Below are 288358 nucleotides of genomic sequence, written 5' to 3'. Positions count from 1 at the left end.
TACCTGAAAATATTTTTGTAAGAGAAATGTGTAGGTTATGCTTTTTCTAGGCGTGGGAGAAAGTGCTACAGTGAGAGGTTATAAACAACCCAACCTCGTTAAGGTGATTCTCTGTGCTGGAACCTGGGTCAGCGTTGACTTGGCCATGCTGTAAAAAAAGTAATGGTGCCACAGCTAACAGCAGCTGCTAGGGCTTTCTGGGCTGTGCTCTTTGAGAATAAAAGAGAAAATATTACCTTCCTTCAGGGAAGAAAAGCAGAGCTTCTAAGCAGGGAATTTGCCTCTCAGCATTGCTGGGCACAGTATGCTTTAGAAAAGAGCTGGTTAATTAAACTTATTTAATAAGGTGTTTGTGTGGTTTCCTTGTGAGGCCTTAACAAGCATTTCATTTGCACTCCCCTTGTGTATTTGCACTCTTTTTGTTGGTGTGTTAGGATAGTGATTGTTCTTGAGAGCTAAAGTCCAACTAAATGAAAGTCACTTTATAGCTCGCAAGAGAAAGCGTTTGTAAATGTGCTGAAAAACTTACTGTTATAGACAAGTTGTCATTTGCTATTTAAAAAGCTATATTTACTTCTCTGAACTCATTAGCATCTCCTATCAGGCCTGAATTTCTAAGAAAATTCTCCTGAAATGTTGCCTTAGGCTTCAGCGTGCCTTTATGCTGTGGTTATTATCTGGCTAATAATGTTAATTCATTCAATCTCAAGAAAGAAACTTGGCATTTAATGTAAGCCATGCCTCTAGTCAGACCAGGATGTGTAAAAAGTCAGTGTGTAATAGTGCTCTTGCATTTAGGTACAAACACGTGTTTTACATACCAATTACTGGTTGCCTGTTCCCTAGGTGGAGAGCGTGTGTGTGAAATCATATTTACATAAGCAAATCCCGAGTGTATATATATTCCTTTCAGGAAATGACCTCTTTTCAGCAAAGTGCTAATGCATGTGCTTAAGCCTCTTTATAGCCAATAGAAGGTATTCATGAGCTTGAAGTACAATTTTTATTTTAACTGTTTTCTTGAATCAGAGCATAAATGCAAACACAAGTTTACAGATTTACTTTATTGTATAATGCATAGATAATTAGGAATCCTCAGTTTCATATTAGCTGTAAACTAAAACAAGAATCATAGAAACTGGAAATACAGAATCTGGCAAGTCCTAAAAGAGAGTTTAAGGATGCACAGCTAGAGGGTTGATTTGTTTGCAGGAGAAGCACGTATGTGCAAGAGAGTATTGAACACGAGCAGATGTTAAAGGTGAGTTACCAGAATTTTAGGTACCTAAGAAGCGTTTGAACACAAATGCAAACACAGTTGTGCATCCATAGGTTGATAGAGCACCTGCTTTGGTTCTGCTGTTGTTTATACCACAGTTGTGGGATACATCCTTGTTTCAGTTACAGTGATGTGGAAACTGATCGAGGCTCTTCATTTTGAATGTTGTTTCATTCTGATTTTAAATTGTTCAAGCAGTGAGGTTTTTAATATCTTATTTTGAAAGTTCAATAGCGTGGCATACCCTAGTATTACGGAAAACTTCCTAAATTTTCTTTTTCTTAATTTCATCGTGTTAGTGCTAGCTAAGGACACAGCAGGGACTTGCTTTATGTTAAATTGTAACTCCATGAAGTTTTGTAAGTGGCTAATCTTTCTTTTGGATATAACACTTTCGAAATGGAGATAGTGCTATTAACATTCTAATTTACTTTGGTTTTATATTTGGTAGTAGATCTTAAACTTTATTAGACACTGCACTTACCTGGTAAAATACCCAGCAGTTGTATTGTAAGTGTCTGTTCAAGCATGCTTCTAAACGCATGACTGTGTGATATAGAATGTCATACCTATAATTGCTTTTCTAATGCATAAATGCATGTCTGGCTCTTGAATTGGGGAACTAAGTATTTGTGTGAAATGAAGTAATAAACAGCACACCATCATGTTTTCTTAAATGGCTGAATATTAGTAAGTGTTGCCCAAACTATGTTCACTGAGATGAGAAGATAGGGATTTTATTGAGAATTGTGATTTAGCTCTGCGTTTTTCTTTTTAAACTCTACTGACAAAGCAGTATTTCAGCACCACTGGAAAGATGACTTGTAAGGAATAGCTAGAAACTCTATGTATAATGGCAAATTTACTAGAAGTGTTGGTATACAAACTTTCCTGGGTAGAGTTTTCAAGGTAATGCCTCTGTAGTAAAACTCTCTGAGCTGTTCTTTGTGTGTGGTTAGCTCACGCCTATTTAAGAGCGTCAAGAGACAAGTAAGTAAATGAACGTTTGAAATTGTCAGAGTATGATCATGCCATTGAAGAGGTGTCAGAGATTTGTTGTGCTGAATCCCAGTTTTCTTCAAGGCTTTTGGTAAACCCTTTGATTTACTCCGATGCTGCATGCCAGTTTGCGCTGCCACACTGAGATTTTGGCAGTAGTTCACATCTGGCAGGCTCCACTAGATGTGTCCCAGCTATTTTGAGCGAGACAAAAAGCATATTATGATAAAAGATGTAAAAGTAAAACGGCAACAAGTTGGGAGAACTTTAGTGTGTAAAGATGGTAATTGAAAATCATCTAATATGGATCAGCTAAACTGATGATGTAAGAGAAAGCAAGCACGTATTGTGAGTGACTTAAAATAATACTTGTCCATCAGTTTGAAGGAGACACTTACTGTATACCAGGTAGATTTGATACCAAAGAGGAAGGAGGATGTAGTGAAAGGAAAGCCGTGTAGCAGGAATCACACCTTCCCTCTACTGTTAGAAATACCACCACCTTGCTGTTTTCATCAGCCATTTCCTTCTTTCTCTCCCTGTCTCTCATCCACTGTGATTGTCGTTTTCTTGGTGAAAGACTCGATCCTGGCTTGGCTACTTTGTCCAGTGAGACCTTTTTATTTGCTTAGTACCTAGACACCACAATGATACAAATACAGGTAATGGTTTGTGATGCTATAAGGTGTTAACTTAAGGTGTTTGGCTGAAATTTGAGTGCTCTGTACTTCATAGTGATATGCAATAACGGCCAGAAAACTTGCTTTTGTCTAGTTCAAACTCTGGTCCTGACTTGCTCTTACAGGCCTGAGTCCTTTTTATTTTATTCAGTCTTCCTTACAGCCTCAGTACCCTAGCAAAACAGTTTCACAGTGTTCAGCTCTTCAAGCAGTTGTACTGTTTTGTGTTCTGTGGACTGGCTCAGGCTCTAGTGACAGATGTGACCCCTTTGAAACAGGGACGGACAAATGGTGCATTGAAAGTTCATAGCTTCTGCAGTCTCCTCACTTAGAGGTATCTGGTAAACGCCTGCGGATGCATCTAGCTTTGGAAATAATTTCAGGCCAGTAGTGCCTGTGTCTGTTTTAGTTAGCAAATGGAAATACTATCTCTTTATCTGTTTGTTCATATTTTTTGGGTCAATACACAGCCTCAGGTCACCATTTTTCTTTTCAACTGTATCTAGTGAAATGACCCAGTGAGTCTACTCTTCTATTTTCTTTGCTATTCTAAAGCATATTAATCTGTTGAGCTTGAATTCCATAAACAAAGTGTCATACCCATCACTAAAATTACAGGCATCTTTGCAGCGCTGGTCAATTAGGCGAACTTTTCTTCAGGGAATTACATTTTGACTAAGCTGTTCTTAGCCACTACACTTAAGAAATGTGCTAATGTCTTACTATTGCATCACTGACATCTTGGGTCAGTAACTTTGTGCTTGGAGACAACCTTTCCTGGCACTTCTTTTGCTTGAATAACACGGATCATACTAATCGTAGTTCCACTGTCATTATCAAAAGCGTTCCCTTACAACTGTGCAGTTTTAACAGCTTGACAGATGGAAACAGCTCGACAAGTCTCCTTAAGTGGACACTTCTTTTATTATATACTGCAGTAAGAATTTAATCTGATTTTGCCATCCGCTAGTGTTAAGTGTAAGGTCAAACACCTTTTTTGTTAATTGTTTCTTCTCGCACGGTATCTTCCATTTTCCTCTACAATTGTTGTAAAGTTTCTATAATTTTGTAGAAGAACAGTTGGAAATTTTAAATGTTTTTATCACAAATACATTAATGTCTGTTGCTACCAGAATTTCTGGATTTGGTGCTTTTAGTTGTATGTTCCTCTTTACAATCAGGAAACACAAACCTGCTGCAAGGGGAGACTTGTGAGTAAATTGCCCTTTTCAATACTACGAAGCAAACACTAAGCCCCAAAACAGTGCTTAGGAATTTGACATTTATATGAAAACTTTGAAGTTAAAGAGAATGTAAAGGGGGGAAAGCTTGCTAAATTATCAAAAAAAGACTTTGAAAAAAGTTCATGCTTTTGAATGGAAAAAAAGACTTAATGGTCTCCTGAGCACATCTGAAAGTCAGTTTCTCTGTGCATGAAGAGGAAATCCGAAGTAAATAAAAGGTAAGCTGCTCTCCCTTGATACTGGTGCAACAGGGAGATTGGTCTACTGGATTCTGCTCATTAACTGCAACATGCAATCACAGGATGTAGACATAGAAATATCTCCACCAATACCTCTAATGTATTACTTAGGTACCTAATTGCTGTATTTTGCCATTGATAACTTTTCTTAGCTGAGCAGTTCTTTATTTGAAAATATTGTTGAAACTGATAGAATTCACAAACCGATTTACTTTTAAAATTATACTTGCATCTAAGATTTACTTTGATAATTTAGTATTTTTTGTGAAGTTAACTATTTCACATATAAGCCAAAATTATAATTTTAATAAATGTATCTAAATACAAGCTGACAATAGCATAGATACTACATAGAGCGCATCATTAGTTTTTTCTGTAATATTGTTTTGATATTACAAAAATGAACCAGCTCTTTGTAGCTGCTACGAAAAGATTTGTCATTCCAAATGACTTTTGAAAAGCATTTTAACTTGACATAACAATTTAATTTTTTTACTTCTGACTGAGAATGAAAGTAAAATTCAAAATGTTATTTTCTGTCCTTGTGAAATTCCATTTTCCAACCAGTTGTATTGCCTGAGGGTGCAGTTCCTTACCAGTTTGAGCCAATGTAAATTGATGCTGCCAGGTTTCTGCCCTCTCCCTAACTGAGCAACCCTCTTTTTGTGCCAACGCTGGCATGCCTCTAATTCCTCTGTAAGCTGCTTCAGGGAGATAAAGCACATAAAATACCTCTTTTTTTTTTTTTTCTTTCTTTTCTTAATAAAGGGTAAGTTTGTATCACCTTGGGATCAATTTACTGCTTGTGTAAGCAAAAAAGAGGATGGGCCCAAGCAGGGGAGGGAGAGCTTAAACAAGTACAGTAATGCAGCCCAGCACATGCAGTGGTATGGCTTTAATTTGTTTGTGGGACACTATAGTAAAAAAAGAGATTGTTATGGGAGTTGCTTACATTATGTATCCAATGCAGGATATTAAACACTGAGAGGTTAGAGAACATGAGAGGCACTTGGTAAACTACACAGCTTTGATTTCTATATTGGGTGTTTTTTTCTCATTTTGCTGATTCTGTGTCATTTTGAACAAATAAAAGTGAGGCTTACCTTAATGCATCACCATTTCCTCATGCAGGTAGAATGCTCTTTTTGATGCTTAAGGTAAAACTATTTTCCTGAACTCAAACCAAACGCATTCCACCCACCCAACAAAAAAAAGCCTCAAACTCCAACTTTCTTGCACTGTTATTACAAAAAGGACTGGTAGCACTGCTTCTTATTAGAATTTCCATTAAGAGAGTTTGATTTATTTCCTTTAAATTCCCCAGCTATTAACTGTTTCAGCTAAAATATTCCATGCCAAGCGTCTGCCTCAGATTGAATATTTATTTTTTTTTTTATTTTCCAAAACATCAGCCAAGAGCTCAGTGGTTTATAAGAACAGAGCTAGTGTGGGGTGGGGGAAACTGTGGATTTTTCTTTGTTTAAAAATAATTGCTGACCTCCTCTTTGAGAATCACTGATATCCCACTGAAACTTGCCAGGAGGAGACTTGTGAGACTGCTGAGAAAGAGTCCATGGTTGATTTGATGGCATGTCAAGTCAGCAACATTTGAAAGAATGAATTTGCTTATGACATATCAAGTCTTTCCTTGTAATTTCTGCTAAATTGTGTCAAAATTGCTTTGCACTGGGCATATGCCATGTCAGGGTGAGCTGTACTTTCCTTGTGATTACAGATGTTCACTGCAGAAGTCTGACCTGGTCAAAGAGCTGTGGGTAGGGACGGTGTCCCTCCTTGTCCTCTCTGTGCTCCGTCCCCTTCCCTAGCTGCAGAGGAGATTTCTGGAAGAAAGAGAGGACAAAGCTGGAGCTTAAGGTGGGGAGTGAAACAGGCAAAAGCAGAATGGGGCAGGAAGGTACGGTCTAAAGACTCGCAAGGACAGGAATCGGTTTGAGGACAGATGAGAGGAAGAGTCAGGCTTTCTGGGTAAGGAGGAAGAAGACTAATTGGGGGAAGAGTGACTGTGGAAGGTGGTGTGAAGGAAAAAGTAAGGATGAGGGTTTGCAGAAAGACAAGAATCTTGGAAGAGAAACACTGAGGAAAGATCAAGGTTGTGTAAGGGAACGTCTCAGGAAGCTGAGGTTATAACTGGAGTGACAAAATGAGCAGAAATGTATTGGGGAGCATATATGGATTTGGGTCATGAGCAGATGGAAAAAAGGACTCAGGCTTGAACCAAATGGGCATGGAAGTACACAGCTGCTAGAGTATGTCTGTTGTCAGAGCCTGGGATGCAGACGCGTTCCTGTTGTAGTGATGAAGTGTCCATGGAGGAGAAATAGTTGGACAGATGGGGGGTGCAGGTCTACTGTAATGTCTCCTGCTCCAGTGCCTCTTGTAATCAGGTAGAACCTTCCTTTTGCCATCAATGGTATGGAGTCAGGCCTAACTGTTTTCTAGTTTGATTGATTAATTTAATTTCTGTTGTCTGCCGCTGAATTACTCTGTCAATCATAGTACAATGCCATTAGAATTGTGTTGAGACAGTGAAACCAGACTAACCAGTGGCCTGTATTTACTGGGCTGTTACAGTATGTTTGCTTCCTACACTCATCTCCAGTTTTTACTCGGTTGGTGGTGTGTATGTGCTGGTGGGGAAAGTAAGTACACCATATCTATCTTTATTGTTTTAACCCTGATTCATTTTTACATGACTTGATGTGGTGTCTTTTTAAGAGCCAGAATGTTTTTGTGCTCTGAGGAATCAAATGACTTATCACTCTGCTGGCATGAAATGAAGAGTAGCAAATACAATAAATAACTACTGTGGAGAAGGTAATACAGTATTGACTTCTCAGTACCTGTTAATTTTCGCTGATCAGAACATCAGGGAAGAGGGAGATTGAATTTGACTGTGCCTTATTGAAGGTGGATACCTGCTTGTGAATATTATTAGCCTGAAAATTCATGAGGCTTTCAGTTTTGCAACAGATTTGTGTAGAGGAGCAATTTGTATTACGCTTTTGTCATATTTCGTAGTAACTTCAGGTTCTCATTCTTCACATTTCTGCATTTTAAATGGTGAGTTTGATTTAGAATTTCTTTCTTACCTGCTTTGCTCTGCAGGTGGGTGCTCTGAAACTCGATGATGTGTTTCACAGCTCCAGGTGTGCAGTATCGAACTATTTCGATGGAAAAGATGCTTCTCTCTGTGTGTAGCTGTAACTTGGGATTTGGATTTGAGTCATCCAGAGTATGGGTAGCACAACTAGAAGGTACTCTATGTTTTCTGGAGACAGCATCTGTGCTATAAAATGCTTGGTCAGTGAATTTCTACGTGACACGCTTTGGCACTGATAGCCAAAGGGAGCTGCACATGCCGAAGGTAAGTGTAAAGCCTGTGCCTCTTGGGAAAGCTGATGTGACATTGTGTGAGCTTGAGATTATTCTTAACTGAGTCTCTTTTGTCTATCCTGGTATGTCTTTATTGTATATCTTCAAATCTTAGTCTTTTAGATGACAAATCTTACTATTAAAAAAATATGTTTTATTTGGCAGAGCAACTAATGGTTATATTTTCCATCTTTCACAGGTGTTCAAAAAGACAGTCTCTTATGAGAGATGCTATTGAGGTCATACTGTTTTAAATGCCTTTGTGCTTCTCTTCATAATCATCCCATTGACAATTTCGGAAGGAAATCTATTAAAGAATTTAGAAACAGGGAACTCTATTCCCATATATTTGTTTAGCATGCCCTTTTGTCATTCCCTCTCAGTGAGAAAAGGGATTTTTTTAATGGGAAGAGCAAGAAATCTTAAGTAGCATTCCCTGTTTTCTTTAATACTGTCTCCAGCTGTATGTACTAATGTGAATGCTTAGGTAACCTCTCAGATTTGATTTGTTCGTCTATAAAGTGAGATTGACTATAGCACTTGATTACTTTTTTTGTTATTGTAATGTGGGTAGAAAAATATTTTCTTTTTTGGCATAAAATTGCAAGTTCTTTTTACGTTAATATCTGCAACTGATTAGATAGTAATGTGAATTAGTTATTACTGTTTCATTTTTACCCAGGGAAAAAACCACTCTGATACAAGATCAGTGTCACATGATAGTACTCAGCAATTCACTGGAGGTGCTCATTAGCTTGTGGAATCAATATGAAAATATGACTAATGTGTTGTGCTTTAGAGTGTCAGCAAACTAGTAGAAGGAATTTTTCCAGTTGTGTGTGACACAGTGGAATTAGTACATTCTCTTTTTTCCTTTGGGGTGCCACAAGCAGTCTGGAGATGAAAGGAGGGTGCTGACTGATCTCGCAAGACAAATGCTGGTCTGGAGACACCTATAGTGCAGTGTCCATCTGGAAGGTCTCACTTTATTACATTATAAAGTTATTCAAAGAGCCGTAGACTCATGGGGTTGCCTTGGCTATTTCACGGATTAAGGTTGGATATCACTATATTTCAGGCTCAAAGCTTCACAAGTCCTCAAAGCTTCAGGCTTCCATTGAACTTTAGTCTTGGTTTTGAAAATTCATTTAGAATTAAATTAGCTGTAGTGACGAAAACTGTGGTGCTTTAATAGAAATCATCAGATGACATTTAAACACGTTCGTGTAGTGTAGTAATGTCAAAACTGCTTTGAGGTAAAAATCATGCCTTTAGGCAATATCGTTCAGGGAAGTCACAAAATGCAAATAGTTTATTTAGAGAGTACTTATATTGATTTGTTCTTGTTTTATTTGGGGAGAGGAAAAGGATCCGCTTTTGTCTGTAGCACAGATGTTTAAAGTTGGAGTGGAATCTACTGTTCTGAGTGCCTATAAAATTTTGGATCCTGACCTAAACCCTGAAACGGATCTCTCAACTTTGTATGTTGAATCAAATATACAATTGTCCAAACCCATTTAAACTTTAGGAATGTTCTGACCTTTTTTGTGCTTTGTGGCTTTGCACCTACTCTCTTCATTTATCATTTAATAAGAGCATGTCAAATTGAAGCCTTGGATCGCCAGTGCATATTTGTTTCTCTTGACTTTTTGTAGTTCATTATTTTATGACTGTGGACTTTTCTGAAATTAAAAATTGGATTTTAGTGTTAGAACCTGTACATGAATAACTGCCAAGACACTGGCATAAGCTGTTTGCTGATCAAGTTCTAGCTCTTTTGTAATGAGGCAAATTCTGCTCCATGGACACTCTGTCATGCCCTACATATTGCAAGTGAAATCCTGGTTCTGCGTATTTCAGTAGGAGTCTTGCCGTTCATTAAGATATCAACCTACATATATATTGTTCTGTATAGATCTGACAATTAATGGCTGCTTGGTGAAGTGTCTTCAGTCTATCTTATTTTACTGTGTAATTTCCCTTCCTATGAAGGGAAACAGAGTTGATGAAGGGGACATTTGTAGTGCTGTTCTCAAGCAAAGAGTAGTTTAGTGTGAATTCTTCTTTTACAGCATTCACATATTCCTTTCTGGAATAAGGGGAGCTACTTCAGGATGCCGGATATGATTTGGCACTGCTAGACTGTCAGAGTTGAAGTGATTTTGGAAATCTTTCTCTGCTAATTAGTCTATGTTTATAAGTGATAGGTGCAGTTCAAGTAATTCTATTTCAGCATCTTTCATGGGAGGACGTTTAAAACAATTCATCTGAGTCCATGTGTTCAAATAATGTAAAATACATTTAATCCAGATTATTAGGCTCTTACAAGTAGAGGCATTTTAAATATATTTATTCTTGGTTACTTACTTACTTCTTTGGGAGTGAAAAGTAATATAATAATATGTAACCAGAATTTTTGGTTATTCTGCCCTGTGTCTTGCAGTAGCCCTGCACAGAGTTTCTGGAGGCAGAGGGGGAAGCTCATTTGTTTTGCTGGAACTTTTTTCCAAAGTTTTGTCAGCATAGCAGTTGTTCATTTCATCTATGGCTTTATCAAATAATAGTTCATGTAGTGCTTTCTGTCCTCATCTAATGCTGAGTAGTTCTGAATGTTGGTATTCTTTCCACCTGATATAGCTGAGTGATATGAAAGGTGGTTGGTGGAAAGAAAAGACAATATTTTTCTTAGTAGACTATGGAGTTTAGATGTTTTTGTTCTTGCTGGTGATTGGGGCTTAAAACTCACTTGATTTTTGGAGTGTGAGTATCATTGCTCCAGTTATTGTTATTGGTGATCTGGTTAAGGGTCTTTGGTGTTCAGGAGGGTGATTCATCTGACCAAATGTAGATGTCTGCTTTAGAGTGAGGTGATTTGCTCTCTGGATTTCAGCTGAAAGTGTCTGTATCTTTGACCATGATGGGAACAACTTATCTATGCATACATGTTAATGTTAGAGGATTGTAAGTATAGGTGAGATTAATTCAACCTGCATAGACTTATTTTTCAGAGTAGAGGGGCCTGTAGCTGCTGTTAATTGGTCAGCACTTCTTGGAAATCCATCCCGTTTGCACAGATTCAAACTCTAACTTAAGTGTGTAAGTTAAGATCCTAAATTACTCTGTTCCTATGATCACAGAAAAGTAAGAAATGCTTCCAGAGGATGATTCAGATTGAGGTGACTCCAAAAGGGTCTTTATTCTTCCATCATCAGTCTTGGACAAGTAAGGTCTGTGTTTAGGTGCTTCAGTTATGTAGGATGAATCTGGGCGTATGTGACTGGAGTTGGACACACACACACTAGAAAATCCCCCAAACTTGAAAAACAATGAAACACACTAGTATTTCTGTGCATTAAATGTTAAAGGGCATAGCTGGAAAGCTCCCTTTTCTGTTACCTGTGCTCCATTTTGTGGATTTGACTATCCAAAGCTGTTACTCTAATATATGTCATCCAAACTTCCACCCCTTAGAAAGCGAGTTGTGGATTGCAGCCTGTGATTTTGTTAATTCCTAATTATCTTGAAGAAATATACTGGGGTTTATATTGATGTTTCAATTCTATACTAACATGGCACAAAAGTAAACAGCACTCTACCTAAGTACTGGGTGAACATGACCCCTCCCCTAACTTGTAATTTTGAATTTGCCTCACCACATTTCAAATTTTTGCTCCTCTTAACTGAAAATGAAATCACACAGTGTGAACTTTTGGGAAGCAGTTTTGAAGAAATGGAAAATGCGAACCATGTGGTATCCTCAGTGTGAAGACTTAGTGAAGAAATCTTTCTTCATTGGAAAAATGAACTCTAGTGGGTTTACTAAGCAACATTTCAAAGCAGTTTGAGATGAAAGGTCTGTGGCTAATTCATTGCATATGTGATATTTCCTAATGGATTAGTGTTATATTGAAAAGAAGTCAGGGAAGTGCAGTTAAATTGAGAATTATTTTTTTTTGTCTGAATTGGTAGTTTGAAAAATGAGTTTAACAACTTTCTATCTAAAAAGCGACAGATATCTGTATATCAGAAAATCACATCTAGATTGTGTTCAACACTTTTCACTGTAATACCCTTTTAAAATGGGACTTTCTAAAGCTGTAAGAGTTTTAGCTGAATTTTTCCGTGCTGCATATTTTCTCACTGATTGGGAAAGTTTCAGTGAAGTGGTTCAGTTGTTTCTGAGAACAAAGCCAGCCAGAAATCCTGACTTCTAGCCAGCTAGAATGATTTTTATGAGCAGCACTAGTTGGGTTAAATCCTGCGATTTTCACTTAGAGGCAAAGATAGATGATGTTTTCCTTAATCTCTCTTTCTGAAGTGATGATGACGTATGAATGCTAGCATTCATTTTTACTAAGTAAGATTCATGACTGCAGATAACTCCTGCAAACATGTCCTTGCATTAAAAAAAGGCTCCTAAAAAAAAGGAGATAAAAATGTTTTTGAAGCCATGTAGCTTTTAGTTGTAATTCCATGAAAAATCTATTCAAAGTGGCTGGACTTCTAAGTCTGAAAATTTGGTTTAGTCTATTCTTAATGCAGAATTGAGAGGGTGGCAGTAGCATTATTCTGAGAATCTTGTCTCTGTGGAGCATGTTGCATCTCAGATACCAGAGCTGCATATGGATTTTCTTGAGTATGTTCCTCTTTAACTGTCATAAGCCATCATGGGCCCAGTTTCCAGGGCAAAAGCTGCGGAGCCTCAGAGGCTCTTGCACACTCTCGGAATGCCTCCTTCCTCTCTTCTGTTTCATGCAGAAAAGGAGGAGGAAGCAATCTCAGGGCATGGCAAGGGTTAAGGAACAGGTGGTTATCTACGGGACTGCTGTCTCATTTCGTACACAGGATGGATAGCTTCCTGGGAAAAAATCCCAGTTTTTACACTGAAGGAGGCTATTGTCTGTGGACTTGTGCTTGGTTTGTTGCAGAAGCTGGAAGGTGTGTAGATATAACAGGCTCTGCATGGGTTTAACTTCTGAATCTATACAGAGAGGAACTTTGGCGTTTTTGAGTATAAACAGCCTCTATGGCTGTCACGGTTTTTCATACTCAATGTTGGTGACAGCATCCTAGAAGATATTTTTAACAGCCCTTCTTAGGCCACGAGATTGTCCTCATGGACCAAATATGAACTACAGAAGAAAGATAAGCAGAGGATATCTGGTTCTAAGCATCTTATGCTACCTCTCAGAAACTTTCCTTGGCGTTCAGGACTCCATTTTCTGAATCCTTCCTTTATTTCTACTTGCTGTAGCCACGCATGCTGGATAAGTTTGCAGGTTAACTTGTATCTCATGGAAGAAGAAAAGATTGTAGAAAGATAAAAAGGAATCTCTGGGGAATGGTATTCTCTTCTTGTTCCTACCTGTCGTGGTTTTAGGCTGATCCAGCAACTAAAGCTCACACAGTCTCTCCTTCTCCAGTAAAGTAGAGAGGAGAGGAAAAAAAAACAAAGGGACTGAGGGTTGAGACAAGAACAGAGGGAGCACCCACCAACCATGGTCCTGGGCAAAACAGACAGGGCTTTCTCAAAGCAAAACAGTTTATTAATGATTACTTGGAAGGACAAAGGGAAACAAAACCGATTACTCGAGAGGACAGAAAGAAACAAAACCAGATCTTAAAACCGACACCTTCCCCCCCCTTCCTTTTCCTCCCAGCTCTACCTCCTCCCCCCAGCAGCACAGGGGACGGGGACTGGGGGAGTGCAGGTCAGTTCATTCCGTGCTGTTACTGCTGCTTCTTTCTTAAAGGAGGAGGAGTCCTTACACCCTTTTCCCCTGCTCCAATGGATCCCCTACCCACGAGGAAAAATCCACAAACTTCTCCAGCGTGAGTCCAGCCCACTGGAAACAATCCTCCCCACAGATTGCTCCGGTGTGGGCTTTACCACAGTCTCGGGTACTTAGGGAGCTGTAGCCACTCGCTCTGGCGTGGGTCGTCACGAAGACTCCAGATGCCTCTCTGCCTTGCCGTGCACCCCAACACGACCATCCTCAGGCTCAGGCATCTTCTCCCCATGGGCTGCGAGTGGGTCTCTGCTCCACCGAGGCCGTCCTGGTTGCAGGGGGGCCGCCTGCTATCTCACCATCAGCCGCAGGGGAACCTCGGCTCCGGCACACCTCCTCCCGCTCCATCCTCACTGACCTGCTGTCGATGCGGCTGTTTCTCTCAGATCTCAGTCCTCTCCAGGTGAACTCAGCCCAGTGGGCACCCTGGGAGTGGGGTGCCCCCGAGTTCCCCAGCTGGCTCCGCCGCCCCCATTCTCCGTGGGCGGCGCTGGCCCGACACAGGCAGCTGCCCGGCCGGGAGCCAGGGAGCGGGGGCAGTGCCCTCCTCCCTTCTCTGGTCGATCCTGGGCGAAGCACCTTTTCCTGTTCCTTTGTCCTGACTTAAATAGGGCAATTCGCAGAGGCGCCCTATTGGCTCAACCCCGAGGGGGATGGCAGTCTGATCTGCTGGCCAGAACTAAGCCTAACCCGGTTCCAAAACCGGGGAGGTCGCAGGGAGCAAAACCCCTCTCCTGCCACCAGAACCACCCCCCCCTCCACATCAAACCATGACACTACCACAGAGTGGCAGAGGAAAAAAAAGCAGATTTTTGTTATGCTTTCATATTTTTTTATAGCTGTCCCTAACATAAGCAAGATATTTGCTCGGAACTTACACTAAGACTGTGTTCTTCAGAAAATCAGGCCACAGGTTTTCTAAATTAGGCATCTGTATTAGCAGATGCTTCTGAGAGTGTAGTTACTAATTTTGCTGTGCTGCAGTTCACCCTTTTAAGATTATAGAAAATTATGTTCCAGGAAAGTGTTGTGTAAGTAAATGTATTAATATTTTTGAAATGTTCTGTATAGTGCTATGATAAGCTGCGTAAAAAGTGTATCAGAATTTAAGTAATTCAGTACAACACTTAGATATTGTGTCTTGAATTAACGCAGAGGATTATACATAATGATAAAGAAATAGTAAGCAGCTGTCCATTCTGTCAGCCTTAGGTAGAAGTTCTCTGGAAGAAATAATATATCACTAAAGACTATATCTTAATGCAAATGTATGTGGCATGAATTAAGTTTAAGTCTGGATTTCCTTATTACTTTTTTTTTTAGTGCTTTCCTTGGCAAACTTAACATTCTTTTTTGTGAAGGAACCTTCTGGCTCATTGTAGGCTATTCCTGCTGCTTTTAATATCCTTTGAGATTGATTCATGAAGTGCCAACATCTTGAGCTGTGGAAAAAGAGTAAGAATCCTAAAGAAAGACCCTGGATACATGGGAATGTATTTGAATGCGAACTCTTTCTGTGCCACTTTGATCTGAAAGAGACGTCTTGTGATTCAAAGAACCTTCACTGTTAATTAAGGCCATTAATTCAATCGGTTCCATTTTGATTAAAAACTGATAATATTAGCAAAGTGTATAAAGATGGCACCTAGATCAGGTTTATTGGAATGATGTTTTAGGAAAGAAAAGACATTTCTCAGGTAACTTGTGAACATGTCTGTATGTGATAACTACTTAGGGGAAAAAGTTCTCCGTGGGCAGACAAACTCAAGAACATTTTTGTATTAGTGACATTCAAGTGATTAATGTCCTGGTGTAGGGTAGGTCGATGTGTGTTTCCGTTTCACTAGCTGACAGTTCATTGCAGAAGAATGATGCTGTGAGGAAACAAAAGCAAATGGAAGTGAAGAGTTGAGTGGAAGGATGTTAGAACACCTGCCACATCGGTAGGGGATGATGGTGAACCCACAATGCAACCAGCTTGGAGCAGTGTGTGTTTTGAAAATTTACCAACCATAGAGGTCAGGGGAAGAAGAACCTGTGACTTTTTGGCTTCTTTTCATTAGGTCTTTGAACAGAGTGAAGGAAAAAAAGAAAATCAAAGCAATGTTTCCCTATAAACTAGTCAAGTGGCCACATTTATGACTTGCTGTTTGTGCTCTGGGTTGTTTCAGAAGTGTCTCTGATTTAGGAACACTTTAATAAGATGGCTTTCAGGTGAGATAGAACTGCAGAAACTGTACACAAATAAATGATAAAACTTTGTCTCTTGCCTGTGTGACTTCACTGACTTGCAAGAAATATGATAATGGCTTTTCATGGGCGTATCCTGGGAAGCTGGGATTGAAAGGAATTGGACCCTGTGGCAACACAGATGTCAAAGCTGCAGCTCAAGGCTTGATCTTGCCAAGGTCAGTGATCTTCGTATTGGATTTGAAGCTAATACAGTGCAGTGGCTAGGACATGCTAACTTAATTAATGCTGCTGTTCTGTAATAATTCTTGGTTATCTTTGAGCAGGTCAGTTAGTGGATTCTTTTCTGCTGATTGTAGTTACTGATTGAGATATGTTATTTAGGAGTTACCTTATTTTAGAAGACCACAATGTTCTATGCCTGAAAGACAACACTGGATAGTGATTGAGGCCACCTGAGATCTTACTCCTGGCTTTTTCTGGAAGCATACTTGTTTCGCTGTTGATTATAGGAAGTGCTGAAGGAGAAGCTAAGTTAAATGCATAGACTTGATTGAATTAATCTGTGAAGGTGTTTATTATTTCCCCTTTTATTGCATTCCATTGTGTCACATACATGCGGAAGAAATATTTATTTTTTTTTCCCCTCCAACAGATTTCAGATGCTATAGAATCCCTAAAAGTTCTTTGCAGCTGTCAGGGAATGAGAATTCAACACATTGCAGAAAAGACTGAGCATATTCAAGGTCAAGAATGGTACTGACCTGTGTGATTGATAAGAATATGACAAGAACCACCTCTCCCAGTTCTTAATCTGATGCTTTTTTTTGTCTACATTTAAACTTTTTTCTAAGCTCCTACGAAGAAAGCAGTCAGACTTTCTTTTAAGATTTTTGTAAATATTCCTGCTAATTAAGCTGTTAAGAGTGGAGTGGGGATAATTTATTTACGGATATTTTTGAATGTAGTGCTTAATGTTTTGAGAATGGCTTTGTCTTGTTGCATGAAGAAATTCCTTACAATCAGCTTCCTTCTTTGAATGTCAAAGTGGTAATTTCCTTCAGCAGTTAGCAGAAATAGAGTAATAAGACAATCCATTAATTACTTCAGTTTTTTCCAAAGGAGAGGGAAATATTAAGTGTTTAGAGAGAAAGAGAAAAACAGATGCGTGTTTGTTTTTTTAAGACTCAGAGAAGACTACTCAGTGTCTACTCAATATTCCTAGATATTCCTAGAGTGCCTATCAGTGCCTTACATGATTATATTTTCATTTGTTTACTTATACATCATCAACAAATTACAGCGCAGGAGATTCCTTAGCTGATAAATCAAGTGTTTATCCCCATATCCTTCTTGCAAGAGAGCTTACTTGAAAGTAAAATAAATATTTTGTAGGTTCTTTTGTTTTCACTGTGTGAACATAGACCAGTTATTTGTAGTTCTGATGGCTTGCTTCTGGAGCTTGTTTTAGTTTCCTCAAGAAACTTATCTTATTCTCTCACTCCCTCCCCCTCATGTCATCTATTAAAAAAGAAAATCTAAGGAAATGGTGGTGTTCAAATAACTGTAACTGAGAACAGAAACGTTTGATTTATACGGCACAGCCGTACAGCCTGTGTTTCAGAAGCACAAGCTTTCCCTTAATAAGCAAGAGTGACCTGGAGGATTACTGTTAAGTTTAGTGAGTGGTGTGATAGCACAGATATTGGATGCATCATGGTCTGTTATAAAATCCAGACTGAAATCCAGAATTTTAACGCAGACAGTGAACCCAGAAGCTCTGCTTCATTCAAGTCTGGAAAATGATCTACAAAGCCCGTGGGACTCTGCTGTGTACATAGAACAGTTCGGTATATCGTCAAAACAACATCAGGCAGCTTAATTTGCTGCTATTGCTATTCAGAGAGGCTGCCCACATCAGATGATAAGTGGATATCTCTGCGAACATGCTGTGCGTCCTGCCAGTGCCTAGATCTGCTCTCGAGAGCTGCGTGGATACCACCAGTGAGCTCTCTGTTAGGTATGAAGGTAAGTCCGCCAATTCCATGCCACAGGTACCAGTTGCAGATTTGGGTTCTGGCCAGATTGTCTTTGACAGGACAAAGTTTACTTGCTCTTGCTTCATACTTTGCTTGTTTTTTAAATATGGCCATTATGTTGGCCAAGTTCCCATAGTAAATTATTTTTATGTACCTAATTCATTCTCAATGAAACAGACCAATCCATTAAGGATTCTGCACTAAAAACTGTAGCTCATTGTGTGTTCTTGTGGTGTATGACATCAGTAGAATGCCACAAGTTAATTACATTCTTAATTACAGCTTTGTATTGAATTAGGGACCTATTATACATAGAATAATTGAAAACCTGCTGAGATCACGTCTGGTAACATCTAATTGTATCCCATAATTTTTTTTTTCCCCCTCTAAATTTTAAATAAAAACTGGTATTTCATTTAGCATGATTTTAATTAATTGACATGAGAAATGTAATTAGAGCTGAGGCAATGGACCAACTATCTTAAAGCAATCACTCAGAAAATAATCGTATTTTGGGGAACAATTATCAGTTTCCAGAGCAGGAGATATTCTGCCACATTTCTGGAAAAACCTAGAGCAGACACAACTGAAGAAAGGACTTGCTGCTCTTAGAAGAGAAGAAAGATTTGAATGTTCAGAGACATTCACAGTGCTCTTTCAGCCTAAGGAAACTTGATATCCTTGCAGCTTCAGGCATCAGAAATCTAAGAACAGCACAGGAAGAGACCTGAGATCCAATGATTTTCCTGAGTATTGAGAAGGACAGGGCATGACTGTATGTACCAGGAGTAGAAGAGGTTACTGGTGAACTGAAGGGCTCAGCTCTTTCCCAGCTTTTCTTGACTCCAGTGGAATCATCTGCTACCTTCCAGGAGCAGCAGAGTTTCACCTCAGCGTCAGTAAGAGCAGGTTGCTAGTTGGATATTTTGAACTTTCCGCCCTTGCTTTCCAATTTCCACCTGTCTATATGGATGTGGCAGAAGTTTTTTGGAAGCTGCTTTGCCATCACCATCCAAAGAGCACTATTGCAGGTAACAGGAAAAAATATTTCCTCTTTTCTTTCTGAACATCAGCCCACTCTTGCCGTTAACATCAAGACTGAATAGTTAGCTAAATTAGGCAGGACCTGGCAGTGAGAACGGTGATCAGTTGGTGGGCCAACACATTGGGTGTCTTTTCTCCTTTTGTTTGACAAAAATCTTGTCTGTGCTCTTAGGCGCAGAGCTCACTGGATTTTAAAGAAGTTATCTGAGGAAGAAATGCTACTGATTAGTGTTTTTAGTGACAGAATTTCTGAGGCTGATGTCTAATCAGAAGATTTGGGTCAGTCCATCTCTTTCACTTTCCTTTTGTAGAAGTCTTGAAAGTTGTTTCGTTTTGTGTTTGGGTTTTTTTGGTTGTTTTTTTTTTAAGTGGAAATGATTATTATGTTTTTCTATTGATGTTTTTTCATAGAGACAAAGCCTTTCATTTTGGTCCACCTGCAACAAAGCTTTAATTCCAGGGTGAAGAATAATGTCCGTTTACTGTTTGCAGAAAGATTTTTGTTTCAGGACATAGAGTTGTTGTATTTCCTGTGCATAGCCTGAGTTAGATCTCTTTTCTGTTTGATATCTCTAAAATTAATTATGTGTGCATATTTAGACCTGCCTATACATAAATGTGCATATGCTTCATTTATAGAAGGAGAGCATATGCAAGGATAAGACTGGTGTGTGAGAGCAGGTTTAAGAGATCTCGCTGTCCTTGGGCACAAGCAGAAAAACACTGGGTACATCAACTGAAAACTGGCTGGCAGCCGTAGCGCACAGAATGGAGGGAATGTTTGCCTAAAAGACTAGATTGTGTCAGGCGTGACTAAGCAGGAATTTTAGCTAAAATGCGTTAGCAAATTGAATGCTTAGAGGAAAATGGGAACGTTCATGGTTTATCTTTGTTCACTTGAGACTGGATTTGATTTTTAATATAAAAATCAATGGAGAGAGGAAAGGAAGTTCTACAGAGTGTTTCCTGATTTTTAGGAATGCTGTTATAGGTGGCTGTTGAATATTTTGTTATGGCTGTTTGCATTCTTTCTGGAATGTGCATGCCTTTTAACAGCCTTGTAGCTTGTGGAGCACTGGGCTGTCAGTCAGGTAGTAAAATACTTTAATTGCCCTCATGCACTAGACAGACTCAGTGAGAGAAAGGATGAGACTGGATAAAGGGAGTGCATTTCAAGCTTACTTTCTGACTGTCAAAAGAACGATGAAGGATAATAATAGCCAGGACTTACACTTTCTTTCTCCATGAATGGTGTTCTTGATGGAAAGAGGTGTTGAGGTGTTGTGTACTTTGCAGGTCCTGCTCTCTTTTGAATCTCTAGGGGTATGGGAATGATTACTGCAAAGCGATAGCTTCATGGAATAAGTTATCTAGAAGGTCATCGTAGAGCTGAGAGTGGAAGAGATTTCCTGCCCTTGATGTAGGACCTTTATGTGTTTGCGACAGACTAAGATGGCATTTTTCGTAACCTCTTCCTCCCTTCAAACTCTTTTATTGGGAATTGTGTGATTTTTACTTTTTTGTGTGTGTATCTTGACATCAAAAGTATTTTCTCCAGGTAGAGGTCTTTAGCAGTTAAATTGCACTCATTTTGAATAAATGAGAACCCCTGTTGCTGTAAGGTTTCTGAAAAGCTGTCTCTTCTAATTAATAAACAGGTAGGAAACTTTGCTGATATATGTGACCCTGCCTGCTTCATCTTTTATTCACTTTTATGGACTACTATGTTCTTTGTTTTTTACTTTTCTCATATTATCCTTATTGGATATGTGTTCAAATTGATGAACAAATCATCGTATTCACGTTTCTGTCATCTGGCTAGGCTTAGTATGTAAAACACTGCTGCTCTGGCAAGGTTCTGGGAACTTCTGGAATATGGAAAACGGGGCTGCTGCAGGCTCACACACTAGTTAAACGGTAATTCTTCTACCACCTTATTTCTCATGTTTCTGGAAATATAGGAAAAAGAGGATGAATGAAGCAGATATGCTGTGGTTAAGGAAAAAAAAAAGCTATTGGAACTAGAAACCATTACCTGTCACTGAGCCAGTGCACCCAGCCTAGCCTAGAGTGAACCATTTCCATTGCATTGCTGGATGGAGCTGGGATGGAGCTGAGCAACCTATTTCTGAGTTAGGAATAGCATTGGAGTAGTATTGCAAGAGTCAGTTGGTGGGAAACAATGTTAGAAACCTTATGCAAAGCCTATGTGTGAGACACACATTTCCAGAAAATGCTCATCTTGTTTTCTGAAGTCAAGAAATACATTGTAGGGGTGTTGGTTATGCACAAAGCATATATTGCATACCCAGAAAATTCAGCATTGAGACTAAATTTATATTCAGGCTGCTTGCACAGAATTGATGTAATAAGCTTTTGGGGACAAAAAACGGGTAACAGTAGCCTAAATTGGTGAATATAGTAAACTTAATTTTGCCTTGACATATGATTTCTGGAGGATTCCTGTCTCCTGAAGGCTGTAGGAGCGGGCACACGGAATGAACTGACAGTAACGGGCAACTGTCTTTCATCTCATCTCCCTCCAGTCTTCCTTAAGCCGTCCATTTTTCAGTGATAATACTAAATGATGTACGAGTTTGGACAGCAGCCAGGTGTCAGCACATGGCAGAAGGTTTTAATTCTGCTTTTAGAAACTAGATAAGTGGTGTGCTAATATAAGCTAATATACGCACAACCTCCCTTCTCAGTTGGACAGCTTGAGAGTGAAGATGATCATGACACTGCCACGTCGTAGCATTTTGTGTTAGAGCTTGTTAAAGCTCTAATTATTACAGCTGTCTCCATAACATCCTGTCTCAGTGTTATTACATCTATTTGATTATATGCAATGACAGAGCAACTAGATAGCATTAATTCCCTGCAAAGCTTTTTGTCTCTCTATTATGTATGTGTTTTTCCCTGTTGTGGTCATACTCTGACACTGCTCAGGATTCGTAACTGTTGTTGTCCTTCATCCCCCCTCCCAATTTCAACATAGAAAGCTGTATTTCTGAGTAATCAACAGGTTATGCATTTAGCTGCTTCCTCTCTGTGATGCCCTAATTTCTTCAGATGTGTTGTAGCCACAAAGTGGGCTGTGGCTTGTGCCCAGGGCAAGCTGATTATGCTGCAGTATCTGCGTTCCAATGGGAAGATGTTTCCTGGTTTCAGTGAAGAAATTCAAACCAGAATGCCTCTGAATGCACAAATGGACTGAAATTGGTGTTTTTAACATAACTGCAGTAGTTCTTTTTAGCCCTCTTTCTCATTCTCTACAGATTTTAACCCCTTCCACTCTTCAAGAAATCTGTGCTTGAATTTATATATAATCCTCTAGTATAGGGGAAAAGCTGCTTTGTTTTATTGCTTCTATTTTTTTTTTTTTCAGATGTAGGATTACTGTAAGTTGTTTTGGAGAGATCGGTGAAAAGAAAGTGACCATCTTTCCCTTTGTGAGACTCCTGTTATGGACCATGGGGATTTCTCCACTATGATATGCCAATTACAGATGAGCAATTTGACACACTTTTTTGGCTTGAGAAATTTTAGAGTCTGAGTCTGAATTTGCACAGGATAGTGCTGTTTTGAATTGATAAAAAAAATTGGATCTCGAGTCTGACTGTTGCAGTGCTGAATGGGTGCATATAAAAACATTCTGTCCTCCTCACTGAGTTAGTTGATATAATACAGGACAAAGCTGTGACAGTACACTCGGAAGTGGTCTTGATGAGTCCTTTGCCAGGCTGCTGTTTGCCAGCTGAATTTAGTACTCTCATTCCTCTGATCAATGAATAGATTTTCCTCAGATCCTCTCTTATTTTTCAGTTTCCTCTTCAGCTTTTTTTTTTTTTTCTGTGAAAGATGAAATCTATCAGAGGGGCTTAGATTTATTAACTGCTGCCTGAGTTGCTTTGCGTGATGTCAGGGCAGGAAAGGAACTGATTGTATCCTTAGAACTAGCTTAACAGAAAGGTTTTGGATAATTATTTGGATTTTTAAGATGTTGGGTTGGCTTAAATGATTAGCCTGGAAGCTTCAAAGACTAAATATTTAAGGCTCTATTCTGCCCTTACTTGTTACCCATGCATATCTCTGGATTTTCACATTTGAATGAAGAAGTAATTCTACATCTTTCACTCCCTTCATTTTTCTCTTCTCCCTCATTCAGATTGCACGGAGTTGCTTTTCTCTCTTCCTGCAGTTGGTGAGCATCTAGGGAATACTGGCAGGTACATGGGGGATGGGGGAAGGCAGTGTGCAAGGAGGAGGAGTCGATCCAAGCAATGTGCAGCACATCTGTCCCTGTTCATCACTGACGTTCTTATGGATACCGCCGAAGTAACAGATCCCATCACCTCTAACAGCTCAGAATTGGAGCTTCACTACTCCATCTTGCTGCCCCCCTCTACTGGAAATCATCTCCCCTCCTCCAGCTCCATCCCTCTCCTGGCAGAATCTGTCTTCTCTTCCATCTGTCTGTATGTGCTGCCATTTAAAACTGTTTATTTTTTCCTGGATATACCTGCAGTAATGGTGGTAACCTTACATGATGAGAGAGTAATTTGTCATGGGCAGTGATCCTTCCTGTAGTTGCGTGTGAGGCATCTTTGCCTGGGGCTAGGAGATGAAGACCAGAGTAAAAAACAGGGGAGTCTGATCCCATGTTGGTGAGATATTTACCACCAGTTGAAGATCAAAATCTACATGATGGTTAAAATAATTTGGTAACTGCTTATGCAACTTATGTGTAGATGAGTTTGTGTACAGATGAGTTTTTAAAATGGAAATTTTATCTTTATGTCTACCTACTGCTGATTCTCAAACCAGGCTTCTACTCAATTGTGTCCAAATACTTGCTCATCTGCTAGTTCCTCCTAATTCTTTACTAGGTGCATGGCTTATGGAACGAACTGAGAAAGAGGGTTGGTGTGTTGCTTGTAAAGCCTCTGAAAATGCAGCATTGATACTTACTGGCAATCATTTCCATTTGATTGGGATAGCTTGCAATACCAGTGTACCTGATGCAAAGATACCGCAGTTCTTGGTAAAGGACTGTTTCAGTGCTGCGTCTTTGAAAATGCTGAATGCTATTCTTATCATGATCCTATTTGCCATCTGTGATGGTGATGTGACTAGGAACTATTCAGTCAAGGTGAGAAGCTCACTCCGCCTGGGATTTACTTTTGACAGTCCCAGGTGTAATGCACTCGTTAGTGAAGTCTGAATTCAGTGTGGAAGGACGGACTTGATCTACTCCGTTCGCTTGGAGTATTTCATTAGTGAGTGCTTTTCACAGTTACATATGTAGGTAAGCTGTGGGTTTCGTCTATGCTAAGTGGATTCTACTTATTCCCCTCACCTTCAACTCCTCTTTCAGAAGTTTATGCAAGGAATGTGCTTTGATGCAGTTCTAAGGAAAGTCTGTATCTCTTGGTTTTCAATACCTTTACTGTATGAAAGTATTAGGCAGGGTATCTAGGCAGCCTGCCAGCATGACTGGACTGGATAACAGGTTGGCAAATCCTGTACGCCCAGACAAGGTACCAGTCATTGTCAGAGACGATTGTTTAGTTGATCAACAGATGTATTTTTCTTCCACGTGGTGATTCAGGAGAGTGAGGAGGTTGGGTCAATTGCCTCAGGCTAATGGTGTTAGTGGTAGCCAAACAGTGCAGCTATTTGCCTTTTGCCTCTCAGCCAGCCCTTCCTGACAGGTGTTTGCATGCCATGTGAGCTGGGGTTTGTATCCTGCTGAGTTTGAAAGTGTGATCTAGAGAGGTGGTAAGTATCCACCTCACCAAATTGCCAAGTACAGAAAGACCTTATGCTTCTGGAATTGTTCTGAAGGGCTCTTTGGACGTAGTTACTTAGTGTAGAGATGCTTTCATTGCTGGTCAACTGTTCAAATACATTCAACTGTGGAACCGATGTGAGGTGTGATGTGGTCACATACATGATGCAGGATGTTGCCTAAAAGGATTCTCTCAAATGTCGCTTGCAAGAAAATTTATCTAATAACTATAGTTTTGAGACAGGATATAAGCTGAGTGTCTAGTTTGCAGTGTGTTTTGTTATGACCTCTGTCCAGCCACAGCAGGTAAAGAAGGACATTAGTGTGCAGTGGACAAAAGAATATGTTGATTGTTAAAGATGTGGAGGGAGTTCTACCTCTGAAAAGCCTAGAGGACTTTTTATAGTAGCTTTGAAGGGCACAGCGTTTGCTGTGATGATTCACTACTTCTGCCAATTTATAGTTGAAATGTGGGCTCTCTTCATTCAAATGGATTTAAGCTTTTTTAATCCTTTTTTTCTTAAGTAAGAGCATTGCGTTTCTCCCAACTGTGCAGAAAGTGAATCTGATTGCTTTCAGTTGTTCCTTTGTGCAATTCACTTATGTTCCTCACAGTAACTGAGGAAATGGCTGACTTTTTCATTATGCTTTTGTTCGTACAGATTGACATATAAGATCCCTCTTGAACTTTTATGAAATGGAATAATGTTATTCAGGAGAAGGAGGGAAGAGGGAAAATCTTTTAAGACTTCTCCCTCCCCTTGCCTGAGTTAATTTTTGTTATCATCCTCATGCAATCAAATATTTGCTACTGTTTAATAAAATACCTTGGAATGTATCACCAAGCTGACAAATGATAGAGCTTGTGAAGCTGATAATGAGTCTGTAGAGCTTTGGAGTTGGTACTGAAAGGTAGTGAGCTCTAAGGGGAGTCTGGCCTCAAGAATCCTGGATCCAGAGAGGGTCAGAATGGCACTTGGGCCTATAGGTGAGAGGCTACATCCAAGTGATGCTTTGGAGTAAGATTTACAAAAATCTGGCTGTTCCCCACCTGGTACTTGAAAATAAAGTAAAACCTAAACTGAAAATTGAGTGAGCATGCTTTAAGTGTTGCATTGGAGTGGGTGAATCGGCTATAGAAGTCATTATTCTCTTCCATTAGTGAGAGGATGAGGTTTCATTTTCCTTTACTGTTATCAAGATACACTATATCAGAGAAACCAATAAATGAATTTAGCTGGTTGTTTGGATTTTTTTTGTGCTAAAAATACATACTCAAACTGTGTTCCTGACTTTTCCCTTTGCTCCTTCCCTTTCTGCAAAAAATTCTTTGTGTGTATATATATAGTGTGTGTTCAGAAATATGTATGTGTGTAAATATACACATAAAAATATTTTGGTGAACTGCTTCTTCTATATCTGACTGATGTTTGGCATGCATAAGTTTGTATGTTGAAAGGTGGCAAGGATGTTAGTTCAGATTCGTTTTCTTAGTGATGCACTGGTTTATAACGAGTTGGAATGAGGAAGGTGGCTTTTAAACTCCCTGACAGATTGCCAGGGGAACGAGGGCCATAAAGCCATTCATTTGGCTATCCTCTGGGGAGAGTCAGCCGTCCGTCCAGCTGAGTCAGCTATAGCAGTGAGGCAGGAGGAACCTTCCAGCTAGCCAGCCAGTTAGAAAATGTGCTAGCTGCTTCTGGGGATTAATTTCGTTAATCAGATTAGTTTAGCAGGTGTCAAGAAGAAAACTGACCAAGTGACTGCTAGATAAAGCAGCCCGTGTAAAAGAGAAGCAATCAGTGACAACAAGTATAATAACTAGTATTTTTCATGAATATGTCATTTCAAATTATAAACAGCAGTATAGTTCTTTATTCCAGTGTGGTTACGCCTTCATCGTAATACCTGTATGTGGATCAATGTGGAAGGGTTAAGACTTTGGCAAGCTCAGGAAAAGGCCACCAAAGCTTCCAAAGTTTGTGAGCTTAAGCACATAAGCACCTATCTGAAGCAAACTTTAGGCCCTGCCATGCTGAATCCCAAAAGGCAACCGAATGCAGTCAACCCTCTGCCTTTCCTCCAAGGATCTCAAAGCATCCTACAGAGGAAGGTAGTATTATGATCTTATTTTTACAGATACGAATGCTGTGGCATAAAGGAGTCAAGTGCCTGACCTAAGGTTATATAGCAAGGCAGTGGTAGTGTCATAAAGCAAAGTGGGTTCCTTCACTCTGGTGCCATTAGTCACTGAACTTGCCTGTCTAATGCTCTGCCTCCTTACTTCTCCTCTCCTTCTTTTAATTATTCCATGAGAAAGGGAAATGAGGAGGTATGGATTAGTACAGCAACTGCAGACGATGATAAAATGAAAGTGCAAACTCAGCAGAGAATGTATTCTCCATCTCCAGTGAGGCAATAGGAGGCAGTGGCATACAGGCTACTTCAGAGGCTACTTCAGACATCTCCTGCCTGGTGAGGTCCAGTCTCTGCCTGCAAACCTGCAAGCCTTCGACGGTGCTGGGCAGAGAGGCTGTGTTGTTAAAATATCAAATTGGAGGGAAGGACAGCTGTGCCTCCATTCACTCCCTTCCCCATAGAGCAGTGATATATGAGATCTTCTGTAACTTCTGAAACAAGCATATTGCACAATTTAAAGCTTAAAATGTAGTAAACATGATCTTCTGTAATCCAGAGGCTGTTTCTATACTGCTATATCAATGCACAGCTGTCAGCAGGCTCTGCTTCTGAAGCACAAACTTCCTTGGCAGAATGCTATCCACAACATCGCTGTGTGGCGTGTATTTTTTTGATTCGTTGTATTCATTGTGAAAATTCAAAGTTGATGATAACAACCACCTAACCTCCAAAAGGAGATTTATGAGCTTAACATTTTAGGCTATCTTGAAAAGTCCAATACAAGACTGAGTGATGGGAAATCATCTGCATTCTGGCATTTCACATGAAGTTCTTTCTCTTCCTTCCTTTTTGTTGAGGTGTACAAGTAAATTAACAAGTCTTTTGTGATTAGAAAGGCATTTCTCCTTATAGGGTTGCATAGTGAGGTGTCTCTTTCTTTTCTTATTCTTTCTTTTTCTGGTAGCTCAGCTCAAAAAAAAAAAAGAAATTGCAGCTCTGGTATTTTTAGTAAATCAAATGATGCAACACTTTATCTTGAATACTTTGAATCTAAAACAAGTACGTAAAAATTGATTTCCTGCTTCCGTATCACTGGTGTGATAACCAGCTTGCAGTTTAGTCTCCAGAGAAAAGAATGGCCACAAACTTAGGAGAGTTATGGGAGGATGACAGCCTTCCTCTCAAAAGACAAAAAAAAAAAAAGAAAAGAAAAACCCACCCTCTCCTCTGGAACAAACTGCTGTCCTAGAACCTGATCTAGAACCAATAAGTGAGCTAGAACCTGGCCAGAACATGATCTAGAACCATAGACCATCTAGATCGTGATCTAGAACCGATTTGTAAGCTAGGCCACAATCCAAAACAAAACAACTGGTTTGACTCAACAAGTGAGCTAGAAGTTCAAGACCATCTTCCTGAACATGAAATTGAGTACATAGCAATCAGGAACCAGTAAGCAAATTGAATCCCAAACTAGTTATATAAAAATCAGGAACTAGATTGAACCCCGATCTAGAACCAATGGGTGATCTAGAACTTGAGCTAGAGCCCTCTGACTACTGAGCCATCAACTCCATAATTTATCCCTGATCTTGGGAACTGCACCAACGCCACTCGAGATGAAAACCAGACTCAAACACATCTGGACCCAGACTCTAGGGCCCCAGCTCAACAGCAAGCACATTCTTTCTCCTTTGCAAGCAAAGGGATTGGGAAATAGGCAGATGAATGCTGAGATTGTCTGCCACAAAAGTAAGAAGCGACACCCCGACATCGATGGGAACTATTTCAACAGGAAATATCTGCAGGCTATAGAAAACTGGATAAAGCCACTTTGGAGGTTTTTTCATATTTTAGAGCAAGTTTTTCATTTTATCCTCAAGACAAGGACTGGTAACTCTGGAGTCTCTACTTTCCCAGAGTAGTTAGGAAAACATTGTTTTCATTAGGCATTCTGCAATACTATCAGCCAGATCACCAGGCCCACTTACAAGATGATTCTTCATTTTCCTTGGGAAGTTCAATGTTTGTATAAAACTTTCCTTTCGTCATAAGATAGTGTTTATCCAGTTGCACTCTTGGGGCATTTCATAAGCATTACAAATTTGACACTATACTGAGAAAAAAGTAACAGTATCAAAAATTCTGACAGCATGAACAACGTATTCTTCATATTCAAACACCAGCAGATGATTTCACATAATTAATTAGGGGGGATTGCCAGGAAAGGTAAAAAACGTCTTTTGAAACCAAATCAATGGTTTTACCAAATAATGTTTTGTTAAATAGAAACGTACTAATGTCTCGTACAGCTAAACACATGCAGAATTTTTCACTTTCTACCAAGTACACAGGTACAGTTGTGAAATAACATCCTCAACAGTGTGCTCAGTTTCAAGTACGTTACAGACCACATGACGACAAAGCTTTTGTTTTGAAATTAATTCATGTTTTTACCAATGTTAGGCTTTTCAACCAAATTAAGGAAATGGAATATTTTCTGTTAGCTCTCTAAACATTTCTGTAATGTTTCTTTCTCTCTTCTCAGTCACTTAATCCCATGCTTACATGGGGATGGATAACTTTCCTCATGGTATGTACTGCCAGATGTCCAAATTCACAGCAGCCACCACAGAGTAATCGACACAGCAGCATGCACGAGAATGCAAAAATGCCAGGTACATTCCAAAGAATCTGTGCTTCCACTGAATGATAGTTCTTTTTGTTTCTTCCAGGGTGCATGCCAAGAATTAGAAAGACTCAACTTCTGCAAAATATTAATGATGCATTGGTATGAAAATGCAACAAACTGAAGAAGCTTCTGGAACAGAAATCAAATCTTAGTGGCGTTAAACCACAGTTGTTGTCTTAAAAAAAAAAACCAAAAAACAACCCACCTTGTGCCATATATACATAAAATCAGTATCCAAATCCAGCTCCTTTTTTCTTTCATAAGAGAATCAATAGGCACAAAATGGCCTTTCCAGTTAGGACAGAGTGCCGAATCCTTGAGGATTGCCTTCTGAGGATTCCTTTGTAAGCCTCGACATGAGAGAAGTGGTGCTGCTACAGGCAAACCAGGAGCTACACTGAGAGTTTAACAGATGCTAAAAGACCACAAAAAGCTTTCCTAATCTGATCCCAGTTTAAAACTGGGAGGATGAAAAAAAAAGTGAGTTTAAGCACATTATGGTCTCTTCCATTTATCTTAATTCTTTCTCCGGGACTTTGCCTCTTTTAGATTTTGGAGCCTGTGAATATTTGCAGGGAATGCTTTTGGTGAGGCAATTAAAGTTTTTCAGATTAAAAAGTAGAGAAGTATCAGCCATTTTGGGTGACTCAGTTTGGCAGATTTTAGACTAGAGCATTCATTTCTTTCAAACAAAATTAAGCTCTGGAGTCCCAACACAAGAAGGACGTGGAGCTGCTGGAGGGGGTCCAAAGGAGGGCCACGAAGATGATCCGAGGGCTGGAGCACCTCTGCTGTGGAGACAGGCTGAGAGAGCTGGGGCTGTTCAGCCCAGAGAAGAGAACGTTTCCAGGCAATCTTATAGCCTGATCTTCCGGTACCTAAAGGAGCCTACAAGAAAGCTGGAGAGGGACTTTTTACAAGGGTGTGTAGTGATAGGACAAGGGGCAATGGATTTAAACTGAAAGAGAGGAGATTTTGATTAGATCTATCTATAAGAAATTTTTTACACTGAGGGTGGTGAGGCACTGGATCAGGTTGCCCAGAGAAGTTGTGACTGCCCCATCCCTGGAAGCGTTCAAGGCCAGGTTGGATGGGGCTTTGAGCAACCTGGTGTAGTGGAGGGTGTCCCTGCCCATGGCAGGGGGGTTGGAACTAGATGATCTTTGAGGTCCCTTCCAACCCAAACCATTCTGTGGTTCTATGATTCTGTATTTGTTTTGAGTCCACTTTTTTCCAGCTCCTCCCATATTGCTTTCTTCGTGTTGTTTTCTATGCTGGTAACCATCCCTCATCAATTACCTCCTTCTCACCTTCTTTAAAGGCTCATGAGCTCAAAGAACTCTTGATACTTTTACAGGTGAATCATGACAACACCTGTATTTGTATGTCTTATAACTTCTTTTAATCCTGCTTTTGTCAGTGGGGACCCAGGCCAGCCAATACAGTCAATGGGGAGCAGGAGGTGGGTGAGAATTTGCGAGCCAAGGAGAGTGGTGCTCAGAAACGGGCTTATGAGCTCACTGGAAACTGAACTGCAAAAACTGGGTTCCTAGCAGCATCAAAACATGATTTCTTTTCAGAAGGAAATGGGAAACAAGAGATGTAAACTATTGAGACACTGCCTCATTTATCCGTATCTTTTGTAAAACCTTGTGTATAATTAAAATGCCATGAAAGTTTAGCTGGAGGAAAAAATATGATCTCTGTTAATATTGAAGGAGCCCTTTGACTTATATAACATCAGATTCTCAATTGGTATAAAAGACTGTTAATAAGGAAGATGCTAAAAAGCTGGGTATTTTTAATGCGTTTTTTTAGAGGATGAAGCCTTTTCTCATTGCTGGTAGCTAAATATGGTAATCAGCTATAAATAGTGTTTAAGGAAACGGAGTCGTTCATAAAGTTATATTTTCTACTCTTGGTGACTTGAACCTATTTTCAGTAAACTCTTCAAATGCATCCTAACTTGCTAAATGAGATTGCAGTGTTCTTCATTATACTGAACAGCATATTTTACCATGAGAGTGTCAGTAGAAATCAATATAGAATGCTGTACTCATTAGATGTATTTTGAAAGTGTTTTATTAACACTAAGGAAGCTCCCCTTTTCCCCCAAGATCTTTGGGTTGCTTTACTTTCAAACATTTACTTATTTTGTGACATCTTCATTACTTTCATACTTTAGGAGACTTAATTGCATGAGCTCACATACTCTGTGTTTTGAGGAATTAGCCATTAAATAGCAACGACTTAAAATCTTCTATGATTGATTACATGTACCTGTCTGAATTGCAACAGTAATTCAATGTAACAGTCATTGCTTATGAGGTGCAAAGTTATTTATCCTGCTAATAAAACATCAGTGTACACTTGCTAAGAGAAAATGTTACATTCATTCTTGTTACTGTGTATTTTTATATCTTAATTCTGGTCAAAATTCTGCTGTAATATAAAAAAAAAATCCAATCACATCTTTTCATGAAGATGACTTTGAAATCCTTTGCAGTGGAAAAAATCAAGGCAAAAAACTGTCGAACAGAAGTTGTATTCTGCGGATGTAAATAGGTTCTGCACCATAATTAGTGATTTTCTGGGGCTGGACTGGAGGCCCTGTATTTTCATGGGAAAATCCGTTTGATGTGTACCATCCCTAATTTCTGCAGTACTGAATAACCAGGCTCTAATTCTGTTGTAATGAACCATGTGTTAATGCTACAGCCTTCTGTCCAGCCAGAAGCCAAAACACCATGTCTGACTTTGTAATGAATCTTGCAGTCGTCTTGTTGACTCCATGGGTAGGCTTTTGTTCCAAATCTGTCCTCAAATATTGCTAGTTTTCATTGAAACATACAAAGCATCCTACGTTTATGCTTGAGTTTACTCAATTTGCCAACTTTCCTAGAAAGCGTGAATACTTCATACCCTTTAGGGAAACTTTTTTGTTCGTTTCCTTGTTAGTTTGGAACAGTGGGATTTAAACCAGTGGAATTAAAGCTGTTTATATTTTACAGTTTTATTTTTGATTTTTTTTTTTTCAAGCTATGAGTCACACAGAACTAGCACAGAGCTGAGGGTTTGCTATGTATCTTTAGGTGGAAAGGTTTGTTCTTGCAGCTACCAGTTTCTTGGTAGGTCATTTAATAACAAACACATGAACCCTTTTTTCTGTGTTCTGATCAGTAATGTTTGCCTGTGTGCTTTTTTTTTCCTTCAAATTAGATTTCTTTTCTGTTGCTTGATTTTTCTTTTTATTTTAGCTTTAGTTTAAAACTTGCAAACAGAACACACAGTTTTGCATGGTTACAGTTAGACGCAGGAAGATATTGACTGAGTTCATAGACTGTTATTGAGAAGAGAATGACTTACTCAAATCCCAATCAAATGCAGAGCCTATGTAGATGGAATCCCTTCTCACCTGCATGAAGAGCACATGTGAGAGCAATTCCGTTGTGCCTGTATCCTGCAGTGAGTCCCACAGTAGCCAGAGCAATGTTCTTCAAGCACATTGCTTCAATCAGCGGGTCTGCGCACTGTATTTTGATGGAGTGGTGACTCTGTTGTAGTCCCACTGAGATGACCATCCTTGGGGCTGGGAGAGACCTTGCATGTCCCTACATCCAAAGCTTTGGGAATGTACTTTATGTGTTACAAACTGATGGAAAGATTGTTACCAGTCGTGTTGAAGGATTATTAGTGGCTCCCACAGGGTGTAGATAAAGAACATGCGAATGCAAACTAATGTCCATTGTAAATATTGGTCTATGAGGTGGCTTTCTTCCGAGTTTTGTTATTTTCAGACATGTGTATAGCACCGTTGGTTTACATATAGAGTCTAACCCAATTCAAGTGAGCACTTGTATTTTTTTGTCTGCACAGCTTCTCCCCATTAGCATAGTTGTTACTCCTCAGAGTATGTGTTCATTCATTGCATCTCAGCGTGGCAGTCAAAGAATTAATTACTCTGAGAAGGGACAGGCCTCTTCTAAAGAGTTTCACAACTTCAGCTTTTAATGGATCTCTCTCCCCTGCTGAGGCTGCACCGCAGCTTGTCAAAGCATTCGCGGCGGCTCCACGGGTCAGTGGTTCCCAATGGAGAGACAGTGTTAGAGGAACCGTGACACTGGTTCCTAAGGCTGATTTACTTGGAGTTGGGGGGGAGTGAGGGAACAGAGAGAAGGGAAATTGTAAGCCCTTGAGTCATTGTTCACAGGAAACAGATTTTTGAAATTCTCATTAAAAAAAAAAAAAAAGAAAAAAAGTAGTATTTTATTTAAGCAGGTTACTTACGCGCTCAAGCGCTCACCTCACTGGTTGCTTCTGAAACTGATTGCCTAAATGGGCTGCCTGCAATGCCGCTGGATGTTTGTTTCATTAGATAATGTCACTTATTGATTTTCATTAAAAACATGTCAGCATTGATTTTTCTAAAGCACCCTCGGAAATGCATTCTGACCCTTTTTTATGTTGAATCCACTGCAGAGTCTCCCACTGAATCAGTCTAAAGCAGGATTATTTTCTGACTAAGAAATGTTGATTAAATATTTTGATGTATGAGTGGTTAAGACTGCTTTAAGAACAAAGCATGCCACGGGGAAATGAACTGAGACAAGGGAAAAGCTGAAAGGGAGGATGCAATAAAACAGGCACTTTGTCCATTCATGCATTGTTATTTAAAGTTAGTAATGTAAATCGGCTGAGGATCTGGTCCTGCGCGTTAGCGTCAGTTCACACACCAGATTGTATTGACGTGATGCTGATAAGAGAAAGGAAATGTTATTTTTAAACATAGTTAAATCTGAGTACAGACAAGGATTGTTTCTTCTCTTACCTCATTACCATGAGTTTTCAGGGAGCCTGGCATATTTGTTCCTTCAGTTTGAAAATGCTAACAATCACAGAACTTAAATTGATCAGCTGTTTTTGTTATGTACCTGTGCTCTCTTCCTGTGGCTTATTATGCTTATTTTTTGTATATGAAAATCAGTTATTAGGTGTGTAAGGTGATGTGCAATGACATGTGAATGGTATTCTGTGGACCTTTAGAGTAACTCTAACACAGCTGCCTGTGATTGCCGGACGCTGAGTGCTCTGCTTCCAGACTTGTGCTTGTATTCCTGCATTGGTTAACACTGGGACTTCACAGAATTGACACACAGCTGACTGTAAAGTTCTGGTACTAGTGAATTGGCTATTGAATTTGAAGCTGTGGCCTGGTTTGGGTAGCAGTGGGCTGCTGAAAACCAAATTCATGACTAAAAAGAGAAAAAGGCTTTTAAAGCCACCTTTATATGCATGTCTTTCTAAAGATGGACAAGCTGGTTTCCCTATAATTTTGAATTGCCCCCCCTGCCATGGATTTTGAGTAAATCATCTCTTGGTTTTCCTCTAGATTCCTTTATTTTGTGGCAGAAAACCTGGTTGTAGTCTTCTGTACAGCACATTGTAGTCTCTCAGAGAAATGACACACTGTGTTTGTTAAGTAATTATTAGCCTTGTTTGCTGGGCTTGGGTCCCAAGATTTATAAAGTGAAATTTAGCATTGTTTGTTATGGAGAAAAATAAATTTGAGGTGTGTGTCTACTATTACATCTCTTACGTTTTCCACTGCAAATGATTTGCATGAGAATGTGTTAATTAAATACTAGTAATGTGGGCAAACCTGGTAAGGTAGATAGAGTAGAGCAGAGTGTGTTCCCAGCTGATGGAAACAAGTCTTGTGTTTCTGGAATAGAATCCTGGCCTCTGCTTAGTCAGCAAAGTGCTTGAAATTTACTGATACACTCGCGGGAAGAAAAAGTATCATTGATATAAAGAAACATTCAGAAACTGGGTGTGAATGAACAACTCAGTGCATGGAAGTCTCCAACTTCATGAAGTTCTTGCATTGGCCTATTGTTCCTTCTTTTTAAGAAGAGAGCTTGGAGCAAAAGTACAATTAGAGACTCTTGGTAGAAGGTATTTGTGTGCTTTTTTAAAGCGTAACACTGACCAGGTGTAGCTTATGTCATCTGCATTACAAAGCTGTAGAGTATAGAGCTCGTTACTCTCTTTCTGGGGGTGAGTGTGACAGACAGTTGTTCCATAGTGTCTCTTGCAGGAGTTCTTGACCTTTTGATCACAGATACATATACCCCAAGGGGAAATCTTTGAGTGCCTCTCCATGTGCACCTCAGTGGACAGCTCTGAAACCTCTCCACTCTCTAATCACATGTGCCTCATCTTTTCTCCCTATTCTCTGTGTGCACTGTAATTTATTTTTTTTTGTTCTCCTATTGCCTCCTCTTTCCTCAGTGCATGTTCTTAAGCTGTCTGCCTTTTCTTCATTTGTCTTTTAATCTGCATTCGTTATATTCATTGTACTCTTGCTGCTATTAATGCTTACTGTTCTGCAGCACAGCAGATTTTTTAGATAGATATCCTTTCCAAATGCTTGCTGGATTCCCCAAGGGTTTGAGAACATCTGTTTAAGTGGGACCAGCTGATACATACAGTGCTGCTTAAATCCTGCTTACATCCTCCACCTCTAGCAGGTATGTAGGTCTCTAAAGACAGCTAGACTGCTGCAGCCCCTTGCATAATACAATAGCTAGCTTCTACAACAGCACCAACTTCTTGCCTCTTCATGGTACAGCCTTCCTGTAGACTTAGCTATTGTTACACAAAGCTGGGATAGAGGAACAGATGAGTGGTCCATCAAATACAGTGTCCGAGCTCTGGAGGTGGCCTTTTTCAAATGCCTCGGAGGAATGCAGAAGAAACCCCCTAATGTGCCTAGCCAATTGTGCAACTCTGTGCGATCGGGCTGGAGGGAGGGGGCTGGATTTCTTCCTGACCCCCACCTGTCAGTCAGCTTAGCCCTGAAGGATAAGCTGATCTTTTGAAGTCAAGGCTTAAAATTGTTGAGACTGGAGGGCATTTCTAATAGGTTACTGGGTTAGCGAGGAAAAGCAATGGTGCTATGTATGGTATCAGCTCTGCTTTGATCAGATACTGTGGTGTTGTGCACATACACACATGAATTTAATAGCTTCTACTTAGCACTTACCTGCACCATTTGTATCACTAAATCAGAAACAGAGTGTCTGCGATGTGGTCCTCTCCTTGAGCGGAACGATCCGAGAGCTTTTTCCGGAGGTGGTGGCTAATGAAGCAGTTCTTTTTACTGATAAAACAATGAAGAAGCAATGCACGAACTCTGACTTTCCCTGTAAGCGTCTGGATGTGTGCATGTATGTGTGTGTAAAATGCTGTGGGGCTGCCCTGATTTGGAGATTTTAGTGCTGTTGAAATACAAATAATAAAAGCAGAAACTGGCACAAACCTCCCCAGAGCAATGCTCTGAAAATACAACTTCTGAAGGGGAAACACCACCTTCTTCACCCCTCAAACAACCATACCATAAATTTTCTCCCTCTTTTGGTTTTAGTGCTGTTGTAAAAAGCCCGGTCCTGCTTTAAAAACCTGAAACTTTCTCTTACAATGGCCAGGGCTGAGCTTTGAGACACTGCCACAACGCATTGTCTGTGGAAGAACCCTTGCTGGGAAGGCTGTGATTTATATCAGCCTGCCTGTCATAGGGTGAAAGGAATGCCCAGTTTTTCATTTTGATCAAATGTTAGGTTTGAAAACCACCCACTGCTGTAAACTCAGTTGGAGTGGAGAGATGAGATGGAGCACATTGCATGCTTTGTTGCTGAGATAGTGTTTTAAGGCTGTCTGAGTCTGTTTCCCATTGCTGAGTGCAGGGAGGAAAGATGTGGATTTAAAAAAGGGAAAACTAAACAGAGTAGTCTCCTCCTGCTCCCCTCCCCTACTTTCAGTGAAATAGAAATGGGGTGAGGGCAGTTCAAGAATACATACTCTCTTCAGTAAAGACACTAAAGGCAAAAATCTTTGATATAATTCAATTGGAGCCTGAGTGGATGAACCTGTAGAGAAGGTGGGGGTTGAATTTTCCAAGGGGACTAGCAGAGGTAATCACTTAGCTCTTACTGAAAGCTGATGGACCTGCCTTTATGTCTAAAACTGGGGGAGATGACACCAAAACTATTTTGTTCTGTAATTTGATTTATTTTCTTTCATCATATTTCTTCAGTTCTCCCCATCCCCTCATTTTTTTGCCTTCTGTTTAGCAGCTTTCACATGGAGTTTCCTTTCTGAAAGGATGGATGCTGCTACAGTTCTAGAACCATGATATTCTTTCTATTTAAAATGCACAATAGTTTCTGTGGCTTTTTCTTTTGACTGTGTTGGCAACAGCACATAGGACTTTCCCTGGTTTCGAGTTTCATCATGAATTTCCAACTTGGACTACCCTTACGGTATAAAAGCATCTGATCTGAGTTTGTGGCTTTGAATGTAAATGACATTCAATTTCTGATCTTTCTCAGGTTAGTTCTCATTTTGGCCGAGTTTCATGATGTAGAATAACACTTTTTACCTCACTGAGATTTCTTGTGTTTACTTTGTACTAAAATGAGTAATTAAAAATCAGAATCTGAGATTTTAATTACAGAGTTTGGAGCAGTCTTTCCTAAGATTATATTAAATAAAAACTGTAATAAGTACCTGTACACTCATGTGTTAAGAAGTTCTATGCTCTTGAGCCTGGCTATAGACTCATGGTCGCGATCTTTGGATAGTCTGTACGATGCTAGTGAGCCATTTTTATGAGTAAGGGTTCACTGCTATGAGTAAGAAAAACTGTATCTTCTCTACCTCTGCTGGTATTGTATTTGCAAGTGTAAAATTAAAAGATGTGGATAATTTCCCTGCTCTGTCACCACAAGCTGTGTAACCGTGGGCAAATCATGTCTGTGTTCACCCGATACACGAAGGGATAATACAGTCTCATAGAGGTGCTTTGAAACTAAGCATGTTCAAGATTAAAATATTATGGTGACAGTGGCAAAAAAATATCCAGTGTACTTTAACCAGTACATTTGATCAATCCTTCAGGTCAGAGCAGATTTAAAGGCCATCTGTGGTATGACTCCATTGACTTATATAAACCAGGATCAAATGTGATTCATGTATTTGTGTGGTCTGACCCCTTGAATTCGCTGGTCAAGTTATGTTAGGAAAGGAGAGAAGCACAGAGGTTGCTATGATTTTTATGTGTCTGTCTTTTAAAACAGAACCCTATCAACAGCTGGCCAGAAGACTTTTGTTTTGCAGTTCATCACAGTTTCGGGGATGTGAGTAGGAAGCTGAAATGTGCCTTTCAAATTACAATATACAACACCTCTGAATATTTTAAGGCACTTAATATGGGTGTTACAAAGTAAATGATTCCCCTCACCATGAAATAATGTGCTCTCTTTCTAATGACAAAGCTGCTGAATTAGAACTCTAGTGAATATTTTCTGAATACGTTTTAAAAACCTTGTTTTTCCATCTTTTTCTTTTTATACCTCTATTGCTTTTATATTTCCAGGCATAAGGGGGACTTATCCTGTGGCCGCATAATTCTGATCTCAGCTAGGAATGACCAAAAAGGCTGACTGATTACAGTACCTAACAGTGCCCTGTAAAGGGGATTTGCAAATGTTGGAAAAAAAAAAAAAATAAAAAAAAATTCCAAGGTCTGTTTCACCAGGGCATCAAAGGCTGAGTTTTTGAATATCGTGCTACTAATAATTCCCAGCTGGAACGTGTTAACTGTAGCCATTATTGTTAGAAATGGCAAACATCAGGTAATGTTGCACTGTGGAGCTGGAAATGATTCTTGGACTTCTCTTACAGCTCTCATTCCTGAAATCTACATCCTGTGTTTTTCCTCATAAAGTTCAGGTCAGGATTTCTTGCTCTTTGTATTAACTTTGTGCTTGTTATGGTTAACATATAACTTACTAGTGGGCAGAGTATTAAATGAGAATGTTTTGAAGGTTTTATTGAATGTTTTTGTCAGATATGTGGTTTTAGGATAACTTTTGGTTCTTCTCTTATTATTTCCATGCTGTGCCTGTACCTCTGGTATCAAAGCAGGGTTGAGCTCTGACAGGTATGCACATTATCTATCTGAAACTGTATTGCAGATAAGGATTTTAGAGCTTAAATTTATAGCCTCTTAATTTTAAAAGCTGCTCAGAAAACACTACAAGGCTTCTGTCAGTGAGAATTCTCTTGCTAGTAAGAGCAAAGGCCCCGCCTAAGTACGGGCAGAAGTGTGTATCTGAGTAGGAATGCTTTTAGAACTAGCTGCTCAGCTTCTGTGATAAAAGTTTGTACAACGCATCTTGTTTACCATCAGTAAGATCTTTCCTATTGATAAAAGGAGATTATCAAATGAAAAACAATGTAAGTTCATTGACAATAATCTGTATTAAGTAAAATGAATTGGAAACTTAGCATTCATGTATTTTATTATATATTCATCTTTAATTGCTGCACTTAATCACTGAGCTCAACCATCTTTATGCGTAATCTTATTTATTTTATTTGTGGGCTTTCTAAAAGAGATGTGAAACTTTATTCACAGAAAAACCTGACATGAAAAGAAAAACCTGTGAATTTATGTGATACTAGAACATTTATTACAAGCTTAAAACTGGATTATTGCTCACTATTAATATACCTACACTCAAACATATACATCTAATTCCTTGATACTATAGGTTAAAATGCTAATGACAACTAGAGCAGAATAAGTGGGTAGTTATGAGTCATAGAAAAGGAAGCACATCTGAACTTATTACTGTTATCTTTGACTAAATAGCTGGTTTAAATTAGGGTGTCCTTTTGAACCAGTCCAGTTGGGCACTGGAAATTTGGAGACCTCGATATTTCATAGAAATGCTGATGTCAGAGTTCTCTGATGGTGAGAGATTTGAAAATAGCTGGAGGGGTCAGCTCTGATCTCTTGTGAGACTGGAATTTGTTTCGGAGAGTTCTTGTCTATGATGTTCCCTCCCACACCTAAGTTTTGTTGCATACGTTTTACAGAGCAGAAAAGGAGTGCTTCTGAAAGCTGTCTTAAAAATGCAGATTTTGAAGAGATTGGGGGAAAGAGATAAATTCTTTTTAATCCCCATTTGTACAAATAATTTGCAGATTAAGGATTTCAGACCAGAAAGAAGGGCTGAAGACGGCAATGTATGGAGACAGCCCGCATGTGGGACTGAGAGCAGCTGAACAAAACGCTTCATTTCAAAAAGCCACTGCATGGCTTCTTTCTCTGTTCTCGGGGCGATGATGGTGAAGGAAAGAGATGATGACTTTGCAGCTGATTAATCACTGGGAAACAGTAATCACTAGTGGTGTGTTTTGGACTTTCAGACAGAAGTAAACTGGAGAACTACAACAGCATCTTTCTCTAATTATTTTTCTGGGCTCAGCCCTACTTTATGTATTGAGTAAACCATTTCTCTTCTTCCAGTTTATAGTCAATGATCTCTGGGGTGCAGATTCAAAACATCCTGTGGAGTTTATTCTAGAAGCTGACTTGATGAGAGCATATTTACGTCTTTAAAAGAGGCAATTTATTATGGAATTAATTCAGAGTCTAAAATCATAGCTAAGGTTTTATAGCACACTTAAACACATATATCTGCTTGAAAAATATTTTGAGATGGATCTTTACCATGTGTAAATTGGCACAGCTTCTCCAGAGCTGAAAGAAACCGAGCTGATTTACACCCGCTGAAGTTTGGACCCCTTTGATTTTTCTTTTCTCTTCCATGAGTATAATGCACTGAGAAAGAAGACAACCCTCTTTAATCTGTGGAGAATTTAGACACTAATCAAGCGCTAAAGAGGCACCATGCCGAGGCTGAGAGCTAAAATCCTAAGGATGAAATCAAGTAATTGCTTTATCTCTTGCTTTTCAGACATCTAGAGAGATGCTTAAAGGGAAAACTAAAAGTAAATGAATGAATCTAGGCAAGTGGATTTAGCAGTGGATGGATGGATTAAACTTCCACTGAAAGTAGCAGCAAATAGGTGACGTTCAATACAGTTTACAAAGGCTAACGCTAGGCAACACCAACATTCAGGCATCAGTGTGGTTCTCTCTGACTTGGTATATCCTGTAAGCACCCAAATCAGGGAAAATGTGCTTAATTTAGGAAAAAAAAGTTTGCTTTTTTTTGTTAGAAGTAGCTCGTAATAGAGAAACTACCATAAATATTGTTTGTTCAGCAGTTAACTATCTTCATGTTTATAATTTCTCTGAAATCCTATCTGATTTTCTGAATCAGATATCTGATTTTGCCCAGACCCTGAACAATTGAAGTTGAGTTAGTGATTTTTCTCGTGGATATAGTTTGTGAGACTCATACTCTCAGAAAGAAGCAAGCCAAAAAATCTAGGAGAGGGAAAGCAGGGAAGAGATGGGCACTTTTTTAAACTGAGCTATTGAATCTGCATAACAACCTAATCGTTTTGCAGTTCTGTTGCAGACAGTTCTTCCTACTTTGCTACTGATTGCGATCTGCTTATTGGTACTGGAGGGATTATTTTTTCCTTAGCTTTTTCTCATGTAGATAGTTTTATGTTTGTCATCTAGATTAGGAACAAAAAGTGGAAATTTTTTACCAGACTTGAGTAACCAAGCTGTTTCCAAGAAAAAAGTTTCAGATTTGGATTTTAGGTCTGAGCAAAGAATTTATAGTATTTTTGAGCTTACTTTATCTAAACTGGTAAATTAAGAGTGATACTGCAAAATCAAGTTAGAAAGGTTAAAAAAAAAGTAAAATGTTGTCTGTACTTCACATTCTTTATAGTGAGGAGACTCCTTGCATGTCAGTTGCTGATTCAGTACGTGGAAAAATCATTGACATCAACTTCCAACTGCAAAATAGGGAGTTTACACTACAGATTGAATTCTGCTTAAAGCCCAGAGCCCGTATTTTCGAAAGAGCTTAGTCCTCAAGCAAATATGGAAAGAAATGACCAGATTCCTAGAGCCCTATAGTTTCAGAATTACTGCCTCTGGGTGCTGGCTGCTACTAAACTCTTAAGTGTAGTAATGCAAGTTAATGCCTGCAAGATTGCACCCTAGATGTGTTGTAACTTTAGTTTTGGTCTCTGAGAAGGGCAATTAGCTCATGCAGACCTAATGACAGCTCATCTGCACTTTAATTAGCCAGAGATACTATCATATTTAGTACAGGAGCAATACTAAAATGCCACTCACATTTCACTTTAAGTGTTCTGTGTCAAAGATGCCATCACCCAGGAATGAACTGCTGCTATTAAGTTTCATAAACAATCATTGGAAATAAAGAGTTGTCACAGAAGTAGACTCAGGCAGCATTTTAATGTAGTATCAAAGGCATCATTGTGCAGTGGACAGAATTACAAAACTTCCCTCCAGACAGAAAGAAAGGTCATCAGATCTTGGTCATAGTCACCTGAGTGGCCAGGTATTACTTGTGCATGATTTGTCTCTTTCTTCTAGAAGTTAGAGAGATGTCATTTTTGAGATCATAAGGCAGCCAGAGCTGGAAAAATGTGCAAAGTATGTCAGTTCTGGTTGGTTGTATGAGCTGCTTCTGTTACTGAATTGATTCCCAACAATAAATGTGGCAGCAGAACAGTGATAAATTTGAAACAATGAATGTCATGACCAAACTGAAAGAATATTTACATTTTTCTTTTCCATATCCACTTTTTAAATTGTATGACTTAAGGAGCACCATTATGTTGTATACTTATGTGACTTGATTAGGAGATCTGAATGCTATAAACACTCAACTAACTGACTTTTAGATACTGAAACTGCATTCAGCTCTTCCCCTTATTTACTCGTCTTCCTACTGTAACTTTCCAGGTTTGGTGATCAGCAGTTAACAGCAGTCAGCCAGCTCATGGGGGGTCTGTACAGATGCTGCCACTCGTTTTAGAAGTGAGGACTGGAGAGCTTTGAGTAATGGTGGGAACTTCAAGTTACTTTGTGAGGAAATCAAATGATATCTGATCAGTGCAGAGAAGCGGCCAGAACGCAATGCCTAGAAGCAGGAATCATAGTATGTGAGATGTTCCAGGCCCTTCATCTTAGTGGCCCTTTGCTGGTCTTGCTGCAGTATGTCTATGTGTCTGTCTTCTGTAGGTATTGTTTCACTGTTGGCAAGTCAAGAAGGATTGCCTCTCTCAACCTTCTGGCAACACTTTGGCAGGATCAAGGAGAAAAATCACTTTGACCCCTACCTCTGACCCCTCATCAGTAGAGCTGCATATTCATGCTTGATACGTTCCAGATCTCCATTAGCAGTGGGTGCCTGTGTGAACGATCAGCACGGGATAATAATCTGAGGGACAAAGAGGCATTGGCAGTTCTTCCGCAGCGTCCCTCACAAGCAGCAAACTTCCCTAGACGGGAGATCGGGTTGGCAAGTGGAGACCTTTGATAGTCTGCCACTACATCCGATACTCCTGTGTGGTTCAGGCTTAGCCAGCTCTGATCCTTCCCTGGACAGACTTCCCGGCCTCTCCTCTGCTGCCAGAGCACTGAACCTATTTTGTAGTTGCAGATCGGCAGGTGAAGAGAGACCTTCCTCCTGGTGCCAGAGTCACAAGCTTCCAGCCTTCACTATCCTGAAAGTCTCCATTTCCCAACCTAATCACCACATTCTCTGCCTGCTTGTCCAGCACGTTTCTTTCCTTCCTTGTAGCGGCATCAGCAGAAGTTGAAAGTTAGGACCCTTGGAAAGCTGAGATACATAACTGTACCTCCTAAAAGACATCACCTTGCTAGAAGTATAGATGAGAAGTAAATCAGGCTTATTGTTCAGCAGCTGTGTTGGTTACGTGCATAAGGAATCGTGGTATTTTGGGATTCCTGTTTGGGTGAATCAGCTCAGTTGCAGAATGAAAAACGCGAATGGTCTAGTTGAGGAATTTGCAGTTCACTCCTGGTTTTAACGTGTGTGAATCGTGTGATCAGGGAAGGGAGATGATACCGTTTGACCTGGGCTTCCTCGCTGTAGTGTGAATTACAAACGCTCACAGTTCGTGCCTACTGGCATAATTATTCTCTGCAGAAAGATCTAAATGGTTCGTAATAGGTAATAAATATTCAGTTCTTTGGGAATGTAATAGTAATTATCAACAAAACAAGTACGTATTTTTTAACTATTCAGTCACTTTTTACTAACACAGACTTACCTAATTTTCCAGTCAATTCAGTAAAAGTATTTGTCTTTTTTTGACTGCAGTAAGACTGTATCTGTCTAAATTACAATGAGTTTCATACCTTGGAGCAAGCTAATGAATTCTAAGTGGAGCTGGTGACGCCATCTAGAGTTGAGGCACCTGGTATTCCTTATTATTGAGCCTTTTTTTCTCTTGTCTATGAGTAGATCATAATTGGAAATTACATTTCCTGTACTGATTTTCTGTCTCTGGCTGAATTTTACATTTTGAAAAGTGAACACTGTTCAGTTTGAGGAAGAAATTAAAAGAAAACTGTTTTATCTGATAACCTTTTATTAATATCTTTTCATTGAGACTCTTCAAAGCCTGCTCTGAAGAGAAAGGACTTTAAAAGTGGTGGGAAGGTTTATTTTCTTACCATTTTATGCAATGAACATGGGTATTGTAAAGATGCTGGGTAGTCATATAATCTAGAATTACATGTGCGCAACAGAGGGAAATTAAGATTGCACAGAGATGAAACTCTTGCACTCCTAATTTGTCAATCTTGTAATTTTCTTCCTTAATCCTTTTGGCATAGTCTTTATATGTGATTTTTAATGTTTTCAGTATTATGTTCTATAGCATGTGTGCAACCATATTAAAAAAACTAGAACTTCATTTTTATATGGATAGTACCTGTCTTACTATGTTTATTCAGGTGTTATGAGGCTCTCATGGATTATAATATTTCCTTTTGGTTTTCTAGATCTGATATAGTAGTTCTTAAACCATACTAGGAATTATTTTATTTAACAACAACAACAAAAAAACACCACAAACAAAACCAAACCAAACAAAAAACCTCAAACACTACCACCACCAAAAAAAAACCACAAACAAAAGGCAAAACCTATTGTGAACATTCTGAATGTAAATACATTGTTACCTGTTTGGGTATTAGAGGTCTGTATAGAGATTAGTTTTTCTGTTGGAATCTGGTGTAATACAAATAACCAAAAATAAGCAGTAAAATGAATGATGTCTTGTGCTCTTTTCCTTCTGATCATTATATCATCCTTGAGTTCAGAGGGATTTCTTTCTACCCTCAGGATATTTCTTTTCTCCAGATCTCCTGAGGATGTCTTACTGAAGCAAGAGGCCGTTGTGTTTTCTGGGATCACTTTGCCATTAAAATAAAGAAAAAAAAAATCATTAATGATGGGAGGGGAACTATCAGCACAGGCAGTGCATATACTAAGACAGTCTGCACCTCCTGCTGCTCTTCAGAGACTTTGGTTCATTTCCAGTAACGCTGAAGTCTTAACCACTGCAATTACCGCTGAACCTTCGGATTCCTCGTAACTAGCAAACGAACAGAGAAAGCAGTTATCTGGGTTACTAGGGAATTGAACACCAGAACAGCTTTCTGTTTCACTGGCACATTAATGATTGCATACCCAGAAGACAGAATTTAGCTAAGTTTTTGGTGGGGGCAAGAACTAAAGCAGCAATAATCTCAGACGTCTTTGAAGGGAAGAAAGGGGGAAATTCTGTAAATAGTTGGGATAAGATTTAGATTTTAAATCTGGCTCTTAACTTCCTAGTGGTTTAGGATTATCTAGAGGCTTCCTAGTGACACATGTAAATAAATGAAGTTCTTTTGATATTAATATGTATGAAGATAATTGTCCTTTGCGTAAAAGAAGAACTGCTCAACCCAGTATTTTTCTTCCTGTGCTTCTGACAGATTTTGGTCTTGTTGCTGCCAAGAGTTGGGCAAGTTTCCATCAGTTCCTCAGTTTCACCACCTGTAAAATTATGGAAATAATATTGACTTCCACTGGGAAGGGAAGTGGTGCTGAAGCATAACAGGTGTTTGCATCAGGTCTGCATTCCTTAAGTATAGCTGATGTATCTCATAGTAAAATGTGAATAACTGAAATTTAAACGGCATGATTAGCAGCACTTGTAAATAAATAATGAATGTGTTTATTTCAGAGTTCTTTGGTTTTTTGGAAATGCAGACATACTAATACATTACTCCAACAGTGACTGTATGTAGAGCTTGGACAGATAATGTAAATAATGAAAATCCCACAAAAAATACAACTGTCTGTATTATCTTTCCTATTCTAGAATAGATTGCATTTTTGCAGTATGTATTAAATCTGGAATTGATTCTGGAAAGCAGTTCATACTGTTCCCCCTCTCCATATAGCAGAAGTTAAAAAGACATTCCTTCAGTTTTAACATGTTGGGGTACTATATAGGATTTAACTTTGATGGCAGTCTAGCAGTTAAATCTTCAATAACTTTTTAGTACATAGTGCCAAGGTTCTACTACCATTTACATTTCAGATGCTAAGTAAGGAAATACTTAACACATTTCTCAAACTTCTTTGGCAGACATACTGTAACAGAAATAAATAAACAAACATTATCCATTAGAAGAATGCTTTATTCAGCCTCACAAGCACATTGAAAAAGAAGAGGTATACTGCAAGTTCCTTCTCTTTGCTCATGGGTTTGGCTTTCATTTTTTTTGTGACGTAATTGTCTTTTTGCTACTTGAACTTTTTTCCTTTCCTATTGAGTGTCATATCTGGTGAGGTCTGACACACCCAGTAATCCATCTCGTGTTTGTAATTGCTAAGAGCTAGACAGATCTAAACCTACTGCAGAAACATGCTGATTTAATCATGATTTTGATCAACTGTTTTTCTTTGTTCCCCCTAGTGTTTCAGGATGCTTTCATAGTAGATGCAAGGGATAAGGAGGGAGGTGGGATAAGGATTTGTATGTAAAATGTGGGATTTGAGGGGGTTTAGAAAGAAAGATTAACTGGGCGAAATGTTTGGATCTGATGATTTCCTGCTGATAATGTATTTTTTTCAATTGGAAAAGCTATTCTGAAGGACTGAAGAGGTAGTAGTGCTGTGTGTGCCTCTGGTCTCTTTCCTGCAGCATGCTGAAGGCATGGATGGAGTTACGGCTAGGATGGGTATTATCTCGTGTTAGCAGGAAATTTGTTATTTGCTACATGTCAATCATGGTAAGGGTGTCATCCTGCTTTGTATGAAGAATATGATTCTGACTGCAAGTAGTTACTACTTGAAAACAACCAGTATCTAGACTCTTAGTTAATAACCTAGAGATTAGGAATAAAATCTACGTGTGCCAATTGACAGTTTATTGCTCTGACCATTAGGTCATGGTCATCTTTAAAGATTTGTTTCAATTGGCAGCATTTCTAGTGAGAACTACAGAAGTTTAAAAAGCCAAAGGAACATTTATTTTTCTTTAGTTCCTGAGGTTTTTTGTTGTGAGGTTTGTTATGGTTCAGTAGAAGCTCTTTGTGTTGGTGATAATGTTGAGGCTGGAAGGAAGTGAATGGAAAATGTAGAGTAGAAGGAGATTTAACAGGACAAAGCTGTTCATGCTGTTATTTGCCACTTACAGGAATTAAGTGTGCCCAAGAAGTTCCGTACCTGACTATAACATGGATTCCTGCCAACATATGCTCCTAATATTCCATCAAAGGCACTTATTTATGCTGTTGTATTTAGTAACTTTTAAAATGCTATCAGAAAACCATTTATTTACAGTAACGGTGCCACTAATATTTCATAAATCTGTTGTGGTTATGACTTGTTGCTGTTTAAGGAGATATGGTAATTCAAGTATATAAGCTTGACAGAAAATTGGGAGAGTTGTTTTTCTTAAAGGAAATGAAGCTAAAACTTTCAGATCTTAGAAGATGTTCCTGCCCCACATCAGATTCAGGTACTGGTTTATGTGATAGGTAAGAGCTGATCTTGTAACTGCAGCTGTGGAACAGAGACGTTTGCCAGAAAATATTCAGTAGGTCTATTCCTGTTATTCCAAGCATATACATTATCTGATACAGCGTGCCTTGATGGAAGTTTGGAGTAGTGGTAGGAGAAGTGTTAGCTGTTGTACCAGTACTTGTTCTCAGATAATTTGTGGATGATGTGTCCGATTTAGAGGTATGGAGGTGGACCAACTCATTTTACCATGTGGCCTGCTGCAGGGGCAACCTTGGTGTTGCAGGAAAGTTGCTGATGGAGTTACTCAAGGGGTTTCTCTGCTGGCTCATAGCCAGGGCAGGACAGATCCTTGGCTGTGAAACCAGCTGTCTGTTTGCGATGTCGGTGTCAGAATCGAATGTGCAAGGGAAGGTTTCAGATCGATTGAGGAGATAACGACAACAGGACAGCCGTGAGTCAGCATCCCGTTTGCCGTACTTGGCTTTGGTGTTAGGGCAGATAGCTTTAATAAGATTTGGTAGCTTATTCAACAAAAAGCTGTGTTTATAGCTTTCAAACAAAACGCCATGCACACTAATGAAGGGTAGTGTCAGTGCCTCTAGGACCTTGAAATGTGAGATAAGGCTGGTGTGGCTTTGAAATGCTGAGCAGTAAACGTTTTGCTTGAGTTTGCTTCTAGTTAGAATTGAATCTCGGCAGATTTATATGCAAGTTCCATCAAGTACCAATCTTTGCTCAGCCATTGCTAGGTGGATTTTTTTTTCATTAATTTGAAAGGATTTAGGAAAGGAAGAGAGCCAGTGTTTTTCTAATTGAGTAACCTTAAGTAAAATTGCTGAAATCATATGTAGGCACCAGACTGTGATTTTAATAGGGGCCTAATTTTGCTGAGACTTGAGGGATCTTGGCATCCCTGAAATCAAGTTGCTTACGCAGGTATTTAAGACAAAATAGAGCCTGGTTCCACTCTTAGGTGTGAGAGCCTACCATGGGGCACATGAGTTGCATTTGCATAGTGGTCTTGGGGAAACAGTTTAAAATGCTGCTGGAATCCAGGCTACTTTTTATGAGAAAAAGTTGTAGCTTTATATATTGGAAAACTTTTTAATTTATCTTGCCTAGATTTTCACAGGCCAGTCCCAAGTAGCAAGAAAGAAGGAATAAGTTCATCAGCTTAACTGGATTAGTGCCATTCGCTTATTCTTAATAGGAGTCAGACTTTCTTTACCTAGTATAAGACCTTATTAAGAATGAAATTTCTCAACTCTTTGTAATAGGACTGGTATCAAATATCTAGCAAGTATCTAACAAATTCTAATGTTTCCTTTTCTACCTCCTGCATTCATGTTCACATCTCCTATCATGTGGAACAATATGAATGAATTAAAGTTTTATAAAAATACGTTTAGTTACACACTTTATCTTTGTTTGAGTTGACCATAATGTATTGATGCACCTTAATATCTTTTGGGTTTATAATTTTAATAATACGACTTTCCATTACATAATCACTCTTTCAGAGTTCCCAAACCAGTTTTTGAGCAATAGTTAAGGCCCCAGGCATTTCTTCCTGCAAAAGAACTCTTACTTATTTTACTTGGGGCCACTGTCTACCTAGAAATGATTTGCCTAAGGTAATCCAGCAGCTCTAGGAGAACTGCAGATGTGGTGCCTCTGTTGTGAGATTACCTTAAAATTATTGTGGATAACAAAACCTTCATCTGAATTCAGAGTTCACCATCTTAGTGAAATTACAGTGAAGAGTTGTGTGGTTTATTCTTGACCTGTTGATCTGAAACATCCTATTTTTCTGATCACCATTGCTTCCACCAAGAGTCACTTAGCTTTTGATCACCGCAGGTTTCAGAACTATAGTTTTGGAAAAGATGTTTCATTTTAAATAGTTAAAATCTATTCCCAACTCTTTTGCATTTGAAAGATCTTGGTCGTCTAAGAATATTTTGTATTAGTTCTCCTCTAGTTATCAACATGAAAACTTTCAGAGGAACAGAGCTGACAAAAACCTCTTGGAACAGCAGGTCATTTGGCAGCTACTAAGTTCATCGTGCCTACTGCTGTGCTAAGGGAGGTTGAAGCAGCAAGACAAGAACCTGTGTGGAATATATTTACTCTTTACCTGTTCTGCTGTGGATTAAATGAGAACAGATTTTTGGCTCTGAGCATCTGTGCATAAATTCAGTCTGAATAAGAGGCAAGTTATGAAATGAGATCAGCTCTGAAAAATAATACTAACCACATCTAATTTTAAAAAAGGAATATAAATTGCTACCTTTTGAGCAGCCAAAGAAAAATTAGGGGCTTGTGTAGGCTGTTAGACTTTGCCAGATTTTATATTGATTTGTATTAAGGCTAGTTTTCTTGAAAGTTTGTTTCAAAACAGGTGTGAGCTCTATGCATTAAGAGGAGATATGTACCTTAATCTAAGATGACTAACAGGTACAGAATGCTGTGTAACAGCATCGGTTTAATCTATGTTACTATTATTCCCCCCATTTCTGACCTGAGGAGACTTTTCTGACCTTTCTTGCTTCCTGAGAGTCTCCATGTACGTCTTCTGATGTGGGCACTGATCATGTACTGGTGTCTGTGCTGAGACGATATGGAAACAGTTATCAGGTTGATGCAACTTTTAGTTACTGCCTGGCTGGACCGGATTTGAACGAGGCATCTGAAGGAGAGAGATTCTTTTTTTTTGGTTTCACCAAATCATCTGAGCATAAGGATGACTGGTAAGGAGGGGAGACCAGAGAGCAAAAGTAAAGAATACTAATTGTGTAAGGGAAGAAAAAAAAAAAGTGGGACAACTCATAACAAAAGGTAGCATGGCGTTAAGGATGGTGCTTACTGTGCAAGAGAATCCTCTTCCACGCTTGATGAGAGACAACTCTCATCATGAGAGACTCCCTGTAATGCTTTCCCAAAGTGTGGTGTGTACATTGCTGGTAGTTTGCAGGCCACTTCAAAGTGAAACTGAACCTAGGTCTCTGAATCTGCGAGCATGTAGATCTAAAATACACACCATTCTCTTTTGAAATTGGCTGCAAAGAGCTCCCACAGTTCTCTTTACTGCAGGGGGGCAATCCATACTGAGGAACTGGTTTCAAGAAACCCAGCTTGCTTTGCTGTAGGCTTTGTGTGACGCCAGACAAGTTAGTTATTCTGTCTGTATAAGGATGCATTTACAGTAAAATAAGGAGAATAGCACATCTCTGCCTCACATAAACTCTTGGTGGTAAGAACTGTAAGATACTGTGGGAGAGGGCAGGGATGCTTGGTTATTGCAGACAGCCATGGACTACCATGGCATTTCATGGTGTTTATCCCAAGTCAGGACAAAGGTGTACAGGCAGAGAACATGTAAGCAAATCCGCAGAGTGCCTCCGCTATAGCTGGTTCTAATTAGTCATTTTTATGAGCTCCAGAGTCAGACAAAAATGAGGAGCCCTCCCCTTGTGTAGTTTCCTGTTTGCTGGGTACATGTAAAAGAGATCTGGCCCTGATGTATGTTAATAATGAGCTGATAATGTAAGCCAGCTGAGAGATGTAGAGTTAGTCTGGTATGCTGCCAAGTGGGAGGTGAAAGTTCAGGAACTGACTCATGTTGCCAAGACCTGGTCCTGGGGAGAAGGTCTGCCCATTAATAGATTGAGTTTCTCATTAGGGCTACACAGCATATGCTTACAGCTTTTGGGTTGCGAGCTGAAACCCAATACCAATAAAAGTCTGCCGAACAGAGCAGCAGATTTACTGGTAAATAAAGGATTAAAGGAACACTTGGCAGGGTTGTTGGACTGGAAACCTGACTGGCCTTTGAAGATTTCTCTGTATTGTAGGTCCTCTCTTAAAATTTATACCAGGAAGAGACTTGTTCTGCTCTTTACCATGCAGCCCACAGGGCAGGAGTTTCACGTAGTCTGCTCTGTATCCATCAAAGGTATAAGATGCTTATATCTGTCTCTTAAATCAAATGCATGATATTGCCTCTAAAGTAAAACATCACAAATAAGCTGTTAGCTCAGAGGAGCCTGGTGTAAACGGGCTTCCCTCCTACCCCACTTGCAGGCCTTATCTTTCCCTGGAGGACAAGTACCATGTATTAGTTTTCACAGAGAGCAGCTCAGCATTTACAGCATCTCTAAAACTACTCTTGTTCTCTTCCTTTTTTTTTGAATGAGGATCTCCAGCAAACTGGCATAACTGCCTGCTTGGGTTACAGCATGCGATGTTCATTACAGCTGGCCATGAATGAAGTTCCTACGTGGCTGAACAGCTTTAGAAAACTGAAATGCAGACAGGTTTAAATAGACTTATAAAAGAAAAAAAAAAAAAGCAAGCTGTCCAAAAGCCCTACAGCTGACAAGAGTGTTAATACAGTATTCTGAGACTTCAGGGTGGCATTGGCTTTATATTTCTTTATTGAAAGCAAAAAATTATTTCCGTTACAGTTTTGGTTCTTGAATTTGCATGACATAATGGCTCTCATACCACTCTGCTTTAGCTGGTTAGCTTTACCTGGGGAAATATGGAGTCAAAAGGAACTGCAGGATAGGCATTGTAAACTCGTCAGTATTTGATTAGCACATGGCAAAACTCGTAATAGGGTTTTCTTTTTCTTTTAGTTAATCTGAGTCTATTGTTTTGTTCACTAGTGAAGTAGACAAAACTTCAAACGTGGAAGCAGCAGTGAATTTTATCTAACCCCTCTTCCAACAGAAGGGTTTCCTTTGTTCCTGCATGCCCAGAAGCCACAGGCATCTTTAATCATTGCTGAAATCATATTGTCTTGATCCAATAGCCATGCTAGACCACAGTCTTTTCTGATGTAAGACATCTGGCTTCAGTAAAGTTACAACATGGAGAAGGTATCTGGCTTTTTCCTTGCTCAGATGTGGTATGACAGGTCAGTCTGAGAGTCAGGTCAAGAGTTGGATTTACAGTTTATCATATAGAAATGAGCTATATTTATGTGTCTGTGCACAAATATATATTGCATGTGTGCGTGCACATGCACAAATACGTATTTCACTATGATTATACATACCATTGGTGTTACATAAAGAACTATATTTCTTTTATGTAGATAAGAACTAGCAAAAGTTTTTTTCTAACTCCAAAGGAGCCTATATCACATAGGATAGGCCAGACTGTGGTCATGGAATCCACTAGGAACTTGAACTTACAGTCAGTGATTAAATTCCTACAGCAGAGAGACTTTTCTAGGAAACACTGCCTGGGAACAAGCAGATGGGATCCAGTATAGATCAATGTGAATAAATACATGTGGGTATGCAGAAGTATGTGACAGGCTTGTTTGTGTGTTACTGCAGGAGTGCAACAGGCCTCCCCAACGTGCGTTAGCCTGGAGAGTCCCCACTGCTGACAGTGGGGACAGCCATGTGTGGGGCTCAGGGGACAGCTGTGGCAGGAGTGAACGCTGTGCTCGAAGCTGGAGTCTTCCAGCCGCTTGGACTTTGAGTGTGCCCTGGTCTTGTGGCACCTCCCTGACAATAGAGCCCTGCATGTTTCTGATTATATCAGTAGCTTTTATTCCACTGTAACCCCATCCTCTGCTGCCAGCCTCTTTGCCACCAGAGCCGATGGGGTTGCCTGCTGCAAAGCCAGCAGCGTCTTAATGCAGCCGATGCTGCCAGTAGTGAGTGGACAGCATTCGTTGTACTGAGACATCTTCAGCCAGCCACATCAGCCTCTCTGTCCCTTAGAGGGCAGATTAAAACTCTCCTAATGCTTAATAGCATAAACCCCGAGGAAATCTTATGTAAACATACTCAGTGAGCACTCATTAATTTCCCATAGGAGCCAGGCTGAATGAAGATGATTTTCAAAGAAAGGGAAAAATTAATTTTATCTTTAAGGACTGCACCTGTTGGAAAAAATTGTAAGAGGCACTCTGGTTTTAGCTGTGTGAATTAGGGATCTGTGGCAGGAACATGGGGGAGGAGGAAGGTTTGCAAGTTATATTAGGAAGAGACAAAAATAGTACTTGCAAAATGTATAGCAAAGCTCTATTTCATTGATTTGTAGGGAGGTCTTACTGATCCTTGAGCAACAGCACTTTAGGAGCATGGCACATACAGCCTCTTAGAAAGGCGGTACAAAAGTCATTTGCTCTGTGCAATTTTGTGGCACTCAGCATAACAAACTCACATCCATCATCATCGTTTGTCTTTGCCAATGACGTTGAGGACACTTGAGAAGCAACAGTGAAGTAGTATGCTTAGAGAAGGATTCTGTATTCTACCAACCCAGAAAACACACTTTATTCCACCTTCAGAGGTGTGCAGGCCAACTTTGCCTCTGTTGTTAATGCACTCCATCGCTCCTTGAAGACTCATCAGGCTGTTGCTCGGCTTTGTACACTGGATTCAGGTTCTTGCAGGGTGTCTTCATCTTGGGCGTTCCTCGTTTTTTGATGTCTGAATTTATTCCTTTGGTACAAACTTTGTCTTGGAAAGAAGAAGTTGGTCTTACTGGCTTTTGCATCCTAATTCCAAAACTGGAATTGCCAGATGTCTTCTTCCAGGCACTTTCATCAGGTATGGCACAGATGGCGTGTTTTGGTTTGACCTTTTCTAGGCAGATTATAGTAAAACAATGGGCACAAATAAAAGGGATTTTAGAGAGGGACTTCTAAATCATCCTCTCTACCTTAAACAATAAAACCAGAATTAAAACCACGTGTACATAATTTTTTTTCTGCATTTCCTCACCAGCATTTAGCATTCTATCAGGTCTGCTGTGTCCCTCTGGAGTATTCCTTCTTCTGGATCTCACTCTTCCTCTTGTAGTTTGACTTTCCCATAGCCAGTACTAACACCACAACCACTGCAGTGCTTTGTTCTTCCTGTCATTTCTTCACCCACTCACTTTTTTGCTGCAGGTGAACTGGAGAGAAGAAATTACAGGATGGCTGAAGTTCAGCTGCTATGGGGACTGTGGCTTAGGGATCCTCTTCCCTCCTGCTTCTGCCCCTCAGTACCAACAGTCTCCAAACAGACCACCCAGGGGCTGCTGCGGAGAGCCGGGATGCTGCCACAAAAGCTTTTGAGTCAGGACAGGATACTTGAGAGAGAGAACAATTTGGGGTTTGGAGAGCGACTGCTCACCCCAGTACCCACTGGCCTTTGCTTTGTTAGCAGCAGGAACTGGGTCGCCTTTGAGGAGATACCACCTTAAAAACAGCCCTTAGAGATGCTTTGACCACAATAACACCAGTGCTCTAACCATCCCTTTTAATGAATCCCTGGGAAAGGAGGTGTTTAACCAGATAGATTTCTGCTTGGTTTCTGTCCTGCTGCTGTTCTGGTATGATGAGTTGCTTTGTGCTCTGTGACAAAGAATTACTTGGAGGTTAAAGGTGATGCCGAGTTCATTTCCCGAATGGGCAAGGCTATCCACACCCCCCCGCCAGCCTCATTTCTCAATTAATCTCCTCATAAATCCTCATTGCATTTTTGAAATGGAGATGATTAGCAGGGTTGTAGCCAGGATATTGGGATGTTCTGGCATGTTTTAAGTCACAGCATGCATGCACGTAAGAATTTAATACATGTAAGTATTAAAAATGTGCATGCATTATGTCTGTTACTGTTCCAAATTCCTCCATGGAGGAGAAGAGTGAAGAAGAGTGTCTGTCTTCACTCTTAAATTAAGTTTTCATATAAATTATAAACTTTTTTTTTCCAGGAAGCAATTAGAAAAAAATCTTTGTGGCTGGGACATTGCTAGTGTAACATGTACTAATTTTTCTGACTTTTATGGAACTTGATTGATTTTTACCAGTGGTGAAACTTTTCAAAGAGTGACATTCTGCAGAAGTGAGAGCTAATCTAAGTCAGTACTTCCATGGTCATCTTCTCCACAAATTAGGTACTTTACACCAAATTTGCATAGACTCCTGGAGATGCCAGGTAGTGGAGATGGAGGCACTTAGTTACCACTTGGAAAAGCTGATAGACTAGAGTCTAATCTTCGAAACATTTGCCACCTTGTTTTCCCAAGTTTCGTACATCAATGGTGAGACTCTTACCATTGTATGACCTTCGTAGACTGTCTCGCTTTGGTGCTTTCACCTGATACAGGTGCAGTGTAATGCCACTGTTGCTCTCCTGCTTCAGGGGCCACACGCAGCAATAGCTGGGTTTATCTGTGACCTGCTGTGTGTATCTCCCCAGAATGCAAAGCAGCACAATTGCTGGGTGGTGTGGCACTACCTTAGGCAATCATCAGAATCTTTTCCGTATGATTCTGCGTGTGGATCTCGAATGTTGAAAGGTACATCGAGAGGTCTGCTACCAAACTCGAGCTTTTCAGATTCTGGATCTAAATTAAGGCAAACAAAACAAGGGATTGTACAAGTACTGGGTAGGATGACGGAAATAGTTTTTACTAATAACGTTTTTTTTTCTTCTGAAAAGTATAACTCCCTCAAGACCATAAGATAGGAAGCTGAAAGGTTTCTTGAAGGCAGTTGTTTAAAACTACCACTAATCCAAGTCACATACTCCTTCAGTCAGTTATCAGTGCTCTTGTGTAAATGTTCTCATTATGATGACAGGTCTAAGGAAAGTGCTATTGAAGAAATGAAACTGCTGTCCAGGGAGTGTTTTATTCTGTTGCAAGTATCTAAGGGTTGTCGATGTGTAGTCTGTTGGAGCTCGGAAAACTCTCAGCCACATAAACAAAACCCCAGAGAATCCATATAACAGTTGGTACGTTATTGTTCCTAATGATAACTCAGATTGCCTTTAAAAAACAGGGCACTTGTGTTAAGGAACAGGCCACATAATGCTAAAAGCTTATTTCAGCATTTCCAGTGGCGTGGGGCTTCGTGATATATTTTAAATACACGATGTTGAAAACAGTTCTTCCCTAAATGTGATGTCCAAATCCACAGCTCTTCACATATCAGGAATTCCTGCAGAGTGTTCCTTTGGTTTGCATAGGATTATTGGCTGTTTGCAGGAGCAAGTTTAAATTGCCCAACTTCTAAAAAAAAAAAAAATAAAAAAATCATGCAGCTTCTGACATGTTTGTTATCAGTCTATGTGTAAAGGAGATTTGGAAATGGAAGGATTGGATTTGTGGGTAATGACATGAAATGTGTCTAAAGATATCTGACTTCTGTGCTTAGCTTTGATAGAAACTCCTGGAAAACTCAATTTAGTTCCACTGCCTCAGTTCCCTGTCTAGATGATGGGAAAAATTCTTCCATCTGTTGTGTATTTAACTGCTGAGGTTGGATGATAGCTCTGGAAGGGGTTTATTTCATGGCAGAGTCCAGGACCCTGAGAATACAGGCCCTGAAATATGAGAAGCCAGTTATGAACATGTCAAGATGTACGCTAAAAATGTATTATTAACCCCATGGAAAGCCAGGTTCAGAGCTGATGGGTAAGAAATCCTTTTTTTCATTTTCAGCCTTGGAATTATCCCCTGCCAGGTTATCCCTGGCTCTTTCAGTAATGTCCTTTATACTTGTGTAATGCAGAGCACAACGGAGACCGAATCTCAGTGTGGGCCTCATAAAGTCCTGTTGTTTATGTTGCTGGTTGGCTTTATTTTTAATTAGCTTCTCAAAATGTACTTATTTACAAGAAAAATTATTCTCCCTTTTTCTTACTGAGTGGTAAGGGGAAAACCATTGTAATTCATTTATTGACTCCTCCGTGTCCTCTTTCTACACCTGTGTAGCTGAAAGCTCCATCCTGCACAGATCTGAGCACTACTCATGCTGAGCTTTGTACTCTGGGTTCTCCTTGATTTTTTTTTTTTTTTTTTGTGGCAGTGGAGAGTGCTGAGCGAATGGCACCTTTCAGGCTCTAGGACCCTAATCTCTTTTTAAACAAGGAGCCTGTGTAAAGCAATGTAGTGTCTAAACAGAGGAGCGAGTGCCTATCAGCATCTAGCAAAGACTTGAACAGCAAAGGAAAGGGCAATGCTGTTAAAAACTAGAGAAAGAGACTCAGGACAAGGCTTTGATACATTGCCAAGGCCAAAATTATTTGTTTCATGTTTGTAACTTGCAACTTACAAGTTCCGATTTTTATGACACTTAGATTTTTTATTCTTTTTTTTAAATTACTGACTGTGATATGTAACTGATCATTGTGGCATTCTGGCCAAGGTTTAAAATTTTATGGGAGTTTTTGTGAGCCATCATGTAGGACTAAATTTGAGACATCCTCTGTGGAGGTCTGTCTCGCGTAATTATACTCCCATGAAAATCAGACCTCTTTAGCAGAGTGCCTTCAACGTTCCAGGTCTCTGAAAAGTTACTAGTTAAGTTTGAAAATCCTGACCATATTGTCCTCTTTTTCCCTATTTTTTGACTTCCACTGGGTTATTTTTGCCTGCTTTGAAGAAAAAAGAATAATAAAAAAAGACAATGTTTTACCTAATCTTTTGTCTGATGAACTCAATGTGATTTTTTTAATCACAAGTCAATCAAACTTAGCGATAGCTCCTCTCATTTCATCACTAGAGAAGCTGGGTTGCAGAAGTTTCCTATGGCTACCATATGTTTTTGATGGAGCTGGGAATAAACTGTCCTAAATCCTTCTCCTCTTCTCTACAGCTATCAGACAAAATCAGCTTAAGTGTTATTTGCTTTAGACTTTTAGTGCTGACACAATGAGTGAATGCAGAATCCATGGAGTTTACCACAATGAGGCAAACAGCATTGGAACGAAAGGCCATCATATGACATTTTACCTTCTGTATGTTGCTCACAGGACACTGACATTTGCAGTTTCTGACAAGGGGAAGAAAGCCTGAGTACTTGAATGGTATCTACACAGAAGTTTTCCAAACGATATCTCCTAGCAAAAGCTTTCATTAGCAGAAATTCGAGTTCCAGATTTTATCTTTGATTCTTAACAGTAAACTAGTTTAAATATGTCAGATAGCCTCAGCAGTACAGATGTTTGGTACTGTCAGCGCTGGAGTGGGAGTGATTTCTGAAACCTTCACTGACCTTTGCATATACACTGTTGTTTTACAGACTTTTAAGGTCATCAACCAGTCTGAGAAAACAGTTTATAGATTTCAGTCCTGAATGTCAGGCAGTCTTTGACTAACACAGAGGGGTTGGAACTAGATGATCTTTAAGGTCCATTCCAACCTAAACCATTCTGTGATTCTATGAACACATCTCAGTTATATGAATTGAGGGTGATAGAGAAGATAGATTTGCAACAAAAGGATATTTTGGAATTTCTGCAGTCAAAGGGTGAGATATATGGAACTGCGACCATCAAAAATTGGAGCTTGTAGGCTGTCATTAAAAGATTGGAAACACATTTCTAACGTGCAGTTTTCTGAGTTTTCTTGTGTTTCCAAATTAGACCTTAAAGGCTCTCTTTTCCCTTTGTGAAAAGGCTGTACATCATAAAACAGCTATTTGTGGTTTATACACATGTGTCTGTTGTGTCAGTAATCCTGAGGAAAGTGGAACAACCTGACAGATGTTGGATAATGCTTTATAATGCAGAGATCTAATCCTGGTTTCTAATAGATAAATACTAAGACAAGGAGTGTTTGACATGTAGTTAATGACATTACTCTAGATGGTCTGTATACCTTTCCAGACATTCAGATCCTCAGTTTAAGTCTGGGTAAGTTCTTGGCCTCTGTGCCTTCCTCCCTGGCAATGAGCTCTATCATCTAGTCACACTCTGCATGAAATATGTTTTTTAAACCCACTTTGAATTCCCATCATTTAGTTTCAGTGACTCTCTCCTCGTTTTTGTGTATGAAAGAAGTGCAGAAGTTCCTGGTGTACCTTTGTTCGTTCATTGTTTTAGATACTTTTGTCATTTTCCTGATAGTTCTGAAATGACTATGTTCTGCCTCTGCTGGAGAGGATGAGGGAAGCGTTCGCTAAAGGATAACTTCAGTAAGGATGTACTCTCTGTATGTGAGAGAAGCCTATTTAATAGAATATTATTTTAGTTTTTCATTTAATATACAGAATTAAGTAAGTTAACCTATCCCACTGGAATAAAATAGGAAATTTTGTTCAAAAATAACTGATAATGGTGTCTCCTGACAATCTTTACATGGATATAGTTTAACTGAACTCTGATCTAGGCTAAATAAGGTTCCATTTACATCTGGGCTTAAAATACCTCTGGTTGGTGGTTACCAAGGGTGTGTACTCCCGTATATGTGAATAGGAATATCCTAGGTCAATCAACAAAACACTGCAATTATAAACTTGTCCTTGGACTTCAGGTCTCAGTTTAATGAACCTGGATTCCAAAAATAACTGAGAAAATAATTTTGTTAGCAATCATTTATTTGGCAAAACTGCCCTCCTCAAGTGCTCACAGAGTATTTGAGAATAGGCTGCAATTTCCCCTCAAATTTTTGCTACGTGGATTTTTTGACAGATTTGTTTCCACAGTTTATTTTTAACTCCATGAATTGGTCTCAAGCATTCCCCATAAGCATTGACACTTGACATTGCCTATGTGCGATTAGTTAAAGAGTCTTTCTGTTCTCTCACTGGATGTGAAAGCATATCCGATGGGCAAGCACGGGAAACAGAAAACGTGGCTTCTGCAATTACCCTGTCATGTAGATTTTCACATTGATTTTTTTTGAATGGTAATAGAACTATAGATTTTAAACCAGAAAGGAGTATGAGGCTCCAGTTACCCCTGTACTCAAATAGTAACTTGTACTGGGAAAAAAAGTACCTTTCAGAAAGGAATCCAGTCTTGCCGTGAAGACACGAACAAGCCATTGCTGCCTTCTGTAGTTTGCTGCAGTGGTTAATCAACCTCACAGTTAAAAATACGATCCGTATTCTGAATATTAACTTGTTTGGGTTTAAGTTCCACTCAGCCTTTCCAACGGCAAAATTCCCTTTTCTAGATGTTAAGAAAAGGGAACTTGGAGGGGATGAGAGTACAACTAATGAATATTCACAGACTCTTATGTCTTGCGCTATTTGCTGAGCTGTAGTTCTAAGTAAAATACTTGCTACAAAGATTTCATATGCTCTGAAGTCACTAAATGTGGTGCTGGTGTAGAAAACCAAGGGAAAATGAACCAGAAAACATAGCTGTTGATGTTTTGTGGTGAAGGAAACATCTGCACTGATTTAAGTGCATCTTTTCCACTTTTATTCTTTCCCTGCTCTGTATTTCCTGAGCTGGAATACGTGATTTGCTGTGCAAGAACAGGACAGGTTTGTAGTGGAAGGTGGAGTCACAGAAGAGAATTCAATGGTGGGTGCTTTTGTGAGAGGATGGTTTTTATAATGTACTTGTAGGATCTCTGGGTGTAGGGGCAGCATGGGAATAGGATTCCATGTAAGAAAGGGAGGGTACATTTAGGAATGGAGCAAAAAGGCAGTGGGTAAAGCTGTTATAAAAAGGAAAGAGAAGATCCTGCCTTAAAAGTTAGAAGATTCTTAGTGGAAGCTTCAGTTGTACTGTTGTGCTAGGGAAATGGAAGAACACAGAGGGATAGAAATTTGTTTACCACTTTTCATATGGTTCATTTCCTGGAAGGAGTAATTATAAATGTGCCTTTGTGAGGGCCATGCAAGGTGCAGAGAAAGCTTCTCACATTACTCTTCCTTTGCATAGGCAGATGTCTTCTGCTTCTCACTGGCTTTCTCTGGCTAGGAGCCTTCTGGCTGAGGGGACAGGCAGATGGTTTCCTTGAAGGCTCAGTGGCTCATCAAACATCAGTCAGTGAAGATACATGGCCATTGGCCAGTAATTTCCCACCCACAATCTAAATCCTTAATTCCCAGTCCAAAAGTAAGTTGTTTCAAACCAACCTCATAAAAGAATGACTTAAAAATATTAAGCTTTTATGACTATTCCAGTGAATCCAGCACTCAGGGCTCCAGCTCCATATGAAATTCCCCCAAAGAAAATTCCTCTTACACTGGAATCCAAGAAATAATAATACAGATCAGAATTCACCGTTTCATATCCAGCTCCAAAAATGAACTTGCTAGGTTATAGGAATTTGAGCTGGCCTGTCACACTGGAGCTGGTGATGTGCTTAACAGATGCCCATTTGGGTTCAGATGAAGTGTCTCAGAAGCGTATGATGCCAGAAGAAGGATTAAAAAGTCAGCAGTCTGTTACAAAGGAGGAGTAATTACTTGTGAGCTTTAACTTTTGTTCTTGGCTAATACTAGCTTTGTTTGATGCTTCTTAATCTTTTCTATGCTGGATTTCATATCTGGACAAGTTGTAACTCTTGTTTGGTAAAGTAGAAGGGTAAGGCACTTATTGCCTACTTCTAAGTCAGGCCTGCTGTAATCAGAGTTAGTCTTTAGTACAAAAATGGTGTTTCTGCTTTTCCTTTCTCACCCTTGCCCGTATTCTTGATTTCCACTTCAGTTGGTAAAAGCCCTCGCGAAACGGGAGTTTCACTTATTTGAACCCAGTTGGAAGGCCAACAGACATCTTTCTTTAAGATTTAAGACTCTTAGATGAAGCATCCAGGGTTTTCTCAGAATATTTACACCCTTTAGCTAAACCGTTTGAGGAAGTTTGACTTCCATGATGTAAGTTATACTTGTATAAATGTGCTTACAGCATTCCTGTTAGAGAGACCTGGTTCCATTCTACTGATACAATTGTGCCCACATTAGAGGCTGAAGCAGCAGTGAGATATTGCACCCACAACTGATACTGTCAAAGGGAAAGCGCTCAAATTTACACCTTGCTTTATCATGAACTTCTGGAAATGTGTTTCAGTGGTTGAGCAGAAAAAAGTTTAAAATGGAGAAATCTGTTCCAGAGCACCTGAAAGCACGGATAGGCATGGTTGCTTTTTTTTATTCTTCTCTCCTAACAGGCAGTCTTATCTATTTTTCAGGTAGACAAAGTAATCTTATGCTTAATGATTATTTAAAATAATAACTTCTGATATGAAACTCAGAAAAACCTTGGCATCTTTTTAAAATAGATTCTCTGATGAATTAAAGAACTTTGTAGCTGAGCAGATGAAGCATGCAGAAATGTTCTCTGGAAACGTTGATCATTAATTATACCAGGACATGAAGGTTATTGGGTAGAGATGAAGAGTATAGAACAAATCCCTTAAATGATAGCTTGTAGTTGCTGATGCACATGGTTGGGATTCTAAAATAAAATGGACAATTTTAACTACTGGTTTTATCAGTAAAAGGCTTGAAGTGCTTAAATAAATTGTCTAAAGTACAACTATCACTATAGAAATACAGCACTCCATTATGTACGGTATAAAAGTGGGTGGAAATCTTAAGACTACAATAAAAAAGTGAAGCTTTTTCTTCTTTTTGCTGTCAGTCTGACCACGTAAGTTTTGCTGTTTACCTTCAGCTTATTAAAGCGGAACTTGCATGGCTATTTTTCTTAATATTGAACTAAGTCCTACATAACTCCTCCACGTGATTGATCCAGGATAAATGGAGTGCCTGCAAAAACGAGACCGCTGTCTGCCTGCGGATAACATGCTACAGCAAAAGTCCTGGGAATTGCAGAAAAACAGCTGTTACGCTTCAAGCATAGACCCTGATCAACAGCCCTTTGAAATCAGAGGAGTTCTCATCTCTGCAGCCTGCTGAGTTTATTTCTGGTTTTTTGCCTATCCATTGAAGCCAAAGGTATTCCCTCAGTAGCAATGGTGCCAAATCCACAGTATCTCTAATCGTGGAAACACTCAACAGAATGTACCTGTGTGCTTAAGTCAATTAATGCTTACATTCATGGAATTGTTTGTGTGCACTCTATAACTAGAGCTTGCTGCCCTCTAGTATTACAGGGCTCTTGGCCTGAGACAAGAGGATGCCTAATAAAGGAATTCTAATGATTCTTCAAGTCAAATTCGGTAGCCAAACTGACCAGTAAGAAGCTGACTGCTTGTGTAGCAAACCAGGTGTTTTAAAAAGAATGGTGGTATCTGTCATGTAAATGTCAACGATGGCTCTTTGCCAAGGATGTGCAGAAGCTGACCACATCTCAGCAGGCTCATCGGGGCAGGTGAAGGGATTTATAGTGGAAAGTGACACCAAACTGTTACTATTTCAGTAAACCAAGTTCCCGTTCTGCTTCTGGACCAGGAAAAATATGTAGGCTTTGCTGTTTTCTTGTAAGGTCCACGGTCTAAAGTGGATCTTCTTTTCGTTCCTTTTTTCAGTGTGATAGCACTTGGGGATGTAACCCTAACAGACTAATATTTTGTTCGACTAAGTTGAACTCAATCAGCTCAGGAGGTGGCGTTTGCAGATTCCTTTGCAGCAGGGCTAAAAAGTATGCCAAGGATTGGAGTCTTACAGGGTTGGTAACAGTGTGCTAAACTGATGTTATGTTTTAAACTTGAATCTACTTGAAAGAGAGAGTGTTGTGCTGGAAATTCATTACGTGCTGGTATTTTCATTGACAGGCCTCTTCCCTTTTTCTGGTTTTTGCCTTCTATTTTTTTTAAATTTTTGTCCAGTCATGGCAGCTTGCACATTTATGAGAATGAATTCTACCATCCAGTGGTGGTGCATGAATTAAACATGAGTGAACACATCTTAATTCCTTATTTGAAGTTTAGGGCTGCTGTCCTTTGGGAGCTCTGATTTTCCCCCTCCTCCAGGTTTATTTCCTTTCTTTTTTCTTAATTGCCTAACACCTGCCTTGCAAAGCTATTTGCTTTCCCAGCACTGAGTAGTGCCAGTAGCTATGTGTGCACTCAACGGGATTGTAGTGAAGTTGTCTGTCAGCAGTAGTCATTTGGTGTAATGACAGATATTGATTATTTATTACTTGAAAACATTTAATTAAATTTGCCTGCATAATCAGCATGCTAGCAGCCAGCCGTGCTAGAGAGACATTGAATCTGTTATTTGCAAAAATCCTCAAGCTGCAGACCTTTGTGAGAAAGCTGATAAAAGTCTGTCACTGTAGGGGTTTTTAGAGATCTTTAGGTGTTCCTGAGTCTCAGGTGAATCTGCACATTATGCATTGCCCTTACAGTTGCCTTTCTTCTTTAAAGAGCTGAACTTACACAGAACCTTAATTCCTGACTCTGATAGGATTCCCCAAGGACACTGGAACTGACATATGTCTGAGAGCAAGGTCTATTTTTAAATACTAAAGACAGTCTAGCACTATATGCATCATCATTCATTTACCTTCTGTACCTATAGTTAATCTCTTCAGTAGGACTTAGGAAGAAGGGTTGTGAGTAGTATTATGTAATCTACATGTATTTTAACTGACCACTATTGTTATCTACCCTAATTATTAATAATTTTTTGTCTTTCCACTATCTGATATTCAGCTGAAACTTAAAATCAACCAGTATGTACTAGTTTCTGTTTGTGTGCATCTTATATATTAGCACTTGTTGAAATGTTTCTAGCCTGTGATGTGCATCTGTGTTTAAATAACTCGGAAACTTGAGGTACCGTTGATACTAAATTCTAGGTGTGTGGTGGACCATAGTGCTAGAATTAGTAATACAAGAGCCAGGTTTCTTGATGGAGGAAGAGTGTGAAATGGTGTGTGTGCCAGCTCTTAGAAAAGCAGTTTCTGTCTTTGGCTGTGGAACAGAAACTGTGTTTGATCTCCTGGTCAGTGTTCCTATCGGGATAGTGATTAGCAGTCCTTCGGGGGCTGTGGTTCAGTGGACTGTACCAATGTACTGAATACCTTATGCATGCTGTAACTGAACAGAAAGACTGGAAAGACAGGAGACAAGTTTCTAAGTGGGTAGAAAGTCTAAAAGGGGATGGTATGGTGGGGAAAAGAGTGGGAAAGGTGAACACGTGGGTGGCTTAAAACACACCCTGTTTATTTACAGAATTGCTTTTGAAAGGCTTTGACTTTGATTTGTGAAATTTTTGAAGTTTTGTTAGGGAGGTGAGACATTGCATAGGAGTGACAAGTAACCTGTTTATTTCCTATTTATTTCTTATCTAGGTAATAGTCTGAGTACTTCATATGTTTGCTGTGCGTTAGCAAACCACTGCTGCCGTTCAGTTGAGCCATGTAAAATGGCTGCTGGGACAAGCATTGCTTCTGCTCTGTGAACCTTCCTCTTCCTACTTCGTCCAGGAGTATGAGTAATTGATCGTGCTGCACACAACCCTTTGTACGTCACCTGCGTGCGTGTGTGCGCATGTGTGACAGAACGTTTATTGTAGATAAAGGCAAGGTGTGCTAAAGCCTGCATTTTCTTTTTTTTTGTGACTGTAAGGCTAAAAAGAATTAGCTACATCTAAACATGTAGCTACACTTAAATATTTTTTGCATGAAATAATGCTTGTCCCTAACTTACCAGGTAGTTCCACTGAAGTTATAAATGTCCCTTTGAACCTGTAAGCAGATTTGATCTAACTCACATCACCTTTTCTTTTATTAGTGACAGAGTGTCGAGGGGTCTTGGACAATAATCAGAGATTTTCTTCACTACCAACATACCTACCTGTGAGCTATCGGATCTTCAGTGCTGAGACATCTTTCTTTCTCAAAGAAGCCAACCAGGACTTTATGAGAAATTCCAGTTTGCAGTCCAGGGTGGAATCATTCTTCCCATATAAAGCCAAGAGACCACCAATATTAAATGCCAGCTATGGACCTTTTTCCATTGAGCAAGTTGTGCCCCAGGACCTAATGTTAACTTCCAACTTTTTTGGATCTACCAACAAGTTTACTTATAACTGGAAACTTAAGGCCTACATAATGAGTGACAAAATTTACCTGAGCAAGCCCAAAGTCCAGGTTCTGTTCTACATCGTGGGCAGGGACTGGGATGACTATAGCACCATGGAACGGCTGCCCTGCCTGCGGGTGTTTGCCTTCCGAGAGACACGGGAAGTCAGAGGCAGCTGCAGGCTGAAAGGGGATCTGGGGTTGTGTGTGGCAGAGCTGGAGCTCCTGCCAAGCTGGTTTAACCCCCCCACGGTTGTCACGGGCCGTAAGAAGCCACCAGATCAGTTTGAAGGGAGCCCTGTGGAGCTTTACTATACTATCCAACCAGGAGACGAGAAGGGAGAGTGTACCGCTGAGGATATAAGGAAGGGAAATGCTATCCGGCCAGGAAAAGATGGCATGGATGAAACCATGTCCCACTTACAGAGGATTGGATCTGTCGGCCTCTATCGAGGCCAAGAGACTTCTCAGCTAACGGAGCTGCGTCTGGATAGTAATATTGTTGTCTGGTTGCCCTCAAAGCCTGTCAAACAAGGAGATGTTGTGAACGTTTATGTGACGATTGCCAACAATTCTACGGTGGATCAGTTCATACTCAGGTACGGTAGGTTGTTTTTGCATGTTTCTATTGTGGTAGCAGACAAAGATGTTGGGGACATGGGATGAATCTCAACCAATTTGAGGCTCAACACTGAAGGTTGCTCCCAGTCACTGAAATACATTGTTTTTCTCCTTGAACGCTGTGAAGAGGACTGAAAGCCTCCATCACTAGAAGGCTTTTAATGTGTGTGCCATGCACGTATCACATGCCCACGTTATGCAACAGCATACAAAACACGGCAATTTGCTGCTGTACTGGGGCCACTTTGCGCAGTGAAAGACAGTAAGGTACCAGAAAAGGTCCCTGTTTAACGGGGCTTTTGATTTCAGGTTTTTATTGCACAGGCACGGAGTTTAAATGTAGCAAAACTTCAGTTACCTGCTTTTCTTTGGAGCGCTCTGACAGTTGTCTGCTTCTCCCACACAGAGTGTTTTTGTTTCGAGAACTCTTTAGGGAGAGTTTAACTATCTCCTTGTAGTTAAGTACTGTTTGTCTTTGCCAACACATGTACTCTTTAAAGTGAGGCCTAATATGTTTGATATTGCTGTTGATTGTAAGGGATTGTTAGAACTGAGTGGACATTATTTTGTCCAGTAGTGGTGAATACAGGACCTGGGAACACAAGAACTGTCCTACTGGATCAGATCACTTTCCTTTTATTTTCTTCTTTAGCAGTTTCCCTACCAATCAGATGAAAATCCTTTGAGGATGACAAAGACTGGGAAACTTGTTAATCACTGAAATATTTGATGTATATTTTTTTTTTTTCCTGGTTACCAGGCTTTAAATTCAAGAGAAATTTCCACGGTGATAAGCAACAATTGCTCTTTAAAGCCTCAGGGAATCACAGTTTCCCAAAAGATTCTGCACATGAAAGTATTTATTTCTAAGGCTTATATGAATTAGATTAATACATAGTTGACAACTACCGAGGAGAATAGCCTTTAGATCAGGAAGTGTTGCTTGGCAGATAAAAGGCTTTTATTTTAAAAAAGGAGGATTTTAGTCATTCCAGAATCATTCTGATGTTTGCAGCTTTGGTTAAGTTGGCGAGATAATCTCCCAGACACCTGTTTACTGAGTGAAACCTCCGTTATAAAGTCTTTTCTGATGGTGTTGCTTATCTTTTATTGAAAATCCTTTTTTGCAAAATAGTAGAAACAGAATACTTTTCACATAATGAGCATAGCTGTAGTGAAAGAAGAAATCCAAAGGCAATGAACTGGTGTTTGCTGGGTGGATGGGAGGGGGGGATCACCCTTTGAAGGTCTATGTCACAGTCTTTATTTTCCTGAAAAGTAAGTTGAAGATAAACAAGCTTGTTGAAGTCTCATGATGTATTTCTTTGCTCAAAAATGGATCTGACTGCCTAGGCAAGGATATCATTTGTGTGCTGAGAGGTGCATTAGATAGCAACAGTAATGTGGGATGTCAATAGCTGCCTATGTGACTTGCTGTTATGGACAAAACGAATTTGCTTTGGTTTTGAGAACAGGTGACTGATTTATTTGAAGTGAATAGTCTGACATTCATTGGTATGTTGGTTTCTCTGTGTTAATCACAGATGCAGAGCTTAGATCACGGTCTCTTGCTGAAACACTCTGTTGGTGAAAAGAGCATTTGCGTTTTTGCTTAAAATTACTTTGAACCAGACATGAGTACACAAGAGGCTGAAGAGATCAAGATTTTAAAATGGCTTTTGCTTCCTTGTGGTCATTGCCTTGAGATCTAGTATAGGACTGACTCACGTTCTAAAAATCAGCACTGTTCGATGTTCTTCCTCCTCTCCACCACCAAAGGCAAGAAAAGCAATGGGAGATATTCCAGAGCAGTCTCAGTTTTGTGGACTTTTGTTTTGCAGGCGTGTTAATCTCCTGTATCTACCAAAGGTGCTGATCTGTGTAGTTGTTAAGGCATCAGGTGGAAGCTTTGCTTAAGGTACACAGAAGGGTAATTCCATGTAAAAGAAAAGGAAATTGTTTTAACTGATTTCCTGACACTGAAATAGGAAGAGACAGCTGACATCACTGGCGAAGGCTGTATGAAACCGTTCCCTGAGGCATGAACTGTGTGGCCCGTTCTGTGGGCCTCGAAGGTTTCTTCTGTGGTTTTAGTGGCAGTATGGGTGAAAGGCTGCAAAGCCAAGTCAAGCTTCCTGGTTCTGTGGTGGAAATCTGTTGTCTTCGGTGAAACTTGCCAGGTGTGAAAGAGTATAGAATTTGACCCAGGTGTCTATCGAGTGCTTGTATCCTTAGGAAAAAAAGCCAAGTGAATACAGCAGCCAGGGAGCAGCCAGTGCATATGCTGGCTCTGCCTAGGGGCAGCTTTAACCTTCTCCGTGGCCATTTGCCTGGGTAGATAGAGGGCTGTGTGCTCTCATACTCGATGGGTTCCCGGCAGAGCAATCCCTACATCCTATGACATGCATTCACATTTAATCATCCTAAAGAAAAACACACCACACATTATCCTCAGGCATAGTGGGCTTGTTTATTTTCTGCTTCTTGTATATTATTCATTGAGGTATTGCAACACCCAGCGCTGAAGCAAACAGCATGTGATCATTGCTTTAGGGAGGGAAAATAACAGCTACAAATCTTCTCTGGCAAACAGAAAGTAGACTGGTCTAAATGACCTCATAACCACAAATCATTGCCATTGAAACTGTGTTCTTAAATTGTGTCTTAATTCAGAATCCTATTACTGTATCTATAAATTTATCAGCCCAAGAACACCAGTAAAGTCAAAGAGAATGACTAATATGACAGGGAGCGAGCGAATTATGCATGGTAGTACATTAACGCAGTAGGAGCTCTGTCTGAACAAACACAGATCTTCCTCTCTTGCATCTAGTCAGCACAGGGCTATTGTGAAAGCAGTTCAAACAATACTCATAGGTTACAGGGTACAATTTCTATTCACAGGCTGGTTCCTGTCCTGCTGTGTCACCTTTGGTGGGTCTTTACAGGCGTTTTCTATACCCAACGTAGAAAATGCCGACAGTTGGTCAGCATTGCTCCCAGGAGTGGGAAGCCTGTTTCAGTCCTGTTCCTAAAAGACTTTGACTTCCTCTGATGGAAGAGGTTTCAAGTTTGCCATGTATTACTAACAGTAATATGAATGGGAAAATCTTGATAAAAGAGCTTAAGAAACAGAGAAGGGGAAGAAAATCTTGCTCTGCATTTCCACCATTGGGAAGGATTTCTGGGCCCCCAAAAGAGAGATGAATTGTACTTACTGCTGACTGCTCAGAAAGGAAAATTACTGTTACTTTCAACAGTTGGGTAAACTATGAGCAGAAGAAAAGTAGCATCAGTATAGGACAGAAAAGAAAAAAAAAAAAGCAATATTTAAAATAAAGGATCATTTAGGTCTCCTGTGAACTTCCCAGAACTGTTACAAATTAACACCACTGGCTTCAGCAGAGCTACCATGATTGATTGTTGCTTCAGCATTTGCTGTGTACGCAAGTTTTTCTAATCTGAGTCATCATTTTGGGTGTATTGTCTGTAATGATTAGAAAGCAAAATCCTTAGGGCAAGACCCTGTTGTTGAATGCTTTTATGAACTGCCCTCACACCCAGCAGGCTACAGATAAGGGGAAAAATCTTAACCATACTGAAAATAAGATATTCTTGTGATGTTAAATTTCAGAAAGTGATGTGTAGCTGCCTGTGTATGCTGAGATATTTGAAGGCAAGTAGGGAACTGGGCACTTGGTTTCTATTTGTAGTACTGGGGAGTCAGTGAGCTGAATGCATTAGGCAGCTTTGAAAAGGTTGGCCTGTGTGCATTGCTGTATTTGTTCTGGAGCTCTAAATACTTTTCCAGCTACTACACCATTAAAGGATCCTTCCATCTGTTTTTCATGGCGTGACATGCCACATTTGATCTGGCAGAGCGCTGTACAGCACAGGGCCAAAGCAAAGGGTGTGAGTGCTAAGTGTTTTATGGTATTCTGCTGGGCAGCACCTAATCTCTAACTCACTCTAGAAGGTGCTGAACCACCAGATAACCCGATTTACGGGAGGTATTGAGCAGGATAAGTAAAGAGAAAGGGGATGAAGTTGTTATCTGTCCTGATGAGAGAAAAGAGGTGAAAAACAGTTGTACTTTTTTTCCCCCCTCAGGCTTCTTATTACAGATTTTGCAGTGCAGCAAGTTGCACCTGAAGGGATGTAGGTTGTAACCAGTGTTACTGAATTACCTTTGTCCAGCAAACAAATCAACCCAAGACAATGGATAATTAGTAGTGATAATAAATCTACAGATTGGAAGAAGGATAAAGGATAAATGCTGTGAGGAAAGCTATTAAACCCATCAGCTGAGGCAGCTTTATCTATCAGTTCCTAATGAGTGTCGACAGCAGTGCTGTTGGGTAGTATGGAGAACAGCTGAAAACCTAGAGGAAGATGCACACATAGAGAAGCACTACAGAATAGCTATAGCTAGAAAAAGTAGTTATGATCATAACATCGGTGTCCTGCTTGTTAGTAAATCTCATTATGTCAAAGACTAGATTGTGATCTAGCCATAAATAGCTGTTTTGGAGGAACTGGTCATGGAAAAAGGGGATCTTCAGTACTAAGTGTGCCTGTTTTGCATGGAAAACTTATTTGAGCCTCCCTAGGGAGTAAACCACTCAGAGGAGCTGTCTGTACTTGGCATTGCCCTCAGCTGTTCTACCTGCTGGATATAAGAGAAACGAAAGTAACAACATTTTCAAGCAAATACTGTTTAATTTTAGATACTGACATTTTAATCTTACCTTATGATGAAATAACCTTTCGTATCCTGAAATTTACCTGTGCTTAATTGTTAGTTTATGATTTTTTTTTAATGCTGCAGTGTGGTAGCATCACTGCAAACGCAAGTGACATTGTAATGACTAACTGAAGATGAAGTTAACCAGAATGTATGAGACAAAAAACAGAGCTGAGTTCACTCTACGTTTTGTGTTAACCCATAATTTGGGATGTATTATCCCAAGAACCTGTTTTCCAAATAAATGAAATGCTGATTTTCAACTGTGAAATGAAGAGTGTGGGTTTTTTTGTACTGCTTCATATTTTAAAACTAATGCAGCTCAGAGTAAAATGAAGAGAGGCAGAATGATTTGGTGAGATGCTCTTCTGGGCCTACATGTGTGTCTCCAGATGTGAATCGCAGCAAAACATTTTTCATTTCCTATGCAGCTTTGCATTACTTAAACATTTAAGAGTGATTTCACTGCACAAGTGTTTCATTCAACATCTGAAGGGAGTGGAGTTTGAAGCCCTCAGACTTGCTTCTGTTGTCTCATTATTTCATGTTCCATTTTCAGTTGGAAAGAAGGTCTCGTCTTCAAAAGTTCAGACCCACAGTTTTACCTATTGCACTGATGTAAAAAATAATACAGATATAGTCTATGAAAGCTAGATTTTCTCTTGTAGTGCCTTAAACCTTTTCTTAGGTTGTAAACCTTACATCTTAGGATGTAAGAAGACTTACATCTTCTATTCTGAGGCACAGATAAAACTAAGTGGCTAATTTTTTCACTGTATAAAGAAAAGTATGTGTGTCGGATACTATGGGCAGCAAACTGCTGTTCTCACCTGAGACAGTTTCTCCATTCATGTTTCCATCTTGAATAAACAAAATTCAAACTTGCCGACTAAGATCTTTCAGAATATTCTGTTCATGTTTTTCTTTGAATCTCTTTTTCAGTAAAGTCAATTATTAAGTCAAGACTGGAAAATAAAAGCAATTTTCTTGCTTATGAACCTTTAATAGGGTTCAGAGAAACTGGAGAAACTCATCCCCAGTCTTCCAGCCCATCAAAGGTGTTTCCCAGTTATTTTATGGTATTGGTAGAACTCAAAGTCAGGTGTTAGGCCAGAGGCGGTTTGCAAAAGTGTTCGGAACTATGAATTATGCCTTGAAGAGGTTTTTATGTATTTATTTGATGAAGCGTTTATGTATTTCATTGTCTAGTGTTTAGCTATATGAAACTTTAACTCTTACTGTTTTTTTTTATTTTATTTTTCCCTTCTATAGAATGATTAGTACCAATTCAGCTAACAAATCTACAGTGAAGCAGGTTAATGAAAGATATATAATGGTCTAGTCCTCATTGTGCACTAGTTAGGAAGTCAAGAGACCTAGATTCTTATCCTACTTCTGTTCAGACGTACTATGTTACTTTAGGCATAACATTTTATCCGTCCTTACATCTTCACCTTCCCAGATTGCTTGTTTGTGCTATACACAACTCAGGGAAGAGACTGGGCTGTGCTCTGTGTGTCATTCAGTATAGAGTCCCTGATCTCCATTGGGCATCTGTGTATTACATAATACAAGCGACAGTAAATCATGCAAAGTTGTTACGCTGTGGGGATTATGGTTTTTGCAAGTAACAAAGTGTAATAGCACTTTGCAAGTGCTTTGTTAAGGTCTCTCCAAAGTAAATGTGTGGTTAAAAATTCATAGCCATCATGTGCTATCATTTTTTTCTATTCTGCTTCAGTAAGCAATGGGGACATAGTCTGTTGAAGTACTCCTAATTATTATTTACTAGAGAATATGACAGACTAACAGCAAAAGGGTAACATTTCCCAATATAAGTTTAAAAAGCATTTGTGATGCAAAATCTACTCTTTCAAGAAGGTGAATGTGATAATGCTACTTTCAGAGAATGATATCAAACTTCAGTTAGTTTAATTTCATTGGGCCTTAGCAGGCACTTTTCATGGACATCAGTGTCATACCAGAGGCAGCTGGGTCCTCCAAACAAATGAGTCATTCTCAAAAGTGCTACGCTGGTGAGGATGTCCTTTAAACAGAGATTGAAAAAAGGTGCTTCTCACCAGAAGAAATGAAGAGGTGAAGAGGTCACTTGGATCTGTGGTAGCAGTGAGTCAGGTTGGGTAGAGTTTAAAAAGGAACTGATTATTAAGTTGAAAGAGAAGCTATCTAGAAAGGGGAAAACAAGCGCTCTTCCCCTGACTGTCTTCAAAAGCCTTTTAAAAAATGTGATGCTTGAGAAACCTTCTGAATAATTTCATTGACGTCTCCAATGCAGTGTACTCCTTAGTACTGCAAATAAACTATGGATTTGTTGTTAGAAGGCTGTCTGTGTTCCTTGCTTTGGAAGTCATTTGCTGATTGACCCCGACTGAGTCGCTGGAGCGCAGCTTTGCAACCAGTGAGCTGGAAGAGACCTTAGATCCCGATATGTACAGGAGCTGAGCAGTAAAGTTCAATGGTGCTGAAGTCCATAGAGTACTCTGCACTGAGAATCAAAAGTTATAGTCTCCCTTTTCAAAATGTTACCCTTAATGCTCTGATCAGCTGCCTGTAAAGTGGAATTTCTATCGTGCAGAAGTCTTACAGGACTTAATAAACTGGTAGTGTAATACTTGTAGGAATTCTGTACCGTGGAAGCAGGCATTTCCACAGCGCACCTTCAGTTAAAGTCTGTGGGTTCTCTAAGCCAAAATCTAAGGCTATCTCTGCATGATTGTCAACCTGCCTGGTTATGTGACAGGTAACAATGTTTTTCTAGGTGCAGACTAAGACATGAAATCCAATCAGCTGAGTGTAGATAAACCTGAATTATGTATATAGTTCATGTAATAACTGTATATAACCCAAATATAAAACATCTTCGGACTTTTGCTCTTCAGGCTTGTATGTTTGAAAACTTTCCGTAGTATGCTGATTGGAAAAGTAGAAGGAATTGATGGAGTCAGTTGTATGGGGAGACCATAAATGGAAGAGAACTCAATTATTGCATCAGCAGATAGCCAGGGAGTTGCTAGCTATCGATTCTGCCTCAAGGGTTGGGGCTGAAGGTTTTGGTTAACTTTTGGCAAATGCACGTTCATATCTGAGTTTCAGAAACTTTATATTGAGGCATCTTGTTTAAATCTCCTCTTGTAAGTAGTCTCCCTTCCCAACTCCTTTAGTCTTGGCGAACTGGTGAAGTCATTCCTGGCTACTTTTCTAAATAAGCTGCAGCACGTGTAGCTAAATGCACACTGGTGCCTCCAGCTCTTTTCCTTCTGTTCCGAGACGCCGCTGCGAGGTGCAGCATGTCTCCTGCTGGCTTCTGCTCTGCCTGACCTTTGCAAAAGCCTGTGCATGTGCAAGGCTGGTTAAAGATGAGATAAGGCACCTCTACTTAATTTCTGTTTAGACTATTAGCCACTTGTTCGACTCAAGTTACGACAGGTAATTAAATCCTTGGTTACTTGCCTAATTAGAAACAATGATGGCTCGTTAAAAGATCATACCATGTAAACCCCAGTCCTCTGAAACCAGCAGATAGGGAGGGAATTTCCATGCTACTGGGAGTGGATTTTAGTTGAACCAAGAGAATATTTTGTGGCTGTCTGATCTGATGCATTAGGGAATCTCCTGGGAACCTTCAGCGTGATTATCTGACAAGCTGTTGGATTCCAAGCCACTGTAAGCAAGAAAGTGTTTGATCCTGTAGGTCTGACTGGATATGAGTATCCCTAAGAAAAATTCTATGACAAGATTTTAAAACCTAGTGCATCTGTTAAAGGTGTACTAGCAGTAGTGACTTGCTGGAATGATACTGGGAGGAACATCAGCAACTCATAGCTCAGGGCTTGCAGGGGGGAGGATTTGGGACAGGGTGGAAGTATAGGGAGCAACCTAAGAGTAGGTACCTGGCCCAATAGAACTGTAAAATGGGATGTTTTTATCTGTATTGTTTTATTGGTGCTTGTGGGGCTCACTATTTAAGACTGAAACTGTCAAGAGTGTCTGAAGTTTTTGTTTTTGCAGACCACTGCTCCTCACTTGTGACAGCACATACACAAAAAACTTAAATTGTTTATATGTTCTTATTACACTTCACAGTTAAAACTTCCACAGAAGGTGTGGGAATGGTAGGAAGTGCTACTCTGCACTTAAGGGTTAATTTCTACAGAATGCTGAGCTTTCCTATAAGATATAGAGCATTTGACTCCAGTTTTTTGTCACTGTTTCCTTTGGGACCCCATTGGGTTTCTCTGTACTTCCTTGAAATCCCACCCTGCCCTGTATGTGCTGCCTCTCCAGAGAGGTGTGTGCTGTTGTGTAGTATTCTCTTGAAAAGAAAATTGCATTTCTGTAGACTTTCAGTGCACAGAAAAGCTGATTAATTCATAGTTTAGATGAGACTGGGTTAAAAAGAAATTCAGCATTTTTTTTGTTTGTTTGTCTAGTTCCTGGTGTGTTACAAAATATCTCTATTAGCAAAGCTGCCAGGGGGTTAATTTGCACTAACTGTCTAATCATCTCCAACATCATCATTTTAGGTTTTGATATTGCTGCTTAGATCAGCAAGACTAGAGAAAAGAAGACTGGAGAAATAGCGCGTATCTTAGGAAAAAGAAAAATGGGGGGAAGCATTTCAGACATGGCCCTCTGCGTTATCAGCTGTCAGGCTGCTTTAAAAGATTTGCTTTTCTTACAAGCTCTGGCTCTAAGATGTAAGCCTTGACTTCCAAAGTGCTGTGAGACTGAGCAATTTCTGCAAGAGAGACAGGCTCATTAAAGGGAATACGTGGTACTTACACACCAAAGTCTAGAGCTGGATTCCTCAACCTCCCCCATTAGTCATTAAACAGAACACACAAATAGTTGTGGATCATGAATCACCGCTTAGTTTCGCAGATAAGAGTTCCTGACATACTAGACTCCAAAGTCATACTTAATCTTTCATTCACTCCATGAGTGAAGGCAGTTCAGCCCTACAGCGATCATCGACGTACAGATTTTGTTGCTGACCAGCCCAAGGGGGTTCCTTATTTGGCATATTGGACATTTGTGGATCCTATTTTGAGGAAACTAGATTTTCCTATGGATTGCATGGCTGCTTACTCAGGACTCTGTTACAGCTTTTAAAAAATTAGGTGCTGTGATGCTAATTGCTGGAGTCACTGATTTACTTGGTGTGCCTGGTCTCAGCATGTTGTAGAAATACCACCAGTAGCAACAAAAATATTTTTCTGCTTGAGGTTATGTCTAGCTTAGAAAAAGCCCTGACTGCATAGAGAAATCTTCCTATGGAAAGGAAACACCAACCTACAGTAGGAGCTTGTCACTTAGGAACGTAGCCAAATTTAGTCATGTCGAAAGCAATGAGAATATTCACAGGCTTCAGGCTGCTTTTTATCCCTCGGGATTCAAGACATTCATGAGAGGCCACATTAGCACCAGCTTCTGCTTTTCTCTTCCGTAGCAGCCTGATTACAGTTTCCCAGTAGAAGACCAAACTTTTTTTCTTGTATATACTTAATTGCTGTTGGTTGTATGATAGTGATAGTGGACAATATACACATACATGTATTGTAATATTGTTTTCTGAGACAGCAGATGATAAAAGGATGGTGTTAAAGTTTTAATTAATTGTTTATTTACTCAGTACACTGTGAGGAGGACAGAGCTGATCTGAACAGAGAGTCTCAGAGCAAATACAAGAACAGAGAGCAGGTGGTGTCACAAGTCAGCTGTAGTGTCAGGAGAGTCTTGCAATCTTGCAGGTAGCATAGTGGCAGCATTCAAACAGGTGACTTGGATCCTTGACATGGGACTTTGAATTGCTGGTGGATGCTGCTGTGCTCGTGATGACCTGCGAAAGTGGTGTTTCCAGACGTATGGAGCTCAGCTTCACAACAGGGTCTCTGAAGTGAATTAACAGCAGCCTCGTGGCTTGGGTCTGTTAGGGTCTGAGCTAGGTGACGTTGAGCTTCAGAGCAATTCACTAGTGACTTTCATGGTGAAGTGTTAGTATCTTAAATCAAGCTGCTAAAAGCCCTGGACAGGATATTGCAAGCTGCACTCTAGCCTGGGCAGAAATGTGTGAAGCTGATGTGTAATCTCCATTTTCTAAGACTCCAGGGTACTCCTGAAGAATTGTTCTCTTATCTTTCTGAGACAATGCTGTTGTAATTAACACTGGCCAGAAATACTGACATAGTTGAGCAAAGATTTTTATGGGCTGGCTGTAGACAGTGACGGTTAATTTCAGTATTTTCTGAAAGATCTTTAAAGAGATCCTGAATAGTTGCTCAGAAATTAATATGCCTCATCTCTCTTCGTGTCACTAAAGTATGGCTGTGCTGTCCTCTGTAGTTTGCATTCTTTAATTTTCATACCATCTCAGGTGATGGGTGCTTTGTCCATTGCTATGGTAACAGCTGTTTTTATTTCCTACTCAAAGTAAACATTGACATAAAATGCACTGTAATGTGCTCTCTTTATTCATCATTTACACCTAATGGATACCATAGCTGTGCAAATATGTCATGATTGTAGTGGATAGAGAGCAATAAACTGAAAGTCTGGTGCCCTGGTAAATAACTGGTTTCGCCTTTCAACACAAGCGTAATTTTATGTCAGCTACTTCAACTCTGTTTTTAGTCCTGCCCATGTTTAATTAGGTTTCAAATACTTCAGGGTGGAAACAGTCCCTGACTGTGTGCTGGTGAGTGCTTAAGGGAAATGGGATCTCATAGCAGATGAGGCATGCTAACTTTGTTTTTGCTCTTAAACAGCTCCATTTTGAAGCTGAATTGATCCCATGAACTTTTGGCAGTTGTTCAAAATCCCTCCTATCCTTTTTCTGAACGCTGATGATGGGAGTAGCAGTTCTTTTCCTGTGTCAGTACTTCTATTTTGTTGCCTTAAAAAACCCAAATGTCTCATGAAAAGCTGTATGAAACTCTGGTAGCTCCAGTCCCCTCTGGAAGCTGCTACCCAGTTCCAGATTGTGGTTCCTCAAAACCTGTGTGGGGTGATGCAAACCGTAACCAAGAGTTACAGTTCCTCCCTCACAGTAAGGCAGGTGATCTGCTTTGAGTCCTGACAGCCAGCAGCCCCTGTGCCACCCCCACGGGGGAAGGCTGTTAGGTCTGGCTCTTCTTGGGAGGAAAAATGCTATTGGAAAAAAATCTTTTTGCAAGTGTTTTCTAGGGTTCTCCCTGCTTCCTACCACAGTCACCTGATAAATGCAATAATTATGTTTTCGTTTTAGAGTAAAAAAAAAAAAAAATCTAATTTTTATGTACAAGGAGGGAGTTGCATGCTCCGTGTTATATTCTATATGCTTTTAGAATGATTCAGTTGAAACCTCATTAAACATCTTTACAGCCCTCTTAGGTTCATCTCTATTAACTATTATAGGGATGTCCCACGAGGGAATGACTCTGTACCACCTTGCACTAAAATCAAGCACAATTTAGTCTGATAGACCATTCTGTTGAGAGTGATGGCATTAAAAACGTTCATGGATAGAAGTGTTGGCAGGATTGAAGCTGTAGCCCCAGTTCTGCAGAAAGACTATTCATGCACTGAGCTGTATGTGCTGTGGCCAAAGTTAAACATGTGCAGTAACTTTTAAAATCAAGATCATGCTTTATGAAATGTTTTTTAATCCTGCAGATGGGAATGTGCTGTGTACTGCAATGAATGTTGTTGAAAGGAGTCTAATTGCTTACCCATTTGATATGAATCAGAGGATACTTTCCTACTTTGACAGAGTTATGTTAAAGTGAAAGAATCATACAGTTAGCTGCATTTTAAATATTACTGATTATTCTGTTTTGGGGATAGTACTCCTTTTTTTCCATGTTAGTAAAGCTATTATCAGAAGGTGTCATTTTTGGGGATGCCTTGCCTAACATTGTACAGTAGGCGTATTAGGTAAGAGGGCTTAATAGAAAGAACCACAACAACTCTCTTGTTCTCATACTGCTAAATGAGGGTGAGTCATGGCAAGATCTCGGCTGGATGTAAGAGCGATCCCTGGGAATGGGAAATGGTCAAGAACTTCTTGTTCTAGGAGGCTCTGATTGTTCAGAAAGGCAATAATTGTTGTGTTGTGTTGCGTAATTATATCCGCCTCCACATATCCCACTGCTGTTCATTTCTATTATGTCTTTTTATTTAAGTCCTAACTATTCAAGGAGGAAATTTAACAGATTCATGGCAAGAGCAAGTGAACATCCGTGCATCCTTCTCTGCTCAAAAAAAGTCTCAATGGATAAGGAACGTTACTTTTATAATTGTTTAAATGGTGCTTAAGGGGTCCCCTGGTCTAGTCACATTGGCTCTGTGATTTGCCTCTTTGCCAAATACTCTATTGATTCAGAGTAAGAAACGTGAAGAAGAGGGGAAAAAATGAGAGGATCATAGTAATTGAGTCTTTACAGACATAAGAAAATTAGTCATATTAAAAATCACAGTTGCCACTCTGAAATACACATATACTCAAGTGTTTGTTCGATGGATAACTGTTTTTATCTTTTATTTCTCTTTTCTGTAAATACAAAAAGGAAAGAAAAATAAGAAACACAAATTGAGTTTAGCTCAGTGGTGTATTCTTATGATCTGAAAAAAAAAAAAAAGGCAAACTATTCTCTGTTCCATTTTAGATCTTCTTCATTCAGAGCAGAAATGAGCCTTGTGTGGGAATTCATTCCAGATAGGTATTTTGGAGAAAATTAGAATCTGGGTTGATTTTGGTAGGGAATTCTTAAATCTGCCCATTTATGCTTGTTACATCTATCTTGTGTGTTGCCTAAGGCTTAAAACACCCTTAGAGAAGTGTTTCTTGTAAGATTCCAAATGGGTGTTCCTGACCTGGTAGGTAAAGCTGGTTGTGATTAATAATCAGACCTGGAGTTTTTTTTCCTTTTCTCCTGATCTAAACATCTTAATTGTCACTTGTGATTAAAAGTGACTCTGGAATGTTTAAGTCCGGAAATCCTTATATCATCAAGGCAGATTAATGTGGACATTTGTAAAAATTTTGAGGCACGTTCTATAAGTACAGATTGCTCATCTGAGTAGAGAGTCTTGCGTAATCGTACTTATCAGATGTGAAGGAATTTTGGAATGCCGTGTCTTCATGCTGTTTTCAAATGCTCTAGAAAGAGGAGATGCAGAACAAAGATGCCCATATAATGTAGGGTAGAGGTGCCCACCTCAAAGTAAGTGGACAGGTGATTGAAAACTTGGGCTGAATCGAGTTCCAGGCACACCTCTTCATCACCATAAAGCTTCCCATTCTTCATCTAGCGTTTCTGCGTTATTCTTTCCACTGCAGTATCCTCTGTTTCCTCCTTGTCACAATCAATCCGCAATACTCCAGTAGTTACTGGCTGGACAAGAGACAGCTCATCCTCTTCCTCCATCGAGTCTGTGGGTTTATGTGTGCAGAAGGCTGACTCTGCGCTGCTGCCCCAGCGAAGGGTGCACGCCGCTGCCTTCCGACCGCTCTCAAACCCAAGAAACGGCTTCGCTCACCCCCTGTTGTGTGTGCTCAAGGTAAACTTATTGTGAGTCTGTTTGCTGGGACCCCTACCCTGCTCTGAAATATATTTAGAACAGATTTTCTTACAGGTACAAGTATGATGTCATTGCAGAAGTGTAACTGTCAGATATGGACATGTGGAACAAAAACTGGGAAACAGCAGCTGTAAAACGTATGCTTTTTTCCACGCTCTAGAGAGACAAAGTGATACTTTCCAGCTTTTCTGAAGTTGAGCTTTAGTTCTGGTGTTTAACTTTTGATATGCTTCTTGTGCAGATCCTGATGGGATCATTTCAATTAAGCTTTATATTCTGATGCGAGTAAATTTTATGTAAGCGAATAAGCGTTGATTGCGCTAGAACTTGATTATATTGCATGAACACCCAACTGTTTGGCTAAGTCTTTCTTTTTCTTTCCCTTTAAGCAACCTATTCATTTTTTTGCTTTATCTGCCACCTTCCCTTCTTTACATTCTCACTGGAGAGAAAAAATAGGGAGATTGGAGCTGTAATTTCTCTTGTCTGATTAAACACAGTGTGAGACTTGCATTCGATATGATACCGCTTGGACCGTCTCATATAGGAGTAATAATATCTTTTCGGCATGTGATGAGAGGGGACAGAATGTTATCACAGTTCCAGGGGTTGTCTATTAAATTTCCACGTGGTCAGGCTTGGAAATAATAATGGTGAGAATGACTCTGACTTCTCTAAAATAACAGTCTTCTAGACAAGTTATCTCTTTAACCTTTTTTATTGTATTGAAGAGAGCATGTTACGTGTTCATTACCTAAATATATAAAAAAAGTATACTCCCTTGGGGCAAGTGGTACTATGTAATGGTTAAAGCAGTAGGTCATGGAGTAAGATGCTATCCCCTGAGCCACCAGATGAGACTGCGGTCTTGTGTCACCCCGTTGATCCTTCCATGTCTCACGTCCATCAGCATACTGGGACTAGAACACTGAACTCGCTCACAATAGATCTGTTGATCCTTCTGAGAGGGGTTATGAATCTTCCATGTAAATATACAAAGACTTAGGGGGAAAAAAGTGCGCTAGGCGTAATTTTTTCTCTCCTATCATTGCACAAGGTTTAGTCACAAATCCAGTCCTTGACCTACCTAAATACAAGGACTGGTTGAGGCCACCACAGACAGCTGTTAGATTGCCTCCAAGAAAGCACAATTTATAATGCTGTCCCCTCTGCACCAGGGAGAGGAGTTGGAGGTCTGCAGGCAGCACCTTTCAGACCACTCTGCAGCACCTGTTTTAGCCAAAGGGCCTCCTGAAGCTGCTGCTTTGGGTCATCGCTGCCACTGCCGTCACCATGAGCAGCAGCTGCGAAACAGCAGCTCCTCAACCTTCGCACTCCTGTGATGTAAATATATGACACGTTACTGATGCCAGTGAACTTTGGATCTGTTAGTAACTACTGCCCAGCATTATTATTTTTGCATACTAAAAGATTGCTTTTGGTGTCGGGGGAATTTATTTCCCTTCGAGCACAGTCATAGCAAAGTTTGATTTGTACCTTAAGTGCACTCTTTAGCATACAAAATCCAGTGCATCCCTTTGTAGAACCAAGTGGACTGTTGTTTTCTTATTTGATTTGGCTCCTCTTGCTTAATCTGGAGCTATGCCAAAAACATTCAATATTCATGACACTGTTAAACAAGATTTTTATTGAAAACAAAAAATGGATCTGAAGTCTTTCATTTGTCATTCTGAACTCAGCTAGTGAAAGCCCCGTGAACAGGCACATTTATCAGTGAGGTTTTCTTGGGATTTTCTGGTTTTGTTTGCTTTTTGAATGAAAATGCATTAGGGCCAAAGAGTACATGACTGGCCAGTAAGCCTAATGTTAAGATATTTCTTTATACAATAGGAGTATAATATATATGAAATATGTAAATTGAATTGTACTGTTTTATATATTATTTTATAGCTTAAGTATAAAATACTTTAACAAGTGTTGAGCCTCAAGTAAGAATGTACAAGCGGAGCACAGATCTAGCAGAGTTAGCAAAAGCTGATGTTCGCTTTTCCCAGGGCCAGTGTTCATATTTGAAACCTGTCTGCCAAGTATCTTGGCTGTCCTGCATGCAGAGGACACAGTCATTCCCAAGGAACACTCTTTCTTGGGATTACAGTGTAAGTACATGGGAAGGCAAGTGTTCAGCTAGCCAGTCTGTATCTTGACGATACCAGGAGCTTCTGCTGCTCTGAGTGACCCTGCTAGGGTCAGCAGAGATGGTAGGGTCATCATTTCTTCCTTGGCTGTTGTCTTCTCGATACTGCTTGTGCATTCACCAGTCTCAGAACTGGTTGCTGAGCCCCTGTGCAATGGCTGAATGAGGGAGAAATTTGTTTCCTCTGTGTGCGTGTGTGTGTATATATAGATAGATAGCTGGAAAAGAGTAAAGGAAGAAGAAACTAGAAGAGCAATATAAGCACAAGGTAGACTTCTCTTGCAGCCTCTGGCCAATACAAGAAATTAAATAAACTTAGCTTTTAAGTGACACATGTAACTGAATTCAGATATCCATGCTTATTTATTTTGCAAGGTGAGATTCTCCTGAGAACTATCTGTTTCATCCTGCAAAGCAGACTAGCTAGTGTCTTTTCTTTCCGTGCACGTTATCTAGGAGAACAGTGTCAGGAGAAAAATGTCTGGGGATGTGTTTGTACTGTGTCAGGTATGGTGGGACTTGGATCCTGACTGGGACCTTTTTTGCCCTTTTTACAACTTTTCTATTAATATAAACAATCCTGTTTTCATGATGCATTTGTACTTCATGACATTCTGGTTCGTCTCATCAGAATATGCTTTCTTCTGAACTTTGTTGGAATACTTGTTATAATAAGGGATTTAATCCAGAAATAGTTTTCACACGAAATGTTCATTTTAAAACCCATGAAATTCCCAGGTGTGAGCTTTCCACATTGACAAAACCTTAAACAGATAAAGTGTTGGAGATGGAGGAAAAAAAATTGTGCTTTTCATTAAATGTAATCATCTTGGTTCTTTGTAAAAATCACTTTCACCACATGTTCTGTGTTAGTCCTGTTGTAATCAGTGATAAATTCTTACTATAGATATTAGTAGGAATTATTTCAGGCTAATGACCTCACCCATTTCTGACCGAGGATTTTTTTGGGTATTGCGATATTACCATAAAATTCAGCTACTGATGCATGTAAATGCTGTATAAAGGTTACAGTTAATGGCACGGTCTCAATTGATCCAAAATCTGATCCTGTGACAGTTTAAATCTGTGTCAAATCTTCCATTGACTTCAGACAGGACATGATCAGGTCAACAATTGAGTACTTGTTCTGAGGACTAGTAGCCTGTAACACCACACTCCATCTCCTGATTATCACAGTTTCCTCTTTCAGCAATTAGTCATACCGTTAAAAACAGATAATTAAAACAAGACGTGTCCAGAAAGAGAAGTAACTTCTGAAGTGCCAGACTCCCTACGGAGTTGTTCATACAGGAGTGCTAATGAGGGCAGAAGTACAGAGTGAGGCTGAACAGAAGAGAGACCTGATACAGAAGTAAGCTGGGGAAAGCACCACCATAACTTTTTTGTTAATGATGCATTAGTGGAGGTCCATAAATATATTAGCAGAAATACATGGAATAAGTGATTATAGTTCTGGAGTACATTGGAGTGAGCCTTTATCTCCCTGTGGGCCTTATAGTGAAGCCTAAGTTTGCTATTGTTCATAGGAAAAGAGTTAAAGTCCTTTTACTTGGAATTGTGATTTCCTGTTTGTGGATTTGGAGGCCTTGCGTTAGTCCTGTGGGACAGTCCAGCATGGTGCCTTGGCGACCTGTTGTCCAATGTCTTAATCTGGGTGGGGTTCATTTCTACACTAACAAGAGTGTTGTTAACAACCCAAAAGTTGTGTAAGCTGCAGTCAGACAAGATATTTTTTTTTTTTTTTACCCGATATCGTAAAACATTCTTATCCTCGCCACAGGAAGAGAGCTAGAGCTAATTCCACACGAAGAGCTTGGGAAAACAGAAAAAAAAAGTGCATCAATTAGTGTGAAAGAAGAGAGAACAGAAAAGTGCAAGGGATCATAGATAATTCAGAAATTAATCGTGTTTCCCTCTACATTGAATTATATGCCACTAAGATCCTCCCCCCCCAGTTGCTATGATGGCAGTGCAGTAGCTAAGGTTTGCATGCAGAACTGTGGAAAGGGCCTGGGGCATCTTGGCTGGAGAAGCTCTGTGCAAGGAGTGAAGACGACTTTTGAGTTCTGGCTTCAGAAACCAGGGAGGCCCTCATGATAGAATTGTGGGAAAATACTGCTGTAACAACAAAGTATTTGCTGTTAAAGAGAGAAAAGTATGTAGCACCATCAAAGAAGGACAAGGATTCAAAGGGAAACATATGTCTAAAACATATGGGTCAAGTTTATTTGAAAGGAAAATTTGTTTGCTTTTGATTCTTTATAACATTTCCCATGGAGACTAGCAAATATAGCAGCCACATTTTTGGCAAAGGGGATCTTATCCTAAACCTGAAACACTTAAATACACATGCTTAGGTAAATATGGTCTCTATTAGTTTCAGCCGTGTAACTTCTAGCTCCTGCCTTTTGTAGTTAATTTTTTATTTTCTTTTATTGGCTGTATTTAAAGCTTAAAATGTGACAGTTAATTAAAAAAATGTTGTTGTTAGTGCTTTTTTAGAATAAGAAAGAAGGACAAGGTGATTGAAAGAAGTTTTCTTCAGTGATTGTGCCTTATGTACGAGGTCGGTAGGAGTAGGGGCACTGGTGACAGGCTATACTGTAAAAACTTTCCATAGGGTGCAGTGGGCCTGAAACGACCTGAGGTTTTGTAGTTCTTGAAAGTCATTAAAACTGTTTGGCTATTACAGAAAACGTTTGGGTAGCAGTAACTCAGGAATCCTCTTTGGCTGTGCTTTCCAGAAAATATCCATTAACAGAGCTGAAATTTGAAGGTGGGGCAGGATAAAGTCAAATCAGACCCTATTCACTGAACGTTCTGATTCCAGTGCCTTCCCTGGGATGCAACACAGCTCATTTTCTTCCCAAATACAGATGCTGAACACCCACCACTCTCTTTGATTCAGTTCACTTTGTTTATTTTTAAACATATGATACACTCCTCTCTCACGCAAGCGAAGAGCTCTCATTGATGTCAGTGGGAACTCCACCACCTTCAGGATGAGGGACTCGGGATCAATAAAAGAATGCCTGAGAGCTGGCCAGGCTTCCACTCTTCCTAAGCGTATTATAGTTGGAAAAGCAAACAATCCACTGAGACCTAATCAAGTTAAGTGCATTTAAAACACCGATTGTGACTGTCATCAAGGGATTACAGTCAACAGAATTGATACAAACCTTTCAAAGCCTCAGTGCAAAAAGATGGGTGAGCTCATAGCTGGAATAATCACCTCTAGCCTGCAGTTGAATGGTTTCAGTCTCCTGGTCTCTATTTTTCTTACCTTGGTGCTTACTGAAATAAATGTGTATGTATATACTTGTATACAAATACATACATATATATGTTATGTTTTTTTCTTTTTTAGAAGCACCAAAAGCAGACTCTTGCTGTAACTATAAAAAAGGCTGATACATGTTCCCGAGACATTGCTTGTGGGTCCCCTATCAACATGCTGTCTAGCACCTGGGACTAGATTTAGGCAGAATAGGGCTTATGAGTCAAAGTATTTGCCTTCCTCTCCATACAGACGCTGCTCTTGCCTTTGGATGTATGTTGTAATACTTCTAATAGCTGAAACAAGAGATAGTAGTGACAAAAGAGGGAGAATTGCCAAGGTTGTCTTGGAATTATTTCCTTTCTCTCTCTGGCGTAAAAAAAGGGAGGGAGAGAAAGAGCAGAGGCTTTGACTGTTTGCCAGTTTGCTTGGTGATTTGCAGACAGCAGACCGATCTGCCTGTGAAGATGGATGGTTAGTATGTAGTGCCAGTGACAGGTCTCAAGACAGCCTTCTGTCTGTCTTGCGAGAACGTTGGTTACCCACCTTTGGTGATGAAGTGACTGAATCTTGCTGTTCTGACTTTTGACAGTGCCTTGTAGGTGAATATTCAATGACTCCTAATCGAGTGAAACAAGGCATGCATCCACAGTGGGGCTCTCGGTGCATTGTGCGTCCTAAAATCTGATTTTATCTTTGATTTTACCGTACTATATCCGTGATTTGGGGTCACTGATAAGGGAGTAAATGTGCACAGATTGTGTTTAACACGCATTCAGATCAAAATCCCTGCCACTGCCGGGCTGCTTTACCCAGAAAGAAGCATATATGTTTAAATATTTCCTCACAACTGATGGTAACCTTGAGCTGAAAGGTTCAGTAGTCTGCCATGGTGGCAATGTTTGTGTGTGGATCTCACATAAAATGAAATTTGATCTCTTCTGAACTTGGTGAGTGTTGGACATTGGTTTTACAGATCTAGAAGTCTCCTGAGCTCTCAGAGTCCCAGATGGCACAACTGTTATCTGTATTTGAGATTTTATTACCTTGAGTGATGGAAATAGGTTTTCCTCTGAAAAGTGAGTTCACTTTTAGGGTTCCTTAGAGTTGGGTCTCATCTTCATTCACTTTAGTTCAGATACATATGTCTTGATGTCATAACAGTCATAACAATTCCATTTTGTCAGGAGTCAGTATTGGTTTTCATCCTTCCAGCTAGAGACACAGATTTAAGAAAATTCATTCCTGCTAACATAAAGATATGAAGAGATTCTGAGCTACCTCTAGGAGCAATAATAAAGCAGATGAAGTATTGTAATGAGCCTTTTCTAGTGAGACTTCTCTCCAGACACACCTAGATTTTGCTTAGGAAATGGGATTTCCATAATAATTTCAAATCTGTCAGACTCCCTTCTCAGTCTTGTTCTGACTGCGTTATACAGTAAACCTGAAGGATGGTCTTTTTTTCAGGAGCAGCCCATGATAAAAATAGTATCTTTCTCACAGAAATGGGTGAAAGAGTTTTCACAGACTCTACCAACAGTGTTCCTGGCTCAGAGCATTTCTATTTATCCTTCTTTTCTAAAAGCACTGAATTCACTTTCAAGTTTGAAAGCATAAAAAAAATCATTTGAGATTCAAATTTGATGGTGCACTGTGAAAGATCCTATAGACATTCCAGATACATCTCGTATTTGAGTTGTTGGTGCTGGATACTAAGCACTAAGATGCCAAATTATTAGATCCTGACAGTGTTCCCATTTGCCTAGCAAAGCAATCCTATTATAATTAATGTGGCAAGGCCTCTCTATGTAGGAAAATATTTATGAGATCTGCAGAGACCACAAAATGAACCGTAATAAAATAATTCTGCCAAGTTTGGCTATGCAAATTAGGGACATATGGTTGGTGTGGCTGATGCTGGCAAAATCCTTTGAAGCCTCACTTCTACGTCGTCTTACTGCCATCCATCACGCTTCCACATAGTGGCAGGAGATGTCGGCAGAAGCTGTTACTGCACCTTAAAATAAACTTGGTGTGTTATCTGCGTTCAGGTGAAAGACTGTAGCTTAAAGCAGAGAAATTGGAGTACAAAGAAATAGTAACATGGAGCGTTGTGTCTTGTCTCTGTATACTATATAAGCACTTAATACAAATGGTGCTGAATTTCTGACTATACTAACTTTTGCAAGTTTCGAGGCCAAACTGATTTTTAAATCTACTCTAAATGTGGGATAATCCCAGTAAAATCACCATGAAAGAGAACAGAATTTGGCCTAGTATATCCAAATTACATAAATCATACTGGAGAGACAATTAGAACTTTAATTTTTCTGTTGACTACTTCGATATTTTACTTTTTAAAATCTATCTTTAGGAGAAATAGTACTGTGGATTATTTCAATTTTATTTTGGCATGCAAAATAGCTAGTGAAAAGTGAGGTTAAAGGCTGCCCAAAGTTACAAGTCCCCGTAATTGTTTATTTTAAAAAACAGTGTTTACCTCACTGGAAAGACATTGGCATTTGGGAATGTGAAATGATGAGAGATGTAAACAGAAACATCTTTCATTGTCAGAGGAGCTTTACTAAAGAAGCATGTTCCATCAGCACTGGTTCCTTCTCATTAAGTGGTGTCACTTAATTACAACTCCAGGTGAAACAAAATGATTTGCAATAACCATGTCAATTTAATTAGCATGATACAAATATAAGCCTTTATTTTTTGCTCATTGAATAATGCATGGACTTGACCTCTTGAAATTTATTTACTTTTATTGACATTTTAATTGGCTGCCCACGCACAGTTTCTCTATACAGTGACTTCCATAGTAACAAAAGACAAACCATCATGCCACCCAGATTAGGAATCACATAAGATTACATTGCTGGCCCCTTCCTACTTCTCTTCTCAGGGGTAAAAGCATCCCTAAAAATCTGTAGTGCAAATAACAGAGTAAGAGAGAAGAGCAGAGTAAGAGAGAGAAGTCTTGTTGTGGCTACTGTAAGACACTCTAACAGGAAAAGCTGTACATTGTACCCCTTTATAGTTTCTCAGATTAGGTATCCCAGCTGAAGAGTCACTACAGATAACTGGTCTTTTCTTAAATTATTAAAAGTCATTGACAAGTCTGTCTTGCAAAATCGTTACTCAAACATGAGAACACAGAACTGAAACCTTCTGTATCTTCGCTAAGATGATGACAGACAGAAAAGTAAGTCAGGACTGTCTTTTTCTCACTCATTGCAAAAATTACTTTCCTTCTATAAGCAATAATAGAATTTTGCATCACGCCCTGAATGATCGATGTTGCTAAAACTAATTTTCCCATTGCTCAGTTAAAAGTAATTTAAAAAGCTCCCATTTTCTTTCAAGTAGGAAAATGCTCTGAAACGCTGTTGCAAAAACCAGCAATGCAGAGCAGGTAGAAATTAAAAAAAAAATGACAGATGTGTAAAGAGACCAACCTGCATGTTACCACCAGTTCTTCTAATTATAGGCCAGCAAAAGAAAATTTTGAGCTGAATTTTGCCAACATTCACCCTGTAAGAGTCAGTCTATGATTAGTCATGTTATCAAAGTATGAACAAAAATAGTTCAGTCATCAAAGCAGTAATCCCATCTGCATGGGGCATAAACACTAAGAATAAAGCGATGTTGCCTTTTAGAAGGACAGTGTAGGATCATGTGTAACTTTTGAATCCAGTGTGAAAGCTACATCTATGCACAATTTTTAACATGGTGAAACTACAATCAGAATTTCAGTTTATGACAACATAGTGCCAACCAAAATGTTTGGCCTGTGAATCTGATGTTTTCAGGTTGGAAAAGTCCTGACTAGAGATTAATGTGTCTAAAGACTAGTTTTGTTTCATATGGCACAGATAAGATGAAAATTTGATTTGTTCATACATCATCAACATAAAATATATGAAGTACGAATATTCTATTAACAGCTTTGAACCGAACAAATGATGCTAGATTGCAAGCAATGTATTTCACAATCACAGAAAACTATTCTCTTTGTAGCAAAAGGTGATACATAATGCCAGATTCAAGTATTTGTCATTTTGCAATACTGTTCCTAGGACAGTTCATGGTCTACCACAGAAGCAAAAAATGGAGGCTGGCACTGTAAATGAGAACAGAAAATTTAGAAAAAGTCTGAACTCTCTCTGCCTTATGATTCTCATGAATATAACGAGATACGATTGGTCCATTCAAATAGATAAATGAGGGTTCTACCATATATGATGGAAGTATAGAGTGCATCAGGACAGTGAGCTTTTTTCCTTTTAAGTATTTAAAAATGTCCAGCTCTCGTGATAGAGGCTGATTTTTAGGCGAGATGGAATCCAAAGCCTCACTAGCTGTAGTCATTTAAAAAACTTTCTTGCTCCTTTTCAGATGTAGTGTTTTAATGTCATATTGTCTTTGATACCTCAGAGCTTTTATCTTCACAAAATCCTTTCTGTAGCTGTAATTCTATAAACAGTTCTGCTCTTGCCTCTGATACTATTTCTATGAAATGCTATATAGCTCCCTCTTTCCAATAATGGAAAAAACTTCATTGTTGTGGTGTTTATAGCTCAGAATTATTAGGAGCTGAGTTTGGCTGAAACTCTTGGCAAAATGATGTGTTCACTGAAGAGTACAACTTCGAGGCAGCCGAAGAAATTACTATGTCAAATTTTAATTTAAGAAAGAGCTGAACAACCTGAAAATGAAACAGAGCCTTTCAGTTTATGAAAAAAAAAAAAAAAAAAAAATCACTTCATCCAGTAACATTTTTTTTTACTGCATTCTGGTAAGCAACAACCCTCAAAACCATTCTATGTTGACAGGAATAATTTTACCTTTGGTAGTGGTTTAGTCTGACCAGCAAACCCCAAATCAATTACTCGTGAAATTCCATTTCTGAGCTTTTACTTTTTAATATCATTTTAAAATGCTGTGAGTTTTTTTGCAACTTCAAGTATCCTACTGGGGCAACCACTGTCTTTGCAGTTGTATTCCTGCTGTTCCCAGACTATGAAAGTCTCATGTACTGAGTTTTTTTCCAAGTCACTTCCTGTTACCAGAAAACAGTTTCCTGTGTGGTGGAAACCAACTGTCCTTGAATAAGGCAGACAAGATTACCAAGATCTTGAAGGGAGTCAACAGAGTCTGCTCCATTTCATGTTTATCATGGAACTGGACTGAAGCACAAATGACACCTTTCCAGGACTGATATGCAGATACAATTTGGGCCAGAAATCACTGGCTATGCCAGGTTCTCATGGATTATGTCTGAAAGCAGTTTCTCTATTTCTTTATCATTATTGAGCATGGTTTTTTTTATTATTATTTTCCCATACTTTCCCTTACAAATTTGAGATTTAGGAAAGTGGTCGGAATAGTAAAGTGATAACTGGGGTCCAGTGTTTACTGAAGCTTCAGATGTTTAGAGCAAATGTTCATACAGCTCTTTATAAAACAAACAAACAACACCACACACATTAGGGCTAAATTTTGAAGTCCATAGAAAGACTGGCAGAGACAGAGTAAGTGAGAGGGTTGGAGAGAAAATCGAGGTGGAAAAAAACCAGCATCTCAGTGCAGGATGGAGACATAGATATGGAGAGCAGTGTGTCTTCTTTCATCACAGATGCGCGTGTTTTGGTGGAGAAATAAATAGCATTTCTTTTGAAATTTCCTCCTTTGATTTCAAAGTTCTTTGCAATCAAGTGGGTTTATATTATCATCAGCATTTTGGAGAAGAAGGATGAAGAACAGAGAGGTTAAGAGGCCTCATCCAATGTCACACAAGTAGTTGATATCGTATCCCGGAATAGCTTCCTATCCATTGCACCATGCTGTGACACAATGCTGCTATATAGAGAGGAGCTTACTGTGCATCTGTGCATCAGCTGCAGAGAGCATTCAGCATTTGAGATTGTAACAGCACAGATAATCTAAGCACAGAAGGGATGGAAAAAGTCAAGTGATAAAACCTGCATCTCTGTAACCTCCCCCAGGAAAATAGCAAATCAAAATTTGTATCCTAGGTGGTGACACAAAATCTCCTAAAACCTGGAGTCAAGCCGTATCTGAAGAACAAAAAGAAGCAGAATTAAGTAGAAACCTTAGTAGATGAAATGCATATATTCTGGTTCAAGCATTCTCTTTCTAGCAAGACAAAGAATGCCTAAAATTAATGAATGCTAACTCATTATGATGAGGCAGGGTATAGAAATGCTAAGTGAGACATTGCCTCAAAACCTTCTGCAGGCCTTAGAGATTAAGATGTTCAACAGACAAATGCAAAAACTAGTAAATGAAATCTTGCTTCCAGCAAGGCTAGGCTTCTTTACACCCAAGGGCACATCGCAGTCACATGGGCATGATTTGCTCTGCCACTGTTGGGGACTGATGAACTTGCCATGTCCAAAAAGTAGAATGTTAAAAATGAGCAAGAGTGGGCTGTTGTTCATGAGAACCCAACAATGCAGAACTCACAGTATGTGTGTTGGATAATGTATTGTGGTCATATTGAAACAATATTTTTAGATTCCTGTGAATGGAATGAACTCAGGAATGAACTCCTGATGAGTGGTCATTTCCTTTAATTAAAGATTAAATGAACCATCTCTGCTACATCTACTCAACTTACCCAAACTCTTCTAATAGTTTTCTGACTCTTTTTTTTTTTCCCTATAAAGTTAATTTCTCTCTTAAAGCCTTTGGTATGCAGTGAAATAGGATGACAGTTCTAGAGTGGCAGGAGATAGGTTGTTCCACTGCAAATTACACTCTCTCCTCAAGGCATGTGTTTTTTCTGTCTTAAACATAATGATTTGGAAGTCTAAACCCTTCTACTTTCCCCTACACAATCACACACTTTTAATTAAACGGAAGATGTAGTTACTGAAGGGATTAATACCTGCTTTTGTTACGTATGAGTGTACAAAATACAACCTATCATGAAAGAAACTGCTTTTGTATATGAATCATGTTAAGGATGGCACCATGCGATTAGTCTGTAAGAGAATCGTATCGATACGTATGCATGAAAGAAATCTAAATGCTGTTACTTCAGCACTGTTACGTTGGCACATACTGATGTAAAATCTCTACAAAATTTCCCTCTGGGTCTTCACACCAATGCCATTTTATTTATATGCAAATATATTTCACATGGATTGTCTTCTTTTGGAAGGCAGGGCAAGTTTCTGCTGTTTTGTGTAATGGCTGTGCTTGAGCCAGTAATACCATCCCTTAATCACATTACCAAACTGGCACAAATGAGAAAGAAAAACATAATGCAAGCTTTTGGATGAGAGTCATGAGATGAAGATAAAGCACTTCCTGGCTCCCTAATGGTTTTATTTCTTTTCAAGGGAAAAAAATATGCTTTTATCAGCTTTGAAGGTCAGGTAGTAAAATACAGAGGTTAAGCAGTTTTACTTTAATTTTGGATCCAGTATCAGAAATTCCCATCCAGAGGCTGGATAGAGCACCATCAGTTCTGCCCGTTTATGGACCTCAGCACTGGAGCACAAGTCAAGAGGTCAAATCATGTGGATGATTTGGACCAGTAAGGAATTCTGCTGTTCTGTCTCCTTTGATGGTGCTGTTATCTGGCTGTGTATATTTTTCTGCAGACAGGGGAGAAAAAAGTTGTTTATTCCCTCCCAATTAACTTATATTTCATAATCTTTTTTTTTATGTGATTGATTTTCTATTCTGTCTCTAATAAGCACGCACACCCCCCCCCCCCCCTTTTTTTTGGGGTGATGAAATATTTGTAGTCCTGCTTGAGCTTCATCAGAGTAAGTTTTCCATTGTTTCTTCATCTGTCTGTCTGTTACCTCAACTCTTCTCATTTGGGACATCTCCTCTTAAAGTCAGAAGTTCAGGCCAAATTGCAGAACCATTCATAAACAAGCAAACCACCTGGTAATACAGCAGATTTGTTCATTTCCACATCGGATTCCTGTCCACTTAAAAATGATCAAAAGCTACAAACAGATGTAGTTAGATTAAACCAGCAAAGTTTGAAGGAGGAGATTGTGTGCAATCCCTCTGTCACCTCCTCTCTCTGCTGGACTCAGATGGGGTGAGGGAGTCATCTGGTACCTGCCTGAAATTTGGGAGTTTATCTTATTTTCCTGTCTTGCTACTGAATTCCGTGTTATGATGAACAAATCTCCTGAGACTCTTTATTCTTCATGGGTTTGTCTGTTAAGACGATAGTACTAAACTATTTAATGAGGCTGGTGTGGGATTGAATCTATTGATGATTGTGGTGATAAGGCCCACATCAAGTGACTGTTACGGCTAATTTGTTATTACTCCTCTGGAATTAGGCCAAGGATTAGAGAATGCAGTTGCTCTTCCTGGATTTCACACCAGCAAAAACTATGGCAGTAAAACAAACTTTCTTAAATTCATTTTGGCTTTCCTACTGCCTCTTACGCTTTGATACACTGCCCAGTCTATTTCCTAAACCATTTTCCACTAAGCTTTCCGTTTGTTCCTCGGCTCTTAAATGTATAGTGCAAAATCCATAACTTGTAAGGAAAACTTATAGTGAAGGAGCAGTGTATTTTAGAAGGGATTTTTCTGCTCCTTTTTTAAGCAGCCTGTGATTTCCAACAAGTTTTGCAAGTACATGCAAGCTTGCATTCTAGCAGACCAGTGTTGTAATACATGGATTAGCTTGCTCTGGGAATGACCCACAGGTGCCTTTGATTGTCTTCCCATGTTTTGTGAGTGTCCGAGCATTGACTTGTGGCTCACTCTGGGAGGTTCAAGACTGTATCATATGATTAACCAGCCCATGTTCAGTAAGACAGTCCTTGCTCTTTTGCTGCAGGGAAGATTCCAGTCATTTCATGCCTGACGCATATCTGTGCTTATGCACCAATATAAAAACAAAAGGAAAAAAAAGAGGATTAAGAAGCAGCATTGAACAAAGACAACAATTGGGAGTAAACCAATCATATAACCTATCCTGTTTCAATAAATGTTAAAAATTCTGCTTATTGCAGCTAACCATAGCCATAGCAGTTTATTTGAGAGTGGAGAATCATCCTGGTTTTGTACGATGAAGAGTCTGTCATGGTTCTGGTATGCCAGGGAGCAGTGAAACGGCTGTGATGTGCAAGAGCTGTAGGACTTGCGAGCCAGGTATGCCAGGTGATGAGAAAGAGCAGAACTGAAGTCACAGTCTTGGCCGCAGCACTGAAAGCGTCCCGTACAGGACACCTGGAGCAGCACTGAGACTGTACTTAGGTCTTAGAGACCTCATACTTCAAACAGCCATAACAGCTTACACTTAAAGTAGGGCTAAATAGTGTTAGGAGCTTTCTTTTGGCTGCTGTTGCATGTTTTGGTTTTTAAATAAGGTTATTTAGACTCTTCTTAGAAAATAATTGACAAGTGTCTATCAGTTCCGTAATGCCTTCCATTACATGAAAAATAATAATGAAAATATTGTACCTTAGGGTAGAGCCTTAGGGGTCCCAGACAGGCTTTCATACTGAAAGAGAGACTGTATCCTAGAGAACTAATTCATGCCCCATCCTGGCATTACAGAATGATTTATAGACAGATTTGGGGGCAGGGATGAGAAGTGTGAGAAGTTTAGAAACTTAAGTAGTTCTGACAATAAAGGGAGGTTTTGTTCTTACATTTGGGGTAGGGTGGTTGAAAGTTTGCCTTTTTTGTCCTAGTTCATCTACTTTTTGCCCTGTGCTTTGTAGAGAGAATCTTTAGTTAGAAGCAGAATGGATTTATTTTTTTCTGAAATTCCATAAATTTCTGTATCAGCCTCTACTGTTTCCACTGAGATAATTCTGCATTAATGAGGTTAACTGAAAGTGCCGTTGTGCAAATTCAGATTGTCTGCAGTGTTCCCCAAGGACTCTCTGAAAGCTGGGCTTTGAGTCTCTCTGGCTATCCTAAAGCAAACACTTTAAAATAAAACCGTATTCTGAAAACTCAGGGCAGATCTCCATGTTGGTTTCCCTCCTTTGCTTCCAGCATTCAGCTGTTCATGGTAACAGAGCAGGGGAGGAAAGAAAGACAGCCTTTAGTAATTGAACAGGAGAATATATAGATTATATAAGGAAAATGCAGGAGCATTTGAGTCTCACTACGACTGTGTGGATCTGAATCTTTGGGTCTCCTCGGTAGGAGGAAACCTTGGCAATTCTGTAGGCATTTAAAACAGCAAATTCTCCTACCACAACGGTATATTTAATGTTTTACTTCTGCAGTTATTCTACTGACCTTCATCTGATTCCCATTCAGAGGATGATACATTAATGTCTACTTCAGGCATTTCAGAGCAAAGTCCCAGAGCCTCCCAAAATAATGAAATCAGCTTGAGGATACTTTTTTAGCAATATGTATTTGGATTTGAGTTTTTCTTTGGAACATATGAATTTTATATGTTCAAGTGCTGTCTGCCCAACTACGAGGTTTAGAAATGTATTTTTAAAATTACAGCTGGTATTCTGGTGTGTTCGTACAGCATTTCTAGTGTATTGAGGGAGACACCAGATATTACAAAATGCTGATCACTGTGATTCAGCAATACTATCCATAATCTTAGTGTCTACTGTAGAAAATGACAAAATTTCCTCCTAAATTATCATCAGAGCAACAGTCATGGCCCTGAGCAGCAGCTGCTACAACTGCACATAAAGCACCATTGAGAATAACTCATGCTCTTTTATAGAAAGTTTTTTCAAGAAGGTTGCCTGCGTTCCTGAGGAGATGAGGGGTTTACTATATTCCCCCTTTTTAATATATTCCCTGTACCATGCTCAATTTTATGTTTACATAGGAGAATGCCTCTTCACCCATTATCGTGCTACAGAATAACATGCCTCTCAGTTGGCCTCTCCATCTGTTGCCCTAAATTGCCAAACAAACGTGACTTTTTAGTAGCTTGCGATCACTCATTCTTCATAGATGCCCCAAACATGCTCATTTTTCTTCCATTATTCTCTTGACTTAACTGAGGTGTTACCTGAAGGTCATTTAATGTCTTTTTCTGTCATTTATTGGTGGGTTCAATTTGAGAAGAGAGTAATAGTAGTAGGACTCACATTAGAAGCACCTGGTGATTTTTGGTTTCTTCAAGATCCTGCAGAAGAGCACACAGTGTCCCGTACTGGGGTGGTAACCTGGGGCTGATAATACCTATAGCAGCAACTGTTCTGTAGTGACCTTCTTGTAGGGTCTCAGAGGCTTGTGACAGAGAGGCTGGAATCAAGATCAGAAGTGGCCTAAGTAGCAACACTTCTTCTTCCTGTCACGTTGGTTTGAGTCTTTTCTTCTCAAAGCATTTCACAGAAGTCAGTGTTAATATGTTTATTAACAGTTTACAAACAGGAAGAAGCGTATCACGAAGAAATGTACAAGCAAAGGATATCTATAATCAGCTAATGAGCTACCCTGGATTGGACCAGTTAAATCTTCGTTTGTTTGAGGGTGTCTGCGTATTGAGTGACACCTGGCACTTCAACAAAATATGCTGTTAGTTCCTTAGAAAATACTGTCGGTAAGGTGGGATTTTTCCTTTCATTATTACAGGAAATTACCTTCAGAATTCTGACACTCTGAGGATATGATGCATGCTAGTTAATAGCTCAATTCAAACTCCTTCATCACTAACCCTAATGTTAAAAAACAAAAAAAAAACACCCTGCACAAAGATCTGCTTCTGTTCTTAGAGACAAAACTCTCTTCATGGATGTAAGGTTACTATTTAGTCAGTGGAATGCAGAATGATTGACAGAATGTTTTTGAGGACTTACTTTAAGGATTTTGTACAGGTTTTCAAGGAAGAAGCTCTAACCATGATTTATTTCGAAAATGCTCTTTAAAGACACAGAAAACCAACACTCTGCATTTACAGATGTGTAGCCATTTCTGTTAATGTCCACCTCAAAGACTTGAAACGTTCAGAGTACAAGCAGCCCAGCACCATTAGCTGTTTTCTAACTTCATACGTTTTTTTTTGAGGTATTGAACCTTCAGTGAGGGAAGAAAGGGTCAATATAGAAGCTGCACAATTTCTTACTGTTCTGAGAGGTGAGCTGCTAACAAAAGAAATCAGCAGTAGGTCTATCGATTATGCTACAATACCTTGTTGATACAAAATGTGAAAGAAGAATCCCAAACCAATGAATTTTTGCTTCTCTCAGATGTATCCAGAGGTTCTTGTGCCTTGCAAAATACCTCTGTTGCTCCAAAGGCTACCACAATCGACTGGATGGCCATTGATTGCAGCAAGTTTTCGCTAATACTTTTACATCTGGACAAAGGAGATGTGAAATGTACTGTGACTGGGAGAATAGCATTATATATCGACTCAGGCAATTTCAAACAGGTACAAATGACTACTTCTGTAGTGCAAGATCATGTTTTGGGATTTTATTTTTAAGTGTCAGAATGATACAGCAGTAAGGTGGGGGGAAATCCTCCTCCCACTGCCTTCTCATTTTGAATTTCAGACACTTTCCCCCGCTTTTATAGAAGCAATATATCATATTTACAACATCTAGCATTTCAAGGTTAGATGGCCAAGTGTTGAGTCAAGAAAAAATTGCCTTCCCAGGGATACTCAGATATTTCAGTTCATGTTTGGAAGACAGCGTTGATGTGCTACTGGTTGATTTCATTTCAGAAATGGACAACACAATGATTCATCTAGACAGAGTCAAAAAGCTGATCTCAACCTTAGTGCTCTCTTTTCAAACATAGTCTATGATCAGATGTCTTGTGTGCAGGCAAGGCATTTATTTATATACAGTGCTGCTTCTAGAGTTTTTCAAGTTTTTCAAAGCAGTATGCCACTGTATTTCAGATGCATGTCAGCGGGCTGCGAGTCCTCGTCAGGATTTCCTCTACATGGTGTCACCAAGTTTTTCTGATTCAGCTACGTCGCTGTGTCTTCGTACTTAGCGTAGGAATTAAAGCAAAAGGCCAGAAGAGACAAGGAAGGAAGGCCATTGCTGGAGAGTACTGAAAATCCGTTCCCTGTGCTGGTAGCCTCTGAGAGGACAGCATGACACCCCTCGGCTTGTGTGGCCTGGAGAAAGGGGAAGATTGAAATGAGGGCCCAGAGGGGTTGTAGCATTTCTGTCCTTGGAGGATTTCAAAACACAACAGCTCTGAGCACCCTGTCTGAACTCAGTGTTGACTCTGCTTTGAGGAGAGGACTGGACTAGATGTCTCCCAAGGTCGCTTAACCTGTATTGTTCTGTGCTGCTGTGGAAAGAATACTAGTGAGAAAGGAGATCTGGAGAAGGTGGAAGGGGAATGAAAATATATACGTACAAAATCATTAAGAGAGCATAAAGCTAACTATAATAAAACATGGATCACTTAACTACTCACTCTCTTTTCTTTTACCAATTAGAGTAAAAAGTAGATCAGCAAGTTAAGTCAAACCAGGAATCACCATTTTGCAAATAATTCCGACGCTTTCTTACTTTTTGACTGTGTACAATGGCTGTTGCTACATTTCCATCTTTTTTTTTTTAATCTCTGTTGCTTCTTGTCTATAGAATTTTAAGGTACCTATAAAGATTTAATGATCTTAGTGTCTTTTCTCTGGCTTTCTGTTTTTCTAATCTTAAGTAGTTCAGTCTAAAACCTGATGTTTCCAGCACATAAAAGCCTGACTTTGCAGCAGAAAAATGACAGGCTTTCGTCTCCCTGCAATATTGGATATTGGTCCTTACCTCTCCGGGACTTAATCCATCACACAGGAGTTCTGGTACCCAGTGTACTGGTAAGAGGAGGCCAGTGAATCTGGGCTGCATCCCTGATGAAGAGGTAACTGCATAGTCATGACCACATCAGTCGCTTGTGCTGGTGGAGAGACAAAGGCTCCCTCGATTTCCCTGGTGAATCTGCACCTCCATCGTTTTTGTGTTCCTACTGCCTATGCTCTAAGCTGGCAACAGTGCTGGTACATCATTCTTGGTTCTTGCTCACTAGGCAGCAGAGGGTGCTGCCGAAGGCTCACCGAAACATGTGCACACCTTGACACCTGATATGCAGCACGTGGGCCGTTTTGCAGAACAACTGTCCTGCTTCCCCATCATTTGTGGCTTGGCCAAAGAGTATAATTGTAGTTTATGCTGCTCTTCATGACCTGAGCTTGATTTAGCCTGTTATAATTTACAGGTTTGCTCCATTTCTTTGAATCATTGATGGCAAGGTTTGGTGACTGTAATTACCTTTTTGGCTTTAACATTTTCTAGCAGTAATTTCAGAAAATTCAAAGGAGGCATAAACAAGTAAATGTGACAACTATATTATTGCAAATAAACATGCTGTAAAAGACCTATTGTATATTTTATGCCTACAGTATTGACATTCCTTCCCAGTGAGGGATATTTTACCCCACAATATTTACTACTTCTTTTTGAATATAAATATTTGTTGTGCTGGTTTCTGCTAATATTTATATATTCACATATTGAAGCAAGACGTCAGATAAAGGCATAGGCACCTGGCCTGATTCTGTTATGATTAAAATAAAAATGAGGCTAAATGATACAGAGAAAAATTCTGAAGTAATTGAATAGACTAAGAAAGTATTCAGAGGGAAATTAATAGTTTCAAGGGAAAAATAATATCTTAAATTTAAATCTCCTGAACCTAGGAATTATTTTATATATAACCTATAAAATAGACGTGTAAAACTACTTTTCAGGTAATAATACAGTTTCCAGGAATATAGTAGAATTCAGAATGAATTTTCAAATTTTTGTTAGGCAGCATTATAGTGAGTTTTGATTAAAAATTAAATGTATTCTTTTAAGCCTTATGATATGCATCTATATGGTATTTAAAGTTATGTTTGTGACTGTTCTACTTAGAGGGTAGACCAATGCATAAAAAGGTTAAACAACTTGGTAGCAGACTGAGTAAATGGCAAAGGACTGGACCACATCATTCATAGTCCCCAGCTCCAACTACCAAATGTAGAGCTTCCCTCACCTGTGTGATCAAAGATGAGCATCTTGAGCTGTAAACATGCCAAGCTCTGCTTTCGTTGCAGTCCTCAGATCAGTATGGATGTCGTACCTTTCTTGCATAAAGCTCTGAAAATGTCATAGATGGAGACAGTAGATGTCTTCTTGCACCCAGCCAAGCAAAGCTGTCAGTCTAGAACCTGCAAACATTTTTTAGCGTTTAGCTATTGAATTTTAAAGAGATTGAATGGATTTTCTGTTTAAAAATGCTTTGGAAAAAAAAAATCTTATTAGCAAGAACACTTTCTCTTTAAATTTACATTAGCAGGTCAGCAACCAGCACAATCCCATTTTCCTGCAAAGCTGTGCTGAATAGTGCTTTAAATTATCCTATCTTAAAAACGGTGTACCTTTTTTATCAGTTGAAAAACCTTTACAAGCCTCATAAGAGTCCTTGAAGCAGTTACCTTTGAACAATTACACCGGATTGTTATAAATTTTCCATATTGTTTTTATTGCCTCTCTGAAGTGATCTGGGATTTTATATCCCTATTTTTTCATAGGGTCTGGTTCTCCTGACAGATGCTTGCTTACATCTCCCAAGAACTCTAATGAGAGGCAGGCGTATGTCTGGTTTGGAGACTGGACCTCCTTATGCTCAGATTGCATTTATTCTTTTTCCTTCTCAAACATTCTGTGATGTTAAAGAAGATAACAAGGACAGCCTTGTTCCATTCCTAACTGTCCCCGTCCTTCAGTCCTCCCGTTTTGAAGTCTCATTTTCAGTGAATTGCAAATTAGTGAGACTAGTTTGTACTTACATTTTGACTCCTAAAATAATATTTCCTACTAGTTTGCAAATTTGAAGTAATGACAGTAAGCTGATACTGCACTTCAGAGATGAGATGTGCAATTCATCTCCACTAGTGGGGAGTGGAAGGCTACTGTCTTTACAGGTTTCCGTAGACCTACTACTTTCTTTACCATTCTACTCCCATCCAAACATTAAGCAGCCATCCAGGAGATTTAATTGTATGAATGGTACGGTGGTTCCTAATAGCTTTTCATGCACCTAGATGGACAGTTACTCTGTATGTGCAGATTTTACATCATGCATGCACAACAACAGATGTGTCTGTACCAGACTTAGTCAGGATGTGCTTGCACAGATAATTTGTGTACACTTGGCAAATCCAAGGCATTCTGGACTTTTTGCTGTCGGCAGGTAAGGACATAGGGGTCCAACTTGCCCAAGTCAAACTTGCCGACTTGGGCAAGTTGGACAAAGCAGTTCGTCTCTCTGGGCATGGTGCAGCACTCTGTGTCTTTTGGACTTACCACCTTGATGTGCAGGTAGAAATTTCTCCTCCTACCAGTTCGTCAAGTGTTTTGATTGCAACTGCTGCCTCTGGGCATTTAATACTACAGAACAAAAAACCCACCTCTGAGAGCTGGAAAAAAATGCTGTGATGGAGTTGATACAGAGGAAAAGTTCAGCGGTTGTGTGGGTAGCCTGTGGTAGAGCTCCATTTGATACACAGGTCTCATGAGACCTGGTTCTGTGGTTTAACCCTACCTTTATCTCTCTTCTAAGTGCTTCTGATATTATAGTAGTTGCAAGAAATCTAATTAGCTAATGCTTGCATACTGTGTTCAGATCCTTAGATAAAAGTCCACCTACATGCATGCATAAAGTGCCAAGAAATATAGATTGTAAACTTTTGTGCAGCAGGGTATCAGAGATTAATGTGGTTTGCGATGATAGGATGACTTCCAGTTTTCATTTTTATGTGTTTGCTTATTAAAAGGAGTAAATAGATGCTAATTAATGTGGGCTGTTCTTTTTTCTCTCTTAAATACCTTTGTTTATGCGATCTGGGTTGCTGAGACTATCAAGAGCTGCTTCTAAGTTAGATCTATTTAAAGGATAGTGTGTAGTAAGATATTCAAGACTGGCTTTGAGTACCAAGTCAAAACCAGCAAGCTAGAAAATCCCTTATAATGAAAAGGTAGGAAAAATTCATCACTTAGTTTTCACTTCTGTGTATCTGAGTTCAAATCGTGGCTCAGCACAAAAGCAAACAACATTTTGCTGCTTGTCACTGGGGAGGTCATGCATGCTCTGAGGTTGGAACTGGCTGCCCCAAAGGCTCGATACAGCCCTGTTGAGAAGCTCGTATGCTTGGCTGTAATGCTCGCTCCCGTTAATGCAAAAATTCATTAAGAAACTAGATGAAAAATGAAAAGCTTCTGTGATACTTAAACCCCTTAATCCTATTTTGAAGACTTAAATGGTGATGTCTAAGGGAGTGAATTTCACTCTAGGTGAGTTAAAGGCTCATCAGAAACAAGCTAGGCTTATTCTAGGGCAATTCTGTACCATTCATTAAGCTTATCCCATCCTGAAATGGGGAGGGGAAATGATTGCACAATTTCTAAAGCTTTTTTGGAAATGCCACATCATGCAACTACATTCACAAAATATTTGACACTGACATGCTAAAAAAATTTGTTCTCCATCTTATAAAAGTTGCTGCGATGTCATGAAGGACTGACAGTTTCATAAATTGAGTAACTTTCAGAATAAGGGAGAAAATTACCATGTCAGTATCAGTTGCAACCAAAAAATAGGTAAATATTCTGGATTGATAGAGCTATCAGAAAGCTCAGCTTTCACTATTTCATAGAATCATAGGATGGTTTGGGTTGGAAGGGACCTCAAAGATCATCTAGTTTCAACCCCCCTGCCATGGGCAGGGAAACCCTCCACTATACCAGGTTGCCCAAAGAAATTGGAATGAAAATGCCGAACACATTTTTGATTGTATCTAAAACATATCTAAACATATTTGTTTGTATCTGGGATTGCATAGTTGGTTTGGGAAATGCCTCTGACCTGATATCCTTTATCTGTTACATGGCTGCAGAGTGTGATGAAGGGAAGCTTTAAGTTTTATTGATAGTATCTCACGCAGGCATTTCAGAGCTGAAGTGGAGTGGTCTTACTTTAGCTGTCATTTATGTGCTCTTTGACCTTTGCTTGGAGAGTCCAATAAACAGGAGATATTTCCTGTTGTAAGTGGACAGACTCCCAACTCATACACAAACCAGTCACTTGATAACATTAGATTTCATGGTGTTCAAGACAGTATGTGAAAGGAAATGGGCTGTTATGCCTTCTGCTCCTTTATTTTCAATTTAGTCAGTGTGTGACCTTGGGTAAGTCATTCAACCTTTTTGAGCTGCCTGCCCTCTACAAAACAGTGCTAGCAGGGCTTGGATCATAAACAAAAATGCTTTTCCTGCCTGCAAGTGCTACACCTTTGATAATCATCTATAAATAATGTTAATCTGGACCATATTTGAATTAGAACCTTAGCAACGAAAAGTCAGCATCAGCACCAAGGATTGCCTGTTCTCCATTCTGTCTCCTTTTTATTTATATGCATTGGATTTATCAAGCACCTTCAGGTAAGACAGAAATGCTGAAATGCACAAATGCCTCTTAATATACCCTCCAGTTCTCTGCTTGCATTGCTGCTTCCTGCTGAATAGAAAAAATGAGGTGTCTATAGACATTTTATACATGCTATATGCTCTTGATTTTTCCTTGTTCAATGCTATTTATACAATCACAAAGCATTTTATGAGAATATGTCAATCTTACACCAGGGTAATGGACATTCCATTACTTTATCTCTGCAGACATTGTTGAAAACGTGAAGTGTAAAATCAGATTCATTACTTAAATTCTTGGAAGGGAACAGGACATTAATCACAACTTGGCTTGTTAAGTTTTGTTGTTCATTGTCTCCTCCATTTAATTAATTATTTTTCTGCTTCAGATTCAGAAGAACTGCACATGTCCTTTACATAGTGATATGTGCCCATGGAATCTGGAGTTCATACCACATATACCACATACACATATGGTATAAACACAAGCTCCTCATGCTTAGTAGTATATGGGAATCCTGAAATAGGTTGCACGCTAGATATTTCTTGAGGAATCCGATGCTAACAGTGAAAAGAAGGGGAAAAAATAATTTTTCTGTATTTTATTAGAACCAGTGAAAAGAAGCCAAAAAAACCCTTTTCTGTATTTTACTAGAACCAGGCATTTCAAAACCTTTAGGACTGAAACCTCCATCCCAGCCTTTTTGCTCATTAGTTGATTAAGTTGTTCTGTTACAAGTTATACATCAGTAACGACAAGTATTCTTTCTCATTGTTAGATAATGCTTATACTTTTACTGGTGCTAGCTGGGGTTATCTTAACTATCATAAATATGACAGTACAGTACATTTGGTGTTTCTTCATGCAACTGTGCTTTGTTACCTGGAGGTTGCACAGTTCCAAACCCCTGTCTTTTCTGCTTACCCTGGAGCAGAGGATTTTTGCCACTCTAGCCCTTGCTGTCTCTGCTCAGTACATTTTAATGCAGGTTTTCAGACCTTGAAAACTTAACTCTTGTATCCATGCAACAGCGTGCGTAGGAATAACTCGCTGTCATGAGTGGCAGGGCAAATCTGCACGGATATGCCCCAATTCCGACGTCACTCAGGCACTGCTGTGGCCATGATACCGTTTCTTTGAGTCGCGCTGTGGCATAGCTGTGTGCCCACAGCTGCTGGCATAGCTTGGTTCTGAACTAAGAACATGCCGTGAGCAATGTGGCTCCGTTCAGCACACACAGAAAATGCTCTGGGCTTCTTCCCTTGGTTGCTATTCAGATTATGGTTCCTGCCCCATTTTATTAAACCAAAACATGAACTGTTAACTTGTTGGCTTGGAAGAAATACCTCCACTTAAGTTTGTTTCGTGATTGAATTCCCAGTGAAAACTGATGCTGGAGAGGTATCTGTCTGATTTTCTCATAATTTTAGTGGGGAAAAATACAGTAACTCTAGGGCTTGTGGATCACTGTGTGTAGCTGAAGAGCTAAAATAAGAGTTGATGTGTACTGCAGTTCTAAGTGGTTTGGTGGTGTATCACACTGTTTGTTGCAAAACATTCCTGTTCTATAGCATTTCAGAGACTCCCAGTTCTGTCCCTGCCTAGGTTTTCAATCGACCACTCTTTAAGAGTGAAACTAGAAACCAGAAAGCACTTTCCTTTGGAACTGTTGACACTGCAAGTTTTAAATCAAAATAGACTCAATGGAGGTTAAACTGCTTGGGCACTTCTTAACCAGGCACTGCTGTTTTCAAGAGGAAAAGTCCTTTGGAATGTAATGACCTTCTCACTGGAATACATTTTTTTGCAGGTTGTTCAGTTTTAGGCTTAGCTAGATACTGGGATGAGAATAGAAGAACATAAATTTTTACTGAGCCTAAGACAACCATGTTGCTTGTCGAGGACCTTGCATCAAAGATATTCAAAAGTAAAGATAATCTCAGTGCCTGAGGCTCATCTGTAGTCCTTGTGCAACACTTATCAGTCCTCTACTCTAAAGCTCTTTACTAATACTGATGGAAAGACTGCAACACAGCTCTGAGGTCAGGTAGTGAAACTCTACCTATAGGAAGATGGAGAAATTAAGGCAGAGAACTGCCTAAAGCAGAAGAGCTACTGATAGCTCTGTATCTTTGAATCTTAGAGCAGAGGTTCAGAGGCCTGTGATGTGCTACTAGGAAGCTTTAAATCGATACAGGCTCTGCAAGATGCATGTGTGTAGGTTGGGGTCCACTTGTCCATCTGTGCAGTGATAATAGCCAAGGAACTAGTTTGACACCCCCTCACAGTTATTTAACTTGCCTGGAGACAAGCTCAGTTGAATTTGTAGAACTGTGGGTGTGCACCCGCCGTGCTGTTTAACATCAATGTTGCTAGCCATCACAATTTCCTAAGGAATTTCAATCTCAGTGATTATTTTTATAGGAGCATCCTCTGCTGCAGTTGTGGGATGGCAGGAAGATTGCAACTTCCCATTATAAAATGAAGCTTCAAGCCCTTATATGTACAGAGGAAACTCACAGAAGTTTCCCCAAGAATGCGGCTTGAAAGGACAGACTCAAAAGTGGAGAACTTGGAAATAAAAAGATCTCCACGTCTCATGAGTTTATGGATCCCAGATGATTGTGTTTTGAACAGTTCAGATTAGCAATATTATAAAAAAATGTCTGTGATTTTTGGGTGCCTCTATTTTAGGCCACCCCCTGTGAAACACTTTACAGGAACACGTGCACCCATGCCATATTTTCAATTTTATTAGAAAAACAGCAATACCAGAAAAAAATCTCTTGCCCAAGGCGTATTCCATATGTTACTGCTCAGTGCTTTATTTTTCAGGCCTGCAAGAGACAAATGCACTTATTCCATTAATAAAGCCTATGACTTAAAGTGCAGTTCTACCCTGGAAAAAATAGAAATGTGAGGTTCTAAGTTCATTTTCCATCAATAGCTTCTACGTTAAATTTGTTCAGATTGCAAATGAAAAGGTGGTGCTATTTTTCAAACTGTGTGCCCGTAGGCCTCGGCCTTGTCTGTGAAAGCAACCTTTTCATCCTCATATGGAAATCACAATAAAGAAGGCACAGATCAGCTCAAATGCTTCGTTCCACGTCTGCAAGGTGACTTCATATTTTTGTACGGTTCACGTTATTTACTGCTGCTACAGAGCCTCATTTAACGCCTATATAGAGGGCAAATCCTATAATTAAAATATACTACAAATATTCAGCTAAGGAAATAAAAATACTATTTCCCTGTTTTTCTTCCCTTATTCAACACCATTTGTAAAAGTTCTACAACAAATGTAACAATACAACAATTTTGTTCTTTTAAACCCCTATCCCATCCAGTAGTGATTTCATAACCTCCTGCTTCTCAATTCTCTGCCTTATCACTAAAAAGTAAATCTCCCCACTACCATTCACATGATGGATTTATTGCCTTTGTGAACCTGGCATTACCCTTGGTATTACTGCAGCTCAGCTCCCAGTCCCTGTTTTTACCAGAAGCTTTAGACAAACGTCATTAGCCCATAGAGGATCCGGCATGCACTGGGGAAGATGCATTTGTCCTGGGGCCTTAAGCTTTGTGGATAGCAGAGGTATAAATAAAAAATAAAAAATAGGTCATTGGTCTTCTAAATGCCACCCTTGCAAACAGAGGCTAGGAAATTCCAGCTAGAAGGGCTGCAGAAAAAGGCAAAAATAAGTATCCGTTTTCAAAGAAATTCCAAAGAACTGAAGAGTTTTCGGGGGTCAATATGGAAAGTCATCATTTTGAGGGGGGAAGAAGGAGTAGAAGCAGGTGGCGCTGGGTGATGTTTGTCTTCTGAACCGCTTGCAGCAAAATCTTTTATAAGATCACCGATATAATAGGATTAGGAGGGCAAAGGTTCTTAAAAATTAGTAAAATTGGATTGAGTGAGCAGGTTGGTAGTGAAAGACTAAATTAGATGACGACTAAAAGCATACTTTAGTAGCTGTGTTTCAGCTGGCTGATGAAGAAACCAATCCTGCAGCCCACCCCTGTATCTCGGATATACCTACTTGGTGCTAGGGAGAGTGTCCTAAACTTACATACCCAACTTAAGTACTTAAACCAGCATTTAATTTAGAGAGATTTCTTTGGGTACTTTCTGCTACTACTTTTCAGTAACAATAATTAAACATTTGAAATAGTCTGTCTCATCTTCTTTTGCTACTTTTTGTATGCTGAAAGGATAGCCTTAAAATGTCATAAAAAGGCAGAAAATGGCCTCCCAGCATATGAACATAAAATAAAGTCACAAATGAACTTCTAGACCGGCATGCTGCTGTGGATAGTTCAGCATTACAACACAGGGGTGTTGGTTTATTGCAAGGCTGGCACACTTGCTGCATATTAACTGCACGGCAGCTCTGCTCCATGTAGTGCAACTGTACTGTTAATATTTATTCAGCCTAGTGGTTCTCCAGGCTGAAAATTAGCACCCATTTTCCCTGCCAATGACAGAAACAAGAAGTCTGTGGGATTGTGATGAATTTTCAGCTCCATGTGCAAATAGGTAATACCTGGACCTTAAGTAGTTTGATCCAAACAAAATCAGGACTCTTCCAGCAATTTACACTGCAAATTTTTCCCTTCCTTTTCCCTTTAACAAACCCTTTTGGGGTATAAACTCTCTAATAATACATTAGGATGACAGCATAGCAGAGCTTCGAGCTTTTCTCTTGAGGCTGCTATTTCTGCTAATAATAATGATGTGGTCCAATCTCCAGTCTCATTTGGGTTGCTTTATCACCTCTGTGTTTTCTTGGAAATATGTTCACACAGACATGGTGGCATTGACACTGTGAGCCTTAAAGCAGAGCATATAGTGGGTGCATATGAGCTAGCTTTGGTGTAGAAGTATTATAATTGCATTTATGTGATGTTTTCTGACGTAGTAGACATTACTGAGAGCTAATAAGCATCCCCAGCTGCAAGTTCTCAGGGATACATAGACTGGAGCAAGGGAGTAGAAGACCTAGTGATAGATGGAGAGAAGGTACTATAATTTTAAGGGAGCTTAGGTACTAAAGGCTTGACCTGATTATCATCCACAACAAGGTAAGATCAGAGCTGGCCCTGAATTATGTCTGCCTTAAACTTCTGTTACTAAGAGAAGACTTAGTACTTGATGACCAGTGTTCTTCCCATTAAAGTCAGTAACATGAGCTGTGTCAGGCCTGAAAGATAGAGATCGTGAACATCCATGTCTTGCTTGACTGATATATGTGTGGAATTTTGTAGAAATATCTGTGAGACTTAATAATTTGTCTTTCCCGTGGGATACTTCGAGTATGAAAGTATCTGCTGCTCACGAAAAAAATAAATGTATAATTGCGTGATCGGCTGATGAAATCAAAGTGAAATTGCTAGCAGCCTTCTTCCTGCCCTCCCTGTGTTTTTCTAGCATTAACATTCTAGCTTTGTCACCTCTGATCAGGGGAAGATAAATCCTTCCTTTTGTAAGGAGCAGAAACACTTTCCCTCAGTACATAGAATAACGGCCTCTTCTGTATATTTTTCATATTCCTCTCTTTGTACTTGTCATTTCCCTATATCCTTGGTTGTTGCATACCCCATAACTCTTAGTGATTTTATCTAAGGCCTTTCAAATAAGGAAGTGAATTGCTTAGGAGATGGGTAGAGGTTTGCTAAGGCCTTAAGTAGACTGGGATGTGTAACGTGCGAGTCCAGTAACACCACCTTCCCTGGCTGCTGAGCAACCTCGGAAGCTTTCTGGTAGATAGGGACCAGTGCTAAAACATCCCTCCCACTGACAGGCTGGTTGTTACCATAACGAGAGGAGGGCTGTAGACCAAGTTTTTCTCACCCCTTTCTAGAAGTGCTCTGCAGAATAGCATGTAAATGGAGTGGAGGGTCACTGCAAGCCCACAGTGCTTTTCTTTGGTCTTTGGCCTAAAAAAGGAATGTGCAGCAACTTTGCCAGCCTTGAGCATCTGAAAGTTGCGAATCAGGGGCCCCAAAATTAGCGGGGAGTGGGGGGAGGATGTATAATGTGCTTTTTTTTTGTTCAATGAACTGTTATAATGAACTTATGACATTTGCAACCTATCTCCACAGCCTAAGACTTGTGTCTAGAGATGGCCTTAACTATGAACAGAAATTGTATAGGAGGTTGGAGAACTTAAAAGGGCACACTGGAGGTTCAAGTCTGATTGCAGGAGGTGCTCTCCGTGTGTGTTCACCTGTCCATGCATGTGCTTGTTTACCCAACATTTCCTTCTGGATGTTATTAATGTGATATGGACAGTGTTGGGAGTAGCTGCTTCAGCATTTTCAGAAAGCAAATCCTTTGTTGCTGCTGAAGCCTGTGCAGCCCTAAATCAGGTGCTTGTGTTCTGCCCTGTCATATGCTATTTAGGTCTAGTGCTTTTCTGCTGCATCAAGCTGAAACAAAATGATTTTCATCCCTGCAGTTAGTAGCTGGCTGCAGTTGGATGAATTGAAATGACTTTTGGGGAGAGTCATCGAGGGGAAGAGCAAGACTCCCCAGGAGATGATAAAGGGAATGTGATTTATGCTGATTTGTAATCCTCACAAAGGGAAGGAGTAAACACAATGAGTTACAAATGTATTGATCTATTTGTCTTGTGTTTTTTCTTGTTTTAAGTATTTCATGACCTTAATATCTGCATCCAGGAACAAGCTGTTGCCCCTGGCTTTCACCAACAGCTGGTTTTCTTTTGATACATCCCAGAATCTTCCCACTGATTCCTGTAATATGTCGAAGGAGCTCAGCAGTATGTTGACCTCTCAAGACTTCACTCTGTTCGTTATGGCTTCAAGAGTCCGTGGTTGTCCGTGAGTGCAGGCTTAGCCTCAAAAAAAAAAAAAAAAAAGAGATCCTTAAAAGGTCCTGCTCAAATGGCTGCAGATAGCCTGAGGGAGCTGTTGCCCTTGGGCATGTCCAGCAATAGTTTTTGAGTCAATATTGATGACCTAAAGGGGCCTGGCAAATTAAAGGTGTGAAACCCGGTCCCGTAACTGTACAGCAGTAAACAGGTGGCTTGTGGTTTCTAACACACGGACATCTGCCTGCCTGCTCCTAAGGCAACCCTGTCTCCGTGCAAAAACTTTTCAGCCTTTTGAAAAGGGCAAACAGTGCCCTGTTTAAAAAAGTGTCAAGTCATGCTTTTATTTTTATTGCAGTTCCTATTCCCTTTCTTTCTTGCTGATGAGTTTCTATAGGAAAAGCCCTTCATAGTCTCTAATTAGTATTAAAGATGGCTTTGACAGCTCTCTGTGGGCAGAGAAGGCAGAGCTGGTTGAGATGCTCTGGGGTGGTAATTGCTGTTGGAATCAGATGCTTGAGCCTGGACTAAGACAAACCAAACGTACAAAAGGGAAAGCAACTTCCAAGTGAATTGCTGTCTGAGCTCTTGCACCTAATCCATTGGTGTAACAGTCCTACAGTTGGACAGGCTCATTTCTCTTACAGTCAATATTTATTCCTGGTTTTCTGTAACAGGAATTGAACACCACTTACCTAAATGTGGAAGGACTTAAAGGGGCTCCCTTGGTTGGGATATATTAGTCAAGGCTATGTAGATTTAGCCAAGTCAGCTTTCTGACAGCGTGTTCCAAAGCCAGAAACAGGGTGTCCCGAAGAGGAGCGGGTAACTGATTAGGAGGGACAACAAGCATCATCATGAGCTGGAGACATAGTTTCTCTGCTAAGGAGAGTACTCTCCACTGTAGGAGTTGAGAGATATTTTTCAGTTAACTTAGCAGATGTTTTTGGACACAAAAACTTCCCGGTCTGAAGAGGACCCCTCATTGTTTGTGTTTTTATCATCTGGCAGCCTTGGTGAATTGGCCATGAGTCCGTGCTTATTGAAAACAACTGTATAATTTTTTTTGGTGTTACGTTTCTTTTGGAGAACATAATAAAGTAAAATAAATACCTTTGCACTGTGATGAGACACAACTGCAAACCGAGGTCAGATAAATAGGAAGCAGAAGATCTAGGACTGGATTCAGGGTTCCTTTTCAATGCAGCTAAAGGAGAGCAGGGATAGATGGATTGGAATTAGAAGTGTAACTCAGAGGTAACTTGGCTGGTTTAGTCCAATTTCTAAATGTAAGAGGAAGGTGAAAATAAATGTGATAAGTAAAAAAGGAGTATTCCAAGAGGAGATGCAGAGGTGTGCAAAGTAAAGAGAAAGCAAATGTGGAGGAACAGGCACGGAAAAGATGGAGAGAAACAAGAAAAGTTTGTGTATGAAATACTCTGTGTTTGTATCTGTGAACAAGTGTATACATTTGCATACATAATAAAACCCACCTGGTTTTGAAGTATTTCTTATTGATTAGAAAATTATGTCTGTCTCTCTACTCAGTCACTTCTGGAAAAAAAAAAAAAAGAGAAGTATTTGTTTACATTTCAAAAGAAGCTGCAAGAGGATGGGAGTAGTTTTCTACATTAGTTGAACTCCTTGAGCCACATGCCATCCGTAATTTATTAGTGTTGCTTTCTCATTCTAGAGGCACATGAGCTTCCATCATGTGCCCTGTCTGCTGACAGTGCCTACTGGCTCTGGCAGGGCAGGTGGTGACCCCATGGAAACCCATGTGTGCTTTATGCATCTGATCCAGGGCCCTTGAGGTCAGCAGGAGTAGTTTTGCTGACTTACTGAAGTCTCAGGGGCTTCAGATTTGTACCTAAATACACAAACTACCAGTAACTGCCTCAGGGCACGAGGATTTGTGCTATTGCTGGGTAAACTTAAAGCATGAAAGCACCTGATTTGGAGGCTGTAGTACAGATCACTGCCAGCATTTACTAGATTAAGACTCAATTCAAACATAAAAGCTAGCAGTTCTGTCTGCTGTATCCCTCTAGACCATCTTTGTAGCATTTCTATCACACTCTTGCATGCAGATTACAACACAAGGTGTGCTTGTTCTGAAGCAAAATCAAGAATAGCAGCAGTGTTAATGTGCCTTAAAGTGACTATATACAAGTGTGAGGATTGTAATGAGCAAAGCAAGAACCTTTACCAAATATTGGAGTCATGGTATGAGGGATATAAAGGAAATACGTTGCCAAAATTCTTGGTTTATTCTACAGTTACTTTCTTAGCAGTCTTTCTGCTTTATGGATTGCAGTTTTGGCACTCATCTATGCCAAAAGGTTGCCCCGGTTGGTGCTGCTCCGTACTTCAAAGAGAGGGAGAGAGGCAGGACTAAACGGATGGAAGCACATGTTATTATAGCACCTGCAGAGTCAGCAAACTCCCTGCTGTCTGGAGGGAGTTCTCTCCAGGGCAATGGTAAAATGCTCCATCCTTGGGTCAACTGAAGTTAGACTAATTAGAGTACAAAAGAGACAGTGCTGCATCTTGAGGATGAATCACCTGATCATCAGTCTTTTCTGTCATTGCTTGTACAAATACCAAGTATAGTGCGTAACATTCGAAACAATTATTTGATTGAATGACTCCTCTCTTTCTTGATGTTTTAAGGATACTTGTCCCTTCCTCTTTCAGCAGTTGATCTCAGCAATATTATATTTCTGTAAGGGAAAAGGAAACACAGCCCTCGTAGCTGCATGACTGCTGGCGAAATTGTATTCATAACAGCTGCTGGAGGGGGAGTGCGGATGGGATTAAAAACACAAAGGGACTGCACGGGAAGATTACTTCAGAAAGTCACTTGGGGTCTAAGTAATAATCCTAATAACCCTGCAAACAGTAAGTATTTTCCTCAGCACTGCTATTGCTCTGCAGCTGGAGGAATGTCACAAATACGCAGCTTAGAGATTTTTTTGTAATAATAGAAACTGCATGTAGTAGGGAATATAATCTTAAAGCGTTTACTTATCTAAAAAGTGTCTCTGGTCCTATAAAACAGATCTATGGACGCAATGAGCTTGTATTTAGCATGTGCAGCTGAATCTGCACTCTGGATTCACCCTGGCAGGTTTTTTTGTTTACTCAACGCCCATCTCTGTCTCTCTCTTCTGCCTCTCCCTGCAAGCATGTGTTGGTGCGAGACAGATGCTTATTCCAACTCACTTGAACAGACAGCAGAACAGACAGCATGGTGTCCAGTGTTTCCTCATATATGGAAATTATAAATGAGTGTTCAGCCAGATACTGATCCCGTAACAAAGACTTCAGAGATTTTACCTAGATGTGATTATGCATCAGCTTCTTTCAGTTCCTTGTAGAGTCCATGAGATGGATGTTTGACTTCTACCCATTAGTTATTTTGAGTTTCAAATTGTAGAAGAGCCTTTCTATTCATTCGCTCTTTAAGGAAATGGAAAAGGTGAATAAGTCATAAGAAAACTGCAAACTCAGACTGTCCCCTAGTCAGTTAAGGTTAAGCATCTAAAATACACAGTATGAGGAGTGCAACAGTTTTAAAACACTGCTGCAAACACCTCTCAGGCACTATAAGGCTTGAAAAGGGAGTTGAAAAGAGTAGTCTTGTCCCCTGTGTTTTTGTGCTCCCAAATTACGTGTTCCCATCTGCTATTTAATACTTGTAAACTCTGAGCAGAAGATCTTTGTGAGCCATACTTGGACAGTGTTTATGACAAGGGGATCTCTATCCTTCCTAATGAGAATGGACTTTTGTATTTTGGGATGCCAACCTCAAGTGTTACAAAAATATTAAGGATTACAAGAAGAACAAATACAGAGTTCTTGTTATTGAAAACACTTATTCTTCTGCTTTTGGTGTTCCCTCTTCCTCATTTCTTAATAGCTCTGAGGATTTCTTCCAAATGATTCTGGGTGCCGAAGCTTAAAAAAGATAATATCTAAACTCTGCAGTACTTCATGTAAGATTGTGGGAGTTGGTGACAACTGCTATGGCCAAAGAAATTTCTGAAGCTATGGAGTGTGAGGAGTTGAGAAAAGTAAGATGTATGCTGAACTGGAGTTATTTGCTGCATGATTTTGCTTTCTTCTGCCTTGGACCATCTTGTTTCCTATCTTCTTTCTGCTCTGATAATTTGAGCTTGATAACAGTGGTCTTGCCATCCGGGTGGCCCCATAAATGCCATTAGCCATGGCAGAGGGCAAGTTGAGCTCCTATGAACCTGCCTCAGGTTTAGATACTCAAGCTGACCAGTGGCTTTGAGAACCCCTCAGTGATATCTGGGCTGAAACGTGGTTGTTTCTCTGAAAGTAGGATGAGCTGTAGTTAAATGCAGTAGCAGCTCTGTGACAGTTTCTGTGAACGTCAGGAGTTTACAGTGTTTATCTTTGCTGAAGGCAGAATGTTAGCAGGTTGTAAATTCAGACTGGGTTTCCTCTCAGCTTGGACGACAAATCCAGATTCTCTGTGTTGTGTAGTTTCCTCCTGCTTTTCTTATATGTATCTATCTATTTATCTATATATATAACACCTCACCCCCCCAACTGCTTTTCCTGTAATCCCTTAACTACTGCTATTAACATTCAGTGCTGGAGAAGGCAGTTTTGCCATGATATATATTAGAGGTTAAACGACTGTCTCTGTGGCTTAAGTAGTGGTATCCAAACTTCACAGAAAGTTTTTTTTTTCTTTTTCTTTTAAAGTAAATAATGAGATACTGGACACCTCAAGAGGATTGGTAATGCTAGCAAAGAGTTAACCACAGGAATCAGCCCAAACCAAAGAGCTCTGTCACTGGAACATTCAAAGCACATTGAATTTCTTTAAAAAAAAAAAAAAAAAATATATAGAAAATACAGCTGACAGCATCCACCTCGTGCCTTGCAGCTGAGCTCTTCAAAGCCCTAAGTGATATGAAGCACCTATTCCCATTGAAATAAAAGACAGCTGATTTTCCTAAAGTCTCAGGGAATTTCAGTTACGTAAGAAACCCTACAAAAGAACCACCTCTGAGCAATTTAGAATCCCAGGATTCCTCACTGCCAATGGAAGGAATTTATATAATTTTGATGGACAGTGAAGTCACCAAAATAGGCAGTTTTGGGGAAGCTGAATTTAGTCCAATTCAGCTGACAGAGGAAGTTTCAGAAATACTGAAATCTGCCTCAGCTGCTCACAGAATTACACCTGTATTCCAGAAGCTTAGAATTCTGGTTTGAAGATTCTTAAGGATTTGATTACTGCATTTGCAAAGTAAAAGATTTCAATTTTTTTTTGTTTTGACATGGCATTTTTCTTTAAGTTGTTTCAAATAGGCCACCATTCTAAGAAGTGAAATGAAAAGGGGAAGGAGCAAAGATCAAGGACTAAATACCTAGAGATTAACTGTTTTGACATTTTAAAGGGTGTTTACCCTTTTTTACAAAAGCTGTTTCCTGAAGGCCTTTTCTGGATACTCGATGAGAAAGAAAATGCCTGAAGGAGAAAGGATGCTCTGAGGAGCAAGATCTTCACTTTTGCTGCTGATTAGCCCATGTTGTAAATCTAGGAATCAAAGAAAACAAAATTCTTGCACAGATGGCCCTTTGGACCAGCCTTCTTTAATGGGAACCAAGTCTGAAATACTACTTTTAGCAGTAATTTATTACCTAATAAATTCAGTACCTAAATTCCCCATTTGAGATGGGGCTCTCTTGCTGCTTACCTGTGCGTATGACTTGTAAATGAAAACCTCTGTAGCAAAGAGGTGGCCTTATAAAGCACTGGTGGAAATCTGCTTGCTAGAGTAGGATGAAGGCAAACAGGGCTCCTATGGCTTGTGCAGAGCCATGCAGGAAGCTTGGAGCTGATACCTGATCCCCCATATTCCCTAAGCAGAGCCATAGCTGCTTAATCACACTTACTCTGTCCCTGTATTTTGCAAATTAAAGGAGCATATTTGAAAGGTCGACATGGCTAACTAGGTCGTATTCTTCTGCTCAGCTTTCGGCTTCTCAACTAAATCCAGCAACGAGGCTTTTAATGAATATTGTTTTGCCAGGCAGATGTCTGTCCTGTTCATTCAGAGCTGGGATGAGATCTAGCAACTCATTTCACATAGAAAGATGAAAGGAAAAAGATTTACTTAATAAAACAAATCTTGCTTAATTGCTGTGGTTAGTCTCCTGCCTGGGTTTTATGGGTTCCTGCAGCTGGCTTTAATCTCCTGATTTACTCTGGGAACAAAGAAGGAAAGGAGCGAACTTAAATCATGGCAGGAAGAAGCTGAAATTTTTTTGGCAGAACTCGGGAAGGTTAGAGCCTTACAAGCCACCAAGAAAGGCTCCTGGGGTTTCAGGAGATACAGTAAAATAATTTCTTACAATGTGACCTTTACAGTCACTAATGTCAAAGGCTTCTACTGGTCCGGGCAACTAAGGGAGGATTAGCAAAGAGTTGCAGGAAACATTGAGGCTCCAGAGAAGACTGACCAAAAGGGGTCAGTATTTGTTAAGTTGAAACACCATCTTGATAAATACAAACAGATGGGGTTTTACATTTGGAAATGCAGAGGATTTAGCACCAGCATCCTCTCCCTCACCCGGCATGGTGAGGAACAGACAGCGTGCCCACGCTCGGCTCGAGTGGCACAGGGACTACCCTACAGATGAGCCGATCCCCCCAGTTAGACTGAACCTGCATCTGTCTCTAATATTTGTGTTTCAAATACTTCCTAAAGAAAAGTCTTCCAATCACAGCAGCTTGGACAACAGATGTGAGCTGAAGAGACTGTCTGCACAAAGCAGTGGTCACTGATCCAAAACCAGGCTGCTCTCAGATCAAAGTACAGCATGCTGAGAATAGCCCGGCATTTATGGGGAGCACAGAAGATGCAGAGCTAAGTCTAACCCTCTGAAAACAAATAGTCTAACAAGATCCAGAAGGTTTCATGTCTGGAAAACTGTTCCAGAAATTATGGAGCTCACTGATTATAGGATCTTAGTGTTGATTTAACTTTTTTTCTTTCAGTGCAGCCTTGTCTCCCCAAGCCACAGTGAAACTTTCTGTTGAAGTGCAGTTTGCCAGTGCTGCTAACCCCACGTACGAGGTACCTGCTGCTGCTGAGAGTATTGCCCTGGTCCCCATTGCAGCCCTTGCTTCGCGCTTCTTTGCTTCCCTGGCACCAACATTGCTGCTTATCTGGTCTTGCAGTGAGCCATCCATCAGCTAATCATCCGTTGATGAATGATACCAACTTAACTTGCCAGGGAGTCAGTCGGGTGTCGGTGCCAGCCTAAAGGGATTTGAGGACCTGTACAGCCAGGGGCCCCTGATCAGCTTCACGTGGTGTTGGCCTGCCTGTAACTTCAGATTCTTCCTTTGCTGGTAGATTACTTACCTGTATCGCAGCACACCCAGGCGATGCAGCCACGCTTGGATCTGTGCTTTGAGGATGACTTCCTCTGGAATAAGAGAGGTGATGCTCTCTAGAATTAGCATACATCAGCAAAATCATACAGCATGTGGAGAACTGTGTGGAGTACTCAGCAATCTGCCTTCTCTATAGCACTGCTGCAGGTGGCAGAACCCTTCCCTTCCATGGCCATAGCAGTTATGCAAGAAGAAAATTTAAATTCAAATAGGAAACTATAATTCGAGCTTCTGAAGTCATAAGTCACATCTTCAGCTCTGGCTGTTGCTGATTCAATTGCCTTTCAGTTACTGTCATTATCAACTGTATAGTATTATGTCTAAATACTACTGAGATTTCCTGTAATTTGAAGATAGTGAAATGGAACAGCTAGATTTTCATCTGTAGTTGATCAGAACGTATTAATAAGAAACATCATTTCTAAGTTTGATATGTTAGGAAGATGGAAATCTTTGTATACAAGTAAAATCTTCAATTTGGAAGTGAAATGTTTGCTTGGAACTTGCACATTTACACAAATAGATTTCCTGTAAGATTGTGTAAATAAATATTTTTATTTAGTCTTGACAAAAATTAAATGATGATTTCAAGGTAAAGTGCTGGAGACTTTAATGTCTTTGAGATGCTGCTTGATCTGCATGCCAGCAAAATGTTTTAATTCTCCATTTGAGAGATTTAAAGAGAGACAAAGAGATTCATTTTGAGACAAAGCTGAGGCAGAGATTTCCTGTGCTGTGAATTAATAACCTTAGAAGTTCAAGCAAGAAAGTCTTTCGCTGTTCTGGCTACCATGTGTTCATAAAGCTTCAAAACCCCGTTCAGATGGAGTCCTCGATCCAGTGTGGGATTGAAGCTAACCTCTGGTATTCTACACCATTCTTAATGGTCGTCTTTCTTTCATCTCTCCATTGCAAGGTCTGCTTTTATCAAAAGATCCAAAACTGTGCTTAACTTTCAGCACATAGACAATCAAACTCAAATAAGTGAGCTGCTGCCCATAGGTTTTGTGCATATGTAGGTGGCTGACTTAGCAGGGTCTGTGTTTAGATCCAGAAAAAGGAAAGGGTGATTTTTTTTACTGGGCAGCAGACTTGGGGCCTTGGTTTAGTTACTGCTGCTGTGGAGAGCACGTAGCCGAAGTGACAGAGGCAATTTGGTGACACTCACAGAAAATATGGGGAAGATACTGACTCCACTTTGGGTGCAAATCCAAGCTGACAAGTTGTGGCTGGTGGATACTTGCAGGTTGTAGAGCTGTGCAGAAAAGCCTCGGTGTTAGGACAGCCATCTACTCGTGATTAAGCAGACGTGGCAAAGGAGAGAATTTTCCAGTTGGAATGGGGAACCATGCACTAAGGAAACTTGGAGTACTTCAGGTGTTTGTCATCTCTGTCTATTGTCACCATACCTGCCTCCCATAAGTAAACATGGTAAATGTATATATACTGCCTCGATTAGGTGGGTAAATACAGGAGACCGTCAAGCAATTGAACCTCCAGGTCCTCGGTCTCAGGGTTTATTGAGGTAGTATAACTTACAAATTTTTATGTACAAAGTTGGCACTATTGATTTAAAAAATTAATATTTAATCACAGGCATACAACAAGGTCAAGGAATCTTTGGTAAGGAATTAAATAGACTTTTCCTTGCTAGCACTCGAACTCTAAGTAAATAAAAATTTAAGTGAAACATTTGTAGCATATGCGTACAGACTGCAGTTAAAAATGTATGGGGCTCAGTACTGTCTGACTTAATTCTGATTCATCCATTGACCTTGTTATATAAAACTCGATGCCCTTTTAAGAGGGAGAGTTGCAAATTGTGCTTCTGCATATTTATTTAGGAAGTTCAATCTTCTGGGTGTTCATACCCTAATTCCAGTGCTAAGTGCAATCACAACATTGATTTTTCTCACTAAACATAACCTACTTTACCCTGGGAATGGAATTTTTTTTTTTTTAATGGGCTTTATATAATGGCATGTGTGGAAACCACTCAACTTAATGCCCCATACTGTAGTTAATTAACAAAATGGCATTGTAGCCATGGTCTTTAGTCCTCTGGCAGTGTATTTTACCACTAACCTTGGTCATACAAAATGTCTGTCCTAATTAACAGGAGCCCAGGTATTGACTATGTCAAGCTACATGGTGGAAAGGCAATTTGCAGCTGCTGACAAAGTTGTAATTCTGTTGAAAATCCAAACATAAGGAACCTCATTTTGAGTGACATTATTCCATTTCGGAGCCCATGTCAAGGAACAGCTGAACAAAGTGTGTAAATGCTCAATTTTTACTTCTCTCCAGTTGCTAAATAACAAGGATGTCCTAAAAGACATGCAGACATCTCCTGAAATACATACTACCAAAAACACACTGATGGGTTTATACAGATTTCAAGATTGATGGTAATGTTTTCTTATTAATGTAATGTTTATTTATTTTTCATTTATTTGAACTGCAGTATGCTGGAAAACTTAATGGGAACTTAGAGCTTTAATGAACCTCAGTAACGGATTTGATTCTCCCTTTACTTTTTGTGTTTTCATTTCTGAGTAATTCAGCTGAAGGCATTAGAGTTGCATCAGGTTTGTGGTGGTTTTACTGGAGCGAGGCAGTAATCTGTGAAGCTCCGTGGTGTTTTATGTTACAAATGAGAGAATTAAGCACTTATGCATTTATACTGAGAAAAAAAAAAAATCTTTTTCAATGCCCTAAATTGTGTTTTGTCTCACTGTTGAAAAACTGCAATAAGAAGACAAGTGCTCTCAATCATTCATGGCTATGTTTTTCGAGTGTTTTAGTGTCGAAAGATGCAAAAAGACTAGTTTTTCCAAGGAACTTAGATGCTGAGTCCTCATAAATGTTGAGAAGAGAACGACATCTCGTTAGATGATGATTTCTGCTCAGTAACTAACATCAGTATTTTAGAAATACATGTTTCACCATGCCTTAGCCTCATTGCTACGATGAAGCTAGTTCTTGCTGAGTAGAGGCCATGATGAACGTACTCTGGTGGTGTGAAGTCAAGCAGCCCTTTGCCTTCTCCATTTGATGCTGAAGCCAAGCCACTCACAGAGGCACATGCTTCTAACTGGCATCCTGCTCCCCACATACTCATTGTCTTGTGTGAGTCTAGTGGGCTGGTGGAATTTTGTCCCTCGGTGTCTTTAGAAGAGAAAGGCTGCATAAGAATCTTTATTTCTCCTTCCTGATGCTTCGTAATAGAACTGAAGATCAGCCGTTAAACATTCTGCACCCAAATAGCATCTTTGCTTGGAGTTCTTTATACAAATGTGCCTTAATTAAGCAAATGCTTTTTAATTAGCTCTCCATGTAGTTATTGCTGATGTTATTAGCAGCACTAGGTAAACACAGTTAACTCTTCCACAAGACGTAACAACTAACAGTGATAGAAACTTGCATCTTATAAGAACATCTCTGAGTTACAAAGTCTTGTCTTAACCAACAGCTGTATTCTCTCCAGGCTGGAGATTTCAAACAGAAATTTCCCTGGGAATCTGTCACAAAGGGGGGATGAGCAACAACCTGTCCACAGATATCTAAAAGGATATCATATGGAATAAAACTGGGATATTTAAAAAGCTCCAGTGAAGTATTCCTCTGTGCAATGACGAAGCACAAGTTTGTCTTGATACAGATGAACAGAACCCTCCTGAGTCTTCTGTATTGGGACAGATTTCTCTTTGGGAGAAATTACTGACAGAATAGAGAAAAGAACCTTGAGTGCAGGTTCTCCTACAAGTTTAGTCTTAATCATAACTCCAGCCTGCTGAACAGATAAGTCACACAGCGTGTTCTGTCCAAAACAAGTGGTATGTTGCCTTAGGTCTGCATTCATGATACCACTCTCTTATTTACTAATGAATTAGAAATTTGCCTAATACTTAGCTTAAAGTTGATATATTGAGATTTCATGACTGAGCTATATTTGGCATCACAGTCCTGAATGACTCTTGTAAACTTTTTACAATTGCTGTTTCCAACAGGGCAAAGGTGAAGAAAGGTGTAAACATTCTCAGTGCAAAGACAAGTGACCCCCGGCAGTGGGATGTGAAACAAGAGGTGGGGAATGGTGGAAAGCATTCGACCACAACAGTTATTTGTCAGAGGATGACGCCAAGTTCAAGGAACAGGTATGAAACCTCATATTCTTGGCACATTAAACTCATTTATATCCATGATACCATTCATTGGTTGAAAGACTTAGGGCTCGTATTACCACTACTCACAGCTATTAAACCTGTAGCCTGGAAATCTGGAGACACTTATGTTAACTACGGTACCATCTGCTGATCTGTAACAGGGCATCTCAGTTTCCAGGTAATAAAATTCATCAGTTTAAATTAAAAAATGAATAGAAGAAGCTTACATTGCGGGGGGGAGGGGAAGTGTCATTTTGACATGAATATGAATATCCTTAATTTTGAAGTTTTTTTACTGAAGATCATTTTTTGGCTTGATAGTTTTGACCTTGTTTCTCTGAACATACCACCGCCTCTGTGGTTGGTTCATCAAGCAAGCAATGAATTCTTCCACAGTGAGCTGCTGTAACTTTCAAACATTGGTGCAGCTTAATTCAAACCTTTCACTGTTTAGTGTCTTGTATGTAATAGAGAAGAATCCCCTTTTGCGAAGTTACTTCTTCCAAAACTGGAGGCCCCTGTGCTAAGCCATACGCGGTAACTGTCAGAGGCAGAGCGCTGCGCTCTGGGGAGCACTGGTGTGAACTGGCCTGTCAGTCCCTGCTTTCCTCTTTAATACATTTTTCCCGAGACTTGATCTAGTCGTGCCGCAGACATAAAAGCAGTGCTTTTCCAGTAAGTATGATTGTCTTCTGCAACACATAGTGAAGTCCTGTATTGTTGCTTTCAGTGGGAATTATTTTGCTGGCTATCATCATAATGAATTCTCACGATGCTGCTGTACGTCAGCCCACACAGAGAGTTTTCACTGTGCTGCCCCAGCTCTGCGCTGATGATTAGCCTCAACCCTGGGCTCATTGAAGAGTATTACAAAATCTTTGGTGGATGCTGGGTTGGTTATTGCTTTCCCATGCAGTCAGTTTGTACCATCTTCAGGCACAGAAAACCTGAGCAGATTTTAACATTTGTATTCTGTGCCCAGTCAGAGCACCTGGGAAATATTAGACTTCTGTAAAGTGTGGAAATTTCTCTTGTCATGAGCAGCTCACTGATTCAATGTATTTACACTTGATATCATTGCAGTTAGTGAGTTTTTCAGTGGAGAGTTGGGGGAGGCGGTAAAAGGAAAGGAAAAATATATCATTTGAGCCTGCCAGAAGTAAGAACCAAAACAGTTTGAAAGGGAAGACATGGCTTTAGAACTGCGTGTAACTCTGAGTGTATTTGCAACTGTGGAACTATAATAGTCAGGTTATCAAACCCCAAATTAAATCTTCTCAATCCAATTTGCATAAAGGCTAATTAACCCATAAAAATATTTTTGGCACTAATTATGCAAATAAAAGTCAATGTTTTAATTAATGCCTCTTTCATTTATGAGTGTAAATAGTTGCTGTCTTCTGAAGCATGACGAACCTGGGTTTGAATGAAACGTTCATGTACAAGGGAGAGCTGAACATGGGAAATGTGTGTACTGAGATCCCAGTGGGAAAGCATACAGTGTAGTGGGCATTACAGTTACTGATTTTCTAAGTGTCACTTGGAGCCCTCTGCACAGAGCACAAATATTCTATTAAGCTAATTTAATTTGGTTGAGAATTGGAAGTCCCCGATGGGATCTTTCTGTGCTGCCACCAGCTTTTTCAAGCTAGTTTAGCAGCGCTGTTCATTTGGGTGATGTGGCAGTTCTGTAGCAAGGTCAGCATAGATGTGACGTACTGTTCTGGAGTTCCGGCATCAACGCAGGCTAATCTTCTCTTGCAGCAAACTCAGCCAACTCATAAATATGTTGATTGATTTAAGTAGAGAGAGGTGTTTTCCACTGTCTTGCAAAAAAGCTTCTGAAAAGCAAGTGAATAAAAGTTTCTAGTTCTTGAATGCTTTATGAAAGTTCACACAGCTTGTCAAGAAGATGGTAGTATGTTATTTTTCTTTGCATGACCAGCTATTTCTAGCAGAGCTCAGAGAATCAGTTAGCAGGAAAGGAGAATGAAGGGTCTTCTACGGATGTGCTTTATTCCTCTGTATTGCAACTAACAGGTAATTTGGCTCTTCCCTTGTATTGTCACATGTCCCCGGTTGGTTGTGAAGTAAGTTATAATATTACTTAAATCCCTGATAGATTCTCAATGCATTGGAGTGCTGCCTGCTACAAAGAATTTTGTGGTAGCCACTTAATTCTGCCTCCAGGATTCGTTCTGGTCATAATGGAGAGAGTGATGTGTTGAATTTGTTAAGCACGTGAGCAGGAAATTCTGGCCTTTCTCTAAGTGCTTGAGTTTACTCAGGAATCTCCCTCACACACCATGGAAAACCATTGCACTCTTTCCTCTTCATATCCCTGGAAACAAATGCCTACACTCAATAAAGCTACTCTTTTTCATTGCCATGTTGCTTTTCTTTTCTTGCATATTTGTACTGTCATTAGTGTAGGGATATAATTACATTGTAAGTGCTTTGAAACAAGCAGTTTGTATCTGAATGCAACATCACTTAGCACCTGATGTACCTTTCACATTATATAAATAATAAAAAACAAGGGACGTATTTTAGATGCATCACATCAATAATTGTTTACTGTTACATTTTGAGAATTTAAGTGGGTCCCACCTTTGTAAGTAATGTTTGTTCTCTTTGAATTTGTGCTGCTAAATCCAAGAGCCATAGCTTCGTAACTGAGATTTGTTCAGAAAGACTTTACAACTGTAGCAAGTAACTGAAAACAGCTTGAAATCAGCAGTGTTTATGTGCCTCGTAATGCAATTTGTGCTGAGATTCAAGTAGCTATTGATGAGGATAACAACAGTGAAAACAAGTCTTAGACTACTGCTTGGTCACTTGTTTTTCCTTGTTGGTCCTCATTTCTGGAGGAAAGCTGGTAGGTTTGAAATGTGTCCTCAGGGTAGGTGAAGAGATATTTTTGGTTACTATTATAACCGTTTCCATATCTTAGTCTTGCCTCTGGTTCCAGACTAAGGCTTGTGTGTTGATTTATTGTGTGTCAGCTTCCCTGAGAATGGCTTCAGTGAAAGGGCTCGTGTTTGCTGTGTAGTTTATTCTGGATTGCCACCACAGGGTGTAAGAGCTCTCCAAGACAGAGCAAGGGTTATTTTTAACATAAGTAATTTTCATCATCTTTTTTTAGTTATTATTATTTTTATTTATTTAAAATAAATGGTATGCTGTCAGCTGTGGGAATGAGACAGACAGGTTAAGGGTAGGTGCAAGGAAGGTTAGGGAATTTCTTCAGCTGACTTCTCTGCCAGAGCCAGAGCATCCTATAATTGCGACGTCAAGGACAAGGAAGCAGCGACTGGGGCTAATCTAGGCCTAACTCCTCGTGTTCCTTCAAACCTGGAAGTGGGCTGGAACAAGCTGCCTTCAGGCTGTTCTTCTTCTGATATTTCTGCCCATGGAGGTTTTACTTTGTGGAGGAATGGAGCCACCCAATGCTTTTGATCTCTGTCAACTGAGTAGAGAAGCTGAGTGTGGGAGAACAGACAGACATTTAGAAAAACTGACATAATGGAAAACTGCTGTGATGTAGTACTTTATCCTCTTGGCCTTGAACCTTTTGAGAGGCCTGTGGGCTTACAGCTCTCCAGCCATCTGTCTGATAAAGAGGCAGACTCGGGAAGAGTGCTTCCAGATGTTATATTTATGTTTCAGACTGTGTCACAATCGCTTATTCCCCCTGCCACATGCACACACATATTTTTTAGTTGTTTAGTTGGGGTTTTTTTAACACTGTCTGGGTTTCCTTGCATTCACATAGAAACAGCTAATGATGTTACCAGGCTGTGTTTCCTATCGTCAAGGCATGGAGGAAAGCAACAAAGCCGTTACAATTCTGTGCAGGTCCCTCTTCTGTCTGGCAGCGCCATATGCTGCCAGGGGATGTCAGTGGAGTGAATTCTCTTGTGATTGAAAAATGAAAGTAAAACGTGTATGTCCAACATGCCTCACACTTGAAAATCTACCAGCCGTGCGGGGTGTGTGTCTGGCTATACCTAAAGACAGTCAGTCTGTGCCCAATATATGGGCACAGAGAAGAGTATTCACGCATTACGAGCAAGGTGTTACTAATTTTTTTAGGATGTGGGTCATCTTTCCCTGACACAGTTTTGGGTCAGAGTGGTTTGCAGAGCTCAGCAGAGAGCCAGTGGTACCTGCTGACCTCAAAACCTTGCAGTCTGAGCCGAGGACACTGGTTTTCACAGGGACTTGGAGGTTTGGTGCTCATGGCTCAGGATTTTTTCGTTACAGTTGTTGGTGCTTCTGACTGATAGTTGAGGCAGGATCAGAGCTGAGATGGCAAATGCCACTACTGTAGTAGTAGGTGCTTGGGAAGTTGTATACATCTTAGAGGTCACATCTGTGTCTGCAGAAACTGATTTGTACAAACTGTAGAGATACTTTGGGAGAAAGACATCAGCAGCGGATTTCTTTTGCCATTGGACTCCAGAAGAGAAACAATTTCCATTCATTTATGAGAAAGTCACAAACGAACAAGCATTATGGCCTCCTGAGTATTTTGTTTTAAGCATCATGCATATTTTGGTGCAAATTAGGTGCAGTCTTTTAGGTTTCTGGCAAATTACCAGTGCAACCTTCAGAGCTTCCAAGGCAAGTCATTCCTGTGATGTGCATCTGTCTGCTTAAAATGTCACATGGGAACGTATGCGTGTAGTTGTCAGTAACAGTATCAGGAATAATACAGCTAAGCCTTTACCTGCTGCTTTAAAGATCCTTCCCCTCCACCCTTTCTCATCTGATTTCCGAAATAATTTATCTTTTCCTACTGTCTTTGCATTTTAAGATTTCTCTTTGTGTTAGCATGCCTGCTTCAGGTCAAATTAGGGCACAGATGTCTCTAGCGTACGGTGTAGGTGCCAAAGACACAGTGGACATCTGCACATATGGTGGAGGATCGGCCAGCTGTGCCTTGTAACAATATCTTTTCTAGGGCACAGAAGACTAGGGTTAGAAGGTTGCTTCCCAGAGGAGCCTTTCATATGGCTCCTCTTTTGCTGCTTTGAATGTCAGGAGTGTTTATCAAAGCCCCAAGCTGGGGAGGGAGGAGGGATGAAGAATGTCTCTCGTCTCTCTTTCAGGAGTAGGCTGCCTGCAGAAGGAGGCGGATGCTCCGTTGCCTCGCTCGTTCTGTCTGCTGCAGTGCCTAAGCAAGTGTCTGCACAAACAGTCTCGAGAGGGAATATTTGTTTCTTACGCCGTACTGTCTTACTGGGTACTTGTGGGAGTGGGGCAACTTGTTGAACCTTATGAATCCTGAGTGGTTTCGACTTAATGGGCAGCTCTTACTTGCATTAAGGAAAAGTGAATTCCGCGGGAGCCCTCATGGACAAGGACTCTCACTGAGCCTGAAGGACCCTTTATTTTCAATCCTTTCAGTAATGCAAGTTCAGAAGGATCAAATTTGAGATAACTATAGCAATTGTCATGGTAACAACATACATCTGTCTAGTTTTCATCTAGCACCTGTGAGGCCCTGGTCCGTAACTAGAGTGTTCGTCCTACCATAATCCAAATAAAAACCAACACTATTATCAGTCATTATTTCAATAGAAATTTGTTTAACTTGTCATCAGCATGAATACTTGCTTTCTAACAGACAAAAGCCGAGTCAGAAAACCAACAGGGTCTGCACAAGTGTTGTGGAAGATACTAAGTGGAAAGTATTACTTTCTTATCAGGTGTGTGGCAACATTCCCTCTACTGTTTAAAATTCAATGCAAGATTGTAAATATAATCTGAAATGAAGTTTTTGAAAGCCTGTTGTTAGGCACTATTGAAATGAATTTTCATGTTGGATTTCAACAGAACCAGTGTTAGATTCAATCTTGACCATTCAAAAAATACTACATTAATCTTTATAGATAACTTAACAAAGTACTAGCCAAGGAGTAAGCAGGAGGGCTGAAGCACCAAGAGAAAGGTCATTCTTCACATACTTCTTGCCCAAATGAAAGCACTGAAGTTGTTTGTTCAGCAAATCTGTATGGTTTGGGAAAGCTTTTTACATGCTTATCAAAACCAAATGCTGGAGGCTTAGCCAATGTATGCAATAACCCAGCCTTGCTGAGAAAGCTGTCTAGCTTGCTGTCAGTCCCTTCCCCGCTTTCTAGTCAGGTTGGATGTATTGTTTTAGTTCATTGTTATGTAAATAGAGCAGAGTCCCACAAATGAAACGAAATAGGATGTGCAATCATGAAATAATGAGACAGCAGCTTTATACCCATTCCAAATTGATAGATGGGTTCAATAATAACTGTAATTCCTGATAGCCAGGGTGAGATTATTTTTTGATATCTGACAAAGTAATCATTTCTCAGAGAGTGACTAGAAAACACACAGTCTACTTTTCAGCCTTTGACTTATGTCTGAGCATGTGTTCTGCACAGCTCCCGGAATATGCAGTAGGGAAGACTGACTGTTGCACCTGCATCTTCTGCCGAAAGCTGCCCCTTGCACGCGGCGATCCCTATTGCTTTCCATTTTAACAAGCTGTAATTCATAGTCAGGTTATCTGTGAAAATCTCCTTCTGATGCAGCACATTCAGAGACTGATACTTCTGTTAATTTTCTCTCTTTGCACTTGAATTCATGAGCTCTAATTTGGGGTGAGGTCAGCTCTTACTTATCTGTGACAGTGGAGGGGTTCGGATGTTTTAGCAGCTATTGTAACTCAGCCTTCCTTGTGATTTGGAGGCAGTGAAAGATAAGAGACAAAAGATGCAGAATTGGGGGGGAGGAATTTGTGCATGTGTATTTTTTCTCACACTGTCTTTGAAGCAGAAACATCTGCTGAAAGCCATAAACAGCTGAGTTCAGCAATACCACATCATGCTGCCAAGCAACTCTGCTTTCCTCTGTAACTTTTAAAGCAGAGGAAATAAATCAGTCAGGCAATAAAGAATGAAGAAAATTTAGGAGGAAAGCGCCAAAAGCCAAACCTTTCTAGAATAAAGTGAATAAGATCTTTGTTATTATTCGGCAGAGCAAATTGAAATATGTTTCTTACACACGTAAGCCCTCGGTACCATTGCCGCATGAGGAATTTCGTAATAACAAAACTCCGCTGAACTCAAGATGCTTAAAACTGGTCAGATGCCTCTGGAAAATAGGCTACAATCTCATAAAACAGGATTAGATGATTTTAAACATTTTTCCGATCTTATGCCTCTGTCAGGTCAGTAGCAGCTAACCAGCTGACAGTGGGAAAGTCTCGTGGTTTGTCTGAGACCTTTACGTTTCCTTAAAAACCTCAATATATTAGGTGAACCATTTGTTTCTGCACTGGCTTACAGAGGTTTACTTTTCCACTCCAAGTTGCTTTAGTTTGACGAGTTACTGCCTATCTCTCTATTTTTTTCTTTTGTTGCATAATAATGGTGACTGCTCTTTGAGACAGGTGGAAAATTATTATCTAGATTGTAAGTCTTCATTGTAAGTCTTACGTGTTACGCAGTGTTGGTAAGAAACCCGGCAGATCGCAGTAACTGCTGACTCAGAGGGTTTTACGGTGTGTAGCTGGTACGGTGGGCTCCTACTCCCTGCTTGTAGCAGAGCTCTCCCTCCAGTCACCACTCCTGGCTGTCACTTTGGTTCAGATCATTAAGTTCTATTCCCAGTTGACATGTGTGTGTAATTAAATAAGTGATGTTACTTGTGTACCTGCAGTGAGGGATGGTTAACACTACTGCTGCCTTCTTCGTTCAGAGACCACATTGTCTGTCTTTTGGTGTACCTCTCACCAGGCCTAAATAACAGAAAGACAGAACTTGGGTGCTTTTTACACACAGTATTTTTTTTCCTCTCTTTAAAATTCAGAATGAGTTTAAATGCATTTCATTAGCCTCTACCATTACATCCATCGCACATCCTCCAGTTGGAGAGAGTTGTAATGAAAAAATAATATTATAAGCACATTAAAATTATAACTTAAAATCACTTACATGATTGATACAGGGTTTATAGGGGAAATTTAGTCTTCATAAACACTCAGAAAACCTAAATATTGTCTCATTAGCACCAGTTCTACATTAGTTTAGTTCCACTGGATTGAATGAAATTAATCTACTGATTCTCACTTTTGTAATTTAAACCAGGATCAAGCCATACATGATCATAAGATGTTTGTTTAAACTCATTTTTAGTATCCGGTATATTGGTTTGAATGCCAAACCAGCATGAGGTCCTGAACTCGAACAATTTGAAGACCTGATCTGGCAGGTGTTGTTAGTGCATCGGTCCAGGTTTGCTTCTCTGACACACTCACATCTCAGGCTTAGAAAACCTTGCTCTTATTCAGTTATCTTCTTAGAAAAATGTTTGCAATATCTGGGCTGCTAACAAATACAGCTCTCTTCCTACAACTTTCTAGCATTTTTTTCAATATTTCCATGCACTCTTGTCTGTCTCCATCCATCTGCTGTATCTCTTCTGCTATACTGGTAGGCTTGCTGAAGCAGGCAGCATGTTTGTAAAACATGCAACAGGGTCCTAGCCTATGCCAAGGCTCCTGCTCTTAATAATAATAAATAGTCACCTCCTTTATCTGGTTAATTCTTTGTCACTGCCTGAAAATATTTGAATGGATCCATTTCCTGGTGCGAATCACGTTTGAAACTTTTGCAGGCCAATAGGGAGATAATACTGATTTGTTGCATAACTACTAATAGGCATGTCAGCAGTGCTTCAGACTGAATGAGGCAGCATCATTACTGTTCTGCAAACACTTTACAGCATGCGAGCACTGTTAGCAAACACAACAGTTCATGCAGTTCAGGCTGGACATAACTCAGCAAAACCAAGGACTTGTTGCATTCTGTTATGATACAATTCCCCTTGCACATTTTACATAGGAGGTAGAGATAATATATGCTTTTTCACAAGCTTAGAAAGTGAAAATCTTTTCCTGTTATAGATAAAGCAACTCCTGTAGTCTAAAAACTATCTTGCATCAGAGATCATTGCAGTTCTCCGCACACAACTGTCCTACACAAGAAAGAGTAGTTACTCTATCGGCTTCTATAAGTCTTCATTTGCAACTCAAAATTTATCTATAATTCCGGCTGCAGAGAGACCTCTGGTATTTCACATTCTGGGAATGAAGGAAGATCTTGTTTTTCTTCACTATCGCTTCATGGTGAATATCAGCAAATACTGACATTTTAAAAGGCGACCTTTTTTTTTTGTGAGCTGTGCAGCCACAGTCCCTTAACTGTAAATCAACGTAGAATTTGTCTTGCTGTGTAAAGTGCTTGTACAAATCACCTGGTTCGAGTTGGGTTTTGTTACATAAATTGGTGGGTCGGAGGAGGCATAGGAAGTGTTTGGAGGGTACTGTGTATTTCCTGGCAATGGAACAAGGTAGAGGTGGGCTGTTCTTTTGAAAGGCAGTAAATGTCTGTGAGTTCTCCAAAAAAAAAAATGGTTATAGTCCATCAAGTCTTGGCTAAATAAGATTCTGGGGTTCTGTTTCTTGCAGTAGATGATATTGGATGATAAAGATCTGTAAGCATATTCTTTTGTAACACTTTCAAAATTAAGAATGAAAAATGAAATCAGAGTAGTAGTATTATACAGAAATTGCCAGTGTTCTTTGAATGCACTTTTTCCTTAAGCAAGGACATTCAGTACTCCTTCCTGGGAAAAATCTGTGCTGTGTCCTTATTTGAAGGGTCAGAATGAGGAGTGTCAATGACTGGTATAATCAGTGTAGATCTGCTGAGACAACATATATCAATTTGTCCCACGATCATTCAAGAAGAACTCATACAACTTTCCCGTTATTACTTCACCAACATGCTAGTAATTTCATGGGGAACTAAGTTTATTAAAAGAAAACTGAGATGTTTTTTGTAGAGGTTTTTTTTGATAGATCAATGCTGAATTCCTGTTTGCTTGTCAGGAATTTCAGTTCCTGTTAGATTTCCAGGGAAGAACGCTTAGCTGCACTGAAGCAAATGACAAAATTTCCTTTGCAGTCTGAATTTCACTCCAAGTTTAGACTAAATTTGTACTCTTCTCTCCTCCCTCTCTACAGCTCAGAAAACTAGGATAGAGTAGAATAGAATATAGAATAGAATAGAATAGAATATGTCAGTTGGAAGGGACCTACAACAATTATCTAGTCCAGCTGCCAGATAATCTCTTTGCTGTTTGAGGCTGTGAACAGCAGCTTACACACTCCCCTTCCATGTGTATACCTGCATGCATGATGGTAATTATCACAAAAGAAGTTTTAAGTAGCACCACATTGATTTTTGGTTGCCATGCTGCAAATTAATGGACTGAGCATGCACTCTTTGTAATCACACTAGTAGAAATTCAATAATGACTCTGCCAGAGTACTCGAGTGACCTCAGTCACTAAATTCATCCCTATTTCGACTATTTTTAATGAGACTGGCATATTTAGCAATGCCATTAGATGGCTTGAAAACAAGGTGCCCTGTCAACCAAAGCGTTACTGATAGACCAACTAACAAGAATTTCAATGTTGATATCTGTTCTCTTACCCAAAATACTCTACAGCTTCTCTGTGGCAATGTTCATTAGAATGTACTAAGCAAAAGAAATTTCTGATCTGTGTGATCTGCATGAAATATTCCATTATAACTACTAGATTTCCACCAAATCAGAGCTCAGCAAGTATCACTGACAATCTCCAAAGGAATATAATATCTCTGGTTAGTTTAGCAATTGTTCAGCTAGGTTTAGAGGTTTTAATTGTATTTGATTATAATTTCTTATGGCATTTTTGTCATCTCTGAAAAAGTGTAATAGGATGATAAGGCTCTCCACTTGGAGATGCTATTTGTCAATTTTTATCTTGAGAAATGTTCGGAAGTTTAATGAGGCTGACTTGGAAGGAATATTTAAAGACAGATCTTGTTCATTACTGTAATACCTGTTTGGCTGTCTGCACTTGCAGAGTTCCACAGTTTGCTGTGGTTTCCTATTGTGATTTCCTCACAAAGAGCTAGTAAACTCCTGTGCATTACTGATGAAGACTATTTAAATACAAACTGTTCCAAACAGTACTCTTAGAAAAGTTAACCTAGAAATGTCATGGTAAGTGTAGGGCACTTGATCACTAAGAGTTGGCTAGAAACTCAGCTTTTGGTAGCCTTACTCGCAGAACCGTCTGAGAGGGGGATTGTTGCCATGTTCTATTAATCAAAGCTGTGTTAATTATTTTGACAGGCAGCCTCTCCTGCTCTTTTCAGTCTTCCTGGGGCTGGCAGAATCGCTGAGGTGAGATGAAACACGTAGCCATCAACATCATATAATCGCCACGTCCTTCAGTGATGCAAATCCATAGAGATTTGTTGTGGATCACCGTGGATCACATATAAATTCACCATGTGGGTTTACTAAAAAAAAAATCTCAGAAGATACCCAGAGTCACAGAACAGACTTCCATTTAGAGCAGAAGCCAGGACATTTGAGGGAAGTGGTTTTTACAGACCCTGCTGACCACATTGTGCATAAATAGGCTCTGACTTTGTTAAGGCTTGAAAAGTGTGAACTCTTCGCCATTACCCTCTCCCAGAGGAATACTGATTTCACTGGCTTCACCTTGAGTGCTACACCTCAACAACTGGTTTTGAAAAGATGTGTCTGTAATTGGCAGTAGAAGAATTTATGCTTTTTTAATAGAAGTTAATACTTAACTGTTGGGACAGAAAGAAATAAACAGGTTTTGAATTTGGAGCCTGATTCAGCATTCGGTGAAGTTTGGCAGAGACTGTCCATCAGCACTGAGTCCTGCTCTTGATGAGCAACTGTAGAACAGTTTGTACATCCTAAATATGTTTAAGAATACAAATACAAACTATGCACACCACTGAGCACAAATTAATTGCTGCCTGAAGGACAAAGATGAAAAAAATATCCTTTCAGCAACTCAGTTGTTTTCTTCAGGTTTTCCCACCCAAGTCCTTCTAGAGCCCTCTTTTTAGATCTGCTCAATGCGCAGGCTCCAACATCCCTCTTCCTTCTGTTTTCTCTTGTTTGAGAACCTTTACCACTTCATCATTTTCTGTTTTTACTCTATTTACTAAGTAAAGGTGTGGGATGAAATTTGTTCCTGATTCCTGGTATAACGAGAACGTCTACTGCAGGATATGCTTTATGTCTTCCAGTCTGGATTTGGGCCTTAGTGTCTCTTTGTATCCTGTCAAATACCCTGGCAGAGATTTCTCTATCTGTCTTTTATAGGACTAGTGAGTTTTCTGAGTAATCATACCCTCTTTCCCAGCCACTGGGGAGATTTGCAGTAACTGTTGAGTTCTTTCACAGTATTGATCAAGTCTTAGTTTGGAATTGTGGATCATGAAAGGTGGAAGAGTGTGTGGTGGTTTCCCCTCATGTGGGTGATATAGCAGCATGCCTTTCAGATTAGGAGCTTTAACATTTGTGTTTGTGAATATATATTTTTTTATTTGTATTTGCAAGGCTTATAGTGTCAAATTGCCATCATGCCAGTGATCTGTTTGTTCCTTTGCCAAGTTCTCAAGTCATCTCCTAGGTTGCTAGAAAGGATGCTTCTTCTTTTCTGCAGTTCTGCAAATTGAGCTGTGGATTGAAGAAAAATCAGGCATTGGATTCTACCCTCATTGTGCAACAAGCAGCAGCCACTGGCAGCGGCTCCCGTGGGGAGATCATTAGCCAGCTGTGGGAGTCCAGTGTCTTATTTCTTTCTTCTTGAGGTCATCTGAACCTACACATTCCTCCTTCTAAGAAAGCAGCTTTTGCTGGGGTCTCATGAGCAAGATGAGATAACTGGCTGGAGCACGTTATGGGCTCCTTCTGGCCCATGGCCTGGCTCACACCCCATAAAACTTGGATACAGAGGAAAGAAAGATTTACATTTGAGTCACACGCTGACCCAAGTGGAGCAAGGATGCAGCATGGACATGCACAGACACGTGAGCAAGAGAGTGCTTGCAGGCTCTGCAGTTTGGCTGTGACCCGCACGCTGGATGGATAGGTGCTTTAACTACCAAAGTTCGGTAAATAATGTGCATTCATCAGTATCTGTCATATTGTCTCCTCCATGTTCCTCATGTACCTTAGACAGAGAGAGAAGACTTAGTTTCAGTGACACTTTCTCAAGATAAAACCCCCAGCCTATTTGGAGCAAACAGTTGACCGAAGTATTTGTTAGGCTCTGTTGTAACTGAATTCTGTAAAATTATCACACATATACAAGCATGAGTTCATTTTGCCAGGAAGCAAGACCGTTAATCCTGCCTTCTTTGAAGCCATGTCTTTGTGTACTGTAGTGTAGGCTTATCTGTTCAGATTACTTATGTTGTTGGAGACTTCATCTGTTTGTAATGTTAATGACTGCTGCGTAGCACAGCTCTGCATGAGAAATTTTTCTATATTTATAAAAATATTTTTTCTTTTTAATTTTATATTTTTCCTATTTTTCTTGTATTTCCCTGTATTTATATCTAATTTCTTGTCCTTATTATGTATTTAATATTTTTTCTTACGATAAATCCTCTCATAGGGGGATTTGGTTTCTAAAGAGTTAATTGGTGAATGCTCTTTTACTCAAGAGCCAATTGAATCAGATAATTTGCTGTTTCCTGAGTGATGTCAGTGTACAGAAAGATCTTTTGTTCCAATGAAGATGTTAAAGAGGGTTTGAGGATTACTTTCTATGCAGATTCTTTACGTGAAAGTTTTACAGCATGTACCCTACAAGATTTAGAAATGCTGCTGTTTAAACATCAATACACATAATTAGTCAGTAATTGTTGAGATCTAATACTCTCTTTAGCATGTTTATTAGAACTGCTCCAGAGATCCCTGAAGACAAATCCAGCCAAGTGTGTAAACCTTTAGTTTTATAGTTACTGCCAGCTTTTCATCTTAAGCAGGGAAAGAGATGGGATTTTCCTACGCACTGAAGTGCTGAGGTTCTTGCCCCTAAAGTTCAAGAGCTATCAACTACTGATAGTAGTCACCAACTTGTTTCTGGAGGAGCCCAGCCTGATCTGCGCTTCATTAGCAGACGTATCCCTCTTCCCCACAATGCAGCTCCCTCATTTCACACATCCAAAGCAGAATTGATGCTCCTTGTAGTCACCTTTTTGTTTCCACCTTCTTGATGGCTAGGTGTTATCTATTTTCTTACTGGAGTCTACAGACAAAATTTTCACATGTGTAAACACCTGTATAAGAGAGAATGAGGATGAATGATTGTGGGGATCAAGGACAAGGAACACACAGCTGTGAAACACTCATTATGGAGCTTATGGGAAACTTTCTTGCAGTCTGCTTGCATTACTTACTCCTCACTGTGCAAAGCATGGGCTGAACACCAAGAGCTCAGGTGTTCATATCCCAAGGCTTTTCCACAGTTCAGAGCCTAAGATGCTCCACAGATTAGCACTGACCTGTGCACTAAGTCACCAGACCCTGTGTACCTTGTCTCAGCAGTGAGGATTTGAGGAAAAAAAAAAAAGAATCAGAAGGGCTAATTAGTTGAGTCACCAAATGGTCAGGCTCGGCAGGACTGTAAGGAGAAGCACTCTGTGAGTAGGATAGAAGCAAAGAGGTGCGTGTCCAGACCAAATCTCTCCTGAGCTTTTCAAGTTTTTTTATCTCTAGTTAAAATCAAGTGTAAATTATGTGAGCATTTCAGCTTATGTCTTCCATGTCTCTGTGTTACTGTCTTTCAAATCTTAATGCTTCTGACTCCGATAACCAAAACTTCTCAATTATTGTCACATTCTGAGTAGCTTAATGACAATAATCCTCTGTAGGCAAAAAGATAGTTTAAGTGAACGGAAGTGATTATTAGATGCAGGAAAATACGCTAAAAGTCATTCTCTCTTTGCTAACTAGATGTTATTTAGATTTTAAAAGAAGATATTGAAATTACTACTCTTGGAAGGGAATCCAAACTGTAATGATGATTCTTTTTCTAAGGGAAGTCACATTTCTCCTTGGGACTAATACCATAAGGTCCTTTGTTTGTACTGAAAACAGCATAGTGCTAAGTAAAGAATAGAGATCTACGTTATTAGAGACAGATATATACTTTAAATATGTAACTTTACTGTATACTGTTTATGGTGTTGGCTTCCTTTTGTGCATTCCTACACACTAGGCTGTGGAAACAGAGTTTCCATATTGCCATCAGTCAGTGACAGTATTTTGACATTTGTACAAGGGAATGTATATATCCAAACCTAAATCTGTTTCCGTTGAAAATGAAGTAAACTGTCACAATACCTGAAAACTTAAGTTTACAAGTCTGGAACTTGGAGGCCTCTCCAGAGTTTCCTAAAGTGCGTAAAGTTAACCTTCAAAGTCTTTGTAAGACTGGCATCCCTCTAGTTTCTTCTGAAACCAGTTTCCACATACATCTGTCTTTAGACTTATTGATGTGGTAGAAATCACCTCCCTAACTTCTCCCTTTTCTAAGATATACACTGGAGATAATGGCCATTATTCCTCTGCTTGACATTCCAGGTTAAAAATACCAAATGCACTCAACTCGGTCCGCCCTCTAGTGTCAGTCAATTTCTGGGAGGACATTGATTTGATTAATACCGTTTGCAGCAGAAATGTACTGGGTGCTTGAGTGACCTCTAGACCATCTAATGTCTGGTACATGGGAACTCTCCATCACAAGCAGAACTTTGGCCTGTGCCAGTCTCAGGGTCTGTGGTGTCAGAACGGGGAAACGGTTAATATCTTGTATCCATACATTTACCTTAAACTCAATGCGCTTTATGCTAGGTGCTGCATTGTGGGAAAGCATCCAAACATTTCTTAATTCCTAGTGTTTTGACCTCTTCTGTTTGAGTCATGATATCTGCCACTGTAGAACAATGACCAGAAAGCTGTCTGTGCTCTGGGAGTGTTGGGCTATAGAAGAGCTGAGTTATATGTCACAGAGAATCCAGAAGGAGCCTCAACAGTGCCCATGTATTAATGACCCATTGTCCTTAAGGCCATCCAGGCTTGTCTAACACAGCCCTCCCTCATTCAGCTTTAATTTCTGTTAAACATCGATTAAGCCCCAAAGATTAGAACTTTGCTCTTACCGTGGCGTGCTTTCGGTCTCTGCACTGCACTACTAAAGCTATGGCAAGCGAGGTGCTGCTAGTTCAAAGTGTATACAATCTTTAGCGCTCTCCCCTTCACCAAGCCTTAAGCTTGTTGCCTAAAAATGCCCTTTACAAGGGAAAATCTATAGTGCTGAAGAACTGGCTGATTTGCTAGCGACCTGCCTGTCCAGGACTGCATTACTCAAGTACTCACTTTGTCCTTCGAACATGAAAAGGCAGACAGGTGGAGTCTGGGGTATTACTTGGTACAAGCAAAACATTAAAAGCACAAAGTTTCCGGTCCTTATTGGTAATGGAAGTTCTATTTTCAAAAGTGCCATTTGACATTTAGAAGATTAACTGGTATTGACTTCCTTTGTGAGTTGGGCTCCTGAGTATCTGAGTCACTTTGCAAACCCGAGTTGGCCATCTGTTTCACTTAGGCTTTGCAGTGCCAAGTGAAGCAATGCATAAATACTTTGATGACTATAGTTTGTAGTACTTAAATTTAAAAAGCCGTTATTTCAACAGCCTGACACCTATTGGAATTTTCAGAAGCTCTGAGGCCTTGAATTCCCACTGCTTGGGAGAAAGCAGATGTGTTTGAAAGCAATCAGAGTTTGAAAGGAACTTGTGCTTTTGAAAACCCCAGAGCTTACCCCATCACTTTGAAAGTGGAACTAAGGGACTTCCAGAAATTTCACCAGCCATCCCAACCATGAGTCTGACAACAGAACCAGAAAACCAGCTAGTATTTCTTGAAATGGGGTAGAAAAGTGAGATATAAATGGTAGCATATATAATAGGAACCTCCTATTGCAAATTGGTCTATAGATTCTGAAAATGCACATGGAGGACACAGTTGAGACTGAAAATATGGGCATTTGGGGCACTGGGGAACCTCTATCTGTTACCAGTTCAAACCGAGCGTGGGCAGGAAAGGCAGGTATGGCTATAGTCCAGCATAGAGTACGCCAGCTTTTGAGGCAGTGCTCTGGCATGGGAGGCAATAGCAAGGATGGTTTGACAAGAACTTGACATTAAGAAAAGAGCTCTATTTTGAGCTTGACAAACAGAGAAGACAGAAGACTTGAGACTTGAGAGGAGTAGAAGACATAAAGAATAGGTGGTTTAAAAGTCTAGTTTAGGAGAAGTGGTAGCAATGTCCATGAGATGCAGGAGAGTCAGGGAGTTATTGGGTCAAAGCAGGGGATAGGCAAAGTAGTAATCCTGCCATTCAAATTGAGAAAGTAGAAGAGGAGATGCAGGGATCTGCTTCGGAGCTGCCACATGGAGGGGGAAGCAGGGCTGTGCTGAACGCGGTCTAGGAGCAGTGGATCACTCCTGTGCTGATTGCCCGGAGTGCTCTGGCTGGAGTCCACACTGTCTGAGGCAGGAGGGGAACAGCAGGCAGGGAGACAGCTGAAAATAGCAAAGTTAATGTGAAATCGATAGTCTTGTTTGTTCTTGTTCCTTTCTAGTGTAAGCAGGTGACAATCCTCATTACCATCTTTCATTCTCTGCTATGTGACCTTCAGCAATAATAAACTCTTTCTTTAAGCTCAATAAGGGTGTTCATAGAAACTTTTTATTGCACCTCCTTTGTTTTAACTGGAGTTCAACAGTTCCTCACTGCCACATTGTGAAACTGGGCCAAATAAACAGTAGAGTAGTCCATCCATCAGTGCTTTAATTTGGTGCCTTGAAGGAAATGACCTAGTCTGGGGGAAATGGCACACAATGCAGTTTGGACAGTGATCTCCAGGCCACTTAACCTCAGGGGAGGCTCATAATGAGACCTCTCGGTGCCCTGGGCCCGTCTTCATGATGTCTCAATACCCAGTTTTATTTGGTATGGTCTCCATAACTTTCTAGGATTATGTCACCTTCCTTCCTTTTCAATTTGACAGTGAATTTGATGCTGCTGAACAGTGCTATTTCGAGAGCTTTAGAGGCTGGAGAGAGTTTGTTGATCAAAGACATAAGGAACAGCAGCAATTTCTTACTGGTCCTCCCCCGTGATATTCCTTGACCAGAAGGACAATAAATCTGGAAGTCCATATAATTTTGAGTACTACATTTTTTTTTTCATACTTGTAATGCTTGATGGAAACAGTTCTGTTTTGATGCCATTGCATTTTTTGATGACAAAAATTCAGTTGGCAAATTGCAGCCAGTGCTTACCCTTACTCCCGGATCCAGATGACAGGGATACAAATTGCCAAGGTATATTACAGTAACATGCCACTAGAAGCCAGACAGAATGGTAGTCTGAGTCTGCCTCTGATTCATTTTACTGCATACAGCTTGTAGCAGTTTTCCTGCTAACGTTTCCCACACCCATCAGCTTGACCATATACAAAGCCTTCAACAGGGATGATTGAGAGGGAATGTAAATACATATGGATATAACAGTGGATAGAAATCTTTTTGTAGAAAGCCGTGAGGGCTTTATTGGGTGTGTCCCCATTTCTCTTTCTGAAAAAATATTTCTCATTTTTAGGATTTTAAAACCCTTTAAGCTACTAATTATTGTTTAAAGATGGTACTGCATGGGGTTTTTTAATCCATTATGACTAACTGTATATTGATTATTGATAAGGAATTGAGAACAAAGGAAAGTGTCAAGGTTATTTCTGCAGCTGGATCAGGAGCGTATAAAAACTTTGTTCTGTGTTTTTCTTAGCTTTAACATGATTTAAACATTCATTTCTCTTTCTGGATAAGATGGCACTGGACTGGTTAACATGATAGCAGATGCAAATAATTTTTTAAAGGATTCGATTCCTCACTGATTTCCTTTATAACCATGTCAGAGTACTCAAAGCCTCACTCACATAGTAGACAGAGTTCTGCAAAATCCTCAGGACTCAATTTAAACATGAGCTTATTCTTTGTGTCCTCATTTCTCCGATGAACTCCTGTATGACCTTGGGCAAGTCACTCCATTCTTCTGTTCCCCAGCTTGAACATCATAAAATAAGCTAATAGTACTGTACTCCCAAGAGCTGTGCATAAAAGTTCTGTTCCAAAAGCTGTAAGAGAAATGTATAGCTATTGTTGGTTGATATTATGTATCTATTTAAGCAACTTGTGCTTATGGCATTATGCATCATATGAGTAGACCCACTGAAGGCAGCGGGACTGTTTACACATTGAAAGTGGTTTGCTGGACAATGGCCAGAAAATAGGGATGAAGCTATAACTAGTAGATATTCCCCAAGGCATTTAGCAGCAAGAATTATGGTTCAGAACGGTGTTAGGAGGGTGGATAGATAAATAAATAATTGTCATCAGGATTTAAAGCCATTCAGGAGGCATAGTCTACTTTGCATGTAAACAAAATGTAGGTCTGGAGGGAGTCTGTCTCGACTAAATCTGCTCATGTATAAATCCTCTTTTTTAGGCTTTATATTTTGTAATCATTGTAATTTAAATTCAGCTACAGTCCACAGGATTTGCACGTTTTACCACCATTAAGAAAGTCAACTAGGAGCTGTGCACCCCACTCAGTGTAGCTGTCTTTCAATAATTCACTCCTTCCTATCTCCTAAATCTGAAGTCAGACACAGCAACAGCACTTGAGACCACCTTTTGAGAGCTTTCAGCCTGGGAATATGCATGTGAGCGACAGTTAATTCAGCCGTCTTGCATTTGTCTTCTTCTGTTTTCCTCTCTTCCGGAGATACTAAGCTGCTGCTGACTTGTTGTTGCTGGGTAAGCAACCACTCCTGCAATTATCAGAAGGTTGGCCCATCCGCTGTTGACTTCTGTGCCAGGGGATCAGACTGCCAGGCAGCACATTCCCTGAGCCCTTGGGTTTCCTTCTGATGTTTATTTGGCATCCTTCCCATCGTGCACATGGCATAGTATTAACTAACTGCATGTGTTCTCCCAGCTAAACAAGTTCTTCAGATCGAATTCATCACTGAAACAATCTGATACTGGGAGATGCATCCCCAGACAATAAAGCTTTCCACCAGAAAAATATTCCATTCTGCTATTATCCCTTTTTGTAGTTCCTTCAAGTGTTTTCATTTTATGTTGAGAAAGTTGTGATTGTTTTGTAGTAAACAGCTTTCCAGGAATGACAAATGTTGTATTGCCCATTGAAAAGAGGAGACAGATGTTCCATAGAGTAGGAGAGAGAGAGGAGAATACCCAGGGTTTTACCAATCAGCCATGTTTGAATTTTTTTCCTGTAGTTAAAAGTGTAGAATTGAAACCTGCAGGAGAGGGAGTGTTGAACATTACTTCACCTCAATCATCCCTGCTAAATATTATGATTGCAAGAAAGGGATCCTTAATATCCCTGTTATATGTGGAGCGTTTTTATTAACTCAGAGAGGCATTTGGGATTGTATTTTTTTTTTTCCTGGAGGAAATAGTAAAATTGACAGGTAATTTTGTAAATGAAGACAGTAAACAGCTGTTGAAGATGATAATGTCTGAGTGGTTTTGTTGTTTCTGTGAAAACTTAGTTACACTCATTTTAGATTAATTTTTCATTGTCTTCTGTTAAATGAAATTGCTTACACGGCAGCTTCAACTGGAGCCTTGATTGCTTTCCATCTACTGCAAAACCATAAAAGACAAAAAAACCCTCAAATGCGTAAAAACATTTATGAGCAGTGCTACAATAAATACATGCTATAGTGCATTGTAATTTGATAAATTAAAGTTTCGCTATGCAGCAGTTGTGTTCATGTGTGAGAGAGGCATATACATTAGCCATTTCAATTCAATACTGTGTTTAAACAGCAGTAAAAGCAATTCTGGCTGCTGTTGGGAGCTTTTGATGTGGTATTATGAAATTCCCCAAAAGTCTGAGATGCCATGTGAGAGAAAGAATGAAATGTACTCATGGAAAGCGAAGTGCAAGGATAGTCTTGCAGCAAAGCCACCAAACCATGATTTAGAAGACAAGAGCTTCAGTTCACACATCACCCACAGATTTCCTATGTTACTTTTGTAAGTGCTGCTTGGGAGCGTGGAAGGAAGGGGTGGCCCTTGCAGTGCAGGTACCGAAATGGGGGCTAGGTCCAGTTTCTAGCTGCTGCAGATATTTGGTGTGAAATGAAACAAGTCATTCTATTTTCTCTGGGCCTGATTTTTCCATTTATAAATGGAATTAATAGACATCGTTTCACTCATTTTCTGGTTTGTTTTGTCTGTATGGGCCACAAGGTCTCCTGGTATGGGAAACCATCTTCTACTACGTCATACACCACTTAGCACAATGATGTGCCAGCATTCAGTGGAATACTGTAAAAAGAAAGAGAATAGTTACAAATATCTAAGCCGTAATTCGGTCCTGCTTTGAAGTATGTTGAAGGCATTTAAAGCTTCTGCAGACTCTCTGCATATGGATGATTTCACCCAAGATGGATATTTCTTTGAGTCTGAGAAAGTGGTCAGGATCTATTGTTTGCAAGTTCACGGAATGATCAGGGAAGTGTGAATGAAGGTCATTTGTTTTGTTTGTTAGATCGTACACTTAATAACACTTGAGTCCTGTTATGACCTTTTACAGAATTTTGTTTTGGCATAAATGTCAGGAAATGCAGCTGGGAATGAAAATATTGATAAATATATTGCCAGGATTTAAATTGTAACTTAGGCTTGCTGGAGAACAGATATTTAGGCAGCCTTAATCATTTTTGAAAATTTCTCATCACCCAGTCCTTCATATAAATACTTCTGAAAATGTTTCTAAATACACCTTGTTTTCCCTTTGTAAGGCTTCATACCATGAAAGTATTGTTCAGGGAGGGAAATCACTTTAACAAATTGTTATTTCCAGGTTCACTGCAGAGTTATTGTTTATAGCTTCTTCGCCCGAAAAAGTTCAACTCAGAGGATGTGCCAATACATTTTTAAGGAGCTCCTGTTTTCTTCTATTGAACCAATTCTCTTGATAGGCTTAATAGAAGGACAGGCTAAGACAAATGACTGGTGTGTGAGATCATACAGTTAGTCCATGACCCCAGAAAGGGCTTTGACACCGACTCTTAACACCAGACCACGTGGTACTTCGTAAGCCGACAGCGTACGGCTACGGAGATGCCTGCTGCTTTACCCAGGGCCAGGTACCAGAGCTTTGAAAGTAGGGGGAGAGAAAGGGGCAGCGAGGTGAGCAAGGAGAATTTGTCTGTAAATAGAAGATCTGATCTGAATCCACTGTGGCAATGTTTCCCTGCGTGGAAAGGGCCCAGGTTGTGTGGTTAATATCACAAGAGGTTGACGGTAGATCTTGGCTGGCTAAGGATAACGTCAGTCTAATGTGTAGTTTGAGAACTGAGAGCAGGGAAGGGAAGTAGGTGTAACTACAAGCTTGACAAATTCAGGCCTGTCCAACGTTTTCTGTGTCTCTATTACTTCCCACTGTGTATATATATATATACACACAATACATACAGCATTTTATTCACAAGTTCGATGGTTTCAGTTCTTTGACTTGTCACAGATGTTTTTGTGCTTGCCAGTAATTACATCAGGTAATTCCAGAAGCCTTTTTTTATCTGCTGGCATAGGTAGAACCTGGAAGTAGTGTACGATAATTTAATAACAGCCACTAATACATTCTCTGTTTTTTCTTTTCTCTTTCTCTGTCCATTTCACCAAGACATTTCATTCTGTGAAACAGATGATCAGCAAGAGGAATTGAATCGAAATCCACTGATGTTAGGAAATAATGTCACTTTACACTACGTGACATCTATTGAGGATGAAGAGGCAATTTCCGATAGCCTAGAGCACCTCTTACTTCCCAATATTGCCCTAGACACAATTTTGTCTTTATATTTGAATATTTGGAGCTCAGTATTCTGTAAATCCCTTTTTCTATATTTAAATGCTCCATCTGCTTTGGGAAACCCTTTAAATGAGCCATAAAGGCCAAGTCTCTTTATAGAAGGACATGCATAGCACAGACAATCCTAGCTGCAAAAATAAAAGCTAACTTCCTAGTGAGATGTGATTCCTGGAAGAGTTGGCAATGTTGCTGAAAATTATTAAGAAATATTTGTCCATTTTCAAAAACTTTTTAGATTGTAGGTCATATAGCTATGAGCATGTTTAGATTGTATAACAGACTCTGAAGACCATCTCATCCCGAATTTATTAACCTCTTTCTTTCTGGTACAAATTGTATATTCTGCAGTCAGCAACAGTAAGATATTTGCAGCAATTTATAACCTCTGTTTGACAGTTCTGTATGTACCATGTTGGCTAGCTCTGCTTCCTCACCAGAGCAGCAGAGTGAACAGCCCTGGAAATTCAACCCTTAATGTCAGGAATGCTCTACAGAAATTTTATCTCTGCATTAGCCAGAATTAAAATCTCTGGAAGTGAAGTTTTTGTTCAGGGATTTTAGCATGAATTCCACTGAATCAATGCCACCTGCATTTCTGTTGTGATATTCAAGGCACTATATTGATCAGGGCATTTCAAGTAACCTGAGTGACTGAGGTCACTTCAGCTACAACTATTTTCTTATTTTATGACCAAAAAAATTTGAGCAAAACATGTTTACTTTCAATGGCCAAGTGTAGACTCAGCCATGTGCGTTCCCAAAATCTCTGTCTGTTGAAATATCCCAAGTAAAGAAAGGTTACTGTTTGTTGTCCAGTCCTTTGCAGCCTGATGTTGAATACTCTGCCAAGCGATGCTAAAGCATAGATCTCATCCAGGTGGAGGTGATAACAAAGGTGCAGAGCAGAGGAGAATCAGACTTTGGCCCAGATTCATTGAATTGGAGGGAGGAGAGGACAGCAAAAGGAAAACCCGTCTCAGATTGCAGTGCAGCCAAGTCATGTCTGAGAGCAGAGCATTACGGTGGTGGAATATTCAATAGCAGCCTATAAGCAGCTCTCTGCTGGTGGAAAAGGTCATCTCTTGGTTTGCCTTGGCATCAAAAAATACTTTGAAATTGCCCTGGCTTCTCTAAGCTGACTGCTGCTGGAGAGAGCGCCTGAGGGTACAAGAGAGGTGACAATGGAACAGTGGCCCACTCCATCAAATCAAAGCAGAACTGACGATTGACTTGAGTGAAAGTAAGGTCAGGACCAAGTGCGCAATGTAACATATTTCAGGCGTTGTAGTCATACTATTTTTCAGGCACGGGAGAATGGGTAGCAGTATCACTGTGCAGCTTCAAGAGTTTTGAGAGATGTTGACAACAATTTTAAAAGATGGATCATTTCCTGCACGCTACGGTTTCTGTATTTAAAGAAAAAGTGCCACATGCTGAGGGAATAATAATATGTCCATGATTCGCCCCTTTTATAATCTTGTTCTGAAGGGTATGCATCTGACAGATTGCTACCCGGGAAACTAAAATTAGATTAAGGATCTGTTAGCTAGGACAGAGGCCGGAAGGGGGGGATAACTCCTTTATTTGTGCTGTTCATTTCGAGACCACCCCAGTCTAGTTGACTGTCATCCTTCCCTCTTTTAACTCTGTTTTTTCATATTGGTCCTGCAAGCCTGCTTTATCAAATAAGAATTTGCGACAATGTTCTCGGATTTTCTCTGCATACAGCTCTGAGTGCATTTTCCATTGGCAGTTCAGATGAGAGCATCAAGCAGCTTGGGCTGACAGACATCTCATGGTTGTCTTTAAGAATTGTCTCTTACCTGGCACTTGCACAGCTGTGGAGTCAATTCTGCTGGTGTTCTCATACAGGAGCAATTAACAAGTGTAAGAAGGTTTCTTAACATACAGACAAAGGTGTAAATGCATTAAATTACCCAGCTGAACAGCATGCTCAGATGAACTACTGGGGCTCAGCTGAGCGGTGGTGCTTTGGCAACGCTCAGTAACGTGGTTGTTTTCACTCCTAAGGCCAGGTCCTCTGACCTGGAGTTAAGAAGGAATTGTTATGACATCTGTATTTAAAGTGCCTGCTGGCATCAGGCTTTTGCTTTCTCCAAAAGTAGTTGAGGCAGTGTTACAGGGGGGCAAATTGGACCAAAGATCGCTGATAAACAAACTGATAGGATTTGAGATCTAGAGATTTAGTTGAACGATCATTAGCAAGTAGTTACTACTGATACGAATTAAGTCTTGTTTATAAAATGAATTAAACCTTTATGTATGAAATTCACACCATTTCAGACCATCTATAGTGTAAAGTGCAGAGTGGGATGTGGGCAGCTCTTTTGAAAGTAAACTTCACCCTTAGAAACTGGCAAAGCAGCTGAGCATGTGGCAGGCTCACCCCTGCAAATCTCACCAAGCTTCATTGCCCTCCCGCAAGTACCTTCCAGAAGAGGACTGTAGATCTGACAGTGTGCACTCTCGTGAGGATTTCCCTGTAGGATTGAATTTCTACTTTTTTCTTGTTCCATTTTCACTTACATAGAAGATAACCCTTGATGTTAGTTTCAAAATTGAACTAATTGGACTTACTTATCTACTGGTTAGATTGAAGCAGCAGAAGGAAGCCTGTCTGGGATTCAGGAGTGAGTCAGCAGACATTCTCCTTGTCTGCGGTCTGACTCTCCGAGTTCAGCTTTGATACGTGGATTGTGTAGGACAACTCCACACAGTGGTGAATTTCACCTGACTGCAAATCATTAATTTCCACTCCTTCTTCCCATGCATCCCAAATAGCTATTTCAGACCTGTGCTGCCATCAGCCTGGTGATGACAGATTATGATTTCATAGAAATAGTGTTGGCACAGGTGCATTATCTTAAGCTCGTGTGTTCCTCGTGAACATCATTACTCCCCGCTTCCTTGTGCTCTTTCTCATCTCACTGAGCGTTGCATCACTCTGATCCCACATGCATACGCTATGTGTGCGGATGAGCTTTTGCTATTGACTTTGCACGTCTTCAGAGCTTTGGAGAGCGGGACTTTCATCAGCCTAATTCCACCTGTCTGATCAAACAAAGGGTCGGAAGTCAGCAAAGAGCAGGAGTAGTGACTAATGTTGTTGAAGATTGCAATAACACAGGGAAGGCTTGTTCTTTAGGAACTTTTTTCCTTCTTTTTGACAGTGTCCCCTAAATGTCTTTTGTGTAATTACACAGAAACCTATTTTGAATCACCTGGTGTGGAAAGGCATAGAAAGAAGGGTATAAAAAGGCGGTATAAAAAGTTGCTTGGAAAAAATCACAGTAGATTTTTAAATCTTTGCTTTGGGCTGTGAGACAAATGTGTAACTATATGGTGCATAGAGAGATGCTGTGCTAGACTCTCATTTATTACTTTCCGCAATAAAAAAACTCGCTGTTGTTTAAAGAGTATTCTAATATCACGCAGCCTATGGTTCCCCCTAGCACTCCTACACTCTTCCTGGAGGTCAAGATGACAATTTTTTCCTAGCAATGGAAAGTCACCACTATAAAGCGTGACATCTCTCAAAAGCCTCATCCAAATCCATTGTGTTTTCGTACTTTGAATTGGAGCCTGATTTAACGAATTTGAAACTGAGACTTCCGAACAAATTAGACATAGGTATTTGCTAATTGAGGCGCTGTAGGGAGGAAAACCAGATTTGGACAGAACCAGAGATGTCAGAGTCATCACTTCAAAGTTGCTCTTGGAGTTTATCTGTATTTTGTCAGTCAAGTAGGCACTTGCTTTTCTCACAGGCCATTTAACATTAGGATCGTGTCTCCTTCATTTGTCTTCCTTGAAATATTGAGGACACATTGCTCTTCATGTGCCTGACAGTCAGACGGGAACGTCTGCACTCTGCCGGAAAACTGATGTCTGCTATCAGCTCTTAGAAGAAACATTTTAGCTGCAAATACAAACATTCAGTTTGTCGTCCAATGAAATCTTTAAAAAGTAGCTGGCATCTCCTAGAAACTTTGATGAACATTTTGCTTAAAGACAGTTTTGCTACTATAGCAAATATCTTCTGTATTTTCTTTTTCATTCTATTAAGCAGAAATGTCAAATAAGACTGCCAAGAAACAAAGATCCAGGGCTTCTTTTCTCCATGCAACATGTTGAGTCGAGACCTGAAGTCTCCATCCTGCTTGTGACACTTCATTAGTAATAAAGAATGACTTTTTTTTTTTTTTTTTAACTCCACCATACACCAAAGTGCATTTGTCCCACAACTTACTTTTTTGGCTCCAGGCCAAAGTATTTTTTGTTGTGAAAATTACAACTTGCTTGGGGAGAGCAGAACATAAAAAAAAAACTAAAACTTTTTTAATAGAAACTCTGATGATTGCAATTGTAAGGCAGCATTATAATGTTGGCAATGGGGGAGAAGTCAATGATAAATACATATAGTACCCTCAATACAGCAGACATAAGGAGAAGGAAAAATAGGAATATTCAGAAGTGAAAGAGGTGAACTTCAGCTAGGAAAATGCTGAATTATGCAGAAATCCAAACATAGATAGTTGGTGCAATCTCAAATCTATCAGCCTTGACAGTATCCTTTTAAATGACTCCTTAAAAATGTGAATTGCACATCATAGGCACTTCAGCAATGACATTCTGCCACTGAATGTCATGGGACATTTTTCCTTTTATTATCCTTGAACAGGAGAAGTGAACTGCTGGAGTTATCCACCAAATAACTGAAACGTAATGGATCTACCTCCAGTATTTATGTTGGTTCCACTTTAATAAGCTGCTTTTTAAATTTACAATAAGTGAGAGCTGTGGATGGTGTTAGGAAGGCAGAGTTGTTAAGCTTTGCTTTATGAACTGTAAAATAAAGGTTTGACTATCAGACTTACAGAACTACAGATGCTGAAAGCCCTGGGGTCCATGATTTTTGCAAATTTGCATAAGAGCTGGCTTACAACTGCAGACTGAAGAAGCTGGTCACATTTTTGTCTAATTTCCCCAGTATATTCACTAGCATCAGCTCTCTCCATCACACATTTTTGTTTCAAACATGCAGAAGGAAGGGGAAGGGAAAAAGAAATGGAAAACAGATAGGGAAGAAGAAGGGAAATGGAAGTGGAATAAAACATCCCAGCAACCACTGCTGACATTTTAGGATTTTCCACCGTGAACTTAAAACGGAGGTTCTTTGTTTAAGATGACTCCTGCAGCTTCTTCTCTCTCTTTAGCCTTTCAGGGGAAGTGAAAAGATAGAGAGAAGAAGCTAAAACATTTTTTGTTGCTGTCTAACCTGTATTTCCACTCTCTTACTTTGGGAAACTTCCCTACCTATGATGGGTTGTTAGGATGTTAGTGTCAGATGCACTGCCTTACTGTCCCCATCTCAGTGGAGCTCTTTGATTAATGTCAGTGTGCACCTCATCCTACACTTTTCTGGCTTTGAGTTGGGTTTTTTCCCTTTTTCTTCTGAGGACAGATTGAGTAAACTGTGTGCATAAGGTACATTGAGGGGTATTAAATGTGTATCCTTCCTGGATATCCAAATTATTATTTTTATCGTCACCATGTAAAGTTCAGCCTGACGATACCAAAATAGTGGATTGGGGATGGAAGCCTTAACGTGAGCAACTCTTTCAAAACTCCCCCCACCCTCATGTCCTTCACACTTCTCCATGCACAGCCTTGGGTTTACAGTGCTTGTCACAGTTTTGTACTATAAACTCTGAATGCACTGCAGCAAAGCTATGACATGAGATGGTAAAATGTTCCTTTGCAAGTTTGACCTTGCAAGGTCATACTGCGTAGTTGCAGTGTACAGAGATTGTGAAAGAACAAAATATTACTCAGCATTGTGATGATAATTTTTGGACATAATGTATTCAGAGTGGACCAGTCTTTACAATTATCCAGGACAGTGTCCTAAAGTGTAAATATACCTGCAGATAGTCAGTAGATATTAATTAGAACGCTATACCTGACTCTGCTCTCCTGTCAGTTTTCAGCTATGTCATTTCCATTTAAGTGGAATTTCAGCTGAGCTCAATATTTATCCTACCCTTACTGCTCAGACTATCTTTTCCTTAGACTAGTTTGGGTTTCTGCTTACCCTAATTGTGTTTTACTTTAGCAGAGTAAAGACTATATGAGCAGCATACAACATTAAGAGATTTTACAAGAAAAGAGTAGGATTAAAAGAACATATCTCGTATTCTACAAATACTAATAAGGGGAATAATATGGTCTGAGATAGGAGATAAGGCCAGAGATTGGGGAAAAGGAATATATCCTGCTGCAGACTGCTTCTTAGTGAAGCTTGCAGAAATATATTGGCTTTCTAGAAATAAAACTACATCTCCACCTTCCCCCAGGCTGATATTCTCTAGATTGTACACAGTATTATTCAATTCCCTGCAGCTTCTAGTCCGAGGGACTCCGCACAAACTGAGTTTGCTCTGTGATGTAATTGTAGCTGTTGAGCTTATTCTCAAAGGACGCAGCTCATTTCAAGATCTTTTACTCTGTATTGAGGCAGCTTCACAGACAACTAGAAAAGCTCTTCAGCTAAATTGGAGCTCTTTTCAGATAGCTGCCACCAACCAGTTGTTGGTCATCGCTTCTGACCAAAACAATCCATTTACCTTGAACTTGAAAAGCTGCGATCATGCCCAAGTGGAAGAGAGCTTAGGGCTGTCACCCACAACTGGCTTTTCATTGCCCCGTGAACTTTGTTCATGGCCAAGAAGTTTGAAAAACTACTTTAGGTTCACCTTTGGGTTATTTCCTTCATTATTTCACCATAATATTGAACCCTTAATTATATGGATTTTTCCTTTATGATGCCATTAAACGTGTGGTTCTTTACATCCATTGCCTCTACAAAATGCAGATATTCATCAACTTTATGTGCCTGGTGAATGGTTAACTTTCCAGGTGTTTTTCCAGTAGGCAAGTGCAGCTACCCTGTTGAAAGGAATGGGGATCTTTATGCACAAATATTTTTGGATTTTCAGCATAGCCCAAAAGCAGATATACTCACAGAGCTGTAAAAAAAAACCCACAGTCAAACTATAGGAACTGGAATCTGAGGACACACTGACTTGTAAATTAGATGTGATATCATACATCTGATTTACATATGCAGTTACATGGAAATGTGATTTGTCTTGCCACCTGATTTATCATGTAGTTTCATCTTCAGTTTGTTTCAAAACAGGTGCAAATGCCTGATACGCTACATTTACATGAGGAATACCTGAAGGGATGTTATGCATAGCAATCAGCAGTTAGGCTGCATCGTTCTTTGATCAATGTGTCGTCTGAGGGCATAACAGACCTCAAGTGTCTGGTGCAGTCCAGTATACTAACCAGTTACTACTGAAATCAACTGGTCATTTCAACAGCAACCGACACATCTTCACTGGAAGGGGTGGCCTACTTGGGACTACTCCAGTAACCAGACCCTTCTACACCTCTGTGCCATTTAGATCATATTTTCAAAATCTCGTTGCTAATTGTGGGACCTTGATTTTTTTTTTATATCCCCTCAGAGAATACCAGTTTGGCATCTGGGAGTGCATGCTCAAGAAATCGATGACCTGTCTCTTGAGTCATGCTGCATTGTAGTTTCTGCAGGTAGGGCTTGGTGTGAATCACAGACACAGGGGGAGGCGGAAAGAGGAGACTGAGTCCATCCAACTCATAAAGGGATTTAGTACATGGAATTCTGTATCAATTCCAGTGGTACTGTTGCTTGTAAAATGGAATAAAGCACACATGAAAGATATTTGTAATCAGAAAATCGGTTCTATATACTGCTTTTTCAAAGGTGTTCTCCTATCTCTGAATGTGTTTCACGGGCTGCTCCCACACTAGTAAAGTAAGCAATTAAAGTGAATGATAAAAGGTACTTCTGTATATTTGATCTCACCTTACTGCTTTTAGCAGGCTGAAGGAGCCATATAATCTAATGCTGATGATTGGAATGATTCTGACTTCCTTTCTCCATTTGAAAGCACTGAGTTTGGAGTGAATCTCTCTGAAAATCTTTGCTCAGGGTCTTCCTTTCCAGTGATGTCCCTTGGAAGATTTTCAGTGCTTAAACATTTGCTGTCTCCAAAAGAGGAAAATACTGCTTACTTACAGCGATTCTGGAGAGATTCCAGCGCCTGAATGAATACTAAGTAGAAAATGTCCTTCTCAGAGGCAGAAGGAGATGATGAATGACTATGAAAGCTTATTTCTTGACCAATCTGCCTATGTATTTTGTTATCTGAAATTATAATGAAGACATTTGCAGACTAATGTCTTGAGCAAAGTGAATGGAAAATAAAATAAAGGTGGGAGATGGTGATAGCTTGGTGCTGGGATTTGCACGTAGCCTTTGTACGATGGCACCAGTCTGAGGCAGGGGGTCGCACGCCTGCTTCCTTTGGGAAAAAGGAAAAATCAATCTCATCTACCTTGTGCCTGGATGTGATGTAGTATCAGAGAAGACTAATGAGCCTACTATCTTGACTGCAGCATTTATTGGTGATTAGCGACTTTAAAAAAATGCTCTGCTTAGAAGTAAGAAATTGGTGAGTTATTGGGATCCCCAGTCAGGTCTCCCTCCTTTAAGGACTGTCTCATTCTGCTTTCTGCCTGTTCAAGACAGGAGCTTTCCTATTTTTCTGTACTCTCATTAACACATGACTTTTGCTGTTTGTTCTAGGAGAGCAGTTAACATCACTGACTGAGATTAGCATCTGTGGACAAGGCTTGTACAGACAAGTCACATAGACACTGCATGCTCCTTTTTTTGAGACTAGAAGAAAAAATTATTATCACTGGGAATTTATTGAAATTATTTAACTGGGAAATAAAGGCACAGAAAGATCCACCCCAGGCTCTCTCTACCTTATGCCACCCAGACAGTGCATATTTTGTCCTCACAAATGGGAGCTCTCATCATAATGCAGCAGTCCAATCATGAGTGGTCTTCTGACTCTTTCCTGTGTGTCATGTGAGATCCTGAGGCTCAGGAGCAACGTGATATAGGTTCTGTATTCAGGTGCCTAAAGTAGCAGACAGACACCAGAGGTTTTTTTAAGCTCCATGATGCCTAATTCCTATTGATTTTATTTTAGCTGTAAGGATCTGTATCTTCATGTCTTGCCTGAGGTTATTAAAGGATGCTGTGGAAGAGCTGGGAAGTGAAATGAGATTTCCTGTCTCAGTCCAATACCTTAATCAAAAAGCTTTATTGTTTTATATCACAGTTTATGACAAGAAAGCTAAGAAACCTTATTAACTAATCTAACTCTCATCTGGACTGTATGAAGAAATCAAGTACAGCATTATATCATCCTTTTGAAGATATACATGTATATTATGTTATGTTGCTCAAGACTTTGCTAAGTTATACCTCAGATATTTTCCTTTGAAGACTTTCATGATACTTTTAATGTGGTAGTTTTCCATGAAATTATGTCCACCCTATCTGTTAATTGCCAAAATAGATCATCCTTTTCTTTCTCCTTTGCTGGTTTTATGGTTTAGACATGAAAGCTAGGCTAATATTGCAAAATAAGAATATAAACTGCATTTTATCTCCAGTAGTTGGCATTCCACTTTAATTACCACATCCTTTCCCTGGTTTCTCAAAGGTATTACCTTTGTAACAGCTCTTATAAAGGACCTATTGAAATAAATTTGTATTAAGCATTTGCACTCCATTGATCAAGTCTTTCAGAAGGGAAATGGATGGCTTAATGTCCCAGTGGTGGATGTTGCAGCTTCTGGCTCACAGCTTTCTGATTCAAGCAACCTGGGTTGCTGATGACCCCACCCTTTGTTAGCATCGACTGCTGACTAAGAGAATTGATGTGTAAAGAGCTGCCCACATAATTTCATCATCTTTAAAGGTCATCATCAGTCACATTTTCCAGATCAGGTTCTAATCTCTGTGTTTTGTTAATTTTTCTTAAATTGCTGTGATTCGTCCTGATCCTAGGGTATGTCTATGGAGGTGGCCCAGTTATCAAATGTGGTTAGCAACAGGTGCAGGAGAAACAAGAAATTGAAAATTAGCAGGAATAGAGGAACATATGTCCTGTACCCCATTATAGTCTTTCTAAATGGGAAGAGGCATTGTGTATACATCTAAGTGGCTGAAGCACAGGTTGCTCTGGGATCTGATTTGGCCATTGGCTTTTGGTAAGAGTTTGTCTCTGTACATGATAGTAAACATACTTCAATACATTAATTTTAGTGGAGACTTAAGATGTGCTCTGTAACTGAGAGATAATGGGGTTTGTACTCTTTTCAATTTTTTATGTCATTTAGTAAGTGCTGATCTTGCATTAAGATGTCACTGTCAACTAGGTAGCATTAAAGAGGAAAAGAGTTGCTAAATTTTCAGCAAATCGAAGTATTCTTGGATCCCTAGGCACTTCAGTAAAAATCTATCAGAATAAAGGATGGCTAAAAATGTTTTTAATCTAGGCTTTTTCAAATTTCCTCTTTTGAGAGCCACTGTAATAAATCGAAATTATTGATTTAGCCTGTAAGCAGTCCTCAGATTCACTCATTTAAGAGTCGAAACTGCTCTATTACTCAGAGCAATAACCCAACACTTTGAAATCTCTCATCAGAGACTCCTGGTCCACACATGTAGACAGGCATTCAACAAAGATTTCCATTTATTTATAGATCTTACATCAGCTGAGATTTCTGCACTGCTTTTCTTAGTAGTTATCTGCCTGCCTTCTCCCACTGCACCCTGTGGGAACTGGGCCTGTGGTTCCGTTTCTGGCTCAGCTGAGCCCTGGCCATGTGTGACCAGTACCAGTCATTTCGACATTGACAGGTTTAACATCATTCTACCTCTTACTAGACTTCAGCAAAGAACAGAATCTGGTTTGCATTCTAGCATCTGTGGTATTGGTGTTACATATGTGGTATATATTAACCACATTATGAGTCTGTTCATGGGCTATGTGTGGGCTGTGTATACATGATGCCATGTTTTAAATCCCCTGTGTTGAAGAGAGGGTTAAGTACAGCTTTTGATACAGCCAGTCCTGGGTATCCATATAAGAAAAATCTTCTTCCAAGGGTAAATATTTCTCAGGGCACTGAAGGTTTGAATGATCAATAAATAATTGCAAAGAAATGTTTATCATATTCAAAATATTCTAAAATCAAAAATCCTGGTTAAATTAACATAGCTAGTTTCAGAAGTGTGTGTTCTGTCCATATAGTTAGCAAGAGCTGGTGAGTTCCATGGCAATTTCTCCCTATGTCGCTTCTGTTTTGCCTTTTATGCATTTTTATTATCTTTCCATTAACAGCATATTCTATTCTACCTTCTTTTTCTAAAACTGTGCTCCTCAGAAGCTTTCACACAGCTCTGCAGCATAGTTCCTCTTCATTCTCCTGAGGTAGTAATTTCCTGCCAGCCTATGCCTGTAGTAAATTACTAACCCCATCACTAACTTGCTGGCTCAGCTGCTGTAACCAATAAGTAGCACCTAATCAATTGCCCATCTGCTCCAGCAAAGGAGTAACTGTGGGTTCAGTGCTCCTCACTGCTGCCTGTGTGCTCAGACACAGCACCAGTGGCGGTTAGCAGATCAAAGGAAGTCCTTACTCCCTTGTGCAAGCACGTGGTCCAATCTAGCCCTGAATGATTAGCGTATTATAAATTAAAATAAATCCAAGGCGTGAACTGGCCCAGGGGACCTCTCAATCCAATCAAATTAGACTCATATATCCACCTCCGAGCAATTGCTAGGAAGCCATGCCTCATGAAGCCTCATTTGTAATCACTGCGTGCTGTGTACTTTAGAAAAGTTTATAATTACTTGCTGTTCCAGCTGCTGAGCAGTTCTAAATGTTCGATATTAAGGAATTGCTGTTTCAGTCAGTGAACAAGCTCTGAACATTAAACGTGCTTCATGAGAAGTTTTTTCTCAGCCATTACACATCTCTGAAGGCATATTTTTTTTTCAAGTGGATGCTTTCCCAGCTGTTGATCATCTCTCTGTTTCTTCTGTATGAAGAGAGAAGGAGGAAACTGGTGATAGTGTGGCGCTGTATAAAGGCTTTATCGCTGTGGAGGGAGATGGGTGCATTACTCACAAATGCAGGCGTTGAAATAATTTTGCAGGTCATCCTGAGAAAGTGCCAGTAAAACCTTTATCTTATACGATTCATTTCTTGGGTGTTTTTGTGTCATGTGTTTTTCAGAAGAAATATTTTAGCAATGTTTTACAGAATTCTGTAGAAGAATTTTGGTACTGTTTTTTATGTCCCTCCACCACTACAGCTTGATACTCTGGGGAGAAGCAGCCTGTTTTTGTCCTGGGTCAAGAAGATATTTGGCTGAAATAGCTCACTGTGTGGTACCAAGTGCTCAGTGAGAGCTGGAAATCCAAATAAGTGGGTGTTTGTGAGACAGTGTTGTAAAAGGTGATAGCAGTGATTTCTTTCACAGAATAGCTCATCAATTATTGAAAAATATGCCTCATGTACAGAATGATGTGGAAATTTAGGATGCATATACTGAAGACTATTTAAGACTAGAATCAAGTGCTGTGGTTCCCATTCCATCGATACCAGAATGATGGTCCAGTGGTTAACAAGAGATTTGGAAAAACGCAGATAATTCTTTACCCTGCCCCAGTCTTCCATATGACCTTGTATGTGTCACATAGCCTCTCCGTCAGTCCTCATGTGTAAAATGGAGATACCCATGTCTACAGTAGAACGGAGAAGAGACAGGAGTGTTGGACCCTCAAGCCCTACTGCAACAGATCGTATATAAATAGAGCATGGACAGTAAGTCCCTCATTTTAGTCCTAGAAGATCACACGGTGGCAGATGTAACTGTCAGTGGTGGAAGAGTGATTCTGATAATTCTACATTTGGGAGGAAGGAAGTCAGTTATGTCAGACCTGTTTATGGTGGAGTTTAGTGCTTCTTAGAGATACAGACTGTTGTTTGTGGCTCCAGTGAAGATAATATTGCTGAGAATGCAATAGCAGCCAAGTGTGGTTTACATTGCAGTGGTGCAGTTGCCATGTAGTTCTCCAAATGTGTATGTGTGTGCATAATAGATGAAAAAAATGTTGACATTTTCTTTAATTGCAATAATCGAAGTAATTGAGCATCATGGACTTCAAATATAAAATCCAAAAGATGTCCTAGAGTCCTCTATGTATTATTAGTTTGGAATAAAAGAATCCTTTCACGTGTGAACTACAGGATATATACACATGTATGAATATGGAATAGGAATACTGAGACAGTACTTAAAAAAACTATGTCTGCACTGAGAGCCGTCTCGTCCCTGCCTGCAACATGGTCCCTGGAGAACTTCCCAATGCATCTACGTGTGTGCAGCCTGAGCTAAGGTTCATGCTGCAGGTGATGTCAAGAATCACGTAGAAAAGACGGAGTCACCTCTTTCTGCCATTTTCAATCATAGGACATCGTTACAAGGGGGTGTGGGTACCTAGATATGGCCAGCTGCAGCAGGCTGTGGTCTGTCCACACTGCAGTTAAGCGTTCTGTGAAACGCTGTGTAGAAACAGAATGCCCAAGGATTTTATTCTGGGTATTTCCCCTCGGTAGCTCAAAGCCAGGCTTGAGTGTGTGCTGCAGGTGGACAGTGTGGACAGCTCATGAGCAGAACTCCAGGCAACTCTTAGAAATAGTCTGAAGGACAGGGAAAATTAGATGTTGTGAGTAAAGAAATGGGAGCCAGAAGGAGGTGATCAGCTCCCACCTAAGTCGATGCATCAGGAATCGGTGGGCTGGCTGGAAATGAGCTGTTTCCCACCTACGGCTTCCCACCTAGAGCTCTCTGATCCTGCCAGTAGAGTTGTGGGGCTTTGTTGTAAAGCTGCACATTTCACATCTGCTTAGAGGCTACTTAGAGAAGTGTAGACTTCTTGATCAGGAAAACTTTCCTGACATATATTATCTTTTAGAACAGTTTTTAATGTGTGCAAAAATGTATTCTCAGTTTAGCGTAAGTGAAGCACTGAGATAGTCAATCACACGTGAAAAGTTTTCTCTGTCAGTTACTAAGCGTCAGATCTAGAAATGGTGAAAATGATGGCATTTCAAGTGTCATTAATCTAAGGCATAATGGTGCCTTAACAGCTAAATGAATGCTATAGCACAGGTGATTCAGGTATTTTTGCATATAATCATGCTTTAAAATAGATTACAAAGTTCAATACAGTATGTATTAATTTTGAGATGTCCCAGAAGTGTGTAAACTACAGTTACCGCAGTTGCCTCGTATTTACAAGCTGTAAGATTTATTTAGTAGGAGCTCTTCAAATGGCAGTAGGCTGGTCTTGAGTTATGTATTGCTAAACCCATCCATCTATCACATTACCACACAAAATCACTCTTTAAATGCGTGGAGGAAGTATACCACTATTGCAAAAGTGTTACAATGTCTCTCGTTTGACACAGCAAGAAAACAGCAAGGAAATAAATTTTAAGCATTAGGCAGTATTAAGATTTTTCAGAGTAAGCCATCAAATGAAAACCCATAATCAAAATAATAATTATGAGGAGAATGCATTTGCTTTCAGAATAATCACGCAAAATAAAGCGCAGAATATGTCTTAAGTAATAAAAAATGGTGATTTCTGTTCAGAGTTAAAGTCTGGCACTTGAGAATATAAGTGCTTTGTACATGATCAGTTCTTGATGGATTTCTCAGAAATCAGCTTTCGTGTATTGTACATAAAAAAGAGTAAAAATTGAAGCTGTTATGTGATGAATGCATCCAAAGGTGTGATGAAGCTGGGATTCAGTTACTGAAGCTAGGAAGATGCCTGTCTTTCTCTTCATTTTAAAAGTATTACAATGTAGGGTTAGGTTGAAGTAATATTTTGTGAAATATTAAGACTTTCTACACTGTGGAAAGACATTTGGAAAGTTCCAGAAAAGTTAATGTATAATTTCTGATGCAAATAATTCGTACTTTGTTAAAAAATTAAACTAGCAGATTGTCTGGCAAATTTCTTTCATATATCTTTTTTATTTGTGATATAGTTAAAGAAATTTAATGCGAGGGAAATAATTTCAGCATGTCTTTTCATAGTTGTTCTTCAAATTATCTTATGCCTCTTGACTTCACAGTTTATTTTGCCTGGCATAGCTTTATTCTTCCTATTTGGTCTCAGCTGCCTGGGTTTTTAGTGTCCAGAGCATATCTCCAGGTTCAGACTAATCTTGTCATTTTGCCATTTAATCATGTTAATTTTTTTAACGGCTTCCATGCAGCATGTATGAACTTCAGTTACATTGTGTTTCATTGCTAAGGATTTATGTGATTTTGATGGGGACATATACCATGAATCTTGTTTTTCTTTTTGGCTGGGCTAATTCTGGGCTCTTCAGTCTTCATGAGCTGCGCTGGACTTAACTTTAGTTGATCAGGGTCAAACCCATCTTGCAGTAGGGTTGAATCATACTTGCAAAATCATAAAAAACATGTAAAGGAATAAGTATATTTTGCTTTCGTCAGATACAATATCCTGGATTTTATCCCTCCACATAGTGTTCGTAGTAAGAGCAGCTGACCCATTTTAAGTAATTCCAGTTTGTATGCTCTGAAGAAGTTGTAGATTGAAAAAGGCCTTGTGTTATTTCTGCATATAAATAGCTGCATTTTCCAGCAGCTAATATGATTCACTTAATTTGCCTTTTTCAGCGAAAGTAATAGCTCTTCCCTTTCCCTGTTTTCCTCTTTTCAGAAGTAACAGTTTATTCAATGAGGTCGTGCAGATGAACTTTGAAATAGCCAGTTTCAGCAGCCTTTCTGGAACGCAGCCCATCACCTGGCAGGTGGAATACCCTCGGAAGGGAACAACAGACATAACCTTGTCTGAAATCTTCATCTGCCAGAAGGATCTTGTTGGAATTGTTCCATTGGCAATGGTAAGAAACTGTTTCAGCGTGTTGCTCTGTCGGATCTGTATATGGTCTGAGAAAATATGTACCAGGGCGTCAGACAGACTTTCAAAAGAGTGCTCTGTGCTCTGCCTCCCCATTTCATAGCTGTATAGGGCTACTTGCTAAAATCATACCCTCATTTAGCAGTCTGTACACGTCACACAATTTCAGTTCTTATAAACTTACCACCAAGGAAAGGGATGCTGCCACTTTAAAAATCTCTCTCTGTCTTTAAATCCTGAATTTCTGTCATGCATGGTTCCCTCCAGGCTACCAGCTGGTAGCACAAAGCCAAGTAGATTTTCCTTCCCATTCCTAATTGCCATTACATGGCTTGAACTTGCAAGCTGTAGAGCAACTTTAGAGGGCCTCAAGCACTTTCTGCTGAAGCCTAAGTTGCTTGGTCCTTAGTAGGCTGAGGCTGATACTCATTTCACTGGCTGTTTCCCTAATAGTGTAAGAACCTGTGATTTCGAGGAAGAAACAGAAAATAATAATAGCCTTAATCATATATTTGAGAAAAATGAAGTATAGACTTTCATGTGGAAAAATGCCTTGGGATAAATCTATTTACTTTGCTCAGTGTTGTAGCACCAGTTGTGGGCTACCTACCTCCCCGTGAAATCGTACCCATTGCCTGTCTTTACAAGGCTCACAAATGTGATTTGGGGAAGCAGTGTCTCCTCCTCTTCCTCTGGCCCAGTGAAGACACAATTACTTCTGCAAAGCAAGGCTGGGACAGTGGGAGCACTGAGACTTAGCAATGAGGGCCCCCTCCTGCCAGCGAACGACCTGGGATTGAATTCCTGCTCCATGTTGAGCAAACAAGAAATTTCACTGGCGACTCCAGCATCTCAGGTACACTGTTTTTAAGTAGGCATTTTATTTTCTGTGGGATTTAGGTACATGCTCATAACTTTTTCCATGCTCATAGGTGAAGTAGGCATTGAGCATTTATTTGGAAGTCCTGCCAAACCTCAGGAAAGGGAGAAACACAAAGCTGCCAGCTACATAGAACAGGACCAAGCAGCAATTAATAGAGGAACTGCACATGCTACCATTAGCCAAAGTTAGAGCTCAGGATTTGGAAGAAGAGTTAGACATATCCATCCCATTTGTGAATTTTGCCTCTCCTGTGCATAATCTTGTTGGGGAAATTCTGGCAGTCTCCTTTGAGCAGTGTTCAGTGGTTTGCAGCAGATAATTAGATGAGTATTATTTCCTGGAAGTCCTAGGCTTGGATATATTCTTCCCTTTTGAAGAGTAAAACTGCTGCTCATATCAAATGAGGTCATGCCCAGCAATTTCCTGATCCAAGGTCTGTTAAGTCAGCAGAAGCCCTGTGCTACATTCCAGATCTGAAAGAGAAATAATTATCCTCATTACCTGCGGAGTTGAACAGGGAATACATATTTGAGCATCTGTCCTCTAAAGAATTGAGAACATGCGTAAGGAAGGCTTTTATGGTCAGATTTTATTTTGAGATAGATGCCTTCCAGTACCAAGTGATAGATGTCCTTCTGCTGGCAGACTTAATATCTTCTTGTTCATTTCTTAAAAGAATTCATCAGCTGCTTTTCTGTATTCCATATCTAAGGGAATCAAGATTTCATATCTCATATCAGGGTCTAATGCCTTTGCACTTGCGTAGAAGGTTCAAAATTTATTTGCAGTCTTGTGTCTATGCTAGATTAAAATTCATCTACCTTCAAGGGTTCCTTTAAGAACTGGAGGTCTAAATGAATAAATTTAGCATTGTATAAATCATATAAGGCGAGATCCTTTATTCCCAGCAGATGTACTATTAGGCACTCTGGGTTGTGCAAAGGGTTCAAACAATGAAATCATTAAACCTTTCTCTTTGCAAAGCTTTCTTGTGTTTATCTCATTTCTGTACGTTGTGATAACAGTTGGCTGGAGCCAAAATATACTGTGTTAACAGAACCCAGTCAGATGGGATACCAATGCAAAATTGGCTTTGCTAGCAGGATATTAGTAGATAAAGGGAATTTTCAGAGTTTTCCGTAAGCTAACACTGCATATCCAGCCAGGGTGCTTTCTTCATTTAGGCATTAATCTGTAGCTGAGCTGATTACCTGGCAGTTCTCCTGCTCAGAAACAAGAGTCACACTGAAAAGGGAGAGGGTGATGCTGTATCCGCTGAGAAGTCGGACTGTGCTCTTTATCTCGACTGCACACTGTAAGGCGACAGCACGTTATTGTGCACAGAAGTCAGATCTCAGTGTTTATCAGCAAGTGTGTTTCATAATCCTCTAAAGGGTAAAGGAAATGTTGTTGATTTAAGCATGGAGTGTTCCTACAGCAAAAGTGCAAACATCAGAAGTAAAATCTGTCGTTCAGAATTTTTAAAGATGAGCAAAAAAAGTGAAAGAAGGAGCTGCCCAAAGATGTTGTACTGGATTAGGATGTAGGATCTGACTGAGCCTCTGCCATTGGTCTGATGGGCATCCTAGTCAGTCTTCTGAGGATGAAAGCAGCAAACTCTTGCTTGGTTTGAGTGTAACATAAAAGTTCTCTCTGACTCACAGAGCAAAGCATGTCTCATGTGAGCCATTCCAAACTTATGAAGCAAGCAAGATCATGGCTCTTTTCTTGCCCTGTGCCTGATTATTTTACAAAAAAGTATTAAGAAAAAAAACAAGTGGCTCTTCAAAAGGTTAGCATGATTGTTGCTACAGTGTTTTTGAATGAAAGAGATTAAAGAATTGACATTGTCAGTAAGAACTGAACCTGGAATTTTAAAAGAACCTTATAGGACTTGGATCAGTGGAGCAAGTGGTAGGATACAGCTGCTGAAAAATCAATGGAAATTCATCATACAGTCAAAAGAAAGGATTTTACTAGAATCTGTATTCTGTGAGCCTAACTACTGCACCAAATAGTGTATACAAGTGAGAAACAACAACGCAGTGATGCTGCTACAGTGAACACTACAGTGAAATAAAAGGAGCAAGAGATATCAAAACTACTGGGCTGAGAATAAGTGTAATAACTTTTTCCCAGAAAAAAATGAGATGTAAATTTGAGGTAAGTGTATTTTTTTCCTGAGCTCAGAAGTTAATCAATCTAAGTAATTTGGAGGACATTTCACCCTTCAAGGTATTTAGAGAGAAAAATGAGAAGAAAAGTTATAAAATGTAATTCTAACTGGTTCTGTTGCTTTCTAACTTTCACATACCAGAATTTTAGTTAAGTACTGGGTGGAGAGATGCATCAAAAATAGATCGTAGTCAGACACGCGTAGTACTCTCACTACCAGACTCTTGAGTATGGCAGTTGGTGCAACCATCCACTCAATATATCTTTCATGCAGGCAGTATGAGATTCTGTATGTCTCACTCAAAGTATGAGGTATATTTATATGTTATATTTCATCACTGAATAGCAATAATTAACTGAAGCAAGTTTTGTAAGAGGTATGTCATTTATTAGACCATCTAAAACAGATGGAGAAAGATAGATGCTCTTTCAGGCACACAATCCCTCCTTCAGATCTCCTGACCAACTTAAATGACAACAGCTGTGAAATACTACAGCTACAGAAACTGAGGATTGTAAAATTCATCCAGTAGGAGAGTTAAATAGGAAATAAAAAGATTTCTTAAGGCAAAACAGGAAATATATCCCACTGTCTGCTGACAGGAAGAATCTACCACAAAGATTTAATCTTCCAGTAGAGAATGTCTACTGTCTGAGTTGTGCCCTATTCTGGCCATTTTTATTTCATGTTACTCGTTGCAGGATCAATTAGGAGAGTGCTTTCATAGAAGCTTAATTAATTATCTGCTAAGCTGCTTTTGAAAACCTCCTCAATTAATCACAAGTAACCTCAGAACTTGCCAATTAAGATGTACAAGGTTGCTTAACTTCCTTTCCACATTTTCCTCAAATTTCCATCCTGTTATGGGCAAATGTCACCAACTATATTGATTTTACCACTTGACTAGATTAAAAAACAAAAGCAAAAAAAACCCCACCAAAATTATTCACATTTGTAGCATGCACACACACACAAATCCCAGTGAAGAAGTCTATATGTTTGTGTTCAACACAGGACCTTGTTTTAGGAAATTTAGCAAGAGATTTCTTTTCATGCTTTAAACAGATAATACATCTCTTTAATATTATTAATTTTTGCTTTGGGATGGAACAATGTAGAAGACCTATGTATAAGTGCATTGTTTAGTACCAGTAAGGCACATTAATATTAAAGGAGAACTCCTTCCTGGGAGGAAGATGGGGAATCAATGGTTTAATATTTATGCAAGACCATCTGGGTCCCTATATATGGAACTGAAATAGTAGTCCTTCAACAGCAGGATAAACTCCCTCTGGATTAGTGTATCTGTAACTGTGACTTGCATGAAATCCAGGTATTTGAAGCATAGACCCAATGTCAGGAGTTTACTCTGAGAGTTCTACCCCGAATTTTCTGCAAACCGCATTCATCACCATGGGAAGCTGTGCAGTTTGCTCATCCATGCAAATTTCCTCTTTAAAATAACACTAATACTAAATTTTCAGTGGATCTTTTAGACTTCATTCACCAGGTTCTATATCCATCAATAACTGCGTACAACCAAGTCGAAGTTCGAACGGCTCTCAGGCATTACTTAAAAGTGGTTGCTACTGTTCATGTCTTACATGCTCAGAAGTTACAAGAAGTCCAGGGAGGGACTTTTTACAAGGGCATGCAGTGATAGGACAAGGAACAATGGCTTTAAACTGAAAGAGGGGAGATTTAGATTACAGATAAGGAAGAAATTCTTCGCCCTGAGGTGCTGAGGCACTGGAACAGGTTGTCCAGAGAAGTTGTAGATACCCCATCCCTGGAAGTGTTCAAGGCCAGGTTGGATGAGGCTTTGAGCAACCTGATCTAGTGGAGGGTGTCCCTGCCCATGGCAGGGGGTTTGGAGCGAGATGATCTTTGAGGTCCCTTCCAACCCAAACCATTCCAGGATTCTGCAAGTTTGTCTTTTCACCCCCTGCTGTATCAGTGGGTCTATATAATCTTTCTCTACATGTCCTGCCTTTCTGCTGATGTAAACTGCATCTTTCCCTTGCATAATAGTGTCCTGTGAACTGCTGGTTAATCCAAGTTCAGATTTTTTATGTAGAGTACCCTGACAAAGCCAGCAATAATGTGTAGCCACGATTCTCCTTGGCTTCTCATCAGACAGTACTGTTCCACACATACCTTTTGCTCAGTGGTTAAGTGCTTGGTTTGTGTGTACCATCCTTTACATTCAGAACTCAATGTATTGACAGTTCTACTGCAGAAGTGACTGAATGGACATCTAAGATGCAGAGCCATGACTCAGCCAAAACACTTTGACATTTTTATGTATACTTGTTAACTTGCTTTCCATTAAAACACAGATGATTGAAAATTTAGCTTGCAAAGCCATGTTTATTTATATAGACTTTTATGTATGTTATTCCCAAAGTTAAAAGATTTTTTTTAAGGTATTTCATTGTAATGAAGTCCCTGTAATGCCATTTTAAATATGGACCTATATAAATAGAGTTTTCATCCCTGCACAGTCTGCGACTTTACACCATAAAGCTCTATCTGTTTCAAGGTCACAGAAGTGCAGAATCCTCACTCCTGTTAATCTTTGAGTCTTAAATGAAGTGGGGGGCAACAGGCACCAAGGAGCTTTGCAGAAGATAAAATCTGAGGCTACATAAACACATCCGCTTCCTGATTTACTTATCACAAACAAATGAACAGATAATCTACATATCAAACTTTTCAGCTGGCAGGTATTGTCTCAGATAACTTAATTATGAATCACATCAGATGAACACTGTGAGTTGAAGGAGATTTATTTGATGTAGAACTGTCCTATTACTATTAGTAATACTAACTGGGACAACTTAAATCAACTGTGAAGCCCTAAATAATACCATGAAGTCAAGATTTAGAGTTTAGTTACAGGACTGAGCGCTCTGCGTGGAAGACCAGAGTTACAATCTCTGTGAGAAGCGGTAACTGAGATCACTTACATGCCTACAATTTCCGTCATGGCAAGTTAGAATTGTTTAAATGAGGATAGCATTCCTTCCTTTAGATTTATGGTGGATATAATTTCACTAAAGTTTTGTTATTGCTCTGTGTTTATACCAGCTGACCTCAGGAGCCTGTATACCTACTTACAAATTGGCCCTGTCACATAGTGCATTGAGCTGTGACTAGCAATGCATTCGATTAATCTTATCTGTTAAGAATTGGCTTTTTTGTTGTCTGCCCATCAGGAAACAAAAGCAAAAAAAAGGATGAACTATTGTTCATTGGTCTTAAGTTGGTCAGAAGATGCAGACAACATAAAGAATTCAAAATGGCTCAATTTAACAGTGTCTTTTTAAGTCCTAGTCATCATTTCTACAACCACTGCTCTTCTGCCTCTAGCTTCTGTTTTCCTTTTCTTTACTACAATCACATTCAGTCCTACCTTTTGCAGGAAATGAGAATGGATCAATAAGGCTATCTCAGCTGGCTGGAATTAATTTTTCCATTGAATCAAGTTTTATGTCGTTTTCTATGCAGCACAACAGTATGTATAATTTCCTCTTCCAGCACCCCTCATATCTGACAATGCTATTGAATGGATTACTTTGAGATTTTTAAAATGCCAAGGAGAGATAGGGTCAGCTAGCTTCCACATTTTTAAAGTGTTCTGTTAAAGATGTCTACCGTATAGGGAACTTCTGTGTTTCTCTGCTAATTTTCCTGCCTGTATTAGAAAGATATCAACATGAGACTTAATGTATGTGCTTCTCATCCTCGACAAAAATTGCAGAATGAGAATGTGGAGTGAGGCAGCCAGCGACTCAATTATTGGACACTTGGTGTCATGGTAATACCAAATGCTCCCCTCAAAGAAGTGTCTCACAGCACCAAATGCTATACAGACAAATGACAGCCTAGTCAGACTCCTCTAGAAAATTCTAAGTCCGCAAGCCAAGCTGATGAAAGTCAAGGTGTTCAAGATTGGATGAAACAGAGTTCCATGAGTAGGAAAAGAGGGACAGTGCAGCAGATGCCTGAATATAGGATCACATTTTTGTCGTAACGTAGTGAGCGTAGGGATTCAAGATTCCCCAGCGAGTCCATGCTTGATGCCCATCACTTGTGTATGTTAGAAGAGTACTGTCATGGGCTCTTTCTTCTGACAGCATGGCACAGTGCGGGGCTGCATGGAGACAGCCAGGTGCTTCTACACTGGTTCTCAGCACTGCGAGTTAGCCTGAGTCAGGTCCACGTTCTGCTGCAGATAATTGTGGTATTGCTTCATGGCACTGCATTGTGTAATGTGACGTCTGGAGATTGTTTTGTTCTTGTGATTTATTGGGCAGGATTTTGGGACTGCTTTAAGTATTGGCTCAGGTTTGTGATACTGCTTCATCAGAAGAAGATATCTTAAATAACAGTTTATATTTGAAATGACAGATGATTAAAATTCTGATTGTTTAACATCACCACAAAGGCAATTTCACAGCTGCCACACACATGTGAGCACAGACCATGCAGAGACATAATAATGAGCCAAGAAAAAGTAAGCTCTGGGCCCAGATGATAGTGCTTGAGAGGGACATTCCAGGGCGGTCTGTTTTGATGCTGTGGCTGCTAAGGACTCTGTTCACCCTATGTGCCCTCCCCTGCCACCTTCACTGCCAGATCAGATAGAGGAGGGCAAAGAAGCACTTCTCAGCAGGAGCAGGAGATCAGTTTCAGAGGCTGATATTCTGTACAAGTTTGCAGCTGAAAGAACTGGTATTTAAAGGCAGAGAAGTTACTGATTTGTAAGACCATAAGGTGCGTTAAGCAGCTCAGACTTTGACCAGAGTTCACCCATGGCCAACGATGGGAGAGAGATGCTATGCCTGATTCTGAATCTCCTGCAGCACTACACTTCTGCTGCAAAGGATTTGAAAGAAATAGAAAGGGAGATGGCAGAACGTTGTATGACTTTGTTCATGAGTTGCTAGCAGAGCTGGAAGGGGAATTGAATTCAGCAGTCTCAATTGCTAGATTCTGCCCTCTGCTATGGAAGTTAATATACTTGTTTTCATCTAAACTAGTGCTCTCTCATTAGCTTTAGCTAACCATCGGTTGTCTTGACTTAACTGACAAATACAAGTCCAAACCTATTCCAGGCAACAGACATTTGTGGTTTACCCTAGAGAGGAATCAGTCTCCACCTTCTCATGCTGTCACTTCAAAGAGATGCCAGGCTGAACAGTGACTGCTGGAGCAGACCAAGGATGTTTGCAAACACAGCAGTTGCTCAGTCAACTTGAGCATTAAGTGGGTTAGCTGTGACCCATACTGAAAACCAGGAACGGTTTCTCTTAATTGGCAGCTTCTAATGATAATTTTGATCTGTAAAAAGAGTTTTAATATTTCTGGGGAATACCTTATTGTTCACAATCAAGTGAAATACTCACCTAGCAGAATTACAAATTGTTTAGGCTGGACTCTAATTAATGAGGTCCTAAGGTGCACTAGCTTGGACAGTGAAACTATCTAGACAACAAGGAGATGCTTTACTCTAATGGAAGATAATGAGTGAGCATGAGGAAAAAAAATCACCAGGACTTTTGTAAGCCTCAGTGTTATAATGAGCTACCCCAATCATTAAAAAACCCAGCAACTTTTCACCTTTGGTTTGCTGTTAGATGCATGTTTGCCTTACCCTGCTTTCAGTTTACAGTTCATTATCCAGCCAAACTCTCATCACCGAGGATGTTTGTCATGGAATTCATTAGGAATGTGTACGTCAAACTCCGAAGTTCTGCTCGAGGGAGATAAATACTAAAACCTAGGACAGGGTTCAGAACATTGCTGGGGAGAAAGCTAGCACTGTGCTTCTGGCTCTTTCTCTTTGCCTGTCTGTGCAGCAGCTGCTCTAAAGACATGGGGAGCAGCAGTGGCAATGGGGTTTGGTCTATTCGTAATCCCAAAGGTCCTTCTGCAACACCTAAGCTCTCCAGATTGATGCACGTATGTTAGATCCATTAACAGACCAAAACTTCGACGCTGTGGCAGTGGCCCCATTGCTGTGGTGTGTGCATTAGACCATAATTAAACTGCAGGGCCTGGCAATGGAAATCGGCTCAGATAGTGAACCTGTCAAGATTGTTTTTCACCTCAGAAACAAATCATGCCTAATATTTAAAGCACCAGCACCGTAGCATGAGCATCAGCAAGCCAGAATGCTTAAGAGAGGGAATTTCAGCAAGCAAATGGAAACAAAGTAACACTGACATTAATTTTAATCAGGTCTTAGTCATCTGATTTGTCCTGTGTATTTTTTTGTCTAGCAAAGCTGATTGTCTTTCTGCAAGATTTGCTACCTCACAGGACAATAATATAGGCTGTAATGATGTAATTTATTGCTGCAATTTGCTTTTGGAAATCCTCTATTAGTGAAAAATAGCAACAGTGCAGTTTTATTAATTACAGTAGTTTAATATTGAATGCTGACTGTCACTATCAGGATTAGTGACTGTGTTGTACTCTGCTCTCCAAGGCCCTATAGGACCAGAGCTGTGTATGTTTTGGAGGCTGTGAAATGAGTATTTGATTAAAGTAAATAAGTGTAAAAAAAAATAATTCAAGTTCACTGGGGAGTTTGATAGAGGGGAACATTAGCCTATAAATTCAGCATTGAAAAACACACTAGTGTGTTACTGCACCACATAATGTGCTTATATATAGTATGATTCTGCAGCATAGCCCATTCACCTATACCTTCTACCCCCAAACTCCTTCTGACAGTTCAAATCTTCAGGTTCATTATTGAGTTTTACTCTCAATATGCCATTCCAGGGAGAACTACTTTATCCTTTTTTTTTCTTTAATGTGAAATTTTTTACCTTAGCATAACACTTGTAGTTTCATTTGCGTAACCCAGATTTTACCAGGCTGTAGCTGGGGAAAGAGCATGGGGACAAAATCACCTTGTGCGATTTAAAGGTGAATTCACTTTCTTTTGTGTTCTGACACAGAGCACAATTGAGTTAAATCCAAAAGGCTTGCTATAACCTCTTTGTGATCTTGAGTTCTCATTTTGGAGAGCTAACAGAAGGTAGAAGGCCTCCTGCTGCATATATTATGTCAGCAGCAGAAACCAAAGCGATCAGTCTAAGAGCTGGATGTACTTCGGAATCATTTTGTATAGGGTACTATATGCCTGTGTGCCAATACCAAGAAGTTTTTATATGGCTCAGAACTTTGATTGAGCCAGCAGAGAAGACTATGTTTTAGATTCTGGATCTGGGACAAAACGTCAATAGCAAGCATTGAAAAGCAGTGACTAACAGTGGAGCTGCCAGCTGGCACGAGGTACCCGGTGGCATATGTTTTAAGAATGCCTGGAAGCTTCAGGAGTGAGCTTGGTGTGGTAATAAATAAGTCATTCGAGACTCAGTAATTCCTCCTCGCTGCTCTTACCTCATTCAAATTATAGGCTACTCATTAAGCACTGGGAGACTCTGATACACAAAAATAGGAATTGTCTGATGGACCAGGAGCCCCCTGTCTGGAGTCAGTTTCTGCCTCGTTTGGATCTTTGGCAGCAGCAGTTTACTCACCTTTAAAATGGACACAGTATTGAATATTTCCCAAGTTACAATGTAAGTATTTGGCTTGCAGGTTCATTCTGTGCTGCGGATTCTTTGTAAAGGAAAATTCCCTGCTTAAACATGAATTCCAGTCTCACCTACTCAGTACTGGCAATGTTGTTCTAGTCCTGAAGAGTAAAAATATAAATGAAGCAAGGTTTGTGGCTAGAGGTAATGTCTTTTATTAGACCATCCAATAGAGTTAGAAAAAACAGACAAGCTTTCAAGCACACAAATCTTTTTTTAAACCTCTTCCAGTGTTTTAAGTTGCTATGAGATGCTGAGATAAAAATAATGGTCACTGTGGTTGCTCCAGGTTACACTAACAAATAAAATACTGCGTTAAACAAATGGATTTGATCTCTTTGTCCTTTATATCACTGCCTTATACAACGGCCATAGCAACCTATTTCAAGGATGCTTTTCTAGCTATGAACCTCTAGCCAGCCTGATCGTGCAAGGCAACCCCTGAAGGTAAACCATGTTTTTACTTGAGTAACAAGGAAATAATTGAACCTATGATTATAGGTACTTTATAATATATATAGGTATATATTCACTTTGCCTCCTCCTACATATATACCATTTTCAGTTCCTATATATTATAAGATCCACCAGTCTGTTAGATATGTGTCTGGACAATAATTTAATTTTCCTGTGTCACTTTCTCTTGTCTTTTTAACTGTACTAAGTTTCTGCTGTCTGTACAATATCTGCACTTATTAATGCAATAATCTTGTTCTGTGCCTCTGTGTGCTTTACTTATGTGGACCTGCTATGAAGGCAATGAAATCAATAAACTATTTGAAAAGGAAAAATAATCTAAGGGCATGGATAGGAAATAATAATTACTATTTTCTGCATTTTTATTACTACTTTTTCATAGCGGTTTCATAAGAATCTCTACTGTGTCTTTGTTACAGATTTTGCTTGTTGAAAATAAAAACTGTACAGACAAAATAAGAAAAGAGCAAGTAGAAATTCTTTTGCTGATTTCAAAATAGACTAAATTAAATTGAAAGAATTTAGCAGGAGCTGCCTGCCTCGCTTCCACTGTGTTTTAAATAGAATTCTGACACCCACAAACTTGAGCCAAGTGTTCCTGTGCACTCCACCGCCAAAAATTGAGGACCTTAAGGAACTTGTAGAAGATGAATACTGCCTATTAGAAGGAGAAAGTAACTCATTAATAATCCATGACATATTAATCTACACAAATAAAGCAAGTTCACAACCCTCTACAGTGGCCGTAAAAGTCATCCATGTATCATGTAGTACCCCAGTTACTTAAAAAAAAGAGTTGTCCTTGGGACTTAATTCTTAAAGTCCATAAAGCATTTAAAATTGCTTCACCTCGGCTATAGAGTGCATGCCACCCCACATAGATCCGTACCGTGCTGCTCCCTTGAAACAATTGGGCTAAAAAAGATTTTACCTTGATTATCCAAACTGCACAATTTATTCGTCATCAACGTGGCTTGTACCATCATATAAAACTTGGTTTATATCAGGAGAGTCTGGGAGCAACAACCGAAATACCCCGAGTGCGTTATAGTAGGTACCATATTTTCATTGACTGTAAAAGGATTTCTACTTCCGCTCTAAACAAGTGGAGTTAGGACAATAGCCCCTCTGGAAACAGGGAGCTGAAGCACAAAGAAGGCAGATTGGAAACTTAACTTGCATGAGTTAATTCAAGGAGAAGAAAGGAGGAGATGATCCAGGTGCCTACACATAGATGTCTAATACCATTAAAGATGCCATAGAGTCTTGAGTCATCCATCCAGGACTAGCAGGTATGACACAGGACCTACAGGAGGTTCCTGCCCTTCTGGAGGAGCATCTGGAGGCCAGGCATGATAGCTAAGAGCATGTAAGTGGCACTCTGTTCTTAGGCACTTCAGTCTTTTCCCGGGACTGCAAATGGTGAATTGGATCTCTTGTGAAGCACGTCCTCAGAAATGCCATCATTTTTTTACCTGTAACTACGTAGATATCTTCAGTGTGTAGTTCAAGTTATCAAACTATACTTTCTTGACAGCTTTTCGTGCTACTACTGAACAATACAGCACTACAAACTGAAGCAAATAAAAAGTGTACGTAATTCATCAGACCTTCACTGTGAGGCTTCTTTAAGCTGTCCTTACAGTGAAGATGTCCTTATTTAAGCTGTCCTTACAGAGCTTAATGTCACATCATTCAGAAACCACATTAAGATTTCCATCTTTGCTGCCCAGCATGATTTGTGCTACTGTTCTATGCTGTGTCTCTACAGGCTCTACGTGTCAATGATGATGCTGGTTTCATATCAACCACAGTGAACACCTGCAACGTGTTAAGGGTTAAACTCACAATGCAAAAGTAGTGCTGTGATCCAGATCATCACTAAGTGGTGGAAACCCCTTGTATCTGTCATATCTTATTAGCATAATAGCCAACTAAATCAAATCTGTTTTGTCTGAGGGTAAGACCCCAGTTCTTCAGGTGCAAGTCAGCAAGGGTTTATAGAAGTGCTTGGGTCTGACTAAAGGAAAGCACATTAGGGAGGACTCTAAAGAGTTTGCTCCATAACACTTGATAGAACGGACCTTGGCTTTACAGAAGACACTGGCAAAATCACTGTTGATTTCAGTGGGGTCAGGTTTTAAAAAATCATGTTTGCAAAATATTTACAGTAAGAAATATCTGAGATAGAAATGAGTTATATATGAAATGAGAATTACTGCCTCTGTCTGCCTATAATCAAGTACGTGGCTTCTATTCACACGGAATGCCTCATGATCTTGTTTCCATAATAGTTGTGTATGTATTGGTGTGCATGCAGCTTACTCACATATATACGTGTAGCGTGTTATTGCGCGTGCATCCATGCGTATGTCCTAATATGCTTGTATATTTTCAGTCTGCAACTACCTATTGATTACAGCTATTACAGCAATATTATTACAGATATATAGCCAACTATATAACAGGGCCGCAGGTTTAATTGAAATGAACATGGGAAGAATTTCAAATTGCTAATGAAAATTGCCTTTTTACTACCAGCCATATTCCCACGGTCATCATAGACTGGAGACATCACCAGAGCTGTGCTGGTTCTGCTTAATGGTGGAGCAAACCCAATTTAACTGGGAGTCCATTTCCAAATAAGTTCCTCAGACTCATGAAAAAGGAAAGTAAATGACTAGCAGATCTTGAGCCCAGAAAATGCCCTTAAACTGACAAATTTCACATATTAGTCTTTTTGCAACAAAAGAGAACTATAAGCCATGAAATTATTTCACCAAGATATTATATAGCTCCATCCATGGCTGCTTAAGCATCCATGAACTATTCCATTATAAGATCACCAGGTGGCTATTGCCTTTCTCTCCCGTTCAGGCTTTACCAATATTCCCACTCCCATCTGTGATAAACTTAATAGGATCATTCAGCAATGGAGAAAACATGAGAGGTGTTCATCATAGCTGAAGGCTTTCTCAGACAATTATTCCTTAGATGTTTGAGTAAATGAAAAGCTGTTTTTGTGATTAGAAAGGAGAGAATGTGTTGCAGTTTTTGAGGCCATTTTATTGGCATAACTATTGGAATCCGTAACAAATATTTATCCTTTCCTGGGAATGTTGTAAGTAGCTACAGTCACTGAACTAATGCTCTTAATATGTTTCTCTCCACTCTGTTTTCCAAGAACGTGGCTACTCTTCTAAGAGTGCTTGTTAAATAAAAAATTGTATGTATGAGTACGTATTGTAGATGTTGTCATATATTTACTCTAGATGAAATACGTGTAATTTATGCACTACATATGCACTACAAATGTATAAAAACACGTTTTCAAGAGAACTGAGGACAGGCTATTGCTTATATTCATCAGATTTAAATGTATTTGTAGGTATCCATAAACATACTTATATCCATAAGTAGCAATGCTCTGAAGCAACAACAGTGAAGGTTCTCAAGTATGTCAGTCTCAGAATAAGGGCTTTTAACCCGTCCCTTCACAGCTTTTCATCTGTTTGCATTTTCTATGTTTAAAATAACCAATAATGATGTTAGAGTTGGAATATCTCAGATAATCACTCACATTTCAACACATAACTACAATTTTTTCTCTTTAGATAATGTTTCCTATGTAAGTGCTTTCATTTCTAAGTCAATTTAGCAAAATACTGAAAGCGTGAATGAAATTTCACAAAAAGAAGCAGATAGTTTCCTGTGCTATGCATACGCATCTTTTAAAAAATCAGGGGCTTTGTTTCATTTATGTCTAAGTATGGAGAAAGAAGTTGTGGACTTCTGCTTCCCATCTTCTCCAGTCACCTTTGTATCCTTATTCTATATTTTAAGTGGTTATGGAAAGATGAAATGTGGGCTTCTGCTTCCCATCTCCTGCAGTTGTCTTTAAAACTTTTTCTACATTTTAAGTGGTTCCAGAATTGTTTCCTTTGAAGTAATTTTCAGTTACAGTCTCTTCCACACAGCAGGAAATACCATCTTTCTTTGAAAATGCATATTGGCTACTGTATCCTGACATATCTGTGCTAGTCAACAGGAAATAGAGACAGCTTTAGCATAATACTTGTCTTTTTGGTGAGTTGTACCTAATTGAATTTAGTGTCACAGCTCCTACAAAACAGAGAGGCCCCCAGCCAGAGGCGCAGTCACTGTTGATCCACATCGATTATGATAGACACTTAAAACAGACAAACTATGCACATTTACAGCTTTTAAGGTGGTAAAGGAAGACACGATCAAGCATGAAAATGTTCGGTTGATTTTATTTCATGTCCTCGTTAATTTGCATTTTCCATCACCTAGGGGGTTAGATTATCTGATGAGATCATCTTGTCGGAGTAGTTTAGGGTGGTAGGAAAGGTTTGAAGTTATTTCTTGAGGACTTGATTCATGAAAAAAAAAGTGTTGAATGCAAGTGTAATACTTTGTCATGTGTGAGCTGAGCATGTTACTCTCTGCCTGATTCAAGCAGCATCACAGTTCTTGTGACAGGTAGGAGGAGGGAGTTTTGGAGACTGTAATCACCTGTCTGCAGTCTTGAGGGAACATGTTTGACAACTCTTTCCTTGCAGAAGGTTTGCTGGTTGTTGTTGCTGGAGGGAATGCCTCTCCAATATACTTGGTAATTAGTTTAGTCCCTCAGAATTGAAGTATCTGGATCTTCTAAGCTCCTTCAAGGATGCAGGTTGTCCAAGGTGTCAGTAATCATTGCTGTAACTAAATCCGTGCTCTCTGTTTCTCATTCCACCTTGCTTCATGCTGGGCAAAGACAGGTTTTAATATGAAATGAAATAGAAGTTTTATATATAAAAAAAATCAAGAGAGCCCTAAGGGATCAAATCAAGACCCATTTAGCCAAAGTGGTATTTGGGAGTCCATACTTTATAAATAAAAGTAACTTAATTTTTTGGTTTTGTTTTGTTTTGATGTCATATTGAGGCTATATATTTTCCCAAATATTATTGGAAAAAAAGATGGAAAGAAAACTAGAACACTTCAGTATTTTTGGAGTATTTTATTCAGCAAGAAAACCAAAACTGAACTGTGTCAGATGATGTGGGAATGATTTTTCTTATTCCTAGATCTGTTCAAAAAACTAGGAGAACCAGTTATTCACCAAGATGTGCTGAGAATCACTTGATCTGGTTGCTCTTTTTTCCTCCTTGGTGTAGAAACAGTCTATTATTATAGTCACTGCTCAGCATATTGACATCCAGCTATCATGTAGAGCCAGAATGGGGTTACTTTTATACAAATAATAAACACAAGTTGCATCGATATTCAGGCAGTGAAGCTTTACTGGTAGAAATATGAATGAAAGCGCTTGGATCCTGATTCCACAAAGGAGAGGAAATAAGATTTCTTGGTTAGCTTCAGTGCCTATGGCAAACTTACAGCTCCAAAATCAAGTTTTGATTTGGCATTGTGAACTGCATATGAGAAACTTAGTGTAACAAATACAATAAAGTAAATATTTACTTCTGAAATGAATTTGTTAAAAGAAATCTGAATTTGATTCTCGGCTGTTCACAAGTGCAAGAAGTGACAGGACCTTCAGAGGCGTTATACCTTTCTGGACCTACTGACTAATAAGGTTTCTTCATTCCACCTAGTTTCAAACACATTGGAAATGAAGAGACAGAGACTGGTTATCCCTCTTTAGCAGATCCCAGGAAGATACCTTGTGTGCTAGTATAACTGCTGTTTCCATAAGCTCTGAAGAAAGGGCATTCATTAGCCCACAGTTTCAAGCAAAATGTTTCTCACTGTCCTTTTTAGAGGGTTCATCCTTATTATTAAAAAGGCTGTGTCTATTGCACGTTTTTCTGCTAGCCAGAATACTGTTTATGGACTTTGCACATGGGAACAGTTTATGCTGATAAGATTTTACTTGTTTATTCAAATTTGCAAGCAGTAAGAAGTGAGATCCTGTTGTCATAATCTGAGTAGAGTCCAGGTCTTTCTACCTGACCTTAAGCCAATGTGGCCTTCGTACCAATACACAGATCTGAGTAATGGCTTGATAACATTTTTCCATCATTTTATGTCACTAAGTGTAAACAGAACAAAACAATTAAAGCACGGTTAATTTTGCTCAGTTGCTCTGATCTCTTCTTGCTTTTTAAAAGAGCAGCTCACTTTTTTGAGTGATGATAGAATTACATTTAGCAATACAGCCTGCATCTGCTAAATCAAAGTAACCATTAGCTATGTTCCTTTTTGCACGTTCGAATGCTAACAGAGTAGATTCACTGCAAGGAAAGTGTGGATTAGTCATCCCAGAATCCAAAGGTATTTTTCTCCATCCCTATCTGTTAATATATTCTACATTCCCCTTTTCTATCTGCAGTGTAATTTATCAGTACTCAAAAATTCCACTAGCAGGGTATTTGAAAACTGTAAAAGCAGGGGAAAAAAAAGCCAAAAACGGTCTGTTGCTAATGCAGAGGGCCGGTGAGTAAGATTTGTCTCAATATGGAGACTGTAAATAGAGACAAGATCATTGATTAAAAAGTCATTGCATTTGCAGAACACTGAGTTCCCATTTTGAAAAGACACTCACATCTTTGTCAAATGAACATGGTTCACAAAAACTACAGGGAAGATTGTGCTGGGCCAGAGACATTCTCCTCCCAACTGAGCACCGTTTGCTTCCTTTCCTTCTGGCCCCAGGAATCTGCCACTGTTTTCCTTGTGGTGGTCCAGCCCCAGGAGAAATGGGTGAGGGGCCTGAACCTAACCTATGCACTGACGGGCTTTACCTGGGTACTGATGATGGTCGAAGCCGCTCTTCTGGGAGGTGAGAAAAACAAGTCTGAATCCCTTTCTTACATCCCTGTTTCCACATTTCCTCCATTTGCCTTCTTTCAGACTCCTGGAAACTCACAGACATCACGTTGATCAAGCTCTTCAAACAAATGTTGTGCATGCTAGGGACAGAACAGTGCCAACGTCCACCTTTGGGTCTTACCATGGGTGATGTTTTATCTGTGTTTCACTTCAGCGTTATTTGTTCTTCAGGGCAGGTATTGTCCTTAATTTTTGTGCCATGTACATTGTTGGCCATTTAACAAAGATTTAATAAAGAGAAGATACCTCACAGTGTTGTCGTGCGTCGAAGAGAATTAGCATCCAAAAGAAACTTGGAGATCCTTTGTTCTATCTTTGTCAGAAACAGACTGCAGAAATGGTGACTTTTATTGAATAAGTCTGTTTCCTATGTAGATTTTGAATGGCCTGATTTTTCACCACTGTTAATTTGTTCATTAGTGGTGAAATGGACCTTAGAGTCGTGGAGTAACCTAGATTCCATCTGGATCCGTATTTGAATACTGAGGGGTGCCAGTCACTAAGCAGGTTGCTCCCCTTTAGTTTTACTGCTTAACAGCATTAACCCATTTCTTTTGCAATGTGATATTTCTCATGAAGTCCTTGTGTTATAAACTGGGTGAATGAAGCAGAGCAGGATTTACATGTGATGGGCCAATGGCATTGGAATCAAGTAAAAGAAAAGAGCAAGCCAAAATCCAGCCAACAAAATTTGCCCTTCCTCACTGCCTGCCATGGGCTCAATTTCCCTCAGGGAGGGAAAATAGAGATTAGAAGTCTGTAGAATACAGACTAGAGAATAGAGATCTGTAGAAACACTCCTGTTCTTCTGAAGTGTGTGCTAAGAATTTAAAACCAACATGGGCTTCTTTCCCTGCTCATATATACTGTCTGTCAACGTGGAGTGTCAGAATCCAGTTGGCAGAAAGCACAATATGTAATTTACTTTTATTCATGGGATTATGTAGATAAACAGAATCAGCTGCCTAACAATGTCATTTTGTTAATCAGCTGTAATCTTGGTAGTATTAATAACTCAAATCTACAGCCATCGTGTTACCAGACTCACAGATCAGCATAACAATTGTCTGCAGCGCGGTACAGCTCTGTGCATCACTGTAACTAGGGGGCCCTGGAAGCTCGTGATGCGTAACTTAGTGCTCATCAGTAGACTATTTATGGTGTTTGCAACTGGTGTATGTGGAGTTTACTTTATATCTCGTACATCTCCATTTTCTTCTCTTGTAAATGTGTTGCCGAGGTGCCGCTGTTCATCAAGGGTGATGGGCTGAACAACAGTTGGCAGCACAGTACAGCTCCTGGAGCTCTCCTACATAGGCATTGTCTCCACCGATTCAAGTGCTGTCAACAGCATGCAAGGACTTGCTGCTTCTGTCCTTTTTCCATAAGAAAAGTAATGTTTTGATTTTAAGGTAGACAGTGCCCAACTGCCTATTTTCCACAAACTTTTTCAAGAGACTTTCCTTACAAATTAAAACATAATTGGCTTTTCTGTGTCTCTCCTTGAGGTCTACAGCGTAGGTTTGTTACTCATGAAGGTGCTGTGTTTGTGTGAGGGAGAAATCTTAATGCTAAGCTATGGTTAACATCATTCTATGAGATTCCACTTAGAGAGTTTTCAGCCTGTAAACAGGACCATTCTCATGACCTCAGGCTCCCATGGATTTCTCTTGATAACACCATCTAATCGGATTTAGAGTTTAATTAAACAGCTGTCACTTTGCTTCCTCATTCTGCCGCAATTTAATGTTGAATTAGTTCCTAAATTAGTCATGGCTGAACGCTTGCCTTCTTACAATTGAGAGGTTGGATGAGCATAAGGTTTGCTCTTCAGCTAAATTCAAGCGGCTAAGGCTCATATTCTGTATTCTTGCTCTTTGCACAGAGCTCCCACTGACATTGGTGGAAGTTCCCTGACTGAAACAGGGGTGGAATAAAATGTGCAGAGTCAACCATAGTGTTATCTAACTTCAAATGACCAAATCTGAGCACACGTTTCTTCTCCACTCTGGCTAGAATACATTGGCTTTATGGATGTTATTTTCCTTTTCTAAAAAAGTACTGATTTTTCTGAATACCGTTTCTGATGAGTTTTTGGTGAAGTAGCACAATGAGTGCAGCTGTGGAAGAATTGTTTAGACCAATACTACTGCTACTGGACTTTATCCAAATTAACCCTGATGTAACCAAGACCAGAGTATGAACAAAAGGTTGTGGTACTCTGAATCATAACATGGGCTCCAAGCAGGAAAGCTTGGAGACTTCCTGTAGAGTGGTGATACTTGCATCAAATTCTCTATAATGATCTCACTGAACTCAGGTCTCAGTGTGATATAATGCAGTGTTTGACTCCCTGCCTGACTCTGATGTCACAATTTTTCTTTGAAATGCCAATTAATTCTTTCCCTGATCTACTCAAATGTAATATCAAGATTGGTAACTCTGGAAACGTGGTACAGGCACACACAGAGGAGTTCCAAACCACTAGGCTGATATAACTCACCAGTTCTAGCCTGTGGGCTTCTTGATTAAATCTTCTTTTTTTTTTTTTTTCCCCCCCAAATGCAGAGAAACGAACAGGAGTACCCGTTTGTCCTGGGCACTTCAGTCACAACTTATTAAGTGCTTAACTACAAAGAGGTAGGAAAGCCACCCAGCCCTCTTACTTTCTTTGTTTATCTGGCGAAGGTGGATGAACAGTAGGAGTTACTCCTGCTATGAAGATTTCATACCACACTTGCTGCACACATCTGCCAGCAGAGCAGCTTTTCTTTGTCTGTACGTAGGTATCAGGTTGTGACCTCAGGGCTTCACCTCTGAAGTCACTGGAGTGTGCTGAAGGTTTGTGTACAGGAGGTACCACTCTGTGTCTTTGATGCAGAGTCTGATGGTTCAGGTTCTTTGCAAAATGTGAGGTTTTCGAGCGAGCAAATGTAGTGCTGATTTGAGCTCGACTAGTGCACAAGATATTGTCTGGGCTGGGAAAGAGTAGACGTTTTGTAGTGGGTAATGAAAATACTATGTTGATTAAAGCATTTCCTCTGTTCTGTTTATGAGAGCTAGCTTGAAATTAAAACCTATCAGTAAATTTTTAAAGTAATTTCTTATGCACACAATTCAATAGATTTCTTTTTAATATCTCCTTTGATTAGAGTCTTCTGTCTGACAGCTAGATTCTTCCTCTAACCATTAGAAGAGCAAGAAAAAATGCCCCTTAAAGCTACTGTTGGTTATTTAAATATGTTTAAATAATTTAAGTAATGATTTTCTTCATATGCTGTGTTCATTGACAGGATGCTCTGGTAACAGGAAATGAGCCACCTCGATAGGGAGTTCGTAGGTAGTTCTTCATACAAGAAAACCAACTCTGTGTCTGCAATGTCAGTCAGATGTTGTTGGGATTCGGTTATTGTGCTGCAAAGACAGTTTGAGGCTTCCAAAGAAATTCAGAGCTCTAATCTCCCTTCTGTGTCAATGAGAATTATATGTGTAGTTCTCTGTTTCGACTTCAGAAATGACAACTCCTGCTTTTTTAGAGTTTGTAATACACTTTCAGAAACTTTTTTCTGACCTGGATATTGATGCTTACTTATAACTCATCCTCTTCCTACTTTTTCAATTTACTTTACACTTTCCCCATTTCTGAATTTATTTGGAACAAGTCCAAACATTGCTATCTGATGCTTTCAGTCTTTTGCCACACAAAAGAAATTTGTTTTTAAAACTTTTGTTGCTGCCTGCACAGAAAGTAGATTAGTTTTGGGGGGATTTTAAAAATTAAAGAATGTGGAAATGGCCAAGATATTGTGATTTTGAAAAGTGCCTACATTTTAAACGAGCTCTTAGTCTCTCTAAAGGTTTCTTAGTAATCTTGTATGTATATTCCTAAATTAGCTTGCAAACGGGATAGTATTGTATTGCATTTTAAAATAAAACATAAAAATCACCACCTATACCAGCTATTGTATTTCCTACTCTGATGTGAGAACAATGGTTTTCTTAAAGATTCAACTGCTATTTCTGCTTATCAGTGAGTAATCAAAGGTGTTACAGGAGGTGGCAGAATGCAAGGGAAAACAGGTTCAGGTGCTGAATCAGACCCTCTTGTCTGTGGTGCACGTCCAGAGTGCTCAGTATTGCAGAGCAGACAGACAGACAGAGTTCTAATTAAGCTCCTTTTATTTTTATGAGTTTCAGTTCAGCTTTTGAGGAGTCTTGGACCATGGATCCTTTCATACATTATTTAGTTTTCTGCCTAACAGTTTATGTCTGGGTGCAGACAATGGGTCAATTCTCTGTTACGTTAAAGCCTTGGGCTTTATTGCAGCCATATAAAGGAAACACGGAGGCAGAAATTGTGCCATAAGGCTATTCCATATACAGGGATATAGGACACACGTTTTTCTATTTTAATTCTAAACAAAAAGACAACAGAATCAAGATTTGGTTCTTTGGTCTTTTTTTTATTAAATATCACAGTTGAATAGTATAGGGCATTTACAGACTGAGTAAGGGAAGTGGCAGTTTTGAAAATTGCTTCTAACATAGTATGTAATATATTAATTGCTTAAACTTCAGTGTTTCTTAATCAGTATAATACCAGTGAGTTATGACTGCTTTCAGTGGAGGTGAAACACAAAGGTTTCCATCTCTACTCAAAGCTGTAGAAAGGTGGCTACCAATTGCTTCCGAATGTTGAGGCTCTCTGATGATTGTAATGGTACTAACTATGAAGCCGTTAGATAATATCTACAATGTGTCTCCATCTCCTTTGTGCACATCATGAGTTTGAAATTGCTGAAGTTCATACTGGGCTACAGAGAAGGGATGTAAAATTTCAGGAGACCTTTATAATGACGAGCTATGCCTTTTACAATTTTGGGGGCAGATGCATCTCCGAATTAATTAATCAAAATAAGTTCATTCAGATGCACACTACTTCCCTTAATGAAACCATTAGCAAAGGGCAGAAGATTGAGGTTTCTAATTGCTGGTAATGTGCCAGTAGCCAAATTTTCTGTCTTCTCTCCAGAAAGGTCTTGGGAAATTTGAAAAGGTTTTTTAACCTTTGCAAGAATGGCTTTATATTAAAGCCACTTAGAATTCAGTTACACCAATAATGACCTATCAGAAAGAGAGAAACAGAAGTGACAGATTATTACTTAACAATTGGTGCATCAGGTCTGCACTATATAGTGCAGGAAGCGGGACCATCAGTCACATTTGCCTGTCGGGCTTTTCAGTTTTAAAGGTATAGATCATTTTCTTTTGTCGAGTGAAGAAGGATGATTTTATTTGCAATGAGTGAAACAGAATAGGGTTATTTCAAATACAAGATATATAGGTTATTGTGTTATCATTTAATTTTGAAAAAAATGAAGACTACTAAGATACACAGGGGTGGAGGGAACCACAAGAGGTCATCTGCTCCCTTTCCTTTTCCACCTGACTCAAAGAACCTATTTTATTTCTGAATGATGTACAACCTGTTCTTCAAAGATCTCTTAGGCTAAACTGTACATTTTCTTCTGACCCGGACAACCTATTCCATCAATTCTCTGTCATTATTTTTATAACAAAAATTGCCCTAATGTCAGATGAGTCTTCCATGTTGCAGCTTAAGTCCATTACTTCAGGCTCTGTCCATGAACATGGAAAATAGTTTATTCTTACTCGTCTTTGGAAGACTTTTATGTATATGGAGACAATAATCTTTCCCCATAATCTTTTCCAGGCTAAACAATCCCAATTCTCTCAGTCATTCCTCACAGATCTTTTTTTCTAGTCTTTGATTTATTCTCCTGGTGCTTTTTATTTCTTTTCTCTTAAGAAAGTTTTTTTCTTGCAGTATAGTTCTCAAAATCAGACATAGATCTTTAGCTGAGTGTTTGCTCGTGCTGAGTAGAGCAGGAATACCCCATGTCTTAGAGGTGATATTCTTCTTTATATAATTTACTGCAGGAAGGTTCTTTGCTTGGTTCCATTTTCATTTTTAACCACAGCAGCAGGGAATTAATAACTTATGTTCAACTTGTGATCTTCTATAGCTCCTAAATGCTTTTCTGAGAGCAGCTTTTCCTGTTGAATATTCTCCATCCTATATTTATAGGATTAGTTGTTCCTATAGAAAAGTAACAGTCTGCGTTTAACTTCATTGCATCCTCATCTCCAATCCTGGATTTTAATCCTGTCCTCTAGTGTTCTTGTTGGGCTCAGAGCTTAGCTGCAGTCATGGCTGGTGGTGCAGCAAACATGATGTAGCATGATACTACTGGCAGTCTCGCCATCACCCAGGGTAATGCCAGAGTGGAGTAAGCAGCTGGTCTTTTCCTGGTGAGATGCAGGGCTGGGGAATCAGCATCATAGGATCCTTATGTGGGTCAGAGTGCCTTGTAGTCTTGTCTGCTAGGCTTCCCACTTATCTTCTCTCCTATTTTTGTGAATATTTGACTTCATGTTGAGGCCACTGATTACTCAACATGAGGAAAGCTGAGCTGGAAGGAGTTCTAATGACTCCCGGGCAGTATGTTACAAGTTGAACCTGGATGATGAATTTACTCTGCTGCTGTGGCACAGAAGTTTCACCTCATTGCATAATCAGGTCTTTGTTTTTATCTTTTTGGCAGTGGTGCAGGGCTTGTTTCTTTTTTGTTTTGTCTGGATATGATTTTCTGATTTTTCTTGAACTTCATAAATTACCATCAAATGCAAATATGAGTAAATCCCCAAGCCACAGAATGTTTTGTATCTGGAACTCGTTTCTATTTATGGGATTTCTCTTCCTCTGAGCCTATCCCTTTAAATTAGATTTCTCTATCGGTAATACATATCAGTTGCTAAGGAAAAACTGGATCTAAGTGGAATTGTTTCAAAGCAGAGCAGATATAGCCTGAAAAGATGTCCTGTCATTTCCACAAACTCTCTTGCTGCTCCTTTGCCCTGGAGTCCTTAGTTCACAGTGTTTAACACTCAGAGTCACAAAAAATAAGACTTTAAAAAAAAGACACTTCCAGTAGCCAAATACACAGCAGAAAATATGTTGAACCTGCTTTTTGGTGAACCTATGTGGGTTATTCAATGCTTATTGCTTTGGAAGTCTGTAGACAGAAGAGTAGTTGAGTTTGTTACTGAGGGTTTTTTTTTTTCCACAAACGTTGACATCTGTTCCTTTGCTTCTGTTTCTGGACTTATCAAAATACCAGTACATGGAAATAAATACTTTTGGAACGAAATTTTCAATTTTGAGGACAGAAGTTAAACTTCAAAAGCCATGTATTTCACTACAGCGCTCTGTTGTTCAAAAATGCATATGCCATAGGAATTATTTAGGGTTCTTATTTTTCTAGAACAGTCAACATTCCTTTTTTAACAGTTTGATGGTATTTCTTAAGAGAGCTGTAGGACAACCTGAGAAATAACAGGTTGCAAGATGAAAAGAAAATCCTACCTAGATTTCAAACTCAGTGAATTTGTATCGAAAACAGTATCAATAGTATCAGTGCCCCATGTTGCTGCTGTTGACATCAGTGGCTGCAGTCCTCATGCCTTTGGTGCTAATGATTTTGCTGAATATTTTATTTGCTTCATATTATTGAAAGTTGAAAAGTTGGAGAAAAATTTGAAGTTCTTCCTGCATGAGAATCTTGGGAATAGGGTGATGCTGAAACAGTTCAGGAGTTAGAAGAGTTAGCTTAGTCAATTGTGCATTGAAAGGCTTTTATATGCCATGACCCAAGTTCAAACTTCATATTTCCCTGTTATTTTTCCTGCAGTTAATAGCATCACGAACGCCTTCTGGATTCCTTACATTGCTTCATTGGCCATATCAAAGGAAATTAAATAATCTTGAAACAGTTCCAGATACAAAGTTCACAGAGAGGCCCCGTCTTTGCAATGGGCTTAGATTCAAAGAGCAATATTTTTACTTTTGAGGCTCTTACATCCTGTCCCAAACATTGCCAACAAAATCCAGTTTCATAAAAACTCTGAACTCATGTTTTAGAAGGTAAATATTGGGAAGAGCCTCACACTTAAAAAGAAGCTACCTGTGTTGTGTCCCTGCCTGGACTGAATTCAACTGCCGTCGTTTTGCTCACTATTCAGTGGTGTGCAATGCAGTTGACTGTGTTAACTTAGCAGGTAAAATATAATTGGGATTTTACTGTATTTTACCAAGTTGCACCTGTTTGAAGATAAGATCATGAGCCACTGAGAACTAATGCATCTTTCTTGAGTGTAAGTCCAGTTGAAGAGCTGATGCTTTAGCTGATCTCTTTAGCTGCCGCTGAACAGCACTGTGTTTTCTTTTGTGTACAGGACACGGAAATTCTGAACACCGCAATTCTCACAGGAAAAACAGTGGCAGTGCCCATCAAAGTGGTCTCCATTGAGGAGAACAGTGCTGTGACAGACATCTCTGAGTCAGTTGAGTGCAAATCCTCTGATGAAGACGTCATTAAAGTAAGTCCATGCCATGTATTGGCTTCTGAATTTTCATGTCTTTTTAAACACAAAAGGGTAATAGCCTGGAAACAACCACTAAAGCAACTCCTGCAAATGAATTTACTACTATTTCAAAAGCCTAAGAAGAGGGATTTTTAAGAAAAGAGAGAGTTAGATGCAACAGTACAGCTGCCATACTGAATTTCAGTAGAATTTCAGGGTTTAATTTTTATTTTTGTCTGAATTTTAAAATGTCATGGTAATGTCACCTCAAGTCCTCTGTGCAGAGTTCGTTCACTGCAAAAACAGCTCTGCTGTTAGTTCTGACTCTCCAGATGTTTCTTATCACCTTTCCAGCTGTGAGTATCACCTCCACAGCTGCATCAGTGGAATGAATTGGATGAGCATTCCCCAGCAGCTGCAATACAAAGTCATCCTGGTCGACTTCACATTCTGCTGAGAGCTGTTTTGAATTAACAACTTGATTCTGCACAGAAGTGGCTGGAAAGCATTCACATGACCGCTCCATCCGTTTAGCACTAGCAGCCTAATGTTGCTCAGTAACAAACACCAGTGGTGTAGTATTTTCTTAAGGCAACACAGCTTTTTCTGCTGTGAATATGTAGTCAAAGCGCTGAAGGAAATACAGAATGGTGCGGGGAGTCAGTACAAACTCAATGCTTTGCATGAAACCTGTTGCATTTTCCACACTGGACATTCGTGGTGCATGGTCTTTAAGCAAGGGTGATTTTACCCATGGTCTGTAAGCTCTTTTGAACAGGAGTTTTACTATACTATGTGATTTTACACCCTATAGCACAGTGGGCTTTGTGGTGATACTCTTTAGGTGTCTTTAATATGCTCTCAGCTCCCTTGGATATATGGTACACCGATAGTGACGCCGCAGCATTATGTATTACAGTCAGTTCAGTTTGTAGGTTCACGGAAAGCAATAAAACTCCTGTGAACTCGCGTCCAACAGTTTGCTGCACTATTGTAGAATTTATGTAGAAGCATTTATTATACCAGTAACCAAGTAGGAGGGAAAAATAGTCATACTTTGAACTAATGAAGCCATTATAGAAGACTTTTACAGAAAGCTTTCTGCTTTCAGTGGATCCTTCAGAGCCAAACAAATCTCTTCAGTTTGCTGGAGCTTGAAGTGCTCCCATATATCAGATGCTTTACAGAGTTTTTAATCTCAAAGAATTCCTGTTACCTTTTTCTTAAGGTAGCCACCTAACTACAAATCAAAGTAATAGCTGGAATTTAGTTTAGGGATCATCCTAGTTGTAATCTTATTTGAAATCCCATTTCCAAGTAAGAAAAAATACAAGATGGCATCACAAATTTAAAAAATTCAGAAAAAGAGTACTGTCGTCATCCAAATTAGCTGTCTTGCTTAAACAGCTTACAATATGTCACCAAATAATTCCACCCCCATGGGGGTTTCTTCTTTCCAACAGTGAAAATGACCAGTGTTCAGTTCTTCCATTCAGAGGAAGAATCAGATCAGGGGAAAAAAATATATCTGATGAGTATTTGTTATACATCACCAGATGATGCATAGAAAATGACAGCACAATGATTTCCCAAATAAAAACTCCTCTGCAAAAATGACTTCTCTTTTTTATAGCCTTGGAGTATATAAGAAGAAATGAAATTCCCAAATCTTACAAAAAAAGAGAGAGTGTTCTTGCTGTAATTGCAGTACAGCCTGGACTATTGCAGTTCTCCAACAATTTCTTTGGAAAGAATGTTTTCGTGAAGCACTATGTCCTTTGATTAGCACTTGGGACCCTGCTGTGCTCTTCTCTTATTTTCTACAGAAATAATTTATCTCCACTAAAAGGGTTTCTTAAAATGGAGCCTGTTTGCACTATCGGAACATTTTTAAGTGGCTTCTAGAAGCCTCCCTATCTAGCCACTCTGTAAGTTGAAGTGAAACAAATAACTGGAGGCTGACACAAAGTGTTTATTGGAATCGACTAGAGAAATTTTTCAGGTGTAATTTCTTTCTCTTCAGAAATGTTTTGAAATTACTCAGATGAATAGAGAAACTATCTTCTGTGTGTTTAGAAATATATGCAGAATCTCTAGAGGGATGCAGCTGTGACATGAGTGCTAACCGCTATGAAACATCCAGCTAGTTAAAAAATAGAGTTCAATGAAATACTTTGAACAAAAAGGTTTTATCATCTCCTTATAAAGGGAAAAAGGCTTTTTATTTTTCACCTAGAATGTTCCAGTTTCCAGGAAATTTCTCTACGTGAGGAAACGAAGTTAGGGGTTCAAGTCAATTGACATGTGCAAAAGCACTCAGAAAGCTTCAAATGAAGCACAAAGGCCTTTCATCCTTAATTCATTATGAAATTCCCCATCAAGCTTTTATGTTAAATTCTTTGGAAAGATCATCTACCTCTGTAAAATACCGGTTCAGATACCTTACTGGGAGTAACCTTTCTGTTTAAAAAAAAAAAAAGTCCAGTCATCATAAATTATATCTGTTGGGAAGAGTTCATGGTATCTTCAGCAAAGAATGTGTGCATGTTTTTATAGTTCATGTTCCCAAGCATCCCTGTCATAGCAGATCCAAAATGTATTTACAGGTATGAAAGCCTGTAGATTGATTTAAACCATAAAATAAGAAAAATAAGGAGTCATGGATGAGAGCTATTTAGTACATAGATACATTGTCATTTAGAGGTTCACACAGATGTTTTTGTTTAATTAATTGTGTGGAATTTTTGATAACTTTGAACTCAGGCAAACATACAGAGATAGGCTAGAAGCTGAGGGTGATCGGTGCCTGTTAGCACTTGGCTTGTAATACTTAGTCATCAAATAAATAAATGTCCATTTCTATGGTTAATGTAAAAAGCCTAAAGGTAATGTTTCTGCCCAGCAATTTGGCCATCAGATAAAAGCTTATTTATATTAATTTTTACAGTGCCTTCAGTTTGGCTGCAATTAAGTTATTCTCAGTAACAGAGCCCAGTGGAAATCTAAACCTAAGATATATCCCCAAGTATCAGGTAATAGTTTCCCCAGTGATAAGCATGGTCTGGAGGCAGCTCAGTGCACAGTTTGTGTCCTCTCTTAATCTGCTGACTACTACTCCTTTTACTTTTTTTATTGTCTTATAGTTTCAACTCTTTACTTCCAAATTTACAGTTGATTTCATGAACTTTAAAAGTCTTTGAATGCTCTAGACCTTCACACAGTGGTCCAACCTTTTAAAAGTGGACAGAAAATTTATTATTGTACTAAAAATCAAGCAACAGCCGAATTTTACTTTGCTAAGCTGGAATTTACCAATAGGATCCATATATCTGGATCCATTAATAGTAACTGCATTGCATGCATAGGCTCCTTTTCATCTCCTGGAAATGCAAGGGGAATGTGGCTACTTTTGCTGGTTCTTTTGTGCAGTTTGCTCAACAGCAAGTACTGCTCTGGGTTGCCGGGTCACCTGGCTGCTAGAACAGATGTGGTTTCGTGCTGTGAAGAGCAGCAGAGTTTCAGGAGACTTAGAATACCTTGTGACATTTCCAGGTTGAAAACTCTTGATAATGCTTATAAACTTGAGGATGTTTTTTCCATTAGAATAACCTGAGTTCAAAAATCTTCAGTCCTACGTGTATTTCAGAAGCTACCGAAAACATTTTGGGTTTATATTTTGTCATGCTTCGTCTAGCTTTTATCCCATTGCTACCTGAGGGGATGCTGTATACATGATATTATATTCTTATTGTATTGCTGTTATTTATAACTGGTAAATTAAAAGCTGGATACTAGTCTCAGTGTATTAGCCTTGAACCATACTCTTAAATATTTATTTACTAGTTTCTTTTCATTTTTAAATGGCATTAATGACTTTGAAGTGTATTCAGATCAAAACATGGATTCAGATAGTATTGGTCCACACATGCAGGTGCTGTGGTCATAACTGCAAACAGAAACACAGATCTTACCTTTAAGATGTTGTTAATAAACTGTGTGCTCTTGGTTTCATTGGGACTGCTGAGCAGAGGGAGACATTAACCACAGGTAAAGGCCACTGCAAGAATGTTGGGAATTTCCGTTAGGAGGTAAAATCCGGGAAGCGTCACAGTTGTCCCTCTGTTAACACAGGACCTTGAAACAAAATCCCAGATCAAAGCAACGCTGAACTGTTGGGGGCTGAAAATCTGGCTAGAGGGGTTTAGGGATGAACTGTAGCTTAATAGCTGGAAAAGACTGGAACTACTGCTGGTATCATCACTTTCAAAGCAATAGTGATGGGACTTACAGACACCTGTCAAGGTTACAGATCTTGTTTAAAGGCCCAATCCAGGAATCATTTACACACGTGAATAACTTCACTGTGAATACTGCTGACATCAGGGAACGTACTCATATGAAATAGTTGTTTAGGATTCATAAATGTTTCAGAGATTTTGCTATTTGTGGTGGAAACAGTTTATGAAATGAAATTCATTTTTACTGAATGGATGCAAACTCATGTTGAAATGTCTGCTGTTCATTTGTGAATCTCTTCAGATTAAAGGCCAGTCTGGATGCTGTGTAACACATGATGTAGGAAAGTCTCAGTTTTCCAGTAAGGAAGCTGACAGATGGACATGTTCATAAGCGATAAATAAATAGTTGTGTACTAATTATAGTAATTTAATTTTAAAATTGTGTATCTGGAACCGTATCACAAGATGCTATTTACTACGGAAAAGTCATCAGCACTTCATTATTTAAATGATACTTTGCTATTGTCTTAATATACCAAATATTACACAAATAGCTATGCTTCAACATCTTCAGTTGTTATCTAACTACAACGAAATTTCACTGTTCTTCCTTACTTTCCAGTGTTTGCAAAACTTAAAATGTGTTTAAAACTAGATACAGAAGAATTGTTTTCACTTCAATAGGCGGAGGAACCACTACTTAGCAGCATCCATGTGTATTTTTATTGAAAGTTGAGTACACATTTTCCTGCCAGTAGGTTGAATGCAGTTCCAAGCTGAGTGGCTGAGCTACAGGCAGCTATTAAAGAATCGAACTCTTAAGCCTCAATTCTGCAGTCATTAAAGTGCTGCACTCATTAAAGCCATCAGGAGAGCTCACCCTGAAATTTTAATGGTACAGGGACAGTCCCTCAGGCTCCATAATGTTTCATCATCGTACCTTGGCTATTCCAGAGAAAAAAAATCCTAATAAATGTAAGATTACGTGCCTGTGGATGCCTTTTCATCATATTCTTTAGGCACCAAAGGTCCTTACTCTGACTGAAATCAGTGGCTGAATGTTGGGGCAACGTGATCACTTGCTCTCTGAGTATGGAGGCTGGATGCCAGACTTCATAATTCAAAAGCAGGCTTCTGCCAGTAATGGAAATCATCTTGCTCTTTATTTATATTAGCCCTAGCTAGAAAAGTGTGGTTATCCATGCATGAACAAGGCTGATATTCTGTTAGTGAGCGCAATGGTCCCTACAATGTACATATATTGACCTGAACTGGGATCAGCTTCTCCTCACCACTGATGAACCGACTGGGGATAACGTCCTGCTGCAGCACCAGCTTCTGCTACCTGATCTGCTTACTGTAAGGGCTCAGCTGGTCCCCGAATCCACTGGAACTTTCCAGGCATACAACCAAGAGAGAGCAAAACAGGCACTCCGGGAATGGTGAGATGGGAACAGGTGATGAAAGAAACATTGGTGTGATGGAAAGATGTGAAGTGTTACATTAAAGAAAGTGCTAGTGCTGAAATTCATTGGTCTGTCAAAACCTGTATGAAGATGAATGGGAATCAGGGTGTGACTGTCCTTACCTGGTGCATTGCAGTGCTAAAAGATGTGGAAATCCTTGAGATTGTTAAGGAAGGGCCTGAATATCTGGTGTGTTGCTCTTCACTGGGCTAATTCAAGATCTGATCCTTTTCCTATTGAAACTGAAGTGTTACATGGTGAGCATTACAGAACTGATCTTGTAGAGAATCAGTGCTTCTGGTCCTAAATATAGCTTGGAAATAATTGTACTCGGTTCAGTGAAACATTATTGCAGATACTACCAAAATATAAAAATGAGGAATCTCTTAAGTATCTGTCAGAGGAAAGCTAAGTCTGGTCAAAACAAAGCTTCCCATGGCATCTAAGGTTTCTTCCCTGTATTTTCTTACCAGCAGCATCTGGAGGCAAATAATGATGTGGTGGGTTGTGATGAAGTGTGCTGCAGATGGTGATTTCAAGGGGAAGGCAGAGTTTCAGAAGATTTTATCCCATTAGAAACCCTGGCACGTCACGGGCACGTTACATTTTCCCTCATACCTTTCAACTCCTGCTGCGTACGGCAGGGTGAGCGTCCAAACTTGCATTGCATTTCTGCACCTCAGCATACACATATATTCTTCGTACGGGGCATTATTGCAAAGCTTTCAAGACTCAGAGGATTTAGGGCTTCACATTATGTTTTTAGTGCAGGTTGTAGGAGAAAATAAAAACAAGGAGCTGACTAGAAAGGACTGGTTGTTCCTACCAGCTATTTTGATCGAGGAAGAACACTAACTTCCAATAAAAAGCTCCTACAGTGAATATAATGCAATTGATTTATTGCTCATTTTTTACTTAGGTCAAATAAAACTCTATTTGGCATTTGTTAGCTAGGTGCAACTGTTGTAGAGCTGAGCATGCTGAATAATGAGTAGGTGGATAAACTTCTGATTAAAAGAAGTCTCATTCCTAACTCAACCCCATAAAACAAAGGGGGAAATGAAAAGTCACACTAGACGGGGTTTCCAGGAATCCAGTGTGGTCTAATAATAGACAGGCTGTATTCTGTGCAGTCACTTTAATGTGATGCTCTCTTCTATGGTTTTATGGCAGGCGTGCAAGATTCAGTGAAAGCATGGAGGAGTCAATCTAAACAACAGCAGCTACTGCCAGTCCTCCTCCACTGTAATATGCAGGCAGATGCTCATGGAGGGTCGATGCCCCTTTCGAGTACTTCAGCCCACACAGTCAAAATTGCAGCAGTACTCTCATTTTAAAAAATTAAGTAGTTGCATAAATTTCTGGAAGGGATGTAGAAAAGTTGGACTACTCCTCATAAGGTGCCTGTGTGTTCATTCTCAGGCTTGCAAGTCTTCCTTTGGTCAGCTGCGGAATCAGGAGCTGAAAGCTCAGTCCGTGTGACACAACACACGTGGGCCAACATTGCTGTGCTGCTTTTGTGTCCTGAGCTAGAGTGTCTGCACAGGGCTGTAGGTACATGCCAGCAGGCTCAGAACAAGCATGGGGTCTCTGTCACATCCCCTGCATAGTGCAGATAACCACAAGGGCCACCACAAATGACCTTCCTGAAGTTTGTATTAGGTAGTTGGTGAACTGCAAATACAGTTCCTACTCACCATACCATAATATAGCCTCGAAAACCCTCAAAAGCAGAAGCGGTATCTCTTTCTGAGTCCAAACCCAGCACCCCACTTCTCTGATGGCTCCTCTTTCCTCTTCTGACACTGTGTGTTCCTGTGATTTGTGTGAAACGGAAAAGCTTTAAAAACAGGAAAGAAAGTCACAGTGTGGAAATTTCGTTGTTTTGTTGTTCTGAAGCCCTGTGACTTTGTAGGCTTTTCTTCTGGTAAATCTGATATGACATGTTATATTCTGAACAGAATTGCAAATAGAAGGTCCACCTCCTTGCCCTCCTCCATATTTTTCATAGTCCTGTGATTTACTGGGATCAATATACATCAGTAGAGCAGAAAAAACTTCAGAGGAGCTTCAGAAAAATGAAGCTTTTCCGCATGCTTCTGTCAGATGCAAATACAGCATATAGGCCAGGGGTATGTGGAGCTTTCGTAGGAGATGTTATATTATTAATGGATACCACTACTCCCCAAGCAGTCAGCCTCTGTGGAAATTGAAACTCAAAATTGGCATGGTCTGCGATACTTAAATTCAGCAATAAAAGTTGTAAATACCTTGCCATCACATACAGTGCAAAAATTTCAAGGGCAACTAAAGAAACTTTTAAACCCTGTCCTTGCAGACTTCTTTCCCTGTCATCTCATGCCTTCATTCAGCTTACGACTGCGTTAGTGATGTCAGTGCGGAAAACCCATACATCCCAAATGAAAAATCAAAGCAGAGTGGCAGTAACAGTGCCTTAAGTCCCACAGAAAGTGCTTGAAAATGGACTTCAAAGCTGCAAGATCAAGGCTAGGAAAGTAAATGAGAGAAATAACATTAGTCTAGTGACAGATGATGGGAAGATTCGCAGTTTTCTCCAGACCTTTTTGAGTAATACAGTGAGAAGAAACGATGGTTCGCTTCTCCTTTCCTTTTCTGCCATTAGCTGTAGTTTATGCATTGTGAATTTGTATATTGTAGATACATATTAAGCTAGAAAATGGCAAGCATTGTGATGGTCTCAAATGTGAAACTACTGTCCAAAGTGTGTAGCTGGAATTAAAAGTCCCTGCATTCAGTCTGTGACCCTGCTTTGCAGAGGAAGGTATTTGGGGCCATGCTGCATATATAGTCCGGCATATCCCTAGTGAGTAGGAGCCAATCTCTCTGTTCGGCCCCATTTTCAGAAATGACTTGACTCGAGAGTGCACAAAACAAGACAGATTTTGTTTTACGTGATAAAGCTAGCTGCAGAGAGCTCCTGTGGCTCGGCGCAGCTACAGTTCAGCCTCAAAAGCTGGTCATTTGGGAGCAAATAGATGCCCTCCAGTCTCAGCTGGCATTTTGTGCCCCTTTTACTCTCTCAGTTCTGTCGTAGTGAATGATATTCAGTTAGTTAAATGTACTGCTTCTGCTCTGCAAAGCTGCCAGCAAAATCTTTGTAATGAGATTAGATAATGTACAGCCTTTTCCCTAAGAAATGCTCTCTAGCTTTGGGGGTTTTCTACTGAGTTTTGCTAATCTGGCTGCTGATACTGAAAATGCAAACCCTTCTCAGCAGAGAGAGTCCAAATTGCTTTTAAACTATGGCCCTAATTTTACAGAGTTCTCCTCTTCTTCAGCAATCAGGGCTCGATCCTTGTGTTATTAGTGCAGGTTGCTGGGAATTTTGCCTGAGGACTGATCACAGGGATTGAAACCACGTTTGGAACGTGGCAGCTGTTTACAAGCACAAAGCAACACCAACACGCAGGTCATGTTATCCGTTGAAAACTGCAGACAGTTGGCTTTAAGAGAGGCAGAACGTAAAGAGGCTTAAGTCAGTTATTAAAGTGTAATACCTGCCCTGCTCCCTCATCACAGTTTCCTGAATGGGAGTAATTATTCCTCAACTGTTTCAAGAAATTAATTCGTTCTTTTTCTTTTGGTGGGTCGTAGGTAAAAGCAACTGTGAAGGTTATTCGTGCCCGTAATGTGAAAAATCAAACCTTTCGTTTATTACGATGACAGTCTTACCAGTATTGAAGCCGGCATGACTGTACTTACCTTTATGCTCACCCAGTGAGGGGAGATTTTGGCTTCGCTTTCCAAGTCACTGAGCACAGCTCCAGCTGTAGTCCGTGGGAAGGAAGGGTGGCTCTGGCCAGTCAAGTCACACTAGCAATTAGCAACTCCTATAATTGATGCTTCCATTTTAAAGGCCGCTCTGACAGTGTCACAAAGCTGTAAATATCATTCCACAGATGATGGAAGAGTTCAGGTCTGAAGCTTTAACTCTTGTCAGACTTAAAACAGTTTAACATGAAAAAATTAATAGTATGGGCCTTGAGACAGCTTCCATTTTGCAGTAGTAGGTTATTGATTATTCAGGATTATGCAGCCAGGCATTGAAATCCTTCTTACAAAGCAGTTGGCATCACCTAATGTTCATATAGCATAGGATTTCCTTTATGTCTAAAACCGTAGTGTTTAATTGGAATCAAGGCTAGAGAGCTATATGAGTCTTTCACTAAACGTCTAGAATTTAATAGAGGATAATACCCTTTCTACAGAGGATGTTGTTAAAAAGAAATCTTAGAAGAAATTCTATAGCAAGGACATGAATATTACAAAATTCTAAAGGATTGCCCAAAAAGCTTGTGGAATGATTATCACTGTCTAATATTTTCTATATATTATCTAAGTGTCGGTATATTCAGTGGGTAAGTCATACTGGTGTTCTGTATTCCTTAATGGAATGAATGACTGTGTTCACAAAGCTTAACCTCCATGAGCTTCAGTTGCCCTTCTGGTGTGTACGAGTGATGATACTGAGCTGAAACACTAGGAGTGTCGTGTACTTGAAGAATGCTGAACCTCACTATTCTTTACTAATTATCCTGTAAATTTTTTCATTGAAATTGAGATTCCTTTAAGAGATACTGGAAAAATCTTTTTGCTCATAGAAGTGCTTTCATAAATATTTAAACATTTATGTAACTTTTGAATATTTTAGCAACATTTACATGAGTATAACAGGAATGGGTAAATGGGTTTACACACCAAAATACAAGATTCTGAACCTGATGAATACAAGCAGGACATCTACCTTTATCATATCTCCTCATTTCTGTTTAGTCTTAAAGTTCTGAGACTTCTCAAACCTCAGGGTGTTTCATTAAGGGCAAACCACACAGACTTCTACCTAGAAAAGGGACTGATGTCTCACAAACTTGCAGTGTTCATAAACTTGACAGGATTGCCATATTAAGAGCTTCTCTTTTTGTCCTTCAGAACTGTCCTTCAGAGACCCGTTGGTATGGACTGGTGTCTCCAGAGGTGAAAAACCACTAGGAGAATAAGCAAGCTTAGACTAGACTTATAGGGTCAGTACCACTCATTTATTTTTAGGTCTTGTAGTCGTGCTTTCCACTCCTGTGTACAACAGATATGAAACAGAACAGACAGTGTTTTGAGTTCACCATCTTTTGAAAGACAGTCTTAGCTTATATTTGACATGGAATTTGTCTTTTGTAAACTGTCTGCCTCTGCCAGTAATTGAATGAAGATTTTGCAGGAATCTGTAGTGGAATTTAGCCCAGCAAAACAGGGATATTCTTACAGAAGTGTCAACTGCCCCTTTACGGCTGCAGAGTCCGAGGCAGTACATTGTCACATCCATCACGGTGACTTCAAGCAGCTCATGCTCCCTTCTTGCAGTTCTGCCATACAGAGCTCGTTGTGGGTTCAAGACCAAAATCTGAAAGGAGTAAATAAAGGCAGACACAGAGGTTTTGCATTTGACTGGCAACGGTACCAGGAATCTCCTTAATATTCACTGCGGCTAAACTGTTCATCACCAGATGGAAAAGTGCATTTACTCCCCAGATGACAAAGTCACATAGTGCCATAGGTAGTGATTCAGGAGTGACTCTCTCTCTTGATTTCCAGGTAGTAGTTTTCTCTGTCAGCTCAATAAAATGTGATTTGTTGCAGAGAGAATCTATCCAAGTCATTTGGAAAGGCAGTCGCCTTTGTTACAAAGGGGCACAAAAATATAATGCCAGAAAAAAGAAAGACAAAGAAGAAATCTCTAGAGAATTGTGCTTATCCCTGCCTTTTGCTGTCTTGCTGTCTAGCTTCTTTACTTTAGTTTTAATCTGGAGAGAGAAGTTAGAAAAATAGAAAAAAAAAAAGGAAAGTAGCTGAATGCAGCTTCATAATGAAAGAAACTGCTGAAATAGCATCAGAAAGTTCTTTAAAATGCAAAACTTCTTGCTGATCTGCTACACAGAATAGGAAAAAAACAATCACTTAAAGGTGGTGGCTAAGCAGGCTTTCCCTTCATCATCTCACTTCTGATGCCAAAGATAAAAAGCACTTTCAGAGGGAAAATGCTTTCATAGTAAAAGCATAAATACTACAGGAGATGAGAGACAGATCACTGTTCACAGATTCTCCAGCCTCTATGAGAAACTTCCTTGGACTTCTGTGAGAAGGACTCACAGATGAGAGCTGGTCATTGTACAATGACCTTCCAGAAGCCTTGCAAGCCCTGGGGGGAAACAGAATACTTTTATCTATCTAAAGTACTTAAACAAATGTATTTTTTTAATTAAAAATAATTTTATTTCTAATATGATCTAGTTTAATTTATTACTCTTTTTAATCTCCCTTCCATCCTTCCTCCACGATTCCATGCAACAGTGTTTTAGGTTGTCCCTACCAGTCTTGTGTTTCCATCTCTTTTAACCCCATATATGAACAGATCTAAATAATTTTTCCAAATCTGCTTTGAATAACTGCAAAAACAAGTGGATTGTGATGTTATTTGCATCTGACTTAGTCTGAGCTAAGGAGGTCTGTTGTTGCATCACACAACCTCTATCCTTTTTTGTGAGGGGCGTCTGCTTAGCAAATCAGACCTTACATATGGTTTGCTGATTTTGTAAATTGTAGCAGAATCAGTACATCTGGCTCATCCTTCTCATCCTGTTCCAAGGCTGAGAAATCCTTTTTTTTTTTTTTTTTCTTAAGTGACACTGTGTGAGACAAGGGCAGGGGAAGCAAACTCATGTGCTCTCATTCTGCTTAGCCTGCTGTGGCTAAGCTTAGCTGAGATGTGTTGCTTACAGAAGCTATAGGCTATGGAATAGCTTTAATCGAATGTTTCTTGAGAAGAAGTATCCTTAGTCCTGTACATAGGGAGAGCACACACACACACTGCGAATTAGACACTGAGATACTGTTCCCTTCTCCTTTTCATCCTCTGTGTAGCACTAGTTGGGAAGTCTGTTTCTTTTCTTTGTCAAAAATGATCAATGTTTCTTCAGCAATGATACCTGAAAGCACCATAGTTAAAATGCATGCAATACTGTATGCAGTGCAGTAATACAATACAGTACGAGCTTTGATCCTCCTGTACTCTTTGTGTGCTCCCTCTTTATCAGGAATACAGGAACAGAGGAAAGAGCATGTGTAAGGACATTAGCAATGCTTGTACTTGGTGAAAAGAGTAATGTTTTTCTCAATGCAACCCATAAAGACCTGCCACTATTGCTGATGCATGTCCAGTAATAAATATTATCCTGTAGCAATTTTAAAGGCTGCGTGATAGCTACAGCAGCCACCTCCTTAGGATGCTGTATATATTTGTTTAGCCATTTGTTTGTCGCATACCCGTGAAGGCATATAGCAGCTTTACAAATACAGACGGAGATTGGATCTCAGCCCAGAACCATTTAGGAATTGCAGTTTTGCTACTATTGTTATTGTGTTTTTTCCCTGACAGTCGCATTTGTTCTGTTACTGACAACATTGGGCTTTAGATAATGTTAAATCATGCATCTAGAGCAGACCTGGTCAGTCTGAAGCTGAATATGTTATCAGAAATCTTTTATCGACATGTGCATGTGGTTTATTATGTGCATAAATAAGCAACTTGCACAATTAACTCAGAAAGTTCATTCATTTGTCTTTGGGATCAACTCCATAGAAATGAATAGGATGGCAATGGCTGCTGCTCCAAGCAGAATTAAATTAGATCTTATTGACAAGCCTCCCAAAAGCTTCTGCTTAAAGGAAGATGGGGCTAAAGAACGAAGAGCCATATGTGAAGCTGCTTTGCCAAATGTCCCAGACATGAGGTCTTCTCCCCTAGACACACTCACTACTTCCCATTTGGCAACAGAAGTTTTCTGTACTCCAGGTGCAGTGCAGTTCTCTGACTGTTGCTGACCAAAGCTTATTGGGTTGTGTTATTTACACCAGTGGGAGAAAATGGACAGAAAGAGTTGAAATGACTTTCCTGAGGTTACAGAGGAAGACAGAAATTAGAATCTGTGTCAGCCAGGACTTCCTTGTACCCTGAACTTGGCTAAGGATGTTGTGCCATAGGTAACATTCGTATGTGGTATGTTGTTTAGATGTGAATTCCTTTTTATTTCAGCCATCTAAGAATTAGGTATCTGGTCTAAGATACTTCACAGGGTCTCCATCTCTGGTGGAGAGACAAGGGCAGGTACAGGAAGAGGGGTAGTAACGCTGCAAAACACTGAGAGGAGAGTCACCCACTGGCCGTTCCTATTTCCATGCAACTGAGGCTGCAGTAAGACAACAGGTTTGCATTAGACGTTAGCAGCTCAAATACAGGAGCTGACTGCCTCCAATATGTCCTGGTGGCCGTGTATGGCCCTAGGCAGAAATGACTCTGTGATCAGAAGGTCAAGGCTGTAACTCTTGACATGTAGCCCTTGCTTGCCTGTGCAGTTGGAGTTCTTTTCATGAGAAATATTTTCATGATATTTGCTCTCCCAGGATGAAGCTGATGCAATGGCACCATAGAAAGCAAGAGCAACCCATCTAGGATAGAGCTCTGAATTACTGCATGGTATTATATTATACACCTCTGCTGCATAATACTTGTAGATTAGATCAAATAGTCGTTCTGAACCAGCCTAGTGTGAACCAAACCCTTTCTGTATTGCTATTCAAGTTAATACATGTAAAATAGGGCATGCCATTCATAGTGATAAAATTAAAACATTTCTGCGACCTTCAGACTTTTAAACCTATCTTAGATGGTCTGAGGGAGAAACCTAAACAGACAGATGGTCTGATATTGTAGTACATAGTACTGTTTTCAGTCAACAGAGCCCAGTTACAGCACAACCCTCTTAGGGAATGAGTCATAGAAATGTTTGCATTATGTTCTCTGAAGATTTCTTATGAATCTCACCATCAAATATTTTACCAGAATGTGAGTAGTGCCTAAACCTGACAAAGGATACAAACGGGGTGTGTACGTCAAACTGGGAGCAGTTTAGCTCCTGTATTTGTGGTCACAGAGGACATCCATCTGTTTGATTAGCCTGGGGACGTAAGCATTTCCAGCTGATAATCTTCATTTGAATAAAATGGTATTGGGAATGGGAGTGGGGATAAATGGGAGCAGATGATAGTATAAATATATGTTCAGGTGGGGAGACACATTGCCACCACTAACGATACTCATTATAGGTGATGAAATAGAATTCTGAAGGGATGGAGCAAGAGCAGGAGTGGAAGAGATCTGCTGGGTTTACTGTTAATTTCTGCAGACATACCAGCTCATTTAGTAATGTAACAGCTCCCATTGCTAGCCACTTAATGTATGATTAATGTGCCACAGGATTTCCCTAGACATTTATGACACCTTTAGGAATAGATATGACAATGACTTTATCACATGGAGTCACTTCATACTATCTGCATCCCTCTTAATGATTTATATATTCAGGAGTGATTTTATCACTAGTACTCAGTAACGTAATAAATGAGAAAACTCAATGGTCTGTAAATTACAACATCGATTAAAGAAGTGATTACTGATATAACTCTTACATGGCTGTGATAATGCTTGCTTATATTTCAGGACAGCATTTACATGTTAATGATAAATCTACTGCAGTGTTTAGAAATACTTTACAGCTTTAATCAAAATGTAAACATTTATAAACAGATAATGTTTATTGTGGAGAAATGAGTAGACTTCTGTTACTCTTCAGTGGATGAAATCCACTCCAGAGCCAACTTTGTGTTGAGGACTGAAAGCGGCATCACTCCCCCCGAAGAACGTACTCATCAAGGTAGAGCTTTGATTTGGTGCTCGCCCCCATTGAGACCTGTTTTGGTTTGCTGAGTTCCTCTTGACCAAGCCGTGAAGGATCCTTGCTCGTTATAAATTCCACAGCACTGTGGTCGGCTAGCAGCTCACTGCATAACAAACAGAAAATCAACCACCAGCTTCATAAATAGTATCCAGTCTTTAGGCATCTCCAGCATAATTATGCCTCCTGAGCCAATGAAGAATTTTTGTGTTCAGCTGCTCCTATTGCAAAAGCCTATCATTAACATGCATAAAGAGAAGGGAGCCTTTTTTGTTTGTTTTTGGGTTTGAGATGCCAGGGGTACACTTTGAGCTTGTTTTGTCGCGGTGATTACTTTTTCTTCTTTCTCTTTCTCTCCTCCCCGCCTTAGGTTTCTGATAGATGTGACTACGTTTACGTCAATGGCAAAGAAATGAAAGGCAAGGTCAATGCGCTTGTGAATTTCACCTATCAGTATCTGAGTGCCCCTCTGCAAATCACAGTCTGGGTTCCACGCCTGCCTCTTCAGATCGACATTTCGGACACAGAACTGAGCCAAATAAAAGGCTGGCGTGTCCCCGTGGTTTCCAACAAAAGGTAGGTTTGAGTTGATAAGTTTTTTAGATGTGTTTGTAAAATGAATGGAGTTGATTTTAACTCTCAGCAAGAACAGCTGCAGCACCTGCACCCAAAATGCAGCATCTTTCCCTGAGGAGCAGCAGTACTGGAATCCCCAGCTTTGCACCGGACACTTGCAGATATAATAAAGCTTTTAAAAGTTGTAGGATTTTTGTTTCTGTGCTTGTGTCTGTCCTGTGCAACAGAGTACAGTGTGGTGTTCTGCTAAGGTCCACTTACAGAATTGCTCTTAAGACGTACCAGCTTAGATGAAGAAGTACAATAGTCTGTCTGTGTGGTAACCATGAATCAGCAATGGTCGAAACACAACAGAAGGGAGGGCTGCTATTTAAGGGGGTGCTCTCCATTAGCACTTTAATGTTAGTTTTCGCTAGTGTTCTTGAAAACATTTCTTTATGCTTCATTTTCTTATGAAAAAGACCCACCAGAGACAGTGATGATGAGGATGAAGATGAGCGGAAAGGAAGAGGATGCACTCTGCAGTACCAGCATGCCATGGTGCGAGTCCTCACACAATTCGTAGCTGAGGATTCTGGCCCGTGGGGTCAGCTGAGCTACCTGCTGGGTTCAGATTGGCAGTTTGACATTACAGACCTGGTGATGGATTTTATGAAACTGGAGGATCCTCACATTGCCAAGCTGCAGGAAGGCAGGATTTTGATCGGACGGGAAGTAGGAATGACAACGATGCAGGTACTGTGCTCTAGAGTACCACATTCTGCCATTCCCATGGAGAATTTGTGTGTGGGCATAAATCCAGTAGTGTTCTGCTGTCTTGAAACAGGATAATTTCCTATTACATTCCTATGACCTTCTAGAGTGTCACACACAGCATTAACCCAACAGCAGTGATCCAAGCTAGAGGTGGTCTGGGGCATGCAGTGTGGCCAGAAGCTGGAAGCCATAGAGCCTTCAGAGATGTTTAGGAGAGGCAGCACTTCCAAGTTTAATGAAGTCAGAGCTTTTGCCCCACATGGATGCAGGTTACGACCAGTAATCTGATGGACACCATTTTGACTTTTGGAGTCAGAGATCTTTAGACTGTGCCAAGTTTCTTTTGACTTAATTCAGGAAAAAAAATATAACCTGGTTAATAACCATGAAAGGCACAAGGGGCCAACACCATATCCCAGTTCTGCCTCCACTGAATCCTCACTACAGCCAATGCAGAAGAGTGAATATAGCTAATCTGTAGCTAATCTGTAGATATGAGATAAGGAAGGTGGAGAAGACAGTATGTGCATGAACTAGCTAACCTTAGTTCCCTAAAGATAGCAGTATGGCTCTTAGTTTCATTAAAGGGAAAGATATCTTACTACCTTATTGTTCCATCAGAAACAGAAAAGAGAGAGGAATGAGAATTTCCAAGCAAATAAGTGAATAACAGATCCTAGATGTTGCCGGCCTCTCTTTGAAATGTTTGGGACACAGAATAACAGGGGAAGAAAGTTTCAAATCAGCTCTTCTACTAAAACAATGCAAATAACACAAATAACTGAGACAGTATAGCTCTCAGGATTGGATGCAACATTCTCAGCCGTATCCTCTCTGCTGAATGTTTTTCTGGCCCCGCTAATGAAATCAGACTGCCTTTTCAGTGTGCTCTGCCATTTCTTTTCTATGCATGAAGCTTTGGAGACGAGAAGGGATGATGACCTTAAGAAAGTTTATTTTAATTGATCAGCCTAAGTTGATTCTTTTGTATTTCTCCAAAGGTTTTATCTCCCCTGTCTGACTCCATCCTGGCAGAGAAGACAGTGACTGTGCTAGATGACAAAGTGACCATAACAGACCTTGGAGTCCAGCTGGTGGCTGGGCTTTCACTCTTTCTTCAGCCAAGCGCAGCAAGTAGTCGGGCTATTGTGGCTACAACCGTTGCCCAAGAGCTGCTTCATACTCCTAAGCAGGTAGTGTACACTCCATATGTACTGCTGTTGCCTTTTGGGATGGTGCAGTGTTTTATCAATGTGAAGTACAGATGATAATTCATAACAAGTTTAGAAGTTACACTTTGAAATATAGGTGTAGCACATGTCCGTGTCAATTGCTTTCCTCCAGAGATACTCAGGAATTGTCTTCTCATTTCTTCCCTTCAAATATGAACTTAATCTGCAGTAAAAGTTCTGAGTACACTGAAGTTTATATTATTTACATTTTTAATACCCTTTCTTTAAATGATGCAACATTATTTGTTATTTTCACAACACAGGCAGTCTGGACAGTGATCCTTGTGTGCTCTATGAGTATGCTCTGGTTTTCCATGCCAGAGAGCACAAAGCTCTGCATGTCACAACAATTTAGTATTTTGAAGAGCTATAAAGTAGAGGCAGAAGATAGCCAAATACATTTCTTTTCCCTCCTGGAGTCACCGCAGACTGCCAGACTCCTCTCCTTTTATTTTTCAGATGGATTTTGGGGGGTTCATCATTCAGTTCATGTGCTGATCCTACTTAATTTAAACCAGCAAATTTCCCTCTCTGTAAAGGGAGTCTTTCAAGCAGCGTGTTTCAGGTCACAACCCACATGGAAAAGAAGATTGGAGAATACCACCAGATCGAGGCAAACAGTTGCTCTGGAACAGATTAAAAGCAAGGGTCAGTAGCAGTGGAACAAGCTGTATGTTCATTGCTCTCTCAGTCAGTTGATTTGTAGAGTGGGACTGGGGACCATGCAATTATCTCTGTCCACAGCTACTCCTCTCACAGAAACTGTATTTCATCTCACATAGATAGGGAGAGATCTCAAGTCAGGTTTTATGGCCCATTTTCATGATTATTGCTACCTAATTTTCTGGAACATAAAAATAATTTAGATTGTTTTATAACTTAGTGACAGGAAAATGTCCAAACTAGAAGGACATGCTGCCCATCTGTTCCATTTACTGCATCCTGTAAACATAAGAATCTTACGTAATTAACCCATTTATACCCTTCTCCAGGGCTTAGAAACCATGTCTGACATTGTCTTCAAACAAAGGCTGTAAAAGCAAAAGCTAAAAGATGCCTTACCCTATTCTGTTATGTAGGACAGGGCACCTTTGTCCTGAAGCATTGGAAGAATCCTGGCTTTGGTTGCAGATAAAAGAGCTTGTAAATCTGGAAAAGTTGCACAGATATATTGCCAGCTTCTCAGATTCATAGATGACCTCTCTTGAATATGCAGAGATACTTATCAACATCAGGTTATGGCATATTATGACAGGGCATCTCAGTAGTGCACAACGTGACATCTCCTATTGCATTATGTCATGGCAATACGATATGACGTGTCATTATATATCGCTACAATTTGCAAGCTATGAAATAATGCAAAAGAGTAAAAATGTGTAAACATGGTTTGTTTTGAAACTGTTTTTTCCCAGCATCTGTGTTATGGAACGATTTTAGTGCAATATTTTGTTGAAGCGGATGTTCTTTTGTGAGACAATTTCAGTTTCCTCAGAGTGGCACGTTTGTGATACAGAAGTGACTGGGCATATCAGACTTCCTTTCTGAGCAATGCCTTCTGCTTGTGGTGCTGCTGGGCAGCGTGGGATGCTGCTGCCCCTACTGTCCTCTTCCTGGGCCTACAGATAGCACTATGGCATCGTGCTCACTGAAGATGCCAGCTGTGAAACAGGAGACAAAAGCAGATCAAGCATCTTTTTCTCAGTAAAAGTTTAAAATTTGTTGTTTCTTCTCCAGACTCCATCTGGAGAAAAAAAACAAAACAGAACCTAGACTCTATTAGAAGGCAGTGGAAAACCTTCTCTACACCGGTATCTGGAACGCCCAAGGAAATCTGGTTGCTTAGTAGCAATCCCAAATTAGTCAGTTTTTCTCACTCCTATGCATGACGTCTTCTGTCCCAGTTTCCTGCAAGCACAGGGCAGCATGTTCTTGTGGAATCCCACTTCTGTCTCTGCCTCTCCTCCCAGCTCCTCCAGTCTGGAGCCTGGCCACCCCCATTGCCTCTGCTTGTCTTCCCACCACCTCCTCTTCACCAGGAGAAAGAGAAGTGTCCTGCCTGCTTCCCAACTGAAGGCTTTGCTGGGAACATCACTCCTCACTTTGGAGAATTTATGAGAGTCAGTTCCTGCTCAAGCTCTCTGAGTGTTTGCCCTCCTGATCCTGGCCATGCCAGGCCACTGTGGAACCTGAGCACCATCCCTAGTTACAGGGGCACTTTGGCAGTGCTCTCATGTCAGAGGCTCGAGGTCATTCCACACTCTGTGCTATTCACTTCCTGCTTCACTGTAAGCTACTCACCTGTCCTCAGGCCTGACTCTTCCTTAGCCTACAGACAGGGCTTGCCCAAGGAAGGGCTGTTGAAAAGAGACCTTAGGGACTTTGCATTTGCATCACCAAAAAAATAAGACAGGAATAGATTTCACACTAGAAAATACATTGAAGGAAATATTCTTAGCATAGAAGAGGCCTGCAGAGTCACAGACATCTTTTCCTTTCATTTGAGGTTTGAATGGAAGATGTAACATTTAAGTCACTTGCCCTTGGAAGAATTAATGCAGATGTAGGAATGCTTGGGGCTAAATTTTGCAAGAAGTGACTCATGATTTGGAGTATACCAGCTGAGATCCTTACTGAGCTGAAATTTCAGAAGGGAGGTACTGAGTGTTTTCTGAAAATCAAGCCATTTTGAAAGAGGGTTTTTTTTCAAGGAGGCAGCCCAGATCTAAGCATATACTTGAATGTTGCAAGGACTTCATTATTTAAGTGTCTTTTCCTCTCAAACAAGTTTAAAAAGGCTCAAATAACTCACGATGCAACTGAAAAACAAAATAACAGTTAAGATAGCTGAAGGTTTTATTTTTCTCCAGAATGATTGTGAATGTCTCAGCATTGTTATATGGAAAAAACAGTCCATGTGTTCTTAGTCAAATGTTTTCCTTGGCTCCACTTTAGCACCTTCAATAGCCAAGCTTCAACATAGATTAGCAAATGTCCTTGAGTAATTGGTACCCTGGCGGGCACAATATTGTCCCTAGCAGATTAAGCAGTACATCTGTGTAGTGCAATGGAAGGCATAAAGCATTATATAGAATGTGCTATTACACACCTTTCAATATCATAGGAACTAATTTAGTATTTTTACTGTGACTTTCTTTCAATGAAAATAATGACTAGATTAGTTCCTTGATTATAATGGCTGCGCCGTGTCTGCGTAAGTAACACAAAGCAGCCAAAACACCAAGTCCTGAAAAGTTGGCAGTTTCTCCAAATACTCAGCAATCTAAAGAGGATACGCTGAATTTTTTTATCTTGGATGCCTTAAGTTAGATATCTTTATCTATAGTTGGGCAACTGTTTACCTGAGGTAACCCTGAAGGATGCTGAGCCCATACTTCCTTTTTTTTTAAAATCAGTGGGGAGCTCATTGGCACTGAAAAGTGGATCAATGATTTAGATGCCTAAAAATAAATGCAGGTTGTCCAACTTTTAAATATCAAAGTTGAAATATCTTCTGAAAATTTGGAAACTGTAGCTGTGAGCAGTCTATTTTTAGTGCCCATCTGCTCAGGTAGAGAAGCTGTTCCATTTGGCTTGCTGATGCTTGTTAAAATCAACACTGTCATCTTAAATGCTTCTCCAAAATGTAAATAAAAGAAAACCTACAGTGTTTAAGTGTTTTCTGATCAGAGTGAGCTTCAAGGACTTTTAAATTTCAGCTGGCTCTGCAGGGAACTCACGGTCAAATCATCGTTTTTTCATCACTGTATGGTGTTGCATGTGGTCTAATGAACTGAAATGGAAGAGTGGATAAAATGAAAGAAAGAAAAAGGAAAACCTTTAATAAACAGCTGTGTGTATTAATACATCTCTCAGTGCTACTGGAAAACTGCTGACATTTCTTAGGGGAAAAAAGAGCAATGTTAGTGCTTTCTAAAGGCCAAGCTCTTCTCTTTCACGTGTGCAGCTCTTGTTGACATCAGTGACAATACCCAACCCTGTGAGGTCATCTGTAACCTTAGGGAGTGTCCTCCCAGATGTCACTTCTCACTCCGATAGGAGGTGAGGGTGCTGAGCACCACCTGAGTCAGGGTGACAAGCTGGGGTCGCTTGCACGTCCCTGCATTTTGGGCTGACACGACACCGTCCTGTTTCAGCTTACGTCCTTCCTGCAGACTAGTTCTGGGAGTTCACTGACATCTCACAGTTAAGTAACAGATATTAGGAGTATTTTTATGGTGCGGATTCATTATCTCATTCTGGCAGTATAAATTACACTTAAGTTGTGTTCATATCTTTTTTAAACTGACAGAGCAATCTAATGGCTCACAAGTATGACAAAGAAATTAAGCAGCATGGGAAAAGGAGAAAGGATGTATTGTTAGATAAGGATCTGAATTCTTCCCTTGCAAATACAAGCGAATTCCCACTGGAAAGGAATGTCACATTAGCAGATTGGACAAAAACGAGAGAAAGAAATACACAGTAGGGGAATGCATGGTTTGAATTAAGATCTGAGTCTTGGCTGCCTTTCGTTTCCACAGCATAATGATCAAGCCCAATTTTTACTACACAAGCCACAGGCTTAAAAATAAATGCACGTGTGATACTTTGATATTTCATGTGATAAAATTGCTAGGGAAACCCATTTCAGCATTCAAGTCCCCAGATAAAACAATCAGAGCTGGTCTAATAGAAGCTGCTGAGAACAGTATTCCCTTGCCTTTATTTGAGAGAGGGATGTATTTGTTTTCTGCAGAGCCATCCAGACATCCATTTCTTTCCTTTGGTGTCCTGCCTCACTCCAGGACAATTGCAGCTGACCCCAGCAATTGAGGGCTTATTCACAAATACTTTTATTTGTGCTTTAGTGAATGAAGAGCATTAAAAGGACTCTTTATTCTGGGCATGGAATAAAATCAAATATACTGATCAGTCCTCACATCTGTGTTTCTAAGCAGCAGAAATCTCTAAAATGCAACCAATCCTACATCCTTTACTCCCCTATTTTTTGCTTGAAGAATACAAGATAGCATGCTCTGGTATCACGCCGACCCCAGCTTTATTGAGGAGGTAGCGAAGGACACTTTGTAATCACTGACTGTGATGCTGCAGATGGGCTCAGTGGAACATCCCAAGATAAGCAGACTTTCAAATGCTGCATGATGCTTTAGAGGACAAAATAATCATCACTGTGGCTCCCAGATTTTCACAGGCAACTCACATGAGTCCCAGCACAGTGGGATTCATTAGATCTCTGTATGATGGGCTTTCTACTGAGCTTCCAAACCAGCTCTGCTTCCTGCATTCAGGTTGCCTTTTGGAGTGTGAGCCTCCTTGTTTTATCTAGGTGGACCAGACGTAGCCAGCAAACAGTAGTGTTTGTGGTGACTCACACAGCAGGATTTGAAGTATTCCAGGTCAAGCAATACAGAGCTCCTCGGGGACTGTTGGTTTCCATTAGTGTCATGTTACTTCTGTAATTTGGCCTTTGTTTTACCCACCTAAATATAACAAGTGGATAACAAGCGAGACAAAACTACTAACAAAAAGCCAAATGTAAATTTAACCAAGATTTATCAAGCGGCATCTTTGGACTGATAAGCAGCAATGTAATTCAAGGCCAGAAAAGGTTGTGGAACTGCAGATCAAGAAGAACTGGCGAACTTGCTGATCTGGCATGTAGTTATGCCTGGAATGGAGGAAGAGAACAGCAAAGGCGTAATGGAAAATGTAGACAAAATGTGTCTTGGTAAAGTTTTTTATATGCTTAAGGCAAACATGATATTCGATAATCAGCAGTGGTTGTGGGAAGCAGTTACTTTTCTGTCCTCTGTACTGGATTTTGCTGTCATTACCATGATCTAATGTACGTTATCCGACTCACTTCACATCATCACGGTCACCATGTAAGTCATCCTGTTCCCAAGAGATGCTGGCACTAACGTGCAGTTGTGGTTCATTTGTTCTGGGAGTAGAACTGAGAGTGTGTGTGTGCGTGCATATGTGAAAGAGAGAGGAAAAGTGGAGGAAAGAAAGCCTGGAGAGCCAGATAATTTCTCAAACTATTTGTTTATGCTTGATAATTAAAGAACACAAGCATTTGTCACCTCAGCGTTGAGGGCACCCGACTAGGGGCAGCAACTTTGCAGGTAAGAAGGCTCCAATCCATCTTCATCTGCTGATAGTAATTGGAAGACCTTGTCAGAGATTCGAAGGGGATTTATTGATGCAGTACATAGGATTTGCAGAAACAGCTCTTTGAAGGACATGGTACTAAATCATTTCTTTTTTCTTTCTTTCTTTCTTTTTAGCTTTTCGGAATTTATAATCATTTGGGAAATTCACTTCCTTCCTCCGCCTTCAGCTTTCCTTTAACGATGTGAATAAGAGGAGATGATCTCTTGCCAAATAGAATATTTGGGCTGATATAATATACTTTGGCAAGATTTGAGATTCTATCCCTCTTTCTTTCATTTGTTTTCTTTGCTTTTAATTAATACTGTCTGTACATAAGCATGACAATGTTGTGTTGTGTTGTGCTGTGAAAAAAATTGGTTCTTCCTATGAAAAAAAGGTCTCTTAGAAATAAAAAACCTCAATGCTGGTTGAAAATAATGACTAAGCTATTGCACACCTCTGTTATCTATAGTAAATCACATGTGTGCCTGCAAATTTCAGCTGACTGCCATTTCATTTTTCTCTCTCTGCTTAAAACCAGGAATGCAGAATAGTGGAGAAATAGCATAAAGAATGAAAGTTATTTTGAAGCTGCTCACCACTTAGTCACATTCTAGCCATTTGGGCTCAGTTTTTCCATGCTGGCTACCTCTTAACCTGAAAGGCTGTTTAAGCAGAAAAGAGACAAGATAAGAAAACCAAACAAGGATGTGGATATCTTGAGGGAGATAGGAAAGAAGAATATATGGCTCCTTATATGTGTTCCTCTCCAGTGTCTGGACAAAAACCCCAGATCCCTCAGAGGTGCTGTTCTACCTCCAGTAAAACCTACTTGCATAGTAAGGGCCATAATCAGATCCGGGGCTCTGCAACACTAAGTATGCTGTGTTTGTCTGTTAAGGAATGCACGAAGGATTTAGTAATGTACATCATTTTGTGGAGATGTGGAACAATGGAAGGCCCCAGTGGAGCTGGGAGGAGGCACAGACCTCATAATTTCTAACCTTAACTGTACAAAATTCTGCACTTATTTTCTCATTCTGCTTTCCAAAAGAGAGCAACACTGGCAGACGATGTCAAGCCAGTTGTGATACATGCCTGAAATGATAATGGTGGGTTTGCCTTCCATAGGTTGATGAAAAGTAAATGTATCTTACACACCACCCCAGTGGTACATGAGGCTACGTGAGGCTGTCCTCCTGGTTTAGGGAGAAGGAAGGCAACAGGGTGTTTTAACTGCCAGAGGAGATGCATCTTTTTCCCTCTACACATATCCATTAGAAAAAAAAAATCCTTCACTTTCCCACGACTGGGTTTGCTCTACTATAGATTTCTATTATATAAATTTAAGCTGTGCCCTGCAGCTTTATACTTCTGTCTGTTCAGCCATTTCAGGGTTGTTTCTCTAAAGAAATATCAGCTGTTTTAATTTCCTTATGCAGTTCACCCTTCCCAGCATCTGAGCTACCCTGGCTCCATTTCAGCTGTTTGAAATGGGTTTGAATCACCAAGAACTTTGCCTTCTTTCCTGTTGTGCCACAACTTATTTTTCTTCTTTCAGTCCCTCAAGAACTTGCTGATAGCGCTTTGGAAATCAAATATTCGTTATAGTCCAACCTTCTGCACAGCTAAATGCCCCTTGCTGCTTTCATTGAAAAGCTTTAAATTTAACTAGAAGGGTAGCAATTCCCTTTGTTTACAGCCATAGCGTAACAAATTGTAGTCAATTGAAAACCATATTAGGCTGTAAATTTGTATTATGACTGGACGATAACAGGGTGGCAATGTTTTTCCCCAGTGGTGATTTTCAGCCCAGTTGTTCTGATGTACCCAAGTGTAAAGTTATTAGGGCCATCTGCAGTTTAAGTCTGAGAAGAAAAGAACTTTAGTTTTGTGTGAAGTTGCACTCCGGCAATCTGCCTGCACGTCTGCTGGCTAAACAGGCAAGACATAGAGCAAATGAAAAAATAAAGAAATCTCCTGCAAAGAAAGCTACTGAGACATGGAGAAGTAAATATCTGTATCATCTGGATGGGATTTCAAGTGGCAAAGAGCTGACCTCTAGCTTTGTGTTTGCTTCTAGTGATGACTTCTAACAGTGCTACCTGCAGAGAACAAAGACAGTCCAATTAAATCCAGGCAATTTGTATTTTTATCACAGAGATTGTACCAGAGTCCCCATCCTCCTCTCCTTGACACAGAAATGCAGTGGACTTTTTAATTATGTCAAGGATAAAGCATGTTTTACTTAAAACAAACCTTTCTCCAGCAAAGTGGCAATTGTTCCGTGAATCTTTTTCTTTCAGGTGAATCTTCTGCTCCAACCATTTCCAAGATACTGTGGTAGCTCCTTTTTCCTGCTAAGATATTTAGGCCTTGTTTAATTTGACAGCTCCCCGTGACACCTGTGCATGGGGAACATGAGGAAAATAAGTGTTCTGTCGAGTGCCTCTAGTAATTTTTCTGTTTTGTTTCTTTCAGCTTTTGTATGACAGGAGTGACTTTCTTTATAAATCATGCAAATTGTAGCTTGTTAATGGGTACTCTGGTATTACGGACATCTCATATCAATTATTTTATGTGTTCTTTTGCAAAACGTTTGCAGGAAGGATAACAGTGGAACCTTTAGTGAAAAATGTGAACAATTTTCTACCCCATCAGTTGAAGCTTGGTTTGCTTTAAGTGCAGTGCAGAGCCATTGTCTTCCATTTCCTCCAGCTGCCGTTCAGAGCTGGGAGATTGATGAGCTGCAATGGGTTGAGCTGTTTTATTTAAGACCCTGTCTTTAACCATATCCCTCTCCTTTCAGGAAGCTGTAGTAAGCACCTGGATTCAGTTCAGTGACAGCTCTGTTACTCCGCTGGACATTTATGACTCTAAGGACTTCTCCCTCTCTGCTGTATCATTAGATGAAGCTGTTGTCTCGATCCACCAGAACGCTGCCTTGAAGTGGCCAGTTGTGACAGCAGAAGGTGAAGGTCAGGGCACGTTGATCAAGGTGGACATGATGATTTCTGAAGCCTGCCAGAAGTCCAAGAGGAAAAGTGTCCTGGCTGTGGGGAATGGCAACATCAAAGTCAAATTTGGCCAGAATGATGCAGACTCCGATACAGGTGGAGATTATGATGCTGATGAGATTGAAAACCACGCTAGCGACAGGCGGCACAAAGCGTCAGATCAGGAACGATATGGCCAGGATGGGCGATATTATGGTGGCTCTTCAGCAGAGCGAGAAGAAGGCGCTATCAGGAAAGTCAGCACCACAGCAAAATCTGTAATAAAAAATAAAGTAATTAAAAACAGTAGGCTGGATGGTGGCAAACTCTCAGACGACAGTCAGCTGCAGAACATTCCTATAGACTTCACCAACTTCCCTGCTCAAGTAGACCTCCCAAAAGGCAATGCTGGCATGGAGGAAAATGACCTGGTGCAGACACCTCGGGGCCTTAGCGATTTGGAGATCGGGATGTATGCTCTGCTAGGGGTCTTCTGCCTGGCAATTCTAGTCTTCCTAATAAACTGTGCAACATTTGCACTGAAGTACCGTCACAAGCAAGTTCTGGTGGAAGGACAGACCACCATGACCCATTCCCATGACTGGGTCTGGCTGGGAAATGAAGCAGAACTGCTGGAGAACACAGCAGATGCATCACCTCAGCAGGATGAGCACACAACTATTATTGACCGAGGCTCAGGTTGTGAGGAGAGCAACCAGCTCCTCAATGGCAGTGCTCAGAAGAACATTCAGAGCCAAGTTCACAGGTGTGCTGACTCAGGGGGCAAGCTTGGAAAGGAACAGAAATCTGAACCTTTACATTCACCAACATCTAAACGGAAGCGGGTAAAATTCACGACGTTCACTACCATCCCACCTGACGATGGTTGTCCTACTGTCAACTCAATCCTAAGTAGCAATGACGATGACATTAAGTGGGTGTGCCAGGATATGGACCTCGGGGACTCCAAAGAGATACGAAACTACATGGAGAAGTTCAAAGACAAAGTGTAGCTCCTTGCTGTTTTTTTGGGTTTAACCACACCTTGATGCCTTCAGTTCTACAGTATATATTGGGACAGAAGAAGGGGAGGGGAAGGAATCACCAGGAGAAATGATGAGGCAGTTTTTATAATCAGGGAAAGAAATTTGCCAAACTGTCCATGGTTCGTTTTGTTTTTTTTTTTCACTTTGTTTTGTTTTTCCAGTGGTCATCCTGCTACTCATGGATTTAGAAAGTGAAATATAAATAGCAGAAAGGGACAAGGAAATAGTATGACCAGTTTGATGAACTGGGCAAGATGAGGTTGTGAAAATTTGTTTTATGGGTCATCCAAATAGTAACGATAGTAATGTTTCAAAGTACCAAAAATATTTGTAAAAAAAAAAAAAAAGAGAGAATACAAGAGCATGAAAAGAATAGGCAAGAGACAAACAATAACTTGTCTGTATGTCTAATAAAACATCACAGTTATGGACATATGACCCACAAGGAGACTTTTTAGATTGTTCTTAAGCTTTTTCTTTTTATTCCTTCATTTAAAGTGAAGATGTGTCTTTGGCATTACATATGAAGGAAGAAGAAATTACCTGATATTTTTATTTTTACTTTTCTGTATGTCTTGTAAGTTGAAACACAACCATTTTCCCTCTTGTATTTCTTCCTTTTAAATATCTTAAAAAGGGGAAAATTTTCAATTCACTAAGTTCACAGTGGACCAAGAACATTCTGTTTCTAAGTGAGCTATAAATAATCTCCTGTCATTTAAAGAATTCAGGGGATAAGTATTGACTAGTAATTTCCATGTGGTGTCTCTTCTGAAAGCCTAAGCCTCCATTGTTTCACCCTAGCTAGAAATATGTTCTCTTTGGAAGAAGTATTCATTTTACGTTCAGGTTTGGATTGTGTAGTTAGTTGATTCTTTTGAATTTCCACAACCAAAGTTCCCATGTTTCACCAAGGGAAGAAGGTGCTGGTTTATGTTAGCTTTTAGAAGTGACAGCCGATGGGAGTGCCCCACTGGTGCATTTTAAGTGTACCTGGAACTGAGACCGTCACAGGCCAAATATGTACAGCTTGGATTTTGGATTTTTGCCAGGTCCATGAATTCATAATTTTGTTCTGTAATTTTCTGTTTATTCCAATGTCACCAGCTCTCATCAAGCTCTGAAAGCTAGAAGAAGAATGGATAGAAAGACACCGATTGTCCCCAGACTTTTATTTCCCTGTGCTGGGAGAGCTGGCCTCTGGACAGACTGTTGGAAGGGAGGGAAATATTGCTGAAGCAAGATCAAGAAACATCCGGAGCTATTTTATAGAATTTTTTTGCCATTGGACCAGCTAAGACTGAAAATTTTAGATTAGATTATAAAGCTGATGTTTTGAATAAACAAATGCAAAACCAGTAATAAATCTAAAGCAAATACAAATAGAGTCGCAGATTCGTTGTGTGAACTGGCAGAACTGTGTTGACTCAGCGCCAGTTTACACTAATGGAGGATGCAGATCAAAATCTATACAATGAGGAAACCACTGTCATCCAAAACCTTTTGTAATCGAAAGGAAGATGGTATATCCAGCCTTTTGGAAAGCAGTATTATGTCCTGACTGTTAGCCAGAAGCACTTGCATTGTCCTGTCTTTACCATGTATTTCTTTTTTTTTTTTTTTCTTAACTCAGTAGTTTGGTTTTTTTACTTGGACAAAATCAATCCTGCCACCCAGTAACATAGATGGACGTTTTAACAAGATATGCCTAGTATGCATTGTAGACTGAAAGAATGTAATATTTATTTATACATGTTATACGAATTGTAATTAAAATGCTTTACATGGCTTGACAAATTAACCTCTCTTTTCCGAGGGGAGGGGGCTCCTTCTGTCATTTCTGTGTTGAAGTACTGCATCCACTGCCTAACAGCTGAAACAAAATTTAAGCCGCTTTCTGACGAGAGGAGGATAGAGATGTATGAAAGTTTTTCACTGCTCTGACCCTTCTTTTGTGAACCGCTTCCCCTACCCGCTCAACATGTGGTGATGATGATGGATGGCAGGAGAAGACAGCAGTCAGGCACAGTTCATGGCAATGTCACTATTCATCTTGTTCATCTTCATGCCTACCATCAGCACGAGCAACTCCAGGACTCCCGCTTCTGGTGTGCGCAACTTTTGTGCAGCCCAGTCATAATTAATTACGTTGCTTCTCTGATTGATACAGTAGGTTCAGATGGAAGCAAGTTTCACTGAATCACAACTGACACATACAAAGCACCCTGTATCCCACAGGACCCCAAGCTGCTTTACAAGCTAAGCACAGCGATGCATCAGCCACACCTCAGGGATCAGTACATCTTCCTGGGAAAACACAGGTGTCTCTGAGGTGAAAAAGGCTTTTACAGCACGGAGCTGCGAAATACAACAGCAGAGGAGCAGGAAAGGTAGTGCAGAATATAAGTGTTCAAAGTGCATTTTTAAGAAAGCTGTTACTGTGCTGAACAGCCCCTGTTACAGCACGTAAAGGATGGCAGCTCCAGTAACCGGTGCTTTCTGGTGTCCTGGTACAGCACTGGCTGGATTGGAATGGGGCAATTACTAAATCACTAAAATTACTGTTTCTAGTCCTTGCACCCTGACTTTACTCTCTACTTTTGGCAGCTGAGGGTTTATAGGATCAGAAGAGAAACGGATATCTCCATCTAACATAACCAGTTGGCTACTGAGAGAAAACTCTGTGAGGAGAATTCCTCTTGCTCTGTATTTTCATGATAACATGTGCGTGTCTTGCTATCTCACCGCATTGTCTAGGAAAAGTATTCCACAGTGAATGAAAACATTATTTCTAATTCACCTCCTCTCCAAAAGCTCAAGTGCTTTTTTCAAGAGAAACATGTCTTCATTGAAATTAAATGGGAGGAAAATCAAAGTTTCCCATGAGAAACTATTTTGCAATTCCTTTTCAAAAACAGCGATGTAAATTTGTATTGAAAGATATGCTCCTGTATTAATGCAACTCAGATTGGATTCAACATTCCCAAAGAGGAGCAGAGCTCTTCTGTTATGATAGGAAAATTGTAGCTTATTCATTGTTTTAGTATTCATTGAAATAATCACCATTTGTTGCTTTTTGTTTATTGCCTGCATGTATAGTTCTCTTGTCTGTAGATTCAGACTGAGGCAGTTTATTTGAAATAACTACCCTTTGGAAAAATTAATTTTAATATACAGAAATGATCCTTGTGACTTTGGCCAATACACACCCATGATGCCTCTTTGGGAGCAGGGTTTCATTGACGATTAGCCATGTGTCAGTCCTCAGTGACAGTATTTTGTCATTATATTTAAATCAGAAAAAATGATCTTTCTAGAGTCTCTCCAAAGTGGGTGGTTTCAGAGGCTGGTACACGTAGGGTCCATTGACTGCAGCCTGTATCACTGGGCTGGACACTTGCCTTTCACAAATACATACGGAATTTTACCCGTGCTGCAGATTACCACGGACATTTGTTACAGTTCTGACTTACTCTTTATCTTGTCAGTGCCATAATAATCACTTTGCAAAGGCTGATCATCACGTACAGCTGCCGACACGAGCACAGGCATGGCCGCAGGGAGAGGCCTAAGCAGCAGTTTCTCAGGTGCTGCAGGACTCGGGGGCGGTCAGCGGCCGCTTTCCCAAAGCAAATTAAATGGCAGCGTAACATCCTCGAAGCACAGAAAATGGTTTTCTCTGGTGTTTTTTTACTAACACGTCTGTTATTGATGTCTTCTAGTTCCTGGGTTGTCAACTAATGGACTACAGTTAATCTCCACATTGGAAGATGGTGGGATTTTAAAGCTGTAAGAGGAAGAAACCTGACACACTGCCTATTGTCATATGATGTCATACTATAGCGAAGAAGAAGAGCCACTGCTCCAGGTTCTGTACCATATATGTGACAGTAGTTGGAATGTGGAAAATATGTTCAGACAGGGCATGATGTGTTTAACCACAGACCCACATGGTGCCAGGCCTGTGGTGGTTGGCCTCTCCGGTCCTGAGGTCTTGCTCCAACTATTTTGTTAGTCACAACTGCAACATTTCTGTCTAGACCCACACCTGTTGTAAATCTGTGTCTCTCCATTGAAGCCATCTGGTAGAGCCATGCTAATTGACAGTACCCAGGAGCCCAGACTTTTGATTTAGTATATATAAGAAGTCCCTGACTTTTTGGGAAGAGTTTTAAAGCTGCTTTGCCACATGGTAGAACTGAATTTGTTTGCCCCTGCCATGAAAGTGGGAAGAGACGAGGCTACCAGGAGTGCTCTAGAGACTTGGGCGGGATGGGGGCAATGCCTGCCTCAGCGGGCACAGCCTGTTGTCTTCTTCAGCAGCAGGAATTGTTTCCTGTGTCTCCATATTTCCTTTACTAACACCTGCCAGCCTGGCTCTTTAGGATGTTGCTTCAAACAGAGCAGGGAGAGCATCTCCTGCTGCTGTATGTACCTGCTGCCGAGGTCTGGGCTGGCTGAGCTGCAGAGGGGTTCGCTTGCTTTCCTGGAAATCGTGGCACTGTGCTTCTCTGTGCTCTTTGTAGGTCTTAAACCCAGAGGAATCTTAGAAGAGGCCATTTATTTTGACTCCTGTAACTCGTGGCTGAACAGGAGCATGTCTTCAAAATCACATGGTCTTTGCAAAGAAAGACAGGCTCTATTTGAAGAGACAACAGAGGGAATTAAAAAAAGGGAAAAACTCAGCCCTGCCTTCACATTTAATTTTTCTGAAGCTACAGAACGTGGTGCTTCAGAGACAGAGGCAGATACTGAAATTTTTCAATTTATCTTCCGCTGACCAAAAATCCTGTCAAAGCCCAATTCTAAGTGAGCCACCGTAAATGATCATCTCAGCAGGGAGGAAACCACCGGGCTGTGAAATATCATTTATTTGAGAAATTCACATTGGGTCAAATGCCAAGATTTACATTTCTTAAGCTTTGCTGTGCTGCAGTTACAAAGGCACTGGGATCGGGCGCAGAGAGCTGATCTGAGCATCCCTCTTGGCAACGTGCCTTACTTGCCAGATGAGGGAATCTAGGAGAGCCAGGGGTGCATGGCTGCAAAGATAACATGCTGCAAGGTACATTTTTCTGTCAAGGAGCCAAGATGGAAACTCATTAATAATAATTTGCACATAGAGGAGAGCCTTTCATCTGAGAAGCTTGGTGACTTCCAATTGTTGGTAAAGGATAAAAATGCAAGCAGGCTGAAGGGGCCCTGTTTTTTCAAACGAGACGGTGGATGAACACATTCCCCTTCCCCAGGTCCGGGAGCACAGCTGTATCTGTGTAAGGGCTGGGCCTGTCTGCTGGAGAGAGGTAATTAGTGAAATCACCTGGTGCAGTCAGTAATGAGGAGTCCAGCCTTCTGGGGGAGAGAAGAGCATTTGGGGTGTTGCAGATGAAGGTAAAGTGCTACGAGAAAGCTGTGCTGCCGTGTGCCATGAAAGGTAGCTGTGCAGTGGGAGAATGGTGGTTGCAGGAGGAGATGAGAACAGAAGTGAAGCTCTCCTGTTGCTGTGAAGCTACTGGTACAGAACGGACCTTGTTGAAAAAGTGAGTCCTGCTTTGTTTGGGTTTTTTGTATTACTGGGTTGTGTTTGGAGGGAAGGAGAAATCCTGTTGCTTGCTTAGGTAGCCCAAGGCTGGGAATCAGCAAGAGAAACTGTGTGTTGCTCATGCCTTACCTTTGGCAAGGAGAAGGCTACTGCTAAGGGATAAGATGCAAGTTGCCTGGTACATGTGCATGGGAACACCTCATGGTGCAAAATCAACATGGTGCATCTTGGATCAGATGCTGGATCCTGAATTGTTCTGAAGCAGCGTAACTGCTAGGAAGTCCATGTTCCTTCAACCAGTGAGCATGCTGACTTGCCCTCAGCTTCTAGAAATACTTTGATGTTGATTAAATTTGAGAGATGACCTGAAAAAGGCTCTCGCTTTTGGAAAGCAGAGATGCAGTTAGTTCATGGTGCTACACCCAGCTTGCTGGGCTGGAAATAGGACAAGTGACCCCCAGTGCTTGCACATGTATTTCTTCTTTCCTTCTCGCCAAGCTCCGAGACCGAGTAGCCATAGCAGCAAGAGTGTTACTCTGTTTTGAAAGACTCCTAAGCTGGATTTCAGTGCTTAAAAATAAGCTGTCAGCAAAGATGCAGCAGTAGATAGAGATAATGATGCAAATTACCGAATAACTCTCCCTCTTGATTACTTATTTTGGACAAACTCAGACCCATTCTTTTTATGCTTTTGCTAGGGAGGGATTAGAGCTCTTTGTGTGAAGCTATGGTGTCAAAGCCAGCCGCAAGCAGCTTGGAGACAATATGTCTGATGTTCAGCTGAGCCGTGTCAGGTTGCACAGACACACTGTACCAACCATCCCCTTGGCTGCAGGAGATGTTGCTTTGTGCACTATCAGGCACATTGCACCCAATCGTGCATCTTTCTGGAATTCCAGTAATGTGTTAGAAATAGAGAGGAAAAAAACCCAAACAGCTCTTTTCCCCTTGAGCCTGCGTGCGAAGGTTTTTCAGGTAGCCAGTCTCCAGCATGCTCTGTGGGTGTTTAGGGTGGTGAGTGTGGGGGGCACTGAAGTACCTCTGTGCCTGAGCAGCTGCAGTGGCTTCTCAGCCCTTCTGAGCCTGTGTTGCAAGACAGCTGTGAGGGTCAAATCTGATCCCCTGAATTCAAATAACGTGTCACAGCTGAATTTGCTGGAAGCCACAATTTAGGTTGGACTCCTTCATAAACAGATTGCAGCTCCATAATTATCCGGGCGCTTCTGTCTGGCTGCAAACGCAGGATAGGAGGGAAGTCTTACAGATTTTTGGTAGCTTTGCCACCGTCTCACACATGACCTAGTGGAAGAGGCACCTGGCTGAGAAATGCCTTTTCAGCCGTTGGCCATATCAAACTCTGCTCATTCATTGCTTGTTTCTTTCACTGTTGGAGATTTTAAGCTGCCATCTAGCTTCCTGAGATTGCTCATTTAACTTCCAGCAACACTAATGAAAAGCCATTGGCACAAATTCATGTTATTCAGATTTCCTGTGGACTGTGGGAAGAGGGAAGGTGGAAAGAGACATGGACAGTTTATGTTGCAGAACTGAAGAATGGGAGTGAAGTTCCATAAGAGAAAAGATAAAGACCTAAATTGTGCGAAGGCTAGAGTTGCTTTCTTAGTTTGCTTTCTGTAACATATGTATAATTTCCCTGACTGTTGTGGTCTTTCGTGGTTTGGAGTGATAATTTTCCTGGTTTGAGGGTAAGATCTACGCAACCCCTCCGAGGCTTAGGACAGCTACGTTGCCTGGTTCTCATTCATGGGGTGGGAGCAGCACAGCAGGTACCAGAGCCTCCACTCTGACAATCTATGCTAGCACCTGAGGAACTGTGTGATGAAGACAGTTGGTAAGGGCTGTCTGTATGATTGATAATCTGGCTGTATGTGATAGTGACTTATTCTAGGGGCAGATCATAATGGTATATTTTCTGATGATGGAGAAGATTTTGGTTCCCAAACTGAATTGTACAGCTTAGGAGGCTCCGGCTGGACAGCTGCACCGCAGGCAGAAGGCCCCATTTGAGACAGACAGGCACCCAAAATGCTGTGTAGCTGATGACTGTCACTTCAGTGTCATTTAGCAGCAATTGCTATAGGAGCAGAATTATCTGGGGACTCTTCTTTGGTTATGATGACACTATACATCTTATAAAACTGAGCTGAGGTTACCATAATGATGAGACTCTATTAATTTAATATGATATTGCTACAGGGCCTTTTCGTGAATTGTCTGAGAAGATTAATATTCTTTAACAGAAACACTTTGGCAAATCAAGTCACCATTTCCCATTCTTCCACTCCACCCCTGCGTTTTGTGATCTGCCGTTTACTTTTTCCATCATGCCTCTAGGTTCGTCATACCACATCCATCAGCATGACATGAGTTTTACACGCTTTTTTTAAAGCACTCCAAGAATATCTTCTCTGCTTTGTGTAGGGTGTTATGTCTTACTATTTTAAAGCCTACAATTACAAAAATAAAATGCAAGATCATGTTGGGGGAAGAGGAAAAAGAGTGGGTCAGATAACTGCCAACCTCAGGGCTTTTTGGAAACCCACCAAGCTGATTAAAATGGAACTTTTCCCCAAATGCAGAACAAAAGGGATTTGTTCCCAACTGGGAAGAAACAACCATTTATAAATCCAGGCATCTTCCCCCATACAGTGAGTGCTGTTCTCCACGGCTCTACCGTGACTACCAGCACTCTGCAGTGTTAATTGTAGGCCTGCACGTTCCCTCAGGTAGTACCAGTGGGACCAGATAGTGACGGTTGGAGACGTGTGAGTGAGGGTTTTGTTACAAGTGGCTCTGAGGAAATAAGGGAGCCTGGATGTCCCTGCTCTGACTTCATCTCCCCATGAGGCTGCCCTGGTTCCTACCCTCTGAACAGAAGCCTGTGGACGCTGGTGATACAGCCTGGCAGGGGTCTGACACTTGTGGCTGAAGGGACAGTTCTTGGACATGTGCTAGTGACATATCCAGCTCATCTCAAGTAGAAAGGAATTAAACATTTATATAAGAATTATGAGCGTGTCACTCTGTAGAAGTGGCTGGAGTGAATTATCACCTGTGATAATGTGCGATTGTGAGCGAGTGTTGTGGTTTGTTGTAGCAGTGAGTGGCTGCCTGGTGTAGCGTTTCACAGAGCTTCATGTTTGCACAGGTCTGGGTACAGACCTCTTGTAACAGAGGTTTTTGGAGAGCCCCCTGTGTTTCAGGTTCTTTCCTGGCAGTCCTTCCAGTAGCATCATCTGTCTGAAGTAATTGCTGTAGTAGGGCTTGTATTTATTCAGCTGCTACCTGTAAAAGAAGCAGATCAAAACACAATTCTTCTGTATAGAAAAGGCTAAAGACACAGAGGTGCTTCCCCCCCACTTCTAATCTTCCCCCTGCCTCTGCCTACCTACGATGGGAACAAACTGGGCTAAAAAATCTAGTCTAGTTAAAATGAGGTAGCTGGAAGTGCAAGGCTAAAGATGCAGATGTCCAGTGCCTCTTCTCAGTGCTGTTCTGTTTATCAGAGCAGATGTGGGATGTCCCACAGTTTTTCAGTGACCCAAGGACTGCCATAGTAAGCTCTTCCTGCTACTGCAGCTTTTGGGATATGGGACCTACGGGCTGAGGCAATGGCATGGGAGCTCCGCATGCAGGGCATGGCCAGCTGCACAGTATTTAAATATTTCTGCCTCCATCTGGTCCCTAAGTAGATTGATATATCTTACGTGGACCTGTAGCAACTCCTATTTCCATTTGTATAAACAACTGAGGAGTGGTGAGGAGGAGAAAGTGTGTATGGAAAGGGCAGAAGGAGGACAGAAGGCCTGTATGTCTTCCCAGTTTTTGTTGTGTCTTATTTTAGTTCAGTATTTTTAATACCCTAGTTTAAATTGTCCCTAGCTTTGGATTTATGAACTGGGTTATGCTTTGATAAAATAACCAGTCCTATGTACTTAGAGGTTTTATTAAAAAGATGAGCAAATAAATATAAAATGAAAGGGACATATTGCTAAACTTATCCAGTACAATTTCACTAAACCTCCAGAATGGAATAATGCAGCAATCAAAGGCTGCTATTAAAACTGAATCCATAAATCAGTGGATTCAAATTAACAATTCACCAAATTAAACCAGCAGGTAATCAAATTCAATGATAGGGTTGATGCTAAGAGGAATTGCTCTGTGTTGCTCATATTGGAAAAAGATATGGAGAAGCTAGGTTCTTTCAATTGATGATATAAACCAGTGCTTTGGCCACTACAGTCCTTCAGCTGGTGAAGGGCATAAACACATGGGAAGTAGGTGCAGATGAGACATTAAATTAAACCCTTCCCATGGATGTACCTCAGTGCAGAAAATTGATTTGTGTATATATCTTGCATGGAATTATCAGCATCTGCAGCAAATGCATGACCTCTTTGGGTCTTGTTCTTTTCTCCCAGTCCTGCTCTTTTACCTTCAGTACCACTGAATCTTCCAGCAGACTTGCTCTGGAGACAGTGATTGAGTTGCAGGCAACCCTGTTTCTCATTAGACCTCCTGGTGGCTGAGAAAGGAGGAGTTTCACAGCCTCATGTTCCCTTCTGGGTACTGCTACTAAAGATACGAATGCCAGTCTCTACTACAGACCCGTTCATAGCAGAAAGGGTTGTACGTGGGGGAGGGAGGAGGGCAGAGACCATCATGCTCTGTAGTGTCTGGAGGTATTATGGTAATGCTTGGAGAAGTTTGGGGAGAGACGAGGTGGCTGTTTCCTACCTCCTCTGCTTCTAGACAGTGTCTGTGTGAAGCAGTATCCTGCATTGCCAGTGTGATCGTTCCGTAGCACAGTGAAGGCAATAATAAATGACCTTTTTACTTCACAAAACCTGCTCAGTTAGCAGTAAGCATATGTTCTTTCAGAAATACTCTGATAGCAGCATGAGGGCAGAGAGGAGGAGGCCAGCCAGGAAGCTTGATGTCAGCCTTCTAGCTGAGGTAATGGACATAAAAATCTCCATATGCTGAGAAGTCACTTTAAGAAAAAGTATTAACCTAATTAGCCCATTTGTCTCTCCTCTCATCCAGCATCTTTCTAACAATGGTTATTTCCTGCCTTAAATTAGGAAACTAATACAGGTAATGTTCTAACTTGTGTTTTGGAGTTGTCTTGCTCTTTAGAATAAATTCACTTCAAATTCTATCTGGAAATTTGTCCATTTTGTGTCTGAACAGACTAAGGAATGTCATTGAGCTGAGTTGGCACAGTGAATGCTAGATTCAGAAACAAATCTATGACCCCTTAGTAGGAAGGTCAAAATAAGGCAACCAAAATAATCATGAAATTCAAAACGGCCTTTATTGAAAAGCAGGAATTCTCTTACAGGTAATACAGGAATGGCCCCAGGGAAAAGCAGTCACATGGAGGTGGCACACAAGCAGCTGCATTTGTATGTTGAAATGAAAATGGATGGTTGAACATGGCTTGATGAAATTTTGGTTCTAAAAAGGTCTGCAAATATGCTTGCTAGCAATTTCCCATCAGAGCCTGGTGGCTTAATTAGACAAGTTAAATTAGTTCAGTTTCATGCAGCACTGCTAATCTGCAAGAATTGGAAGTTCCTGAATCTCCCTCAGATATTGGTGACACAATGGTTAAAAATGCAGTTTGAAGGCTTTTTCGTATCCCGTATCCCTCGTTAACTTGGAGCTGTAGGAAATGCCACTCTTCAGCCTTGGGCTATTAGACAAAATTTGGATTAGGAAGGCTGCTAAATGCTATTTAGATGTGGAGTCTTTCTCTGATAAGTGCCTAATTCCTTTGGTTTAAATGGAAACTTGGTGTTCCTGGATTCAAGGATGTGAACGAGTAGAAAACAGTTAAAATCACACCAGGAACCCAGTTCTGAGTCAGTAAAATTCAGCTCTAAATAATCTTGATCCTTGAGCTCATCTCTTTGAGCTTTCCATCTAGCAGAAATATTAGCAATTACCTGGCAGAAAATCTTCAAGCTGAAAGAGCCGGACTCATTTGGCATTGTGCAGTGCCCCTTAGGACGAGGCACTGTCTGTCCTGGGCTTCCATCCAGAGTTTTCGTCATCGTGATGTTTATGAAGAAAAATTCTAATGCATCTTTTATAAGAGAAAAGATAGCCCTAAGATTTCAAGGTTAATGAAAACCATGCTGATAGTGGGGAAGACCAGGAGCTGGTACATTCCTAAATGGCCAAGAAGAGATTCCTCAGGAACATTAAGTGCTAACCTGATAGATTAAAGGGAAACTACTGAGTGCTCACCTAAGCAGGAATCTTGGCTGAGATTGCAAGAGGTGATGAGCTGCTTAACCAGTGTCGAGATGTCATCGCGTTGTACGCCTGCCCCGTACACCGGTGCAGGCACGCAGTGCTATTTGCCAGAAGATGGCACTCAAAGTATGGCATGCTGCGTGTTTTGGAGTCCTGTCTGCTTGCTCCTTATCTGTCAGATAATAGTTTATGCACATGCAGACCTAGAGCTGACAGAGTTCTGTATAATCAATATAGCCCAAGGTTTTGTAAGCAGCTACATCCTTATGCCCCAAAGGGGTCTATGATCCAGGAAAATAGTTTTGGGTTGTGGGTTTTTTTTTTCTGCTAACAAGAAGTCACTGCTGAAACACTTATCTTGGTGAGTGACTTGCAAGCTCTGTGGAGAGATTCTGGGTTTTGTTGCACAATTCTGGAATTGCTGTGTATCTCTTGGGGAGAGGGGTCTGCTCTTGGGTAGCACAGTTCCTTTGCCGTGGAATTCCTCTGTCTGCAAATGCAGTTATGGTGGTGTCAGTCTTTATAGCTGCGCCTCAAATATAACAGGCATACCAGCTTTGAGACCTCCTGGAATAATTGAGTGTGGGTGGCAAAAATGGAGTGTTTTTCTGAATGAATAACAGTTTTAGAATGAAGACGCAAAGTATAATTATGACAGAGATGTCTCATAGCTAAGGTGGAGCTGCTGCTCTTAGCAGCAAGAAAACGTCACCAACTTCACAATGTGCCTTGTCAGTTGAAAAGTTACTTTTAAGGAGGGGGCAGGGAGGGAGCAACTTGTAGAACTATTCTCTCTGCTTTCTGTATTGCTGTGTGATGTAAAGAACATCAGAAAAGCTCATGGTTAGCTGCTAACGATCTCTGCAGAGCACCAATAGTTTTATGAGAGCAACAGTTCTCAGGCTGTAGGCTCTCTGTGTGTCTGACCGAAACGTCAGTCGTAAACAAGGAGAGAAATAGGACTGGGACTGAACAGCAAGTGAGGTCCTCAGTGAGGGTTACTGTGCTGCTGCTCCTCCTCACACTCACGTTGTGGCATAGGCTGTCCTGCATGATGCCTCATTGTAAATTGGGTCTCTTCAATCATATTTCTATCCACAGATAAACCTATAGCAAAGTAAATTAATGCTGAGGTTATATCACCCCCACCTTCTTCCTCTCTTCTCCTGTTGGGCTGCTCAAGTCCACTTCCCAGAAGTGCATCCCTCTGCTCCTCTCTGGCTGTGCTTCCTCCTATGAGCATGACCTGGGGTCTCTTTAGCTATAGCAGAGCAGGAGGCTGCAGGGTATCTCCTCCCTCTTACACCCCGAGTACTTGTACCACTAGCACACAGCAGTGCCGCACTGCGAGCGCTCCGACAGACACGGAGGCAGCGCTGTACCATCCTGCTAGGGCAGGGCTGGAGGTAAGCAGTTACAGGAAAACATTACGTAGTGCTTAGGAAATGAGGATTGGGTGCTGTGCACGGATTTCCATACAAAATCTTTGTTGTGTTTTAAACATGCAGTGTAGCAGAGTCTGAAGTGGTGGCTGGGGCATGACTAGTCAGCGGGTGTTTTTTCCATGACAATAGAGATCAGAATGTGAAGGACGAACACCCCTCTGGGCAGTGCAGCATCAATTCCCCTCCTTGATCCATAGCTGTGAGCAATCTAGGAGATGCAGCACCAAATTTAATACCAAATGTTTTCCTGGGGAATGCTCCAGGAGTAACTGATCCCTTCAGCTGCCATCTTGCAGAGCAAACAATAAAAAGTTGTAACACAGATGCCTCTTCCCTCCTCAGCAAAACCCCCGACATGTTGTTATTCCTTTCCTTTTTTGCATTATGGTCCATTCATGCAGAATTTCCATAAGCTAAAAGCACATAAAGTTTGTGAGCAGTGGAAGAGAATTACTTTTGCTTTGCAAGTACAATAAAATCTTTTCTTTTTCCCTTCAGCATCAAGCAGGGTTGTAGTTAAGGGGAGTAAGCTAATCTTTTCCTATCAGGGCAATAAAGGAACAATTAAGTCCATCCAGAGCTTGTCGTTGGCCCCTCAGGTGAGCACAGCCGTGCAGCATTTACAACTCAGAAGTTGCCAGATCTGCATTTCTGTCCCTCATCATTTACCAGCAGATGCTTCCATTGTGCTTAAGCCCAAATATTAATGATTCTGTTTCTTTTTTCTTTTCCTTCTCTCCTTCCTTCAGCACCTGGGGAAATAATCCCATTGCTATAATGTTGGCATGTTTTAATTTTCCTATCTGGAAACCATTCTTTGGGGCTGAGTTTAACACAACAAAATGACAACCAGTGGTCTCAGTATTGCTAATACTTATTCCACAGATTTCTTTTTATCACACTACTGAGCTAAACAAAGTTACCGAAGGCTAGTGAGCAGCCCTGATCCCTTCTCATTCCCACGCGCTGCTCTTGATTATGGAGTAAGGACAGGTCAAGTGGCTCATTTAAATGAGTAGTTGGTGAGGCTGGGACCTGTGAAGGACAAAGGAGGTTGATTTAAGCCAGAAAAGGCATTAAGTTCCCAGTTATGATTCTGGAAATCCTCTCCAGATCCAGGCACACCCACTGAAGAATCCCAAGAGGGGTAATCCATCCAAACAACCAATTCAGCCTATTGCAAAGTTAATGTGGGTCTGTGAACACCCTTTTTTTTTTTTTTTTTTGGTCTCTACTTGCTTTAACTAAATGCTGCCAGAGTCCAGATTTCTGCCTTGGATTATGCAGAGGATAAGGTCGTCTTGTGTGCTAACGGGTGGGGAACAGCCTTGGACTGGGATTCACTTCTAGGGCTGCTACAGTTTTCTTCTTAGGGCATATAATTATCCTCTCTGTTTTCCCTATAAACAGCCTAAACAGATACATATAAACACATGCCTCAACACAAGTCCATCCTTTGCCCTCTCAAGAGTGCTCGGAGGCAGACTGAAATACCTCCTCAGGCTTGTGAGAGAGCTCAGTGGCTAATTGGAGGATCCTGGTGTGGCTGAGTCCTTGGGAATCCCTGGCTGCTCTCCAAGCCACTGCATCTGGATGACAGCTGAAATGTAGATCTTGTTTTAATTCATCAAGGAGTCTGCCTCTGATTGTACACCTTGGGGTTCCCTTTATGCCTGTGCACTTCCTCCAGCTTATTGAGGTGGTAATGGATTCACAGTCATCAAGCTGCAATGTGCTACTTCATTGGAGTGGCTTGTGTTGACTTCTCTTACTGTATTTTTGTGTGGATCTGGGATAGTTCTGCTGCATCTGATGAAGGTTTGGGTGTAGGGAGCTCTTCTGTGGTCCTTGAAAAGAAGAAGCTGTCCTCGGGCTCTGTGAAAGTAATACTGATATCAATTACATCTGGATGCTCATGAGCTGGAGGAGTGAGGTAGTAACAGTTCCCTCCCCAGTTAGCTCTTTCTGCTCAATTTGGAGCAGACTGAAGTACAATTTACAAACTGAAGTAATGGTAAAAACACACCCCTGGGTTATCGAGGATTTGTCAGCTTTAGGCTAGAGAAGAGCATGAGCTTCTACCAGTGTTCTGCTTGGTTCAAGGGCAAAAGTGATGGGAGGCAGAGCACTCCACTCTGCCATTACAGCTGAAGCTTTAACTGTGTCACTGGTGACCTGTGACTTCTCCACAGGTTCCCAGCCACTTAGTCCTTCTTAAACATCCATTTGGTCTAATGAATCTATTTATTTATTTTCAAGGCATATGTGACTGTGTATTCTGAACTGCGTGCAATGATTTTCCTGCAAATATTCTAAGTATCTGGGTAGGCTTTTTCTTTTGGTACTGGGCCTCTGGTAGTGTTCCAGCCTTTGTGCTCCATACAAAACAAACCTTGGAAAAAGCCAAGTGTTACAGAGAAAGATAAAGGAAGAAAAAGAGGCAAATTAGAACTAGGGGGAAAAAAAAAAACACAACAAACAAATGTAAAAGAAATACCATGACCTTTTCAGAAAGACTGAATTGTGATCAGTCTTCTGCAGTTTGATTGCCATTTCTGATACTCTTCAATTGTGTTTCCTATTCTTGATTTCATGTATATCCATCATCTGATCCCTGCCCTAGCTGCTAAGATGTATTTTTCTCCTTATTCCTGACCCTGCTCTGAATAACTTTAGATTTTTATTCTCTTTCTTCCTTTAAAACTTCCAAGATTTGATTTTTGAATATAGATGTCGGCCAAAAAATTCAGATACTGAATATCACTTGAGTAGAAGTCCCACTGGTGCCAGTGGTGTCTGCAGCTTCTCTGACACATTTCCCCATGAAACTTGCCTTGGACTTCCAGTTTCGGTGACGGTTCTTACGATGTTCAGTCACTTTTTGAAGCTCGTTATGCCTCTCTATCCCCATACTCCATTCTTAGTTTGATCTTGTCCACAACATCTCTTGGAGTGTTTCAAAGGGCCGCGTTGTAGGCAGGATCATTCAGCCAGTGCCTGTAGATAATGGAACCTGAAGGCTGGGACCTGAGCACCCATACCTTTGTCTAGCTCCTTCCTTCTGCTCTCGCCAGACTCTGTTCAATTGCCCTTGTCACTGTGTCGGTCTCGTCCGTACACCTCTGCCCTGGACACTGCCTGTAATTACTTTCACACAGGGTCGTAACTCTGCATCTCTGCTGCGTTCAGAAAGCTTGCAGCAGTGTAAATAAAACCTGTCTACTTTTTCTAGGGCCCTGTTCCCTTCATGCTTAACCCAGCTGAGCTCAAAGGGCGTGTGTGCACTGCGTGCATCTGCAGTGCGTGTGCAAGATCTGTTAGGTCCAGGAGAAAACCATGCATTGTGTACGAGATGAGGTGATAATTTCAAGTGAGCCAGGGGCCCATGTACCAAAAAAAAAAAAAAAAAAAAAAAACCCCAAACAAAACCCAAACCAGATTGTTTTTAGAAATATTTTAAAATTCCATAATTTCCCCAGGAATGATTCAAAAATATTGCTCTGACCGTATTGTTGTATATGAAGTATTATTAGAATATGGTTTCAGTCACTCTTGCAAGCAGAAGTTAGAGTCCTAAATCGCCCATCACTTCCATGTTTTACCTGGAAATATGAGAAACTTGTCTTTCAAACTTGAGGATTGTTACAACTACAGAGCTGCCTTGTGCCATTAATGCGGTGTTTTGGTAAACCTGCAGAGTTTTCCCTAAATCTTGCATATGACTTTTATGGATGTATACTGTTCTTTATTTAACTGGGCAATGATTTTTATCATCATATACAATAAATACCAAAGTTTGCTGTCATCTTCACTGCTCAGACTATCAAAGGGAAGCCTGAACCTGAACATATAGCAGCATAGTGGGGTTCTCTCTTTTCCCACCCCACCCCCCAACTCATAAAAGTGAAAAGGTTGGCAAAACTTGATAGTAGAGCACTGTAGGTGTAGAGGGAGGGCTACTTTTGGAGAACGATCCTGTTGCATTTAGCAATCAAGACAGAAAGGGAAGAGTCAAATACTTAGTCCCTCAAATCCTCAAAGTAAATGCTGCTGAAAGCTTTGTTCCACAGTTTGTTGCCACGACTGTATGTATGTGTGTACACACAAATATTATACTGGAGTTGGTTTCATTTGATGTTATAAATAGTTGCGAAGTGAAAATGGAAAATATTGGCAGTTAAAGGAGAAACAACTTTATGGATAAAATAGATGGTGTGTTGTTGGTCATGTAGGTATTAGCTTAATTATCATGCAAGTGCTTTCTGAAAAGAATCGTAGAGCAATCTGGTATCATAAAGTAGATTAATTTCTGTACTGGAAGTTCCACACTGTCTTTCTTAAATCACTTGTGGTGCATTAGGTAATAGAAGTAAAGCGATGGTTTGTCTAAAGGTATAATTCTCCTTGATGAAGCCTCCTCAGTAAGTACCTTCTTGAATCCGGTTTGGCTTGCATTTAAAATCTCCGTGAATGAAAAATGCCTGCCTTGAACCAAAACTTGGAATAAAACAAAAGATGTTTGGGAAAGTGGTGGGTTTTTTTTTGTAAAACTGGAGATTTTGAAACTCTTAACGTGTATCAAGCAGCTGGAATGACAGAGTAAGCTTCTAGAGAGATTCTGTACATCAGGTGAACGCTTTATGGTTGATTCCAATTGTATTGCTCTGTGTGTCATTATTATTGTGTTATCTTTAGGGATCTCTCATGCTTCAGGCAGTGGATGCACTTGCGGAGTCCTTGGGCAGCTCTGGCTGGCGCTGTTCTAGCCGAGCGTGACTGCTGTACCTCCTTGGAAAGGGTGCTGGTGGATGGTTGGAGGTGTGCACGAGAGGAAAGCTTTTCCCAGAGAGATTGTTGCAGAAGTAGGAAAGCTCGAGGGGAGGCAGGCAGCTCCCCTGCTGCTTCTAATAATGAAACAAAGCACAGAGGAGTCGAAAGGGGTTTTGATCATGTTTTCCTCCTCTGCAGGACTGAAGGGTCTTTAACAAGTTGGCAGATGTTAGTGGGAGCCACCTTCCTGTGGCTTCAGGAATAATCTGGACCTCTCTGTGAAGTCTTAATCGCAGGACTGACCTTCTCAGAGAAAAACAGATGCTGTGGAGGGCAGGCAGGGGTATGGGTCTGCCAGCTCTGACCCTGCTTCAGTCCGGTGCCATCCTTTATACCAAAGAGCGTCTGTACAATGCTCAGCCAGTCAAAGGTGCAAAAGCCTTATAATTAGGTGGGCAGAACACATCCTCTGGTAAGGGGCTGCCACTTTGCCTGGCGTGAGCTGCTATGCTCTCAGCTGGAGATGGAGCAGCTGAACTGTGGAGGTGACAAGGGAGAGCATTAAACGCTGAGTATGGGGCCGGGTCTGTGCCTGCCGCTGCCCTCTGAACACAGCCTGTGCCCAGCCATGTGGGATCACTCGTGCAGATAGGACAGAGCTCCGTGGAGCAGCTTTGGCTTCATCCCACCGAAGTCAGGAGAGTTTTGGTTTGGCTGATGTGACCCTCTACCAATTCCCACCTGCCACTCCTCAGCCTTGTTCACGCTTGGCTCTCTCTGGCAGCTGTGAGAGCTCTGCCCAGCCAAGGGGCAGCAGATGTGATACCTGAGGCCAGGCTTTGCCTTTACTGTGCACTTCTGTATCTCCAGAGTTGTAGCCTTATGTCATGCTCAGCCTCGTCTCATCTTCCATTTCTGCTAGCCAGAAACACTTGTATTAAGTGCTTTAAAACACTTAAAAAGTTCATTAAGTAGCATAAAATCTGATTGTTTGCCCTCTTTAAAATAAAAGGAAACTGAGGCTAAGGTACAAAATTGCTTTCCTCAGCAGCAGATGGTCCAGGCCTGCTCCAGGATAAGGGTGTGTGCTGGTCCCTGTGCCGTCTCCATATGCCTTGAGGTGTGCTGCCTCTCGCTGCGAAAACGTGTTCGGGTTCCTATGACTGACCTGGAGCAAAATGACTTCACAGAACGAGCAGACGGTACCTACTGAAAGTATTTTCACTGTGAAGTACTCCCAGGTTCGGATGCTGAGCCGCTCCATCTAATCAGAAGACCTCTCCCTTCTCCTCCCCACCTGAGAGCATCTTCAGAAAGATGACTGCCACAATAATTCTGCTTTCTGTCACAGAGGCTTCACGGCGCCATAAAAATGACACCTTCTGTTGTATGTGTGTGCTTCTCTGACACAGATATTTACTCAGCCCCGCAGGGCCAGCCTCGTTTCCCAGCTTTGAAGCATCCTCTTCTGTCTCCTTCATACATCATCACCAGCAATGCACAGATATTAATAAAATTCAGAGGGAGAGAATGATTATTGTTGGTTATGTCAAGTAAATTTAAATGGTTTTGCCTCTCTGGTAAATCACACCCGGCAGTCTTATTTCGTAAGTTATGCTGACTCCCTGGGACTGGAAGGTTGTGACTAACAGCTGTTGTTTTTACAGAGTGACTTGCCTTGGCTGGAGGAAAACAAAGGCAGATAAACGTGATGTGATTTGCAGAGTCGCTTAGTGTAGGCTTGTCAAATGGGACCGTCTAAATCCCAGTGATAAACATGGGCCCTTTGCTGGTTTGTGACCAACAGGAGCTTTTTGTTCTGTCAAGTTCAGCTCCTGCTTTGGAGAAAGCAGCTGCTTCTCAACCGAAAACATCTTGTACTCCCCCCGTGAGCGGCATCAGATACATGTATTGAAGTAAATTCCAAGGCTTTGATTTTGGAGGTGGCTCTGCCTTGTAGGAGATAAAAAGCAGATTGCAAGTCGCTTGCAGAAGGGTGCCTGGTACGGAGGGAAGCAAAGCCGTGTTTGGTCCTTGCCTAGTGCCCTGGGGAGGAGCAGAGGAGAGCCAAGCTGCTGCTCCATGCTCTCCCAGACTGCAGGCAGGCCCGGCCTCCCTGGCTGGGGCAGCTCCGCAGTGTTCCCAGTCCGGTGGGATGTTTGCATTTTAATTCAAGTCTAGGCTGTGTCTTTAAAAAAAGTACCTAGCTGGCATCTAGGACCACCGACTGTAAGATAACCTTATTCATTCAAATACACTGCCTGGCCCTGACTCATACCGAATTCCAACGAGGTTATTTTTGTCGTATTCAACAAAAGAAAATGCAAATTACAACAAAACCAGGAACATGAGCTTCCAGGCACTTCTGTTTAATCATTTCACCTGCTGTCTGGGCGTTAAACAAAGCATCGCTTTCTCCCAGCAGACTCCTGCCCTTCCCCATTCCCCCTTGCAGCCTTTCTCATCTGCACCAACCCTCGCTTTGCCCACCCGATTTTTATTTTGGTTTATTCCCTCTCCTGGCATGATGCACAACAGTCTTCGCTGAGATCTGATGCTGACAAGCTCAGAGTATCTCTTGGCATCTGTGGAACTCGAGGGAGCTCTCGTGGCCAGCTGCCCGCTCGCTGTCTGGGGATGCTGCTGGCATCGGGGAGCGTGGGCATGGGTGTTCATCTCGCTGCCAGCGCTTCAGGCTCCCGTGAGGTCTGAAGCACCTGGTGATCCGTGCTCCTTGCTCAAGGCTTCTCTCTTTCGCGCTTATTTGCCTCAAACAGCTCTAACAGCACCTTTTGCTCTGCCTCCATCGTTTCATTAGGTACTAACAAGCCATCCAGGCACTTGAGTTGGAGACTTTGACACTCAAATTATTTCAATGGTAAACTTGTTCCTGCACAAGAGACTTGTTGCCATCAAAGCTTCTTGTAAACAGTCTTGGTAATTACAGCTCTCTAGAGCTGACTGAATTTTCTGCTTGACATGCTGATGGCCTTAAAAATTAGGAAAGAAAACAACTGCTAGAGAGCTAAAAAAACTGCTTTCTAAAGCTCCAGTGTGTCCTACAGCTTGTTGGTAGGACACTGGAGCTTTAATTCAGTTTTGTTTTTCACTCATTGACCAAACTGAACGGTTAGGTGGCTGGCCAAGGGGATTTTATCTGTGTTGAATCAAAAACTACTTCATTTTCCCCCCATCCATCCCACTAAAACAAGTCCACTGTAGGTTCGTTGCTTGGTTAGCCTTTTCCTATGTGAAATAAACTATTAAACTTTCCCTTCTTTAAACTAAGGCCATTCCTAAGCACATGTATCATTGTGATATAGATTTTTATTCCCCAGGCCCTAGTTCAAATGGCTTTAGACTTTTATTTTAACTGTATCTGTTGAATGGTGGCTTTTCAGAAGAGAGGTCTCAAACTACCTGTACAGAGGTTGCTTTGCAGAGTGTGACCAGGCACATTTCTAGCTTGAGCAAGACCCTTCTGTTTTTTTCCCAAGTGAAGCTGGACTTAACCCTTTTGCTTAAAAGGAAAAAAAAAAAAATCATCCCCCTCCTTCTCCCAAATCTGCGCTTAAAATGACATTGGATTGTTTGGTCTCAGCAAGTTGGAGCATCTTGAGCTTTGTCAGATTTAATATAGGGTTAACTTGATTCGCAGGGAGGAAATCTCACAGCATAGAGCACAGTGGGTGTAGATGCAGCAATGACTGTGCACCTCTCCTCAAGCATTCGGACTCCAGCGTGTGACACCGCTAACCTTGGGGAGGGATCACATTAAGGCATGTTGCTTTCATACCAAGTACTGTTTTGACAAAAGCGTCCCCCAAAGGCAGACAATAGCTGTGCTAAAATATTCAGGCTCATAAAATGGAAGAGGAGGTAAAGAACTCATAAATCTTGTGGCTGGGGTGACGGGGAAAGGCACGCAGCTCAGGACTGCTCCTGATTAACAGCTCAAACCCAAAGTACCTACTTAAAATGTTACAGTGGCTCCTCTTTTATTTCGGCACCAGTGCTGAGCAGCAGCAATGCAGTCAGCCAAGTGGAAGACTCAACTGAGCTTTCATTTCTGAACCGTTCCCCAAGAGGAGGGGAAACTCTCGGCAAGGTGACAGCAGAGTGGGAGCTCGGAGTGCTGCTGCACATCTCCGTGATTAATAGTGCACTGCAATTTCAAGAGCTGTCAAGCAAGCACCTCGTGCCTCCACTAAAAATCGGTGTTTAAATAGGGCTTCTTGATGTCAGTGTTCCTGAGCTTATTTGGTATTCAAGGATGCAAAGAGGAACATAAATAATTTGATATTCATACTGACAACTCTAGGCACTGCCATAGCCCCAATTTCAACAATGTAATGGACAGTATGTTATCTCATAATGTGTTTTGAGATCAGAGCTGATTTAAAGGTTATTCATCCTGGGAGAAATTATGCTGTAATTGAATTTATCTTGCATTTATCTATTCAAGGAAACACAACTACAGTTTAAGAGAGAAAAATACATCAAGGAGCTAAATTTTTGTTATCGGTTTGTATAAAAGATACAAATTATTCCAACAACCTTCCTCCACAGAGCTGTATTATTTGCTGCATAATCGAAGTTGTCGCGGCTTAACCCCAATCAGCAACTAAGCCCCACACAGCCGCTCACTCACCCCTTCCTTAGTGGGATGACGGAGAGAATCGGAACGGTAAAAGTGAGAAAACTCTTGGGTTGAGATAAAGACAGTTTAATAGGTAAAGCAAAAGAAAGAATTCCATCACTCCTTCCCATCGGCAGGCAGGTGTCCAGCCATCTCCAGGAAAGCAGGGCTCCATCATGCGTAACAGTTACTTGAGAAGACAAATGCCATCACTCTGAACGTTCCCCTCTTCCTTCTTCTTCCCCCAGCTTTATATGCTGAGCATGATGTCATATGGTATGGAATATCCCTTGGGTCAGTCGGGATCAGGTGTCCCGGCTGTATCCCCTCCCAACTCCTGTGCACCCCCAGCCCCCTTGCTGGTGGGGTGGGGTGAGAGCAGCAAAGACCTTGACTCTGTGTGAGCACCGCTCAGTGATAACAGAAACATCCCTGTGTTACCAACAGTTTTCAGCATAAATCCAACACAGCCCATACCTGCTATAGTATGCTGCTATAGTAGATGCAGATGGTACACTAGCAGCCAAAACCAGCACAGCAGTCCAGACTGGAAAACAGTTTAACACCTTTAACTCAAAGGATGGCTGAAGATGATAGTGGGGTGAAGCAGCACAGAGCATGGAAATAAGCAGGTTTTTGTAAAATGAATTAGAAAATAGCTGTCTAGAGTTTAAGTGAGAAAGAAACGTTTAGCTGTGAAACATGGAAACAGCTATAGCATCTCCAGCTTGTGAAACGGGAGCTAATGTGCTTGGTGAGGGAAATGGGTAGATGGTAACTCTGTCCCTGTTAGTTGGCCAGGACTGGAAGAAGCCCTTAATCAGGTTAACAGATGGAGAAAGAGCTTGTGAGAAGCCATTGACTTCCGAGAGTTGTGTCCCAGGGCCGCTCGTAACCAGCCTGTGCTCCCTCCAGGGCATGCACGGTCTCCCAAGCGTGGTGGCCTGGAAACGGAGCAAGAAGTGATGTTTGAGTATGTCATCTGCTCTTGGCAAGTGCAGCAGCATGTGGCAGCAGTGGAGCAAAGCTCTCCCTCTCGGGCATCTCTGAGTACTTGACTGAAGTCGATGCAGAGTGTAGCGGAGTGAGAGGGGTGAAGTGACAGGACCAGGGACACTTGGCAGACTCGGGGCAAAGCTGAAGCTGGAAGGCAGGAACAGGCAGCACGTGCAGTGCCAGCCTCCACATGGCTTTGGTAGCTTTGAGTCGGATTTGCACAGAGGTGCCCATGGCATGCTGCTTTCCAGAAGCTCCCCGAGCCCTCTTTGTGCTTTCTCACAGTGGCCAGACGTGGGTTTGGCCACAGGGCTTTTGCTCGTGAGCTCTGGCAAGTGGCTCAGGGCAAACAGAAGGATGCCCTTCTGGGTACAGCACTGTCCTGGCAGTTTCTAGAGGGCTGTTTCAGCGCTTCTAGCTTTGAGGCTTCACACATGGGACTTTGAGAGCATATACAGACAATGCTGAAAAACACTGTGGAAGAATTAGATGTCGTTCCCATGACCAGATTGTCTCAACAAGCCATTTTTAAAGGGAAGATTGCCCTTAGCTGATCAAAACACTCCTGAATGTGGGTCTCTGTATCTTGGTTTCCTTGCCCAAATACTGCAATTTCGATAAAGGGAGAAGAATTCATTTACCTCTGAGATAACAAATTTTATGCTAAATTTCAGCCAGATGGTACAGAAAACAGCTGAGATATTATAGCCCCCAAACCAGGTTTTAAATAGAAATGATAAGTTGCTATAAAGCTGCCACTAGCACTGTTCTAACAATGGAAGAGTTATTTCCCTCATTCACTTTCCTGTTCCTTATTATTTATCTTCCTGTTCTTCATTATCCATGTCATTTCACTACTCCTACTGCTCATTACATCAGAGGGAAGGACTCTAGCCTTAGAGAGCCTCAGGAGCAAGGGAATTTCATGCTTTGCTTTAAAGTCTTCTTCAAAACTCATATTTTACTTAACAAAAATATTCTGAAAGCTGCAGCAGCCTGGGACGTTGTGCATCAGATTTGTTCTAGTACCAGGGAAATAGTTGTTTGGATGGTCGTGGTGGCACTAGCCCTGCTTGCTTCATCAGAAGTTACTTGTTTCTGGAAACCTGCAGCTTTTTGGGTTTGCTCTGGCCTCTGAAATTCTCCCTGCCTGGGAGACTGGGTGAATTGCTGGACATAGAGCGGGCATCTGGTTTTGGTGCTCCCTCTTCTCCTCTCCTCTCATGCTCCCTCTAATCCAGACTCTTTCCAGGCCTGCAGATGAGCATAGTCTGTATGACACCCTGCTCTTCTAGGATCTCTTCTGTCCTGGCCTCATTCTGCCAGGGAAGCAGCAACTCACATTTAGCTCTTCTTGGGTGTCCCCTGCCCCAGTGCAGGCTGCCCAACCCCTCTGAGATGCCAAACTATAGTGCTGTGGGGTTCCTCACTTGCTTCCCTCCTTTCCTTCACCCCACTGAGGATTATTTGTAGGCCAGCCCACGCTTCACGTCTTCAGGTCTCGCTCTAAAACTGACTGTGGGGACAATAATGCCCTTCTCAAAATGTTGTTTTCTAGAAGCAGCACTCCAGCGAAATATTTATTTTTCTCAGAGAGCTTCCACAGCCTGGAGTGATTGCACAAGCACTGAATGTTATTTTAGTGGCACTTGAGCACAGTCAATGTTTGGACAGTACCAAGAAGAATCCAGCAGCTGGAGTGATGCTCGCACGCGGAGCGGGCAGAGTGAGCCCACTGTTTGTCCTCTGCCGTCAGGGGTGCTCCCTGGGGAGGCTTTTGCCTTTGTTAGGACAGTCACTATGAAAATGAAGCATCCTAAAAAATCCCAGCTCTGGGAGGCTTTCAGCTCCTCGGAGATAATAAAAAGGCAAATATATGGCGGAGCAGCCAGCGGTTCCCTGAGTCACCTGCTCCTCCTTCAGCGCGCGGGGCTGAGCCCCGAGAGGCGTATTCCGAGTTAAGGCGTCCCCAGGCAGAGGTTTGGGATGAGTGGGGGGAGGAGGAAGGGCAGAGGTCTGGGAGAGCCGACTTGAATTGCCCACCTTCCTCCAAGCTTTCTAGGTGATCTGGGCGAATTATTTGCCCCCTTGGTTTCTTCGCACGGGATGTCGATCCGGTGTGTGCTGTCTGATGTGCCTGTCTGCGTGACAAGTGACCGATTAGGTTACGTGCTTGTACAAGGCCAAGCACAACGGGACCCTTTGTTCCCAGTCTTAGGCTTGAAGCTGGTGGTGAGGTAGAGCTGAGTCTTGCCATACTCCCCGAGCAAGCCCTGTTACCTGCTTGGAAGCGGTGGTACTCTGCCAATACGTGGTTTTCCTTGCCAGCTTAGGTTATCCCATGCTCATGTCCTCACTTCTGCTCTTGAGCTTGGACCCTCTTAGTGTGGAGAAAGCAGCGATAGGCAGGATGAGATGCAGAGATCTGACCTCGTGTTAGCAGCATAGGCTGATCCTTTTGAATGTTTAAATTAATTTCTTCCTAAAAGAGAGCGGTTTAGGTCTCTGCTTCAGAAGGTCTGTCTCTGTTCCCTGGGGGACAATTGACAGAGACTATGCCCATCCAGGTTTCTTGGAGGGAGCAAAACAGAATCCTGTGACCCCCAAATTTACACAAGCATCCCTGATCAGGCTGCTCGTCTGTGTTTTACTTGTGATACGATCTGTGATTGCAGTGTCACAGCTGTGAATGGTGCAAGTGGAGTATGCACAGGTGAAGCCCAGGCTTTGTTTTAACTTGGGGAAAACATTCATGTATCTCTTTACTTGTATGCATTGGATCAGTTAAAAATTCCAGGATATTGGGAGTTAATGAACTGGCTGAACTGTGCTTGTGTCACTGGTGGAGCTCAATAGTCCCCCAAACTTTATTTTTACGCAAACAACCTTTCCAATATTATTCAATAAAATAGCTTTCCAATTTAATGCATCATTGCCTCTAGATGACCGTAAACTCTGAAAGCACACCCGAAGCCCAGATGACTTTTAATATTTTAACACATGCATTTTCATGTCTGATCTCCATGAGGTTTTGCCTTGTCTGCGTCCCTTCAGGTGACAGCAGCACTCAGCTTCGCTTCATGGCTCTCACACCTTCACACGAAGCGTGGCGCAGCATAGCTGACAAGCAAGGAATAGAGAAGCAAATGCATTGACTGATACAGAGCAGAGCTGGAAAATCAGTTTGATGGAAAACAAAGGAGAATGCCTCTCGGTATAATAAAATTTGGTGGTGGCTAAGCAGTTATCACCTGAGCTGCCCTGGGGGAAAATGAAGTTTGATTTCCCAGCTGGAAAATTTCACTCTGATGTTAGTGAAGGGTTTAGATGGAAACAACTGGGGGGAGGGAGAACATATTCCCTTCAAATGCTTCCTAATACACAGATAGTGGACTGATAGCAGTGACACTTACTCAGGTTTTTTTCTTGAATTTCATGAGGTCTGGAAAGACTCCTCCTGGGAGCAGAAGCTGCCTTTGCTTGTTGAATGGCGCAGCTGTGCGGAAAGTGGTGTGTTGGCTCTGGGAATGGAATAGCAAATGGAGTATGTAGGATAGTGTAACCAGTGCAAGTCTGTGATTTTAAGTATGACTGTTAAGAGAAAGCTGTATCCCCTCCTTATGACTTCAAGAAGACAAGGAAAGAAGTATCGAACTACTCGGGATCAGTTCAGGAGGCCCCTGAAGACGCTGCACTTCTCGTGGCAGTTGATCCATTCTGACCACCTGTAGTGGGGTGCTGCTCCCCCGAGTGTTTAAATGAGAGGGGTTCAGAGCATGCAGGCTTGAAGTCCGAAGAAGATCCTGCCATAAACGAGCAGATATCCTATAGATGTTTTTTTCTAGAAAGCCTGAGGCATCCAAAACACAGACACTTCCCAGCAAAAGCCAGCAGACACCACCAACGCTGCCACCAGGAGAGGGTGAGCTCACCTAACAGGGGTACGAAAAAAGCTTTAATTGCTAGAAGAATTTCACGTGTGGCTATGCTAATTATTTGTTTGTCTCTTATTTTACCACACTTGGAAAAGAAACACAATAATTACCTATGCCTGTGATTACAGTTTACATGAAGTCTTGAATCTGACAAGATGTTGATTCTATTCTAATTCTTAGTTTAATCCCTTAAAACAAAGTCTCTGAAGGTGCATTAACACATTAATGAATTGAAGAGAGCCTCAAAATGCCCATTGGATAAATTAGAATCATTACATCAATATACAAATGAGGGGAGCTGAGGCACCAATAATTGCCAAGGACTTATTGTTTGACCTTGAAAAAGTAATGTCAGGTATCGAATTGACGTCTTGCCCATCCCTCCCTCTCCTTGAGGTGCAGTGGTGGCCTCCAGACAATGGTACAGTGTGAGGCCCCTCTGCCAGGCTCTGCACAGCTTGTGTTTTCATGCCTTGACAGATAAACCTCTCGATGGGTTGTGGAGTGACTCCCACAATTCACGCTAATAACACGAAATCACTCCTTTCTGTAGTTACAGCGCTATTTCCATGGTGACAGCAAGAGTAACAGTAGAAGGGAGCAAAAAGTTGGGCTGAACAAAGGCCTTGTGATAGAAAGTAAAGAAATGGCTGTTGCTGAAACTGGCTGTACAGCTGCACCTTGGGCTGTGGCTGCTGTGCCACCCTGCCAGGGCACCGAGACAGAGGCGGTGAGAAAACAGTTACTGTCTGAATTACAGTCGAGGAGAGTGGCGAATGGCTCAGTCGCTCATTGTGGAGAAGTTGCCAGACGTGTGTGAGTAGATGGAGGTCATTCTGCAGTGGGAACTGGGGGGAGAGGGGGAACATTCAGCTTACGCTGAGCACAAGCTTTTATGCAATTGTACAACGCCGGTACGGGGAGATGAGGCCACTCGCTGTCACTCAAACGTGTAGGATTCTGCTAAGCTGGAAACAAAAGACAAAAGGCAAATACAGCAGTAGGTTGGGTCAGTCTCAAATGCAATCTCAGGCTTGAAACTCCTTCATCAGCAATATCATTGTCTGTTAGGGATCTCCTCAAAACAAGTCAGGAACGTGCTAAGCACTGAACAAGCAGAAATCCTGAACTGAAGTGTCTTTTATTTCTCTCTAGACATGCACTTGGCTTGCAGAAAGATAAGTGGGTGCTGGGGAAGAGGGAAGCGATGCCACTTAACACAGAAGACAGCTGAACTGTTTGCCAGTTTTGTTTTTGTAGGCGTCGCAGCAATAAAGGGTGAACTGGCGGAGAGGCTGATTTCTGAGAAAGGCTATAAATATGAGTTATCTTTTAATTGTGAGCAGCTGTGATGGACCCAAAAAAGAGGGGATGGATGGGGGAAAGGGCAATAGTTCTCTTCTGTCCAGAAATGCTTCATCCCTCAGTGCCACTTAGAACGGCTGGAAGTGATGCCTGAGGTAAGGCTGCAGGCAGCCTGGGCTGGTCTTCCCACGTAGCAATAAGAGCTCTGAAGCAGCAGCAGTCTGCTGGGTCACAACATCAAGTTCAAATTCAGCAGATCGAAGTCGGTGGCAGTCAGTTAAACCTCTCTCACATGCTGGTGAAGGCACACAGGGTGCCAGCTGCGTGCAGAGCCACCGGCAGCACCCCGGACCATGCTGGGAGGCTGAGCCTGGACTAATGGCATCGCTGACACCAGAATCGGAGTTCAAAGGCAGATTCACCCAATGACAGTGTTGGCCTGAGTAGGTGTTGCTTTATCTCCGCTCATACATGAACAGAATTCAGTTGATTTTATTCAAGAAAAAGCATAGTGGAATGCACAGGCATTGAACCTGCCGTCTCTGAATCTGCATCTCATGCCAACAACGATGGCTTAATTGCAACGGTCAGCCTCTCGGTGGATAGTCACTTCACTATGCTTACTATAAACGAATCCATTTGAAATCCTGGCAACTAGGGGCAAACATCTCCATAAAACATCTACAGCTGGGCAAATGCCTCAGCCAGTCTTTTCCTTCTCTCTGTAAATTGCGCTGGAGCACAGCTCCACCTGCACTCACATTGCTTTTGTGTTCTCTTCCCACAGATGCTCTAGGTTTTTTGTTGGGTTTTGGGTTGGTTTTTTGTGGTTTTTTTTTTTTGCTGGCACATACAGGGCTCTTAAGTGGGCGTAAGGAAATGTTAATACGAAGTGAAGTGTTTTTCTTTCATGCCTATCCCTGAGCTCCAGCCTCCATCAGAACTGGATGAAAAAATGACTAAAAATTCCTTCTCCCCATGTGCTTCCCCACAGCAGATAAGAAGCATTACCAAAACTGCTCGCTCTCTCTCCACCCTCCCCCCTCCCCCCACCAATACCTTGAAGAAACTCAAGTTCTGGCTACAGCAGACAACTGCAGGGTCTGCAAGCTGAACTCCTGTGACTGAGACAGTGCCTCTGATCTGTATGGTCCAGCATTTGACATCTGGGTGGATTTCAGCAGTAATAACCTTTTTTTTTTTTTTTTTTTTGCCATTGGCAGACCTTTAGCTTTTCAGGTACGTGAGCAGTCAGGCAGTCTCAGTATCCCATCTGCATAAAACCCTTTTAAGCAAAGAATCTGTCATCTACTGCATAAACCTGAACTGTATAAAATAAGACTCAAAACAATACAATGTGCCTCTCGTTTGTGATATCTAGTAGCATCCTACTCCTACTAGAGATGGAAAAGACTAAGAGCAGGTCTGACTCTCTTTTAATCTAGACTTGCTTTAAACATCCAGGCATGTGGACCCCTTGGGAGCCCGCATCATTCTGGCAGAGGCGTGGGCAAGCCCTGGCTCAGTGCTCTGCCTCACGGAATACTGTTACCCAGATGTTGTTCTGTGGCCAGATGTTTTCTCCTGCTAGACTTGCACTGTGTTTAGCACACGAGAAAGTTCCTTTCTCCTTAGCTGATCTCTGTGCAAGCGGAGGTGAATAAACTCTAAGCAAAATTAGAAGGTGTGGCTGTCGCACGCAGCGCTGCTGCTCTGCATGGAGGGTTGCTAACGCCGCGTCTGACCAAGGCACCGACGCTGTTTGCAGTGGCTGGGGGCTGCATCCCCTTCTCCAACACTGCTGTTCACTCCTCTTCCTTTGCAAGGCACGACGTCCCTTGAAGCAATTTCCATGTGCCCTTTCACAGAATGGGGAGGAGGGAGGACTCCCAAGCTGGATGGATGTACACAGGATGGCTAATAGGGACCTTTAATACCACCTGTCCTTGACTGCTTGTATCTGCAGAGAGTCTGCATCTCTAAATTTTATTTCACAGGCATGCTTTAAATTGCTACCTGTATAGGAAAAGCAGACAATAGAGTTCTCTGCCTGCCAGGGACACAAGTTAGGTCAGGGAAGGGAGAATAATAAAATATTGTTTAATATATTGCGATCGACACAGCAGATGTTTAACTTTCTTTCAATAAAAATGACACCATACCATTTTATTAACTTCAGGGATACAGTAGTATCTTCTTCAGAAGGGAGAAGAAAATACATCTATTGTACCAAAAATTAAAGAGGAAATTGAAGAAGGATGTTATCATGGCATATTTTCCCCCTACATAGTCTGTAGGACTGAGTGTTGCAGTAGCACAACTTTAATTAGAGGCAGCTCTTGTCAAGTCTTGCTCGTATGTGCAAAACTAAACAAAATTAATTTGAACCCTGAATTAGCCATCTTTTTCCAAGAAATATGAAAGTCAGGCTGCTGGATTCAGTATATATTAACTGCTGAGCAATAATGTAAAGATTCTTAGAACTTTTCTGGTGTAGACATAGGCAGGCACGCTACATGTATGGACACACATAGGTAGGACCACATATACTGGTGACAGCTAAGAGTACCTAAACTTCCATTGACAGCCAGCTGCTGTCTTGGGTATGGAAATTTGTAAGAATTAAGACAATGTAGAATCTGCAGATATGTTGTATTTTCTTTCACTACAGCAGGAGATAGTGGACTGTGTTGTTCAGTGCTTGTTCTTCCCTGCTCAGTTGGGTTCAGTGTTGGTCAGATAATGCTGACTGTGAGCATGAACTCCCACTAACATTGACAACTTCCCTTGGCTTGTTGAAAGAACTGTTTAGGATGGCAGCCTCTAGGAAGTCACAGAACATGCTGGGCTTTGGGGTCACGAGTATCCTCGCTATAAAAAATTAAGCAAACACTCGTTTGCAGGATCAGGACCTGAACTCTGTCTCTTACATCCATAAGGGACAAATCTCGTGCTTTAATTGTGTCGACATACAGACTTCTGCTTCAGAAAGCTGCAGGCTGGAGATGAGCTGAAATTATTATTTTTCAAGGCACTCCAAGTGCTTTTCTCAGTCCGTAGTGTGTTTTGATGTCTTCCGCTTTTACTTCAAAAGGTTATTTGACCACATTCCAGTCTGACATCCTTATAAAAATATCTGAAGTGTTCCAGCAATATGAGAGTGCTTTGCAAAGCACACAACTATTTTAAATTATTGTAGCAATTCATGCTTTTATAAGTACTTGAATTTGGACAGTTTTGTATCACGTAGAACAATTTCATAGCATTAGAGATCATCAAATTTGATGAGTTGGAATTTAGAAATGATGAGGATTGTGGACATGCACAATATAATTTTTGAAATTATTAAACTTTTGAAAACTTGTAATAGCATCATTGACAGGCTTTACCCACCATCCTCCACTGCTCCCAGGCTAAGTTAGTTGCTGTAAATGATAACAGACCACTACACAACTGAACCATAAGCTACCATGAGACAGTAAAGAAGCGAAAAAATTTTTAAAGGTTAAACTACCAAGATTCAAGTCTATTGAAACAGGACTGAAGTGCTTTTCTAGACTTTTAGTATCTGTTTGGCTTCTTTACACTGCAAAAATGCTTTAAAATTCAGAGTTTTGCTTATTTTATGGTGTAATTGCTTATCTGTGCCGACTTGCTACATTGACCCTTTAGGTTCAGAGACAAGATTGAATTGCAGCACTTCATCAAGTTATTACATGTCTGTTGAGCTCTTGTCAGTAGTTACAGGAGGGCTCTTCGCCTGCCCTTGTGTGATCCGATACAACGAAAAGGGAACTCGCAACGCCAGGGAAAGGTGTGTGTCCAGTTTAACTGGGACATTAAAATCACATGCAATTAGCAAGAGCTGAGCTGGTGACCACTGAGTTGTCAGAGGTAACTCAAACGTGTCTCTGAGCTCTGCTTCCTACTATGAGTGCTTTTCTCATTTCAGCTAATCCAGTTAAAAACTGCTAAAACTGGTACTCCACACAGAATGTCAATATGAGGAGTTAACACAGAACAGCTATTGACAGACTAATCTTCGAGATATGCTCCTCGATATCTGCCATTGTAGACAATCCCCAACACAGGCTCCTATTTGGTCCTTCACTCTATGAGGACTCCCTCTACCTCTTTCTCCTAGTCTGATTTAGAGTAATTCAAGAACTGATTTTAAGATTTGAACACTGTGCTCGAATCTACTGCTAAATCACAGGAGACCTTCTGCACCATCATGCCCAAACAACCTCCTAAGTAATTTTTTTTCATTATAGTTTCACCTTTGAAGGATGAGACAGAACAGAGGTGTAGTCCAACGGCCCATGATTCCCATCACTACTTAACTTACAAATCTAAGGTTTTGTATTTGAATAAAAGTTATTTTTATAATCTGTGTAGCCCAGACTACAGACTACTGTGGTACACTGATTACCATAACAAGGGGTTGTATAATCTACAGTGGTAAGAGAAGGCAGGTGAAACAATCATGTAACATGTCCACTGCAGGGTTATTCCTCATTGTAATTGTAGGAAAACAAAAACCCAAATATTTTCTGTATTATCTCTCAGCACCAGAGGTGAACTAAACCAAAGCACGGCCAGCGATCCGTGCATCTGCGGCAGTGCAGCCCTGGGGAAGTATCTCCATACGATTTCCATGTAGCAACAAACAGTGAAGAAATTAGAAGATGCAGTAATAATTAATTTTAAAGCTACTCACCTTTTAATTATATATGACACTAAAAGCTTGGGTTCTGCTGATTTTATTCAACTTTTTTCTGCCATTTAAGTTATTTACCTCTGACAGTGCTTGTGCTGTATTTATAATGAGAGGAACACCTGGTTCATGTTTGAGTTATGCCTCTGAGGTGAAATGTCTGCTGTTTGAGGGTAATCATCTGCCTCCCTTTAGTCCTTCAGGCTTTTGAGTAGAAACATTTTAGTTGTTTTGAATTCATTTCTAGAAGAATCGAGATGAAATTTATCAACTCTTAAACTGCACGTTGCAGCATCTAGAAGGTTCTTTTCTATGCCAAAGAGATGAAATAAACGACGAGCTTATTTCATCCAGGTTGGTCTGCAGGGTTTCAGACTTTCAGAAATTCAACTTCTTGAGGCATAAAAGCCTGAAGAAAACGTTTCAAGACAGACATCTCAAGACATACTTGCACAAGATGCCATACAAGTCGGAAGGATTGTATGCAGTGAACTTGAATGACGTGGTCCCATCTCTCAGGTCTTGATCCACCTAAACCCAGAGGATCACTTGCCCATTTCCTTTACTACTTAAAGAGAAGAGGAAGGGCACACACCTCTTACCCCAGGAACTCTAGTCTCAAACCCAGACTATTGCCCCTAGTCATAAACCATCTGCTGTAACGCTGCACTGCTGCTAAGGTCTTCTGTGCCAGCTGGTGGACAGAGGCAGCAGAAACAGGAATAAGTGACCATCACCAATGATTTTTGTAAGTAACAGCTAATTGAAATCCTTCCATCAGTGATACCTAATACAATACTAAATTCTGCATTAAAAACATAGGAAATTTTGGGACCCCCTACCAAAAAACACATTTATTTTTAATTTGTGATGAGCTGACAGATATTTGGATGGTACGAGGTTATCAATCAGTAATGTCTTAGGAAACAAGCAGAATTCCTGATGTTTAACAGGAGAGCAATACTGGGATTTGCTGAAGTCAATGAGGGCACTCACATTTATCCAGTCAAGAACTCAATGCTGGGTTATAATTTTTATTGTGAAATAATACTGAGTCATCGAGCTATTGAAGAGTACTTCACTGACAATATGTTACACTGAAATAAAAAAAAAAAAAAGAGAGAAAATAGATAACTTCACTATTAGAAATGCTTTATTAGCACAGCTTTTTTAAGCTTCCAACTAAGATAGCCAAGCCAGTGCTCTGCAGTCATGCCTAGCCTTGGGACAATTTTCTAATATGACGGGAAAAAGGCACCTCCCCCAAATGTATGGCCAAAACTAGAAAAAGAAATGTCGTATCTGTTGTAACATCACATGAAGTTGTACATCTGCTTTACACCATCCTTTGACTGACAGCTTTCCGTTTTCTATCTGACTCGTACTCGTCTCCCCAGAGGTGACAGTGTGTCAGGTACTGAGGGGACAGAGCTTATCAAATGCTTGGGATGTCTTTCAAAGGAAAGAACAAGAATTTAAATGTAAAATTGCACTTCACAGGTGTCACTAGGATCTCACTCATGTTCCCTGGCTCCAGAATTACTGCAGTTGTGTTCTCCCTGCCTGGCTATGAGCAGAATGAAAACTCACTTCAAAGTCTGCCAATATGTCTTCTTAATTATCTCACTTAGGAACTTAAACCAGATATTTCCTGTGCAGGATGTTAATTTGCCAGACAACTTTAGAAAGTTGTGCCTTAATTCTGCACGACTTTGACAAAGTTCTAAAATGTGAAATTAATGGGAACCCTTTCTCACATTTTAAATATTGCAGCATCTGCATAGCAATCTGCCTAAAACTTGGAGCTATACAACTGCCCTTAGTGTCTTCTCCCTCAAGCCCCTTCATTCTAACTCTGAGCAGAACACTGCTCTTCACAGATGTTCAGTTTGCAGACTGGTGGTTTACAGCATCCTGCCTGACAGTAGCCATTTGTCATTATGATCAAGTTAATAGTTATTATTACCTAAATGTGCTATAGTCATTTTGTGTTGACGTATGGTATTAACCAATTTCCATAGCTACAGCAGAGAGAACAAGTCAAGATCTTGGGGTCTCCTGAGAGTTCAGAGCCAAGAGAAAACTACTCTTGAAAAGGCGATAGGATAGATAGGAAGAGATTGTGATGTACAGCATTAGATGCACAGAAATAGTCAAGTATATTTCACAGCTTTCAGGAAGCACGTTATCTGTTTGAAGTTCCATCCTCAAAAGCCTCAGCAATATTTACCTTGGTTTCCCTTGATCGTTAAATTGTTCTAGTCCCTGTCAAAAGTGATTTATGGACTCTGCTGTATCACTAAATCTTGTTACTGACTAGTACTTCCTAGTAAGAGGGATGAGAAGCCTTATCAGTAAAATACTGTACGGTAGCTGTGAACCGAAGGAGGAATACAGTATCGGAGCATGTCTACGCTGCAGTCTCACTGTGCCTGCAGTTTGTGTGCATGAGCTCTAGGATTGCTGGCTGGACGCTGATGACACGTACTGTCATCTGCTCTGAGGCAGCACAGCCAGCCAAGGATCATCCACAGCAACCTCTGCTGCAAAGGATCATCCACAGCAACCTCTGCTGCAGTTCTTCCAGCCGGTACCTGGTGGGCTCGGGGCTGTGGGCACAAAATACAGCCACAGTTCAGGGAGCACAGACGTTCCTCCCACTAAAGGACATCCATTAGTGTTACATATGTATTTTGAATTTATTCACTGTAGGAGAACGTCTGGATAAAGGAAGCATGTTTAAGAAAGATAAGCAAAAATACATATAAAGGAGTCTGGAATTAATCAAAGAATGGAAATACAAGTAAGCTTTCATCCTTCAGGGTATAAAGTAGCCACTTAAACTTCCTTGTTCTTTCTGTTCTGTCATTCCTCAATACGCCAGGTTATTTTACCTCTTTTTTTAAGCATTACTACAGCCACTGGCAGAATGAAGGTAGTGGGATGGATTGTAATTAATTCCCTATTCCGTGCTTGTAAAAGTGTAATGTTTTTCATCCTTCATTATGATCTTTAACCTACAATCTGTTGGACTGAAGAGATTACTAGTCACGTAGTAAGGCTCATTTGAAAAACACTGTAAGTGAATCCAATTACTATGTAACTAGGTTTTGACAACTCTTCTTTCCACTGACTTAGAGAACAAGATCTATGCTGTGAATACTGTAATGGAAAAATTAATTCTGAGATGGAACGGACTATTAAACCATATCGTATGCATGACATGAAAAAACAGCCAACAGCCAGAGATGATATTAGCTGTCGCTAGGCAATCTTCAGTGAAAGTCCTGTTTACTGCTACTCTGAACTCAGTGCTACCTGGAGCAAACTATCTACACCCATGTCACTTAATAGCTTCTGACCCTAGTTCTCTTCTCTGTTCTTCACTGCAGTTACATCCTTGCTCTGGGGCCAGCAGGTACCCTGCTCTCAGGTATGTGCATTATCCCACGAGCAGCACTGAGTGTTGGTCTACAAATTCTCTGCTTTCTCAGAGATGAATTTGCATCCCAAACTATTGACTGTTCAAACAGAAAACACTGTAATCTCTTTCCCCAGAGGGCTTGTCTGCATTAACATAACTTGCCCTGCATATAAACAAAATTACTAGGATAACATTTTTCAAAAAGCAATTTCAAACACACACACAAAACCGTTAAGAACTCCATGCACCTTTTAATACAGGTTTATTGTTAAGCTGAAATCTTGTCTGACAAGTGTCAGCCCTGAGCAACTTTGTTAAAAAAACAAAAAGACCTAACAAAACAAAAACAACTCTCAGAGCTGACTACAGACTTTTAAGGGAAATAACTGATGGATGCCTCAAATTTTACAATTAAACTCACTCTGGAGATTTATATAAGCAGAAGAATTGAAAAAAAGACTCCCCTTTTCTGAGGAGGGATGGTCAGTATAGACTAGACACAAAGGCATGGGAAAACAGGTCTTGCTGTACTCTTGAAAGATCCACAATTACAAAACAATGCATCCACCTTATAATCTCAAAGGAAACACAAGGTCCCAGGCAGCTATTCTTCACACATGAGTAGATGAACAGGCATTATAAGGTACACACTTATTCTTTTCATAATTCTTTATGAGTAAAAGTAATGAACTTTAATCAGATACCTGCGCTCATGTTGAACAAGTACTTACTTTTCAATGTTTGCTTTGAATTTAAGACACCTGGAAAGTCAGAGGCTTAGAAACATCCACTGGGGTGACTCCTGTCAGATCTTTCTATTGCAGTGGAACAATCTAAGAAGTGAATGTAACTAAATTCAAACTCTACGCTTCAAGGTATTTCATTAATGAGGTGCAGTGCTCAGTCACAAAGTTAATTGATTAGTCTTATTTCTGTGACTGGAGTGGAAACACTAAAAGATAAGACGAGGAGGAAGAATCAGCTAAGCCTCTGAGTCACATAAATGCCTTATCCCTTTGATGAGAAGTGTCAGATTAATCTTCATAAATGGTCATAATTACTTGTGCCTGGAGCTCAGCCAAGTCATTCCAAATAAAATTAAATTATACAACTGATTGCATGTTCAGTCTCATCTCCAGAGTGTTAGAACCACCATAGCCCTACAGAAACTTGCAGACATTTACTGTATGCTTTTAACATAGTAAAAGACATTTGCCTAAATATTGAGTAGGCTAACCTAGTATTTATTGATTATATTTTCCCTTAAATAAATAATAGTTTTGCTAAAGCTTGCCTACACAGACTGGTACAGTTACTGTTAGACACCTAGTTTATTTGGACAGTAACCTGCAGCTTTCTTTACATTCTTATAATCGGCAGACCCATATCAGATGGGAAATTTATGAATGCTGTTGGAAAACTTTAGATCTGGGGGGGAGGGAAGTGAAATTAATTAAGTTCACCTACTGGAAAGGGCTAAGTACACAGACAGCAAAGCTGATGACATCGAACACCAGAAGCAACACTCCTCCTGGAGGTTCTGACAACAGTACTAGTCCTACAGAAGGAGGAACACATCTAAAAGCAAAATCTTCATAAATCTAGTAGAGTACTGTTTACACTTTTCTCCTGTTATTATATATGCTTTGGAAATGAATGAAATAAACATGAAACACTACAGATTCATCCCCGTATCGGAAGTGCATGACTAAAACAGCACGCATTCAAGAAAGAAGTTATTTGGTCCCTATATGTTCCTTATGCAGCTTATACCATCTTAATATTAGGTCTTTGTAGCTGGTTGTAAATGGGATATTCCAGAAACATAGCATATGGAGCTTTTAAAGCAAAGTCAGAAAGGGAAACTAGCTTTTCCTCATATGAGATGTTGCTTACTTACGTTCTTTAGTTATTCCAGTTCTAAATCATACCAAGTAATGCAACAGCGAAGCATCTCCACTGATATATCTTGGCAAAGACAGGACAGCTTGCATACTGCTATATTATCTGACAAAATTAATAGGATGCCAGTGTCCATTTAGAAATCTAATAGGATTCCACTGTTTATTTAGGACATAAAGGCTAAAGAATAAAATATTTGTAGTATAATTGTATTCACCTAGAAACAAACGGTCAAAACTCACAGCATGGAAGTTCATTTTATTGTGTAAACTCATTAAAAAGATGTCCATGTACAAAAAAAGGACATTTTAACAACATAAATGCAGACAAAGAAAGCTATAAAAATTCAACACATTAATAAAAAGTTGAGTTTTTATTTTCTTTCTGCATAATTCCTTGCATCTTCCATACCAGTCTGCGCACAATCTTAAGTACAATTGTTAGAATCATTAAAATTCAAGAGGCTGAACATAAAACCATTTACTCTGCTATAGGAATGTGTTGCTGAAGGGTATGAACCCTGTAGCATGTTAGCTAGAAGTAAGACACAAGACTGAAGGAACTGGCTGAAAGGCTTCTAAATTGTTATTGCGCATTCATCTTCTGAGAATTTGATCTTGTTTTTATTTCTGTAAATATTTAGAATATTCCTTAGGGAAGTAACTGCATTAGACTGTACCAGTGCTTTGTCAAAGATGTATGTTTCCATATTTCCCCAATACATCTATTGCAGATTCAAAACCAAAAGCATTTCTGAAGTAAAACCATCTCAGTCCCAACAGGTGTTTATTATGCACCAAAACTTACAGCAGCTATATGACAAGTTACTGTAACATATAACTGAGTCTTCAGTATTGGATACTTGTGACTGCAAGTTTGGACTTGAATCCTTGAGATGCTGCCAGTAACTGGTCAATTATAAAACCACATTTTTTTTCATCTGAATTAATCTGCAACTTAATTTGTCCCTCTTTCTCCCCCAAAAATGACTCTCAGGACTGAAAACTTCTTCTTGTAACCACTTTTTGAGGTTTCTGTAAAATGTTTTCTTTCCTATGTCCTCAATGTAGTCTTGAGACTGTTGAGCATTTCTCTAGATCCACTGTTCTTCACTAAGCAAGAGTTTTTTTTAGTCAGGAACAATCCATGTCACAGGTGACTAATTATACTCAATTTCCAAGTGTCAGTGTCCCAGCTTTCAAGAGTTAAGTAAACATCTCATGATTAACAAAGAGCAACTTGAATGCCTAGAGTTAATACACTTCCAAGGTTTGTGTTTGTCCTCTGCCAGGACGTAGTGCAAGAAACGTGCCCTGCCAACATAAGGCACTTACCTACGTTACAAAAGAGGGAGCAGGGGCAAGAACTCTTGTAACATGCAAGTCTAGTAAGAGTCTTTCTGGAGAAAACATCTCGCAGGCTCAGGGTGCGCTGCTGCTTCATCGTGTGCTGCTGTAATAAAGTCTGCTCTGTAACACATATCAGATCCTCCCATTGGCAGCCACTTCATTTATCTTTGATTTTTGATGATCGTATTTCACAGAAACAATAAGGAAAAGCAAGAGGGTTGCTCCTTGGATAGCAGCCAGTAAAAAGAAATAATAGTTTAATTGGCAGCCGTTAATATTACCTGGAAAGAATTGGGGAGAAAAACCAAACATTAATAAAGATTATACAAATAAAATGTCAATCCCTTCAAGATTAAGTAGTGAAGACTTTTCTGCAAAACATGGGCAAAAACAAATCAAATCACATTTCCATCTGACGGCATAGTTTCATTTTTAATTATCCAGAGCAAATGATGGAACTTCTGAGGAAGATGCACACAGTACAAACATTGCTTTCATTTGTGCTTCAATGCCTTAAACCAAGTAACATCCCAGAAAAAGCTGATATGCTGTTACTGCATGATTTCTTACTTAGAAAAAATTGCTGGAAGCTCCTACCACTGTGAGAACTTTGTGTGAACAAAGACTGCACACATATAGCAGTGGGTGTGCTTCATGAGAGTCAAAACAACTTTAAAAGGCTAGCAGGCTAATAATCTTCCTTTCTTCACTCTGCCTTTTTTTTTTCCTTGTTTGATTTCTTATACTGCAAAATTGCAATGCTTTCCTGACTTCAGATGAAACAGCTAAAAACCTCAATGTGTATTTTCATATGTGATTTACTTTCTTCATAATGTAAGTAATAGAGATCACTTATCAATTTCTGAGGAGACAACTCATTTCAAAAGCAAAAAAAAAAAACACAACACATCTCTGTGCTGCAAATAAAGCCCTGGACTGTAAACTGTTCAGAAACAGCTCCCAGTGAAATGCAGCACTCATGATGGAAGCACAGCTACACTCACACAGCTAGGAGCTTAAAGTCTTTACTGTCTTCACCAGATATGCTTTTAAGGAGCCTGGAGAATACAGTGAAGTGATAAGGCTTTGAGTCAAGGAAAAAAAAAAAAAAAAAAAACGAGTCTCATGTCTTACAGCCTAATTGAAACAGGTAAAAGTATGTTTGGTTTTGGTTTGTGGGTTTTTTTTTTTGTACTATATATACTAGAGAATCCTCTTCAGCAGCCTTTTCAGCCCTGCTTAATGCTATATGGTCTCTCTGCATCTGGAGGCCTGTACCTCCCTTCTTTGCTAAGTCAAAGATAAAATAAAAAGAACTAGAAAATGAATGCTATTAAGGAAAAAGTTTGGCAACTCTATAGCTATAAAGAAAGCAATTACTGAGATGTTCTCTCAGCCTTCTTTTGGAACAAAGTTTAGAATTCGTGAAACCATACCTGGTTTCTTTTTGGTTCGATTCACCTTTGACACTCCCTCAAAGCTGTTATAAATTAGTGATTTGTACCACATTAAATAATGTTAAACTAAGAAAGCTCATTGCTAAAACATTATTCCTCTATTAAGAAATGTGCACTATTGCTGTATTTCCAAGAACAATATATTGTGGCTCATTTCCAACATGCCACATGAGCCACAGCCAATTGGACCATTATGATTATCAAAAAGGTTAGAGAGAGTAAAAATAGTCAAGTATGCATCGATCCTAACAAGCTGTTCATGCAGCATGCCTATGAATGTTCAGGTTAAATTACTTTAATTACTGAAACTTAAGATTCAATTAAATGAACTTATAATAAAATGCAATAAAATTAAACGGAGTCTTTCCTTGACATTTAAAATACAATATACATGTGAATCTCCATTTCAAGAGCAGACATGTTTAAAGAGTAGTAATGATCCTTTATGAGATGAGATATTAAACCCACGAAATCTCAGTTTTTGTCAGAGAAATAACAGACATTTCAACGGCAGCAATCAATGATAAAGTGCCAGCAGAGAGTGAACTTTCTCAGTAGATTTTGGAGGCAGTCAGTTACCTCAAATGACATCATGAGTTGGTATAAAGAGCAGAAACTTAGTGAACATGCTTATAGTTATTGTCTAGCATCTAATGAAAAATTCAGAAGTCATTCATTCATAAAGACTCCTCATTACAATTTTTACCTCGGAAGATCTAAGTAAATTTTAGATCTGAATTTGATAACTTTCAGTAATGTTATAGCAAATGGAAATGGTGTTATAAACAGTTACTGATACAAACAGGTAAAACAGGAGCTGCTACGGATGCCACAAACCCAAATCACCCTCCGAGCGCTTCAACCTTGAGCCAGGACGCATAGCTGCTGAGAAGGCTCGATTGTACATCAAGTCTTTGGACTAACAAAGGTAGAAACATCCAGTTCTGACAGCTGTCCAAAGGCCAGGCCACTGAGCTGAGCAGCTTAGTCAAAGCAGATGACCAGTGAGTCATGAAAGGTAACGTCGTCCAGTTCTGGCCAGCTCTGGATATATTTAGCACAACCTCAGTATTTTACAGAGAGAATATTAGGCACTGTCTTCTCTTAGGCTGCTTCAGAAAACAAAAGCAAGAGGCTAAAAAAGGACCATCAAATATCACATATATGAATTTGTATGAAATTATTATCCTCCTATTCAGCCCTTATCAACTGAATTATCTCTAGACAAAATCGCAGAACATGATGCTCTTCTAATTTTGAAATTGACTGGGGGGAAAAGTGTCTCAATACGATTAAATTTTCATTTGGTGAAGATACTTCCCTAAAGTTAAGGCTACTTGTCATCTTTCGCAGTTTTTTAAAGAACAACTTATAAACCACAGATGACAACTTGTGGCATGTGTACCGTTCCAGACAACAGTACTTTTGGTAGGATGCAAATCAAGTTCAAATGGCAAATTCTCTTTTATCAAATTTAAAGTAAGTTTAGGCAGCACTTTTAAGCCATGTATATACTGTAGGTCTAGCATATGTTCTAAGAACTTTTCACCCTCCTCCTGTTGGAACTAATTAGCCCATTGGTGACAGTATGATTTTCTGAAATTCCCAAGGTGCCACCTACTGGTGCCAATAATTATTTTTAACTTCAACTGGCACTACAAAGCAGACGATACGTTGGACTTCAAGAGTATAAATAGCTAGCAGACAGAAATGCAAAATTAGCTCATGGTAATTTCGATGAAGTTTCTTGAAACTAGGAAGCTGGATAATGACTAAGAGATAGATGGGCACATTTTACTCCCCATAACCGCAGAAAGTAATTTCAGTACTTTATACCAAATATAGTCTTCTTCCACACATAATTTAAATATTTTTTACTAAAATACAAAAATTTATAAGTAATTTCTAGTGATGAAATGCAGTAACAGCTGAGCAAGTAATTGACAGGCCTTACAGAGGCAAAGCATTACATGTGGGTTTCCCTTGCTTTCATGAGGGCAACGTTATCATTTTGCATAGGCACATTCCTTCATATTTATATGCAAGATGAAACCTTGTCTTTAATGAAAGAGTAGACAAAGTTATATTTTTAAAATAGTAACTGTGCTAAGACTCAACAGATCCACATGCTTGATGCTTAACTGCTTCTGAAGGAAGCCTTCTACTTTACAGACTATGAATACATTGAAAATAACTTACCAAAATCCATGTGATTACTCATCCAGCCAATTTCTTTAATAGACACCAGTGCCAACAATCCAGAGCCAACAAATGATCCAATCCCCGAAAAGAAAAAAAACAGCCCCATAATAGCACTCTGCATAGATTTGGGAGCAGCTGAATATGCAAATTCTAGACCTGCATTAAAAGATTAAAAAAAAATGCTATTTGAAGATCTAAGAAACAATAGTAGTTTGTTCTAGTTTAGTGTTCTAGGACTTACAGATGTATACTACTTCTGGTATGTTAAAGACCTAAAATTAGTCTTGGATTTCAGGAGACAGGGAATTGAGGTAGTGAATCCCTACTAGTTCCCAGTTCCCTCTAATTGCTTTATGAACCCTGTTAAAGATCACCAATATATCAACGCGTTACATGGACACCATTTGAGACACATACTTTGATCTTATTAATATTACATGTGTAAAATCAAGACATCTTCTGAGGCAGCATATTTATTTCCCTGTCTAAAATTATCCTCAAAGAAATCTATTAAATTAACTCTAACCTGGCAAGTTCCACGTTCCCCACTTGTTTCTGTACCGCCTGTTTGTGTGCAGCATTTCCAAAGCACACAGCATTCCCTGCTGAGAACAAAGTACTCGGGAACTGAAGGTCACTCCTGAATCAACCATGTACATTTATTTCTCACAGACTCAGAGTCTGTATCTCTGAATGTGCAGGCAGAGAAATTAATTGTAGTTGGAAAGGCAGTAATTAGTTTTTAATTTAATTTTGATCTAGAATTCTCCGAGCTTATTGCTTGCTGGCCTGTTCTTTATAAGGCTTGTAGAAATGGGACTTCACCTTTACACTATCCTTACTCAAATTTCAACCAATAAACCCAAGAAAAACATATCAGTGACATCAACCTCAGGTTGCCCAGAGAGGTGGTGGATGCTCCATCCCTGGAGACGTTCAAGGCCAGGTTGGACGAGGCCCTGAGCAACCTGATCTAGTTGGAGATATCCCTGTTCCTTGCAGGGGGGTTGGACTAGATGACCTTTGAAGGTCCCTTCCAGCCCTAACCATTCTATGATTCTATGATCAATGTGAAAATCCGCACTACTGAATTTTAGTACCGACAGAACACACTGGGTTAGGCTCTGTCTTGCAAAGACTAATGCCCATGATTAACTCTCCCTTTTAGAATAATACTCCTGTCAAAAAGCAAATGGGATTATTCACAAGAGACAGTCAAATACATTCTTTGCAGAGCTTTTTCCCTGACAGGTGAAACGCTTGTTTCAAAACAGCTTGTTTCATACTGAAAATTAATGCTACCTTGTCCAACATTTTTCTTGGCAAAGAAAGCATTATAGACCTGAAAACGGCACAAATCTTATGTCTTGCATAATACAGGTATGCTTTATTTTCACCATTACTGGTATTTGACTTTTGCTACTCCAGACAGAGTTTAATATCATTTCTTTTCAAGAAAAGGCTTAACATTTCAAACCAGATAGGTCAATTTGCCTGTTGTGAAGGAGAAACTTTGGTCTTGTAAATGAAACAGAACTCTGTTCTCACTTATCTAACAGCATTCTGCACTGCCACCTGAGAAATCTCTGATAACCAACACACTGCTGCTCTTTTGCTCTGCAAAACACCTTAGAATGGGGCAACAGCAACCTGCCTGTGATTCTAGAAGGGAACCAAAACATTCTTCGTGCAACTCAGCTGTGTGGGTTCCTGTAAATTCAAACTGTAACGAGAGAACTGCTACAGAGATGGAGAGTCATCTGCAAATAGCCGGGGGGGGTGAGAGTGAAATTATATTTATTTTGAGAATTAAAAACTTTTTTTTTTTCCCTAGGCCTTGCTACTAATATAACAATTTAGATTTTTCAAGGAGTATTTATCTGGCTAATCTTACTTAAAGAAAAAAAAAAAATAGACTACTCTCAGGACACTGTAGCTTGTTTTTTAACCTCTTCCTAAGTTATCGTAGCTGCCACAAGGCTCCAGAGTATCAGTCCCATTTTGGTCACCAAGCGTTTGTATGTTCTGTACAAGTTAAGCTCAAGTATATCACGTGAAAGGATCTGCATTTCTTCTCTTGTTCATTTTACAGATATACTGGATGCCAGTGTTACTGCTGGAAAAAGATCTTAAGACTCAAAACAAAAACCAAAATGGGTGCAACACTAAGCACTTTTTGCAACAAAATAAGGTATGTTTCTAAACTTGAATAATGTTTCCAGCAACCTTAATATTTAATCTGTCATAAAGAATATAAAAATCTTTTCTTTGCCTTCAGAGATATTTTTGCCTGCTGGCAGCCATTGATAACAATTTCATGCTACCTCAAACAAGCAGTTTTGAAATTAAACCCTCTAGTTGGTGTTGTCATGTGAGATTACAATTGCCAGTTAAATAAGGGCGCTCTAAGAGGATTGACAGAATAATACAAAAGATTCATGCAATGTGTGTCATCTTTTTAAAGGTACCTCAAGTGTAACTAATGTGGCTTAATAAAAATATGCTTAGTTTTACAGTAAACAAAAAAAAACAAACTTATATTTCTGCTCTTATGATATTTAGTCCCTTTTTGTTCACAATAAACATTTCTAAATCACTATAGTTTTGCAACCATTAACATTTTGCTTATTTTAAAGCTGAATTTCATAGCACAATAGATGCCTTTATCAAATTCTAATATCAAATTGGTAAAGTATTCTCTATTAAGTCTTGAGAGGCCTTCTTAAAGATACTAAGAATTCAGTTTAGATAACAATCACAGGGCAGGAAAAAAAGTTTTGCAAAACAAGTCAAAAGAAAAGTGTAATACACAAACCAATTAAGATCTGCATAGAATTTCTGGTTCAAAGAAAGAGAGCATTTGCATTTTTCCTGACATTGACCAGCAGATTTTGAAGTTACAAAGCTGTTGGTATAGACTCAGCAAGCGCAGAGCATCAGGGTATTTGCAGAAGAATAGCGTAAGCCTTAGACTTTATTTCTCATGAAGAAGTGCAACTAAAGCAGTTGAAAAAACCAAGCCTCAGTTCGTAGCTCAACAGACAGACAATGCATCAAGCCCTTGACCTTTCCACAAGCTGCAGACAGGTTTGTTATTTTTCCTTTGTGAACACCTATGAACTAGTAACACTGCCTGACAGAGAAACAAGAATGTGTAAGAGGGAAGAAATTTATTTATTTTTGCATGAACTCTTGCATTTCTGATAAGTCATCTGTCTGTCTGAGTTCAGATTTAATTGACACAATCCCTGAAGTTGTAACTAAAGGAAACTAACTCATTTTACTCCTTTGATAATAATGCTAAATACAGCCTTAGTTTTAATAAGTAACTCGATTAATCAAGACTTCCACCTTCAGATTTGGATGTATCAGGATTTGTGACAGCTACTGTTCACACGTAATGAAATGTACCATAACATAGGACAGCAATGACTATGCAGATTCGTCCTCTAGCAAAGCACACGTACTGATTGCACTGCTAAAGCTCACTTTCCATTTAACAATCTGAAGAAAAGCTTAGAGCAAATAGGAAAAAAAACCCAAACAAACAAAAAACAAAAACAAACCCCACATTTTCTTCTACTCGCCAAGCAATCTAAGCACCTTGTTTTATTTCCTAACAACTGTAATGACAGTAGAACACATGAAACCAGAAACCCGATGGAGTAGAAGTTCTCAGTTCCACTAAGAGGGGAACAAACGAGCCATGTGACAGCTGGGGCTACCGCCAGCAAGATCTTACAGAACTAGAGAATCTCATTTAACCCTCTGTGCTTGCCCAGCGTGAGGAATGGAAGTAATCTCCTACAGGGGAAACGAAACCAGGAAATCCTGTCATAAGGAATCGAAGAAAAAGAGCTATATGTAATGCCAGTTTGAATGGATGATCTTCGAAGTTCAATATTCTGAAACAGTATTTCAACACATTAATAAGTAACTATAGTTAAGCAAATACAAAATGATTTTTAAATCAAGTCACTGGAGGAGTTCCAATATATTACATCAGGCAGCTCTGCAATTCTATTTAAGTAGTATCAGAATAGCTACTTCTACAATCATGAATGGTTTCTGTTACTGGTAACCAAGCATTGCTCCCAAGCACTAATGTAACCACTGTGCTAAGAGATTCACAGTAGCATTTCACTTGTTTAATCACGGTAAACCAGTGTTAGGCATACCACAGTGACAACAGATAAATTGCCTGTGCTTTCTTCTTGCTAATGAGCCCTGCATGTATATGAAACAGACCAGAAAATAAGATTTTATACTCCTATTCACCCTCTCCTCCCACTTCACTTTCAGCTTAAAAATCAATATGATCACACAGCTGTCCACTACATCACACAGAACAGTATTAAGAAATTTAAGATCTCTTGTGTTTGTTCAAAAAGACAAGATTTGAACAGTGTTTCGGTTTGGCTAGTGCAACACTGAAGTACTAGAACAGCTATAGAAAAACAGATCTATAAAAATAAAGCAGACAAAAAATGTATAAAAAAATAGCTACTTCATTATTAACATTCACAAAAAACTAGTTTAGATTGAGTGTCACATAACTTTTCTTATTTCAGAGACGTAAAAACTCAAGTAAAATGAATTTAAACTGGTGCTAAATCTTTCTAAAGATGGTTTATTTCTTCCTTTTTCCCTCAGAGGGTGTTTCCAATTACTAATTGACTTTCTAAACCGTGAGCTCAGGTTTTAAGCCAAAATTACAAAGGACAAATTTTATTTGCAACAGAGGAAGACTCAAAGGAAACAATACTGCATTAAAACTATTCTTTAAAATACAATATTGAAAGAGTATATATTGTTTTCCGTTAGGGCCTGCAAATATCCCATGCTAATTGGATGACACACAAATATTTAAATGTTGCTCCGCTTGAAATTCAGTCTTGAAAACATATTCTTATATAGCCAGTTTTCAAATGAGGAATACAGTTGTGTGCTTTGCCACTTATATTAAGTTACATTATATAATAAAAATATGGGAACATTAGAGCTTGTTTGTAACGATTTGAGAAGTAAATATTTCTTTTCTAAGAATCCATCATTTATGATAAATATGGAAGCAGATTTAAAACACACGAAGACTCTTACCTGCTATACTTGCAAATATTTCACTGAATCCAATCAGCACATACTGAGGAATCTGCCACCATATTGGCAAATCTGCAGCATGGTATGTAACATTCCCAATTGTCTGATTAATTGTTTTAACCTTTACAATTTTCAGTCTGTTGCTTTCCAGAATTCCTACATGGAGGGGGGAAAAAAAAGATTGACCTTAGGTGCAAAGTGCAAACACAGTTTCTTCATATCAAGAATTAAATTAGGATTCAATCCTGCATTGCAATTACAGATTACAAAATAAGAAAATGTATTTCCTTATTTCCTAATATAGAGCATTTCAGACTACTTTTGCTATTGTTATTTCAAGATATACAGCTCTTCTGTCATAGAATTGGTGATTATATTCTTATTCAGCAGCAGTAATTCTACAAAAGCTTAACCCTTTTCCAGATGGATTAGCTAAGAGCTTTCTCATACAAACTATGATGTGTTTTTTTTAAAGACAATCTCATTCTCACAGACAACTACTACGCAGTGTTGAATCATTGCATCTGCCACCATAGTACTAATAAATTAGAAATCATTTTGCTGATCAAAATGGCTACACTAGTCCTGTAGAACTACAAAAACCCTCTATGAATATGATCATGACATTTATATGACACTTATCATCCCAAGAGATCCAAAAGCTCATTAGAGCTTGATTTACAAGCAATACACTGCATAGAAAGCACTTCATGCAGAATGAAAAATAGACAGGATAGTGTAAAATGTAACAATTTTTAGCTTGCCCAACACAACAGTTTAGAGTGGAAAGTGAATATCAAATAATGCTGTAGGTTTTTTGTTGAAGTCGCCCAGATTAAAGGATTTGCCTCACTTACATAAAATGCACAGAATAGCTCATATTTAATAAAAGTCCCTGCTTCACCCAGATAGGACCTCTATAAAAAAAAAAAACCTCTTGATATCTTGGGAAATAAGATGGATTTATTCATCACCAATTCAGAGGAGCAAGGCTGTGTCAATGACACTACTTCCTAGAACATGTTACACACATGGCCTCCTGTTTAGCGCCTGTCAGTTTTGGTCTTTCTACTTCTTGAGCTGAGCTCTGACCTAATCTTGGGGCACAAAATCACTCCTGTTACCAAAAAAAAAATGTACCAGACTTAGATGACAGACGTGATGCTTCATGGATACCACACATGAATACCATGTACAAGTGATCACATCTGCTTCCTCACTTCTAGCTTTTTCTTTCCTAGAGGCAGCCAACAGATGACATGACCATTTAATACGATGTTGACTGAAATTATTGACAGCACTTTTCATATAAACAACCACAAGCAATTTCTAATGCACAGTATAATATCTGTTCTCCTGTTTCTTCCCAAATCTGTGACATGGAAACATCAAGGGGGCCAACCAGATGGCCATCTCTTTGCTAAGTGACAGCGTTCCAAGGGAAATGACTGATGTTCGCCAAAACCACCTCATACCACGACCTGCGGTTTCTTATTAGTCCTGGTCATGGGAAGAGACTCAAGCTGGGAAGAAAGTAGAAGGAAAGCTCCCTGTAGTCCATATGTATAGTCTGGAGGTGAGACCGTAACTAAACAAGAAGTTCTAGAAATCACATGCTTAAGAGTAACACTGTACTTCTTCACTGTAGGGACTTGCAGCCAGAGCTCTGAAAACCAGATGGAAGGAGCACACAGTAACAAGTGACTTACAAACTATTTTGAAAAGGATGGAAAGCTGCATTTGTATAACCCATATTTATTAATTCATAGCACTTCAGAATCTATTCAAGTACGAAATCTCACAACAGCTCTACAGTCTAATCTTCTGAGAGATAAGAGCTGTAGAGGGAAAACAGGTTAGAATTACCCAAGTTTGTTTAAACACTACCTTGAGGCCCCAAAATGTTTCTTAAAAAGAGTGTTTTCCTTAATAACTGTTTTTGAGGTAAAGACTGTTCTGAACTTAGTGCAAGGCCACCACATTTTCTTTACCTTCCTCACTTCTTTTAGGTGACCACTTACCCATCTTATTTTTAAGTATCTTTCTTTAGCTCTTCAGCCACCTCAGTGCCCTCTGAACTACGAAGAGCTGATACAATTAAAATAAAGCTAGATTACTTCATGATTTATTTTTAATATAGCTGACAAACATTTTAGAGTGGAACTGAATTAAAATGTAAACAAAGCAGTAGAGTCAGCTGAGAACGCAGACAGGATTTCATTCGCTTACGCTCAACACAAAATTATTGCATCTCAAAACATCTAGTGATCCTTCACGTGTTTGATACACAACATAAGCAGACTTAGGAGCATTTAGCCACATAGGAGCATAACTACCATATATCAACTTTGCCAGAAATTTATCTTCAAAGCTGAGTACTTCAGAATCTAGAAGCTATTGATTCTTTCTTAGACTTTGATAGACAAGCTTCAAGTTTAATCTTACAGTTTTACTAGTTAAAAGAATCTTAAGTTCTTGCTGTAATTGTTTAAACTCTATAAATGAAGTAGATTTTCCAGTTGAATAACCTTAAACACTGCTGCTCAGAATTTACGATAAAATGCATGAAGAACAGCAGATGTTCATTAAATCTAATCATTTGCATTCTCACACAGGTTATAAGATATTTAAAATAATCTAAACAATGTAACAGGGAGCCTAAGTAGTGTCCAGAACTAATGCCAGTTAGATAAGTTAAAATGGACATATGGCACAAACAAATCATTAAGATACTTTCAAGATTGCAAGTTAATATCTTAACATCTTCATACATTTAAGATTTTAATCAGTATCTCTCTGTAAGGCAGAAATGGTTGCAAGTAATGTTGTATTTTAAGAATATTAAAATCTGGCTTCTATAAGTATCATTTAATGAGAAAATAAAAATTTTATGAAACATATAAACCAACACAAGCTTTCCTCTGTGCTGAAAATTAACAGTTTCCTATGCCCCGAATTTGTCACAACTGAAGCTCTTAAATTCGTGTTATGATGAAGGGATGCCAAATTACTCCAAAAGGCTAAACCTTCCAACCAGATTGCAGATACCACCCAAAGAATTCACCTTCTCAACTTCTACTGTGGTAGAGTTAGGGGAAGATCAAACCAACAAAATCACATGTTACATTTGTAGGTGAACAGAAAACAAGAAGGCATTTTTTAATAATTCTGGTACATGAAACCATTCCCCAACTCAGCTATTACAGCTCGAAATGCTTTTTTTCCCCAGTACTAATAAAGACAGATATTGCTGGTTTTGAATTCACTTCTATGTGAGCCAGCACATTCTATTTAAAGAGCTGACATTTAACTGTTTTACATCATCTTCTTTTGCTGGTGGCAGTGTCCTAAGTAACAAGGAATAAGAGAAACATTCCTATTTTAAGTTTAAATGACTTTGCTTTAAGAACTTTACTTGCCCACACACAAAGTGACCTTGGCCTAATAAGGTAATTATCTTTCTCATTGAGAGAAATCTTAATAGCCATATAAAGTGTCCCTCTCTCTAAAATATAGGAGATTACAAGTGCTGAAATTAATTTATTTAATGCTATAATGCTTTATCAATATGTTCATTACAGCGATACTAGATGAAGGCTATAGGTTCTATGAAGCATTGCTCAGAGATGTTCAGTTCCACATCAGCAATGCTTAACAACTTTAAATCATCTCAAAAGCAGCTGATTTATGGTTTGAACAGAGTTGCCATCTTTTTCCTTTCATGCTATGGCTAAGCTATTTTACAGTACACTAATTCCCAAACATTAGAGAACATTAAGGTAGGGGAGAAAAAAAAAACAAAGTGGGAGGAAACTCTAGTTCAGCCATAACCTAACTTTATTAGTTCAGATAAAGGGAAAAGATTTTAGGTAAAAATTCACTTTTTTAAATACTTGAAAGTCAGACTAAATACTACATACTTATTTCTGAACTAATTTGTTTTACAGGATAAATAAATTTTCAATCTCAAGATAAATGGTTAATAAATCAAGTAACATGGACTTCCACAGTATCATGAAGTTTATTTTGGGAGGGCTAACAGCCTTATACCCAAATGCTGGACACTCTTCAGGCAACCCAAACCCTGATCATGAAGCTAAGTCATTTGTAGAGAAAATACGGTCAGAAAAAAGATAGTTCTCCTCTAACAAGCATGCTAGAAAGTAATACTGTAAGTGAAAACCTTAACTAAGTTGGTTTTAAAAAGTATACTTGAAGTCTATTTCAGGCAGGAAAAATGGTCCAATTTTATCATAAACGTTCAAAACAGTTCAGTAAGTTTTTGGAGAAAATCTCTTTTGTTGTGGGAAACGTATCCAGGCATTCTAAAAATTGCATGGAAAAGACTTCTGAATAATCTTGAATTAAAGATTCGCAAAGGTTCTTTTAAAAATGCCATTAGCTGCAAGTAGCTGAATAAATAGCTATGTAAGTAGATCTCAAAGTGGTTTTCTTACCTGCAGCAAACGCAGAACACATTACAAAGAACATTCCAACTGCAATCCTCTTCAGTGAGGATGGGAGCAAGCCATTCCTCTTTAAAATGGGGTCCACCAATTTATCTTTTAAGGGTATTAGGATCAGAATAAGCACTGCATCAAACATAGTCAGCCAGGCTGCTGGAAACTGAAAGGATAGATGACTTAAGTTAGCAATTTCATACTTAAGGGTTGATGTTTACTATTATTTAACAAAAGGAAAAATATTTTCCATGAAAAACAGAGATCCAAAACAAACGACAGTGCACTGAGAGACACTGAAAAAAGAAAAATAAGAGTGTGTAAAAGCTGAGAAAAACAAACACTCAGCTATTCAGGTTTCCATGTAATTTGGCAGTTCATGGTTCTGTTAGCTCAGAAACACAAATGATTCCTCACCATAGCAACTCCAACAGTGTTGCATATTCTCACTTTCAAGATGCATCTCCAGCTGTGCTGAGGTGGGTGTTGGGGTTTTTTTTTGGGAGTGGGGGTGTAGGAGCTTTCCACTGGAACTAAAGAACATCAAGCGTTCAGAGCAAAAGGTTCTTTACACAAAAGCAAATAGTATTGCACATAGTTCCAAGAAAAATGAGGAAAAAGAAATTACTGGGCAGATGAAGAGAGTACTCTGAGAAAACAAAATGTAAAATTCAACAAAGATGTTTTGCAAAGGATTTTTTTTTTAAGATTTCTAAGTTTCAGAGGGTTCATATTTTAGGTCCTTACTGTGAATTATTTTTTTTTAAACAAAAGTTAACTATCTAACTAAAACTAAATTAATTATTTTTGAAAGATGGGATGGCCATTAGCATTATCGCAACATCTGAGTTTTTCTGCTTACGTCATGAAATATGTTTAATGGAAAAAATCGCTGTCCTTTGGGAGCTTTTCTGCCGTTAAGATTTTTTTAGTCATAGAACACTTATCTGAGAAATGATCGATTGTGCCACTCAAACATAGCAAACTAAACTGTGTAGATAATTTAAATGAAGACATCACAAGATACATTTTTAAAAGCATTCAGAGTCAATATTAATGGCACACAGGTCCGGAAGGATTTAATGCCATTAAATAGTCCCTGCTACTGTGCTTCCAGTGATATACTCTAGTCTGACAGAATTAAACCTTTTTCCTACTTCAGTCATGAAAAATATTTAATAGGCGGGTTCTGTAGATCTTCTATTATCAGGCTTAGAACTTTCAGAAACATGCCACAGAACAGTAGAAACAAGAGTTTTACAAACGTAATACAAAATTCAATTGAAATTAAATTAGACTTGTCAAAGGAACAAAGAGTTTTGTGTAATACATGCATCCTTTCTCATTTGCAAGATTCAGTAATTGACAATAAGATTCCTGTCTGTATGAATGAGAATTTCTACCAAGCTTAATAATACTTAGCATCTGTTCTGAGCTAGCAAACCAAGTGAGTACAAGAAGACTTACGAAAAACATTCTGGTTTGGGGATATTTTTTAAAATTGCATTTACAACAGTGGGATATTGTACCATGCATCACACTGACTCTTTGACCTAAAATATAAGCACTACCTCATCTGTGTGTTTCAGAAGCAGATTCAATTTGATATTAAACTGTTTCTGTGTGCATGAAAACTCAGCATTAGAATAGATGAATATTTTCTAGATATTATCCAGAGTGACCAAGGAGCCTGTGACAATCTAAAGCTACAGCCACAGTAACAGATGAAGACAACCTCCCTTAAAGGCTACAAATCTCAACCACTATAACCATCTCAACAACCCAAGCCCTCAGCCTCTAACACACTGTGGGCATCCATCTCCTTGCAGATGAGAGCCCTATTTCACTGATGGGTTGTAATGTGTACAATTGAGATGATGACGAACTGCAAAACGTGAACCTTTAGTTCTTCAAAATCAAAGCAGGAGTTTGCACCAAGAGCACCAAGTCTTTGACTGACATCAAGCCACGTCCGTATTAGGCTTTGTCAAAATCTCCAGCTCATCACTGTATGGATGCAGCACATTTTTAGCACTCTCTGCCTGCAGACATGTTGTAGCAACAGTCATGAAAAACACTATTGCTTTCTTGCACTGCATTACAGTTGTCATTGCAGTTCTCTAGAGAACCCAGGCAAATGCTCTCTGGTTCATAGTTTGCCAATCCCAAGAACTTAAAAGGATGATGGTAAAACTGAATTAATCCTAACCTCTCCTTACAGGTTAGGCTAACCTCTCCTTAGCGTTTCCCAGGCATTTCAAGATCATGGATTTGAAAATGGAATAATAAGCTGGTTTGATTATATGAAAATATTCAGCAGTTTGATACATAAGATTACATAACTGCTTTGAAAAATGCACAGTGAATTCTTCTGAGCTAGTCAAACTCTCGCTTATTTTAAAATATTTAACAAAACTTTAAGACTGTCAATTTTCTTCCCTCTCCCATTCAGCTTTTTGTTTGCTTCAAATATCACAGCATTAACCTGTGTACCAGTTTGTACAAAGACTGATCTGTGTTATTAGAGTGGAGGATGTAGGAATTTTTTGTCATTGCTGAATTAGATAAGAAAGAAGAAAAACACCAAATTTCTTTGGTATTTTTTGTCATTGTTGAATTAGATAAGAAAGAAGAGAAACACCAAATGCCTTTGGCACTGCTGTATTTCATACAATCAATCAGTTGTGGGTTTTTTTTGTTTGTTTAAAATGTATGCTTCTCCATTTTCTACTCTATCAGGAGCCTGCAAATTAAAAGGGCATACACATATTTCACTCTTTTCATATGAAGAGAAAATATGTCTTTATTAGTATTGGGCAGAGGTGCCTAGAGGAGCTAAAGGAAAATCTAGACCTGATGAGGTACAATGCTGCTCACTTAAAACAATATATATAATTGCCCCTTCTCCTAATTACCTCAAATCAGTTCAATTTGGAAAACCCAAAGTAGTTAGAATTGCCTTCAAAGATACTACCTACATAACACAGATTGCAAGTCAGCATCCTTCAGCTAGACCACATACCAATGAAGACAGCAAAAATCAAATTAACTTATTTGACTCATGCTGTTAGATTACAGCAAAGTATTTCAAAATAAAACAAGAACACCACAACTGATGCACTGTGGAAAAAGGAGCCAGTCACTGTTATGCAAGATGGAAAAATCACTATTTAGAAGTATCAAGACAGACGAGGATCATTGTTCCATTATCCTTGCCTCAAATTCTGCATACTTTAAGTAAACACTAAAATCAGGTAAGTAACTTTTAAAGCCACACTTTTTTAAGTTAGAAAAGTGGTTACATGGCATGAGTGGTATTTTAAAGTCTTTTCAGCAAAAACAAACAATGAACTAATTTAATTAAACATAATGCTCTACTTACAACTTGAAAACAATTCTAACACCCAAAAAGGTGATGAGGGAAGCTCAATTTGATAACCAAGGCTCCATGTTCCTTCTACATAATATTCAGACTGACAATATTTTTATTTTTAATATTCAAGCTGACAATGGGACTCTGAAGTCCTGTGTGCATTTTGTTAGAAGAAAGAGAACTCACTTCTCTAGTCCAGCAATAACAATGTTCTACCAAGACAGTCATGTGGTTCTTAATAACAGAAAAAAAAATAAGAGTCCCCTCTCACATGTAAGCAATAAAGAAAAGTGAAAAGCTCAATAAAAAGAGTAAAACAGGTCACATATCAAAATTTAAATGTACTAACGTGTACTAAAGTAGAATTAGGTATATGCTAAAAAAACAACCACCTTGAATATAGTGCACAATTAAAATCAGTGCAACTAAACCAGAAGCCTCAGATGAATTGAATAAGAAAATATCTTATTTTTAAATGAACACGCAACTCAAACACCACAAAACTGAACCTTGAAGTGAAAGTGGCAATGGCTTTCCGTGCCTAAAAGCTATGCAAAAAATATTACACAACCTGAGAACTCAGTTGAGGAAATTTGCTTTGGATCCTTTTATTGATGGCTCACATTTAACTGAGGGAGTCTCAGACTACTCTTTCTTTAGTTTCTTTAACTGTGAAAAGAGTAACCAGCGTTTGGTTGGTTTAGAGGTCTGACTTAGCCAGTATCACTGACCTCCTTTAAGCCTTCAGCGGTGATTTAGAAGCAGCTCAGTTTTCAAGCAAGTTCAAAAAAAAATTAAGTACAAGCATTTTTTATTTTTGATCTGTAAAAAATAAGACTGAAGCCATTCTGTCTTATTGATACTAATTTTAAATAAAACAGAAGAAACTTAATTTTAAAAGAATATTTAGTAATGACTTACATTCATACTTTTTGTTTTTATTTCTCAGTACCGTTTCTGCAATTACATGATGCCTGCCTTTCTTGGAAAATATTGATTGAACAACTTCCTTCAATACACTAAACTGATTCAAGGTAAAGTGAATATTGATTAAGCAGTATGAAGTTACAAATGTACCTCAGATTCCAAATTTGCAAACACTAATGGTTCAGTTAAGTATGGGTATTCCTACTGAGTTTGTAGGAATGCTTCTGTACTACTTACAACTTTGAAAACTTAGGGCATATAGATTTATAGGCTTTCTTCAAAGATCATACTTTGACTGCTGAAGGATAAAGACACTTTTAATTAAAGCAGTGAAAATTATCTGAATACTTCCAAAACAGGATGGTGTGAACTCCATATTCTAGTAGATATGCCAAAAGTCTCTGTATTATGTGTCATACTGCTACATGCCTAATATCTGTGGCCATCGATTCCTTTTAGCCCCTACCTTAACTTTCTGGAATTTTTGTACAATACTTACGTATTTTGTGTCTCAGCTGAAGAAAACATACTTTTCACTTGTTTTGCCCTACTTACCGTATGAATAGAGTTGGTGTCGTTTGATATTTCAGGAATTTTCAGATGGAGACTTTGCAATACATACGTTGTCTGCATCTAGCATTAGGAGAGATGAGTTGAGATTACTTAGACAAGGAGTACCAAGAGCAAAATCTTTTTACATTTTTCATAATTAACCAAGATTATACCACAGGCGACGTGCTAATATAGCAAAACCATGAAGAATTATTGTTAAAAAAAAGCTTGCAACGTTCTAACCCCTACATTTAATTTTACTAAAAGCACAAAGAATCATTCATGTGACTTTAAAAACAATTTCTGCATTTTCCCCCAAAAAAACACATATTTGCTATCCTAATTCATCTCACTAAGACAGAAGAGCCAGAAAGGAATTAACTAAAATGAAAGCTAGACCACTTACCCTGACCTATCTAAATCAACTGCCAGATGAAACAGAGCACAATATTTAAGATACGTTAATTTGTACAACTGTTCATTTTAACTATCATTTTAATGATTTTATTTTCTTTTTTATTTTTAAGTCAAAGTATTATTTGAAAGTATTCTTAGAAGCCATTTTTCATCTCTCAACCTCAGGATAAGTTTGATTATTTATGAAAGAGCGTCCAGAAAAATGTGAAATTAAAAACTTTAGCATGCTGGCAAGCTAACACAGCTTTCCACCACAATTTTATCTAGCAAATAAAAATATTCAGAAGAAGCTACCATCACACAGTACTGTTTTTGCTAACATAATATGATTTTTAACCCCCCGTGTGTCAAAGAAAAACAGTTAACACTGTTGAACACATGGGCATTAAACAAGTCAAACAGTCAATACCAGAGTTCTGAAAAATCCTCTTAAATATTCATCTTCACTAGAATCACAGCTACTGAATGCTAACTGTAAGTAAACCTTACAGAACAGTTTCCCTCCAAAAGCTTTTGTGTGTTCCCTCCAGGTAACTGCTCGGGGGGTAATATTCAGCGAGGAGTTCGATTTATAACACAGCCTCAGAACTGCAACCTAAAGCTAGTGCCCCGAGACCTTTAAAATGCAGCTGGGAGAAGAGGAAGTCAAGATCCTTACATTAGAAATTATGGTTTTTAGACATGTAAAATAAATCATGTGGAACTACTCACTTGAAAATACACTGTCCAGTAAGGTATCAAAGCCAAAAAGACAGGGATAATCTTTACAAGAGCTTTCACATCTTCTACTTTATCTTCTCTGAATGGGCCCCCACGAGACAGCTTGGCCATCTCAAACAGGCTTTGTTTGCGAGGTTGCTGAAGAACTCCCTGGCTGTCGCTTTTGAAAAGAATTTGAAACACGTAGTTAAACAACAACAAAAAGTGACTTAACTGGCAATCTTGTAGCACCTCTGCTCATTATAAAAAGTTCACACATTTCCAAAAATAAGTTACTCTTAACAGTGAACCAATTAGGCCAGAATGGATCAGCAGCTGGTGAAAGCACAAGCTGTAAACTTCCATTATAAAGATTTCCTTATTTTCTGTCCTCCCCACACAATGCATAAATAACTGGCACTGCAATATGCACAACTTAAGAAACAGTATCACAAAATATAGGTTATTCTAATTCATTGAATTATTTTGCAATCTGAATACATGAAAGCCCATTGCGGAGGAGGCACCTGACATCTCTTATCATCAGTGACTAAATTCAGCCACCAGTACTCCATGGGCATCTCTTGAGAGTGGAGTAACCACCTGGAAAGCAAAAAGCCAGTACATGTTTTGGCTGCCCATCAAGCCACTTACAGCGTTAAATGCAGATGACAATGCTTTTCAAATCAGAAGGTGTCCCATAAACATATCTAAGCAGAGAAGAAAGTTAACTAATGCTTAAAAGCAGTATACTTAGGTTATGTTACAAAAACTCTGAACTGGCATGACACAGCACTCAACTGAAAACAGCAGATTTGATCTTGCAGCATGGAGATCCAGTGATCTCAAAGCATGCCCCTCTTTCATCCCAGAACTCCCAGAAAACATCTCCAGGACTCCAATTTTCCAGTTCTCAAAGTAAAACTGCATATTCTAGCCTATCCTCTAGTGTGACTTATTGCCAGTTAGTTCAAACTAACTAGTTCCAACTCTTAGGCTGCTTCACTGAAATCAGACTATATAAGAGAGCTCATTACAAACCTATTAGTTGAATGTTCCACATGTCTCTTTCTTGAGCAACAAGAATATGTGAGAATTTTAAACATGTCTGTGAAGGCACTACCATCAGGTGGTTTGGTGATGAAGAAACTCTGACCGCATAAGAAAACCATGAATGAAATCCCAATGCAAACTGTTGGGATACTATATCCGATAACAAAGCTCACATTCTGTTGAATGTATGCAATGCCTCCCAGAGACAGAATAGCTCCCAAATTTATGCTCCAATAAAACCAGTTAAAAAATCTTCTTGTGGCTTCTGGGCCTCGATCTTTGACCTGGAAAACATTAAAAACAAGTTATTTAATTTCTGAAGAAAACAAAGCCTGTTTATTAGAATTCAGTCAAGTTCAATGCACTGAAGAGTTTAGGTTTAATTTAGAGTCATACTGAAATAATTTAGGTATTTTAGGCTTAGCATGGTATTTGATGAAACGACACCTTACTGAGCTACCCCGTTATATCAGTGACCTTCCAGAAGTCCAGCACAGGGATAAAAAAGTCACACAGTACTAAACTACATAGCTTCCCATAGATGCCATTATTATTTCTACTCTACTGTCTCTCATTTGGTCATTTGTCTAGACAAAGTTCACTCAGATTAGTGCCCCATAGTCCACACAGAAGATAAATAAATAATTTTTTAGTAAAAAAGGTTAAGCTAACTAAAAATTCATATATTAGTAGTATCACAACAATTGCTTCTTCCAACTGTGTACACACAACAATTAACCATATTCCATTTTCTAAGCCTCAAATGATTACTTGGTAATCAATGCACAAATTAAAAATTTCACACAGTCCTAATACCTCTTATCAGAGTATAAATTGGAAGACTTCCCATTCTGACCTTAAAAAAAAAAAAAAAAATTTAAAAAAAAAATTTGGGTTGCGTGAGGTGTCACAAAGCCCCAGTAAACATTTATCCCTCTATTAAGTCAGCACTGTTGATAGTGCTATTTTTCTGCTTGAAGCTCTGAATGTCTCTCCAGTGTAAGTAAAGACATCCCTGGTTTATAGAATTATCCTGTACAGTTTTCACCATCACTTTTTATTCTGTATTGCCTACCATAAGTCATCCCATGTTTTGTAATTAAGTCACAGGAACCCAGCATCACTTATAAGATATGATGTAAGGGAAATTATGCAAGTTAAAATTTGAAATACATTAAAAAGATCAACTAGTCTGCAGAGGAATCCATAATGCCATATTTGTCACTGGTTTATGACTGAAAGGCCATTAACAGTGACGAGCAAGTCAGTGCCATGCATCGGTCTTGCTGAGTCAGTTGGTTTTGATTCCTAATTGCAAGCTTCCCTTCCTCATTTGCCAGATCTTCAAAAGATCTGTGTTTAGTTTGCAATGTGAAAAGCAAGCTACATCTTGAAATAAGGTTTTAACATTGCCGGTTCCGATTTACAGCTTCAAGTTCCCCAGTGGTGCACAAACCCACCCGTACTGTTTAACCAAGCCTAACAAAGAAATATTAAGGCATCTGTTCTCATGCATAGTTAGCAGCATTGTCAGGCAGTCAGGTAGGTCTCTTAGCATGTGGAATACAATCTCGGAGCCTAAACCCCGAGAAATTCTCCCTTTCCAGTTTCAACTTGGTACTCGTTTCCTGATTTTAACAGTCATCACCTGCAGGAGCGGTTCAAGCTAGGAATTCCTTCCAAACCCCAAATGGCAGAAGGATATTAGCAAACAATTACATTGTAAACACAGTGCTCCAACTTTTTATGTAAAGAGTTAGCAATCTATTTTATGAAGTTTCCATTTCTTCATGGTAAAGTCTCAGTTCTCTTATACTTTCTGCAAGGAAGATGACTTCCCATCCTCCCTCTTACAAATGACCTTTCTCACGTCTATGCACAGAAAAGCTGGGAGATGAAAGCAAACTTTGATAAAGCTAAGAACAGGACAAGCACAGCATGATGCTTCTATCAAGTATTATCCCAGCCTCCAGCCATTAGCTCCTGAGAAACTTCCTGAACCAAGGATGGCTTCTATCTACTTACTAAACGCAGCAGGTCTCCTCTCCATGAACTTGTCCAGCCTGCCTCTGAACCCAGGTCATCCATAATAATCCAGTAGCAAAGAGTTCCCCAGCTAATTACACAGTGGGAAGAACCACCTCCATTTGTCTGTTTTGAACCTGCCCTGTACTAGCCTCACTCATTTTACCTAGTTCCAGGAAACAACAGAAGACAGACGAACTTTATCCCATCCCTGGTCCACTTCTGGACCACCATTATTTCCGCAAAACACTGTCACATCTTCCTTCTAGCTGCCTTTTCAGAGATAGAAAGTTGTAGACTGTTTCATGATTCCTTGCATGGAAACTACTGACCATGCCTGTGGCCCTGCCCTGAAATTTCCTTCCCCATCTCCAGCATCCTTTTTGAAAGGATGACCAAAAAGGAATGTAATGCTCAAGAGACAGAAACATCACAGACTTACAATGAAAAGAATCAATTTTCTGCTTACTTATCAAAGTATCTATACACACTGAAAATCACAATGCAGACACCTCTGCAATGCCACTATGGCATTTTACCAACAAACATCAATAACTTCATAAAAATCACACTGCACTAGCTGGTGGAGTATCTTGCCAAAGTGGAAGAACTACGAAGATGTCTTACCAAAACCAGAAAACATAGCAGAGTTAAAAGGCAATCCTTGCAATTCCTTTCAAACATCAGCCCCAAACATTAGCTACATCACACTGACAGCAGCAACCCAAAGTTTTCCCATGCTGGCTATTCCTTGAGCCATGTGACAGCACAAAATAGATTTCTCTTTATTCTCTTTCTAAGTAGATGCTACATTGTAATAAGGGACCAAGGAGAAGAAAACCATGTTACAATTTCATTATTTTACTTTTATCAAGGACAAATATTTTTCACAAAACTGCAGGAATTCTCCTTTTCCCCCTTATGCTTGCGTTATTTTCAATCACTCAAGCAGAAAGAAAAATCTATCACTCCCTCTGCTCAATTTCACCTGTACTCAAGCACAGCAGCACTCTCCTTGCGGTACCAGCACCACCGACTTCATTATATTCTTAACATCCTACCAGCAACGGCAGCAGGAAAACAATGCGTGTAAATGGCACAAGTATGGTGCGGGTTCTGGATCAAATCTGTCTTGTGGGCTGCGGGCTTCCACATCTCTGCACTAAAAGTCAAAAGGAGTATGTTTAAAAAGTGTTGGCCCCATCACAACAAAACAGCTTGAAAACAGTAGCAGTGCCTAAAAGGTATGAAAAATGTCACCTTCTTAGATTTACGATGTTTTAGTCAAACTCCTTACATGAGGAAAATGGAAACACAATCAGGGAAATGCCGTGGCTGAGTGCAAGGCCTCCTATCCCTGAACAAAACCACTGCAGTAAAACTGTCTGAGAGGTGCCCTGACTTGAATGAACAGCAGCAAGTATCTAACACACAATTTATTTGTTCTAGGTAACAGTTTCGCAGAGGAGCTCAGGTTCAGACCTTTCCCACAGAATGTACCAATGTTTGGAAGCTGTCACTTCCTTAGATCAGCTCCCACTGCACAATATCCAGTCCTGAGTCTCCAGTTCACTGTTCTGCATTCTTCAAACCTTTCATACCCCTTTTCCCTACTACATGGGACAGCACATCATTCTCCAAGAATACCAAGGAACAATCCAGTAGTGCTTCTACCTCAATAAAAATACAGAATGACCTACTGTACTGTACAAGGGGCATCCTAATTGCCCTAAATTTTCCTCTTTTAAGCTATATTTTAATTAAAAAAAAACACCAAACAAATCCCACCAACAAACCAAAACCAACCCACCCCAAACTAAACAAAAACCCCACACCAAAGAACCCCACCAACACAGAAATTAAGGAAACAAGCAACTCTAAGCATTCTAGCCACAGCTGCTTTGTCTTTGACCACATGTCAATGCTGCCTGCTTTCAGGTGGGCCTCTAAAGAGGAAATAAAATAATCTTGCTACTTGCAAGACATCTAACATAACTTTTGCAAAAGAAAATCTAACCTCATGCTTGATTTTTCTACAGTCCAAAAGGTGTTTTTCTCAATATATCTGATAACTATCCTTTACGTATAGTTAATCCAAATGCAGAAAGAAAAGCACAGCGACATTCTGAGTTTCATAACTGCGACCTACACAGCACTGGATTTCGAAACAGTAAAGGAATAGTTCTCAAAAATCAAAATTTCTAATACAAAACACTTACATCAGACTGATCATGGTCAGATGAAACGTAACTATGACCACAGTTTTCATGATAAAGAATCCTGAGTGCCTGGAACACTATGTTATGGGAATTGTGTCATCATTTGGTTATTTACAGCCACTGTCAGCAGAGGACACATCAGCTGTGTAACTCTGCACTGCAATACTCTTAACTTATTTAGGATATAAAGTTAGCACCTTACAATAAGAACCAAATTTTAAACATAACTAAAACAGAGAGAAAGAGTAACTAGTTCTTTAGTTACAACACCTGATAAAAGTCATTAAAATATCTGACTGACAGCAACTGCCCCAGCACAGCTGTCCCTGAGGTCAACACTTGGACCTCACTCTGATTTAAAGGAAAGATGATCACTTGCTGAATTATGCCTCTTCTGGATTTTTCAACACCAAAATCTTTCTTAGGAGATGATCCAAGTACTAACCAAAGAAGTTCTTACAGCTTGAAATACAAAATATTACACAGGTCAAATATTAAGATTCTATTAGACAGATTCTCCTGACTTTTATGTGAAGAGCCAGGAATCTATACAAGCAGCATTGCTTCTCCATAGTTTCTGCACTTCGATGCTGTGGTTTGTCACAAAGTAATTTCCTAGCTCTCTATGGTTAGGTCAGTTTCAAAGAAATGGTTACACGCAGAATTTCTTATTTTTGCTGCAGCTAGTGCCTATCTGGTGCCTACCATTCCGTTGTGATGCCTGATTTCTGACATCATCTGCTAATGATTTCAAGTATTTCCTAAACCCAACATTTCAAAGTTCCAGTATGTCACAATGTTCCTTCTCTCCCTCTTTGCATCATGACAGATCCAAAGCTATGACCTCGTGTTTTAACTCACATGAAAGGAAAAAGAAGACTGTTTAAAAGTTACTGACTTTACCAGTTTTGATTTGTTCCTGCAATCAACTGACAGTCGCAAGTGACAAATGTAACAAAAACCCTCAAACTTATCCCGGCCAACAACGTGAGCAGTCACACAACAGAGCACGGATGAAAACACAGATGCCTGCCCTCATCCTCAGCCTACAAAAGACAGAGCAATGACAACAGTTTTCCACAGTCAAATTTACTCTTTCAGAATTCTGGCCTTCTAATCCATCACTACAGACACCAGTTATTCTTTGAGAGCATCTGGAGAGCTCGGTAACACAGCTCTATACTACTATGCCGTTGCTATATAATTTCAAATTTTTATACTAAAATTTGGCCAATTCACATTTCAAGTCTGCTTCCTCTCACTAGTGTCATGTCCATTCTGTTTGCCGGAAACAGAAACAAATGAGCCCTGCCCATGTGAATGCCACTTCAGTTTTCAAACCGTTATCTGCAGAGTCTTAGACATCCACAGCCTCTTAAGTAGTTCAACAACAAAAAAAAGTAACTTGCAGATAGTGACCTCCAATTTTTTATACGTGGTCCCCCATCCTTCCCCAGAGGCTGGAAAATCTAAGTTCTACAAACAAATTCATAAACAAACAAGGTTGAAAATCACTCTAAAGCCATCTTTACACCAGCGACTTCAATACGTCCTGTCCCTGGCGACACTACTGTAACAACGACAAGTTTGGCAAAGCTAGAAGATTTTCGGTAGGTTATGCACTGACAGATTTTACTATGGTGACATTTCAGAAAAAAAGATATACCGTGGGTTAAAACCAGCCTCTCTAATCACCATAACCCCAAAAGGGATTCATCTATAATTAGAACAACGATTACTGCTGATACCAGATCAGTAGTCTACTACTGATGGTGGCTTCAATGTCGAAGCTAAACCAGCTTTCACCATAAGGAGGGAGAGTCGTATTATTTCGTAACTACAGAAAGTCAAACTGCTACATGGAGCAGGAAGTGGCTTCAAAACACTCGCACTTAAAAGAGGAACTGGAAAGTGCCAGGTTATACGTGTCACATGATTGCAAACACTATTCTGAGAGCCACCAGTTCAGATTTAGACTGGTACAATGGATCAATCTGCAACTTCTAGAAAAAGGGCTCTTATTTATAAACACAATTAAGTAAAGCTGGTCTTTGCCTAGTTTGCAGTAACTGGTTTTTTTGCTAAGCTGCCTGGAAAAAGTTATGCTATACTAAGTCTACTTAGTCAATTGTAACAGCACTTCTAAAAGCATCCATTTAACAGAAATAAAGAAACTACACCTTTTTAACCTCAGAGGAAAATAAGGATTGGAATTTAGTTTCCAATTTTCCACAAAGTGATTATTTGCTTCTAAACAAAAAAATTCTTATCATATTTGGGTTCTCCACTCAAATTAGAGATCATCCGTTAAAACTGAAAAATTTACATGGCGATTTTTGAGACATCTGCAATGAAATGTAATTAACAAGATCTGAAAGTGGTTCCCGTCAGCTAAAGCACATGATATACAGTTCAGATTTTCCTTTGGTATTTAAGGGAAAGAGGACAAACCTTATCAGCACACGTCCAGCCAAAACATGTTTGCATTGTATTCTGACCTCCCAAGAATTTGACTCTGGCAGACAGACTTTATTCTCAGCGATATATATCCAACTACCCCACAGTTTGCTACATTCCTATGCAGGGAGAAGGCACCCAAGAGGGCCCAAAACTGCACAACAAGGTAAGTGGTATGCTGTAATATATTTAACAATAGATAAGCCAGAAAAACAGAGAAGAGGAAAAATTCAGTCCTCAGCAGAGCTCTACTGATTATTCCGAACCAGAAAGGAGTATTTCTTTTGCTTCACCCTACATAAATCTCTGTGAATTATCTGCGAACCTAGCCAAAAACTGCTTTCCATGAAATCCAGGGGGGAAAGCCTTTAAAAAAATCCAGCTACAACAGCTACACTTCCATTGGCAATGGTTCTTCTTTTGCTCTGTTCCTGCCATTATTTATCTCTTATATTTAACGTTCATAAAGTGTTCTGGGGATAGCAGTCAGTTTTGAAAAACACCTTACAAGATAAAGTCATATTAAAGCTATTTCACTTGATGGGCTCATGTTGGCTTAAAAAGAACCAATACACTGGGGGGACACAATCCTGGGCTATAATAATGTTTTATATTTATATACTGCCTTTCACCCAGAACTCCAGAATTTATAACGTATGAAATGCCAAAGAATGACAAACGTAAACTGCACAGCAGAGAACAGAGGAATGTTTGGCAAAGATATTGTGGTAGATCCTACCTCTCACGAAGAATTTCATGGCATTTCTGATACCGGCACTAACCAGAACTCAATGGCCCAGTAAACAGACATGTAACTAGATTGGAGGTATTTTCCTTGCTTTGTCATCAAGAATGGATTGGTTAGAAAAGCTGCTCAGTATCTAAGCATCTGAAATCCTCCATTTGTAAAGCAGAAGTTATACTCCGATTCAACATCCACAGTCAGCATACTACCTTAGCATAAGATTGTAAAAAAATACATGCAACAGTGCATTCCAGTTGATACTGAACCATAAGCTGCCTCTCAAATATTTTCTGTAAAGCCTCTTGGTCCTGCAGTGGTGATACAATGAACGATATCACTAAAGTGGATCTGAGTAAGGTTGTTTGACAGGACATGTCCTTGTGAGAACAGCCCAGGTAATATGTTTACCATGTTGAGAGCACCTTCCCACCATGATCTGGCGCAACATTACCCTGCACAAAAATACCACTCAAGGGCACACTGCAGTACACAGAGAATACCTAAAGCATAAAAATCTATTTGTTCTCTATCCTTCATTTATCGCAGGATGATGAAGGCCTCTGACCACTGCCCTAGCAGGCCGATGCTATCTTTGTTAAAAGTATACAAATGTATATATATATATAAAAATATCAGATATTTCACCTGATGAGCTCTGAGGTCAAATTAACTGGGTACAGACTCCACAATGGAGGATAATTAACAATCCACTTAGTGGACATTAAGTATTCAACCCAACTCCTCAAAACAGTGATGGCTTAGACAAATCAGGTACCATACCTAAGGCAGGGCTACCAGGAAACTAAGTGTCCTAAGAGATCAGACACCACACAGACACCAAATTTATATCAAACAGGGTACAACTTGACAGCTTGCATTATACAGGGAACAAAGCTGGATGCTCTGATTCCCTCTGAGACTTAACACCACCTACGGAGATGTGAATCAGCAGGTGCACTGTCCATCCCACCAAAGCCCCTCTCCATGACTGACAGCCATCCCCAGGTTCAGATCAGCACCCACAAACGACTCGGCAGCCGCCAAATAATACTTGACCTGGTCTGCCCCAAAAGGGGTGATGTTAGCCTTGACCGACCCGACGCCCAGCCCCACGAGGACCAGTCCGATGAAGGTGGCGGTGGCGCAGTAGCGGGTGGCTCCCACCTGGGAACAAGGCGCCACGGTGGCGTTGGCCGCTGGAGAGGAGCAGTTCTCTACAGGGAACAGGGGGATATCCCCGCAGAGGCCCTGGCGGGTGTGCGGCGCAGCGATGACAGGGAAGGCCAGCATGCCCAGCAGGTAGAGCGCCATGCTGAGCAGGATGGTGCCAAACTTGCCCAGGAGGGCGTCGGCCAACCAGCCACCAAACGGCGACACCAGGTAGGTGATGCCCATGAAGAGCAGCAGGGCCTGGCTGGCCTGGGCGCCCTCCCAGTCGTAGGGAGGCCCGTTGAGGAAGAGCACCAGGTTGGCGGTGACGCCGTAGAAGGCCACCCGCTCCAGCAGCTCGGCCAGCAGCACGGCGGCGCAGGCCAACCGCCGCCCGTGGAAAGCGCTGCTCGCCGCCCGCCCGCGCTCCCCGCTGCTCAGCAAGGGGCTGCGCTCGCTCGGCTCGGCCTCCTCCATGCCGGCGCCTCCTTCCCGGCCCCGCCGCAAGCCCCACCGCGCTGCCCGACCCACCCTGAGGAAACTTCGCCGCCGACCGCGCGGCGGGGGCCCGGCTCGGCCCGCCCACGCTGCGCACGGCGCGCCGCCATTGGCTGACGGTGCCGTCGCTCCGCCGGCAGCGCCGTCACGTGGGCGGCTGGGCTGCAACGAGCGACTGCCGAGCGAGGTGGGCGGGGCCTGCGGGGGGCGGGATGCGGCGGAGCGGAAGCGGCGGGGAGGGCCCGCTCGGCGCTGCCGGCGGTGGGGGGATCCCGGGCTGGGCCGAGCGGGCTGCCGGGCGTTTCCTCCGCGCTGAGGGGGGGTCGTGCCGGGGCCGGGCCGGGCCGCGCGTCGGTCACAGCTCCGGTTGTGCGGAGCTTCCCCGGGGAAGGGAGGCGCCAGCTTTGTCCCCGGAAGTTTTCCCTCGCTTCTTTCGTTAGGATGCGGGGCGGGGGGGAGGCTGCCGCAGGGAAAATTGATCTGGTGGTTGTCTCGTGCGTTAGTGCGGGCTGGGAATTACGTTTCAGGCAGTAACCGGCGCCGCGTGGCTTTGTTAAGGGCACCGGTTCCGCGCTGCCTTCCGCGAGAGCCCTGGTTTTCTCTGTGGTTTTATCCGGCATTAACGACGGGGAAAATCAAATGCGGTTTGTTTCCCTGCTTTGCTTCTCGGTCGGAAAAGCAAAAGCGAGGA

At 40.1% G+C, this 288358-nt stretch overlaps 2 protein-coding genes across 2 annotated transcripts; one reads left to right on the top strand and one right to left on the bottom strand.

Annotated features, from left to right (window-relative positions):
• Positions 1–64355: 64355 nt before the first annotated feature.
• Positions 64356–217989, top strand: TMEM132C (transmembrane protein 132C). The gene is made up of 9 exons (XM_086623736.1): positions 64356–64437; positions 66787–67675; positions 124208–124354; positions 163050–163233; positions 189580–189723; positions 205607–205812; positions 206274–206547; positions 207570–207761; positions 216790–217989. The coding sequence occupies exons 1-9, from the start codon at positions 64356–64358 to the stop codon at positions 217987–217989; spliced, it is 3318 nt and encodes a 1105-aa protein (XP_086479862.1).
• Positions 217990–257355: 39366 nt separating this feature from the next.
• SLC15A4 (solute carrier family 15 member 4) lies at positions 257356–287646 on the bottom strand. Its single transcript, XM_009991318.2, has 8 exons — positions 287077–287646; positions 278563–278858; positions 277534–277702; positions 276409–276486; positions 271551–271719; positions 267094–267249; positions 261991–262149; positions 257356–258615 (listed from the first exon to the last, which is right to left on the bottom strand). Exons 1-8 carry the CDS (start codon positions 287644–287646, stop codon positions 258467–258469), a joined length of 1746 nt encoding a protein of 581 aa, XP_009989620.2. The 3' UTR covers positions 257356–258466.
• Positions 287647–288358: the final 712 nt, after the last annotated feature.

The sequence above is a fragment of the Tauraco erythrolophus genome, chromosome 19 (assembly GCF_009769465.1).
Source record: "Tauraco erythrolophus isolate bTauEry1 chromosome 19, bTauEry1.pri, whole genome shotgun sequence".
NCBI lineage: Eukaryota > Metazoa > Chordata > Aves > Musophagiformes > Musophagidae > Tauraco > Tauraco erythrolophus.
The sequence above is the reverse complement of the archived record's forward strand: the minus strand, read 5'-3'. Positions and strand labels throughout refer to the sequence as shown.

Bases quoted from the DNA above. Each gene is read 5' to 3' on its own strand.
- TMEM132C (XM_086623736.1), top strand. From the start codon at position 64,356: ATGGCTCTTTGCCAAGGATGTGCAGAAGCTGACCACATCTCAGCAGGC. The intron at 64,438-66,786 runs GTGACACCAAAC...TTCTTTTATTAG, and splicing joins GAAGGGATTTATAGTGGAAA to TGACAGAGTGTCGAGGGGTC. The intron at 205,813-206,273 runs GTAGGTTTGAGT...CTTATGAAAAAG, and splicing joins CCCGTGGTTTCCAACAAAAG to ACCCACCAGAGACAGTGATG.
- SLC15A4 (XM_009991318.2), bottom strand. From the start codon at position 287,646: ATGGAGGAGGCCGAGCCGAGCGAGCGCAGCCCCTTGCTGAGCAGCGGG. The intron at 276,487-277,533 runs GTGAGTAGTTCC...TCCTAATGCTAG, and splicing joins ACTGGACAGTGTATTTTCAA to ATGCAGACAACGTATGTATT. The intron at 271,720-276,408 runs GTAAGTAGGGCA...CTATCCTTTCAG, and splicing joins ACACCAACTCTATTCATACG to TTTCCAGCAGCCTGGCTGAC.